The 210,669-nt window shown below is 37.4% G+C and overlaps 34 protein-coding genes, 1 long non-coding RNA gene, 1 other non-coding gene and 5 pseudogenes across 46 annotated transcripts; 10 read left to right on the top strand and 31 right to left on the bottom strand.

Moving 5' to 3' along the window:
- The first annotated feature begins 3,366 nt into the window (after nucleotides 1-3,366).
- LOC114726471 (E3 ubiquitin-protein ligase listerin) lies at nucleotides 3,367-16,997 on the top strand. Its single transcript, XM_028913075.1, has 16 exons — nucleotides 3,367-3,553; nucleotides 3,672-3,786; nucleotides 3,925-3,987; nucleotides 4,980-5,057; nucleotides 5,162-5,253; nucleotides 5,842-5,944; nucleotides 6,904-7,056; nucleotides 7,676-8,328; nucleotides 8,478-8,952; nucleotides 9,634-10,163; nucleotides 10,770-11,460; nucleotides 12,038-12,719; nucleotides 12,968-14,004; nucleotides 14,217-14,675; nucleotides 15,826-16,056; nucleotides 16,326-16,997. The coding sequence occupies exons 1-16, from the start codon at nucleotides 3,498-3,500 to the stop codon at nucleotides 16,551-16,553; spliced, it is 5,646 nt and encodes a 1,881-aa protein (XP_028768908.1). The 5' UTR covers nucleotides 3,367-3,497; the 3' UTR covers nucleotides 16,554-16,997.
- Nucleotides 16,998-17,562: 565 nt separating this feature from the next.
- Nucleotides 17,563-21,775, bottom strand: LOC114726461 (28S ribosomal protein S29, mitochondrial). Its single transcript, XM_028913059.1, has 7 exons — nucleotides 21,356-21,775; nucleotides 21,066-21,232; nucleotides 19,794-20,005; nucleotides 18,999-19,253; nucleotides 18,802-18,888; nucleotides 18,387-18,559; nucleotides 17,563-17,930 (listed from the first exon to the last, which is right to left on the bottom strand). The coding sequence occupies exons 1-7, from the start codon at nucleotides 21,712-21,714 to the stop codon at nucleotides 17,819-17,821; spliced, it is 1,365 nt and encodes a 454-aa protein (XP_028768892.1). The 5' UTR covers nucleotides 21,715-21,775; the 3' UTR covers nucleotides 17,563-17,818.
- Nucleotides 21,776-22,529: 754 nt separating this feature from the next.
- On the bottom strand, nucleotides 22,530-23,416 carry LOC114726514 (wound-induced protein 1-like). Its single transcript, XM_028913123.1, has one exon. It carries the CDS (start codon nucleotides 23,239-23,241, stop codon nucleotides 22,702-22,704), a length of 540 nt encoding a protein of 179 aa, XP_028768956.1. The 5' UTR covers nucleotides 23,242-23,416; the 3' UTR covers nucleotides 22,530-22,701.
- A 1,599-nt stretch (nucleotides 23,417-25,015) lies between these two features.
- LOC114726508 (short-chain dehydrogenase reductase 2a-like) lies at nucleotides 25,016-26,651 on the bottom strand. Its single transcript, XM_028913116.1, has 2 exons — nucleotides 26,574-26,651; nucleotides 25,016-25,934 (listed from the first exon to the last, which is right to left on the bottom strand). Exons 1-2 carry the CDS (start codon nucleotides 26,600-26,602, stop codon nucleotides 25,112-25,114), a joined length of 852 nt encoding a protein of 283 aa, XP_028768949.1. The 5' UTR covers nucleotides 26,603-26,651; the 3' UTR covers nucleotides 25,016-25,111.
- Nucleotides 26,652-28,544: 1,893 nt separating this feature from the next.
- On the bottom strand, nucleotides 28,545-33,391 carry LOC114726512 (short-chain dehydrogenase reductase 2a). 2 transcript variants are annotated; one of them, XM_028913121.1, is made up of 3 exons: nucleotides 33,381-33,391; nucleotides 29,778-29,864; nucleotides 28,545-29,481 (listed from the first exon to the last, which is right to left on the bottom strand). In XM_028913121.1, exons 2-3 carry the CDS (start codon nucleotides 29,843-29,845, stop codon nucleotides 28,659-28,661), a joined length of 891 nt encoding a protein of 296 aa, XP_028768954.1. In that variant the 5' UTR covers nucleotides 29,846-29,864; nucleotides 33,381-33,391; the 3' UTR covers nucleotides 28,545-28,658. The 2 variants fall into 2 exon arrangements, with proteins under 2 accessions (XP_028768954.1, XP_028768952.1); XM_028913119.1 differs by lacking the exon at nucleotides 33,381-33,391 and having other exon boundaries at nucleotides 29,778-29,918.
- Nucleotides 31,569-34,462, top strand: LOC114726513 (U2 small nuclear ribonucleoprotein B'' 2). The gene is made up of 5 exons (XM_028913122.1): nucleotides 31,569-31,715; nucleotides 32,636-32,808; nucleotides 33,150-33,243; nucleotides 33,587-33,669; nucleotides 33,873-34,462. Exons 1-5 carry the CDS (start codon nucleotides 31,643-31,645, stop codon nucleotides 34,146-34,148), a joined length of 699 nt encoding a protein of 232 aa, XP_028768955.1. The 5' UTR covers nucleotides 31,569-31,642; the 3' UTR covers nucleotides 34,149-34,462.
- Nucleotides 34,463-35,456: 994 nt separating this feature from the next.
- Nucleotides 35,457-40,588, top strand: LOC114726507 (F-box/LRR-repeat protein 3). Of its 2 annotated transcripts, XM_028913115.1 has the most exons (9): nucleotides 35,459-36,249; nucleotides 36,517-36,768; nucleotides 37,382-37,507; nucleotides 37,618-37,722; nucleotides 37,818-38,208; nucleotides 38,289-38,418; nucleotides 38,561-38,855; nucleotides 39,226-39,485; nucleotides 39,579-40,588. In XM_028913115.1, exons 1-9 carry the CDS (start codon nucleotides 36,133-36,135, stop codon nucleotides 39,598-39,600), a joined length of 1,698 nt encoding a protein of 565 aa, XP_028768948.1. In that variant the 5' UTR covers nucleotides 35,459-36,132; the 3' UTR covers nucleotides 39,601-40,588. The 2 variants fall into 2 exon arrangements, with proteins under 2 accessions (XP_028768947.1, XP_028768948.1); XM_028913114.1 differs by having other exon boundaries at nucleotides 35,457-36,768.
- A 6,247-nt stretch (nucleotides 40,589-46,835) lies between these two features.
- LOC114726501 (WRKY transcription factor WRKY24) lies at nucleotides 46,836-49,944 on the top strand. The gene is made up of 5 exons (XM_028913105.1): nucleotides 46,836-47,268; nucleotides 47,649-47,837; nucleotides 47,918-48,531; nucleotides 48,640-48,801; nucleotides 49,122-49,944. The coding sequence occupies exons 1-5, from the start codon at nucleotides 46,939-46,941 to the stop codon at nucleotides 49,612-49,614; spliced, it is 1,788 nt and encodes a 595-aa protein (XP_028768938.1). The 5' UTR covers nucleotides 46,836-46,938; the 3' UTR covers nucleotides 49,615-49,944.
- A 2,842-nt stretch (nucleotides 49,945-52,786) lies between these two features.
- LOC114726487 (cation/H(+) antiporter 15-like) lies at nucleotides 52,787-56,735 on the top strand. The gene is made up of 3 exons (XM_028913093.1): nucleotides 52,787-53,074; nucleotides 53,736-54,740; nucleotides 54,836-56,735. The coding sequence occupies exons 1-3, from the start codon at nucleotides 52,787-52,789 to the stop codon at nucleotides 56,012-56,014; spliced, it is 2,472 nt and encodes an 823-aa protein (XP_028768926.1). The 3' UTR covers nucleotides 56,015-56,735.
- Nucleotides 56,736-60,554: 3,819 nt separating this feature from the next.
- On the bottom strand, nucleotides 60,555-61,316 carry LOC114726511 (uncharacterized). Its single transcript, XM_028913118.1, has one exon. The coding sequence runs from the start codon at nucleotides 61,231-61,233 to the stop codon at nucleotides 60,763-60,765; it is 471 nt and encodes a 156-aa protein (XP_028768951.1). The 5' UTR covers nucleotides 61,234-61,316; the 3' UTR covers nucleotides 60,555-60,762.
- An 11,169-nt stretch (nucleotides 61,317-72,485) lies between these two features.
- On the top strand, nucleotides 72,486-73,932 carry LOC114726510 (GDSL esterase/lipase At2g30310-like). The gene is made up of 3 exons (XM_028913117.1): nucleotides 72,486-73,114; nucleotides 73,228-73,489; nucleotides 73,579-73,932. Exons 1-3 carry the CDS (start codon nucleotides 72,506-72,508, stop codon nucleotides 73,794-73,796), a joined length of 1,089 nt encoding a protein of 362 aa, XP_028768950.1. The 5' UTR covers nucleotides 72,486-72,505; the 3' UTR covers nucleotides 73,797-73,932.
- A 3,436-nt stretch (nucleotides 73,933-77,368) lies between these two features.
- On the bottom strand, nucleotides 77,369-79,629 carry LOC114726505 (exocyst complex component EXO70B1). Its single transcript, XM_028913111.1, has one exon. The coding sequence runs from the start codon at nucleotides 79,443-79,445 to the stop codon at nucleotides 77,532-77,534; it is 1,914 nt and encodes a 637-aa protein (XP_028768944.1). The 5' UTR covers nucleotides 79,446-79,629; the 3' UTR covers nucleotides 77,369-77,531.
- A 2,049-nt stretch (nucleotides 79,630-81,678) lies between these two features.
- On the top strand, nucleotides 81,679-82,599 carry LOC114726488 (PRA1 family protein B2-like). The gene has a single exon (XM_028913095.1). The coding sequence runs from the start codon at nucleotides 81,976-81,978 to the stop codon at nucleotides 82,597-82,599; it is 624 nt and encodes a 207-aa protein (XP_028768928.1). The 5' UTR covers nucleotides 81,679-81,975.
- Nucleotides 82,600-85,938: 3,339 nt separating this feature from the next.
- Nucleotides 85,939-91,210, bottom strand: LOC114726481 (sorting nexin 2B). The gene is made up of 5 exons (XM_028913089.1): nucleotides 89,806-91,210; nucleotides 89,428-89,637; nucleotides 88,897-89,157; nucleotides 86,870-86,956; nucleotides 85,939-86,391 (listed from the first exon to the last, which is right to left on the bottom strand). Exons 1-5 carry the CDS (start codon nucleotides 90,853-90,855, stop codon nucleotides 86,308-86,310), a joined length of 1,692 nt encoding a protein of 563 aa, XP_028768922.1. The 5' UTR covers nucleotides 90,856-91,210; the 3' UTR covers nucleotides 85,939-86,307.
- Nucleotides 91,211-92,881: 1,671 nt separating this feature from the next.
- On the bottom strand, nucleotides 92,882-95,566 carry LOC114726489 (cation/H(+) antiporter 24-like). Its single transcript, XM_028913096.1, has 3 exons — nucleotides 95,243-95,566; nucleotides 94,136-95,143; nucleotides 92,882-94,024 (listed from the first exon to the last, which is right to left on the bottom strand). Exons 1-3 carry the CDS (start codon nucleotides 95,564-95,566, stop codon nucleotides 92,882-92,884), a joined length of 2,475 nt encoding a protein of 824 aa, XP_028768929.1.
- Nucleotides 95,567-96,779: 1,213 nt separating this feature from the next.
- On the bottom strand, nucleotides 96,780-99,672 carry LOC114726482 (uncharacterized). The gene is made up of 3 exons (XR_003738511.1): nucleotides 99,424-99,672; nucleotides 98,966-99,315; nucleotides 96,780-98,807 (listed from the first exon to the last, which is right to left on the bottom strand). It is a non-coding gene; the product is annotated as an uncharacterized LOC114726482 (long non-coding RNA).
- A 14,458-nt stretch (nucleotides 99,673-114,130) lies between these two features.
- Nucleotides 114,131-126,352, top strand: LOC114726479 (uncharacterized). 3 transcript variants are annotated; one of them, XM_028913086.1, is made up of 5 exons: nucleotides 114,131-114,141; nucleotides 115,852-115,862; nucleotides 125,108-125,190; nucleotides 125,284-125,731; nucleotides 126,197-126,352. In XM_028913086.1, exons 3-5 carry the CDS (start codon nucleotides 125,151-125,153, stop codon nucleotides 126,267-126,269), a joined length of 561 nt encoding a protein of 186 aa, XP_028768919.1. In that variant the 5' UTR covers nucleotides 114,131-114,141; nucleotides 115,852-115,862; nucleotides 125,108-125,150; the 3' UTR covers nucleotides 126,270-126,352. The 3 variants fall into 3 exon arrangements, with proteins under 3 accessions (XP_028768919.1, XP_028768918.1, XP_028768920.1); XM_028913085.1 differs by lacking the exons at nucleotides 114,131-114,141; nucleotides 115,852-115,862 and having other exon boundaries at nucleotides 125,044-125,190; XM_028913087.1 differs by lacking the exons at nucleotides 114,131-114,141; nucleotides 115,852-115,862; nucleotides 126,197-126,352 and adding an exon at nucleotides 126,024-126,190 and having other exon boundaries at nucleotides 125,045-125,190.
- LOC114726477 (mitoferrin-like) lies at nucleotides 119,372-121,739 on the top strand. Its single transcript, XM_028913082.1, has 2 exons — nucleotides 119,372-120,370; nucleotides 121,463-121,739. Exons 1-2 carry the CDS (start codon nucleotides 119,597-119,599, stop codon nucleotides 121,664-121,666), a joined length of 978 nt encoding a protein of 325 aa, XP_028768915.1. The 5' UTR covers nucleotides 119,372-119,596; the 3' UTR covers nucleotides 121,667-121,739.
- On the bottom strand, nucleotides 121,949-124,785 carry LOC114726478 (probable protein phosphatase 2C 26). 4 transcript variants are annotated; one of them, XM_028913083.1, is made up of 11 exons: nucleotides 124,582-124,784; nucleotides 124,450-124,501; nucleotides 124,219-124,298; nucleotides 123,853-123,934; nucleotides 123,612-123,682; nucleotides 123,428-123,507; nucleotides 123,184-123,281; nucleotides 122,956-123,079; nucleotides 122,794-122,876; nucleotides 122,406-122,454; nucleotides 121,949-122,282 (listed from the first exon to the last, which is right to left on the bottom strand). In XM_028913083.1, the coding sequence occupies exons 1-11, from the start codon at nucleotides 124,731-124,733 to the stop codon at nucleotides 122,230-122,232; spliced, it is 924 nt and encodes a 307-aa protein (XP_028768916.1). In that variant the 5' UTR covers nucleotides 124,734-124,784; the 3' UTR covers nucleotides 121,949-122,229. The 4 variants fall into 4 exon arrangements, 2 of the variants coding, with proteins under 2 accessions (XP_028768916.1, XP_028768917.1); XM_028913084.1 differs by lacking the exon at nucleotides 122,406-122,454 and having other exon boundaries at nucleotides 124,582-124,785; XR_003738510.1 differs by lacking the exon at nucleotides 122,406-122,454 and having other exon boundaries at nucleotides 122,268-122,282; nucleotides 122,794-122,871; nucleotides 124,582-124,785.
- On the top strand, nucleotides 124,880-124,950 carry TRNAG-GCC (transfer RNA glycine (anticodon GCC)). Its single transcript has one exon. It is a non-coding gene; the product is annotated as a tRNA-Gly (tRNA).
- A 47-nt stretch (nucleotides 126,353-126,399) lies between the features above and the next one.
- Nucleotides 126,400-129,946, bottom strand: LOC114726480 (malonyl CoA-acyl carrier protein transacylase-like). Its single transcript, XM_028913088.1, has 10 exons — nucleotides 129,519-129,946; nucleotides 128,838-128,923; nucleotides 128,694-128,760; nucleotides 128,218-128,360; nucleotides 127,771-127,819; nucleotides 127,536-127,673; nucleotides 127,355-127,435; nucleotides 127,099-127,275; nucleotides 126,931-127,017; nucleotides 126,400-126,809 (listed from the first exon to the last, which is right to left on the bottom strand). The coding sequence occupies exons 1-10, from the start codon at nucleotides 129,825-129,827 to the stop codon at nucleotides 126,747-126,749; spliced, it is 1,200 nt and encodes a 399-aa protein (XP_028768921.1). The 5' UTR covers nucleotides 129,828-129,946; the 3' UTR covers nucleotides 126,400-126,746.
- A 1,808-nt stretch (nucleotides 129,947-131,754) lies between these two features.
- LOC114726475 (shewanella-like protein phosphatase 1) lies at nucleotides 131,755-137,934 on the bottom strand. Of its 3 annotated transcripts, XM_028913079.1 has the most exons (10): nucleotides 136,648-136,894; nucleotides 135,674-135,774; nucleotides 135,308-135,421; nucleotides 134,963-135,175; nucleotides 134,206-134,341; nucleotides 133,857-134,032; nucleotides 133,438-133,526; nucleotides 133,200-133,269; nucleotides 132,491-132,598; nucleotides 131,755-132,389 (listed from the first exon to the last, which is right to left on the bottom strand). In XM_028913079.1, exons 1-9 carry the CDS (start codon nucleotides 136,844-136,846, stop codon nucleotides 132,512-132,514), a joined length of 1,185 nt encoding a protein of 394 aa, XP_028768912.1. In that variant the 5' UTR covers nucleotides 136,847-136,894; the 3' UTR covers nucleotides 131,755-132,389; nucleotides 132,491-132,511. The 3 variants fall into 3 exon arrangements, with proteins under 3 accessions (XP_028768912.1, XP_028768914.1, XP_028768911.1); XM_028913081.1 differs by lacking the exon at nucleotides 136,648-136,894 and adding an exon at nucleotides 137,856-137,934 and having other exon boundaries at nucleotides 131,755-132,598; XM_028913078.1 differs by having other exon boundaries at nucleotides 131,755-132,598.
- On the bottom strand, nucleotides 137,612-140,255 carry LOC114726472 (UDP-glycosyltransferase 87A1-like). Its single transcript, XM_028913076.1, has 2 exons — nucleotides 139,568-140,255; nucleotides 137,612-138,815 (listed from the first exon to the last, which is right to left on the bottom strand). The coding sequence occupies exons 1-2, from the start codon at nucleotides 140,049-140,051 to the stop codon at nucleotides 137,914-137,916; spliced, it is 1,386 nt and encodes a 461-aa protein (XP_028768909.1). The 5' UTR covers nucleotides 140,052-140,255; the 3' UTR covers nucleotides 137,612-137,913.
- Nucleotides 140,256-142,068: 1,813 nt separating this feature from the next.
- Nucleotides 142,069-143,693, bottom strand: LOC114726473 (UDP-glycosyltransferase 87A1-like; annotated as a pseudogene).
- Nucleotides 143,694-144,948: 1,255 nt separating this feature from the next.
- LOC114726474 (UDP-glycosyltransferase 87A1-like) lies at nucleotides 144,949-146,705 on the bottom strand. Its single transcript, XM_028913077.1, has 2 exons — nucleotides 146,073-146,705; nucleotides 144,949-145,883 (listed from the first exon to the last, which is right to left on the bottom strand). Exons 1-2 carry the CDS (start codon nucleotides 146,563-146,565, stop codon nucleotides 145,021-145,023), a joined length of 1,356 nt encoding a protein of 451 aa, XP_028768910.1. The 5' UTR covers nucleotides 146,566-146,705; the 3' UTR covers nucleotides 144,949-145,020.
- Nucleotides 146,706-155,965: 9,260 nt separating this feature from the next.
- Nucleotides 155,966-157,439, bottom strand: LOC114726452 (UDP-glycosyltransferase 87A1). The gene is made up of 2 exons (XM_028913048.1): nucleotides 156,943-157,439; nucleotides 155,966-156,841 (listed from the first exon to the last, which is right to left on the bottom strand). Exons 1-2 carry the CDS (start codon nucleotides 157,433-157,435, stop codon nucleotides 155,973-155,975), a joined length of 1,362 nt encoding a protein of 453 aa, XP_028768881.1. The 5' UTR covers nucleotides 157,436-157,439; the 3' UTR covers nucleotides 155,966-155,972.
- A 2,650-nt stretch (nucleotides 157,440-160,089) lies between these two features.
- LOC114726490 (UDP-glycosyltransferase 87A1-like) lies at nucleotides 160,090-161,780 on the bottom strand (annotated as a pseudogene).
- A 1,911-nt stretch (nucleotides 161,781-163,691) lies between these two features.
- LOC114726491 (UDP-glycosyltransferase 87A2-like) lies at nucleotides 163,692-165,395 on the bottom strand. The gene is made up of 3 exons (XM_028913097.1): nucleotides 164,816-165,395; nucleotides 164,108-164,465; nucleotides 163,692-163,977 (listed from the first exon to the last, which is right to left on the bottom strand). Exons 1-3 carry the CDS (start codon nucleotides 165,393-165,395, stop codon nucleotides 163,692-163,694), a joined length of 1,224 nt encoding a protein of 407 aa, XP_028768930.1.
- A 2,310-nt stretch (nucleotides 165,396-167,705) lies between these two features.
- On the bottom strand, nucleotides 167,706-169,373 carry LOC114726492 (UDP-glycosyltransferase 87A1-like). The gene is made up of 2 exons (XM_028913098.1): nucleotides 168,758-169,373; nucleotides 167,706-168,565 (listed from the first exon to the last, which is right to left on the bottom strand). The coding sequence occupies exons 1-2, from the start codon at nucleotides 169,251-169,253 to the stop codon at nucleotides 167,706-167,708; spliced, it is 1,356 nt and encodes a 451-aa protein (XP_028768931.1). The 5' UTR covers nucleotides 169,254-169,373.
- Nucleotides 169,374-170,856: 1,483 nt separating this feature from the next.
- On the bottom strand, nucleotides 170,857-172,796 carry LOC114726467 (UDP-glycosyltransferase 87A1-like). Its single transcript, XM_028913070.1, has 2 exons — nucleotides 172,196-172,796; nucleotides 170,857-172,029 (listed from the first exon to the last, which is right to left on the bottom strand). The coding sequence occupies exons 1-2, from the start codon at nucleotides 172,689-172,691 to the stop codon at nucleotides 171,116-171,118; spliced, it is 1,410 nt and encodes a 469-aa protein (XP_028768903.1). The 5' UTR covers nucleotides 172,692-172,796; the 3' UTR covers nucleotides 170,857-171,115.
- A 496-nt stretch (nucleotides 172,797-173,292) lies between these two features.
- Nucleotides 173,293-174,292, bottom strand: LOC114726494 (UDP-glycosyltransferase 87A1-like). Its single transcript, XM_028913099.1, has one exon. It carries the CDS (start codon nucleotides 174,290-174,292, stop codon nucleotides 173,471-173,473), a length of 822 nt encoding a protein of 273 aa, XP_028768932.1. The 3' UTR covers nucleotides 173,293-173,470.
- A 1,480-nt stretch (nucleotides 174,293-175,772) lies between these two features.
- Nucleotides 175,773-176,279, bottom strand: LOC114726495 (UDP-glycosyltransferase 87A1-like). The gene has a single exon (XM_028913100.1). It carries the CDS (start codon nucleotides 176,277-176,279, stop codon nucleotides 175,773-175,775), a length of 507 nt encoding a protein of 168 aa, XP_028768933.1.
- Nucleotides 176,280-176,367: 88 nt separating this feature from the next.
- LOC114726496 (UDP-glycosyltransferase 87A1-like) lies at nucleotides 176,368-177,339 on the bottom strand. Its single transcript, XM_028913101.1, has 2 exons — nucleotides 176,812-177,339; nucleotides 176,368-176,630 (listed from the first exon to the last, which is right to left on the bottom strand). Exons 1-2 carry the CDS (start codon nucleotides 177,308-177,310, stop codon nucleotides 176,368-176,370), a joined length of 762 nt encoding a protein of 253 aa, XP_028768934.1. The 5' UTR covers nucleotides 177,311-177,339.
- Nucleotides 177,340-179,788: 2,449 nt separating this feature from the next.
- Nucleotides 179,789-180,624, bottom strand: LOC114726497 (UDP-glycosyltransferase 87A1-like; annotated as a pseudogene).
- Nucleotides 180,625-182,114: 1,490 nt separating this feature from the next.
- LOC114726498 (UDP-glycosyltransferase 87A1-like) lies at nucleotides 182,115-183,785 on the bottom strand. The gene is made up of 2 exons (XM_028913103.1): nucleotides 183,296-183,785; nucleotides 182,115-183,129 (listed from the first exon to the last, which is right to left on the bottom strand). Exons 1-2 carry the CDS (start codon nucleotides 183,783-183,785, stop codon nucleotides 182,216-182,218), a joined length of 1,404 nt encoding a protein of 467 aa, XP_028768936.1. The 3' UTR covers nucleotides 182,115-182,215.
- Nucleotides 183,786-184,209: 424 nt separating this feature from the next.
- On the bottom strand, nucleotides 184,210-186,168 carry LOC114726468 (UDP-glycosyltransferase 87A1-like). 2 transcript variants are annotated; one of them, XM_028913072.1, is made up of 3 exons: nucleotides 185,603-186,168; nucleotides 184,719-185,216; nucleotides 184,507-184,626 (listed from the first exon to the last, which is right to left on the bottom strand). In XM_028913072.1, the coding sequence occupies exons 1-3, from the start codon at nucleotides 186,099-186,101 to the stop codon at nucleotides 184,598-184,600; spliced, it is 1,026 nt and encodes a 341-aa protein (XP_028768905.1). In that variant the 5' UTR covers nucleotides 186,102-186,168; the 3' UTR covers nucleotides 184,507-184,597. The 2 variants fall into 2 exon arrangements, with proteins under 2 accessions (XP_028768904.1, XP_028768905.1); XM_028913071.1 differs by having other exon boundaries at nucleotides 184,210-185,216.
- A 3,270-nt stretch (nucleotides 186,169-189,438) lies between these two features.
- Nucleotides 189,439-193,355, bottom strand: LOC114726499 (cyclin-T1-3-like; annotated as a pseudogene).
- Nucleotides 193,356-195,188: 1,833 nt separating this feature from the next.
- Nucleotides 195,189-196,773, bottom strand: LOC114726500 (UDP-glycosyltransferase 87A1-like). The gene is made up of 2 exons (XM_028913104.1): nucleotides 196,182-196,773; nucleotides 195,189-196,105 (listed from the first exon to the last, which is right to left on the bottom strand). Exons 1-2 carry the CDS (start codon nucleotides 196,660-196,662, stop codon nucleotides 195,189-195,191), a joined length of 1,398 nt encoding a protein of 465 aa, XP_028768937.1. The 5' UTR covers nucleotides 196,663-196,773.
- Nucleotides 196,774-197,059: 286 nt separating this feature from the next.
- LOC114726469 (cinnamoyl-CoA reductase 1) lies at nucleotides 197,060-199,499 on the bottom strand. The gene is made up of 5 exons (XM_028913073.1): nucleotides 199,296-199,499; nucleotides 198,901-199,073; nucleotides 198,590-198,775; nucleotides 197,697-197,859; nucleotides 197,060-197,600 (listed from the first exon to the last, which is right to left on the bottom strand). The coding sequence occupies exons 1-5, from the start codon at nucleotides 199,402-199,404 to the stop codon at nucleotides 197,272-197,274; spliced, it is 960 nt and encodes a 319-aa protein (XP_028768906.1). The 5' UTR covers nucleotides 199,405-199,499; the 3' UTR covers nucleotides 197,060-197,271.
- Nucleotides 199,500-203,180: 3,681 nt separating this feature from the next.
- LOC114726455 (protein CHLOROPLAST IMPORT APPARATUS 2-like) lies at nucleotides 203,181-204,229 on the bottom strand. The gene is made up of 3 exons (XM_028913049.1): nucleotides 203,665-204,229; nucleotides 203,378-203,527; nucleotides 203,181-203,280 (listed from the first exon to the last, which is right to left on the bottom strand). Exons 1-3 carry the CDS (start codon nucleotides 204,166-204,168, stop codon nucleotides 203,257-203,259), a joined length of 678 nt encoding a protein of 225 aa, XP_028768882.1. The 5' UTR covers nucleotides 204,169-204,229; the 3' UTR covers nucleotides 203,181-203,256.
- A 468-nt stretch (nucleotides 204,230-204,697) lies between these two features.
- On the bottom strand, nucleotides 204,698-207,131 carry LOC114726453 (uncharacterized; annotated as a pseudogene).
- Nucleotides 207,132-210,669: the final 3,538 nt, after the last annotated feature.

Raw genomic sequence — 210,669 nt, forward strand, 5'->3', positions numbered from 1 at the left:
GTTTAATTCTAACCTGGCCTAAAACATGTTAAAAAGTTTGTATTTTTAAAAAATTTAAATATACATAAATTAATTCAAAATTACAGTAACTCAATTCAAAATATCTAAAATACAAACATAAAATATAATCTAATCTAATCCATCAACAAATTACGGCAATAATCAATGTTTTGAGCACTTTAGCAAATATATTTCGTTTATGTTTCAAATAAAAAGACCTAAAAATTAAAATATTTTCATTCATACAGGGTTCAACCTAAAACTAGACAAATGGCTGAATATTTTGATTATGCCTACATGTTTTGGCTTAGTTTATGCGTTGTTTTGGGTTTTTTTGGCTAGGTTAGTTTATGCGAATTACGTGAACGGATATACATGCGCGCGCGCGTGTAGTGTTCCAAAATTTCCAAATCTTGTAATTTATATATTGGGTCCGTTTAGATCAGTGATTGGAAAAGTAACTTATGAATAAGTAAAATTGGATAAAAACTAAATTGAATAAGTTGAATTGTGTTTGGATTGAAGTTCAGAAAAGTTAATTTATAAAAGTAAGATTGGTAAAAAATTGTTTGGATTATAATTAAATAAAAGTAAGTTTGGTTGTAAAATGACCAAAATAGATATGAGTTTTAATAAATAATAAAACATGATAAAAAAATAAATTTGTATAATATAATGAATTTAAATTAATTTAATATAAAGAAGTGAAATTTAATGGGTGATTTAAAAGTTGAAATTTAAAAAAAAAATATTTTAAAAACAAAGCTCCTTGGACGGCAAAGTAATGAGCTTTTATGTTAATTTGAGAGGGGTCATGGGTGATGAAAGCTTGGTTAAAAAAAAAAAAAAACGTAGTGAATAGGGATAGGGGATAATGGTAGAAGTGGGAGAACAATAAAGGAGAAAAAAGACCCTCTCACAGCAACGCAGTCGTGGGAGAGCTGAGGTGAAAAAAAAAAAAACAAAGTGAGAGAATATGGCCCTTGACACATCACGGCGGTTAAAAGCCATAATAAGCTCTTTAATAAGCTACAAAATTCAGCTTGAGCCATAAAGTACGTTTGTCAGCTTAAATTTCATAAGCTCCTCTTTTTTTTTTAAACCCAAACAAATACCATGATTTTTTCAATCGGGCTTACAATACAAATAAACTACTTTTAAGGCTCCAAAAGCCCTGCCAACTTGCTATTTTATATTTGTACATGCATACACAGATACGCAAAATATTACCCTTCAAGGAGACATTAATCTTTTATCATCTCAGAGGCATAAGAAAGCATAAAGACGATGTGAAAATTACTTTGTATGGTCACCAAGAAAAAGTTGACAGTGGGGGCTTGAACATGCACTCCCTCAATATTTCTATGAAAGCATTTAAAGCTGATTAAGATTAAAATCAAAACAGAACATTAGCCTCACCGTTCCCTTTTTTTTAAAACCTTCTTGGTCCGGTTAAAAATCCCATACAGCATAAAGAATGACGAGAACAGATGTAAATTTCATTTTGATCTTATCATCTTTGTATCAATAAAGTAATATTGCAAAAAACAAATATAATAGCTCCAGTCCGCCTAACAAGTTTAATAGGCTTATTAAAGAGCTAGACTTGACTTATTAAGAGAAACAGATATTTGAAAAAAAAAAAAAAACCTGAGCCTCCTCCTAATTTTAAATAAGCCAGACCAAATTAGGCCAAATGCAGACTAGGTTGTGGGTCTCTAACAGTCTAATAAGCTGCCTGACATATTTCTACCCCTACTCCTATGTAAGAGAAAGTGTAAGGTGCCATATGAGTTAGAATTAGAAGCTCTTGGTCTCCTCCAGTCCTAAATATAAGAGTAATATATGGAGTGTGACTGTGTGAGTAGAGGTTGATTCCAATCATTCTGTATATAAAAAATAGTAATATAAATCCAAAAAATAATATAAAATACGCATCTAAAGCAAACTACGTTGTTATTGTACCACTTCCGGTTCTTAATATAAGACTTTATTTAACTTTTATTTTGATCATAAATATAAGATCCTAATCCACTTTGTCTTTCATATTTATGCATTTTTCCAAGATAGTCCTCCTAACAATGGTAGTTATAACCAATACATTTAATTAGCAAGGATATTTTAGGAAATGTACATATTTATTACAAATGACTAATTTAACTTCTTTCTTTAATCTCCTCAAATTAGTCAACTAACTTTTATAATTAGGATCGGAGGTAGTATTAAACTAGGATGTGCTTCCCCCCATGATGCGTGGGAAGCTTATAATTCTTGAGTTATTTTGTTTTCATTTTCCTTTCATATTCATAATTTTTTATTCTTAAAATTAACATCAGGCTTGAGCTTATGATCTCATTCCAAGTATGATGATGGCGTTACTGTTGGGCTGGGGCTAACTAACGTGGACAAATAATTTCATATTCAGGGAGTGTTTGGATGGAAATCAAACTATAGTTTCAGAAGTGATTTCACGGTCTATGAGGTAAATATGTGAAGGAGTTTATCTCGATTTATGGAAAAATGCTTCTGAGAAGCACTTTTCAGAATATCCAAACACCCCCTCAACTTGTATCAGTTTTTGGGAACCCGTGAATTCTTGGTACAACAATTGTTTTTTGGATTAAAGTGCGCACGAGCTATTTTTCCAAGTGTTTTCAGTGTAAAGTAATTTTTGATATATTCAGTATCCCAAACTAATTAAAATAGTATGTCTATATATCAGGTTAACAGAAAAGTTAAGTTTGACTGTTACTTTGTTGACTCAATTAAAAGTTGACCAAAAAATCTTATATAACAGGCATGCAGGCGTCTGATGTTGTATTTTTTGATACAATAGAAAACGCTTAATACAATATTACTTCGATTCAGTTTGGTCAGACATGATTGAAACGGATGTAACTTCATATTACGTTAGTTATCTTATTTAGTTTGGTAAATAATGTAAAAAAAAAAAGAAATAAAAAACAACAAAAGGAATTAATACAGCCAAGATTAAATATTCTTCCGATCTTAAATATAAGACCTTTATAAGATCTTTATACAAGACCTTTATACTAGTATATATAAAGGTCTTATATTTAGGACCGGAAGAGTATAATTTTAGTTAGAAAGATATAATAATAAAAAATTCAATCTAAATTTTGTTGCAGAGAAAAATATTATTTCTATTTTAAATTTATAAATTCTATATTTTCAGGTGGCAAAAAAATTCTCTATTTTCCAAATAAATCTAACAAATCATCTATTACGTCTGAATGACCATCGTACCCCTCTCTTCATGATGTGGCAGCGCGTCATTGGTAAGCAGTTCTTCATGACCTGGCATTAACTCATACCAGATTACGAGATCGCCGTGGCTGCGACGAGCAGCGGCAGCCCGTTTACCGCCTCACGGCATAATATTAGAGACTATCCAGCCATCACTGGTCGGCAAATCCTCTTTTGACGAAGCCTCCCTTGGTGTTTAGTGTTAGGTGCTTTTTGTCACAAGTAGCATAATGGGGAGGCCGAAAGGTGAAGGAGGTAGAAGCAAGGCGCGACCTTCAAGCAGCAGGTGAATTGTTTTGCTAATTTTTACGAAGTTTTGTTTTTGGAGCTTCTACAGCATCTCTCATCAGCTTCTCTTTCAATATTTCTTTTTTAATTGTTCTTGGTTGCTTTTCTTCCTGCAGTCTTGCGGCGTCGCTTTTGCCGTCGGGTTCCGGTGCCACTATGGGATTCGGTGGGTATGTCGGTAGTTCGCGGCTCGATTCTTCTATCTCAAGCGATGACTCAGTGCCAGTTGCCGTATGTCCTCTCTCATCCTATGGCTTCTTCGGAATCTTTGAGCTTGAGCGTCTTGAATTGAGCTACTACGTGATTGTAATTATTTTGGGATCATAGATGTAATAATATAGTGTCGTATTTTCATTCTGGGGTGCGCAGGACGTAGATAGTGAAATGGCGGTGCACTTGAAGAGACTAGCCAGGAAGGACCCCACCACGAAGGTATATGCATGGCTTTCACTAATATTTGTCAGGGAAGAAAATTCTCTACGCTTAATGCGGCATTTTGGGTACTTATTTGGTGCTCGATGTCAGCATGTATTAGTTAGCTTATTCTAGGCTTCTAGCCAGCTCTGGTCTGTATACTTAGGTAACTACACTATACCAGTTCTATTAGTAGGCCAATTGAACTGTGCAATTACCTTCGTTATTGGAAATCATGCGTGTGACGGAATTTGTTATACTCCTCCTATAAGTCCTATTTAACTAATTTGATTAGAGTAAAGAAATTAGGTAAGTTACTTAATTATAAGAAATATGACATGTTTTTTCTAAAACACCATAATCATCTTCCTTAATATCCATTCTCCCTCTTCTAGTTAATTATGGTTGAAAGAGTATTCATAGGAGTAATTTAAGAAAAATTGATAAATATGATAAATATGTCTTATATTTAGAACTAAAATTAACTTAATAATTAGGTTCTATATTAAGGACTGGAGGAGTAGTTTGTGACATCCAGTCATAATCTGTTTTCTCAGCGGAAGTGATTCTTAGTTAAGGTAGGGTGTCCAACTCTGTGGGAAAGTTAAGAACGTGTCATAATCTAAAAGAAATGGAAACCAAATTTCTCAAATGTTCCATTTGCTTAAGAGCCAGTCCAACTCATCTTAGCAAAGCACCTTTTGAATCGTTAGACTCTTTTCCAACCAAATACTCCAAATCACAACAATTTGTAATGTTATGGATTAAGGTTTTCTTACTTTTTCTTGCTTGTTTTTATTTTTAATCTTTTGTGGTTTTTGAAGGCGATGCCTTATCCTTATTTGTCTTTATCATTCATTCTTTGCCGAGTGAGAAGTTCTTCATTTTCATTTCTAATCCAAGAAAGAAAGAAAGCTAAGTAGTATCTGTACAATTTTCCTTGCAAGGTTTCTTAATATTTACTCTCATCTCATCGGTTTTTATTTTCTGATTGTTTTTTGACTTAACAGCTTAAAGCATTGACATCATTATCGGAGCTGCTCAAACAAAAGTCCGCAAAGGACATTGTCCCAATTGTTCCCCAGTGGGTATGATTAAGCTAAAGTCTGATGCCTCCATGCCTTACTGTTGGTTTCCTTGAGCTTGGACAGTCAGTTTGATCAACTTGACTGTTTGGCTGTTTCTTATTTAGGCATTTGAATATAAGAGGTTGTTGCTGGACTACAGCAGGGAGGTTCGACGAGCCACTCATGAAGCCATGACCAACATTGTTACTCTTATTGGGTTTCAACTTCACTGATCAACTTATGCATGTTTTATGCCTTTTTTAATGCATGACTTAAGTTAATTCAACAAATAAGACACTGTTTAGGAAAAAATTTTCTGTAATTGTTTGTCAAATTTAAAACCGTAAGCAGAAGTTTTGCAGATAGACCCTGCCTTAGCAACTTAGCCACAAGCCTTATCATATAATATATTCAAATAATAATTTTTTAAACTTTTGAGAAAACTTTTATGTGTCTGATTCAACATACAAGTTGCTCTCTTCAAATCGATGAGAGCCTGAAACAGAGAGCATTGTTTTGTAAAGTGGTGCTGACTTTTCATGCTACAGTAACCATTAAAAGGAGTTGCTTAATGGCTGTAATCTTCAATTTGACATGTCTCTTGCCAAACGAGTCCGCTCTGATCTGCCTGCCAACTTCTCTGGCGTGTAATATTTAATTGATTTGTTATTTGCATATCTTAAGAACCTTTAGGAGTAAACTTAAGTCACATAGAAAGAACATTTAAAAGTTCTGTACTACTCCCCCCCCCCCCCAATGCTTATAACCCTGTATGCATATTTATGGTTGATTCAACCCCTTTCAGGAGAGACTTAGCTCTGCATCTGAAGACCTTAATAGGACCTTGGTGGTTTTCTCAATTTGATTCTGTTCCTGAAGTTTCTCAGGCTGCAAAAAGGTCTTTTCAGGTTTGGTTTCTGTATGTTTTGATCTAACAATTGTTTCCAATTGTCAATTTTTGCCTTTGGAATTGAGGTGTGACCTTTACAAAAGTGCATGCGCGGAAGAGAGAGAGAGAGAGAGAGAGAGTTTCTATGGATCCTCACGCAAAGGTTTTTGTGGAGGGTCTGTTGAAAAAACGGCTGTTGTGAGCGTTTACTGTAATATCATGTGTAAGAAATCACAGGTTGCCATCATTTTAATGATTTTCAGCATCCTTTTCATGTTTATGTAAACTAGTTCCTTTTACGATAAAAGTGAGAACCATAAAGGAGAATCTTCACCATAATTTATACCTAGATAATTTACTCATCTTAGGCTAGGTAATAGTTTGCTAGTTCTTCACGAGTATTGTACTGGTGTGGTTGAATGAAACTTCTGGCTGTGGGGATGTTTGCATAACCTGAAGATAGTTAGGGATAGGATGATTGAAAACTGATTCAAGTGAAGAAGGTAAATTCATCACTAATGAAGATATAGCTAATCATTTGGAGGAAAGGTTAATTCTTGCGACCAAAGGGATGTTTGGCAGGAGCTGGGAAATCAGAGTGAACTCCATTGATTGTAATGCCAATAACGTTGCAGATCTTATTGCTAAGGATGCTCTGTGGGCTTTCAAGCTCTATACTCGTCTAATGCGGCCATGTCTCGTGGGACAGAGGATGATATTGGCTAAGCTTGGGTGTCTGCTTTTGGCAGAGCCTGTTTCTTCCTGTTTTGTTTTTCTTTTTCCATGTGTTACCAGAATGAAAAAAAAAATGAAAAATGAAATTTTGGTGAGTGATAAACCCTAAACCTTAAACCCTAGACTAGCTAGGTATATTCTCTGATAGAAGCTTCTATGGTTGCACTTGCATAACTTTTTATGCCTTACATGTGCTCTTTATGACTTATGTTTTAACCCCCATTGTTGATTTGCAATTAACAGGCAGCCTTTCCAGCACAGGAAAAGAGATTAGATGCTTTGGTTCTATGTACAAAAGAGATCTTGATGTATCTGGACGAAAATTTAAAGCTCACACCTCAAAATTTGTCTGACAAAGCTGCAGCATTGGATGAATTAGAAGAGATGTACCAGCAGGTATACTGTGATGAAATGATTTCATGCCACTGATGTGATTTTTGTTTGACTGTGGGTAAAATATCTTATACAACACAATTGACAATACAACAAAATTCGCTCTAACTACTAACTATCTGAATTTTATAACAGACTTCAGCTAACTCTATTCACACTAAGTATTAACGGCACATATTACCTTACATTTAAGAATCACCTTCAATGTATTTGTGTGCCAAAATTTTTGTTTTTCATTTCTCCTTATAAGTTGACTAATGAATATATTCCCCATGGTAAATGAAGTCATAAAGATGGATGGAAGCCCTCTTTTGGATAATCCATGTAGGTAAGCATTGTCAGTATTTCCATGAAAGAATTTCATAATGATGGTAGACTCCTTCAGTTGGGTAACAGATTATCCTGATGCCCACGGAAGGAATAAACTGTCACTAGAACAAGGAACAAATATTTGCTTTGAATTCTCTCAGCCTAAGCTGAAATTCTTATTGTCGCATTAATTACTCACAAGACAGTCTAAATTTGTACTTTTTCCATGAGGCCTTATACATTTATTTTCGCCAATCATATGGGAATTTAGTATATGGACGGCTATAAGAGTTTCTCCCTTTTGTTCTTGTAGGTGATCTCATCATCATTGTTAGCATTGGCTGCACTTTTTGATGTTTTAATTTCTCTACAGCAAGAACGATCTGGTCTTCAGAACATATCTGCTGAACCTAAACATGCTTCAAAGGCAAGGGAAGCTGCAGTTTCTTTTGCTGAAAAGTTGTTAACAGATCAGAAATATTTTTTGGATTTTTTAAAGTCCACTAGCCCTGCTATCCGGTCAGCTACTTATAGTGTATTGAAGAGCATAATAAGGAATATGCCCCAGGCTTGTAGTAACGGGAATCTGAAAACTCTTGCTGGTGCAATTCTTGGTGCTTTCAATGAGAAGGAACCAATTTGTCATCCTTCAATGTGGGATGCTATATTACTTTTCTCTAAAAGACTCCCAGATGGCTGGACTTGCTTGAACATTCAGAAAAATGTACTTAATCCTTTTTGGCATTTTCTACGGAATGGATGCTTTGGTTCTCAGCAGATCTCGTATCCAGCTTTGGTTTTATTCTTACACTCTATGCCTCTTAAATCCATAGGAGGGGACAAATTTTTTTTTGATTTTTTCAAGAACCTTTGGGCAGGAAGGGGAACTTCCCAGTCTGCAGATAGACTTGCATTTTTCCAGGCGTTCAAAGAGTGTTTTGTCTGGTCATTGAAAAATGTTTCAAGGTACACATTCTTTTTACTAAATGTGGTTGTCTTTACTTGCCAAATTAAATAACTCAAGGATTGTCTCTATCTCCTTCTCCTGAACAGATAATATTAATAGAACCTCTGTCCTTTCTGTAACCCAACTAATTAGTTTCCGTTTGTGTCAGATATTGTGATGGAGCAGATTCTATGAGCCAGTTCCGAGTCACTCTTGTCGAGAATGTCCTAATGAGGCTTTTATGGCAGGATTTTTTTATATCTTCTGATTCAAGAGGTCATGAGAGAGTTTCAGGAAAAGTGGGAGATTCAACAGAGAGCAATATTCGTCTTAACAAGAAAACAGTTAATATGCAGACTGCAAAGTGTCCTATGCCTTATTTACAAGAGTTGGGGAAATGCATTATTGAAGTTCTCGTAGAAATTCATGCATTGGATCACAATCTTTTATCCCCAGTTATTGTGGAATTTGAGGAGAATTGCATCAAAATACTTCAGGAAGAAGCTAATAAAGAGCGCACTGAAGTACTCATTTTATTCATGTCATTGCTGGAGCAACATGCAGTGCTGAAAGGTGAAACGTGGCCATTGGTCTCTCTTGTGGGACCAATGTTGTCAAAGTCCTTCTCATTCATACAAGCTTCAGTAAGTTATTACTTTGCATGTAATGGGGTTTGTTATTTTGTCTCCTCTTGTTTTCAGTTTACTAATGATGTATGAATGGTTTGAATATTTGTAGTAAGGTCTTCTGAACAGCAAAGATTGCAAATAGTGCTTCATACCTATTTAAGCTTGATTTTGTTTTTAAATCATTTCAGTAAGGTCTTCTGAACTGCAAAGATTTTTTAAATTTGGACTTAAGGTGGTAGACACCGAGATGAAATCTTAATAATGTGGGAGTTACGAAAGAACCAGTATTGTGCTCCTATCCATCTTGGCCTTGAGAAACCAATATGTAGAATGTGAAGTCATATTTTGACTGATCAATGTTTTCATTTTCTTTTCTTTTCTTTTTTTCGCATCTGTGGAAAGAAATACCAATAAGGACCCCACACAATGAGAAAGAGTAGATAATAGGTAGTCAAATCTTGGGCCCAGAATTTGATGATAAAATGTTCAAGAAATAAAGGTAAAGGAGTTTTGTGGTTAAAAAGTTGAAGATTTTCATCAGATTATGCTTGACATATATATATTTATCTAATATGTAAAGTGCATAGTCTTTTGATATTGTTGAATCTATAAATTATAAATCTGGACTTCGTCTACTTCCAAAGAAACAGCATTATCTTTTTAATATTTCCTGACCTGATGTATTCTTCATAACAGGACTCGCCAGATGCTGTGAGACTTCTATCTGTTGCTATTTCAATATTTGGACCACAGAAGATGGTGCAAGAAATTTTCATTCGAAACAGAGAGCATTCTTTAAGTCAGCTTCTCCATGATGGTGACAAAAAACTAGATGCTGGGGACTTTATGGAAATCTTCAAGGAAATTTTTGTTCCTTGGTGTCTGCAGGGAAATAATTGCTCAACCGATGCTCGTCTTGATTTGTTGTTGACATTACTGGATGATGAGTATTTCTCAGAACAGTGGTCTTTTATTGTCAATTACGCAACTAGCCAAAATTATTCTGGATGCTCACCAGCATTGCTAGATGTTGACTGTGCAGCAATATTGGCTATGCTTCTGGAAAAAGCAAGAGTTGAGATTACTAAGAGGAAGGAAACAGAAGATTCCGGTGATAGACGAGGCACAAATACTGATCTTTGCCATCATGAGCGTCTGGAATCAGCTGCTATTGCTGTTTCTCATTCCCTTCCTCCTTTTAACAACGCTCACGTGCAGTTCGTGTGGTATGTCAATTTAAATTTATCGAAGACATAATGCAGTAAAAATCTTGCATTAAGTACATACTTTGCAGCCATTAAAGGAATGAATACTGTGATTGGTACTTTTTTCTTCCCAAATACCAAGTTTCTTCCGTAGAATGAGGAGGGATTATGTCTGGAACTGATAAAAGGCCTTGTGTCTGACTAGGATCTTATAAGATAGGCACTGTGTAGTTGGCGGATTAAAGAGAGGAATGACGTCTGGGGAGCATTGAGTTGATTGAGTTTTTGGTTGGGTTGCCTCTTGGTTGAGGCAGAAGAAAGGATCTGGGTAATCAGATTGCACTAAATCTATTCCCCGGTGGTAATTTTGAGTGACTGTAGCCTTTAGGTCTATAATCTGTTTTCTTTCAGTCACTATCTGAACTCCTTTGCTTTTTATTCAACATCTGTCAACTGAATGTGATTCATCTGAAAGATGGGAAGTGTAATACACATTTTTAACGGGTAAAGGAAAGTACTTAACCAATTTTTTGGCTTGCATCTACTTAATACTGTTTTGAACCTTGTTCGAGAGAAGCATTATGATGTAAATGGACATAAATGTAATCCTATTTGTTTTACCTGCAGCTCTCTTCTTGGTTGCTCAACAGATGGAAGTTCTGCTTATTTTGTGTCCAGAAATGCATTGAAACTCATCTATGAAGAAATTTTCAGAAAGTTACTTAGGTTTATCCAGGGTTCTTCTTTCTCTTGGGTTCAGCATGTAGCTTCTGTGTTAAGCAGCGATGCAAAGATCAGGACAGAGTTTGACAGTTCTGCCAACATCTTTGAGATAGCTCAGTTTGCTCTTGAGGTACTTGATGGCAGCTTCCTTTGCTTGAGGACACTTGACAGTGAAAGTGACTTAGTATCAGGAATTTTATCCATGATTTTTGTCATTGAGTGGGAGTGTAATTTAGGTAAAGCTCTGGATGATTCTCTTGATGGTGAAACAAGGAGAAGAATCAATGATAGGTTTGCATTTGGTAAATCTGTGCATGCTCTCCGTCACAGAATAAATGGTCAATTTTTGAAAAATATTTCCTTAGATATTCGTAAGAGATTGGAGACTACCTTAATTCAGTCAGTAAGATCTGCAATATTCATTGAGGACAAACTTATAAATGATAAAATTTCATCATTAAGCTGCACATGGGTGCTTGAAGTTCTTGAGTGTCTTGGCACGGATGGAAATGAGGAACATAATCTGCTGTATCAGCTGCTGAGCAGGGGTGAAACATGGCCTGTGTTCATTGTTCCAAATTTCGTCTTGACGAAGGTATTGAATTTGAATGTTTCCACTAAAACAGAAGTGACATTTTTTCCACATGCTTCTGTTTACTAGATAAAATAGAATGGTTTGATGGTATGGGTTATTGCTCTTTTTTTTGGTATGCGTTACTGTTAGGGATTTTGTATTGAAACAGTTATGCTTTTCTAATCACTAGTTTGTACGGAAACCTAAGCTATGCTGTTCATCATCACATTTTTTCTTGTCATTGATTGATCAATTAATTAGTGCAGCATTGCTATGAGTTAACTTTGAACAGTAGTCTTCAGTTTCTCTAATTATTGAATTCCAAACCTTGTTCCAATAGTGAAAAACACTATTTTGGTACCTAGTGATTTTTCCTGCTTTGTTCCAGTTCTTATTTTATTCTCAGAAATATGTAGTTATGACTTATCCAGGTCATAGATGTTGTATGCCAAGAAGAAAAAAAATTATGCCCAGGTTTATATGCAAATATTACATTGTTTCAGTGTGTCATAGCAGTTAAAGCTGTGTAATGTACCAACGTGAATGAAAAATTGGGACAAATTATTAGTTATTCATCACGAACATATACCAAATGCAGGTTTCAGGACACCAAAGGTTTGTTGCCTTAATTGACAAGTTAATCACAGAAATTGGGATTGATAGGGTTTTTGCTGCAAGCGCAATGTCTAATCCAATCGCAATTGAAAGAAGTCAAGAGGTTACGTCTTGTGCTTGGCTAGTGGCTGAAATTATGTGCACATGGAGATGGCCAGGAAGCAGTGCTATGTCTTCTTTCTTACCTTCATTCAGTGCATTTGCCAAGAGAATTGATTCTTCTCAGGAGAGTCTGTTAGATGAGATATTAAGCATCTTGCTTGATGGCGCTCTTATTTATGTTGGCAATGGCACTGAGAGTTCCATCAGTATGTGGCCAGTTCCGAATGAAGAAGTTGAAGGTATTGAGGAACCATTTTTAAGAGCCCTTTTTTCCTTTCTGTCCATTTTGTTCAAAGAGAACATATGGGGCACTGGGAAGGCTATGAATCTTCTTGAACTACTTTTGAATAAGCTTTATATTGGCGAAGAAGTGAACACAAATTGTCTTAAGATTCTTCCGTTGATCATAAGAATACTATTAGAACCATTGTGTGGGCGTGTGGAGCCCGGTACAGAAGCGCATTACTTCTCTTTGGAAGAAAATTTTCTTCAGGATACTACAAAAGATTGGCTTGAGAGGGCTCTAAGGCTCCCACCTTTAGTCACATGGCAGGCTGGACAAGGTAAATTCCTACTTCTTCAGATCATGTGTTCTTCATCAGATAGGCCGGACCAGAACTATTGGAGGGAAGCATGAACCAACTTGCATATTTTTTATCTATGTGTATGAATCCACATGTACTGGACACTAGTTTGCTTACATGCATTTTGATTATGTTGATCTGTAATAGCGCTAATAGTTTTGTCCATTGGGTGTAAACTTCTTCCCATAAAGATATGGTGCTAACGAAGCTGTTTCTGACTCCTGTAGGTATGGAAGATTGGCTTCAGCTAATTATTGCCTGTTATCCTTTCAGTGCAAGAGAAGGTCTGCAAGCATTAAAACCAGGAAGAAGCATTGGCTCTAATGAAAGGAAGCTTTTATATGAATTATTCCAGAAGCAGAGGCATGTTGCTGGTGGATCAGCAATTATCAATCAGCTTCCACTGGTGCAGATGTTGCTATCAAAACTAATGCTTGTTTCAGTAGGTTATTGCTGGAAAGAATTTAGTTATGAAGATTGGGACTTTCTGTTGTCTAACCTGAGATCTTGGATTCAATCAGTTGCTGTTATGATGGAGGATATAGCTGAAAATGTAAATGATGCTCTTGTTGATAGTGCATCTGGCAAGTTAGATGTATTGAATGATAAATTTGAGCAAATTGTTCTGATTTCAGACCCAGTACCCATCAAAATTGCTGAAAATGCTCTTTTATCATTTTTGCTTTACTGTCAGTATTTTAAACTTAAACAAGATGAAGACAAAGATAACCTTGATACATTGAAATTTGAAAATTTGGATTCTGTCATGGATCGAGTTTCAGAGGGTATTCTTCGTATTTTATTTTGTACTGGCATTTCTGAGTCTATTGCAAATGCATGTTGCAAAGAAGCTGCTTTACTTGTAGCATCATCTCGGGTTGAATATAAGTTTTTCTGGGAATTGGTAGCTTGTGGCGTTGTCAATTCCTCATCACAGGCTAGAGATAGAGCAGTGAAATCAGTCGAATTTTGGGGACTAAGCAAAGGATCGGTCAGCTCTTTGTATTCTGTGCTTTTCTCTTCCAAACCAATTCCCTTGTTGCAGTTTGCTGCTTATTTTATTCTCTCAACTGAGCCAGTTTTAAGCATGGCTATTGTTGAAGATAATGCTTCTAACTCAGACGCCAATGCTTCTAGCAACCAGGACGCCAGACATCTTGATATTTCTTTGGAAGAAAGAGTCCGTTTGAAAGAAGAAATATCTTGCATGATTCAAAGGGAAGCTTATGAAGTTTTTGAAACTGACCTACTTGTACCACAAAGAGTAAGGATACTTTATATGGCATCAATGTTTTCCTCATGTATTTGTGTTCAAGAAACTCTCTAAATCTTCAATGTCTATTTACTTCTTATTTCTACTTGGTTTGATAGTGTGTTTTGGCAGTATCTTTATATGGAAATCTACTAATATTCCAACAAAACCCCCCCCCCCCCAAAAAAAAAAATCCCAAAACTCCCTTCCAAAAAAAATTGCAGGTGAACCTCTTCCTCGCTTGGTCTTTGTTTATATCACATATATCAGGATTGCCTTCATCATCATCTCTAAGGGAGCGGCTGGTCCAATACGTACAAGATTATGCTACCCCCATCGTACTGGATTGCCTTTTTCAGCATATTCCTCTAGAACTCTTCATGGTACAAAGTCTGAAGCAGAAAGATGCAGAGCTCCCTGCTGGCCTGTCAGAGGCTGCAAGTTCTGCAAACCGTGCAATCAGAACTGGCTCATTGTTGTTTTTCGTGGAATCTCTTTGGCCAATTGAATCAGTGAAACTTTCTTCACTTGCTGGAGCAATATATGGCTTGATGCTTTGTGTTCTTCCTGCTTATATCCGCAGCTGGTTCAGTGATTTGCGTGATCGTAACACATCAAATGTCGTTGAATCCTTCACAAGAACTTACTGCAGCCCGCCTCTCATTGCAATTGAATTGTCCCAGGTATGGAGAAGTTTGTTGGCCAAAAAAGTGAGTGAGTGTATGCGTGCATGTGTGAAGATTGCCTATCTTTAAGACTCCATGGAGGAATCTTTTATGAGTTTGGAAAACTTTTAACCTGAAAATTTTTATTTATTCATGTGATAATATAAGTTAGTCCCTAACTTTGATTTCATGCGACTCAGCCATTGTAGTTTGTTAAGTTAAGAAATCACAGGGACCTAAGTTGTATTGACTATATATATATATATATATATATATAAAGACGGAGTTATTCTGAGTCGAGAAACTCTGAGGACTCAATTGTTTCAAGTTAAGTAACTATGGGGATTGAGTTGTTCTGAGTCAAAGTTTAGGAACTAAATAATTGAGGAAAAGTTCAGGTTTTTATCTTTAATCATAGACTAAATGGCTTAACCCCAACCAATATTTGTCGAATGAAAAGGAGATTCGGGGGAAAGAGGAGAAGAAATTTATGAAAGTTTTGTAATGGAATGGTCTGATCACCTCGTCCATACCCAAGTTATGCCTTATGTACAAACTTATAGGTCAAATACGGATAGTTCTGCATTGCGCTTGTTGGAAACTCAATTTCACACTGAGAGATGAATTGCATTGTGATGTAGGGAAGTAAGTAATGAAATAGTTGAATACGACCATGATCTTCAGTAGCCGTAAGAGAAGACCTATCATAGTGGGTTTTCATGGCTTTGATAGACTATTTTATCACCATTTTTTTGGTGATTCCTTTGTCATGAGTTGTTGAACCTCTGTCAAGCCAAGAAGGGCTCGGTAGAACTATCCACAACATATGTATGATCCTTTGGACCTTTATAAAGTTTTGCGACTTTAACAGTATTTTGACCAATAAATCTGAGAATGCCATATTGTAATGCCGTGATGGCATGGAGGAGCTGGACCTGGATTGTTAAGGAGGAGATGGATTTAACAGTAGGAATTTAAATGCCTAGCAATTCGTAATTTCCTATTGATGCGTTGTTTCATAGAATGTCTGCTTCATTTCATGCTGGAACAGTTGCTAAGAATAAAGTAGACCTAGTTATGGTGTAGGTGGATCTGTATTAACTGGTCAGCATACATTTATCTATACATGGACGATATAAATTATAGTATATCCATCTTTGCAATGCAGATTAAGAAAGCAAAATTTGGTGATGAGAATTTCTCGGTTAGTGTAAGCAAATCAGCAAATGAGGTTGTTGCTACCTACACTAAGGATGAAACAGGAATGGATCTAGTCATCCGGCTTCCTGCATCTTACCCACTTAAGCCTGTAGATGTTGATTGCACAAGGAGCCTAGGGATCAGTGAGGTCAAGCAAAGGAAATGGTTGATGTCAATGATGCTATTTGTTCGAAATCAGGTAATTTACATTGAATTTTGGTCCAGTTATGTGTATATGCGTGCACATGCGTATGCGAACATGTTGTTGTAGGCTTCCGGCGTCCATATGGGAAAATTCGGAGATTTTAATTGCAAATGGCTATTCTCTTGGTAGAAAATCATGCTTGTAGTAAATGACTACTTCTGTTCAATTGATGTTGTGCTTTATCCATTTTTTGTTGAGTATTTTGGTTATTGTTGCAAGAGGTTTGCAGTAAAGTTAATGAATGCGTTTTTCCGAATGTTCAGAATGGAGCCTTAGCAGAGGCTATAGGAATTTGGAAGCGCAATTTCGATAAAGAATTTGAAGGTGTTGAGGAGTGCCCCATCTGTTACAGTGTCATTCACACTACGAATCACTCCCTTCCACGACTTGCCTGCAAGACTTGCAAGCATAAATTTCATTCTGCCTGCCTTTACAAATGGTTTTCAACTTCTCATAAATCATCTTGTCCCCTGTGTCAGTCTCCGTTCTAAGGTTGTTACGCCAAAATTTATGAATTTAGCCAATAATGCTTGTATTGTGTGCCTCTCTCTGGGGGAGGGGTGAATCTTGAAACCAGCTGCCTTGGCAACGGAAAATGCTTCGCAGAAGCCTGAGGATTTCCAGCTTCATACGCAAGCTCCACGTTAAAAGCCAGGGACGCTTACGCTTGAAGTTCTTGCGGGAGCTGGCCGGAAGTTTTGACTTTTGAGCGATGATTTGGCATGTGATTATAACAGTTGTGTATTTTTCAAATACTCCGCATTTTATTGAGAAGGCCTAGTTCTGAGTTCTGACCCTAGGAAGTTGACCGTACAAGATTTGATGTTGTACATTAGAGAATCTTGGCCGTTGATGGGCAATTTTGTAACTTTAGCGTCAATCATTATATAATTTGTAGTTATAATTTTTATAGACGGCCGATGACTTACAAATAATGATTGGATTTGGTGGGCATGTCTGGTTTTGGGGCACACCTTGTCTGTTAGTATTAATTTTTTGAAATATTTAACTAATTAGCAATAAGATCGTGCAAGCTAAAATCTAGGAAACAACCATATAAATTACAAGTCAACTGTCTGCAATACACTCGCGTGATCATTTTAATTAGTTTCTAAGATGCAATGTCTTGCAAGTTACAGGTAGCAAGAGAGTGTCTTGCGAGTTACAAAAAAACATCCTGAATTATTGTTCTGTTGACGATTTTGCATTCAATATTTGAAGGCTAGTGCCCTGCTGCAATTGAAGAAACATTACTGACATCCGGACATTCCACACATCTGAAGTTTTTTTCATGTCCAAATACGCCAGTCGTCTCCTTGCATAATTAGTGCAAACAAATAATTTTTCCAGCACACTTCCTTGAATGACCATGGTCATTGTGCCAATGCACTAGCAACTTTTTAACTCCCAAGTCATTCCACTTTCACCTCACTAAATAGCACAAAATGAATCGTACCCATAATTCAAGGGGATTCCGGACCCCACAAATGAAACTATCAATAGGTAAACGGAAATTCATTGAAATTATTACTAGCTCAAATAAAATTGTGAATTAATTAATTTACATAACAGTACATTGCTTATGCAACCTGCTTCTCGCTGAAAAAATTGAGTGGATAACGCAATAAGCCAGTTCTCTAATTGGAAAACATCAAGGTGTAAACTCCGTCGAAAAGGCGTTTGTTTCTTCCAGTGTGCTGTTACTTTTTTTTTTTTTGGTTTTTTGGGGGGGGGGGGGGGATTCTTCTGTTGTCATTCACCGCATGAAAGGAGCCAGCCCCCTTATCTCAGATCCATTTCCATTGGACAGGAAATACATCTTTTTCCAATTTTCCTCGGAGAATGCTTCACGACGTATTAATCTTTGCCTGTCAGAAATGAAAAGGCAACACATTAAGAATACCGCTGAAACACGACTATCAAACTATAATAGTTGGTTGCAGTCAATTGTTAAGTTATTTCCGCAGAGATAAAATCTGTTACTGAAAACAAGCCATGTAGGCAGGCTATTATTGCCCTAACAATAGCCAACAGATGATTCAACAAATTCAGCAATAGCAGATTCATGTTGAACAAAAAAAAAAAAGTGACTTGAATTAAGTAAATAATGGTTTAGTGACAAGTTATATTTAGCTAGAGGACAACACGAAAGACAGATCCACAAGGACATTCAGCCACTCAACATGCAGGAAAAAGCATTCGATTTTGGTGGGTCTATATTGATGATTGGATGTAATAGACTGGATATGGAAAACGCCCAATCATAGCAAGATACTTTCAGAATAAGAAAACTAAAATTGAATTAGGGATATTTGTGAACAAACCTCAAATAATAATGGCAAACGGTCTCCGCTTCATTTAAACTGTAACGAGGAAACATAACACGAGCATCTGCTGGAACATCTGGCAAATCTTTACGAAGCTTACCTACTGCTGTTGAATGAGAAAAAGCTCCTACCATCATATCATTATGCATCATTGACCTAAAAGCCTTCACCTGCAACAGTGATGCGGAAGCATCTAATCTTTTGCCCAAAAGCCGAACTGCTGGCCCAAGTAATAGCAAGAAAGACACTAAAACATAGTAACACTAGGCTCTTTATGTTATCCCAGTACAACGGATGACCAACATTCCCAAGGAAGCGATTTACAACAATTTATTTTCATAAGGAAAATATATATTTAATAAAAGAAATTGCCAAGTATTACTAACATTATTCTACATTAAAATGTACCCACCATTGTAAGCTCTCTGGCATGTATTGGACGACAAGAATGAAGTGATACCGGCTCCTCATACGCACTGAATGTAAACCAGTTATTATACTGAAGAAAGGTGTCCACAGCAATAAGTAAGATGATCAAAATATTGCAGAAACAAATTTTGAAGAACTAAGCACCACTTTAACATCAGTTAAGTGGAATCTCTGTCTTACTTGATCAATTGCAATAAGTACAGGCATATCTTTGACAAGTGATAGCTCTTTCCTCAACCGAACCACCACTCCAACAGCAGCATGTGTTTGCTCAATTCCAGTCTTTACCAGCTCGTACAAATTTGTACCCTCAGGAATTGCCAGGGAATCCACATCTTTTAACCATCCAACACCAGCACCCTCACCCAGTGGGATTGGATCAAAGATTTGGCATGGTAGCTGCTTCAAGTGGGATTCATTGTACTTCATAAAATCCTGAGAAGAAATGGCCCATCAGATCCAAAATAACGTTCAAATGACTGCATTCATTAACTAGATGATATCAGATTTAATCATAATGGCCACAATATGCATGCAGTACTATCAACATCCAAAGAAAGAAGGGGGGAAATCCCCTTGGGATTGAAAACTATGGCCCATCAATTCATCTTATTTCTACTTGAAATGATATCGTGGATGAATCTCTTCTGGCTTGAATAGTCATAGCTAATATATTTTACTATCAGTTTAATAGCTCTAGTTCAATCTCAATGATCTTCAGGTCAAACCAAGTAAAAAAAATCTCAATACGCTGAATCCATAAGGCAATACATTTTGCTGTATTTGAGTAATACCATAAAAAGAGTAATCTTTAGATAATGAGTATTGAGTTTACTGTTTAGTAAGACCTTTCATCGTCCACCTAGTCATACAGGCAATAAAATAAGTGCCTTTCAAACTGTTATGTTGGGTGATTCTCACTCATAACAAACACATACAAGCAAAGTAAAATGGAAATGAAATTATAATTCTTGCCTTAAGAACATGTTCGGCCTGGACAGGTGTGTCCCAGAGACCAGTTCCTGGATGCTTATAAAAAAACCCTCCGTGAGTCCATTCCTGACCTCTGGGAACATAAAATACAAGCCAACCTTCTTCTCGAGCCCACTGAACAAGCATGGCAAGTGCAATGCTCTTGCCACAGCTAAGAGGACCATCTAAGACGATTTGCTTTCTAACCTTGGGGCCTGAAAAACTTAAATAGACATAACATTGGCTGTGAAATACGTATAGACCCAGAGGTCTACAAAGAAGAAAGTTGTAATGACTTTTAAGAATGTAAAAATAAAAGAAAGCGTAGCGCACCCCTACAGCAAAAACAGTATTAAAAAAGTAACAGTAAAATTAAGGAAGAGAGAACGAGGAAAATAATAATAAACCAAGGTGTTGGGACCTCCTGAAGAATTATTCATAGATAAAGGGGTCAAATCTGGTTTACAAAGATACCTTGAGTGTTTTTCCCCCCTCCTGGTATGGCATCTTATCTTTGCAGCTTCAGAATCATTTTTTATTAATTTTATTATTACCTAGAGTCGTTGTTTTAGGGTTTTAGTAGGTCTTTTACTAGGAGTAAGGCTACTTAAAGAGATTGCATTCGTTATTTAGGAAGGTATGAGTACAATTTTTCTTTTGGCAAGGTTATGTGTTGCTTTATGTTCTTAAAAGAATACTTTTGGTTGCAAGAGTTTGATCAACTCCTTGTGGTGCCTGTTATAGCTAAAGATCTAAGAACAAATTCTCCTGGGATCTTAGCTAATCAATTTTTCCTGTGTTTTCAAGTTAGGAGCTCTAATTAGCCACACCTATACTTGAACATATAATTATAGAGATGATAGATCATGAATCACCTTAGTGTTGTTGCGGTAATAAGTATCTTACAATAGCATGACAGGCCAAGGCTATAAGCTCGTCCATTAGATTGTGATAATACATACCCCGTAGAACAGGTAATCTAGCGGTTTATGTTAGCAAGTCATAAAAACAAATTTTAACTCGTCAAGAAATACCAGTAAAATTTTCAGGCTCAGAAGAAAGAAAGACTGATCCAACCAAAAAGTAAGCGGGAATTTCTTTCACGAGACAATTAATCAGAGAAGCAGTAAAGGGAAAACATTATGATTAAAGTTGCTAAATTGGTTATCTAATCGCCTACAGTTCAGAGGTTGAAATTATAACTGGATCCATGGAACACTCGACGCCCTTATCAAAAAGATACTCAGAAAAATTAAACGTAAAGACCAGACACACCTTTGCCGTTCGAGGGCCACATCGGCGGATCAACCACGCGCCTAAAATTATCACGAAGATCCAAAAAGCTCTGCCGAACAAGCAAAGCAGTTCGCATAGACTCCTCGAACTCTTTGACCATACCCGAAGGCAATCCCTCCGGCAACACTGCATCCAAACCCTGTCGTCTAAATCACAGCATCCCGCAAACGCAAATTCAAATGAGACAACATTTAACAATGGATACAAATACAAGCTATAGGAACGAATCGCACACAGGAAATAAACGAAGAGGGTGCCAGAGAGTGTACGTGAACTTGAAGTAGCTGCAAGTGTCTTCACGACTGAGCTGTGAGAGTGAAGGGCTAGCGGTGAAGAGAGGACGACCATTGGGACCCACGTCGAGAGAAGGTTTGTTCTCATCGGCTTTAAGGAGACGTTGACGTTCCTGCACATCAGTCACGGCGTCGCCGCTATCGGTGGCCCGGGAAGTGGTGGCGATATGGGGAGGTTTATTTGCATCGAGTTTGAACTTACCCTGCGGGGACTTGACGAGGGTAGAGTAGGGGCTCTCAGACGAAGAACTCAGGGCAGGTATTGCAACGTTCTTGAGCTCCCGCGAACGGGTTCTGGAGCTCGTGGCTGCCGCTCTCAGAGCAGACCGCAACATTTTTCTCCTCTGAATTCACGGAGAAAGAGAGCCGAGGTTTTGGGTTTTGGAATTGAAACTATGGAGGGCAGGAAATCTGGAAATGGCGTAGGGGTATTGTCGTACTTTAAGGTCTTGTCCAATTGTTGGGCTTGGCTTTTCATTTAGGCTTATGGTTGGATTAGATATGGGCTTTTAGGCATGTTGTGAGCGTCAACTTAGACTAAAGGCCCGTAACCAAATGATCGTAAGATTATAAGTACTTTTTAAAAGTATTTTCGCCCAAATCGAAATAATTTCCATCATATATTTATTTTACATACTATAAAAATATTTTTAAAATTATGATTTTGTTTTTATCCAAATATTTTTATACGTTGGAAAAGTTTGTTTTGGAGCAGTCGTTCACTTAACCATGGCTAGTGATCCAAAATTCAAAATCTCTTTATATAACCCAGTACCTATAATCTGTGAGGAGTCATATAAAGTCATTAACAATAAGATTGCTGTTTAGACTCCGTGCAACTAATTTCGTATTATTCCAATAATATTTTCTTCTGCACATGCCATTGGATTTATTAATTTTAATTTCATGTATTTTAATAGAATTTAAGTGATAACGAAAGAATATATAATTCTCAAAAACAATAATCACGTATACATTTTGTATGATCCTTGTGAACCAAACATTTCCATGCATGGCTGATTCTCTAATATTACTTTCACTTTTTAATTGCTGCTTCTTATTTTGTTGTGCTCTACTTATGATTTATCGGGGCCGAAGATGCCTGGGGTCATGATTTGGGCTACAAATTAGAATACACAGTGCACACACATATCACAGATCGATCTTATATATAACAAGCATGGTGAAATACAGAGACACATGGTATCGCAGATACAAGAGATAGCTATTATAGTAATTGCTTCCTGTATTACATCCCAATCACAGGACCTAGCCACTAAACGACCATATATATATATATATATATATGGTTGGATCAGAATTCAGACAACGAGCACGAGATCGGGTAAGGACCCGTTAAGGCGAGCCCGAGGCATGCTTTGCCAAAGGCGGGCCTCTTTTCCATTCTCTGAGACGCGAAGCACAACAGTAAGCAGCGTGTTGAAGTACTCCCGAAACTGAGTTATAATCCCCTGCTTGAGTCCCCACACGTGCACCCAGTACGCCCCCGCCGCCTCTTCCCATCCTTCCACGATCACGCGCTCCCCCACGGTCCTGATTCTCCTGGGCCTGAATTTGAACGCCGACTGCATTGACTCCCCGGTCAACATCTTCATCATGTAATGGAAGTTGGGAAGGCCATGATACCACCACTCCAAGTTGGGTGCTACCAGCTTCGTGACCTTCTCTCTGTCCCCGTGACGCAATGCTTTATACAGCATCTTCACTGCCTTTCTGTTCTTGTTTTCCACCTCCACCGCCACAGTCGGCCCACCGGAGTTCTCCGGCGAGATCTCGTCGCAGGTCATGTACCCTGTAAGGCCCAATGAGCTAGAGTAGTGAAGAGAGACTGAATTGTACATGCATGTTGGAGAGTTTGGTCTCTTTATATAATGAGCGCAATGAAATCCTCCCCCACCCCAAAAGAACGGTGGTTCTAGCAATATTTAATATAATATTATCATAGTGTGGCTGGTTATTAAAAGAAAATAGTCAGAGAAATATACTAGAGGCTAAGCAAGCATGATTCTAGACTCAAATAAAGACAAAAACCTTGCATTATGAGACCAGAATCTTCTGGTCTGGTATAATATAATAATGGAGCTATATGCCGTATGTGGTATGTTTGTTTATGTTCATGGATCCGAAAGAGCTGTATAGCTGCGTGTGCTGCTGATTTGCGGGATTATAATACATTGAGAAAATGAAAGTAACCAACAGAGGTTTACAAGTGTCGAGTGATTTAGTGAATTAATTATAAAATGCACAAGGCCACGTTGATTACAATAATAAATATTTGAGGGATGTATTATACATACAACTTTCTCTTTTCGATTAGCTGAAGGTGTTTTGCTACTGTCAGATCAATTGAATTTTTGGAAATGGTTCCCTTTTGAAAGCAACACTAGTGCGATCGATATTTTGTATGAATTCGTGTTTTAAAAAAATGTGCTGTAATTAATCCTTTCAAGGTCACCAACTCGGTTGATGTCTCTGTAAAGCCACAGTACATCAGTACCCACAAGTTTTAAAACTTTTTTCCTGGACAGCCAGGAAAAAAATATGGGGATGGGATATTTGTGGCGATCCCTCGAGTTTATCTTAATTTTAATTTTGGCCTCTTAATTTTTAAATTATAAATTTTACTTTCTCAAAATTTTTTCTATCTAAAACATTGGTATCTATAATTTAATAAATATTTGAATTATTTTGCCATTGGAGAGAACCAAAACATATTATTGAAAATTTGAGAAATCAAAATAAAAATGAAATTAAAATTTAAAGGATGAAAAATGATATTAAATCAATATTTATGTGTTGATATTTTGTTTGGGGCGATCGGGGGCATCGTAAGGCATATAGAAATATAAGCTCAAATAATGGCAATCGTGAAAGCAACTATTCAGGGTTGTCCCATATAAAAATATCACGTACATGGACGGCTCTTCGCAGAGTTGCATGGTTCGGGTGCATAATTAAGGCAGTGGCGCTGGAAATGAAAATGAAACTTCAAAAACCAAGTGAAGGTAATATATGACATGTATATATAACTAGTTTAAGTATCTGCATAATATATGTGGTCAGAAGGCCATTGATGATGAGGATGCGAGGAGGAGCCGTGATCGAGTTTGTATTAAACGCTCTCCGCACTTAATTATTATAAGCTTTAAACTTAGAATAGGGTATTGTTAATTTTATAAGTTTTAATTTGGGTTTGTCTTAACATTTGATAAATTTTTTTTAATATTCTCATTAATTATTGTTTAATTATATTTTCTCACACATTCTCTTTTATACTTTTTGTCATTTATTATAAAGATATATTTAAAAACAAAATATATATATAACTAGTTATTTGAAACTTATAATAAAAGACTGGAGGGAGTAATTAGCTAACATCATACATTGCTCTCATGTGTGGTTTTTTTTTTTTTTTACACATAACTTTATCTTTTTGTTTGTTGAAATTTGAAAGTAATCTTATTCAAACTACTTGTACATTAAATATAGACAGCTTCCCAACACACGCATTGATAAACCAGATGCATTGATTAATTTTGATGAAACGCATATAGAACGCAGGACGTCGTGCGACTAAGACACCTATGCGTACAGAGGCGCATCAACTCGGGTATGGATTGTCATGTCACTAATAATTGATACTTAATAATTGTTTATAAACCCAGTGACGTGCTTTCAGCTGAACCATTAATGATACTGCAATCCGCAGACTCAATTAAAGTCCCACGCGTTCTTAGAAGCGGTATAGCCACCATCCACCACAAGATTATGACCACTCACATATCTAGACTCGTCGCTGGCTAAATACAGAGCAGCGTCTGCGATGTCAATAGCTTTCAGCGTAGGACCCTTGAGATTAGCCATATCTCTCACAGCCTCCTCCATTTTCTCAGCCTCTTCTTTACTGATGGGAGCACCCTTTGACTCTGCATCATATTCTTCCCTCCATCCATTAATGAGCAATGAAGTGGCCACCCCAAAAGGAGATATACAGTTCACTCTTATCCCGTATTTTCCCAACTCAAAAGACGCGTTCTTAGTTAGCCCGACAATGGCGTGCTTCGACGCCGTGTAAGCGTGCGGTCCCATACCACCCATGACTCCGGCCACGCTCGATGTCGAGATTATGCAGCCACGCCGTGCCGGGACCATCACTCTCGCCGCGTGCTTCATCCCCAGTGCGGTTCCTTTAACGTTGACGCTCATTGTGCGGTCGAATTCTTCTGGGTTAAACTCCATGATGCTCATCCCGTCTCTTGACTGGCTTCCCAGAACTCCGGCGTTGTTGAACATTATGTCGAGGCGTCCGAAGGTGGAGACGGCGGTGTCGACCAGCCTTCTGACGTCTTCCTCTTGTCGGACGTCGCAGTGCACGTATGTGGCGGAAGGGGATAAAGAGGCGGCCAGTGCTGTGCCGTGTGCGTCCTCGATGTCGGCGATGACCACCTTGGCACCGTGTTTGACGAAGAGTCTCACCGTCGCTTCGCCGATCCCTCTGGCTCCACCTGTTATGATTGCAACCTGTCCCTCCAGCCTGTATAACAAAATCCCACATATCTATAAGACAATAAACGTTCGTTTTTTATAAAGAGAATAAAAAAACATTAGAAGGCTTTAACTTGAGAGGTCATACAAAAAGAGGCAAGATACTAGTAGCGTCTGGCTCCTTACGACCTTACTCATATGATTCGCATACATGATTCATGTATGTAGCTTGTGAGAACTACGTAGCACGGACATTAATCTCTCTCTGAACATATTACGCACTTACAGAAATATTAATATATACTACCGGTCTTTAATATAAGTAGTTGACTAATTTAAGTAGATTAAGAAAACTAGTTAAGTTAGTTATTTGTAATAAATAAGTATTATTTTTTCTAAAATATCCTTATTAATCAAGTGTATTGGCTAGAACTACTATTATTATAAGATTACATTGGAAAAAATATATAAATGTGAGAGATAAAGTAAATTATGATCTTATATTTAGGATCAAAATAAAAGTCAAACAAACTCTTATATTAAGAACAGGAGGTAGTAAATATATATGGTCTTACGTAGATATATAACCAATCAATTCTCATGGTAATTCCTGTTGTGACATTGAGGACATAATGAAGAACGGGTGGCCTTGTGGCGTTATAGAAAGATGAAATAGAGAAAGGCTAACCTTTTTGGTACGAGGGAGCCACTATCCATTTCTGATGAGCAGTTTTTGACGAGGCTTTTGCCTGATATGGTTGAAGCAGCCGAGTACACCTTGAGATGAGAGCAGATATATATAATTAATTTAGCTAGGAATGTTGTGTGTACGAAGAAGGCACGAGAGCTTGATGTATATATAGTTCAGCCAGAGTTCAAAATATATATATATATGTATATATATCCGTCATTCAAAAGTTAACGCGATTGATTGGAGCAGATATTTCGGTGGAATAAGATCCTCTCTACCCTTCTCCTCCTCTACCCTTCCTCTGCCCTCATCCCCTTGACCCCTTCCATGACGTGACCAACAAGCCCTCATTAGTTCACCGCCTCTCCACAATGAGGACGGAAACATGTTTAAAGAAGCCATCAGTAATAAAGGGCTTCATCAGATTTTGATCCCTCCCTCAATAAGCCGACACCTGCTTGAGTACTGTATTATTGTTATTATTGTCTAGGGTTAAATTGGGTTAGGATGGCTTTAGTTACCCCCAAAAAAAAACTGCGAGATCTTAAGATAAAAATATGATCATTGAAAAGTATTACAATAAGTTAATTAATAAGACATAAATGATTGTATTAGATATTTTACCTTTCCTTTACCAGCTGTAGATGTATGATGCACATCTATGGTGCAAGCATAACCCACTAAAGATCTGAAAGATATGTGTCAGAAACACACACAGAGGACTTATTTGAATTTATGATCAATAAACATGTTCACGTGGACAAAACTCTTCCCACATACTTACATTGTATTTTATAAGTCATGATTAAAAAACTGCTTATAAACTACTTCTAAGCCATTCTAAACAAGCCCATAATCTTTCACCCATGTGGAATCTTTAATTTCCTTTCTCGAATTGGTCTCCTTATGTCACTTTCTCTGGTTAGCTTTCAGGATCAAAAATTCTGTGATCAATCATTTGGATGTTGTTCTCTCCCCTCGATACCTGTAGCATATTTAGTTAAAAGGGAATCTTGATTCCTCAAATATTACATATCTAGTGATATTGATGGTTTCAGTTTGAATCTTATATAGCAGGTAGCCCTTTTGATTGCTCGGATATCCCATAAAGTCACGTTCAGATCTGCTTTGGAATTTATCCTGGTGTTGTAAGGTGGTGGCAAAAGCACTCAAGCACCCAAAGACCTTCAAAAGAGATAATTCTGATTGATAGCCATGTATTATTTCATGAGTTTTATGATTCAAAATAGCAGAGTGAGTTCTATTAATCAAAGATGTAGCAGTTAATAGCTTCGCCCCAGAATTTCAATGGCACATTTGACTGAAGGAGCAAGTTCCTAGCAACTTTTAAAAGGTGTTTGTGCTTTCATTCTATCACCTCATTTTGTTGTGGTGAAGAAGGGCACAAAGTCTCATGTATAATCCCCTTGCGGGTTAAATGAGCTTTCAATTCAGTATTAATAAATTTTAAGCCATTATCAATTTTTATTCTTTTTATAACAGGAAAAACCGAGTGCTAATATAACCAGAAAATTCTCTAAATGATGAACTGTTTCACTTTCATTATTTACTAATTAACATTTACTATTTTCAATGTAATAAGTAGTTAATTTCTCCTCATTTGAAACTCCTAAATTATTTTCTCTGTTTCCTTTGACAGTACCTTTATGATGTATTCTGTTTTTTGTTTTTGATGTGATTTGGCCTTTTTATTTAAAAAAATTGAATAATTCGACTTTTTCTTAAATATGTGCCAAAAATAATAAGGTTCATCATTAGTTAATTAAAGCAAATACATATATAAATTTAATTTCCTCACTTGCGTAAAAATCTATATTGTATAATTTGAAGATAACATATTAATTTGTTTTGTATGTAGTATGGCTTCTCTGCAAATCAACATCCAAAAAAATGCATATTAAACTAGACTAAAAAAAAATCTATATGTAAAAGATAAACTCTTGTATATATCGTCATGTAATTATTAATAATCATTAATTGCTAATTATAATCATTGCTTATAAATCCAGCGACATACTTTCAACGGAACCATCAATGATAGTGCCGTCCGCGCGGACTCAATTACAGTCCCACGGCGTTCTTAGAAGCGGTGAAACCACCGTCCACCACAAGATTATGACCACTCACATATCTGGACTCGTCGCTGGCTAAATAAAGGGCAGCGTCAGCGATGTGAATAGCTTTCAGCGTGGGACCCTTGAGATTAGCCATATCTCTCACAATCTCCTCCATTTTCTCAACCTCTTCTTCATTGATGGCCACACCCTTTGACTCTTCTGCATCATCTTCTTCCCTCCATCCATTAATGAGCAATGAAGTGGCCACCCCAAAAGGAGATATACAGTTCACTCTTATCCCATATCTTCCCAACTCGCAAGAAGCGTTCTTAGTTAGCCCAACAATGGCGTGCTTCGACGCCGTGTAAGCGTGCGGTCCCATACCACCCATGACTCCGGCCACGCTCGACGTCGAGATTATGCAGCCACGCCGGGCCGGGACCATCACTCTCGCCGCGTGCTTCATCCCCAGTGCGGCTCCTTTAACGTTGACGCTCATTACGCGGTCGAATTCTTCTGGGTTAAACCCCATGATGCTCTTCCTGTTTCTTGACTGGCTTCCCAGAGCTCCGGCGTTGTTGAACATTATATCGAGGCGTCCGAAGGTGGAGACGGCGATGTCGACCAGCCTTCTGACGTCTTCCTCTTGTCCGACGTCGCAGTGCACGTATGTGGCGGAAGGGGATAAAGAGGCGGCCAGTGAGGTGCCGAGTGCGTCCTCGATGTCGGCGATGACCACCTTGGCACCGTGTTTGACAAAGAGTCTCACCGTCGCTTCTCCGATCCCTCTGGCTCCCCCCGTTATGATTGCAACTTGTCCCTCCAGCCTGTATAACAAAAATCCCATATATCTGTAAAACGATTGGCGTTCGTTTTTCACAAGGGGGGGGGGGAACATTAAAAAGCTTTGGCTTGAGGTCGTGTAGCTTGTGAGAACTACGTAGTTATTAGCATGGACACTAATCTCTCTCCGACATATCACAGACACAGAAATATATGGTCGTACGTAGATAGAATTATAAGCAACCAATTCTCATGATAATTCCTGTGGTGACATTGAGGATACTTAATGATAAACGGGTGGCCTTGTGGCTTTCGTAAGATGAAATAGAGAAAGTCTAACCTTTTTGGCATGAGGGAGCAAGTATCCATTTCTGAAGAGCAGTTTTTGATGAGATTTTTGCCTGACATTATTGGAGCAGCCTGCTAGCTAGCACATTTTGGGATGAGAGCAGATATAATTAATCAGCACTGAGTGGTGTATATACGAAGAAGGCACGAGAGCTTGTATATATATAGTTCGGCTATAGAGTTCAAAATGTGTACTCACGCGCGGACATATGCGGCTCTCATATGTAACCACCGAAAAAAGATAATTAAAAACGTGATTAGTCGGAGCGGACATATTTCCGTCCTCCCATTGTGCGGCGGGCGCTGAATTAATGAGGGCCTTGGTGGCCAAATCATCACCACTATTCATACGGAGTGCTAATCTATTCTTCGTCAAGACCTAATTATTGAGTTAATTTTTATTCTAAATATAAGACTTATTTCTCATGTTTATTAATTTTCTCTCAATTACCTATATAGATATTTCCTCAACCATACTCAAGTAGAAAAGGGAGAGGTGTATTAAAAAAGATGATTATGGTGTTTTAGAAAAAACATATCACATTTCTTATAATTAACTAATTAATTTACCTAACTTTCTTAATCTAATCAAATTAGTTAAATGGATCTTATATTAAGGACCGGAGGAATAATTCATGCATCGGAGGTAACCATGTCAGTAATTTAAAAAAAAGCCATCAGCAATTAATAAAGGGCTTCATCAGATTTTACTTGTTATTATTTTTTAGGATTAAATTGGGTTAGGATGGCTTTAGTTACCAAAAAAGAATCACTACGAGATCCTAACAAAAAAAATAATTTTGAAAAGTCTTATACTAAATTAATAGCATACAATAACAAATTTCAGTATAATAAATATAATAATATGCTTGCGCTGTTATGGAGATTTTTTTAATATATTCCTTCATTGACATATTACAATTAATTTTTTTTAAAAAAGGATAGCTACATGCTTCCCGTGCTGTCTTTTAAACTAAGTAGCAATTTTTGAACTGTTAAATCATTTTGATATTTCGATATTTTTCGTTTGAGTTTGACTGTATCATTAGGTTATCCCTTTCCGGTTGAGAAAATCTTTCCATGCAATCTCATAAATGTGAAACGATCGGATTCTGAAACATCTGTTTTTTGTCTTCTTGTTTTTTTTCCCCCCTGCCGAATGGAATGAAACTGGAAACAAAACGGCAAAGGCAAATTAAACGTGGTCCTGATTAATAATAACGTGAACAATATTACACACGATTTTGTTATTCTCGTGCCAAAGAGAATATTAAATGCTGTGCATTTTGAAGCCAGTACTCAGCATGCAAGAACACCAAGCAAACAAATGAAACTCTTTCAATGGCACACGTATCTTTACTGTGCTTTGATTCTTTCCACTCCTTTTGTTAAACAGAAACCTCTCAAAATTACTATTTTGATTTGATGCCAACATTAAAAAATAATACTACTACTATATGCACAGGTAATAAAAAATTTATATGCTTATTTATTAGCATTAATACAATTTTTAGTTTTTTTAAATTTGTTCTCATTTTGATTTTGATATCTTAATTTTTATTTTATTTAAAACACTAGTCCTTATAATTTAATAAAAAATTAAACTATTTTACTTTCTGAGAGATCAAATTTGTGATTTGAAAACGGGGGTTAAAAATCATATCAGTCCTATTCAAAAGCATCGTGACAAGAGGCTCATCGATGACAAGGTTAGGCCGAAACTTGAAGCCCAAAAAGTTTTGGGCGTAAAATTCTAGGGCTCTATTCGATCCATAATTGAACACCGGCGTCCGTGCCCTCTTCGCTGAACCGAGCTTTCTTCCTCGTCCTCACTTCCTCCTTCGAACCGCAGAAACCATGCTTTCAGGGGACATACCTCCTAATCAGACTATATACGTTAAGAATCTCAATGAGAAGATCAAGAAAGAAGGTTAGCTTCCTTGCTCTTGTTACTAGTAGAAAAATTAGCTGTTTTGATTTCTGTTGATTCTGATGTTGTGAATTGTCGCGACCCAAGTTTTGCTTGGTGGGTCTCCGTTGATGATTGTGTTTCTTTCCTTTCCTTTTTTTTTTTTCAAATTCTTTTAAAGTGAGAATTGAGGTCCTAAACAAACCACCTGAAACTACTTACTGGGTTGTTCTAACTGGACTGAGTCATAAGTTCTGGCATTTGAATTCATGTTATCCTTGCATCCGGCATGACACTACAATGAAATTACTGGTGAAGCCCGAATTAGCTAACGTGTTTTAAAAATTTACCGGCTCGTGGCCAATGGCCAAGTGTATGAGGTTTTATTTTGCCCTTTGGATAGTTGACAGCTCTTGTTAAATTTGGTTGGTTATGGATGATCCTTGGGTTCCATGGTTTAAAAGCTGATCCTGGTATTGAAAAGGGGATTTAGTTTTTCCCCATCAAGAATACATCAAAATGATTAATAGGCTCATTCCAAGTCGAAAAATAAGGATCAGCAGGCTTATCTCAGCTTGATAGCACTGACTGGTGATTGAAGCACGAACTTATCAGTGGATAACATTTCTATCTTATGGTGCTATCTTTCAGCTTGTAGTCTGGGAAAACATAAAATGGGCTGCGCGCATCTCAAAAGAACAATCTAAAAGCATGCAATTCATGACACCATGAACGGAATCTCATAAGTTGTGTGCCGAAACCAAGATATAATTGCCCAAACCTTGCCTGATAAATGCCAATGGTCTTGTGTTTGAGATACTGTCAATATCTAGGATGCTCTTTGTTTTCGTTGATAACTTTTTCATGTTAATGTTCATATTTTACTGTTGAACCTATGATGGATTTTAGTAATAAATTTTGTTTTGTTATGGATATGGCAGAGTTAAAGAGATCATTGTATTGCTTATTCTCACAGTATGGAAGGATTTTGGATGTTGTTGCTTTGAAAACGCCCAAGCTTCGAGGACAAGCATGGGTTTGTTTCAGTGAAGTAACAGCTGCCAGTAATGCAGTGCGACAAATGCAGAACTTCCCATTTTATGACAAACCAATGGTAATCAATTTCTGTCTCATGGGTAGTTCCTTAGCATTTGCATTCGTCAATTCTATGAATCTTTAGGCTCTTTATGAGTTTTTAAATTTTCTTAATTTATTCTAATTCTGAGGTCAGGTTATCTTGCTCTATCATACCAAGTATTTGTCTATTGTGTGTCATGTTTAAGCAAAAAATGCAATCCTGTGAAAACTATTCCTGGTTTATCTGGTTTTTGGGTCTAAACATCTGCCAGGCCTTATGTTCTTTTTTCAATAAATTTGCTTGTTATTATGAGTTCTTTATTTTTTTTCTGCCCGTAATATTTAAGCGTAGTATTTGTTGTGGCTAATTTCATGCAGCGAATTCAATATGCGAAAACAAAGTCAGATTGTATTGCTAAAGAGGAGGGAAGTTATGTTCCGAGGGAAAAGAAGAAGAAACAAGAGGAAAAAGGTGAGCAGTGGCAATATTTGATTTCTTTTGGATCAATAATTTCCTTGTTTTTTGATTGCATAGGTATAGTGTGCTTCATATTGTCAGGCATCTTTAATCATTTATCACTAAAAAGTGGCAAGCCATCTTACACAAACGGATCGTAGAATTTATGCATCACGAGCATCACAAACTGAACTGGAATTAATACTCTGTCCATGCTTTTTGAGAATGAACTTTTTTTTACAGTTGTGTTTTGCATAATTGAGAAGTTTGATAACCTGCCTTCTACTATGTATTATTTTCTACAAAAAACTCAAGATTAATTAATTGTTATTTGAATAACATATTATTCGATGTTCAGCTGAAAGAAAGCGTCGTGCTGAAGAAGTTCAGCAATCTTCTGGGCCTAACGGTACACATGGTGCAAGCAATGGTGGCCCAACGGTATGTTTCTTGCCATATACTAACCAATAGTACTTCCCCTCCTCCCGCTGGTCCCCGTCCCCTCTTTTAATATAAACTATTTATTACTATTGTTGATTTGGTGAATCCCCCTTATTCATCGGACAAAATTTGGGTCTTTGGAGCAATCAGGCATGATTGGAATATAACTTGTGAGCTAAAATGTGTCTACATATTATCCGCAGGCTGCTTTCCGCCAAGGGCCAGGTGCTCAAGAAGCAGCTCCTCCGAACAATATTTTGTTCATAGAGAATTTGCCTCATGAGACCACCAGCAGGATGCTTGAAATGCTCTTCCAACAATACCCTGGTTTTAAAGAGGTGCGTCTGATTGAGGCAAAGCCAGGTATTGCTTTTGTAGACTTTGAAGATGAGGTACAGTCCTCCATGGCCATGCAGGCTCTTCAAGGCTTCAAAATCACTCCTCAGAATCCCATGGTCATAAATTTTGCTAAAAAGTAGATGATTTTTCAGCGGCTATTTGTATTTCTCCATCCCTGTGTGGAAAGGAGCACTTTCAAGTACTTTTGGATACTCTGTACTGAATATAGATCATTAAGAAAATAGCTACAGAAGCTGTAAGTTACGGGAATGTAAGAGAACTGCAGTTGGTGGAATGTGTAATTTGAGAATTCGACAAAACGAGCAGGAAGATTGAGAATTTAGATGGTGATGGTGTAATGTTTGTGCTCGTACGTGTACTCAATTTTTTGTTTAAACAATTTCATGTTTGCTTTATAGGTGAGGTTTCAACAGTTGAATGTTTGAAACCCCAATTTCCAGGGTTTTCCCAAAAGCTTTGTTCCCCCGTACGATTCTTCTTGAGTTACATCCCAAGATGCTTTCAGCGGGAGGATAGAAGAGACTGAACGCTCAAATATACCATCAGATCACTTTGAAATTCGCATGATAACAAGTGATCGTAAGGAAATTAATCGATAAGAGAGTTGAAGCTTTTTATAGAATTATATTAAAAATTTCATGTTTGCTTTATAGGTGAGGTTTCAACAGTTGAATGTTTGAAACCCCAATTTCCAGGGTTTTCCCAAAAAGCTTTGTTCCCCCGTACGATTCTTCTTGAGTTACATCCCAAGATGCTTTCAGCGGGAGGATAGAAGAGACTGAACGCTCAAATATACCATCAGATCACTTTGAAATTCGCATGATAACAAGTGATCGTAAGGAAATTAATCGATAAGAGAGTTGAAGCTTTTTATAGAATTATATTAAAAAGATTGGTGCGCACTCCTAAAATTAGATCAGGCGTATTGTGATTGGATGGCATGATAAACCATTAATATCAATATCAATGTAAAATATATTAAAACAGTATTTACGAGTTGAGAGTGGTGAGGCCCTCTTTTCTTTTTTTTTTTTTTCTGGTAATAATGTATGATGCAAAGGAGGCTTGCCCAGTTAGGCTGATGTTACATAAAGCCTCAGGGAACAAGGCATATAAGCTGAGTGGTGGGTGACAGTCGGACAATGGGCAGGTAGGATAAGCAATCTTTTTCTCCTATAGTTGGTACCCTGAATATCATTATCCATTTGGAATTTGAATTTTATCTACTCAGAAAGCAGTGATGTTGTCAAGAGTCAGGTTCCTTGGATTCCATCTGTACGTAGATCCACACTTTAAAGGAGATCCAATAGTGAAAAGACTTAGCTAGAGCTCAAATTTTCCGTACCAGATGAGGAGATGAAGGAGCATGTTATTCAGGACTTACCAATCCTTACAGATTGCATTTATTCTTTTCAATCTGAAATATAAGTTCCATCCATGATCCATGTGCTCCTTTCGCCAATGCCAGTAACCAAATGTGCCTTCCAGCCTTTTCTTTTGCCAAACAGCTGAAGTTTATAAAAGAGAAGTAATAAAGACCGTACAAATATAATGCAAAATTGTTGCGTTTGGGAGAGGAATGTTTTGATTGGACAGGTTGTGGAATTTCAGATGCTGAAAAAGAAAGAGTGGGAGAGGATCTCGGAAGCGTAATTCGGCCGAACACTTTCATGCCCACCGCCTTCAGTCTGGTTGTCGTGTAGTGTGTGAATGGAAACTCACTTCCATGCTCATGACAAAAGAGCGCATTATGTGTTCCGCCTCTGGCCACCCAATGTGCCGCTGAATATATACTCGCCTTCCTCTTTTCCTCACCCACAGTGCTCATTTCAATCTTCACACATGGCAGAGAAAGTGCTTAGACCATGGTGAGACTTGAGAGTGTGGAGTGTCAGTGAGAGGATCATGATTCCATGCATGCTGGAGAGTGACGCACAATGCCCTCTTCGTCTCATTTTATTGAAGTCTTAACCCGAAGCAGAGAAAGTACTCTGCTTTCTGTTGCTGGTTAACTGAGATTTTTCAGTATGCCGCTCTTTCATTTCTTCATACTGAATTCTCTTTAACGCTTCTCTTCACTCTCTAGAGCTGAGCAATAAGAACATGGAGCCGCCACGCAGAACTACCACTAATTTCTTCAATCTTCTCACAGAGGAGATCATTTCGATTATCCTCGACCATCTCCATGACGACCCACTGGCCAGAAAGTCGTTTTCTCAGGTCTGCAAATCCTTCTACTCCATCGAGTCCGGCCACCGGAAGTTCCTCAAACCACGTCTTTTAGAGTTTCTTCCGAATGCCTTCCGCCGTTACCCGTCCATATCACAAGTTGATTTCTCTCTCTGTCCCCGCGTGGAAGACGACACGCTGAGCTCAATCTCGCTCGCTTGGAATTCTTCCTTGCAATTAATTAATCTTTCTGGGTCCAAATTTTTCACCCAGAAGGGTTTGTCAAATTTGGCTACAAATTGCTCGTGCTTGTTGCAGATTAATTTGTCGAATCAGACGGACCTCACGGACTCATCTCTCGAGGCAATCGGGGAGGCCAAGAATTTGGAGAAGTTGTGGTTGACGAGGTGTAAATCAATAACGGACATGGGAATTGGTTGTCTGGCAGTTAATTGCAGAAAACTGAAGTCCATTTGGTTAAGGGGGTGTCTGGGCGTCACCGATCATGGGGTGGCTTTAATTGCTGTAAAATGTAAGGAGATTCGTAGTTTGGATATCTCTTACTTGCCGGTATTCATCTTTTACTCTGCTTCTCTCTTAAGCCTTCTTGTAGTAGCAAGTGTACTGACAATATACTGGCTTTCACAATTGAATGCACAAACGGGACTTCACTTGAATGTTAGCTTGACCTAGTAGTTTCCAAATCAGCGTATTTTCAGTGTTTGGTGGGATGCAATAAATTTTCGTTATGACCCTAGTAAGTAACTATTAATATGAACTCACATGTCAGGTTTAGGGAGTATATATAGACCTCAGTGCAAAATTGATCAAATCGGTTGCTATAATCTGGTATTCTGCATCCGTGACTAGCCAAAAAGTGCTTGATGTGCTTACTCAGCTGTAACCTTAGTTATTGTAATAGTATAATATCTTGTTGACAAGCACTTGTTCTATAGGTTGCAGTGCTGTAGAATCAAACATCAATATTTGTCAATAGTCAGCGACTAGTCTAGTGGTGAAAGGTTTTAAATTATACTTGCTTTCTGGATGAAACAAGTAACTCGTGCATTTAACCAAGTTGCTTATAAGGAAGCTTGCATGTGTGCGGTTTTTCCTTGCTTTTGTTTCTAAGAAATATATAAATTTTCCAACTTTGTCGACATTCATTTGACCGATGCTGCAGATCACAGAAAAATGTCTTTCTCCTATCTTCGAACTTGAATATCTTGAGGATTTAGTTCTGGAGCATTGCCTTCGCCTTGATGATGATGGCCTTGTATCCCTTAAACAAAGCTGCCAGTCACTGAAGGTACGTTTTTAATTGCCATCAAAGTTAGGCAAAGTTCCTTAAGCGTATGCTATTAAGCATGCCAAAAAAGTCAAACAAAGTCCTCTAATTTTTCTCTTTTTTACTCACAGGTGCTTAACTTGTCAAACTGTCCGAACATCAGTCATATTGGCTTATCGGCTCTAACAAAGTGTGCTCAAAACTTGGAAAAGATTATCCTATCATACGGCCTCTCTGTGAGCAGCTTGGTCCAGTGATCATACCTTTAGTAGTTAATTTAACGTACGACCCCTTATGCCACATTTAATGAACTAAATCTTTCTTTTTTCAGTTCACTACCGATCTTGCAAAATGTCTCAATGATTCTCCTAAGCTGCAATCTGTTAACTTAGATGGTAGTCTGGTTAGATGTTCTGGGATAATGGCTATTGGTTATTGGCATTCCTCACTCAGAGAACTGAGCTTAAGCAAGTGCAGATTAGTGACAGATGAGTGCCTCTCTTTTACTGTGCAAACACACAGAGACCTAAGGAAGCTGGACATAACATGTTGTCGCAACATAACTGATGCATCAATGGACCACATAACAAGTTCATGCCCGATGCTTACTTCCCTTAAATTGGAGTCTTGTACCCTTGTCTCTAGGGATGCCTTTTTATTGATTGGAAGGTGTCAGTTTCTGAAGGAAATTGATGTAACAGATACTGACATTGACGATGAAGGTTTCGTTTTGAACCTTAAATTATGTAAATATATATGTATATTCATTCAGTAAATGATTTGTTATGCTTGATTTGTGTAGGACTTCAGTCAATTACAAGATGTTCCAAACTATCTTTTCTAAGATTAGGCATATGTTTGAATGTGACTGATAAAGGACTTGGCTATATCGGAAGCCGCTGCTCAAAGCTCACTGCACTTGATCTATACAGGTTTCTTGGTGCTCAACTTTGGAGGACATATTATCCCTTTTGAGATGTTGATCAGGGGTGTCTTCCCGCATTTTTGTTTGACCTCATTAAGAAAACTTCTACAACAACCCAACGATTTGATTTAGTTTTGTTTACTTCGCAGGTGCTCAGAAGTAACTGATTTGGGCATTTCTTCAATTGCTGATGGTTGTCCTTCACTTGAGGTGATTAACATTGCTTATAACCCTAACGTGACTGATAATTCATTATTATCTTTGTCAAAGTGCTGGAAGCTTAGAATACTGGAAATTCGAGGATGCCCTTGCATCTCATCCAGGGGACTCTCAGCCATTGCTGTTAGATGTAGGCAACTGACTTTCCTGGACATCAAAAGGTGCAATAATGTTGATGATGAAGGGATGATTCAACTTGCTCAACACTCCCAAAACCTTAATCAGGTAAGTTCCTTCTTCCTTAGTTGTGTTGTCTAAATTATCAAGATCACATCAACTCGTTTAAATTGTATATTTAAGGCTTGTGAATAGTTTTATTATAATTTCCAAACAATCTCCCTTTCATGAAAGCTTATTGGGTTTCAAATGCGGACAAAACGATGGTCTGCTTGCTTCATTAAATTTTGAAACGGCCGAGGGTGAGTACCAGATTTTGAGTTCTTAGCCACTTGATCATAGAGGCTCTAGTAGAGCACTTGAACTCATGAGTTTAAACACTTAAAGCGAATATCTATCAATTGTTTTATTTTGTTATTTTTACCAAGACAACTATATTCAGAATTAACTAGCATCTATTAATTTCCTTGTATTGCAGATTAAGTTATCATATTGCTCAGTGACTGATACGGGGCTCTTAGCTCTCGCTAGCATGAGCTGCTTAAATCACATATCTATTTATCACTTGCACAAGTTAACTTCGAATGGCCTGGCAGCTTTCCTTATGACAAGTCAAAGCCTAATTAAAGTGAAGCTCAACCCATCCTTTAAGTCATTACTACCTGAACAAATTCAAGAATACATGGAAGTTCGTGGCTGTGTACTTGTTTGGAGAGATAGAGAATCTCAAGCTTCCAGGTAAAACTCACATTCATGTTCACATGAAAAATTCTCTGGGTTTGATATAACATTCCATTTATCACTCAAGCTCGCTTATACTGGATTCTACAGGCGTATTAACAGGTGGGAATAAAATCCGAAAGGATGGAGCTTGATGCCGACGGGAGTTTTGAAGCTCCGTGCGGTTAATATGGCATCCTACCACTGAGCGACTGGCAGGAAATAGTCAGCTACGATGGTTTTGTGGTTAAATAGCGTAGTGTTGGCAGTTGGCTACTCGCGTGATCTAAGAGTTGTGCTGACTCATGAATCCACATGGATTTGCCTATTAGCTAGGGTTTCCTGGGAATAATTGATTCCATCATATTCAAGTTGTGATTTTGTTGTTTGTATTTTACTCACGTAATTGATGAACGACACAACAGAATGAGCTTACATGAGGGGGAGGGGGGGGGTTCACTATTTTCAGCCTTGTGGGGGAGCTCTGAAACCAGAGTTGCTATCCTTTCTAGGCTGCTTGCCTGTGCTGAGCCAGAAGTTGGGCCCAATTCGCCATGACAACAGGTATTGAGGTTTAAGGTTATGATTGTGAGATGGGGCAAAGCAAAGCGTAACATGAGCTCCGTCAAACGTTTCCCATACTGCTGCGCAAGACTGGTCAACACGAACATGATAATAGGCCTCACCTGCAATTTTTGACTTTGACTGCTTCAAGAGAATCGTCTCTGGAGAAAGTCAAAGCCTCTCTCCCTTCACTCTCGTCAATAAACTAATGATGAGTGCTGGTGAACCTGCTTTCTTGCGTCAGTCAAGGCCCAACCGATGCAAATCTATAGTGTGCGAGCATCTCGCTCGCAGCTCATGTCCATTGGGCACCTTAAGTAACGAATTAATGTGAATTTTATAACCCTCAACCTGATATTGTAATTCGCAGTCTTTTCTTTGTTAGTGGCCAAGACCACTGGTACTTTCCACACAAGTTCGGGATATTGGCAGCTGAGGGGAGCCGATTTAAATGCTACTCGTCTGGTCTTAAATATAAAATCCTTATACTAGTATGTATAAAAGTCTTATATTTAGGAGCAGAAGAGTAATTAAAAACCTTGTTTCATTGTGTTGTATGCTGATTATGTGTTCTGTTTCTTATTACAATATTGATGCGAGGAGTGACATGGGAGCTGAGCACAATCTTTTAGTTTTTTTTTTATTTTGAAAATATTGTCAAATGATGTTCGAATTAGCTAACAACTCGTTGAGACATTCATGTATTGATGTCGAAACGAGGATTCAGTAGGAGGATCTCAAGAATTTAGAGTAATTATAACTTAAATTAAATACTAACTTTGATCTTAAATATAAGAGTTAGTTAGGGGATTTTATTTAATTCTAGATATAAAACCTCAATTTAATTTACCTCGCAAATATATAATATTTTCTTTAAAATATCTTTATTGATTGATAATTTCAATATGCATGATTATATAGGGGATGATTCAGAAAAAACCTCAATACATATTTGTTACAAATAAGTATTTTAACTAGTTTTTTTAATATTTTAAATTAATTATTTAATTCCAGGTAGTATGAACTTTACGGTGCAACAGAAAAATCAATACATATTTGTTACAAATAAGTATTTTTAACTATTTTTTAATTTGTAAATTAATTATTTAACTCCATTCCGGTAGTATGAACTTTACGGTGCATGGCTTATTTCTGCAATCGAGCCGAGCGGATGAAATAGTTGAATGAGCTGAAGGAAGCCAAATTCCATGAAAATAGATTAACGAAATCCGTAACCAAAAAGGAAAAAGAAAAGAATGAAGTGCTTTGTGTGAACGTGTTCCATAATTCTTCGAGAAATGAGAACAGTGACGATTGACCGATTCTACGGCCAACAACTTCATGGCGGTCAAAAGGACCCATAGCCATCCCAATCCCAAATGACAAAAACTACAGACTACCAGCAGAGAAGGTCAACTAATTATATCGGATCCCATTAAAAGACACTGAGTGATCTCTCATCCTTTCCTGCTTTTTTTTTCGTTGCTCTGTACTCTTTCCATTCCTTATTATAAGAAACATTTGATACTTATGGTATGTTTCTATATATAAGAGACACTTAAAAAGTTGTCTCTACTTTTTTGTGTTAATTTCCTATTTTACCCATATTTATTGTCTCCAACTCACACTCTCTCTCCTTATTAATGAGGGCATTTTTGAAAAAAAAATTGTACTTGTTACACATTGATTATTCTTAACTAATTTTAACTGTTTTTTTATCAACGTAATTCAGTTATTCGTCTCTTATAATAAGGAATGGAGGGAGTAATAACTTCAATCCTTAATATATGAATTCATTTAAATATTTTGATCCTAATTATAACACATCAAGTCACTTTGTCTCTCATATTTCACTTTGTCTCTCATATTTATATCAAAGCAATCGTTATAGTAATAGTAGTTACGTTCTAATCAATACACTTGATTACGAAGAATCTTTTTAAATAAAAATAACGCTTATTTATCACAAATAACAAACTTATTTATTTTTTGAATCAACTCAAATTAGTTAACCTAACCAGTTCTTATATTAAAAACCGAAGATGATATCTAATTGTACTAACGTGTCAGATTCGTCCAAACTCAATATATTAATATAATTCTCTTTGTGCCATTTATTTCGACTGAAAAAATTTAAATTCCCAGTGTCATTTGATACGGACCAGGTTCATTCTACTCGATTTTGTAAATACTAGCATCATGTCGATTCAATTTTTCAAACTTTATGTGTGCACGCGCACTCGCATGTGTTAGTTTTGATTCAACTACGGTCCTCTCAATTCGTCTTAATTCCTTTGTCAATAATCCTTGCCAAGTTCATGAACTTAATTTGTCCAAAGGTGCAAGCCTGATTAACCATTATTTGTGTTTTCCTCTGCTTTTTGCGTTTTACACTAAGAGTTTAGATTAACTATAATCATGAACCGCGTCTTCGAAAAACAATAAAATAAATATACAAAATGTATTTATGTGATGTCATTTATTTTTTATTTTTCAAGGTATATCATCATCAGCTTAGAGCCTTAGACCATGTGTATTGGATAAAAACCAGGTAATGAGCATATGAATAATATAATAATTTATTTTTGGCAAATCTTATCGTCTATTATAGATTTATACTTTTTATTGAGGTGTGATAATTAAGGCTAGAAGACTTATTATTATTACATCAGCTGATCAGCCAAATAAAGAAAAAAGGAGGGAAGCATAATCTAAGCTTCAAGAAGATTGATCTCTTTTCTTGTGGCAAAAAGGTAAACACCTTTTGGCTTGGGGACAAGAAACCAATAGCACCTGAAGCATATTTAATTGATTGATTGATTAGGAATACAGATTTATCTAGATTATTAAGAAAGTATTAACTAATAAGAAGTTTTTATTTGTTGGAAGTAGCCGTGATGTGATAATGTCATTTAACCTCCAGATCATATTTTCTTCTATCTTTATTTTTTAAAAGTTACTTAATTTACTTAGGTAAATTTAAAAAATTCAAATAGATTACTTAATTATCATAAATGCGAGATGATCCCCTAAAATAATTTTATATAATATTAAATTATGTATTAATTCATAATTTAAAAAATAATTATTAAACAAATGAACAAATGAATTAGAATATCATGTTTATGGCTAAATTACGCGACAATAAATTTTATGGGGAAACTAAAGGTAGTAAATATGTAATGTATGTATTTTTTTCTCTCGAAATAAGCTTTATTAATGAAAAGAAAAGGTAAAATATATAATAAATAAATCAAAAAGAAAAAATATATATAAATATGAAATTAAAAAAATTAATTAGGCGAGTAAGCACAACATTAGGAGAGGGAGCAAGTTAATTAGGCGAGAGTCAAAAGCAGGCGGGTTTATTTATTAATTTATTTTATAGAAAATAAAATAATGTGAATCTGTGGGTCTGCGTACAGTAGGCTGCGTTAAAAAACATTATCTCTCAAATTCTCAACAGATGAGAACTCTCAAAAGTAGACACATGTGTGAATCCATGGTTTCTAGATGTTTTGTAATAAAGTACCTAGCTGGCTTAAATGCGACAACTTGGGCTTTTGTCCACAAATATTTACAAAATTGTGACAGCAATTTAATCAAAATCCTAGCTCACTTGATAATTTTAATAAAAAAATAAAAGAAGAATAAGACAAAATCATTCCGTGAGCATGAAATTAAAATGAAGAGATTTTCTTTATGGGCAACCCGGCTTACTTTGTATTTAAGCATCGCGAATTAGCAAGTAACGCACTTGTTAAAATTTATGTGGAAGTATTGTCTGCGATATTTCTCACGAGTTATAATAATACTCATAGTTTAAAAAAAATTAAGGAATTAAAAAAACTGACAGTTTTTTTTTTTTGTCTCTTTTAGTTGGGAAGTAGATGGGAATAATATCAAGCATCCTTGGATTTTGCCATGTGGTCAGGGAAAAAAAAAGGTTTTTGGCAAAAAAACAAAAGACGACGGAAAAGAAGGGGGTTTAAGAATAAAAACAGAGTCGGCGGGGCGCAACATGCAAATCGTCATGATTTGTAATTTCGTATAAGATGTGGGTTTTTATTATAATTTTGGCGCAAAACAAAGTTGTCGTACGTGCCGGGTATAATTTGTGATTTTTGCTTCCGTAGGATGTACGTTTGCGGTGACGAAAAACCATCCCTTTTTTTTTTTTGAGTTTTTTTTTCCCTTTGGATAAAGATGTGTTTCGGGAGACGGGAAGTGGGTTGCTTCCGGAATTAATTTACTCATTCACGACTGCTTTCTTTGTTTTTTTTTTATTAACAAAAAAAAAAAAGAATGCAGAAGAATCACAAAAAGGCATCCGGGGAAAAGTGAATTAATGTAGGGCACACGAGAAGGCCGGGCACGCGGAATGGCGTGGGTGTGGATTAGAGAGAGGCCGCTTGGAATAATGGGGAAAACCATTGCGAGGTGTATTTAAATTGTTCATAGGTTATTTTTTTTATTATGGATTATTATTATTATTATTTGTAAATATATGTTATTTCCGACAAAACATAAAACTACATGAGGGAGGGAAACGTACTATTGCATTATTTAAAGCTGAACAAAGTTATGAAAAATGTTCCGTGATGCATGAAAATAAAGAAAATTTAGGAACTTCTGAAATATCAATCCTTTCTGATTGCAACATGTTAAAGAGTGAAACGGCCACTAAATATTAAGAGCCGAGCCGAAGAGAGAGAGCTTGCAAATTGCAATAGTGGACACCACAAATTATTGGTTGTATGCTCTGTTTCAATTAGAAGTCTGAGAAGTGAAAGTCAGAATGGATCCAAAAGAAATGAAGGGCCTAAGTTTCTGGCTGTGTGCTGTCGAATAAGATTGAAGATTTGGCCGAATAGCAACATGTAAGAACAAGCTTGATGGGGGTTATTTCTAGTTTGAAAAAAAAAAAAAAGCTAATTCCTCGTAACTTAATGAATTAGGGCTCGTTTGGTTCAACCCTATTACAGACATGCAATGGTAATCACAATTGCATTACCATGAGTAGGTTGTTTGGTTGCTCTTTTGTCAGGTAATAGAGTTTACAATGACAATGATGATTATCAAAAATTTAGTAATGCTTATTCATACCTCACCCCTTATGAATGAGTATTACCATCCATGATAATATTTTAAATATCTTTTTTACCCTTAATATCTAAAATGAAAAGATACAAAATAGTTCAAATCAAATCCTTCCCTCCTCTTTCCTTCCGCTTCTTCATCTCTGCCTCCACCCTCCCTCCTTCCCTACCATGCTGGCGTCCACATCGACATCACGCCCCTCCTCCTCTCCCAAGTTCGAAGCCATGAAGGTACCCCTTGCTAGCGTCACTCATGTTCATCGTCGCTCTACTCCTCTTCCGATGTTAGCAGAGCTACCGTTTCTGATGTCGGCCTCTTTGAAAATACAAGTGTCGGCCTCTTCAGATTCAAGTACCACCAAAAACTCACGACCACATCTCCATCTCCTACTTCCATGGTCGCACCTATTGTCAACAAGTTTTACGTTTTTGTTTCAGATTCGAGTTTTGGATCTGATTTGTATGTTATGGGGTGCTACATTTGAACGTTGATTGTTAAAAAGAAAAGGGAGATTATGTATGAACCTTGCTTCTACCATGGGTGAAAATCGAAGGAAAGGGGAAGAGGAAGAAATAAATTGTACAGGGACATGTTGGTCATTACATTCTATTTTTAATATGATTAAATATAAAAATTAAATTTTCTGCAACATTCTTAGATATCAAACCAAACAGATTCATGGTAACGAGTATTACATGTCATTACATGGCAATCCATTGCATTACAGTCGTACGGAGGTATGCAATTGATCCAAACGAGCTCTTAATGTTCCAATCGAACACCTGATAAGATATATGTCTATATTTAGTTCCATACAATACGGTAGAAATATATTTATACATAAAAAAAAAACGTAAAGGTGAGGCTTCTTGCTTGTTGAAACTTGAATGCAAGTGAGACGTGGGGCACGTTATGTGTCCTAATCCAAACTCCAATATGAACATTGTGAGATAGCATCGAAGTTTCCGTGGTCCTTAACACGTCATACTATGATAAGGCCTCCATGTTGCCGTCTCCATTTATAAGCAATACTCGCAGATCTTTTCTTGGAAAAAAAGGCCCAAAAAAAAATCAATATATTATCTTACTTTTCCCACATATCTCTCTTATCTAAACTCCTGTTTGTTTCTCTTCCTATCTCCCCCCACAATTCCTGCCTAGAAAACAATGCAATCGGCCGAAAGATCATCCCTCTTTCCACAGCATGGAATCTTATGGGCCACCCTTTTCTTGCCCAGTGACATCATTTTTCTTCCTATCTTTCCTCCCATATATTATAATATGAATACAACTAATTTTTACAGGATAAACAACCAGAGCCCTCTGGGGCTGCAGACAACATCTTAAACTGCTCCGAACAACTGTGGAAACTGTCCTGCACACTGTGGCTTCCAACAGCAGAACCAACATGAAACACGACATCTTCATCTCGCCAGCAGAGGCTACAGTTTCACGATTAAGGAAGCAAGACATGACCGTAACAAGAAACGAAAAGATTTTGATTTTATTATTCATCCCGGTCTTTGTTGTTCTCAGCCAGCCACCACCATCCAGTCAAACCCACGAGCTTTGACTGGCTTTATCATAATACCAAGATTGTCCACCGTGGCATGTTTTCCCCGGTCAAACCATCCCCACCCCTCCGCTTCCTTCCCAGAAAGTGCCTCCTTCCCAATAGAAATCAAAGCCTTGCGCCATACGTGACCATCTTCCTCACCCTTTCCTCCTCTTCATATTAAACCTCCCTTTCTTTTTCTGTCTGAAACTTTTCCTCCTTAACCTCCCTGCTTCACCCTCCCTCTATCTTATGGCATCTTCTTCGGGAAGCCTCGACACTTCTGCTAACTCCCGCCCCACCTTCACTTTCTCTACGCATCCATTCATGAATACTTCTTTCTCTGAACTTCTCGCTTCTCCCGCCGCCGATAACCCTGCCTACGCCGTTGATAAACCTCGTGGATTGTCGGATCGTATCGCAGAGAGAACTGGGTCGGGTGTGCCTAAGTTCAAGTCGACCCCACCACCCTCGCTTCCTCTCTCTCCTCCTGCCATTTCTCCTTCTTCTTACTTCGCCATCCCTGCTGGGTTGAGCCCAGCGGAGCTTCTCGACTCGCCTGTTCTCCTTAACGCTTCTAACGTAAGTTTTACGCTCTTTCTTCGCTGCTGTTGACTGCTTTGTTTCTCAGAATATTAGCCCTGTTGAGAAATGAAACAGATATATCGGATGGTTTCCGGCGAGACTCGGTTGACTTTATAATTTCATTTCTTACATTTATTGGAATGAGTTCCCATGATTATATATTAGATTTTGAAAGAAGTGGCTTTATCAAAACGTGGAAATCTAATTGTGTTAGTCTCTGTTCTAGAATTTTCTGTTTTTTTGTGATTTAGCAGCTTCTGTTATTCTAGTTCGCCTTATGGATTGTTTTGTGATTTTTCTTTTTCTTGTAATTTAGCTAGATGGTTGAATTGACGCTGTGTGTTTCTTTTTTTCGTTTTTTTTTTTTTGGAATTCAGGTTTTGCCATCTCCGACAACTGGAGCATTCTCTGCTCAGGCCTTCAATTGGAAGAGCAGTTCTGGGCAAAACCAGCAAAATATCAAAGAAGAAGACAAGAACTTCTCAAGTTTCTCGTTTCAACCCCAACCCAGACCTCCTCTTCCATCCACCACAACGTTTCAAACTCCAGCCGCCTCTAATCAAGCTGTATGTGATTTATTTCGATGCAGATGCTCATCTATGTTCTACTTTCTGTAATCCTTGTTCTCATAACCTTTCATCTACAGCATCAGGCATGGAGTTTTCAAGAAGTCACGAAGCAAGATAACTTCTCTTCAGGAAAGAATATGGTGAAAGCTGAGAACGCTTCTACACAGAGCTATTCCACTGAGATGCTTATTAGTAATGTCCCAGCAAACCATAATGGTGGGTTTCAATCGGATCATAGCAATTACCATCCACAACCTCAGACCTTAAGCAGAAGATCAGATGATGGGTACAATTGGAGAAAATATGGGCAGAAGCAAGTGAAAGGAAGTGAGAATCCTAGAAGCTACTACAAATGCACATACCCCAATTGCCCCACGAAGAAGAAGGTTGAGAGGTCTCAGGACGGGCAAATCACTGAGATAGTTTACAAGGGAACACATAACCACCCCAAGCCTCAGGCAACTAGGAGAAACCCATCAAATGCATCTCTCGCAATTCCTGCTTCGAATTCTGTGACAGCTGAAATCCCAGATCAGTCATTTGCCAGCCACGGTAATGGACAAATGGATTCAGCTGCAACACCAGAGAACTCATCCATATCAATGGGGGATGATGATTTTGAGCAGTCTTCCCAGAGGACTAGATCAGGAGGAGATGAGTTTGATGAAGACGAATCTGATGCCAAAAGATGGTAAGTTTTAATCATGTAAATAATTACATGATAACCTGCCTTGCCAGATTAAATTATTTGTGAGATAATTCACTCATTAAGAGATTAACTTTTTCGTTAATTTTCCAGGAAAATGGAAGGTGAGAATGAGGGTATATCGGCAGCTGGAAGCAGAACAGTTAGAGAACCCAGAGTTGTAGTCCAGACAACCAGTGACATAGATATTCTAGATGATGGATACAGATGGAGAAAATACGGGCAAAAAGTAGTGAAGGGAAATCCAAATCCAAGGTAAATTAAAAAGCTTCACTTTGGTATTCCTCAAATAATATAAAAAAACCAAAGAAATCTAACTTTTTGAAACTTGTCCAACTTTAAGTTCGATCAAAAACAGTAGGTTGATGAGCTCATCCATCATAGTCCGTCACCCATGTAAATGCCTCATAATGTAGTACACAGTCTTGAGCTACATGATAGCCAGTGGGCACCGGGTCCCATATTTGAATGTACCTTTTTAGTTTTTATCATTCACTTGTCTTGGCTGACAAGCTCTGTTTACCACACGTGCGCAAAATCCTGTCTGATCTTTGAGTCTAATTGGTGAATTACAGGAGTTACTACAAATGCACACACCCAGGATGTCCAGTGAGGAAGCACGTAGAGAGAGCCTCACACGACCTAAGGGCAGTGATCACAACCTACGAGGGAAAGCATAACCATGATGTCCCTGCGGCCAGAGGGAGTGGCGGCCATTCTGCGAGCAGGCCTCTCTTAAACAACTCCACAAACACTAACAGCGCAATGACGACAGCCATAAGGCCCTCGGCCATCACACACAACACTAACAATTCATTGAACAACTCTATTCAGAATTATAGGGTAGCAGCATCAGCACCAGAGAGTCAATCATCGTCACTCGGCCTAGGGATGCTTCAGGGTCCAGGAAGCTTCGGGTTTGGGTTCGGGAATCCAATGGGGTCTTTCATGAATCACAACAACAACAACAACAACAATCAGCAGCAACCACAATCTGAGAACGGGTTTTCTTCCAGGGCCAAGGAGGAGCCCAGGGATGACATGTTTTTTGAATCTCTGCTGTGCTGATGAAGAAAGTGGCTTTGCTTTCTTTTTTGAATGGCCAGCACAGCGGTGGAAGGTTCTGTTAGGTTTGATATGACCAAAGGGGGAAAAAAAAGGAAGACGTGGTTGATTCCATTGATTTCATTATTTCATTTAGGTTTGTTTCATTTGTTGTATATTTTCCACAGGATCTACATATACTATACTGGCTGTATATTTCAATAATTGTATGTTTGCGCACACAGTGTTTGTACAATTTTTGATTGTTTTGAGGCGCCAGGGGCCTCAGTGTAATCTTTGTTGGTGTCTGCTTTCTTGTTGTTGCTCAACAGGAAGAAAGAATGGGAAATTTTGTCAAGAAAATCAATCACTGTGTTGTGGGAACAACTTGGTGGCCAATAAGTTCAAAAAAGAAAAGGGGAAGACGATTAAAGGGGTCCGTGTAGGAACACGTGTTGAAGGGGAGGGGGAAGGGGGCTGGCTGAGTCAAAGATGGAGAGCTGAGAGAGGGGGGGGAGAGAGAGAGAGGGGGGTCAACTTTGGGGGTGGGGATTAAAAAAGGGGAAGAAAACAAAAGGAGGTTGGGAGGGGGGAGAGAGGCGGGGACAAGGACAGGGGACTACTAGTAGGCAGTAGCAATGCAAATGCCTAATAAAAGACCCACTTGGAGAGGGGATGGGGAAGGGAAGAGGGCAGATACGAAGAATGGGAAAACGTGTGGGTGGGGGAGGGCGGTTTGTCCGTACGAGTCGGATTAAGACATGTCGTGTTTCGCACGCTGCTTCCTCCCCGTCCCTCACGCCCCCCCCCTAATTCTCTTCTTCCTAGCTCCTATTTGTTGCTACTATTACTCTATTAGCAGTGCCCGGAATTGGGGTTCGGTTCTAAATATTTCAAAGTGAGATTATTTTTAAAAAAGAAAATATTAAATCTAGTGATGCATGGCTCGGCGCCGGCTAAAATATGGTTCCATTCTAATTTATATTTAATTGAGAACACCCATCTGCTCCCCCAGCTGTCTCCGAGTTTCATACGTGTTTGTAACAAGTGTGGTCTGTACGCCAACTGGCCGCCTCTAAAATCTTCATTCCTCCATTCTTCGTCCTCGCGTGAGTGTTCCCAACAACAGGAATATTATATACTACCTCCCGTATATTTAATTTTTATTTTGATCTAAATATAAGACCTAAATCCACTTTGTCTTTCATATTTATTTAATTTTTTTTCAAGATAACCTTCTAATAATTATAGTTCTAGTCAATATACTTGATTAGCAAGGATATTTTAGGAAAAACAACACCTATTTAGGACAAATAACTAATTCAACTTACTTTCTTAATCTCCTCAAATTAGTCAACTGGCTCTTATAATTAGGACCGGAGGTAGTACATTAATAGGCCAACTCTCCTTTCAACGTTGGTTTCCCTTAATTTTTTTTTTTCTTGTACATAAATATCTCTTCACAAGGCCCCCCTCTCATATTTACATTTGAATTTACATTTACAAGCTATTGATTATTATTACTACTAAAGAATAAAATCTAACCTTATATACTATATGAGTTGTCGACATTTGTTTTTTTCATTTTAGGGTAATGCATAGTGGCCCATTTAATTGCAAGACACAATTGAATTGGGTTAGGCAGCACTCAACAACTCACTGATTCGTTGGATTTGAATATTGACGCTTATTAACGATGAGAGGCGACCTCTAAATCCAAATACCAATGTCAAAACAAGAAAAAAAAATCTCATGAAGATGATCTTCGACTTGGGCCATTTCAGCCTGGATCTTGGCAATTTATCTCAGCCCTTTAATGACTAGGTGTGGCCCATCTGTAACCAATAATTTGATGTCCAAATCAGAACGGGCTTTAAGAAGCACCATAAATCATAATGGCACCTTCGTTATTCTATTCTACTTTCATAATGTATCAAAATTGGCGCCTTTCGACCCAGAAATTCTCAACCGTTTCCGCGACCCACTGCCGCGACGGTAATCAGCCGCGCCGCCACTAGTACAAATCTCCCGCGCCGTGTGATGTGTTGATTTTCCTATTTTATCCTTAAGACTTTGCTTACCATTTCCCCTGTCCCGCTTCCGAAGCAGTCATACCTCTCTTTCTTCTGACATTGCAAGCGAACGATTCAATGATAAAACACAGCTTCTTGAGGTACATTCTTGTCCGTTCGCATTCTTTTGGCGTTCTCGTGTCTCTCGCACGGTTCTCTCACATAATCACTGTGAAAAGGCGGATCCTACGACTCCGACGACTTTTGCTTCTTCCCGCGGAATCTCAATTTCCCCCGTCTGAAAGTACGCGTCCACTCCTCCTCTGGCGAAGGCGGCAAATTGTCTGATTAAAAATGGCGCAGAACCGTTGAAAACTGCACCACCATATTCTACGAATTGATCGCTGAGGAGTATCTCCTACCCAGTTCCGGAGCTATCTGCATCAACACTCCTACCGGCGAGGATATCTTGGCTCTGAAAGAAGCCGGTATCGTTGATTCCTTCGGAATCTTCAAGAAACAGTCGCCTCCTTTTTCGTCGGGGACACCTACGCTTTCGTGTTTCCTGGCAGCTGTGGCCTGCAGTAGTCAACTCGGGCGGCAGAAGCATCAATGGGGCACAAAACCTGCTTATGGCTGAATTTCGAGTGGAACAACCTACTTCCGTTTTCGTTGATACTTTTCATCCAAGAAGTTAATATGATAAAATGCTATTATGTGTTTGTGGCACACCATGTAAACTTGGTTATCAAATGTTACTCCACGAATTGAATAGCGCCTATTTTGCCGGCAAAAAGAAAGCACCTATTTTTTATGATAAATTATTACCAGGATTTTTTCCCTTCAAAGAAATGATTTGCTATATTGACGTAGTAAGATATGATCCTTGAAAATTGAAATCCTTGCAGCTTCTGGGCGTTGAACATTTGACATTGGTTCCATTCTTTATCCAACACCCCCCCCCCCAAAAAAAAGATCTTTTTAGTTTAGAATGACCAAATATAGATATCCATTGTTTTAGCACTTGCCTTATTTTCATTTTCATGTAATCATATCGTAAAAGGAGCCATTACTTGTTGCTCTGTTTCTCTCTCCCTCTCATCCATCCGTGATTTCTGTATTCTCTCCCAAATGGGTTCTCTAACGTTTCCTCTAATCCTCTGCTTCTCGCTCTTCTCATCCCAATGCTTCTTAATGAGTCTCACGCGATTCCTCCCTCTTTGGGAGGACGAGAAAGGTTTGTTCAGAATGCAATTCAAGCGGCAACGCAGGCCCACATCAAGTTTCAAGATTCTTTCATTTGTCATGCCTTCAATCTTCTCAACTCCAAGGGTTTCTTTTTGGGAGATGACCCACTCAACTTTTCTGTTCCTCTCATTTTGCTCCAGCTTTCACTCATGTCCATCTTCACTGGTTTCTTTCTCTTTCTCCTCAAGCCCTTGGGTCAACCCTATATTATTTCTCAAATTCTTGTAAGCTCTCAGCCTGCTTATTATTAATTTCCGTTTTGATGTTAAAATCACAATTAGAATTAATTATTGGTCCTCCATGGGCTGTAACGTCCGGTAATCAGAACCCCATTATAGTTAATCAAGCTGGGTCCTATATTTTGACTTTCAAGATTCATTACAGATTGTATGATCACGTAATCTATCTGTTGACAAATTCTGTACAATATTCTCAGAAAGAGAAACCAGTATAATCAAGGTAGGGAGCTGCAAAAACTGTTCAATTAGAACGAATCGCCTTTTGCTTTTGTAAATACTAAATAGAGACGATGAGGAGAATATTTAGAAACCACAGTCGTTTTAGCCAAGTAATTTTATAAGAGCTGTTACAAATGTTCTGGTAGCCACAATGGTAGGTCCTATCAAGATCCTAACTTGTTCTTTTAGTTGCTTAAACACTGGCCAATGGGTTAACGCACTTTTAGTTGTTAACAAGGTTATACATTATAAGACTAGCAGCCACCGAACTCTTCTATTTTGCCCAGTCTCGTTCTGTTATCTGATAAGTTATTTTGAGTTTGAAACATGAAACCCTACTAGTTGTAATTCACACAATCACTTTTTATGCGTTAAAGTTGATGCCAGTGATTTGTGTCTAATTTCTTCAGTGATCTCTGTTCACTAGGGCGGTTTGACTTTAGGACCTTCAATTCTTGGGCGCAACTCGGAATTTGCCAAGAGAGTTTTCCCACCCAAAGGAAAATGCGTGCTTGATACCTTTGCTTTTTTCGGCTTAATGATATTCGTCTTCCTAGTTGGCATAAAGATAGATCCTACCATCATTTCTAGATCAGGTAAAAGGACCTTGGCCATGGGAGTTTTGGGTTTCATTGTTCCGTACACCTTAGCCCAAACGGTTGCCTTTATCGTCAGTCAATTTTTTCCATTGGATCAAGATATTGCTGAGGCGCTTCCTATTGTGGTGGTAATTGCATCTATGACAGCGTTTCCAGTGATAACTTGTTTTCTTGCTGAACTCCATATTCTTAATTCAGAGATTGGGCGCTTGGCCTCTTCTTCTTCACTCGTTTGTGATGTTTTCCACTGGTCATTCATGGCAATTCAGTTTTCCTCAAGATTAGCCCACACACAGTCAATAGGAGTATGTTTTGAAATTTTCTTGGCAACCGCTCTTCTTATTTCTTTCATCATGTTTGTTGTGCGTCCAGCAGCATTATGGGCAATTCGACACACCCCAGAGGGAGAACCTGTTAAGGAAATCTATATTTTTGGGGTCCTCTTGACATTTTTGATCAGTGGATTCATGGGCCAACTGCTTGGCATCCATGCATATCTTGTGTCTTTCGTGCTAGGGTTGGCTATACCAGATGGGCCTCCGTTAGGAGCTGCACTGGTAGACAAGATTGACTGCTTTGTTTCTGCAGTGTTCCAGCCTATTATTTTTATCGTATGTGGATTAAGAACAGATGTTTTTGCCATAAAGGAGCTGAGGAATGTGGGTGCAGTTCATTTAATAATTTTTGTTGCCTTCTGTGGGAAGATTGTAGCAGTACTATTGCCTCTCCTTTTGTGTAGGATGCCTTTCCGAGATGCTCTTTCTCTTGGTTTTGTTATGAACTGCAAAGGCATTGTTGAACTGGCCTTGTTGATTGACTGGAAATTAGAAAATGTAAGCCATTTTTTTAATTCATTCATTACATAAAACTTAGTAGAGTTTATTTATTATATGCTAAATATAACAGGAGTGCTTCTTTGCATTTGCAGACCATGAGTGAGGAATTTTATGCAATTATGATCATTTCTGTCATGCTCGTAACTGGGATTGTATCGCCTGTTGTCAAGATCCTTTATGATCCATCAAGGAGGTTTCTTGCTTATAAAAGAAGGACAATTTTGCATCATAGCAACAATGAACCTCTGCGAATTCTTGCATGCATTCACAAACCAGATAATGTCTTGGCAATTCTGAACCTTCTTGCTGCTTCCAATCCCAACATAAAAAGCCCAATTGATTTAGTTGTGCTCCACCTTGTTAAGCTTGCAGGCCGTGCGTCCTCTCTACTTGTTGCGCATGTGCCACGGGAAAATACTTCTCGACATTATCCAACTGAGTCTGAGAAAATTTTCGACTCATTTGTGAAATTTGAGCATGAGCATGGAGGCCTGGTTACTCTGTGCTGCTATAAAGGCATCTCCCCATACGAAACAATGCACAATGATGTGTGCTACATGGCACTTGAAAAGAGAGTAACCTTTATAGTCATATCATTTCAGAAGAAGTGGATACATGGAAGGAAACCTGTGGCATCATTTCCCTTCAAGCACTTGACTAGGAATGTTCTAGAGAAAGCTCCTTGCTCAGTTGGGGTCCTTGTGGATCGTGGCAATCAACGAAGCTTTCGGGGTGATCATTGTGCCAGGGAACCAACATATCAAGTATCAGTGTTCTTCTTTGGAGGAGCAGATGACCGTGAAGCCCTTGCCTTGGCAAGGCGCATGTTGGAACAACCCAATGTGCATATAACACTAGTTCATTTTTCTTCTCCTTCAACAGAGATTGTTGCCGGTACAGAAAGGAGCAAAATGCTTGATACCCAGATCTTGAGTGACTTTAGGCTCAGCGCCTTTCGGAACGAAAGAGTTTCTTATAAGGAAGCCCAAATAATGGATGGGAGGGATGTGCTTTCAACTGTTGAAGACATAGACACTGTTTATGACCTTGTTATGGTTGGAAGAAGGCATGGGGACTCAAATCTGATGTCTGAACTTAAGAATTGGAAGGATGGAGAATTGGGAACTGTGGGAGAGATTCTTGCCTCCTTAGACATTGGAGCTAAAACTGCAGTTCTTGTAGTGCAACAGCAAACCAGATTCTGGGGACTACGTGACCCTGAGGAATCAACACAGCTCAGGAGAGAAAGAATAGAAACTTACGGCGTTTGATCACAATTAATTTTTTTTTTTTTGCCCCCCCCCCAACCCTTTTGCATCTAAGTTCATTCTGAATACTAAGTAGAGAAGTGATAGCATTTCAATCATTACTAGTTCCGAGCTGCGGGTGGGTGGAAGGAATCTTATTGAATCACTGTAAAGCCATCTGCCTTGAAATAGGGAGGCCCCGTTGATGGAGGATATCTTTACTACGGAAAAGATTAAGGCAGTTTTTTTTTTTAGGTTGAAATTTTACTGGGAGGTTCTCCAATAGAAAACATAACACATGCAAGACTTTCTTTGGAAAAATCGATTATAGAGTGAAATGCTAAGCAGTAAAAAGAAATCCAACTTGATAATCTGATATACTGGTGGCTATTTTTAAATTAATGGGACACGTTTTTTCGTGTACTGCTAATGCACAACATTTGAAGTAATGAGACACACAATTAATAACTAGAATGGCGTGGAAAGATACATTTGTGAAAGAAATAGGAAACTAAAGGCAGATATTGCTGCTTGATGCGATCAAATTTGAGGAACAGAGGGTTTGTGAGCCGGGGGACATTGCATCTTAATTAATCAGCGAAGCGTACCATTGCAGAGAAAAAGCAAAAAGCAAGCAGCATGCAACTAAGGAAGACAAAAATACGAAGGGTGGGAAGAAGAATGTCGGGAATAGGATTTGAGTGTTGGTAAAGTGAAGAAAAGGAAGGAAGCATAATGCAGAGCTATGGATTTTGTAATAGGAAACTGAAGACATAAATCTGAGCTTTTCAAGTGGGAGATATTGCATATGCCACCCGCTAAGTAAACCAGGTGGAAACAGTTGCAGCCATGAAAAACGAGGATGCTTCATTATAAATTATAACTTCCGAAGTCGGCTTCAATCACCCCACCCTGGTTTCATATACTGATATTATATATAACCGCACAACTAGAAGCACTCATCGTGGTACGGATAGGACCTGGGATGGCGGTCTGCATGTTCCTTAATTTCTTGTTCTTTCTGGAGCCTGTTTCCCAGTGCCGGCCTACGTATGCCCAATACAAATTTACAAGAAAATATTCACTCTTCTGCTTTATAAGGTACTACTTCCGGTTCTAATTATAAGACTTTATTTATAGATTACAAACGAGGTCTTATAATTAGGATTCGAGGTAGTAAATTTTTTTTTTGTTTTTTAACAATTTTTTTTTTTATCTTTGGTAATCAAATAACATACAGTATAACATTAAAACAACTGTAGTTAGACCGTGCATCTTGATTTGTGAATGATCTTGAAGAAAAAAATTAATAAATCCGTGATTCCGTGCAATTAAACTCAGATTTGGACTTTGATGAGCCTATGTACTTTAATATTTAAGAATCTTTGTTAAAGTAGTATCTTACAAAAGTAAGATGCGCATAGGTTATTATTTATATATGTTAAGTACAGCTGTATGTGTAGTTTCACTTTGACTTTCATTTCATGTCACTTGAAATAAATTAAAGGAGTGCTTAGAGAATTCGTTTTGGGTTGTAGAATATGCTCTCCGGGTATCGGTTATTATTATTATTATTTTAGCAAGTAATCAATTTAAAGTTACATGTGGTTCGTACGGATAGGCAGAGAATTGTTCTAGCTAGGTGTGTGATGTATGTTTTGTGCTTGGTCTTGTCATAATTATGAGCCTAGCTTGATTCCCAAAACAGATAAGAAGCACTTGAAGTAGAAGGGAATAGCACTTTGATGTCTTATATATGTTTCATATCACTTAAAAGATGTAGTCACCTGCTAATATTCGATTATTGATAAAGGAAGAGAATTAATGGAGGTGACAGGGGAAAAAGAGATAAAATTAAATAAATATAATGTGACATTACTCATAAAAAAGATGAAGGGGATTACTAATTAGGAGATAGATATTGATGGATTGAGACGTTGCCCTAAAAAGAAAGGTGCTCTTCCTCTTGTGGATTCCCTTATGGATGGTGGATTATTATTTTGCCACCATGCACCAACTTATTATTAGGTTCTTCCTCATCATGTGACTTTGGATCTATGCACTTTCATTCTCCATTTCCAATCAATCTTCTCACCACTACTTCCAAATCTTCAGGTGTAAGCTGCAAAATATTATTCTTTAATTTCCCCCTGAACTTTCAATTTTGTTTTTTTTTCCCCTCCCAAAATGCTTTATCGTGTGAAATGATGCAAACAGTACAATGGCATAGCCAAAAAAATTGTGATCAAAATTGAGATAGTGAGTGAGTAAATTATTGAAAAATAAATATCATGAAAATGCCTCTTTTCCCGAGCAACAAATACCTTTGAATAATTTTTAGTCTTAGTTATGTTTTTATAAAATTATAAAATTTAATTCACATTAATAAATCAAAATGCATTATTATTTTATAATGATCAAATACGTATAATAATTAATATTTATGTACTAAATAAATAGTATGTAAAGAATTGAAGATGATATAAAATGTAAAAATAGAAGCAAGTGACAATATTTATAAATTATGAAAAGTGAGTGTGACCTTAAATATGGTGGAATACAACATGCATCTACCTGACTAAATACATATAATTCTAGTATATACCAGTATATGTAATTAAAAGGATGTTTAGATAAAAATAAAATTATAATTTTAAAAAACAGAAAAGTTTTTTTAAAAACACTTCTTGAATAATCCAAACATCCCCTAAAGCGATTAAAGGCCTACACAATTACTGACTACTTGTAAATAGGGACAATGAATGGAGGAAATTAAGCTTTAAGAGAAGGGTTGATGAGAATTATATGTGGATGGTGAAAAAAGAGTAGCTATGAAATAATGGAATGGGAAGCAAGGAGGGAGGAGAAAGAGGGGAAATGTTTGGTTAAGGCGATGCAGGAATGAATTAGTGGCGTAAACTCAGCGTCTTGATCTCCTTTCTCCTAACCACCACTTCCCTTTTCCCTCTCCTCTCCTCTCCTCTCCTCGGGATCTCATCTCCCTACAATTCCCTCCTTTTCATTCATTAATTAATTCACCTCTTCCCTCTTTTCTTCTTCTTTTTAAAACAAAACATATCAACCCCGACTTTAATCTCGATCTTAATTACCTCACAAACTATCTCATTATTACATTATATTCACATTTCACCACTTTAGCTCTCAGCAGGGGCAGTCAACTGTTAATATAATAACAGTGCATGAGTGAGTTTGGGGTTAATTACAGAGAAAGCAATATGTATGGGGGGCGGGGGAATAGAGATCAAGAGGGAATCCCACGTGAAGCAGCAGTATTTATATTACTTAACGCACGATGTGCCAGCTTGTTCTCATTTGTTTTTATCCCCTCTCCTTATTCCTCATCAACGCCTTCCATTTTCGTTTACTTAACCTTACCTATTTCTTATCTTTAACCTTGTTCAATCACTTCTGCATATAGTAAACTTCATCGCATGCACACACACACACACACACTCTCTCTCTCTCTCTCTCTATATATATATATCCCCTTCTTCCCATGAATCTGTACTGTCTTATGGAGATCCAAACTATCTCCTTCCACTCCTATAAGCTAGCGCCATGTTAATTAATTTAAATTTAGATGTGCATGCAAAAACAACTTCCATGATGAAGAGCTTCCATCAATATGAAATTTCTTTAATTAATTGGTTATAGTGGCCATCTAGTTGTACCAATGACCCATGGCCTTTGAATTGACCCAAAAATGTAAAGATTATATTTAATTAACACACAAGGCCGGGGCGTGAAGTGCGCAAAGCCTAGGCTCGTAATCATTAACATTAATTAACACATAATCCGTTTTAATATTGTTGCTGTTACCACAATTCCCTCCCTTTGTTGCCTCAACGTTTACTATTATTATAATTTCTCATGCCCGATCAGTCTTATATTTTTGACTTCTTGATATGCGCAATAATCGTTTATCTTTTGATTTAGATATTTTGTTCCTAATCTTAATTATCACCAAAACGCTAACTAGCTAACAGTTTATCAACACAATAGCAGCAAATAGTAATTCATGACAAGTTAAGCCATTCTATATTAGTAATTGATAACCAGATTTCTCGGGAAGACATGTGTCCAGCAAGCATGTTCCATCTGGTTAGATTAGCTCATGGAACTTAATTAAGCCCCGCTTCATCATTGAAGTTATGGATCTGGCATTCAAACTCTCATCATTTGTCCCGCCGTTAAACAATGGATCAATAACGCCTAAACAATTTAGGGTGAACAAATACTAGCTATAATCAATAACGCCTAAACAATTTAGGGTGAACAAATACTAGCTATACTCATTTCAAGTCATATTTGATTCATTAAATTAAATTAAAAGTTTTCACTTAGGCAAGTTTCGTTATAAGTTTTCATTATGGGTTTCAAATAACAACAAAGGGAAGATATTTGCAAGAAATCTGTGATTCAAAGGGCACAAACTTGAATATCCGTCAGGCCGGTGGTTTTTTTTCCCATAGAAGTGAAAAGATTAAAGCTTGATCAAATCGAATAAGCAGCCAAAAACAAAGAAGGAAATCAAAAGACAATATTGACAAGGTAAATTTTTGTTTATCCACAAAACCAAAAACCCACGTACATTTGTTTTCAAAAGGGACACCAAAAAGGGCAAAAAAGAGAGTACATCATTCTTCGCTCTCCTCCAATAATTGAAACCATTTTTGGTTCCCCAAGAAAGCCAGATTCCGTCACCGGCAAACTCAAACACCGACCACCCCCCCCCCCAAACAAAAAAAGGACTAGTCCTCAGAGATACTCTCTAAACGAGGCTTCCATATTCCCGCGTGGCCGCTTCGGCGATCCCTGCGGGAAGATTTCTTCTCGGAGGAGGCAATATCCGCAGAGAGTACTGCGAGATGTTTATCACATTGAGAAGACAAAACAGTATGGCTACTCTTCTTCTTGCTGCTGATCTTGTTCTTCTTGGAGGAAGTAGTCTTCTTATTGTCGGGGACGGAGGAGGATGGGATCAAGAAGTAGATGCTGCCTCGCTTGAGCTCGGTATCCGGCGAGAGGACGAGAATCCGGCGAACGACTCCCTGGGAAGTGGGTTTGGTTAGAACGTGATTGGGATTGGCTTTGAGGACCTCATCGGCGGTGATGGGACCGGCGAGTTCTTCAACGAAGCCGTTGAGATGGACTATTCGGATCAAGTCAAGAGCACCGCAGGGAAGAACGCAAGCCAAACAGCACCTTAAGCTGTTCCCCATTTGACTGTAATAATAATGGTTTTGTGGAGAAAGAGAAGAGAGAAAGAAAGAAGGATATGATATCTGAGGTTGTGTGAATATTTGAACAGGACCAAGTTTGAAGGGTGAGGCTTGTATATATAGCAACGATCCTGCTCATAACTTTAACAATGATGGTCGTAATTATTATTATTATTATTATTCATCTGAATTGACGAAACTGCCCTCCCTGACATTATGACATTGAGTGCTTTTCAATTCATATGGACATGGCATTTTGGATTTTTATAATTCTCATTCTTCTTTTGTTTATCTCCTTTTCCCCCTTCTTGGTCTACTCTTTCTTCCTTTTTTTTTTTTTGGGGCCTGGCCCTAGTCTTTTCTCAAATATATACGATTAAAGAATCTGGCAGAATGAATTTATATAATTTTTTTCATAAAAAGAAGATTTTTATGTAGTTTTTAACAAAAGGAAGAATTTTATTAGATTTCTATGTAGTTAGTTTTACACTTTTCTTTGATTTTGCTTTCATAAGGTAGAAATTTGAGTCGATCAGATGAAAAATTTTATTTAAATTTAATTTATATGACTTTGGATGAAGTAATAATCGGGGACTCACTCAAATTAAAGGTGGTGGAGCAGGTTGCTTGAATCTGTCATATTCACCTGACCGAAGCCAAGCCGTGGTCTCTTCTTCTTAAAAATTAATTGGTTATATTTGTATAGAAATATCTAAATAATTAATAATGCTATACAATGAATATAGGATAAACTTACGCATTTAGAATAATTACATCTTACATTTGGGAGAGGAATTGTGTGTGATTTATATATTATTTTATTTATTATTTAATTTTATATTACCTTTAAGCCGTTATATTAGATACATTCAGTATTATATATATATATATATATATATATATATATATAGGGGATTTCTTTTTAGGCCTCGATATAAATAAAAGGGATTTAATTTAGGTCGACTATATTTACACGTAAGAGATCTAAGCAGAGTTTGTGTTAACGATTTTTTGACGACTTCTGACTATAGAGCATATAATTTGTGCATTATCTTTGTTTTTTAATATAATATCCAGTGGACTAATTTGACAAAAAAATAAAAAAGTTACTATAAATTACTTTAGACTATTTATATTTATTATTTTTTAAATTAATTTGTTTTACTTATAAATTGATATATAATCTAATTATTCACATAAATATTTTGAAGAAATAATGTATTATATGCTATAATTAAATAATTTAATAACTTTCTTAATCCTCTAAATTAGTCCATAGTACATAATTAAAATTACTACTTTGATCCTTATTAAAAAAAAAACTCTCTCTGGTTTAAAATATAAGCTAATTTTATATATTTATGTTTATTAATAAATTAGTTAAAATCAGTTTAAAACAATAAATATGTAATGTATGTTTTTTTCAAATACGTCCTTATTAATGAAAAGAATAAATAAAAGATATAATAATGAATCAAAGAAGAAAGAGAACATATGGGGTAAAATTGAAAAAAAAAACTCATTAAATACTTAGACAAAAATAAATGTTATCTTATAAAAAAACCAAACCCATTCAATAAAAAATTAACTTATATTTTAAATCGGAGGGGTACTGTTTTGATTTAAAAAAGGAAATAATCAAATCACAAATTCCAATGAACTGAGAACTTGGTTGATTATTAATTAAGATCAACAAGATCCACAAGTTGCCATTGAAAGAAAATGTTGGGGTCTGAGCAAGAGGCACGTTCATATGATAGAACGGACAAAGAGGGAAAAGGGAAAAAAGCAATAAGAGGGATTAAATTAAAAGCCTTTCCTAATTAATCTTATGCACCGCAATAAATAAAGACAAACTACTCTGAAAATACGCGTCTAAATGTGTCGTGAAGTAGCAGGATACAATTTACTGCATATAAAATGCTTCATAGTAATGGAGTGATAATTATTAATTAATATGCAAGATAAATACTGTAAAATACGAGTAATAAAAAAGGAATCAATATATATATATATATATATTAGTATAATGGTTTCCTGAACAGATGAGTCACGATGAGTATTGGCAACCTGGTTCTACCGTTTTATATGTTACTAGTCAACAGAATTTCACTCTCAAGCCCATCCTAATTTCCGTGTTTCAATTACCTGCTACTACTTGGTTATTAACACGCACGCACGCACGCACGCACGCACTTATCTTACGGTGTAAAATAAACGATAGCTATATATTAAATAATTAAAAGCTTGATACCTATAGTTTCCAATCAGATGAAACAGCTGGAATAAGTTCCAATATTTTTATTTTGAATTTGTGAAATTAAGATCGGGAGAAAAATGCAAAAAAATCCCACTGAAAATTTTATCGGTGAGAATTATCTAATTCAAAATACTCGTATTGTATAAAATTTGTAAAACACTAATTTTTCTGTATATATAACATTATCGTGTCATTTTTACTAATAGAATTTTCAACCAGAGATTTTTCTCAATTTTTTTATTAGAAGAAAATGGGGAAAAAGTTCCCAATTGAAAATTTTTTATTTGAAGATATCAGTATAAAAATAAACTTCTACTTTTCACAATTATTACTATATTTAAAAGTTTCCCTTCGCAGTATTCTCTATTACTTGTTATCTTAAGAGTTTACAATTTAAATAATTTTAAATGTAATTCTTTTAATCATAATTCTTTCATATGTATGATATATACACATAATTTTATTTGAATAAGGTTAATTAATATCCGCTGCATTAATAATATAAATTAAATTTAACATAAGCTACAACATGAATGAAACGTTCACAAATTTAAAATATAATTTTCTCTTAAATTAGTGATTTATTCTGAAGGTGTTTGGTGGAAAAGATGTCTCATTGGACCAGTCTGGCTGGTGACTCAACGTAATTATTGATACTAGCCATTATCATGTTCATCGTTGCACGTAGCCCTGAAATATTTTGTCGAAAATGAGAACAATTTTTTTAAGATAAATGTGGACCTGTACATTTAGGCTAATATAGAGTTTCTTATAATTGAAGTAAATGGGGGCTACAATGATGTGATATGCCATTTTTGCGACGAAATTAATCAGATTATGTGATGGAAAATATTATTGATCATAGTGTTTTACGTTTTTCTTTGGATCAGAATACGCGTTACGTTTCTGCGAAAACAAAGCATTTCTGACATGTCAACCATCCCATTGTTGGTCTCAATTAAGTTCATTCATTCGACTGGAAAAAAAAAATTAATATTACTAAGTTTTCCATGATTGTCCTTTTTTGTACTGAAAATTAAATTAATTTATTAATTGAACTCGTAGCTGGCTATTTCAATCATGGATATAAAAGAGGTAATACATGCATGATTGTCTACAGTGAGGTTATTCTGTCAGGGTTGCTTTATACTTTCTTCATAAAATGAGTCTTATATTTATAATCAGAGGGGTATATAAATATATATTATGAGTACAAGTATTTTGTGTTATAAATTTTTTTAATATAAGTATATATAAATATCCTCTCATTGAAAATAATACTACTCGAAACACTGTTGGGTATTATATGGGCACCTCTTCCACATGAAATTTAGACTTTTTGCCACGTTTTCATTTCTATTATTAGATCCAACCCTGTTGATACTTTGTGATATAACTTGTAGAATACTACCCCTGATCCTTATTATAAGACCTCATTTGACTTTTTGTTTAGTCATAATTATAAGACCCCAATCCATTTTGTCTCTTATATTTATACATTTTTTTCCAAAATAATCCTTCTAATAATGATAGTTCTAGCCAATACACTTAATTAGCAAGGATATTTTAGGAATGACAACACTTATTTATTACAAATAACTAACTTAACTTACTTTTTTAATCTTCTCAAATAAGTCAACTGGGTCTTATAATTAGGACCGGAAGTAGTATATAATATTTCTGCCTAATTATTTGATATGGTAGGCGTGATATTTCGAGTTCTTCTCTATTAATTGCTCGATTTGCGGTATAATTAATTGTTCAACATTTTTAGCTGTTTATTTAGTGCTAGGAGTTGCGTACGTACCCCTTATCTTCTTTGCAATCAGAAAATCACAAGACAAATCTACCCGCGTACCTCTACGCTCTCCAAACACATCACGTTCATCAAAATAATATCAATAACAGAACAATAGTACTTTAATTATCATTCTATCATGTATCCATATTATATAATGATAGAACATTAATGCTTATAATTAAATCTGTTTATGCACATATATTTTTTTCAAAGAATTGAGGAAAATAAAAAATCCTAACAATTGAAAAATTGCGTATAGAAACTCATTTACAAAAACTGTTACATTTACTTATCAATTATTATCAAAATCAATAGTAATATTGTAAGGGGTCTCTATTTGCAATTTTTCTATTTTTAATAAGCTTTTTTGCGTGGGGGAGCTAGTAATCTATAAATACTGTAGATGCACAAAATATTTACACACATATCATCCAATCAAATTTGAGAAAATACTAATTTCTTATATTTTAAGATCAGTGAAATATGATATACAATAAGTAATAGTATCTCAATTACATCAGAGTACATAAACTAGCTCTCTCTGAACAAAAATCATTTTTTCTAATGATGCCTAAATTATACATATAATTATATGTATATCGTTATTGAGTCGAAGGCATTAAACACTATTTTTTATCCTAATTATAAGACCTCGTTTAAACGACGTCTTGTAACTAGGACCGGAGGTAGTATATTAAAGTGATATATAAATTAATTGACCAGTATTTAAGGAATTATATATATATAGCATATGTATGTTTTATTTTCCCCTTAGGAGGCTTTGTCAGATAGTGAATTAGGGTATAAGTGAAACTAAGAGGGGGAAGCTTCGCAGCACTGAGGTTTCCGGCGCCGACCATGGCATCAAAAACCTTAATCAACGTCTGTGTTGTTAACGATGGTGGTGGTTAAGGGGACGCACGAGGCTAAGTCGTCCCATTTACAAGATTCCCAATATTATATATATAATGCCCTTTGATTTAATTAATTAAACACTAAAGAGAAGGGTTTTGATGAGGTCTATATACTATTAATCCCATTATTGAACAACGTGACCTTACTCTGTCTTTACACTAAAGCCAAGGTGTAAACCCCTTTTTAATTATTCCTTTCTTCATTTGTATTTTAATCCTCCTCAACTAGTACATCATTATCGCTCCGTAACTGTATCAATCATGGTTAATCATCATCATCATCATCTCTCTCTAATACAACACTGCTACATTTTGATAATTTGAATTAAACTCTCCACTTGGCTTATTTCTCTATCAGTCAAATTCACCCAACAAGGTTTTTCATATCATATTCGTACGTACATCAGTAAGATTCTCTAAATTAGTGCATTTTATACTGATTAATTAATGTAACTGATCTTGTTGCATTATATATAATATTGACCCTATTTAGTATGGAATTAGAAATTACTTAAAACATGTTTAACACAAACCGAAACAAAAATCCTATCATTTACAAATTACTTATAAACTATTCTAAACCAGCCGATAATTAACTTAATAATATTCACATGGATGTCCACCTAAAATCCGTAGGTTGTTTGATACACACGTCAATCAAGTGCATGTTCTTTTACTGACGGAGTTATGGATCCCTAGAAACCAGCATCTCAAGGAACAGGAAGAGAGAACAATAATATACTCCGATATATATATATAGTAACATTTGGCATTCATACGTATGTATAGCTGGCAATGTTGGCTAAAGCGTGAATGGCACTTGTATGTGGGTGTGTGCATATATATATATATATATATATATATATTGCCAAATGGCAGTAAAAGCCAAATCCAATCGCACATTCGCACTAGCTTTACCTGTTAATTTAACGAGGTTCAATGTATATAAAGAGTGACAAAATACCAAAGTTGACGCGTGTGACCTTAAAAGACAAGACATGGAAGGCCATGAGCACAGATTTGATTTAAAATACAGTTGTTACTTTTGCTGACCATTCCTACGAGAACGTGGGGTAACTGCTATTTTTTTTGAGAAAAACTTATTACGTATGTACCAAACTTAGGAGATGTACTGATCAGAGTACTGTTATTAGTAAATTCGATTTCATTATTATTAGATTTGAGAATCAGAACTAGCTAGGGCTGATATTACAGTGGACATAAACTAAGAAAACGACAATTTCTTAGCTCGCAAGCATGTTTCAATTCCCATCTCCCAAAAGATCTCGCATCTGTTCTTTTGTGATAAATTCATTGTATCAAGTAATTTTACATATTTTTGCTAACATTTGCAAACCCTGATCTGCATGATCCGTTTAGGAACTTACATCAGAAAGTAGTTAATAAGTTACTTTTCGATCGATTATTCTTTCATTATTTTGGAGATGATTTTGACTCAATTATTTTAATTGTTAAACATCAAAGAATGATTTCGTTATAATTTTTTTTTGGGAAAAAACGAAAGCTCTTTGTTGCATCTTTGCCAGTGAAAGTAGTAGCACTGATATAATTATTATGTGCCATATTAAAGAAATACGTGATAATGACATGTAACAATATGTTGATTGGGTATCAATTTTCAGTATTTTTTTTATATTTTTATTTTAAACTAGTCAATATGTATATTAACATCTCACTTTCACTTTTCTTACCATGGCCATAAGCACATGATAACTTGAGCCTATCTCATTTTAAAGGGATGATTTATTGGGTTCAAACTAATTAATATCAAAACAATAATTTTGTTTGAGTGGCAATCTCTATTTTTTAATATGCATCAAAGAATTTACAAAATATCATACATGATTCCTTAGCTAATTTAAAGTGAAGACCCGTCAATGATCGAACTCTTCTAGCTTTGAAGATCAATAACATTACGTATTTCCATTTTTTAAATTTGTTGTGGTCTTTTTTTTAAAAGTACAATAGGAAGCATCATTATTTTCACCGCACAACGATTATTGACCACATTATTTTTGTGTAGAACATTCGTCTTAATGACCGATTGAACTAAACGTTAAATACATGGAAAAATATATGAAGTACATTTATAAAAAAAAAAAGGTAAACCTTTTAAAAAGAACTAAGACATGTGAAAAACTAGGAGCTAAAAAAGATAGCGCCATAATTAATATTGATGACCTGAGACATATAAAGCATTTTCATCCACAACTTTTTGGTTAGATTGTTTTGTAAAGATCAATTAATAATTGACAAGTGTGTAAATATATTCATATATATATATATATATATATTTATATATATACACACATAGGAAGGAGGAAGCAGAAGTTACATGGCTGATATAAACAAGCACATCAAATTAAAGTGGGAAGGGACCCAGAAATGCAATTGGTGAAATGAGGATCACTAGGCAAGAAGAACAAGCAAGGCATGATTTCCGGCACCATCCAAATCATGAAATAGTTGGCCAGATTATTAGGGCATCACCTTATGGCTATTTTTTCTCAGGGACCCACGCTTGTGTTCCTGAATCTATGGTTTTTTGTTTTGATTTTCTTATCTGATATCATCCTAAAGGGCAAATAATGTGTATATAACTAGTTAGATTTTGTAGATTCAACTTCTAGTGTGTGGTATACGGAACCTGCCTTTTCTTCCATCAACCTGATGTGTTTCTCTATATTTATCTATCCTCAATATCCAAACATAGTTGGCTCAAGACGAGCTTGATCATCGTTGCATGTATTGAAATCTTGAAATTGACCTTTGATAGTTTTGTTTCTGATCCATTGTATGAGTATCCATCAACGTAAGGGCTAGATGGGAATTAGCTTATAAATTTTACGTATCCATTATTACAGCAACCAGATCAGTATATATCTGAATCAAACGGTGTGTATATATGTATGATTCCAAGATTTCAAAATAAAAAATAGATTCAAGCTAGGAAAGCCAATACATGCACACGTTTAAGTGTTTAGATACATGGACTAATGCGAAAACTACATATGCATTAATGACGGAAAAGAAAAAAGGCCAAGGCCTCAATAACAGGCGAGGCTGGAAAGCAATAGAGTACTAATTGCATTTTAAATGTTGTACTATACCTAAAACCTAAAACAAATCCTAATTAACAATGAAGAAATGAAAGGCACATAGAATCATATTTGGAGTGGATATCAGACAGAGATCCTACGTGTATAATAGTTAGATTAATTAAAAAGATTGTTCGGCGCATTTCTGAAAGCACAAAGTTAAGCATATATACAATGTGAATGCATATATCTTCAGCTTTTTGCCACATTGTTAATTAATTTGATGAGTGGGAGTATATCAGTAGCAGGTCAGATTGTACTTCCTTCTCTTTCTGATTATTATATACCAGATGGATGTTTAAAGACATTGAATGGCATCTTGAAGTCGTTTTGAAAAGTGGTATTACAGGAAACACAGGAAAAAAACTGACATAAAAACCAGCCATGCTCTAACCAAGACCTGCAAATTTATGATAAGTCCTTATGCAGGTCGGATATCTTGGGCATATATAACTTCATCAAATTTACGAAATCTTACTAATTACTTCAGAGTTGAAGTCCAATTTTGCTCTCATAACTTAAGCGTAGTGGGTGCCCAAAAGTTAAGGATAGTGCCTTTACGGTCAACTTTCAAAATACTAGACATTTAGTAATAGGATAATATTACACCCTTCTGAATATTTAAGAGGCCACACAGCACCACTCTTAATTTTAGAGTCTGTTTGGCTCAATGAGAGGAAAGGGAGAAGAGGGATTTTAATAAAGGAAAGGAGAGTGGAAGAATTTTAATGTTACTCTGTTTGGATTTATAAAAAGGGAGGGGAGGAAAGGAGTTTTAATATTATCTTGTTTGGTTCGTGAGGGGAGGGGAGGAAAAAATATTTTAACATGAATAATTTTGCCCTTATTTTATTTAAAATTATTTTTTCAAATTTTATAAAATTTAATAAAATAGAATTGTAAATAATATTTATATATTGAGCAATACTTATACCAAAATTCTAATATACTCTAGAGCATGAAGTATTATTGGAAAGAAAGCTGGAGTAATATTCAGGCACAACTTGTACTATATCAAATCCTTCTCCCTCTCTTTCTTTTCCTTCAAATCCCTCGTAACAAACACACCCTTAGGGTGCCAAGCACACTTTAAAAAAAATTCCAGAAGCAAAATTGACTTTAACCCATTTACTTTATTATCTGTACATTCCAGAATTGTAATCTAACGCAACCAAATATCTTGCCACTAAATGGCTCCTTTACAACTGGACTTTCAATAGCCTAAAACATTTATCATATTGGACCAGCAATCAATGATGTTTTTAATGGGTTTGTTAAGTAGGCCTGCAACTTTTGGAGCTGCAACCAGAACTGAATATGACAGTCTTGTAAGGGCCCTCAAAGTACTCCATAGGCGTAAGGACAGAGACCCCATCTTATTAATGACGAGCCCAACTAGGCAAGGAGAGGATCTTTTCTTATCTCTATCTTGCTTCCAAAGGCCTGTTTGGTTTGAGAGGAGGGAGGGGTAGGGGAGGTTTCATCCTCACCTTATTTGGTTTGATTAAAAAGGAAGGAAGGAGAGGATATTTAATGATCCCTTGTTTGGTTCAAGGAGGGGAGGGGAGGGATAGTAATAATCAATTTACCATTTGACCCTTACATATTAGTTTATGTTTTTTATTGATATATTATATAAATTAATTTACATCTTAATTTAAATCATATAATTTAATAAAAATTCAGTCTTATCATGTTAATATGTGTATTAAAAAATTGGTACAGTAATTTTTTATTCTGATTAATATAATAATATATTTAAAATAATCAAATTAACAAATTTTATATGCTCTAAGAAAAATGAAATTTTATTCTCTTTAGGCTATTTTTTTTCCAGCTTTAAAATATATTTAATAAATAATATATTTATAAAAAACAATTAATTTTATAATATTATAATTTTTATTTAAATAATTTTTTTATTTTTAAATAATTTTTATAATATATTTTTAATTATAATAATGTATATATTTTTTATTTTTTTACTTAGGATAATATATTTTTTATTTGAAATAAATATTATAATAATATGTTTTATGGGTAGAAGTGGAATATTAAAAAAACTATAAGGACATAATAGTCCAAAAATTTGGCTCCCCTCCAAAAACCCCCAATTTGGAGGGGAGCCAAAATGGGGGGAGGGAGAGCAGGGGAGAGGACATTTTAGCTTCCTTCCCTTTCAAAATTTTTAACCAAATGAGGGGAGGGGCTCATTTTCCCTCCCTTCCCCTCCAACCAAACACACCCTAAGACGACAAGTCAATTCCATTAATGCATTTTTAGGCTTTATTTTTGGTAATGCATTTTGCGATTTTTTGACTTGCAGATTGCTCTTTTTCTTGTTCATTGATCAAGTACACGACAAAGCAATGTTATTCACTGCTGAATGCGTACTCAAATTTAACAAAGGTTTACAGTAGGTTTGCTAAAACTTTAACACCAGATATTTCAAAATTATTCATTATTCCTCCTGTCCTAAATGTAAAATTTATTTTGTAGTATAAATTACACTATAAAATGAATCTTATATTTAGAACTGGAGTATTATATATTAAGATTCACATTGAATTGATGGGTAAAGTAAGAACTTGAACATTAATCAACAGAGTTATCCATTGCATTTCCCGCACCTGTCCAGCATTTACTCACTTGTTTTTTTTTTCAAGGGGATAAATATTCTGCAGTCTGCACAAAGCACACACTCTGTAATTAATGTCTTTTTTGTTTTTTTTGGTAAGTTAATAATGCTTGTCTTTCAAGGTTAAATTGGTTTGTTAATTGATAATATTGTCTTTAACTAACTTGGCAAAATTCTTATTATATCTATCCTCTGATATTGAAATCTTGATAGGTGAAGTGCAACAGAATAATCCTAGTTATTTATATTAGAAAAATGATGCTAGGTAATGCTAAGAGAAATTCGCTAGAGATTGTGCTGAAGCAAAAGCACGATCATGACCAGTTCCACAAACTTCCATCATGTCGTTCTCATTACCTAAAATGGTTGGCTTAGCCTCTATCTCACGTTTGGTCCCTTGAAAATGGTTCTCTTGCAATTCAAAAAATCTGTCTCAAAGAAAGGAGCTTTTTGCTTGATAATATTATTTTTTGGCTTGATATTAATTATTGCACCAAAGAGAAACAAACCCTCGCTTACGGGCCGAGAGAAGACTCTGCAATGGCATCCCCCACGACCCACTTCATTCTGGTGCACATATTCACCATTCTTGTTGCTACAAGCCATGCCTGGAAACCCAAGTTCTCATCCATTCTAGTGTTTGGAGATTCAACAGTCGACCCGGGCAACAACAACTTCATTGAGACATTGTTTAAGGGAAATCATTTCCCTTATGGCAGAGATTTCCCTGGTCACGTTCCCACTGGTAGATTTTCCAATGGAAAATTGGTCACAGACTTCATTGCCTCTCTTCTAGACATCAAAGACACCGTCCCTCCTTATCTAGACCCGAATCTATCAGATCATGAACTTCTAACTGGGGTTAGCTTTGCCTCTGGCGGATCAGGACTTGATGACTTGACTACGGTTGCTTCTGGAGTGATCCCCGTTTCCAAGCAAATTGAGCACTTCAGAGAATATGTGGAAAAAATTAAGTGCATTGTGGGGAAAGAAGAAGCTCAGAAGATACTTGGACGCGCTCTGGTTATCATCAGTGCGGGAACTAATGACTTCAGTTTCAATTTTTATGATATTCCCACCAGAAAATACGAGTTTGACATAGATGGATACCAAGATTTTCTGCAGAATAGGCTGCAAATCTTTATAAAGGTAAGGGCTTTATAAAATCTTTAAGCATTGCCTAGTTCTTTTAACAGGTCACAGAAGAACAAGTTAGGACACTTTAAACTGAATCTAACAGATCTTCTTGTGTAAAATTGCAGGAACTATATGACCTTGGATGCAGGAAGATAGCTGTAGCTGGGCTTCCTCCAATCGGTTGCATACCACTTCAGATAACAGCAAAGTTTAAGAATCCGAAGGATAGAAAATGCATAGAGCAAGAGAACTTAGACTCGGAACTCTACAACAAAAAACTGGAAAGACTATTGCTTCATGTGCAAGCCACGCTTCCAGGGTGCAGAGTTGTTTACACAGACATCTACAACCCCTTGGCCAACCTCGTAAATCAACCTGAAAAATTCGGTGAGATATATCATAATTTCACGTGCTTAAACCTCATCTATCCAATAAATTTGTGAACTGATGGGTCTCACGGGCATTTGATCAAACAGGTTTTGAAGTAACGAAGAGAGGGTGTTGCGGGAGTGGCATTGTTGAAGCAGGGCCATTGTGCAACGAACTGACACCGACGTGTGAGGAGTCTTCAAAGTTCGTATTCTGGGATAGTGTACATCCAACTGAAGCAGCGTACAAGTATATTGCAAAGTACATGGAAGCAGAAGTGCTGCCCAAGTTTGTGAATAGCAATAGCAGCGAAATATATTTGTAAATCATGTCCTGAGGTAGGACCAGTCACATGCACAAGCTTCAGTTGTTCAGCTGCGCAATTCTTCTGTTGGCATCTGATCATTATGCAGATTGTTTAATTAATTAATAGAGATCAATAAAGTATCATTCTGTCGTTACTTTTGCGTGTTTTGCATGAAACTTCCTGTGGATTTGGACGCTTTGTTATCTTCTGATATAGTCTTAGTGGGGTCTGAGAACCCCCTTTAGTTTTATGTTCTTCGTTTCTTTGGGTTTAGATCTCTTTGTTAAACAACAACCGAATGAAACTTTCCCCATGATGAAAGACTTTTTTTTCTTTTTTGCTTTCGCACTTGGTGTCTTGGGACAGGTCATCTTTAAAGCACATCAACGGCCCAACTAATTTTGATTGAGGCATGACAAGAAACCATTAAGGTTGACGTGCCTGATTCCTAAGATGTTACATTCCCACATCTTGAACACGAGACTCATGGTTAAACTAGAACAGTTCCAACCAACTGATCTAATCGTCGGGGTTCATGTTGAAAGAGTTTTTTGTCCTTTTTCTATCTTTCTTTCTCCTCATCCCATTCCTATTATTGGATTAAAAAATAAACGGTTAAAATTCTATATTTTATAAAACCATTATTTTTTTCTATCTTCAAGTAGTTTGTAGTTGTGAACTATGTCCAAATTAAGTTTTTTATAGATTGAATTTATTTATTTTTTGTGTAAAGGAAAAAAAATCCAAAAGACGCATAGGGATACAACACCAAACGACTAAGCAGTAATACGCGGACAAAAACATTTAACATATTAAGAACACATTTGCAAGTTGTCGTCGGCATGCCTTACCCGTAAATCCATTTCTATGTTCAAGAATTGGGAATCCCATTGGCAAGTTAGTTCATTTTTACTGCCTGTCAATCAAAATATGCGAAAATCTCACGTCAATGCAAGCCTAATTCTTTTTTTGGCCCCTTAAAAACTAAGATTTCAAACTTCCAAATGATATATGAAATTAATTGGAAATTGAAGCGTTTGATCTCGGACACTGAAGATTTCTTCAAAGAATTCTGGGGGAAATGTACTGAACAGAGACAAGCAAGGTGTTGCGTGATGCAGAAGTGAGTTATGGAGTTACACAATCCATCTGCGGGTGACTGATTCCACGCCATAATTTATGCTCAGCGATTTCTCTCACATAAACGCGTGGTTCGGTAATGATAAGTAGCTGGTGTGCGTAAAACCAAAGAAATGCTCTGGTTGGAAGGTTCTCCGATGGAAAACCAGGTTGGAAGACTTGTCCTTGCGTCAGGCCCATCTCATCTCTATGTCCAAACAGCCAGAGATTACTTTAGCTAGGACTTGTAAGAGTAATGCAGGAGAGGAAGAAGCTGAGACAACACTGGAAAATGCTCTGGTTTTAATCAGTGCGGGGCCTAATAATTTAACTGCCAGCTTCTATATAATCTTGATCGAACACTAGTAGCTACCATGATTTTGTAGTCATTACGCTTCAAACCATTATCCAGGTACCTATAAGATTAACTCAAAACCTTTATATATCAGTCTATCAAACGATGGATTGCGAGAATCTTTCAACTGTCATCTCTCTCACGTCCGAGTTATCACTGGGTTTGCGTAGAATAGGAAGTTTGTAAAGAAATAAAACTCAGACTCCAAATCATCCAATCGAAAGCTCGCAATGCTATTGTCTCAAAGACAACAAGTTCTCCTTGCAAGGAAGCACTCTGGTTAATGCAGGGTTCAGTTTCTGTGATGAACATCTTAAGCTCATTAAATTTGAACTCTCTATATCTCATTTATATAGTTTGAATTTGATTCTTTTTTATTTTTATTTGTTCAAAATAATTATTTTAAAATGTATAGAATCTAAAATAAAAATAATCTCGTAATTATCTTCTTCTTTTTTTAATTTTTTTAAAAATAATTATTAAAGATTTTAAATCTGAACAATTCAAATCAGATATAGACGGTTCAAATTTAATAAGTTTAGAGTGCTCATCAAAATGATGAGTATTGAAACTGATTCTAATTACTGCACACACACGTACATATGACCCATTAATGCACAGGATCAATCACCCTAATAAATGCAGTACAAATTTATGCCTTCATCTGCAAGTTGAATAATACGCCATGATTAGTAGAAAATTATTTTAAAAAAAAATATACCATCCATAAATCATAAATTGTATGACATGATTGAGATCATAAATCTGTATCTATAGTTATTATATGATTATTTTGTGGAGCTGCACTGTTATTGATAAAAAACCTATTCTTCTGTCAACTGTATCAAAAGGATTAGTTTGTACGGCTACATGACCTTTCGTGCTATGACCAAGTAACTCAATCTCTGCAGGTATTATGGTTTATGGGGATGCAAATTCACAAGTGCCAATGATGCCTGTTTCACCGGCAAATCACACTTTCACCGTTCCAAACCATGCAGCTATTGCCTGCATTTTATATATTTGTCGTGTAGAGATTGGTCATACGCTTCCCGGCGAAGAAAGATGAGATTTGAGAACCATGATTATGATATATATTGCAATTAAGATATTTTTTAAAGGGAAACAACATTTTATTTTTGTCCACAGAAAATTACAGGAAACTTCAGTAAAAACATAATTTATACATCACAAAGATGGAGTCTGTAATTGCCAAGTTTGCTCATAGCATAATTCACGCCCTGCTATTGACCTTCTTGACCCTTCATCTAGCTAACGCATTTGCCTTTATATACGTGTACGCACACATATATATCTTTCGATAATTTTACAACTTTTCGAGTTAACATCTGATATCTGATTACCTGAATTGGAATTTGAATTAGTGTCAATTGTTTGCAAATGAGTCGATTTATTTATTTTTTCGTTTTTGTTCTTCTATCTTGGTGCAGCAAGATTGATTCAATGATCGCTGTCATTCAATACTGCGTCGGCCGTATTCAGATTTCAGAGGAGGCAACTTCAGAGAATCTTCTTTTCGTCTTTAGTTGGCAGCACAAGTATAAATATATACATGTGTGTGTGTGTGTTACAGAAAAGCGGGTAGAATGGAACGCAGGGCCACTGGAGCAGGGCGCAGTGTTAGGTGTCTTTCCTTTTAATAAAGCACTATATTCTTTTTTGGTTTTTTTGGTGAAAAATAAAGCACTATATTCTGCATGAACGAACGTCTTGAGCTACTCAATTTGACTAGCTTTGTCTCCTTTTCTACTAACTTACAAAAGCAAAGATGAGAAACCAAATCTCGTTTGCCGCCATTCAAAATCGAGTTTTAGAGAGCTCGTTTTAACTCAAATAGCGGCGAATGTCCCTCCCTAAACAATTTCTGAGATTTCCAATATTGCTTCATCAAGCTTCTTTCGCTGTTTTAAGCATACATTTGAAAGAGAACGCCAATTTGCAACCTAACTTTACAGCAAATTTTTTAAGTTCTCATAGCCCAGATGGTTTCAGCCTTAACTTTTCAGGCCAACATCGGCATTCGTTATAACATACGAATAGTTCCGCGATTTTGGCCAAAGGATTGTTGAATCTTTGCCTTGGAATAAATAGTATAAAATGATGGAAGAAAGGAAAAAATGAAGCTCAGCAGAAAAGATGCTGGTGTACAGATAACAGGTACACAATCCTTAAAGACTAGAATCTGATGAAATCAAAACTCTAAGCATTCTAACTTACACTACCAAATACATACACACAACAAACAGTAACTTTAGGTTTCACCTTCTCCCCATTGATCCACTGCTTCCCTGAAACAAATGGTTGAGTTTTGCTTCAATGTCCTCCACTGCATACTTAATATACTTATCAGCTTGCTTCCCTACTTCTGGAAGGCTCTGAAACCTTGAAATGAAGTTTACATATGCCGGCACCAATACTTTTGCCAGGGAAATTCTAATCTCTTCCCTTAGTTGCCCATCGAACGCAAACCACGTAGATTGAACCCTACATATTTCCTCAAACTGCGCGTTGAACAATTTGAGCTTCTCTTTCATAGTCTTCGAAGCAGCATTAGGTCCCCCCAGTGAACCATTATCTACCTTCAACAAGCTCAGAACCTTATTCCACGAGCTTCTCTGATAGTTCACATGGTATTGTCGGACTTTTGCAGTGTGCTTACGGATCCAATCATCGCCCAATAGGGTTCCCAGTTCACTATCTTTTGCCTTCTGAACAATGTACCTTCCGTTGTTCATCATGAAAACAGAACATAATGGAGAGTCCTTGTAAATTTTGCATTTCGCTTCGAGATTGCTCTCTAGCAGTTCCATAATCCAAGCCATTTGCACAGATAGTGAAGACGAAGAATCGTCAAGCTTGGGGTAATCCTTCAGTGGAAGCCCACTGTCTTCGAATACTTGCTCCAGTGTCTGCCTGGACCGGCAAGCGGCGCGCAGGTAATTCATCACATAGCGGGTAATCGGATGAAGCCCGCCACCAGGAACGCCCGATTTTGCCGGGTCGCGACGAATTAAATTCTCCAGTTCCATAAAAATGCCTCTGATTGCTTCACCTAGCCTCTTCCAGATTGTGAGTGCCTCGTTTCTGAGAGATAAACAGTACTGATCGGAGAATAACGATTCAAATTCTGGAATTAGATCCCTCAACGTCTCGAAAACGTCTAAAATTCTGAACAATCTCTCTGGAGATCGGCTCCCAATCGCCACCGCATCAGCGAAATTCAGAAGTTGAATAGTCGATCCTCGGCAGACCTCCATGAAAGAGTGATCGGAAGCTGCGGAGAAACCCAAAAAGACGCGATCACAGAGTCGCCGTTCGCTGGGGAATAGTATCCTGAGAGCCACATTGGAAGCTTTGATCCACCTTTCAATCTCGTCTTCGAGGTCCTGCCACTGCATCTTGTGAACGTCTTCAATGCTGAGCTTCTGCAACCCCAACCTCGAAAAGCTCTCCTCCAAGAATTCTCGGCGGCAGCTGCTATAGACGTGCGAGCACTCCTTCCCAAACCCAGCAACTACCATGCGCTTTGCGATTTCGTGAAGATCGTTGATCGTAGCCGATGGCAGCGCATCGATGACAATGTCGAAATCGGCCACAGGTTGCGCCACCGGAATTTGGTCATCCTCACCGTTCCCTATGACGCCTTCAACTTCATGGTCTTCGTCCTCCTCCGAGTCAAACGACAGGTTGCCAGCCGACTCGCCATTCCCATATGCTCGAGTCAGGTCAAACGACTCGCCACCAAGTTCCATCAGAGTCCTGAACTCGTCCTCAGCGCGAAACATGGCCTGCTGGAGTATATCCTCGGCGCGTACCAGGCACGCGCTAACGGTCTTATCCGCGGCCACCGGGCTCCACTCGGCCAAGGTAGCGATTAGCTCATCAATGGCGTCGAGGAAGGCAGCGGAGTCAGCAGAATCAGCCCAGATCGGGTGGTCCGAAGACACGTACTGGGAGATCCGACGGTCAAGAGACTTGAGGGAGTGATCAAGTGCGGCGCAGCCCCTGGGATCATCATGGGCAACTTTGTCGGAAAGCTTCTCTCTGGAAAACCTTCCGTCGAAGGTAGAGAAGATTTGGAGAATATCATCTGCCATGTTGTTATTATGACCAAGGGTCTTGGCTATGTGACGCGCAACGGCCAATAACTTCTCCTCGCCGTTCTCAGCCATTATGCAGAAGAGGGGAAGCTTATTGACCGCCGGTCAAATAGCTCATGACAGAGCACATGGAAGGAGAAGAGGAATCCAGAAGGAGGAGGGTTGTGTGATGAAGATGAAAGAGAAGAGATAATGGAAAACAAACTCAGGAAAAACGCGGTTTCTGTTGAGAAAATTTAAGGGGCGGGAGTAAAGTCAGAGTCAGGGATAGAGATAGATAGACAGCGAGGATCAGAGATAGCCGACCAGGATGAAGAAAGAAAATAAAATTAAAATAAAACAAAAGGAGAGGGGTGGGGACAAAAGCGAAGAAAGGAACTTACAGTCAACAGGGCCATTGAAAATGCTCATAACAAGAATTGCGTTAAAAATATAATATTGGGTTCATATTGGGATACTAAAGGGAAAAAATATCGCACTTGCTAGGCACAGCTTACTAAAATAATTTTACAAATAAGACAAAAAAAAAGTCTAGAAATAATTGGTTCAAGAGACATTTTGATTTATAAGGGACCTAAACGAAATTTTAGCCACTCTAAGTAGTTTAAAAACTGAAAGTATAGGGTATACTATAAGGGAATAAGGGTGGGTAAAAATTAGAATGGAAAAAAGATTTATAGGTTTCGTCCCAAATAGAATCTGACCTTTTTGGGAAATATGGCTTTTTTTTTTAAACCGAATTTGGGAAATATGGATTGGATAATGGATATGTTACGGTGAATGAATTATGGAGATGGGCACAAGAGTGGATGTCTGGATGATCCTAAAATATATTTGAAGAGGCCCGGGTCCAGTAGACTTCTGTGAAAAAGCAGAAAGTGTGATGAAGCAGGCGATGAAACTGGGAGGAATTTTTTTGAAAAAAATGTTTGAGTAATCCCAAAATATTTTTGAAAAGTATTTTTTTTATGAATATATTTATTTTGTATATTATAAAAATATTTTTAAAATTATGATCATCAATTGGGAAGATTGAAAATCTAAGAACAAGTTCATAGATCAGAGAGCTGCAAATTCATCTTTTTCTTTTCAGTTGTGCTGTATAGCACAGCACCTGCTCCTAAATCTTTTTACTCTCCAATCTCTCTTCGTTTGTCTTTGTCTTGTCCCCTTGCAGTCAAGCTGCTCCAATCTTTTCCACGGTGACTGTAGGGGTCTCCTCTTGGTGCTGGGGCAGGGAAGCAATTCTCTTTTTCTCTTTTTGTTTTTGAATGAGTTTAAAAATACACAACTCACAAGTCATTAAATTAAAAACATAGTTTACCTTGGACTTGATGGAGTCCGTGAAAAAAAAGAAAGAAAACATGCATATTTGTTCTTCAAAAATGACAATTTAGTTCAGCCAAAAATGAGGTTTAAATTTACTTTGATGACCTTGAGAAGCAAAACAGGCAACGGGGAAAAAAGGAATTCTGATTAGAGAAGCATTCAGGTTCCTCAAAAAATATCTGAGAAGTATTGAAATTTAGATTAAAATGGAAAGATTTATTCTGCTTAGTCAATCTTATTTAAACTCAAGTCATAATGATATTATGCGTTGAGCCGATGAGATATCCAGATAGATTAGGCTTCAGGGCCAACTCTCTGATGAAGCTTCCATTTTCAGATAAATCGGGACGCTGGGCATAGTGATAAGTACATTTCAAAAGGTGATTTGTTTAATTAACACGAAAAGTGGATTCATTATCTGCCTAAATTATCGGCAGAGCCAACCTGGCTTTGTACGGTCAAGCCCCGCAAATGCTGCCATCAATTACAGGACACTGAAGCTTGACATTCTGAGCAAGGTATGAAAAGAAGCAGGCATCGTCGGCGGTAGAGTTGACTGGTCCTGCAGATTTATTACGGTTCAAATGAATCTGGTATTTAAATTTCATATTTTACGAAACATAGTATGAGTATTAAAATAAACAAATTAATTTAATTCAAGTATCCAAAATTTGATCTATTTTAAAACCTTAATTTAAAAGAATGAAGGAAAGGGCGATGCGAAGATATTGGTCCTGCATCGATGTTTGTTGGCGGGTGTGCTTAAATTTTTATTAAGACGAGCCTATATTAACTGACTTGTAAGCAAGGAAAATGAGATTAGACTTCTATGGATCATTATGCCCAATTACCCATCAATAAACAAAATCAGAAATAATCATTTTTTTTCAGTGTGTGCGCGCATAAATTATATCAGAAGCCAAAATAATCAATTTTATAACCGACTGTTAGTTCCGTACCCAATTTCGCGCGCTTTTTCAATCATTTTCCAATCACTTCCAGATCGAGAAATCGAACACTCCCAAGCCAGATCTGGATCTCTATATGCTGTGAATGAATCCTCATGTCACCTTCCCCCCCGGCACGTTTTTTTGAGATTTAATATGCAGATGTCGTTAAATCTAAGGAAATCACACTAAATTTCAATCACCCAATCTTGCTTCCATGTTACCTCAAGGCTTACGGAATTTGATAAAAGGCAAACCAGATCAAAGCGAACAAATCTTGAACTTCACTATATCACAGTATCTCTTCATCTCTGCCGCCGCCACCAATGGCCTCTTCTCGCATCTCCTCCTCCGACAAGCTCACCATGAGCATTGCGATCGCCACTCTGGAAACCTTTCTCACCAACCTCTCCCGCCACGTCCACCGCGCGTGGGCCTGTCGCCGCCCCTGGACCGAACTCACCGATCGGACCGGCATAACCAAGCCCGAATCGCTCGCCGAAGCCGCCTCCAGAATCCGGAAGAACTTGTACTACTTCCGCATCAACTACCTTCTCATTCTGGCTCTCGTATTCGCCGTTTCCCTCCTCTCTCATCCCCTGTCCCTTCTGCTCCTGATCGCCGTGATCGGAGCCTGGCTATTCCTCTACATTCTCCGGCCCCCAGATCAGCAGCTCGTGATCTTCGGCCGGAGGTTCACAGATTGCGAGGCCCTGATTGGACTGAGTCTGGTCACCGTCGTCGTGATTCTGGGGACCAGCGTGGTGTCGCTGCTCCTCTCGGCTTTCGCATTGGGGATGGCGCTAGTGTGCGTTCATGGGGCATTTCGCTCCCCCGAGGATCTGTTTCTCGACGAACAGGACACGTGGCCTACTGGACTTTTTCCCTTTGTTCGTAACAACGGGCCTACATCTTCTCTGGGTATCCCCGTGGGACCCCCTGCAGTTTGATTCAATCATTTTCAAGTTTTTTCCTTTTTATATTTTATTTTTAAATACACATACATTCACATATTTTTCTTGAATATTGGGGGTTAGTTGAAAGGCTTTATGGGCCTCCTAGGAGTAGTCCAAAGTTTGCATAGTGGTACATCTGAGAAGCAGGACCTTTTATAACTACGTAGTTATTATATTATATCAGAACTATATGGATTATTATTCTTCAATTAGGGCAAATTACATTTTTGAGGTGAAGCACTTGGTCTGTCTTTCATCTCTGCCTGCCTGCTAACAAATCAGCTCTGGGAAACGCTTTTATGTAACTTAGACGGTTACTTAACATAATTAGTACAGAAATTCTCCACGTAGAAGATTGATGGCCATATTAAAATGTTCATCGTAGAAGCAAAGAGAATTTGTCAAAAGCACAATCATGTTCAACAATACAATAACTAGAGTTGCCATCTGAATTCCATTGAAATTATGCAACTTTAGAATCCCAAAAAATAAAAAATAGTGAAATACTATAATCTACTGCTCGGATTTCGCCTTGCATTAATCGGTCAATTCAGTACTAGATAATCTCCTATCTCCAGTTTCCTGTCCATTTGCACCGTTTCTTATCCTTATTAATACAATCTGACCTCTCGGTTTTCAATGAATGATTTCGTTAGAGGAAGTTTTCCCCTATTTCGAATCATAGAAAAGGCATCATGTCAAGAAAAACCCAATAAACAATAGAAAATGGCTAGCCTCTTTCCGAGAAATATACTCCAACTTACAAAGTCTGAAACAAGGCCACAAAAAAAATGGCACCGTCTCTCCTAGATTTCACCCCGCAATCATAAGCAAAATTGCTTAAAGCCAAATTTACCGTCCTCTATGACGATATCACTCATGCATGTCCTTGCTCGTCTTCCTTCATATCACTCAACCCTCTAATATAACCTCAGTTCCAAAAACGCTCAAGTAGCAAGACACCAGTTCCAAAAACGCTCAAGTTCAGCAAGACAACGATGGTTTCAACCTCAATTCAAAATTTTCTAATGTAGCCTAAGCTGTGGAGGTTTGAAGGTTTTGCGGTGAGCCTTATTGGGCCGCTCTGTTTTGCTCTGAGTTCGCCGTTCGAACTCTTGCTCGGACAGTGAAATTTTCGCAAGGTGTTTCTCTATGTTGCAATAAGTGCCATTATCTCGGGCTTCATGCTGGGGCCACACAAGTGGCAACTTCCGAGGATTCTCTTGCCCAAAATCCATGCAGGTTTCTTAGTTCTAATGCTTTCCTCTTTGTTCTCCTTTTTCTCTGATGGAAAACTAGATTCAGACCCTGTGAGCTTGATTTCCTGTGTTCCCTTTGCTGTAGCGGCTCTGAGTTTGTCTATGCAGATTGTCCTTGGCTTTGACAACTGATTTGTTCAACTTTATTCTGGGCTTAGTCATATATTTACTTATGATGAAAAGCCTGTGGCTTGCTTTTATTGGAACGCCAATATGTTAGTATCAATGATCATGCGGCCCTTGGACCCGATGCAGCGAACGACGCTGAAGCTGAGGCAGGAGCTGATGATAACAGTGAGAATGGCTATTATGCTATTGAAAAGAGAGTTCAATTTCCCACCAACATCGAAGATAAACTGAAGAACAAAGTGATTTTTGGGTTTGCGAATGAGTGTTGTCATGTCTTGATCGGTTATTGAACGACAAGCTCTCGAGAATTCGGACACAGAAGCTGAACCTCAACGAGATTGACAAGATGCCTGAGCTTCCTCGAGCACAAGATCCAACGTTGGAATAAGATTTCCTACAACGTTCTAAGGACACTACTCCCGGACGAACGGAATCTGCTCAAGTGTTTATTCTCTAATTCCTTGTGAGGTTCTTTTCCAATGAATTACCACCTCCCAACTAATATGTAAATATTAAAAAAATTAGTTAAGTTAATTATCTTAAGTAAATATGTTTTGATTTTTTAAAACTATCATATTTAATCATATGTATTAAAACTGTTCTAGATTAGGAGCCTCCTCATATACGTAATCAATAGAAATATTTTAGACAAAAAATTATACATTTAAAAGACAGAATAGATTGTCTTATATTTAGGACTGAAATAAATTCTGTCTATCTCTTATATCTGAGACCAGGAGTAGTATGTGAAGAACCCATGACTCAATTACTCTGACTATATTTTCAGAGTAGTTGGCATGTTTGAGATTCTGAGCCAATGATTAACAGACTTGGATTTTTTTATTTTCCATGTAGTGTGAATCTCACCAACCAGATTTAGGTTTAGTCCTTCACAGTATGATGAATTAAGATTCAAATTTTATTGGAAGTGATACCTATATTTAATAGTCAACAATATCTTAAACAAAAGATACCTATATTTAACACACACAAAAGTGCAGTGTGGCTCTCAAAGGTAGGGCCGCAAAAATCGGGAGAAGTTTCCAGAAAGGAATCAAAGGCGTTTTCGTGGACCTGCTGCTAAAAACGGTGAAGGTGCTCTTATGACGCAGGAAAATATTACAGCTGCAGTCAACAAGCTGTTCAAAGGGGGAAAAAGAGCTCAAACACTTCAGGTACATTGCGGCGAAGGAGCTTTTTTCAAGGATCTACTTCCATCAGTTGGATCAAGAATCATAATTTTCTAGGTCGTGAATATATGTCATCTAAGAACCATAAAGATACTAACTACTTAATGGATCACTGCGTCTGCTGCATCATGCCCCTCTATTATACATCATTCTTAGGTATCAAAAAAAGCAATAAATTAATTTTTTTTTTTCATATTTTCTCCTATTATTAAAGAAAGGGTATTAAAAGGAATAAGACGCAAATTTTCATCTACTTTCTTTATTGTATTCAATAGAAGCAAAATTGAAAAAATATTATTAATTACATGATTTAACAAATTTTCTCTTGTAGCCTACACATAGAAACAGAAGCAGAGTGCCATAAAAACATATAATCTGAAAATTTGTTGCAGGAATATTCGACCAGCGTGGACCACAGTGAAGGCCGGGAAGGACGATTCTTATGAGCCGACAGAGCGTGGCCAGGAGACAGATCTGAATTCATATGCCCCCCTAAACAATATTAGTACATCCTATAGCAATTTTAATTTCCCATAAGGATATTTGAGGAAAAAAAGACTCATTAATTGCAGTAAGAACTCTGAAATGAACTCTTGGTCCCCCCCCCCTTTAAGCCTCTGAAATGAAACCTACATACCCCCCCCCCTTTTTTTTTTTTTGGGGGGGGGGGGACATGAAATTCGAGATAAGATCGGATGACGTACAAGAAATTTGCTAGAGCGGAAGAGCCCAAGAACGTTACAATTCAGATCCTCTCTCAAAATTCAACTTCAGTCATCCATTAATCCTTGATCAATGAAAAGGAATCATGGCAAGGGTAGGGGGTGTGACGTTGAAAAAATAGATCCCTCTACAAACTCAAGCAAATTAGGCCTGGCCACAACATCATGTACGAGTTTTAGGCTAGGTGGAGTCGAACGCGTCCAATTTACAGCATCAAGTAAACAAAAAAAAAAGTACTACGAGATGCAAGTTGAATAAACACAAGCCCAGAAGCCTAAATATGTGCTTCCTTTAGTTTATTGTCATGATTGTGAACCTATTTTGTGACGGTGCACATGAATATGGGGGGAAAAGAAAAGAAAAGATAGAAAAGCAGAGATTAGAATTCACAGCCACTTTGATCAAGTGCTATCATCATTCACATATCTACTGGTATCCTCGGCCACTTTCGTCCAGACATCTGCAATTTTCTCAGCATATCCAACCTGATCCACAAAGAAGCATACTTAAGATGGGGAGAATACAGCAATGAAGGTTGCGAGAGGTGATCTAAGAAACAGCAAGTGCGCAATGACAAGACTTGTTCCCAACATTGAGTAGAATACTTGGTTCTTCCATCGTCCTCCATATTACACAAAATAACAAATTGGGAAATAGTCCAAGTCTGCAATGCTCCACCCCCACCCCGGAAAAAAAAAAGCCTCTAAATGATTGTGGAGACTGCTAAAGAAAGTGTAAATGTTATTAAGGTGTTATCTTAACCCCGGAGCCCAAGAAAATGTTATTAAGGTGTAAATTGCTGGATCATCTTATAGTTTACACTCCAGCTGATACTCTAAATGATTGTGGAGACTACTAAAGAAAGTTTTACATTCTAATTTCTCTTTTTAAAGAGAGGCTTAGGTTCCTGCGCAACTCTGATAATGAAATATGACAGAGAATAATCACTAGGCATGCTCATACCTGATTAACTACGAACCCTTTCAACATGTTTAAAAAGTCAGCTTGCCTCTCTCTGTCAAGTCTTTCAAGCTCCGTCCTATTATTTTCCTGCATTAACATCGTCATCAAGCATTCTGTATCAATGATTAAGTAATATACATAAACAAGTATATACGCGCACCCATGAATTTTTTTGGTAAAGAACAAAGGAACAGAGATCTGAGGATGCATAGAGACGACAACCAAATCAATATATACCAGCTACGAAGTAACACTTATTTCTCTTTATAAAACTATCTTCTTTCATCTCAAAAAACTAGAGAAACAGTTAGATGACGCACTTGATAATTAAATTAAGCCGTCAGAATATGAATTTGAGGTATAGAAAAAATAACAGGAAAATCAAATGGAGCTCATAACCAAATAACAAAGCTCAGACAACTATTTCCACAGACAGAACGGATTTAATGACTCAACCATAACAAAGAAAGTCTAAATCATAGACACGAGTGCAAAGTAACTTAATTAAAGGTAAAAGGGGACCTCTGACAATCGTCGTTACCTATTCTATAGTTTAGTATATGAGCAATCCATCAATATATTGAATCAATTTTTTTATGCAAAGTAAAAATCAACTATACTGCCAAAAAGAGCTCGAATGCAACAGCCAAGACTGCCAAGTAAACTTCATCTTCTATGATATGGTACTAAAATAGTCGAAAGTCAATCACCGATATCCATCTGCTCATTCGACCTAGCAAGAGCTCAACCATACTGCTAGCAAATAATTAACGAGACGTTAATCTAGGTTACAGAAGACAGTAACACGGGCATCAAATGCTGGGTTTCTACTTACTTCCATGACGAAACCCCTGGGCACAAAGTAAACCGGCTTAATTAAATTATCAATCTATGAAACAAAGACATATATTCTATATTTCCAGAAATAAATCGAGTTTCAAGGACTAAAAATAAAGGAAATGAAACAGAAGAAAATAAAAGAGGAGTACTATAGGGGATAGCAGAACGGATCAGAATTTGAAGACAAAACCGAGACTGAAATTCAATTAATATCTGATTATTTCTTCCATGCAATATACATATTGAAGCATAAAAAATAACCCTTTATAAAGATAAGAAGCAAAGCACAAGAGATGTTCAAACTTGGTAACAGAAAAATTATGAAAAAAAGTTCATGCATCAAATGAATTCCAGCAGATTAGGATTTATATTAAATGAGAAGTTCATAATATTTCACACAAGTTGCTCCCAAATGAATCATCATTTAAGAATGAAAACCACGGCAAGCAGTTCAGTAGAGACATTTTTGACAAAATGCAGTTAAAAAATGCTTTCTTGAAAACAGATTGGTGTGGGCTGGGGGGAAGCTAAGGCCTTAAAAGGAGACAGCAATTTAACAACAATGAAGAAGGCCAACCCTACAATGTTTTATCATGTAACAGTGTGTTAACTTTAAACAAAGACCCTATAATTCAAATTAAGATACTAAAAGAGGAAATTACTGTAGCCTCCATCATGGAAAAGACTATAGAAATGAGCATGCAAAGCAAGCTTATGAACAGTACATTAAATCCCACCTAACTTGGCGTTTACAAAGTTTAACTAGCCAGACACTGGTTCTGATTCCTGATAACAGGGGTAACCCTGTTATTTTTTATTTTTTAGCCTAAATACCTGGGACTGAATTCTCTACAAACCAACATAAAGTTCATCTATGCTTCAAATTGTTTCCATTGCGGGTGGATATGCAAAGAAATAATTTTACAGATTTACAAGCTAAGACGGTTAAAATTAACCAAATTGAAGCATGCCATTGTCAAGTTACTTGTACAAGAGCCAAGAAATTGCACAAGACACAAATGTGATTGACTGCAAAACAAAGAAAATATGATTAAGGGAGTTCTTTGAACTTGAAGCAGCGGACTCTTACACAACGAAACTTGATACCCATTTTGGATTACATAACCAATGTTCATATTCTACTTAGATAATGAAACCAATAACGTTATAAAACATTTAAAACCTGCCTTGATCCGCTCATATTCTCTAGTTGCAACATGTTGGGCATCCTCAGTGATTCTTATGGTTTCTTTTAGCTCCTCTAACTTGCTAATTCTTGATTTATCACCTCCAAAAATTTTTGATGACGCTGCTTCAAGTTTTTCAGCCCTTGACTGCAATGAAGATAGCTCTGATATAAGAGTCTGCACAGTCAATAGTGCACTTGAGCGATCTGAGAATGCACCGTGGACAGCCAGCATTAACCCGAGATATTCATGAAGTGTGTCCTGCCAGGCATAGATTAGAAAATCATCATCATATCGAGTGGGCTATCCTGAGATAAAGATATCGTTCTGGAATGAAAAAAATGCCAATCAATGTTGCCATCAAATATCATATACAATTTGAAAGCTGTTACAAGATCGTGCAATTATTTTGTTGGTCACTGACTTTTTATGGCATATTAAGAGAAATTCACCAAGTTAAGTGGATGCAAACATACAACTTAACGGCAAATGTGGAGTTTGAAACTTGTATAAAAATATTTTGCGTTTTACCAAATGCTTCACAGTTTGAGCATTCAATTCTCGATGAAATCTGCTAGCCTTGACAGCACCCGTTGCCAAACTTTTCATGTCAGTAGCTCTTACTCTCTGACTGTTCAAGACAGCCTCTTCATTCTCAAATTTTGTCAATTTAATGAATGCCAGTCCTAATTCTCCCATTGTTTCGCCCATATCTTGCTGAGATTTGACAAGTGATTCTGCCTGCGACAAATTTGATGCACAGACAAAAAATGACAACAAAAAGAATAATCATGCACTGGTATAAGAATGCAAGAAATAAGTTATTAGCAAACTGGCAGGCAGGGAAAAATAAGCATAACTCCTTAAACATTGGTGAGCTGTTACCACAACTCCTCCACAAAAGAATACCTGTCGAGATGCATTGGCGATTTGCAGCTCGAGCTCTTGGAGCTTTTCCTTCTTTTCCAAGAATTCCTTGTCCTCCTCCGCTACCGGTGGCTTAGAACTTCCCCAATCATTCACCATGGACTGTTTGAACTCCTTCAACAACCTCATGAAATCTCTTCCCCCTTTCGCTGGCTGCACAACCTCATTAGGTGCAATTACACTATCACCCAACAACTGTTTCGGAAGCTTCGCCGCCCCGTCAAGCACCCTTGACGTTACATCCGTTGTCGTGGGTAGCGGAAGCTTTCCCTGAACCTGCAAGAACGCCTTGAACTCGTCGCTTTTCATTATCACCGGGTGTGCAGCCAATCTGCGCAAGTACTTCTCCAATGCCACCCTCCTTTGCTCCACAAATTCTTGTTTTTGCATCACCTGGCTCTCCACTATACTCTTGTCGGGCCTTGGTGGTATAAAAAACCCTCTATATGACTCCGCCAACCGATCAGATAGCGTCACTATATCTCTAAACCTTCTCCTCACACTAAATTCTGATGCACCGAAGTCTGGAATGTTCGTTCTCGTCGTAATCAAGTAGGTGACATAAGTATTGCTGCCCGGCACAAACGAATTCGAGGTTTCTTGCTCCTTAACCGGGTTGGACACGGTGATTTTCAAATATTCTGAGCCGGAAGACGATCTGGAGAAACTCGGCGAACTGCCCGAACTTTGGCTGGGACTATCAACGACGTTGACATCATTACCGTTATTCTCATTGAAAGGGCTAAAAATCGCATCACCATACGAAGGCGGGTCAATGTAAGAATTATCAGGGGCACTAGGGTTCCCAAATTCGCCATAATGTGGCGGGGCTAGCAGAGGATCGGAGTCTGCTGGGGTCACCGCGATCGACGGCGAGAGTGGGTGCTGGTTGTCGGAGAGTGTTGACACGGCACTACGGTAATTCGAGTACGATTTGCTGCTTAAAGGATCATCCAGGACAAGATTTTCCATTTCTTCCTTGGAAGCATAGAGATGAGCTTCCTCAACGCCCTGGTCCTCAGAGTCCATCATTTTTCTTCGTTAACAATGCAAAAGATAAAAATTCGAACTCTGAATGCCAAATCGAAACTGCAGTAACTTCAATTAATAAATTTGTTCGCCAGGTGTGGAGCTCCAACTGAATGATCCCTTGCTTGACATTAGGGTTTCAGAAGGAGTACCACTGAATCACAGCTGCCAGCGACGGGGGGCTAAGGTGCGAAGGGAGGGACAGGTTTGGCATATGAGGCCGAAGAAGACGAGCACACGACGGGGACCGGACAAGCACGTGGCATCGAAGGCAAATCTGTGAGAACAATGAAGCCAGTTGGAATGGCTGAAGCTATGGATTGAGCTGAGACTGTGCGTCACGAATCACTGATCCGCTGCATGTGAGCAAATCTCTTTATCCTGTGACTTCCTCATTGAGCGTTGATCTTCTGTGAAAAATTCGTTTGGGAATTGATCGTACGGTCCACGTTGCACCTCTCTGAGATTTCTGGATTAGACTTGTAAGTGGGTTGTTCGTCCGGGGGAAAGGCATGTGATTAAGTTTGTAAATTTAATAATATTCGCCATCAATCAATTCTTATCTTTATATATACATGTATAATTAGACTGATTTTGTTTTTTTTGGGAATATAAAAGAGGGCAAAGCCGTAATCAATCGGTCATTATAAAGAAGAGGATAAAGATCCCAAAAGATCTTGCCTTTTTTTTTTTTTTTTTAACCAGCATCCCAAAAGAATGTTGCACTGGAGTCCTCTGTGACAGACTGATGCATTTGTGGACATTGGAGCTAAAAGTCTGGTCCCTCGCTTCAAAAACATAAAAACTTGTTAGAGATTTTAGGCTTGGACTCAAAAACTTGGTAAAATTAATTGGGCCTGTATCCAGTGAATTTGTGCATCCGAATTAACGAGGACATGCTTCACGTTGGCCTCATCAAAGCATCTCGCGTTCTTTGCTAATGATAAACGCTACATCCGAACCTAAATATAAGAATAAATTAACTAGTTTAAGTATATTAAAAAAATAAGTTAAGTTAGTTATTTGTTATATACATATGTTATATTTGCTAAAATATCCTTGTTAATCAAGTATATTAGTTAGAACTACCATTATTAAAAGGACTGCCTTGAGAAAAAATAAATAAATATGAAAGACAAAGTGAATTAGATTATTATATTTAGAATCAAAATAAAATTCAAACGAAGTCTTCTATTAACAACGGGAGGTAGTAATAAATATTGAAATTGCTAATATTAATATGAAATATAAAAGCTTTTGTGATTCAACGATTCTGGGTCATAAATAGGGCACTTCTTTTTTGAATTCCGCGTGATGCATCTTACTTACACTCGATAAAGATTAAATTAAAATTTCCATCATTTGTTTTTTATTTTTACCATGTATTTAAATACTTCAGAAGTATCCACAAAGGAACACTCAACACTTGAAAGTTTTTTTTACTTTCATGTGTCATGAAAGTTTATTTTCATAGCAAAAATACCTGTATGATTATTAGTAGGAAAATTGAATTTGGTTGTGATTGATTTATAAAATTGATTTATAGGATTGGTTTTTAGCATAACTGAAAACATGCAAGACCATGATTTCTGAGAAATTTATCCAAACAATATCATACATACTAAAATTAATTATTAATGGTAAGCTTAAAACTGTGATCAAAATACGAGTGTTGAACTGGGGGCTTGGTTTGATTAAAATATGATTATGTGAATACATTTCTTTTATAAAAAAATTACGGTCAAAATTGATCTGGAAGGTATCAAGCAGGCACTCCATGCCTCAATTTGTACACTAGAGAATTTAAAACAATCAGAGCCGAGAGGCCCCTGTCGCGTTATTGCAACTTCATCAGTTCATCTCATCCCTGAGTCAGCAGAATTCTCAAAGAAACAAAGAAAGAGTCTGGGAACGTGACTCGTATTAATCTTGAATGCTTGTACGTAATATATACAACCCTAAAAACTACCCAAGTCGCTGATTTTTCTTAACAATACTGAACAATGTTCTTCAAATTAAACAAACCCATTTACCCTCTAAGGATCTGCTGCTGTATAACTAAAACAGAAGCAGAACTACTAAAATCTACAGACGCAATATAGTCTCCTACCACTCCTAAATCTTCGTTCTCACTCCAATTAGATAACCCACTCAGAATCACAGGGTTCATCCCCTGTCTTCTCCCCACGATCCACAGATCATAACTTCCATCGTTCATCATCTGAATTGCTCCCACCGTCTGCTCGCCATCCTCAACCACCACCTCCCTGTATTCCACCCTGTCGTTTCGTTCATTCTTCACCCAGAACCAGGTCATCATTCCGTCGTCCAGCTTCTTCTCCGTCTCAGTCTCCCCTTCGTGGTTAAACGCCAGAAACCTCACCACCGTCAGACTCAACTCTTCGTTGCTCGCCACCATTCGATCCGCATACACTAGAGCCTCTCTACAATCCGCCCCTCCCAGAAACAACACGGCAAGTTTGTGTCCTGAACGACTAAACGAACCATGGACACTGTTATGTCCTCTGACGCGGCTCCCGAGATTCCCGCTCTTGTCCACAAGAATCCCGACGGAGCAAGGAGCTTGTGTTAAAACACTGGATATTATGGTCCTTGATCCGCCCCCTGGCACTATTGCTCCTTCGAGGTTGTGAGTGACAGCTTCATGATGAAGGGATAACACGATCAGAGTGGCTTTGTTCTCCAAGGCTAGCTCACATATATCTTGGTACATGGTTTGTTTGCTTGTGATGGCAGTGAAGAAACGAAGCTTAACAGAGTCGAAGCCCTTCACGCTTTGAAACTGCGTGAGGGCGTTGATGGTTTGGATGCATTTGTATCTGGGAGGAACTTGTTGTCTGTCGTGGTCGAAGAAGACAGGGCTGGTTCGACCTAAGAGCTCGATGAGGTTGAGGGCGAAGATGGACATGGGATTGCTTGAGGTGGGAGCAGAAAGTTCGAGGAGGTTGAGGATGCCACTTATGCTTTCTCTGTCGAGGATGGAGAGGACGATGACGAGGTCTGCGTCCGGAGGGGTATGTTGGATGGTTCTCCTTTTGTTCACCATGTATGGCTTTGATGGATCGTACAGGATCATGATCATAGGACTGAAGATAGCTGTCACTGCTATTGTCATCAGCACTAATATCGTGTATCCTGGTGGATTAATCATCTGCGTATATGTAACACATGATTAATTAATTAAAACCTGTACAAAAAGGGAAAACACTACTTTAAATGTTTCAGGAATATAGACCAAGAATTGTCTGGCAGATGAGCTCACCCTTTTGTCCAGCCAATGCATGAACATTATAAGTTCAATCTGGCCTCTTAAGCTCAAGACGAGACTGAGGGGTAATCCATCTCTGAAAGGCATTCGCCAATAGATGGTAGTAAACCAGGTGGAAAAAAACTTGGTCAAATACGCAGTTGAAGTCATGCAGAACAATGGATACGCATAGGACCAACCAGCTGCAACCATGGCATAAACATCGGTGTTATATCCGATCAAAAGGAACGAGAATGGCATGAAAAACTCTGTCATAAGTGTCTCAGTCTTCTCCAAGATCATAGTCCCCAGAGGAGGACCGGCTGGAATCGCCAACCCTAGCCATAACGCCCCGGCTCCGATCGATAAGCCCACAAAATCAGTCAGAAACGAGGCCACAAAAATCCCCAACAGAATTAAAGTCACATAAGTCGATTTCACTGCCTGCCCTTCTGGGGTAGTATCACTAATCCACACCATCGCTCTTCTAATGAATACAAAAAAAATAACCACATAGACTGCTAGGGAGATCATATACCACAAAGCATGCATAGCTCCTGTTTCTCCTTGTTTTCCAGCCTCGAACGCCACTGCGAGAGTTATACCGACAAGGTCACCGATTAGACCAGTGGATATAGCTGATCGACCCACTTCGGAGCTTAGCAGGTTGTTCTCTTTGAGGAAGATGAATAGCAATGGACATGACGAGAGTCCCAAGTACATAGCAATGCCCCCCAGTGAAGTTATCTTGGCGAGCTCTTTGTCCATGTTCTTTCTCATGGTCAATGCCACAGAAAAAGCTGATATTGAGGGAACAAATATACTCATCAAAGCTATGGAAATATGCTTTTTCCCTGACTTTTTGATGAGGCTGGTGTCCATCTTCACGCCATACACGAAAAGAAAGAACATGAAGCCCATTATGCCAATATTGTTGACCACAAACTCGGCATTTCCGGTGACTATATTCTTTGCAAACCATGTTTTGTGCCTCAGAACTGAGGGTCCCATCAAGATTCCAGCCTTAAAAATATAAAAAGCATTGAATCAAATTATGGAGGATACACCAGAGATACATACAATTGTATGCAAAGTGATAATCAGGATAAGAAGCTTACGTACGATAATCTCGGAGATGATCTTAGGTTGTTTGAGAGGCCTGAGGATGAAACGAATGATGCGTGTGAGGAGGATGACGACAAAGAACTCGAAGAGGAGGAAAGGGAAAGTGTAGGCCAAGGGGTTTTCCCCAAAGAAGATGCCATTAGTTCGAGCGTCGTGGGCACGACGACAAATGATGGGCAGCACGACGGTTTCATTAATTTGGCTGTGCGAGGTGACGGATAAATGATGTTGAGAAGGTGGAGGTGGATGAAGGTTCCACCGCCATTCGTCGAGTGCTTCCGGCGGCGGCGGCTGCAAACGGGGCGGGTAAAACCTAGCCATGCACGGGGGTTAGAGAGAGAGAGGATGCTGTGAAGGAATGCGGTTTAACGTCAAAGTGGGACATGGTGGGAGGTGAAATGGGTCTCTGTCAATAGTCCTGTGGTTCACCATTTTTCTTTTGTTGTGAGGTAAGCATTTCACTGAGCATTTCTAATTTTGTTTACACAACTCGCTTCACCCATTGTTTGTATCTATTTGGTGTTAGTTCGGAAACGGACGGCAGATGAGAGTTAAAGCTGAGCAACAAAAATTTACAGCCATAACGCAATAAACAAAGGTGTGGATGTAGTTACAGATTCTAGAAAATCCCAAGTGCTTAAAAATAATTATAAAATGATAAAAGTAAAGCACGAGAAGAAAGTATAACTAATCTCTACCTCATTTATTATTTGGACCACCTTCTGGTTTAATTTGTTTGTTCTACTACGTGCACGTCGATTTAATTCGTTCATTTCAATTCACATCTATCTGGTTTATCTCTTCTCTGTCCCTTTCAAAGCATTGATTTTTAACAAATCTTACGTCTGAGTTTCCCAGATATTTTTTTTGGGGGGGGGGGGGACAAAAATCATGCCTCTAAAGGGCAACTAAGTTGTGTTGGGACCGAATGAATATAACAGTAGAAACAATTGTTGGTGGGGATGGGGCTGCGATGATGGGTAACAATAAGAGCCCACAAAGATTCCATGAAAATTGTAGGGCCTAGTAATTGAAGCAGAAGAACCCACAGAGAGATTTTGAGGATCAACGGAAGTAGGGACGAGAAAGGTGGGCCCAGAGAGGAATGAATAGAAATCTGGGGCAATGATCAGAAAGATACAGAGGAATTCAATATAGTGCAGCTGAACTTTAGCCGCCAAGTGTCAGGGGCTACAGAATTAACACCACAGTCCCACCACCACCTGCTCCTCCCTAGCCGTCTCTTTTATTCTTCATTATTATTTTATCAAAACCCCGTGATTCATATTCCTCACCAATACTCATATATCTTCCCAAATATCATAACCATATTTAGCTTCTTTGAAATACAGTCAACTTTTAAGAGGGGCAATTCCGGATCCAAAATGGGAAATGTTTCCGGTGTGTACTCCAGTGTAAGGCTAGAAGTAATGTGATTGCAAAGTCATTTTCTTGGCTCATCATGTTTACTGGCCAACTTAGAAAATACTTGCCCTAGATTCAACAGTGAGAGGCACCATGGCTCTTAACCATATTTAGAATTCAAACTTTACCTTTCCTCAAGACAGTTATTGACTAATGAAAAGAAGTTTACATTCTAATGAGCTGCTATATCTGTTTCTCAATCTCAGTAATAAATAAATGGCTATCAGTTGTGTAAGAATGATTTATTTCGCACATCATGCTTTGTCCGCTTGAAGACACTCTTCCCCACCACAACATACATACACGAACACGAACACGAACGAGCACACTCATTACTTTAAGAATGATTTCCAATGGTCTTGTTCTTGCTGACACAACGACACTTCTACCATAATCATGTATGATTGGTTCGACTCAAACCACCACCTCATCAAACTCCGCCTGAAATATCACTTGCATCGATTATGGACAATGGGAAAGAGTATGTTACACTAAAACTACTACATTTCAAAAGCTTGACCCAGCTGAACCACGGGTATGGATTAAGGAATTAAGAACTTCATTTTTCTTTTCTTTTGGTTAATTGGTCTCCAAAGCTTGAGCCAGTTGATGATAGGAATCATTTTAATTCACACCAGTATAATCATTTTGGTCTGCCACTCTCACTGCTGCAGCATTGCCCTAATTAATTCCTGCTCCGGCCAGCTCTCTCTGTATATTATATGTGTTTGTGTGCAAGAGAATATAAATGTACGCTACATTTAACAGCTAGCTTATTTATGTCTGAAATTGATACTCCCAAAACAAAAAGCGATTGTATGTATATTTTATGTTTGTTCACCACAGTACTAAAGCAACCTTGAGTTCATCGTGAAGTACTATATTCTGATGAACAATTCAAACTCATCTTTAAAGGCAAACATAATACTGTGCGAAGAGGTGGTGAATCCTGTTCAGCCACAGCACCTACAAGTCCTTTTTAGTTTTTAAGAGATGAAAATCTGTACAAATATGTTGCTTTATTCAACTAAAGATGTGCAATAAATAATTAACAGGAGAAGCTTGGACATCTAATACAGTACAGTTGGCTGCTTTGTCCCCGTACATCAAGGCACATCCTGTGCCCTAAAGTTGATTCAAACTTGTAAATCTTTAAAACAAGTCCATTCAGATATTATATTACATCCCAATTTCTCATAATGGCCAACCATATGATTCCCATTGCATCTTTAACAGGAAATGGATAAGTAACACGGAAGAGGAAAGGAAGCAAAAGAACAGGGGGAAAAAGGGCGGTTGAATTTGAGGTCAAGCTCAGCATCATCATCTGCAAGACTGAGAAAATCTCTAATTTATTTGGCCCATTTGATATATATTTAATTACTTGCTGCATGGGGTCATGAATTAAAAAAATGCGACAAAAGAAAACTTGTGATGGTGTGTGAGTACGTGGGTGGAGGGGACAGAGAGGGTAATTAATTAAATGTAGTTCTCTTACATAAACATTGCTTTTAATGGGAATTTAATGATGAAGATTATGAAGGGAAGTAAATAATGGAAGGAGACGAAAGGGACGAGACATGTGAGCGGAACCCAGTTGGAAACGAGTCAACATCCACAGTAACTAACGCACCATTATGACTGACGAAAAGGCCTGCAAATGTTGCAGTCAAATAAAATAGAGAAACCCTAGCCCATCGGGTACAGTTCTTAACTCGAAATAGCTTCCCTGTCGCTGCAAGGAAACACTAGGGTTTTGCTTTTCAGATCGAGCTCAGAAAGGAAAAAGGGGGTTGCGTAGGGTCCTGTTTGGATCAGACTCGCCATTAAAAAGCGAACCAACTCATCAATACGGTTCTCAGAAAACATGATGAAAATACAAACAATATACTTTTAGACCTTCTGTCAGTGACTAGGGAAAAAAGAAGCTCGTATCTTTTTGTACATGTCAGCCAGCCAACTGGTCAAAGCATCAGACATTCACAAGCTTCGAAAATCAAAACATGCTTTGCGAAGTTAGGAGAAGGTCTCCGTCCTTCTATTGGATAAGAAGGCATTTCGAGCTCCCTCTAGAATCCTCAAAAGTGAATCCCGTGACCTGAGAGAAATCCCCCTAGGGCAACCGATTAAAAAGCCTCTGAAATTCAAGAACACACGTTACGGAGAACCGAGTCTGAGACCAATTTCATAGCTAAAAAGACCAACTTTTGTACTAAGTACAACTGTGAATAAAATAATTTTCCCTACATGACACTAAATATCGAGCAATGAAACAAAAGGGGAAAAAAAAAGCACCTCTTTTTACACAGAACGTGAGGTCGAGAGAATGAACTAATCATGAGGCAAAATTTTTTTCTGTGGGATTAAAACCAGGTCAGCCTGTATCTATCATAAGGGACTACACACGAGCGTTAAAATTCCTCCCCACCTCTTTTCTCGGCCTCTTGAACCAGAGAAGAGAAGAGGTAGTCGCTAAAAACACCCGTTTAACAGGCTCCACAGGTACAAGACTGAAAGAACAAAGATAACAAAGTGACTGGAAAGCGTTCACCTTAGTTTGTTTACCACATAAACCACACCACGCAAAATACCAAGAACAAAACAAATCCACTTCAGTAGCATTTTTGTAACGTTAGATTTGAATCCTGATAAATCATCAGTAAGTAAACAAGAAGTTAATCCAGAAACGATCATGTAAATGGAGAAAAAATAATACAGGAAGGATTTTAATCATTCAGAGAGAGATGCCAAACCATGAATCTTTAAACATGGGGTGCGCAGTTCTCAGATATTGAACCTGGTGAGAGTATATACGCAGTAAGAAGAAGCCGTGAAACTCAGGATAGATAGCGCCAAGTACACTGCAGTGATAAGGATCTTCAGTGTCGCGGCGCTATCCCTCCTGAGCTTTACAGATTCTTCCTTACTCTGATCTGCTTCAGAAGATCATAAAGAGGGAGGGGGGGAGAAGAAGGAGGAAAAAAGAAGAACAAGAGAGAAGGAGAAGAAGAGGGACGCTTGGTGAGGAAGAAAAGAGAGCGGGGGAAGAAGGGTATTTATAGGAACAAAGGTACGTGTGGGAGTTGAGGAATTGACTATTGTATTTGAAAATTTCTGCGCCATGAAAGCAGCGAGCAGCTTAATTAGACTGAGGGAAAAAGATACATGAGGTAGCTAGTAGCTAGCTGGTGCCACTGCTTTTTTTTCATTTGAGTGTGCGTGTTCAATGTAGGGTCGGCTTTTTGTTTTGTGTTGGATTTCACTTTTAATTATTATATAATATATAATTAAGTCCCAATATTTTAATCCATTAGTATGTTTTCTTAAATTGTACGCTGCCGACTACGATTTTCTTCCCGAAACATGGAATACGGTGACCCGGATTAGGGAAGTGTGAGTATTGAACAAAAACAAACCTTAATTTTCTCGGCCGTGGTAACTTTGCCGGGAGGTTACCTTAAATTACTCTGATTTCTCAGGGTTCAATTTTAGAACTTCGCCTTTAAAATTTCAAAACTACTACTATTAGGGAACCGTTGGTAGAATTTTAATGATTGAGGAAAGTTATTGTTATACAGGGTCAATTTTAAAAATAAAAAAAAAGGTTGATAATAAAAATGAAATAAAATATGGAGGGACATGGCACTAACTTTTAACCAAAGGTCCGAACAATATCTATACTTTTTAAGCTAAGTTGGGGCTGCCTTACACGGAAAGGTGCTTTAGGACGAGACAATATTTGAGGATCTCGAATACCTGCACTGTTTCTACACGTGATTTATTTTCGCCGTTTATTTAAATTTGATTTCAAGTACAAAAATTCATTATTATATTGTTCGTAATGCAATAATCAGTCCATTGGGAAGCTTCAGCAATAAGACATTCACTCGGGTGAAAAAAAAAAGAAAAAAGAAGAAAGGAATAAGACATTCACATGCTTGTCACTATACCCGAGCATGCTCTAATTTCTGAGGAGGCTTAATTTAAATGGCCGTCGTTTTTGTTTAGATAATTTGTTTAATTGTTTAATTAGAGCGGTTGATCTAGGGACCATCATATCGCATCATGGTGATTTGTGAGTTTTAAGTATTCAAATTGTCAAATTATTTCTAATTTTGAATTTGTTTTGATGTTGTAGGGACGGCAATTCCCAAACAACATCAACAAATCACCAAATGGCGATCTAATAATAACATCGAGGGACACGTTATCACGTTGTACGTTGCAATAATCAAAGAGGTGACATAGCAATTAGCGCCTTCCTTTCACTAAAACAACACCTGATAATTAATCGACCAATTAACCGTACATGCTATGTTTAATTAGTAGCTGTAATAGTCGTGTCTAGTTATGTCAATTTTTTTCTTGATAATATGCGGCAACCATTACCCCCTGAGAGAGAACATTGAAAATAAAAATTTAATTTAAATATTCACAAATTGGATAATTTTTTTTTATTTATGAATAGTATCTCTATTTATAATATTGATATTAATTACATTGACTAGACCTGGAACTCCATTCTATATGATACTCTCCCATACTTAACATGGGATTGATTGTTAAGTTAATTTTAATCATAAATATAAAACCTATTTATTATATTTATCACTTTTTTTTAAGTTATCTCTATTGATATTCTCTTAACTATAACTAAGTAAGAGAAAAAAATGATATTAAGAAAAATGATTATGATATTATAGAAAAAATATATTTTATTTCTTATAATTAACTAATTTACTTAATTTTTTTGGAAAGAGTATTTTGCAGACATATTTGTTACGTCATTCATAGTTTTTTAAGTAATGCTGCTTGCCATCTGAATTTACTATTTGATATTGGTTGATTGGTCTGCATAAAGCGATGATTGGAAAGCTCGTTTACAACTTCTAAACATCAAGAGTTAACTATTAATTAGTGCGTTTAAGGCACTTGATTGACTGCGGACAACATATACATTTGATTTATAAATTGACATGCCAACAAAAATTTGACAACAAATTGTGGTCTACGTCGCCGACGGCCGGCTATTTTTAAGAACTGATCGAAATATTCACACAAGAAAATTTATATTATCTTAAAACATTAATTAAATCGGTTATTTATTATAAAATGCGGGTTGGATCTATTAGAGAACCCTGTTTTAATAATTTATATTTAAAACTACCTCATTGATTGATGAAAGATTTCCCCAATTAGCGTATGTAATCAATAGGATTTTTTTTAATTATAAATTTAGGCGAAAGCAAGGATTATTAAGGTTTTATATTTACATATAATAAACTCCTATATTAAGTATAAGAGATGGTATAAAAAAGTATGCTTTATATGCCTGCCGTGTAAACACCGTAATTAACAATACATATTCATAATTAACATAAAGTTTAGAAGAGGGGATTATATTACTACCTCCGGTCTTAATTATAAGAGCCAGTTGATTAATTTGAGGAGATTAAGGAAGTAAATTGAGTTAGTTATTTGTCCTAAATAGGTGTTGTCTTTCCTAAAATATCATTGCTAATCAAGTGTATTGACTAGAACTATCATTGTTATGGGGGCTAATTTGGAAAAAAATGTATAAATATGAGAGACAAAATGGATTGGAGTCTTATATTTATGATCAAAATAAAAGTCAAATAAGGTATTGTATTAAGGACCGGAGGTAGTAATTAAAATTAGGGGATGGAGAGGGGGCAACAGTAACAGGTTCAAAGGCAATCATCATGAGGTAATTATCTGAAATTAACAGTCGGCAGCATCATTTGTGTCTTAATTTTCCTGTTTTTTTTTTTTGGGGGGTTGCCTTTGGCCAGCCAGTCATCACTAGCATTATGATAATCCCCATTACGAATGTGTCTTTTTTACTTATTTCCATTAGATTCTGCTCTCAAATCACACCACAACCCCCCTTAGTGCTCTACTGCTCTCATACAAGTGCGGTACAATGTCCATATGGCCCTTTCCTTCCCAATCTTCGTCCCTCATTCTCGCCCATTTTCAAACGCAGCTTCATATTAATATTATGGAGGTAGTTGCCTTGTCACTAGTACAATCTCATTCAAATCTGTTTCCCATTTTTTCTTCCTTCTTACCTCTTCATTTCTCCCTCTCCCATCATTATGCTTTAAATCTCCCCACCCCCAACAACACAGCCCAGTCATATTCCTTCTTTCTTCTCACTGTACGTGTCTCCCTCTTTCCAAAAATTCACTTCCCCACTTTTCCTCCTCCCTGCATGATCAAACCATCCATTGATGATGGCCAGTATTTTCTTCCCCAACACACATTGTCGCTGCATTAAGCATTATTTTATCCCGTTAATTCAATCCCCCCCCCCAAAAAAATGCTTTCCGCTTATTAATTGCCACTGTAAGGTTACTAGACATTAATTTAATTTATCATGATCTGACGTCTATTATTCTCGAATATTACATATGCGCTATAGTCTCTGTTTGGACGGTTGTTAACCAGTGATCGTGCTTCGCAAATAAACTAATAACAGTGTTTATTATAGTAAACCCAGCAGCTTAGAAGTCTCCCGAAATGCCATATGTTTAGTTTTAAATATATACTGGTATTTCGCCTTTTCAAGATTAGTAAGCTAACGCAGACTAATTTTATCGTTGATTTTTGAATACAATAGTTTCCTTCTAACTTTCTAAGCTATGGGACGTCTTTGGCAAGGTAGTCAACCATAGTTTTCCGCTCTTTTGGTATAGTTCAAAACAACGTGTCAACCTCTACAAAATAAATCCCCAGTTTCATCTATAAGGTATCTAAAAGGGTGTGTTGAGATGTAGTCTCTATTCAACAAGTTAATAAGGGGAAATTGCAATAAAATTTCAAGAAAGTAACATAATTACTATGAAATCATAATAACATCTGAGCAATTTGCAATGATAAGATCCAACATAAGAATTGATAAACTTTCACTTGTTATTAAAACTTTTTGATAATTATCTTCTTTTTATATGACTCTATTACAATTCTCCCAATTAATGGCCTTAATATAATTTGGAGAGAAAAAAACAAAGACCTCTCTGTAGCATTTGAGCCAGCATAAATATAGATCATGTATTAGCCCAGTCAACTCTCTGGCAGATGGAGCCGCGGAAGAACCTTGCTAATTTACAGCTGCCGGTATCTATATTCTCTACAACTCCTCCGCAACCGCTATCTCAATCCCAGTGTTAATTAGTCAAGGTATTAATGACTAAATATCCGTAAAGTAATGCGCGTGTCTATGTGTGTGTGGTGAGGATTTCTTGCAATTTACTTAGGCAAAATCCCTTTAAAAACAATTGAACAGCCCTAATCATGATTATTAAATCTGTCAAACTCTGAATTATATCACATGACTTAAAGAGTGATTGTAAAACTTTATGAAGTGGTTTTAATATCTTTTTTTGTGATAGTAATGCTCTTCTTATTAGAAATCAAAAGAGGGTTCTAAATTAACATATTTCATTTTACAGTTAATTAAAATATTTTAATTATAAATTAACAACCTCCTGAATCCATAATATAGTTGCAATGAGTCGTGGAATAAAACTTAATCATAATATAACCTTAAAAATTAACATGTTTTATTTCACACAGTTAACACATTTCACTTCTAAATTTACAAATTGTTGTCTTCATAACACACTTGTAATAAGTTTTTGAATAAACCTTGATCATAATACAACCTTGAAAATTAACATGTTCCACTTCACATTTAAATATGTATTAATTTTAAATCATTAACAGCTTTATTTCTTCATAACATACTTGTAATAAGTCTATAAATAAAACTTTATCATAATATAACTTTAAAAATTAGTATGTTTCATTTTGTAGTTAACATATTTTTATTCTAAATTAACAATTTGCTATTACGATGAAACTATTAGTATTAAAGGAGGAGAATTTAATATAATAACTAACTCATCATTACCTGATTGATCGTTTTTTTCACCTTACAATGATAAATACAAAGTTTCTCTTGTTCAGAGCTCTTACACAATACAAGAATGATAGAAATGCTTATCTCTGTGAGTTTTTAATGAAAAGAGCACTAGAATCATTTTATAAAATTTTAAAATTCTCTTTTGGATCATCATGTGACTTGATTAGAATTTTGACAAATCCAATAATCTAAATAAAAATTTGAGTTATTTAAATTCTTTTAAAGAAAATTTCTCACTCACTTTTATTTCTATTTATACTCCCCCTCTCTGATTTTTTTTTTCTCCCATATAAGATCATCTATTTCACGCGCATCTATAATACTCATGATTGGTTTAATTTTATTCTATGGTAGGTGAGATCTTTTTATTCCTTAATCAATGAAATTTTACACAAAAAGAATTGATTGTTTGTAAAAGCTGATTAATTGTTCTACGCTCTTGTTATTCTCAGCCATAAGAATTACTCAGTAAATTTTTATGCACGGATAATCAATAAAAACATGCACTTATAACGATGACAGACGACAAGTGTTTAAAAACATTATATCTTTCAAAATTTCACGTGATAAATAAAAATGGAAGGAGTACATATTTCAAAAATAATTAAAAGGGCCTAATGTCGTTAAAATTTTTCAAATTATCAATTTTTTTAAATAAAAATGTTCATTAATATTATTAAATTTTATTGACAAGAAAAGGTCTATTAAATTATCAAAATCGGATTCGGAAGCAGGCATTGCGAGGATATTCTCTCCAAAAAAATCAACTCAATAATGACAACGTTAATTCTAACACTCTATTACTCCTCCACTCTTAAATATAAGACCCATTTATAATATAAATTACATTACAAAATATATATTATATTTAGTATTTTTGAGTAATATTTAATGTTTTAATTTTATTTAGGGATAATTAATATGCAAGTCCTTATAGTTTTAATTGATTTTTAATCAGGTCCCTATAATTTTTTTTTTTTATCAAGTCCTTATGCTTTCACATGTTTTTATTGGTCTTTATTGTTTTACTTTATTTTTAATCAGGTCCTTGTAGTTTTTATTCTTTATTCTTTAAATAATAATCTTCTAAAAATAATAAATTATTATAAAAATCTTATGTTAATATTCTTTTAAATTTTTAGTTAAACAGATATATTATTTATTTTTCAGTTCTAATTTTTATAACTATAAAATTCCAACTATAATAATAAAATTTTCTAAAATTAAAATATAATTATAAATAATTTATAGTTAAGTATAATTAATTATTCTGATTAATTATTAATTACTAAAGATTATATTAATTATTTTGTCCAATTCTATATTATTAGTTTAAAATGAAATTAATTTTACAGAATAAAGTTAATAAATAATTTTTTAAGAACAACAAAGGACTTAATTAAAAAATAAGTGAAACTATAAGGATCTAATAAAAAGAAAAAATAGAGGGACCTAAGTAAAAACACGTGAAAATAAAAAGAGTAAAAAGACCTGATAAAATTTTTTTTATAAAGACCTAATTAAAAGTCAGATGAAACTATAAGAACCCAGAAATTAATTATCACTTTTATTTATAATGCATTATTCTTTATTATTATTATTTAGTTACATTTCACATCATAATTTTATTCAGAACGATAAAAAATTAATATTAAAACACTTTGTAAATATGGTTAAGGGGGTGTTTGAATAGAATCAAAATCATAATTTTAAAAGTAATTTACGGTATATAAAGTAAATATGTAGAAAAATTTATCCTAATTTATAAAAAATGTTTTTAAAAAACATTTTTTTGGATAACCAAACGCCTCCCTGGGATGGAAACTGGAAAGGTTTTGTCCTTGGAAAAAAGGAGTTTTTACCACAAAAAACAAGAGTTTTTTTTTTTTTTTTGGTTGGGGGTGGAGGGGAGAGAAACTCACTTTTTGGGGTGGGGTGAGTGGGGTCCGGGACGCGGAGGAGGAAGGAAGCGCGAGAAAAGAATAAAGAGCAAAAAGATCCAACCAAAATGGGCAGGACTGGTCCGCCATTGTTCAGCAACATTTCAAACAATTCATCCCCCCCCACCCCCAAAATTTATTTCCTTCTCGCCCTCACGGCTGCAGGCTATGAGCCGATGACCTCATTCTTCGCGCCCATGCTTGGAAGTGTTTGACTAGAAATAAAATAATAATTTAAAAAATAATTTTATAATATACAAAATATATGTGTGAGAGGGATATTATTTTAGCTTGCATAAAAATACTTTTTAAAAATATTTGTTAAGTCATCCAAACACTCCTTTAGATTACTCTAAAAATATTTTTAAGAAGTGTTTTCATACAAGTAGAGATAAAACGCCTCTCACATATTTATTTCATGCATCGTAAAATTATTTTTAAAATTATAGTTTTGTTTTTACCTAAGTATCCTCAAATATAAGTCATTTTTAGTAACAGTTATTACTTATTAACAATTATAATTTTACAAAATTCAAAATAAATGTGTGAAAAAAATTTTGTTTAAACTTACCTAAGATTTTCTTTTAAGTGACTAGATGGGTTAGAAACAACCGTACATATAATTTGTAAGGTATTATATAAGTAGAAAAATTGAAATACTTCCTTGATTATATTTATAAATAACTTTCAACATGTTTTACACATATCAGGAAAAACTTTAAATTTTATTAACTCTCGTTTAAAATTTAGCAACTTTCCAAATTTATCTCTATTTAATACTCCTCCGGTTCTTAATATAGGACCTAATTGTTGAGTTTGTTTTGGTCCTAAATATAAGACCCATTTCTCATATTTATCAATTTTTTCTAAATTACCCCTATTGATACTCCCTCAACCATAATCAAATAGAAGAGGGAGATGGGGTATTAAGAAAGATGATTATATTGTTTTAGAAAAAATGTGTCACTTTTCTTATAATTAACCAATTTACCTAACTTCCTTAATCTAGTCAAATTAGTTAAATGGGTCTTATATTAAGGACCAAAAGAGTATATATTATACTTCATGTAAATAAAATCATCATAATAATAAATAAAATATAAAATTATATATTTATATAAAAAAAATTTCTCGACATCTTATAAATAGGAAAAAAATTTTTTATCTGTTTTATAAATTTTGCTAAAGAAGCATGTAAGTAGGAATTTGTGAAGGGAAAAAAAGAGAGGGCAGAAAGCGGATAGGAGGGTGAGGGAGAATTGAGGCTGATAGCCAGCCACCTGCCTAGGCCTGCGTCACGGAGTCTGCCACCAAAGTACCATCATCCATGGTCACATTGAGTAAAATCTCACTCACGGGTATCTTGCCCAGCACAACCATCCACACAAAAGCATAACAAGGGAGGGAGTGTTTAGAAATTATAGCACGACATTATTGGTCCTCAGGCTGAATTCATGTACAGACGCAAGAAAATATTAATATTGTACTCGTACACTATATGTTGCCACAACTTTATAAAAATATGTTTTACTTACTCAATGTACCGTAACCTGCAATACTTGATTCCATTGTTCGATTGCTCCCATTCAAACCCTTGCGCTCATATTTGAACAAAAACTTTTGGAGACGTGCTGACTCTTTCTACTAATTGGGACCAAAAATAAAAGAGGGGTAGGGCAAGCCGGTGAATGGGATGGGAGGGGGAGGGTGATGGTGCAAGTGCCGAGGCGTCTCTCCCGGTCCGTCAGAGAAGGGAGGCATCCTTGGCCCCACAACCTTCCCTTCTCCTCCCGCCTTTCTACTCTGCTCCCTACCCCTACCCCTGCCCCTGCCCTAAGATGTTTCCCACATTTGTAACATTTAAAAACAAACATGTTTTTTCGTATTAATAAAAGTCATATATTACTCCGTTTTTAATATAAGATCTTATTTGATTTTTATTTTGATTCTAAATATAAGATTCTAATTCATTTTGTCTCTTATATTTATATATTTTTTTCAAGATAACTTTTCAAATACTAGTAGTTCTAGTCAAGACACTTGATTAACAAAATTATTTTAGGAAAAACAACATCTATTTATTACAGATAACTAACTTAACTTATTTTCTTAATCTCCTCAAATTAGTAAACTAGTTTTTAAATTCAAGACCAGAAGTAGTATTATTATAAGAGACTTTTTTTTTTCTTTTAGACACAAGTATCCTGACAATCATGTTTGGTATATTGTTAGGCATTATAAATGTGAACACTTTTTATAACAGGACTTAAACATTGAGCCTTTCTATCTGTACTCATTCCCGATCAGTGATGAATTACTTGGTTTCCGCTGATTCTGCGAAATTGTTGTTGTTGGGCTGTACATAGAGATGGACACCACAAACTTGCCAGCCCAGAATCCGCAGTAGCTCCTGAAGGAACCAGAGTCACGACCATAAAACTGATAGAAACAACCAATAGGGATTGAGTCTACTAAAAGATGTTAGTTCCTCACAACGTGGCAAACTAAAGTTTAAATCTCTATTAGGAGATGTGCCTGCATTTAGTACTCGAAAGTACTTAGAATAAGATTGTCTCTAATAAAAAGATACCTATGCTTTAATATAAAAAAAAACTGATAAAAAACATGCAACTTAAAGATACACGTTAAAAAGAAGGGGGAATTATCAAGAAGTTACAAGAAAAAAACTTAATTACTAAAAAATTTTAATGACAAATAACCAGTCTAAATTTGTTGTCATTTTTATTTTAAAACTTATCATTGTTTACTTTTTACTTGTTAATAAATTTTAGGATAATTAATTTTTTTTTTTTAGAACTGATTGTAATTCTCCCTCAAAAGAAAGTCAAAAGACCAAAACTTGCATCATAGAATATCTCTCTCGCGTCAAGCGCATCTAGGCAACAGACACTATTCTGTCATGAAGAATTATTACACATTAACATAAAAAGGTGCAATACGTACGCTTGTTGAGTTAGAGCCATGACCGGTAAGATTGGTCAGTGTAGTTAACACACGGCATGGGCACAATTTCTTTTCAAATGCCCTTTCGGCCATGTGCGGAAGGGGGCCCGACGCCCAAGCCAATCATTATATTTCTCGCTGTCGACAAGGGAATCCTGTTTGGCTTAAAAACCATTAAGAGACTCCTCATTTGTGGATGCGTGGTACAAAAATAAATTGATAACTCAGATTTATTTTCGTGCGTAAAATGTTATGACGTTCACAAGACGAATGGGCTCATGCACATGTATATGTGATCCCCGATCCTAGTTATAAAACTCCGTTTATAATCTATAAACAAAACCTTCTAATTAAAACTGAAAGTAATATAATTTAGTTAATGCCCAGTGTTGAGCCACATTAGAATCGCTCACAGACCTGATCAGCTTTCAGGTGAAAGTCATTTACAAATCTCACGCCGAGCATTCGCACGCATACATTCAAAATATACTCACTTGGAATTTAGGGTGTGTTTGGATGAAACCAAACCGTGGTTTGAAAAAGTGATTCTGGAGAATAGATTATGGGAAGAATAGATTTTATGAAAAAGTGATTTTGAGAAGTGAGAATATTTTGATAGTTGTTATCAGAAGCACTTTTTATATATACAAATTATTAAAAAAAAGACATAAGTTAATATGATAATTACAGAAAAAATAGATTTTATGATATATTTTAATTTGAAGGAATAAAATTGTTAATAATATATTTTTTATTAACATAATTAATAATGCATAAGATAATATAATTAATAATTAATTAATATGTATATATATTTATAAAATATAAGATTAAATATGTTTATAAAAAAAATAACAAGATACGTATCCTATAAGCTCTCACGCTCTCCCTTTTTTCTCCAAAGCAAAAAATTTTTGCTTTTTCCAAAACCATGGTTTTGGTTTTTGGGTAGGTGTTTGGGTGATTTATTACCCAAACCATGGTTTGGGGTGTCACCCAAATACAGCCTTAGTTCCACGATATTTTCTATTTAAAGAGAGTATGTGTGTGACTTGAGCCAAAGGCTTTTTATATATAAAATCTATGTTGATATTACTAGAATATTATTGCATGCAGTGGAGTTTTGTGGATGCATGGAGGAGGAGAACACGTACTAGGCATAGGGCGAAGTGGAGGAAAGTAACGTTGATTGAGGCGGGAGATACATTGCATAGATACGATATCTGATACAAATGTGCCACTAAGAACAATTACAAAACAAAGCGCTTATTTGGAAGCAGCCAGTATCTCTTTCGAAGATCTTAGCTTGTCACCATCTCCCAAAGTATGGTGCCTATGGGCGAACACTGCCAACAATTGTCCAATTACATGTAGCGTCATACTTATTTATGTTCTTTTCTTTTATTTTGATTTTGTGCATAATAAAGTATACGTGTGTGCTAGATTTTAGAGCGGAGATAATAAAGGAATTACACATGAATTAATAATTGTCATTTTCAGGATTTAAAGTGATAAGAAAGGGGGAGAGAGAGCAGAATCGGTGGAAGGAAGGAATGGTGCGTGGGATTATTTGAATGGTGTCATCTCAGTGAGATCATGGGCGAATATAATAATAATGGATGGATTTAATCATATCCTTCCTTGACCTCCGATGCCACCAAATTTCATTCCCAACCAATGATTCCCTTCCACCGCCATCCTCCAAATCCTTCCATCCTTCCACGTATATGTATATCGTCATTTGGAAATCTTCCTCTCAATCATATGTGCTTCTCTCCCCACACGCATAACACATCACATCAATAAAATCAATATATACACACACATCCACTCCTTAATTTTTTTGAGAAAATATAATACTCTTCTGGTTCTTAATATAAGACCCGTTTAACTAATTTGATTAGATTAAGAAGGTTAGGTAAGTTAGTTAATTATAAGAAAAGTGACACGTTTTTTCTAAAACACTATAATCATCTTTCTTAATACCCCCTCTCCCTTTTCTACTTGATTATGATTGAGAGAGTATCTATAGGGGTAATTTAGAGAAAATTGATAAATATGATAAATGGATTTTATATTTAGGACCAAAATCAATTTAATAATTGAGTCCTATATTAAGGACGGAGAAGTATTTAATACCTCAACTTTCTCTCGATAGTCATTGAGCTAGCTCAATTCTTACAGGTTATTAAGATTTTAGGAAAAAGGCTACAGAAGGATACAAAAGGGGGGGACGGAAGGGGCCACAGCGACAATTGTTGAAGGGAGCATTCCCAATTGTCTGGATATGAGTATTGCATCGTTCGGGAGATCCGGATCAGGTACCCCAACCCCCCCGCTCTCCCACTGCTTCGTTCAATCCTTTGCGCGTTTCTGCAGGGATAGAGATAGGTTAGACTAGGCTAGGTTTTAGGTAAATAAGTTTGGGCTTGTACCTGTATGTAGCCTTTTTTTAGGCCCCAGCCTAAGCCTAAGTTTTCCAAAGATCTCATAAGACCGGAAACCTGTTTAAAGGCTTACTTAAAATATAGACATTTAAATAGTTTTAAAAATTTATGCCTCAAAGTTCATATATAGCTCTTTAATCCTATTTAAAAACCTATGTTATGTCTTAAAAGTTTAGAATACAATCTCACTTGCAATATAAGAGTCTAGTCAAAAAAAAAAAAAGCATAGTGACAATAGTTCTTAGCTCACATAGGAATAAGAAAAACTAATCATCTATTGATTAAATAGACATATTTCTAAAATTAATTAAGCACAACAAGTGGCATGTAAAATTGGATTTTACCTCTTTTAATTTTTTCACATAAATTGTGGCAAACTCTTCCTATTGAGATTATAATATTTCATTTAGATATAACTAAAACAAATTTATAATAATTGTTATGCTTTCACAGATAACAAAAGATTTTACCTCTTTTAATTTTTTCACATAAATTGTGGCAAACTCTTCCTATTGAGATTATAATATTTCATTTAGATATAACTAAAACAAATTTATAATAATTGTTATGCTTTCACAGATAACAAAAATTAGGGGAGAGAAGATAAGTTAACATTACGAGTTTGAGCAATTTAAAATAAGAGAGGTAGAGGGGAATGACAAATAAATGAAAGGGGGTTGAGGATGAAACCAAAATTTCTAATTTTATAAATAATTTATAAAATTGATTGATATTATATAATATATAATAAGGCAAATTTTAAAAAACAATAAATAAGCCATGCCTCTAGGCTGTAGGCTTGTAGGCTAAGCGTTACGAAAATAGTCTGACTTGTTTATCTAAATAGACCTGAAAAGAAGTCTGAATATAATATCAGTTTATTTACTAAATAAGTTAGGTTAGACTTTATGTAAGATAAACCGTAAGTCCCTGATAAGGGTCTAGCTTATTTTCATTCTTATGTTTTTGTTTCTATCATATTCCACATTCCATTGCTTCATTTCTTTCTTGAATTCACTGGCATCATATTATACCGGTTTTTTTTTTCTCTCTCTTTCCATTATATTACTACGACCCACTAGACTAGCCCTAATTTTGTTTAATACTCTTCCGGTTCTAAATGTAATGCTCTTAATCTTATACACACCAGTATAAGGGCATTACATTTAGAACCGGAAGAGTATTAAACAAAATTATATACACACCAGTATAAGGGCATTACATTTAGGATCGGAGGAGTATTGTTATCCATAGCCACAGGTTTCCAAAAGCTTTTCGTATTTTGTATCCGTAATTTCGAACACGTGACTCAATCAAACTGAGAGAAAGCCTATATGAATATCAATATATGTAAAGTGTCTATGAAGCTAGGTTAACGTTTGATTTGTGACCCTGTTGAGCAACACTGCAGTGTTCACTGTTCAATATATATACTCCCTGCGTTTAAAGTTATAAAGCACTTTGACCCAAAAAAAAAAATTATAATGCACGTTTTTCTACCTGCTGGTAATATTTGAAAATACAAGACATGTTGGTGTTTTTTAGGACCTTCAAAAATTAAAATTCCTTGACGAATACTTGGAATTAATGAGATTTCCGTAGTTATTTGTGATTGAGTTATTATTAAATAAGGGCAGACACCGAAAGAGTAGCTAACTTCTAACGATCTTAAGTTTTATTTTTATTTTTATTTTCATTTTTTTAACAGGGGAAGTGAGATAGAAGTGCCTTGTAATTTTAACTCGAATGAAAGGAGTATAATGTAAGACATCTCTTGACGTCTCAACTAAAACCTTCTTCCAGTATCATTCACTCCAAGCCATGTAACTACATTTGACTTCTGAGTTTCATATGTTGTTGCATTTAACCAGATTTTCTTTTATGTTCCTCCGCTGTAAGTCCCAATGTCTTTTTTAATTCCGGCAAATAAATAAGTTCTAATGTCTTCCCATGCAATCATATATGAGGGATCTGAATCGGCATACCTACAATTTTTTTCCGGGCAAATTATCCGACACAATTGAACTTGTGTAGTATCCCATGCTTCTGCGTTTACTTTTAATGAAGGGCCACAGTTATATGATTGGAACGTCGGTCCCGCAGGTCTCATCACGACGGAAACATATATGTTCAATTCACTGAGTTTTTGTTGATACAGAATTGGGAAAAAATGTTTACAACCTTAAATTGGGTCGGTTGTTATAAATTTTATAATGTTTTGAATCAGCGATTCAATATTATGAGCCGAATTGGGTCGATTCAAACTGATCCTAATGAATGCCAGAACAGTGAACCAAAATATGGGTTACAATTGATACATATTAGAGTGGTTCACTGTTCAAACTTCACATTCAAAGGCTCCTATGTTAAGCGGAAACAATCAGGATATGCAATACCGACAACAACAAAACAGTGGCCACCTAGACTAGTGACTATCGTAAGGAACAAGTATTATCCCTGCTCCATACTGTCCTGTCCCGCAACCTAGACCAAATCTAAAGGGGGTCACCCAGTTCTGAGGGTCATGTCGCACAGTGTAAAGCTTTCATCAGTAAACATGATAATTGATACCAAGAAGGAGGAGGAGGAGGAGAGCTAGGCGCCTAGTATATAGACAGGAGCCGTTTATACATATTATTTGGCTTCATTATAATTCCCTGTTTGGGAAACAAAAGCGTTGTGACAACAAAAAGCAAACCCTCTTGATTTGAGAAGGCTCTCCTATTTTTTGTGCCATCACCATATGTTCTGTGGCAGTTTCGAGGGCTGCTCGATCGTTCGTAGCTATGTCCACTTTCCCCTTTGTCTGCACCTGTTTACCTCTTCTTATTTTGTGGTACCTGAAAATCTTCAATAATGCGTACGCGACTCTTTCTTCCTCATCTGCCTGTCGTCTCAAAACTCCATAATAACAACACACGCTTCTTATCTCATCGCCTGGTTAGAGCCATTCAAATCTAAATAAATGAAATGTGTTGTTGAATTAATTAGCATGTGCATCACTAGGTTATTGAAATGATATATATGCAGTACTGCATTATTGGGGACCCTACGGGTAGGTAAGCTGTATAATTGATTTGAGACGGGGGCATGTGTGTGTGTGGTCCCAAACATTTTTACGAGTTACCATGTTTTGCACCATACATATATATAATCAATATCCGTACCTTGCTAATAATGTTCTATAGACCGCTTTAAGTATATACATCTTGGTGAAATCAAACCGAACTTTTCGTCGTCAAAAGTTATCATTATTGAAACCAATTTACTTTCGTACGTTACTATATATGTCACATCAAATAATGTTGCCATTTGAATCCGGTGATGACTTGGTCATACAAATGGCTTACATTCGATCTGACGCAAATATTGTTGATCAGAGATTGAGATGGGTCTGAGGCAAAGGCTGATGAATCAGGACTTGAACCAAATTTATCGAACTCATCAACGTACGGCCTCGGTAACACCGGAATCCTCCGAAAGGCTCTCTCTCGTAGTTCTGACGACTTTCTACAAATGCATGGTCTATGCAGAACTCAACTTTATATCAGGAGGAGGAATTGATCGATACTGGTTTATTGGTCTGTGCACTATTATTAATCTATTTGCTTTGCCTCATGACTTATTTGACGTGATGTTTACATTTATTGTTTTGCTTTGTGAAAGGAAAAAAGAAGCATATCATGCGAACGGTCGGTGAAAAGTGGCAGACTTGTTTGGCAGGAGTGGTTCCAATAAATTTGATGGGATATATCGCAGTTTTGTGCTGGTTGTGTACTCGTTTGTTGACGTGGGAAGACATGTTTTAGGTATTTTCACTTTCTTCATAGTGGAACCTTAATTCGTGCTCTTGTCCCTGTTTCTAAATATCATGTTTTAAAGCATAAATAGTAGTGTACTTTTGTCTCACACACACACAGGATTTTGAATGGTGGAAAAAATTGTGGGGGTTGTGCAAACTCGGTGAAAAGCGTCTCTGTCGGTTAGGTCTGAAGAGGCCTGAAAGTTTCCAGGCAGGGAAATCTGGGTTTTGACGCAGCAACCTTAAAAAAGCCTGATCATTGAAGCCTTTGATCCCATAACATCTTTCAGAAAAAGATTTATGTCAGCTTATCGAAGTAGAGAAAGAATGAGGCTGAGCGATGTTACATGCATTCCCGCTTGAATTTTATGTTTATTTGTAACCCGGTATACTTCTTTTCTAATCCTATTTATAAGTTATTTCCAACATGTTTTGCGGAGATCAAGGGAAACCTCAAACTTCATTAACTCTCATTTAAAATTTAACAACTTTTTAACTTTATCCCTATTTAATATACATTATACCTTATGTAAATAAAGTCAACACACCAATAAATGAAAGGTAAAATAGTATATTGTTATGAGTCCCATATTAGGGAATCTTACAAGTGTTGTGGGGTTTATAAGTTCAAAGGGCTTTCCCTCCTAATAGGCTAGTCTTTTGGGATTGGACTCTCCCTTTAGGCTTATGCTCATCACATTGGTGCTTTCATTGAGAGTTGGCCAACCGGAAAGGGCTACCTGCGGAGGGTTCTGACCGGTAAGAAAACCGAGTGAAGTGCCGTAGAGTGGAGCCGCCGGGGACGTCGGCTCTCGAGATGGGTGCTCTGTTATGAATCCCACATTGGGGAATCTCACAGGTATTGTTGGGGTTTATAAGTTTAAGGGGCTCTCCCTCCTAATAGGCTAGTCTTTTGGATTGGGCTCTCCCCTTGGGCTTATGCTCATCACATTGGTGCTTTCATTGGGAGTTGGCCAACCGGAAAGGGCTACCTGCGGAGGGTTCTGACCGGTAAGAAAACCGAGTGAAGTGCCGTAGAGTGGAGCCGCCGGGGACGTCGGCTCTCGAGAGGGGTGCTTTGTTATGAGTCCCATATTGGGGAATCTCACAGGTGTTGTGGGGTTTATAAGTTCAAGGGACTCTCCCTCCTAATAGGCTAGTCTTTTGGGATTTGGCTCTCCCTTTGGGCTTATGCTCATCACATATATCTATACAAAAAATTTCTCTAAGTACTCTATAAATAAAACAAAAAAATATTTTTTCTCTTTGTCTTGTAAATAGGACCAAATAAGTACTTTGTAATAGTATTGACATGTACAATATAAGAATAGAAAAGAATGGATCATGTAAATCATGAAAGTTCCCTTTTTTTGTGGTTAAAGAAATATAAACCCTGATATATATATATATATATATATATATATTCAACGCCCTCTAAGGGATTTGCCCAGAGCAAAACAGGTTCGGTTTAAAATTGTAAAGAGATCCAAAGTAAATATTACTCTTAGTTCTAATTATAAAATTTCAAAACGAGGTCTTAAAATTGGGCAGCGGAAACATGAGTCGCTGCGTAGTTCAAAACTTGTGAAAAAAGACCCATAAAAGTTTTTTTCTTGGATGTGCAGACCGTTTATAGAAGTTTGGTCCATAGGAAAACCAGACTACGATGTATATGAATTAAAACGGCATATTTCGGATACAGAAAGAATTGTAGTACTTGTGGAGTCATTATAGTTAAACGGTCCGTATTTTACTAGCTCTAATTCTTATTATAAAAGTTAGTTTAATTTTTATTTTGATTTTAAATTAAGACTCTAATTCACTTCATTCTTCATATTTATTCATTTTTTTTAAAGATAGTTTTTGTAATAGTGATAGTTCTAACTAATGTGCTTGATTAACAATGATATTTTTAGAAAAACAACACCTACTTATCATAAATAACTAATTTTCTTAATTTAATCAAATTATTCAACTAGTTCTTATATTAAAACGAGAAGTATTTTTTAAATATCCAGGTAGTTTATTTATACACGAAAGAGGCCCTCGTATTCAGAAATGCCGTCTGAGAGCAAGACCGTTTTTGGGTTCCGGGTGGCCTTCGGCCCACACAAACCTAAAAGAAGAAGGCTGTAAATATTGTGAGGCGCGTCATAATTTACAAGTCCTAATTTCCTTTTTATTTTTTGGGCCGTAGAGTCCGCAATTTGTAGTTTGCTTCTGGACAAGTGCATTATTCCATAATAAATAAATAAAAAACAGTGGCTCTCTGATAGTGATGGGCTCACCACATCCACTTCAATAACTTCCCTCCCCCCCTAACCCAAAAAAAAAGAGTATTTTTTGATATTTATTATTATTCGATAAATTATTGTTGACTTTTCTTCAACCTGCCAATGCCTCGTGGACTATGTGTTTTTGGAAGAAACATAATTTTTATATTATAGTATTGTTGACTTCTTCCGGCAACACGGAAAAGGATAAGCAACAACTCACGTTGAAATGAAAAAACATAATTTTTATTTAGATTATATAAATGAAAAAAACCGTGCTGATAGGAGGCGATTTTTGTTTATCCTGAAAATAATCGTGTTACACTTACTTGTATCAAAAGATCAGTTGAGTGTTAATTTTTATAAGATTAGGATAGGATAGAATATGACGTAACTGGAAGCTTAGTCACACTCACCCGAACTATCGACAAAAGCCGATTGACTTTTACCCCCCGAGAGCAAATTGACAAAACATAAGGGCACCATTAACCTCCCCCCCGGGGGGGGGGGGGGAGTTCTTCTTGGTGTACTACAAAATTTCTAACAGGGAAGGTTTATCCCAATTTTCCCATTTAAGACTAATTTAGTTCTGAAAGTTTTTAATTTTAACATCCCTTGAAAGATAGGAACATGAAATTTAAAACTATTAAATATAGAGAAAATAACCTAAAAAGAAGTTAAAAATTGCAAGCAATTCTGGCACCTAAGAAGTCAAAATTTCATAAGAGGAAGTTCTGTCTGATCTGATATTTTACAAATGTAGTTAAATGACAAAAATATCCTCGTATTAAAAAGTTTATTAATAAGTTGTGAATTGATAATCACAAGTATTAAACAGCAAATGATAAAAAATATATTAACAATAATAAAATATTTATTAATAAGTTGTAAATTGACAATAATAAATGTTGAATAACTCAAATACATTGATAATGACAAGTTTAATAGTTTTTTTTTTAAAAAATTGATATAAAGGCATTTTAATTATTTAATTATATTTACAAAATATTAGATCAGGCACCACCTCCTCTCTTAAAATTTTGACATCTTAGGCATCTAAATTAGAATATTGCAATTTCTATCCTCTTTTTGTGTTATTTTTCCCTTAAATATATACCAAACGGCAAACAATCGCAGTAGAGATCAGGTAAAACCCCAAATTTTTTGGAACCCTAAAGTTGATTTTTTTTTTTTCGGTGCAACGGAAAACGACAAGGTCGTAAAACCAAATCCAAAACCGCATTCAACACCGTCTCCTATTTGGCTTCTGCAGGTTCAATGCTCGAGGAAGGCAAGGAGAGCATCCTTTAATCCGTGTTCGCTGCTCTTCCTATTCTTTGGACTGCGATTAAGCTTCCCTCTTATGCGATAACTGTTTATAGTGCAAGAATCTCGCATTCAAAATCCTCCCAAACCTGCACCTAATCTTTAACATCAAAGATTTACAAGAATTCAGCCTGAAAGGATCAGTTTACCAGTCACGATTTTGGATTTGGGGGCAGAATAGGAGCCCAATTTTTCTCCTTTTCTGCCTACAATCCTAAGCCTATTCATGGCCACGGACGTAACGGCCGAATTCCAAAACCCTGATTTTCGGCCGGTTCCGCAGCCGCCAGATTTCCATCCGGAGCTCGTCGAGTCACCTCACGATGGGCTCCATTTTTGGCAGTTCATGATCGCTGGCTCCATTGCCGGCGTCGTCGAGCACGTGGCAATGTTCCCCGTCGACACCGTGAAGACCCATATGCAAGCTCTTGGGTCATGCCCCATTAAGTCCGTCAGCGTTCGCCAAGCCCTCCAGTCGATTTTGAAGTCTGAGGGTCCATCTGCACTATATCGAGGGATAGGCGCCATGGGTCTTGGTGCTGGACCAGCACACGCCGTGTATTTTTCCTTTTATGAGGTTTGTAAGAAGTATTTTTCTCATGGGGATCCCAAAAACTCCACTGCCCATGCGATTTCTGGTGTTTGTGCTACTGTTGCGAGCGATGCTGTGTTTACACCCATGGATATGGTGAAGCAGAGATTGCAATTGAGTAACAGTGGTTACAAGGGTGTTTGGGATTGTGTGAAGAGGGTTTTGAGCGAGGAGGGATTAGGGGCTTTTTATGCATCTTATAGGACTACAATTGTGATGAACGCCCCATTTACAGCAGTGCATTTTGCAACTTATGAGGCCGCAAAAAGAGGCCTTAAGGAGATTTCGCCTCAGAGTGCTGATGATGAACGTTTCGTTGTTCACGCAACTGCTGGAGCTGCAGCTGGTGCATTGGCTGCCGCTGTTACCACACCGCTTGATGTGGTCAAAACTCAGTTGCAGTGCCAGGTATAAATTTCTCTTAACCCTCATGCTTTATATTTGTTCCTAAAATATTCTGTTTTGCTTGATTGGACTTGTTACTTGCCTTTGTCAACCTAAGTTTGTGTTGGCTTATGCTCAAGATTTGAAAGCTCAATCTAGAATTTGTGCCTAGAGGGGAGAAAAAGAAGAAAATGGAGTATTTTATCAAACTGGAGAATGTTTTTGCAATCAACGCATGGGGGATTCTATGACTTGAGACTCAAACTATGGAACAAATTTCTGAAGTCGGTTCCAGATATTGTAGTCTCCCATGCTCTAAGGAATAACTATTGTAGTCTTGTACTCTTGTACATACATTATAACTTTAGACTCCTTTAATAAGGTTCTACTTCAGATAAAATTTGCTACTAATTGTGTGAGTGAGTGAGAGAGAGTAGGCAAGGTTGTATATAATTCTATCTAACAGGTCATGTTATCTTACATTATAATCAGTGAATATGTGGGTTACCCGGATTGGATTTGAGAAGGGAACATCTTGTTACCTTATATTTTGGTAATGTTGGTTCTACCAACAAAAAGCTTGCTGCCGTATCATAGTTTCTTTATGATTCTATTCAACACACCTAGGTTATAGCATGCCCTCTTTGCAGTTGTAAGAAGTGCTAATGAACAAGAAACTGAAAATCAAGCTGACGAACCAATTCTTTAGTTGAAGGGGAAATGATGCTGATTGCTGAATCGAAATGAAGCTGATGATGTTATCTCTTTTCTATGGAAATTCCTGCAAATACAGGGGCTGATAAGAGCTCTAAGCTATTTTCGTGTCATCTGCCCTCTTCCTTGAGGGGGATTCGAATGTTTATTAGGGGCCATACAGAAAAGGGTTCAGAATGAGATTGGGTTTATACAATTATGTCATGATTCCTCAACTAATTCTTTCATGAATTTGATCGTGCTGCAACTTTTTTGTTATAAATATTTGGTACTCCGGTTATAAAGATCGTAGTAAATGAAACTAGATTAAAGAGGCCGTTGTCTTACCTATTTTTCCAAGTCCTTGTCCTTTTTACTCTTGGTGGGCGTATGTTGACCTAAACTCGGCCATCAATGATGCAGGGTGTTTGCGGCTGTGATAGATTCAAGAGTGGTTCAATCGGGGATGTTATTAAAACTATAGTGAAAAAGGATGGGTACAGGGGGCTCATGCGAGGATGGATTCCTAGGATGCTATTCCATGCTCCTGCCGCTGCAATCTGCTGGTCCACATATGAAGCTGGAAAGGGCTTTTTCCAAGAGTTCAATCAAAGACAAGTGAAGTGATACTGTCAACTAAATAAAGCAGCTGAAGTAGATTTTTCATTGTTCAGCAACTGCCTTTGAGAGGAATATCTTGTAATATTTGTCATTTGTTTGCTTGTGCGGCAAGCATCAGATTTTTGAGGATAGATTCTATTCTATTTAACTTTACACGATCTATAAATTTTTGTAATATCATCATATAATTTTTATTGCTTTTTGTCACTTTTCATGTCTAGGTTTTTGTCACTTCATAATACGTGTACAATGCATGGGGAATAACTCATTGTTGCCAAAGTGTGAGCATGTCCTTAAATAAATTCTTATTATTCAGAGCTCCAAGAAATTCAAGTGTTCATGCGCAAGGTCTCAACAATTCAGGTCTTCCAAGGTCTCTTCTACTTTAGACTTAACCAAAAAAGAAAAAGAAAAAGGAAAAATCTGTGCTCCCGTGAGAGCAGCTCCTCCGCGTCCTCCTGGAGGACATCTAAAACCGTTGTAGGAGGAACGATCCATGTCATTCTCGTGCTTGCCTGATCCACACTGAGCTGTGCAGTGAAATGATCCTCGGGGGAGAACAGAAAATCTCATGAACTCACAACCTGCCCAACAATCACAGTGATATCATCTAGCTTTCCGCCTGTTGCAGTAAAATGATGCGGTCAGCTCAATGTAGGGAAAACTTTTTCTGCTTGCACTGTTCTTTTGGGGGGGGGGGTTGTCTGCTTGCACTAGTAATATTATTATAGCTATTATACCATACCTATAAGCTTCATTCCAAGAATCTTCTTCCAAAAGGGAACTTCAATTCCCTGCCAAGTGGTTATTATTAGCAAGACAAGAAAACAGTTCGTCAAAGAAAATTTTATGGCTGGTCCATACGTTTAAGAATACACAGCACATGGGAAAACGTATTCTGCATTTTTTGGTGGTAAGTGCTTCTCTTTCAAGAATGAGAAAGTCGCCTTCCACAACATAGAAAGGTTACCACAGAATTATCATTTTCGATGTTCCTTTCAATTGAAAATCTCCTCCAGGACAATATCAATATCCTTTATCGAACAAATTTTTTGAAGGCCCCTTTCCTATGATCAAGTTGTTTTCGTATGGCACATATGGAGCCCAAAATAAACATGAAGTTCTTTTCTTACCCTGGATCTGGCCTCTATTGAATAGGGAGAATCAAAATTCGAATCCTTCGCATGATTGCTTGCCAAGTTAGCTAATGCCTTTGCTAGCAACAAAATCAGTTTTTAGTCAGCAAAAGTCCAAGTGGTCAAGATGTCTATCTAATCAACGAGGGAAGACACTACCAGCTTCAGAAACATCAGTGTAACTAGCAATAATTGAGACCATTTCATGGTCAAAAACATTATCAAAAAGCCCATCGGATCCCATGATAATTGTATCCCTTTCCATCAGCTCTACCTTGCTCACCTGATGCATCAGTGTAGTAAACAATAAATAAAACCAAATTGTCTCTGCCGTGAAAAAAAAAAAAAAACATTTTCATTGACATTTGAGAGTGGCAATGTCTCTACCACTGCATCAAGGTATGTCTGGCCAGCCTTTTGAGAGCTCAATTGAAATGGACAGTCAAAGTAATGTTCTTGAGGAGAGGTGGCAAAGACTACGTCACCTGGGACAAGCACATTAAAAATGTTATCAACATCAAAGAGCGGAGGAGGATAAGGGGAAAGGGAAGATAAAGCAGTGCAAATTGCAGAAGACAATGAAGATATCAGGATTAGCAAATGGCAAATATAGCTTAGCTCTGGATCTTACCACAGCGAATAACTCTTAATCCACAATCGCCGACATTGGCAATCTTCAGAGTCCCATTCTTCTCCAGCATAGCAACAATGCTTCTCAGAGAACACATAGATGAGGTATATGGTGAGATCATTGAAAATGCGAGTTCATTTTAAAATTTTAAACTGCCACTTTTACCAAAGGAGGAAAAGCTTACACAGTAGCTGATCCTATAAAGGAAGTTGCAGCATGTGCTTTTCTTATGAGATTCTGAGGATCATAGTTCACCTGATGGTTCCATCAATAAGTGACATATTTTTAATTAATTGCACTACATGCATAAGATTTACCTTACTAAGATATAACAATTAATTTTCTCTCCTTTTTGAATGCACAAGTTTACTAGGAAAGCAATATAATAACTATGATGATCAATTTATGCATCCGGGTTATACAACCTCCTCATCCCCCACAAAACTGGAAGCATTAGCCAGCAATTCACGGGGGAATAGTGAAGGATCCACGTCCTCTTCAGCCCAACTGTAAACATAATAGGAAAGTACTATTATTTTCTGACTGAACCAAAAGGATTAACTGACATTACCATAAAGAAAATAAATTCCAATGCATTACAAGCAAATGAAATAGATATCAATCCATATTAAGATAATTCAGCAATTCGATGTAAGATATAATTTCTCCCGAATGCAACCGATATCTTTCCCGGTTTTATCAAAGTTTGAGACACTATTTCGGCTTTCCTAAGTTTAACGATGAATGATTTCAATTGAATAGAAGAAACTTGGAATATTCAAGTATCATACCCAGAGACGCCATCAGCAACAGCAATTACTCCCCCCTCATAGCTGCTTACAAGGAAAGCATCTTCCCCGCCTCTGTCAACCTTAAAAGTTAGAAAGACGATGGCTTGAGCAGATGGCATAAGTTCCAGAAATCAGAATAGATAAATTTAGGCGCTTAAGGACATCCAGTACAGGCACGAGACCAACATTAATCAGAATTATGGAGGAAAGAGGCATGCTAGTATTCACTACCTTCTTTGGATGCGGAATGAGGTATGTCCCAACAGAAAATGACACCTCTGACCTATAATTTCAGGAATAGGAATCAATTCTCTAGTAAAATCATACTCCTGGGGGACAACCTAAAAACGGATTCTCATTTACCGAGTTGGACGGAATTGGGAGGGAGAACAAGAAAGGACCATCTTCCTCTTCTTGTTAGTTTCATCTACGCGTGAACGGGTAGCAGAAAAGTAATGAATGGATGGTTGAATCTGAGACTGAGAAATTGAGGCCCTGAATATGGGAATTGCCATTTTCCCGCTTCACACCTTGCTCACCATCACCCCCCAGCTGTCTAGCTTAGCTTGAAAATCAACGTCTATCGATTTTTGTGGCGGAGATGAAAGTCTCACGGAAGGATATGAGCATATAAATATTTGTTGCCTCACCTCGTCAACAAGCACCAGTGGTCTAGTGGTAGAATAGTACCCTGCCACGGTACAGACCCGGGTTCGATTCCCGGCTGGTGCAGTTGTTTTTTTGGTTTCAATGTCATACTAGTATTGTCATAAAAAGTTTTTCATTATTTTTAATTGTCGAAAATTGCAGAACTTATCGTAGATCCTTCTTCGGTCAAAAAAAAATCCAAGATCCTTCGATTATGATCTGGCGTGAATTTACTGTTTAGAATTTTTCCCTGTCCGAAGTTTGCATCCGTTCGCTCAACAACAATGAATGCTAGCTCCATTTCTTCGACCGATTTTAACCAAAGTACGATTTCCTTATCCTCGTTTTCGCTTTCTTGTAATCGGAGCTCTCTGGATCTTCGATTGTTTGTGTATTTAGTCAGATTTTTTCATTTAGGCGACGCTAGTGACAGCGATGCGGACGCAAGTCGCGATGAAGTGCCGGAATACTACCAGCCGATCTCCAACGTCGGCGAAGACGAAGGTAGGGGCGGCAGTGACGTCAACTCGGACGAAGAACACAGCTATCATTTCCACCAGCTTCCGAACGGCTACTGCTCGTATGGAACGGAGAATGGGATGTCATCTCTGGTTCTAAACGACGACGTGGGCGTGGAGCAAATGAACGGCGAGGATGAGGAAGAGGAAAGGATGAGAGAGGCGTCGGAGCGGGCGATTCGGATGGCATTCAGAGAGGATGAAAACCGAAGGAATGCGCCGTTGTCGGTGGAGAACGCCACAAGAGTGAGGGAGGCGATGCGTGGTGTCTCGTTTGGTGGAATCGTTCCTGATTGGGCTGCTCATGTTCCCGAGGATCGCTGGATTGATCAGCTTCGCAGATTGAGGCAATTCCCTAACCCCGCTACAGAACTGAACAACTGATTATGGTTAATCATAAAATTCTCCATTGATTTCTGCTCTGAATTTTCATTTGTTTGTACGAATTCACTGGTTTGTTCGGAAGAATCTGCACTATTTAGATTTCTTTCTTTTCTTATCTCGTTTTAAATTTGCCTTTGATTGCATGTAGAGTTGAAAAAGTTGCAAATGGTTCATATCTCCTTGATATTTTGCTTTGGTCAAATTAAAGCTGAATAAGTAGCATATTTTGGTTTGCACACGGTTCTTTGAATTTAGGGAAATATATGAGAAATCGAGATGAAGATTGAAGCATGCAGCATGCTTTCTTTTGCTTGCAAGTTGTAACAAGAGAAGTCCTTCACTTGGTCCTTCAACATGACGTGTGATCATTAGACGCAGATCTTCTTGTTGGGGAAAATGCATTACGAGATTGTGATTCGTCATTACAGGAGAGGTTATCTTCTACAGATTGCATGCCTGGGACATTCGCCATACGATCACAACGGCAGAGGAAGGAGTTAAAGCTTAACAATTATACATAATGTATGGTATCTGTGATAATGTCCTATAGTTGTGCGTTTGTTTCAGTTCACAAAAGGGAAGGAAGGGGGGGGGGGGGAGTTAAGTGATAGGAATCGCAAAGCTCGGCGAATTTCAAACACATGACTCGTCAGTACATTCCTTGAAATATTTTAACAGAAGGTATTAGGGGTATTATAAGATGATATAAGCTAGAATTATTCCCGCCACAAGTGCAATAACTTATGTTTGGAACAAAGAGAGAAGCATGTTGCTGCCAATCCGAGAATGAAATTTTGGTTACAAAATTGACGTCTAACTGACAAGTTATAACTAATCTTTGGTCTCTGCCCTCGAGGAAACTTTCTCCCATGTTTACTGGATTTAGCACAAGCTGATGATCCCGTGAAAAAAATTAATTCACGTTTAACCATGTGTCCTTGCAAGCCACTGAAAGAGAAGCAAGACCTCACTGTCTTCTCAAGCGCCAATATTTTCAATGTCAGCACCTTTATCCAGTCTCTTGATAATCCCAGCAATAACCTACAAGTTAGCAGGAAAAATGAAGCCGTGAATAATACGAGATTCGGACAGAGAATGCTAAATCCAGGTGCTCAGCCTGCGATACATTATCATGCTAGTACTTGCTACCAAAGTTTCTTACCTTTCCCGGTCCCAATTCATAACTTTTCTTCAGCCCCTTGGTTAGAAGAGTCTTCACTGTTGTTTCCCACTGAACAGGGGAAGTAACCTGCGAAATGAATTCAGGGTGCACTTATTTCCATTTTCCAGTTCACGACCGACAGGCACAGGATATTGATAGAAGTGTTACCTGGCGTGCCAATATCTTCTTTATCGTGTCAGGATCCGCATGTGGCTGTGCATCAACATTGGAGATGACTGGAATTCTTGGGGTTCTAATCTCTGTAGCTGCCAATGCTGCTTCCAATCTTGACACAGCTGGTTCCATGAAACCAGTGTGAAAAGCACCAGCAACAGCAAGACGCACCTGCCAAAGTAAGGAAGTGGTGTTACTTCCGAGAGAGTAATTAGCGCAAGACAAGGCAGATAAGGGACAAAATTCATACTGTCATTCGAGCTTTGAAAGACTTTGCCTTTGCCTCCACTGTTTCTATTCCTTTTATGCCACCAGAGACAGCATAGTTTCCCTACCAGCATAGAAAATCAGTCAATATATGTTAGGTACTCATCATAAATCTTAACACCATAAATAATTAAATTAAGGAGGAGGATACGTATTAAACTTACAGTGCATAGGTAGTTTGCAATTTGAACCCTCTCAGCTTCAGGAACTTCCTGATTAGCTGCATCACACAATTGCTGAACCTTCTCCGAATCCAGTCCTACCACACTAACCATGGCCCCTTTAGCAGCATCAGCAGCTTCCTGTATGAAGGGAAAATATTAAGCACGGAAACAATGAATTACACACAAATTCATGCGAGTCAGATAATGTCTTAAACAAGAGGCAGAGGCTGCTCACCTGCATGGCTTCACCCCTCAATTTGACCAGCTTGAGCCCATCTTCAAAGCTTACAAATGAAACACAACATTGGAGTCAACAGCGCGTTAAAGAAATGCTGACCATCTCAAAAGATTTCAAACATAATCAGTTAAAAGACATATCAATCACACAATGCATATCAGTAAATCACACAGATAAGGACCAGAACGTAATTCTTCATCCTTCTTCAACAATATTGACGTTCAGAAGTATCTCATAGTTGGGATAACATACTCATGCATCTACCGAGTTTTTTCAAATAACAAAACTCTGAAAATCAAAATAAATAGGACCATCAATTTCATCACACAAGTGGCGTTGCCGAAAAGAAGGGCTTACAGAGGTCATACTTGTTTCTTTCATATCGTACAGCTTTTATGATGGATGAGATTGTATTAAGGAAAGTACTTAATTTGGAAACCTCACCTAAAGGCTCCACCAAATGCCAGAGCAGTATATTCTCCAAGGCTTAAACCACATGCAACATCAACTGAGTCAATAATCTGCTGGCCTCCATCACGTGTACGTAGTAGCTCCACTGCAGCTAGACTTGTGACATAAATAGCCGGCTGAGAAAGTAGAAAATCAGATGGTAAATGTTTAGTTATTGAAATTTGAAACAATCATTATAACCAACCATCACGGCATTCAGAACAAGTTGGCGTATTCATATTAACATAATGATAGACAAGCATCAGTAGTTTCGATTAACGTTTAGATCACTTCCATCCCCCAATCCCTTCTCAAAGCAAACAATAGAAGACTCTGAAATGTCCCATTTTGAATTACCATCACATAAGCTACTTTTAATTGGGTGGAACAATGAAACTTCTAAAAGCACAGCACATATGGCCTAGAGACATACATGATAAAATCCTTCTTAAAAAGCAGAGGCAGAATACCTGGCTGATAACTGTAGAATCTAACTTTTCTTTTGGTCCATTGATACAGATATCGAGAAGATCAAACCTGAATTCAAAAGATATGTTATTGTACTTACAATAGAGACCAAAACATCAACTTGACAAACTTTTGTGTATAACTACCCTAATATGTCATTTGCTTTCTTGTACAGTGATGCAGCAACAGGCACATTTTGAGCTTCTTTTCCCATTCCAACTGCTTGTGCACCCTGCATGGACATCAAAAGTAGATTTCCTTTAATTAGTATAACTGTGCAAATAGCATAAGGCAGTATTTAGCCTTCAGTCAATAGTACTTCTTACATTTCACATACAGAACAATTTTAATAGATGTCAATGAATCAAATACGCTGTCATCTCTGTTACACATGTTATTCATTTGAATATTTTAAAAAAAAATGATTGCGATTGCTAGGTGGGGCGATTCGCTAACCTGAATTACCCCATAGAATTCTAATGATATGCCCAGTAATGGATGAACTTCTCGTCATAACATAAAACACTACCTCTTAGTTTCAGCTGTGTCCAAAACCGAGCTCCAAATTCATTTAAACCGGCTACTGAAAAGTATATGGCTACATACTGATTTAGCCGTTTTTTTTAACTTCCTTGGTTGGTAGACCTTTCGAATGCGAATTTCGCCCAGATATAGACAGACAAAGCAAGAACATAGAAGTGCAGATTTCCCAGAATAAACACACAAGTTCACAACTTTTCTCTTCCAAAAGTAAAATCCCAACATTTTCAACAATGACATTCCTCAATTTTGATAAATCCAGCGACCAAGAGTTGTGTGAACTGTACCTGGCCAGGGAACAGAAAAGCGGTACTAGGCTTGTAGTCAGAGAACAAAGCATCGTCGACAGTCGCCTGAGATCCGACCGATACGCTCATGAAAACCCTAGATCGATCCGAGTGTTTAAGACTAAAACTTGAAACCCCATTTCGGAAGGAGAGGGAATTGGCGGGGAGTGAAGGTTGGGAGCGAGTGGGAGGGGAGTGGAGCTTCTTGAGGGAAATTGAGGGAAGAGTGAGGGAAGAAGTCATGGTGGAGAGTGATGGAGGGTGAGAAGGGTATCGAAGAATAAGGGAATGGGGAAGCAGAGTGTGCATTAGACCATTAGATGTCTGGGTGGGAGTTATATAGAGAGAATAGGAGTGAGGTTGAAGAAGGGGTTCTAGCCGAGGCGGAGCTTACAAAGGTAGTCGTTAGAGATGTCCACGAAACCGAAGAAACCGGCCAACTACCATCGGGCTTGATAAATCAATGATCCTGATTATTGTCACTATATATATACTTATCAGATGTGCATCAATCCTCCTTATTCGCAACTCATAATCCTAAGTAAGTGGAAAGTTAGATTTCGGGAGTGTTTGGGAAACCCAAAACCATGGTTTCAGAAGCACTTTTCCGCAAAACGAGATAATCTCCTCCACATATTTACTTCGTAATCCGTAAAAGCACTTCTGAAACCATGGTTTGGTTTCTATCCAAACACCCCCGAAGGCATGGAAACAACAAGCATCTTGGTGAATTATAGGAATTTCGTGTGTTTATGATTGTACAACTAATTACAGGTTTTTAATTTTCTTTAACAAGGATGTTCATCATATGTGATTTTTCTAAGAAAATTTAATCACGCGACATTGCGTTCTAAAAACCATTTTTTTATTATAATTTTACTGGAAGTGCATTTTTAAAATTTATTCATGTAACTGTGATGGCTTTTTTTCTCGTGAGAATGACGTTATGAATTGATAATACGACGGATAAGAATACAAAAAACTTTGTCGAGGATTTAAGCAAGCTCTACGATAATTGATCAAACTGAATTACGAGAATACAATTTTAGGTTGGAATGTAAGATTCAATAGTCACTTTTGACTACATGTCAAGAAACGCCAACATCATTAAAAAAAAGAAAGAAAAAGAAAAGCTAACTAATATGCGTATTCACTGGCTCACAGCAGTTATCTCCTAAATATTGAAGTTGTTTGCAGGGACATTCCATCCATGACACGTAGATCTTTTTTTTTTCCTTAAATTGAAAAAAACGTGTAGATCCTTTCCATTGCTTCTAACTATCTAATTTTGCACCTTTTCGAGGCCTTTTATTTTAAAAAAAATGATACAACCTTTTATTCTCAATATAAAAATTAGTTAGAAGATTTAATTTATTGTTAAATATAATATTTTAATCTATTTTGTCTCCTAAATTTATAATTTTTTCTTCACAAAATATCCTTATTTTTTTTATAGCAAAAAGTTTAAATGAGTTGGACTCACCAGGGCCAAGGCGGGTTTTCATTCAGTGCTCATCATAATGATGAGCATCATATGCTTATCACTATAATACAATCCAAACTATTCAAAATCTAATATGGATGATTTAGATTTAAAATTTTTAATATATAATCTTTCAATGATAAATTTATTTTTTTTAAGGATATGTTAGTTATGATATTATTTTTTTTAAAATCTGTATCTATAAAAATAAAATGTTGATTAAAATATATAAAAAAATTTAAATTCAATATAAACCATCTAAATCGATTTTGATGGTTCAAATTGCGATGAGACCATGCTCTAAATCGATTTTGATGGTTCAAATTGCGATGAGACCATGCATGGAATGTGCTCCCGGACCAAGACATACTTCTAGTCTTAGATAACACGTACAGAAATACTTACAAACAGCTCATTAACAAGATTCTTATATTGACAATGAGATTCAAACTTAAAACCTTATAAGTTATAAGCTGATTTTTTACCAACTGCACAGATTCTTGTTTGTCCACAATATCTCTCTATTGTAAAGATTCCCATCAAGAGTCAACTGTCCAATGCACATGATGAAAGTAAATAGTTTAAACACATATTTATTACAAATAACCAATTTCATTAATTTTTTTATTCACTCTAAATTACTTATCTAACTTTTATATCAAGTGTCGGAGTTGGTATTACTCGTATTTCTCATGTGTTTATGCGTGCGCATAATGCAGATCAACCGTAATTACGATCTTGATAGGCCATAACAGAATAAGCACTTTGAGATCGCATAACTAATTTTTCAGTTCATCGTGGTGCATTAGAAGAGATTACAGTTATCATGAGCTCACTTATGGCCAGTAATTTTAGCATACAAATGCTAAAATTCAACCAGAAAACTAGGGGAAAAAATATATACGAGTACAGATCAATGGTTTGAACCCTTTTTGGTATTAAAAAGATTGGAAACACCAGAGAACGATACATACAAAAACCCATTGAATTGCCAAAATTGGTGCGCTGTGCCAGTCATCACGAGTTCCAGAGAAGCAACGAATGACTGTGACTTGGCAAATCAACGGATGGTAAATTTGACATTATTGGATTGGACCTAGCTGGAGGCCTTTCCTTCCTGCAGATGCACAGTTAAGAAATAAGGAATCATGGTTGCAGCAATATTGTGTGGATGAGCAAGATATCACCACCACCATCATCATGACCATTACTGTTATTGGCAAGTTGAAATGCATCTGCATTAGAACGCTCCAGCAAGTTGCATGTACATATGTATTATTAGCATTAGTGTGTGACCAGTACATGCTCGGACAAGTTCCACTTTGAGAATGCTAAAGACTGCCAGACAAACGGCTTAGGAGCAACATGAGGACTGGGATTACGTTGTCCTTAAGGTAGAAGAAGATATTGTAGCAGCGTTACTTCTCATATTCCCAATTGATACTACGACAGAACAAACAATAGGCAAACCGGTTGAAATTCAATCTACCTGGTCGATAATTATTTGTCTCTAAATATATTCAACAACCTGAAGTTCGCTGTATGTGTCCCTTTTGCTCCTAATAACTCTTGCTTCATTGCCTCTAATTTCCAGAACCTGGGAAAAACAAATTCGTGCATGAATCCCATGAACCATTATACTAACTCAACAGAGAACTGAGAGAAATAGGCACAAAAAGATATCACTATGGCTCGAAAGCATGTGACATGATTAATCAGATTTAGATAGTACACATGCATTAAAGGAAATCACTTCCCATAAAGGATTCAATGCTTGCCTTGCATGAAATGTGCATGGTTGCATTTATCAAATATTACCCCCGGTCCTTAATATAAAACCTTATCTGACTTTTATTTTGGTCTTAAATATAAGACTCCAATCCACTTTGTCTCTTATATTTATCTATTTGTTTTTTCTAAGATAGTCCTTTTAATAATAATAGTGTTAACTAATAAATTTGATTGGAAAGGATATTTTAAGAAAGACAATATTTATTTATTACAAATAACTAACTTAACTTATTTCTTTAATCTACTCAAATTAGTCAACTAACTCTTATATTTAGGACTAAAGGTAATATAATATTAAATAAATAACAATACGGTGCTTAGCATCATTTTGTCACCCAGGTGAATACTTTAAGAGGCTCATAACGAAGAAACATCGTTCTATTTACTGGCCCATGGCTTATTTATACCTCTGGTCTCGAATTAAGAACTCCGCCGGACATTCCAACATCCACACGCCATATGCTACAATTGTATTTACTGCAGAAAGAAAAGACTTGAGTTCAGGGCATCAAAATATTCTGAAGCGCAATACTTAGACAGCCATCTAGTTACATATCAAGTTTGATACCAAATTATAACTCAACCCAAGATCTCCATTACTTGAGGCTATCTTGAACAAGGTCAAGAGTTATATTATTTCCTTACCAATTTACACCCATGGGTTGAGGAGTATGCCCAACAACCATGGCCCTAGCATCAACTGCTTGTAGTGTCTCTTCAAGAATGGAATATACCTGAAAATCATAATGTTCAGTGTCAAATTCCGAAGTCTTTGGAACCCTACGAATTTCATGAAGCCTCTGTGGCCCCTTACAAGCATGCATTGGAGGAGACAATGGATAATGGATCCATCATGTGCACATGTAACTCAAACAAATAAATATGAGAAACTTTCACTGCAAAATGAAGACAAAAGCAGTGGAGAAAGAATAAGCATCCTCGCACTGATCATAAAACTAGAGTTTGATGGGAAAAATAATGTGTTTCTACTTTCTACTAATCCCACTACTTAGGAGATTATATTTATTTGCTGCAAATTAAAACTAGCACATCAGAGTACTTGCCTGCTTCGTCTTATAGTCCACCAAGTCCATTGTATCTCTTGAATACAAACGATTCCAAACAACGCTGTCGTAGCCTCTAGTGGCTATGAAAGGGACTTTGGGATCACCATCGTTCTCACTCAGACCTCTCATCCAGTCGGACACTTCTTTATTCATGTTCTCCACTCCATAGTCAACTACAGACAAGTGAGGGGAGAAGAAAATTACAAAGACAAATTATCAAGTATTTCAAATTCAAAGGAGAGAGGTTTTGTTTACTTGAAACAGTGCTAGAAACCATGACAAAACAGTTGATAGCATAGACTTAGGACCAGGATAAGTCAAATTCGAACGTTAGAAGAATTTTTACCGTGGTGAGGAAGAAGGCCACCATGACAGAAGACCCAGTCATTGACCTTGAGTACAACAGGATGCCTTGCTAACTCGCACGCTAATGAGCCACCAGGCCTAAAAAGGATTGATCTGGCAATGATTCCTTTCTGCCTCTGTCCTAATTGTTTGAAAACTTTATCAGAAATCGACAACAAAATATCACATTTGAAGAAAATATAGTAGTGCTCCTATTCCAAATAGTAACTATTATGTGTCACTTTAAGAAGTAACAAATGATGTCTAAATGGTGCTAAGCGTATTTCTCAGAGTTCACTAACTTTTCTCTCCATTGCCCCTTACTCAGGAGTATATTTTCACGTGAAAATTACTCATAGTCCCAGGTAAGAAAATTAAATACAGAGAGGTCCCAAGAAATTCAATCTTTTTTGTTTTTACAAGTCTGACTTGTAAACATGAATTGTTAAATTTGACTAGTAAGTGTGCAAGTTTGACTTGTAAATATGAATTTTTTGGACTTCCCTGTATTTAATTTTTTTCCCCTAAGACCTATGGGTAATTTTCCCTATTTGCAATGAGTTAAAATTAGATTAGTCCATTGAAGAAAGTTACGATGATCTGGTTTAGTACAGGATATCTGTATGAAAAACGAATTCATCAAATGAAATAGATAATGTGAAATTCAAGTTCTCGTTCTTCAGTGGGCATGGTGTGAGGCTAGGTCCTCCCCATTTGCATGTCTCAATAACTGAAAAACAAAATAGAACACTATATACCTTCACTAGATTCCAGGGACCCCAAGAGTTCCTTGACATCCTCTGATCTACTTTCCAACTTTCAGAGACATCTACCCAACCAGCAAAGGTCTCTTCCCAGTCATTGTCTGAATCAGTCATGTATTCCAGAAAATCACTGCACTCATCAAATCCCCCAGATTCAACATATCTGAAATCCCCTTCCACATTCATAGTCTCATGGTTGCCATTAACCTAAATGAAGAAGATTAATCAATGGAAAATCGCATAAACAAAGATATATAACAGAAAAGAAAAATAATCCAAATTCTTTTAATCCATAAACACCCGGTATGCATTTTTCAATGAATCTGAAACACAACAAACCTGAAAGACAGCTCCACCTTTTGCTTTTGCTTGTTTGTCCAATGATCGTAGCAAAGACAAGATGGCAATTTCATCCTCACCTCGGTCTAGCACATCTCCAAGTTGAACCAACACCTAGTGAAGTGAAAAGAGAAATTGCCGTCTGTTAAACTCAAGTACAGTGCTAATCAGTTGATAGTTTTTCCTCAAGCATACAGAATCGAGGACAATGATGTTCCTTGCTGCCATGTGTACATGGTTCACAGCACAATTAAATTGATTTGGCCTTTAGGGGCCAAAAAAACACTTGGCCTTGTTTCAACAGTATCGTTGTTTATTCTAACCAAAACTTCGACATGTGCATTTTGAAAAACAAAGGAAGCATACAGTTTCTCCACCAGTCCACAAGTCTTGGCCGTCAGAGCTCAATACACCAGCCATCTCAAGTGCAGTTCTAGTTTGCCCGAGATCTCCATGTAGATCTCCAACTATCAAGGAAAACAAACCTCGATAAGACATATCAAACACAAATGAAATGTGACCAAGATCAAAAGTAGGTCAGATTATCAGAAAAGGACACGCTTGAAGACCATCATCATAGCAATGAACTAAATATATTCAAGAAAGTTCTCCATCACATGGAGCTGGAAAACCTAATTAAAATTTCAAAATCTAAGGCAATGAAATATCAAACAAATAAATAGTTACACATTTTGGGTACAAAAATCAGCTCAAACATCTAAGGCTACAGAGCGATGTGCTTGAAACTACAATAAGAAGATAGGAAACAAAGAAGTCGAAGCTAAGACAGACATTCACTTTTAAGACGCCAAGGAAACATCAGTAAATCAAACTCTACTTTGATCATAGTTATTTTTCAGGTGAGTTTACCAACATACTAATAAAGTATAATGCCATTGGGCCATATTCCATCACGGGGAAGAATGTGCCAAAATTGGAATATGCAAATTAATATTACTTGAAGCATAATAAGATCTCTGACACTGACTATGATAAGCGAAAATAGAAAGGGATAATACTCATATAAGGCTTTTCCAAAGTAACATAAGTACCGGATTTACACAATGCACGCCACAGCTGAACAATCAGGGAGATATTGACCCCATACTAAACAAAAGACAGATTCATACTGATATGCATATTTTTTATCAGACTCAGCTGGAACGGGAATCAAGACAACAAAGGATGACCAGGACCCACTTGGAAGACCGCGAGGCAAGACATGATTCAACGAAGAAACCAAACGAAACGAGTAAACGAACATGACTCGAGCATTGCCAAGCATATTGCTTATTGATCACGAAAGCAAAATAGTAGAAACAAGAAAAGTGAGAACAAACCGGCCACAATTCGGCGACCAGGAGCAGATACAAAAGTCGGGGGATTCCCTCTGACAACTATGGGTTTCAAGGCCCCTGCTGGGGTATAATTCTGGCCATCAAGAAGTAAAGAAGACGAGGAGGAGGAAGAAGTTTCAGTGAGTTTGCGAGGGTGAGAAGGTGGGGGAAGTGGTACGGAGTTTAGACAGAAGGAAGCCATGGGAGAGGCTTGGTTCCATTATTTCGAAGGCATAGAGAAAAAGGAGCGACCTTTTAGATGGCGAACAAAGTCCGTAAAATCGAAACTACTCCTCAGCCGAGCATTTGGGATCTTTTGTGTGCATATTACCCCATCCACGCTCGAATTATAGTTTTACACCCATACGCATATTTGATGCTTAAAAATTAAAATACGTATTTTTAAGAAAATCAAATATGCCATCCAAATATCGTCAACTTTGAACAAATATAAAACTAAAAAAAATTTAGCGGTTCAGCGATTGTGCCTGAAGTGGATGCAAAATTCTTACCATCTTATGAAAATACTACTTACTTTTTTCCAAGTCATAAACTTTGATGGGGTTGGGAACTGTGAAAACTGAAGGACTAGTCCAGGCTGGCGGGTTGTGCCGGGTATGGTCCAAAGAGACGACGGTGATTGGTTATTAGTGGGTAAGTCACTCTATGAAGATGGATATTAGATATGATTGTGATTTGGTGAGATTCCTGCATCCTGCTAGTGTCTCCAAGCCTTTCCCCATCTCTTCACCCCAAAAGTTAAATAAAAATTAACTAATTTAGTGATTAAAATATTTTTTAAAAATTTATTTGCAAATATTTAAATTATTAACTGTAAAACATTTCATAAAAAATAAACATATTACGGCATACCTACGGGTTCATAAATATAATCTGTGCATACATATAAAATGTTATATTTATTTGACTGCAAAATTTTATCAACCTGATTTAAACAAAATTGAAATCGCAGGCGAACACAATCTATCGCTTTTATATGGCTGTAAATTAAATTGGTACACATTAAAAGGAGGCATAAAATAAACTATAAAAAGAAGGCATAAAATAAACTTTAAGCAGTACAAAAGCTTATTCAGCGCATGTGAAGCGGAACACAATTAATTCCCCACTCCTCAAGTTAAGGACGTGAGCTTGGAAGATCAGAGCTTCAAAACTGGCCATGGGATCACTAACTGATTGATAGTACAAACCTTCGAACCATTTCACCAAATTATCCAAAGGAATTACCATTGTTATTCGGGTTCGCCTTCATGGCTTACCACTTCGCAACAAATCCCTTAGAAACATATTGATATTAGTTTCAGAGGAGCCACCATCTGCAATTGCAAGCTGACATATCTGCTGAATCTGTTTGGCTCTTTTCCTCAATTCTCTTCCTTCTTCACTGCCTAAATCCATGACCTTCTTCAAAAGCTCTGCAACTTCGTCTCTAGTCACCAAGACGTCTTCTTTAACCCCCTTCTTCACTTTCCATCCAATCTTCCAGTCCTCCACAATCAGCTTACTGTTCAGAGGCTGATCCATAATCAAAGGGAAAGCAAGAAAAGGAACACCGACGAAGGCACCTTCTCTTGTAGAATTCCACCCACAATGACTCCAGAACCCTCCTATCGCAGGATGCGACAGTACTCTCAATTGGTCGCACCATGGCAATACCAAACCCAGATCCCCACAAGTCTCATTCAACTTCAAACTCTCTTCTCGCGCTATCCACAGGAATCGAACCCCACTAGCTCGCAAACCAGCAACGATTTCTTCAAGCTGAGCCGTTGAGGCAGAGAGAAAGCTGCCCTGAGAGATGTACAGGACAGAACCAGAGGGTTGGCTGTCCAGCCACTTGATGTAGCTGTGGTCACTATCATGGTTGGCGATGCTTGAAGAGGGATTGTGTTTAAGAGGGAGATAAGGTATAACGGGGCCAATGGTGTAAATTGGGATCGAAGAAACTGCTTTTAGGGCATGGATGACCTGAGATTCAAGCTCGAGAATAGAAGGGAACAGCAGATACTGAGCTTTGAGCGCCCATTGAGCGACTTTATGAACCCAGTGCAACATTTTCCGGCTTTGCCAACTGCCATCATTGAGTGGAAAATCCGCCAAACGTGTTGAGGAAAGCCCTGGAATGTAATCCACACGTTCATCGCCATTTTCTGTTTAGAGCAGGCAAATAGTTAATTAATATTCTCCAAATGTGGACGTGGTCTCAAGGAAAGGGTGGCCTTTGGCGCTTTACAAAAGATAATATGAAACGAAATAATGTCGTAGTTCTGCCAGTTGCTGTGTCTAGCTCTGTTCCAGTCACTTAGCTTGCCAATTCGAATCAAAATACAATCTCGGTCTTTAATATGAGATTTTATTTAATTTTTATTTTAGTATTAAATATAAGACCTTAATCTACTTTGTTTCTTATATTTATATTTTTTTTTTAAAATAGCCTTTTTAGTTCTAGTCAATACACTTGATTAGTAAAGATATTTTAAGAAAAACAACACCTATTTAAAACAAATAACTAACTCAACTTACTTTTTTAATTTCCTCAAAGTAGTTAACTAGTTCTTATAATTAGGACCGAAAGTAATAATTTATCTAACTATCAGTATCGACTTACTCTTACACTGGCCATCATTTTCCAAATTCCATGTAACGTACGGGTCTGGTTTACTAAAATACTTGGAATGTGAGAACTCCAAGGGAGTCAAACCAATGTAAAATTTTAAGTAGGTCGACAATGTAATAAAAAGGCAGTGATACTCAGCAAGAATATAAGGGAAGAACAGATGAAGTGATTTTTTTAAAAAAAAAAATTAACACAAAGGAGGAAAATACATATTTAACCCTGAAAAACAGTTTGAATTTCACGTAGATGAGGTTTATGCGAGATCACGTAGAATAGGATTCTTACCCGACAAATTGACAGGGTAGTGTCCGTTTTGCTCGAAAAGACGATAATGGCAGATGACGGAGAAGAACGACGCCGACATGGGGAAAAAAGACGCTACTGGAATATTCCTGCGGATGCCGACGCCGACCACCCAGAACAAGTAGCTGTCGTGTACGATGCACGTCGGCGGTGGGTGGAGCCGATCCAGTAGGTGTTCAAACGGAGCCTCCATCTTGGTCATGACAGCGTCAAGGAAGGCGACCATGTCGTTTCCACGACCGCGCTCGGAGGGGATGACATTGGGTATGGTCCTGAGCCGGATGTTGCGGGGCATCGGGTCGGATCCAATGAAGCCGTGCCATTCTTCGGTGACGACGAAGGTGAAGAGGATGTGGCTGTTCTTGGACAAGAGGATGTTGCAGAGATGCATCAAGGGGTTGATGTGGCCTCGGCCTGGGTAGGGCATGACCACCACGTGGCCTTCCATGGGTGACGGAGGATCCATTGGAAGATCCGGATGAATAAAGCTGAAAGTGGAGTAGCAGCAGCGGGCGCCGTGAAAGAATCAAAGAAAGCAAAGCCAGGAAGGCTAAAAGCCCAGAAGAACCATCCCAAGAAAAATCCGAGGAGTGAAAAAGTAACACGGACTTTCGAGATGTTGAAAGATCGTTGGCGCAAAAGATTTCATTCTTTAGCCTTTGGCCGAGGACTCCCACGACTATAAAATTCATCGCTGAAAGTTACTGTGTACGCCCTTGTCACCGCAATTTTGATATACTCCTCCTGTCCTTAATATAAGACCCATTTAACTAATTTGATTAGATTAGGGAAGTTAGGTAAGTTAGTTAATTATAAGAAAAGTGACACATTTTTCCTAAAACACCATAATCATCTTTCTTATATCCCTCTCCCTCTCATTTGTTATGGTTAGATTATCCATATAATTTTAGAGAAAATTGATAAATATGAGAAATGAGTCTTATATTTAGAACCAAAACCACTCAAGAATTGAATCCTATATTAAGGACCGAGGAGTATATTACTACCTCTGCTGTATTTAACTTTTATTTTGATACTAAAAAGAGTGTTTGAGTAATCCATAATCATTTTTTAGAAAATTTTTTTATAAAACGAGATAAATTTCTTCACATATTTATTTCGTATACCGTAAAAGCACTTCTAAACCATGATTTTGTTTTTATCCAAACACCCCTTAAATATAAAACTCTAATCCACTTTGTCTCTCATATTTATGTATTTTTTCCTAAAGTACTCTTTTAACAATGATAATTCTAGTAAATACACTTGATTAGCAGAAATATTTTAGGAAAGATAATACTTATTTATTATAAATAACTAACTTAACTTTTTTTCTTAATCTCCTCAAATTAGTCAATTAACTTTTATAATTAAAATCAGAAGTAGTATATAATAGTAGTAAAAATTAATGTGTGAAGTGTGAACCATTCGAGTGGTGTCTTCCTGAAAGCATTGAAAATTAAAGATAGAAAGTAGGATTAGGATTAGGATTAAAAAAATTTAATAAAAGAGTACTCCCCCGATCCTTAATATAAGACCTAATTATTAAGTTAGTTTTGGTTCTAAATATAAGATCTATTTCTCATATTTATCAATTTTCTCTAAATTACTTATGGATACTCCCTCAACCATAATCAAGTAGAAGAGGGAGAGGGGTATTAAGAAAGATGATTATATGTTTTAGAAAAAATGTGTCACATTTCTTATAATTAACTAACTTACCTAACTTTCTTAATCTAATCAAATTATTTAAATGGGCCTTATATTAAGGACTGGAAAAAATTTAGTATAAGAGATTACTTATTACCTAAGATTAAACCTATGTACTTTTCCAGTTTTTAATATAAGACCCATTTAACTAATTTAATTAGATTAAGGAAGTTAGGTAAGTTAGTTAATTATAAGAAAAGTGACACATTTTTCCTAAAACACCATAATCATCTTTCTTAATATCTCATCTCTTTCTTCTACTTAATTATGATTGAGAGAATATCTATAGGAGTAATTTAGAAAAAAATTAAAATATAAAAATAAAAATCTTATATCTAGGATTAAAACTAACTCAAAAATTAAGTTTTATATCAAGAACCAGAAAGAGTTTATGAAATTAGAGAATACTAGAGAAGTGGTATTTAAATTTATTACTTGGGACAATGGTAAAGCTCTAATGGAAGTTGCGGTCCCGCTGGGCGCTTGAAAGGCACGTAAACCGACCTAAAAAGTAAAAACCCAATCAAGGACGCATTCCTTCTCATCTTTCAATCTCATGCGTGCTCAAATCAAATCCGTCATTCTCATCATCATCAATGTTTCCTCACCATCGTGGGTGGCAAGATGATGAGGCCCAACTAGAATTATTGCCTGCCGTTCAATGTGACCATATTCCATCAACGGCGTGCCGTTGGGAAATCCCAATAAACTTTTTTTGAGTTGGACAATTCCAGATTCAATGTCATGAACCACTGATTAATACCGTACATGGCATTTCTTGTGTTTGACTTTTAATGCAAGAATTTTAAATCAATACGTAGAATTTCCCAGCATATACCAAACACAAAGCCCTGTTCATCAGGACCCATCCCCACCGAAATAAGTTAAAATTATCTCGAAATATTCATAATCTCCCTAACAAAGGCATTGAAATCATTTTGAGCAGAGCCACCGTCTGCAATCGCACGGTGAAACATGCGCTGAAGCTCTTTGGCTCTTTTCCTCACGTCTCTTCCTTCCTCACTTTCCGCATTCATAAGCCTTTTCAGAAGCCCCGCAACTTCATCTTTTTTCACCACACTGTCTACTTTGACGTCGTCCTTCACCCTCCGCCCCACCTTCCACCACTCTACTATCATTGCACTGTCCAAGCCCTGGTCCATTATGATTGGCAACGTCAGAAACGGAACGCCCGCAAAAATCCCTTCTTTTGTCGAATTCCACCCACAGTGCGTCCAAAAGCCTCCTATTGCCGGATGAGTCAACACTTTCAACTGGTCACACCATTCCACAACCAACCCCTTGTCCCCACAAATCTCCTTCAACTTAGAAGCCTCTCTTCTTGCTACCCAGAGAAATCGCGCTCCACTTTCACGCAAACCAGAAGCAATCTCGTCAATTTGAGCCTTTGAAACGGAGAAGTGGCTCCCTTGTGAGATGTATAGAACAGAGTTGTTGGGTTGGTTGTCCAGCCACTGTAAGTAGCCATGGCTTGCGGTGGTGGTGTTGCTGTTGACGTTCAAATTGGTTTTATCTCCAGTACTGAAACAAGGTATGGCAGGGCCGATGGTGTAAATGGGCAAAGATAACTCTGATTTAAGGGCGTCAATGGCTTGAGGCTCAAGTTCATATATTGAAGCAAACGAGATATTGTGCTTTCGGGGTCCATAAAACACCTTTCCTTGTAAGATCCACAAGTCGCTGGGTGCGCGAGCTTTCGTCCTTGAGAGGAAAATCTGCCAAACGAGTAGGTGGAATTCCAGGAATATAATCCACTCGTTTGTCACCGTTTTCTGTTCCAAATTAGTTAAAGACAAATAGATGAATACGTGAAATTTAGTTTCCTATTGAAAGAAATAGGAAGAATTTGATATCTTGTCCTCACCCGACAAATGTAGTGGGTAATGAGAATTTTGCTCCAGGAGGTGGTGATGGTGAAGCACTGAGAAAACCGACGCTGACATGGTCCAAAACGACGCCAGAGTGATATTTCTTCTATTTCCGACGCCAACTACCCAGAACAAGAGAGTATCGTGCACGATGATCGTAGGCAGCGGCTCAAGCCGATCTAGAAGCTGCTCAAATGGGGCTTCCATGCTGGTCATAATAGCTTCCATGAAGCCGATTTGGTCGGCTCCGCGAACCAGCTCCGACGGAATCACATTTGGTATCGTGGCGAAGCGTATATTAGCAGGCGCAGCATTATCGGAGCGAATGAAACCAAGCCATTCCTCGGTGAGGACAAAGGTGACGAGGATACGAGTGTTGTTGGCGATCAGCAATTTGCAGAAGTTGAGCAAAGGGTTTATGTGGCCCCGAGCCGGATAGGGCATGGCAAGCACATGACAGGCGGCTTCCATTGAGGTTTGCTGCTCACTGGATCTAGTGTTCAGCTGCTGATGAAGAGAAGAGGGCGTGGAGGAGAAGGAAGGCGGATTCTTCAGAGTCTTTGAAATGAGAAATGACTGGATCCTATAAGAATAGTAATATGGCCAAGCACTATTGTGAGGTGGGGACGTAAGTTCCCCGTATTGCCAGTTTCCAAGCTCCAATTCGACCACGACGTGGATCGTTATTCCCCTTTAGGTCCTAAAGGGTCACTTTGCTCCTTGAAAATTGACGCTGGGCCTCGTTTGGGGGTGATTTTTAGTGCTGTTTTGATTAGGGCTACCCCAATTTAATCCACATGATTCTTAAAATCATATGAAAACCTTTTCAAGAAAACTCTTTTTGTGATTTTAAAATATTGTGGCCTTTTGTTTTTGAACATAATTTTTATAAAAATACCTGTAAGATGTAAAATTATTATTTGTGTTAAGGTAAATATATTCTTTTGAATGAAACTTTATATATATAAACGTACAATAACCAAGACCCGCAAGTTTAGAGACTACCCTTGCACTTCTCATCAGGGAGGTTGCAAGAACATTTCCAAAGGAGATGGGTTTTTTTTTTTTTTTGCTTTTTTGTTTTCTTTCTTGCAGTAAAGTTAGCGCGTGTGAGAGTGGTTAAAAGAAAAAGAAAAAAAGGAATATAGTAGATTATGCACTTCTCGTTTGACTGAGAAAACTACGTGGTGAAAAATAGACGGAAGGTTTAGATAAACGAGAGGAGACAACAATCTGGCGCAAACTCATAGTTAATCTTCTCTTATATTGTTCATTTTTTTGGTTAAAGGATCAACGAAATTTCTACGGTGTATTTATTTATTTTGTATTCTTAATTACCACGATTTTCAACTACATTAAGATTATGTAACGATGAATTCTGAATCCCGGTCAACAAAAAAAAAAAACAAAATTCTGAATCGATGAGTTAGAACAATATAACATATTAGCTCTTGTACGGCTTTTTACTGAACCTTCACTCATTTACGGATAACACACTTTTAATGTACTTTTTAGGCTATAATATTTCATTGATATTTGTATTCTTTGTTTATGGATAGAGTACATATGGATTAATAATAATGAGGAACATTTCCCCCAACTTTCTTATAATAAACCTAACTGCTTGGCGGCTCTTATTAATAATACTAAATTTATATGAATAGTAGCTAAAAACGCGATTGCATAAGAACGTCAATAAACAGGAGTTAAAAATGCAAATCTACATCCCAAATAAGTGATTATTTTTTCATACTAGACGAATGCATGAAGTCGTGGGGTACACAGTGGCAACCACATATAGCCAGGTCTCCTACTTCCACAGATCTACCTGGGCACTTAAAACATGTCTTCCACAAAAGCATCCATGTTCATGTCAGACGAACCAGCTTTGGCAATTGCTCTGCGAAACATCGCCTTCAGTTCTTTCGCCTTTTCTCTGATTTTCGTCCCTTCCTCATTCTCAACATCCATCACCACCTGAACTACTTTCAATATTTCTTCCTTCGTCACAAAGTCCTCTGATTTCTTACCACCCACCTTCCATCCATTCTTCCACACCTGTGCAATATGCCTGCAAGTCGAGAATTGATCCAGAAACAGAGGAAATCCCAGGATCGGCACGCCTGCAAAGCAAGCTTCCATCGTTGAATTCCATCCACAATGGCTCCAAAATCCCGCAATACTACTGTGGCACAACACCTTCAATTGGTCGCACCATGGAACCACCAGACCCTTATCCCCACATTTCTCTTTCAGCCACTCTGCGTCTGAACGACCCACCCACAGAAAACGAATCCCACTGGCTTTTAAAGCTGAAGCAAGTTCTTCCATCTGGGGCCGAGACATTGAAAGGAAACTACCCATAGAAATGTACAACACTGAAAAATTTGGCTGACAATCTAGCCACTTTAATATATGGTCAACGTTATTGGTGGAAGAATCATTTGGTGGTTCGAGTTCCATAAAAGGAATGGCAGGGCCTACGGGATAGACACGAAAGGGGACTATAGCTTTTAGGTAATTTATTTGTTCGGCCTCTAGCTCTTGGATCGTATTGAGGAGGAGACAATCAGTTTTGGCTAATCCTGAAATGCAATCCAGGGACATCTTCAAAAACCTGAAATCGCTTTCGTGGAGTAGCTTTCGTAGATCAGTGAGCTGTGAGGAAGGGATCCGCTGAATGTGCTCAGCTTGCTCATCTGTATCGATAACACGTCATGGATGAAGTCAATATGTAGCCAAAAATTCCTGAGCTACTGCTTAGCTAACAATTAAACGTCGTAGAATGCAGGGATTGGTGATGACAATAACGTTTCTTTTTTTCAAAATACTATAACTTATTAAGTTTAATGAAGCAAAGTGTCATGTAGCCATGCAGGATACATTACCCAAAAGATGAACCGATAAACAACGGTCAGGACCAGGGGCCAAGATATCGAGCTGACGGTACGATTCGAAGCACGACGCTGACATCGTCCATAACAGAGCCACCGGAATGTTCCTAAGGTTCGCCACAGCGGCTGGCCAGACCAAATTAGCATCACCGACGATAGCAGTAACCGGCGACTCAAGTTTATCTAGAAGCTGCTCGAATGCAGGTCTCATCTTCGTCGCAATGGCTTCAATGAAACCAGGAACGTCGTGGACCGTTTGGCCGTCCGAAGGAATGAGGTCGGGGATGGTGGCGACGCGAATAGTGTGGGGCTTGGGGTAAGCTTCGATGTAGCCGAGCCACTCTTCAGTGACAACGAAGGTGATAAAAACCTCATTGGGTCTTCTTGAAGCGAGAAATTTGCAGAGGTTCATCATGGGGTTGATTAGGCTTCTCGTGGGGAATGGCAGGGCCACCACATGCCCCTTCACGCATGGTGGAACTTCCATGGACGTATTCACAAAAGATACTGAAGCTTGGGTTTACTTAAATTTGCTGAAATTCCAGATCTAAGGCGAGATGAATACGGGCAAGAGAAGGCAGGGGTTGACCAGGAATATGGCGGTGCTGTTTCTGGGCTTGGCGTCAAGAAGAAACTTAGCTGTGTGTTTTTTTTTTTTTGTTCTAATCGAAGCTCCAGATATGGCCACGTCACCCCACGCTCGCCGTAAGAACAAGAGTTGAAAAATGAAGAGGCATAGGCGCGACTCCAAGTTAATGGTCCGCTCCTTTATTTTTCACTAATTTTTAGGCCAGGTATTCTTCATTATCAATTTGCATTCATTTACTTCAAAGATAGAGTCCATAAATCAATAAGCCTCCGTTTGAGAATTTCTTTGCGCTCTCTCTCCTGTGACTACTGGCTAGGTTTATACCAACATCAACATTAATAATGCCAACTTATTCCTGTCCATCATTTAGAACAAGTTACTTTCATCATCTTTCATCTTAACTAATAAAATTTTTTAAAAAAGATTAACTCCGTCTAAAAATTTAAAAATTTCCTACCTTATTCGTATTAAGTACATCTTCAAAAAAGAAATTAGTGTTTATCACTTTAATAAACACATTAAACTCATTATATCTGAAATGTCTATATCTCATTTGGAATAGTTCGGATTTAATTTTTTTATTTTTTATTAAAAATAATTATTTTAACGTGTATAGAATATAAAATAGAGATAATTTCTTGACTATCATTTTTTTAAAAAATAATTTTTCTATTTAAAAATAATTAATTAAATATTTTAAATTTGAATGATTTAAATCAAATATAAATGATCCAAATCTAATGAGTTTATAATGCTCGTAATCTGAAATTGGTTTCTAACGAAAGTGTTATACTCTCTGTGGTTTAAAATATAATCTAAATTTTGTTGGAGGGGCTTGATTTTTTTATAAGATAATATTCACTTTTGTTTAAATATTTAATGAGTTTTTCTTTTAATCTTACCTCTATAGATTCTTTCTTCTCTTTAATTTATTTATTACATTTCTTACTTATTTTTTTATTAATAATATGGGTGAACAAGCAACCCACAACCCGCAACCCTACCATCCTGCCCGCAACCCACAAGGATTGAGCCCATTTGAGCTTGTCCAAAAAATGAAATAAAAGGATAGGCTTAAATGAGCAAGGTTCAATATTAAATAGATGGGCTATGGACATAGATATGGGCTGCCTGTATCCTCCCATTTAGCATTTATTATTTAAAAAGAAGAAGAAGAAGAAGGGAGACATAGGGTAAAAAATGCCGTCATAGAGTATTGACTTTGATTAGTGAATGTTATCCTATTTTATGGTTTATTTTTTGAAATCTGAACTTTGAACTTTTAATTTTAAGAATCTAAGACCTTGGCTTGAAGTTTGATTGGTTAATGGTTATGATATTATTATTATATTATGTTATGATTGATGGTTTAATTAGTTATTTATTTACAGCTTGCTTGAGTTATTTCTTGTCTTTAAGCTGAAAATGTTTAGTAAGAATAAGAATATGAGATAATATTTTAATGTATTCAAATTTAAACAGGTTTTAAAATTCTTTTTCTTAAACGGATTCTCCAAAACTAGCAAAAACCCGCTCGTTTAAACCAGTCTATTTAACAACGGGTTTAAACAAGACAGCTGCGGGCATGGATTAACCTGTACCCATATAATCTTAAAACCAGCTGGCTACGAGTTAAGGGTCAGGCAACTTAACCCGTCGTTACTCTCTTTTAATTAATAAGTGCATATTTAAAAAAATATATAAATCTTACATATTTATTATTTTAAATTGATATTAACTAATTTTTTAATAAACGTAAATAGATAGAATTTATCTTATATTTTAAAGTGACTACTTTCTTGTGACAATCTTCTTTTAGCCAAACTGTCGATGTTGAATAGGGGATGAAATAAAAACAAATAAATGTGGCGTCTTATAAAAAGGCCAATAAAAGCTTGACCCAAACTAATGCATCCTGAGTTTCACAAGGAATATTTTTTAATATAATTTTTTTCAAATTCATTAAAATTCTTAATACCCATTATGGTAGAATATTCACATGACATTTTCTAAAAACAACAATAAAATCTCTCCTCTAAATGTTTTACATAAATAGGACCGGAAGTGGCACATGAATACTTACAAAAAGTGCAATTTCAAGAGAACTTAGACGATCAAGAGAAAAAGTATAAACCTCTATCCCAACCATGTATCTTGCCAGTGATTACTTTTTGCATACATGACATATCTATATATATATATATATAGATATGTATGAAGTCGTGGGCTAGCGGTGGTCGCATATATCTACGTCTCCTAATTTAATGTAAATTTGAACATCTTCTCCGTCTTACATTTTGTAATTTAAACCTGTCCTCATTCTTTTCCCCCGGTCCAATAAAAACTGAACCTGTCATCTAGACGACAAGATGTCAGGTTGACGCCAATTTGTAATTTGTAGAGTAATTAGTATGGCGTTTCCGCGATGTCGCTGTAGATCCGGATTCGAATTCGAGTTCCATGCATGGAGATCCACCCGCACGGTGTACTAGGCGTTAAAAATATCTTAGCTGTGTTTTCGATCGACGGTCCACATATGTACACGTCACCCCGTACAAACCGACCTGCTCTTTTTTTTTTTTAAACGAGAAACTGTACACTAAAAATAAAAAAACAAAACAACTGCGACCAAATTACCTAACACACCGTCAAACCCAACTGCTCTTCTGCATAGAAGTGCAGTTGGACCGAATAAAGCATCTGGTTTCGTTCTGTGTGTCTTTTCTGTGTTTTCCATACAAATTTGTTAGGTGAAAATAAAAAAAGAGACTATTTTATTTATTAAGGATTTTCACTAGGAGCTTATAAATACTGCTTACGTTCTGTAATATTTCTATTAATTATAAAAGTTTTTACTAAAGATAGTTTCAACGTGAATAATTAAATAAGATAATTTAGAGGTCGAACACATTAATTACAGATAATCAATTTAGCTAATTTTTTTTATCTCTTCAAATTATTAACTTGATTCTTAATAGAGAACCTAATTAATTAATTTGAAAAAATTAAAAAAATTAGTTAAATTAATTATTTGAAGTAAATATATATATTTTCTTAATATACCCTTACTAATCATATGTATTAATTAAAACTACCACTCAATAAAACATTTAATATGTGCAATTATAATAAGAATTATTTTGAAAAATAAATGAATATTAGAGACAAAATAAATTGAAATCTTATATTTAGGATCAAACTAGTTTTTATATTAATCATTAATCATAGTAGACACCATTAAGGATAAAGGATAAGAGGCAAGAGGTAGCATAATACAATTGTACCAACAAAAGGGTTAATCCTAGAGAAAATTAGACTTCTCACAATAGCTTTTTTTTTTACCAAGGGAACTTCTCACAATAGCTTGCTCTCCACTATTAATACTATTAATATTAGAATTAGCAGTACGAGTCCAAGAGAGAGGCGAAAATGCTCTCAACTGAGGGCGGCGAAAGAGGCGATCGGGGGGAGCTCACAACGGAGGAAGTGGATGCGCTCGATCGGAGCAAACGAAAGGTTCGAAGGGGGGATGGAACTTTTACTGGAGAGGTTTCGTTAAAGCCAAGAATGGAGAAGTGGATGGAGGATTTGGGGGAAAGTGGAGGCTCAGGTGTGAAGTCTTACCGTGATTCACTAATGAATCATGGGACGAATGGGTCGCAGTGGTGTTTGGATGAGCTCTCTGCAGTGGATACAGGATTTGAGTCTATGGAGGATACTGGGGGTGGATATCTTGTGGATCGTTCAGATCCTTTGTGCCCTAATATCATTTTGGAGAAACAGGAGAGAGAGCGACTGGCTCAGCCGTTTCAAGCGACACTAATCGTGAAGCTGCTTGGTAAATCGGTTAGTCTCCGAAGCTTGGGGCCAAGGATTGTGCAAATGTGGGGCAAGGCAGGGAAGGTGGATGTAGTCGACATTGATATGGACTATTTTTTGGTTGAGTTCCAGAGCAAGGAAGACTACGAGCTGGCATTAACTGGTGGTCCGTGGATCGTGATGGACTCATACCTAGTGGTCATGCGATGGAAACCTGCTTTTAATCCGCTGTCTGAAGTGATCGACAAGGTTGCAGTATGGGTAAGATTGCCAGTTATTTCTATAGACCTATATGATAAGAAAATTCTTTATGCTATTGGTAGCGAGATTGGGAGAGTTATAAAGGTTGATGGACCGACGGCAAGGAGGAAGAGAGGCCGCTTTGCGCGTGTCTGTGTTGAGGTGGATTTAAAGAAACCGCTTCTGCCTCATTATGCTATTGATGGGAGGTGCTATCCAATTGAGTACGAAAGCATGAACCTACTGTGCTTAGCGTGTGGAACGTATGGGCATGTGAGGGAGGACTGCAAGAAGGAGGTGGAACAGGGGCAGGAAAAGGAGACAAGCAGTGAAGTAGGAGGGGATACTATGATGAGAAATGGGAACAATGTGGCTAAGGAGTCAGAGGATAATAACGGAGGGGGACTTTGGAGAGTGGTACAGAGGAATAGGCGAGGTAGGAGGCCTAGGAGTATGACAGACACGGTTGGCGCTCCATCACGTTTTGAAATTCTACGACAAAACGGGGTGGAGGTAGAACAGAGGGAGAGGGAGATGCAGAATGTGAGGGGTGGAAGTAATACAGGTACTGGAGGCATGGAGGAAGGTAGAAGGACTGAAAAAAGAACGATAGGGAAGAAGGCTTTGAAGGATATTACTAGCGAGCGCATGGTGAGGGCTGAAGCAAGTTCTTACGGGAAGAGCAAAACAGAGTTTAGGAAGGTAAACAAAATGCAAGATAGGAGCGAAGGAGGGGATTTCTTTGCGGCTCAGAGAAGAGTAGGTGAGGAGATGAGACTTCAGAAAGATTGCATGGAGACTGACGAAGTGGTGGAGGTACATAAAGAATGGGGAGTGGAAGAGGAGAACGCAGGGGGTCAGATTGTGCTTTCTAGAGGGCGCAATGGGTGTGAGGGACTGATGAATCAATTTGACCCTGATGGGGATGGAGAGCAGAGGAGGAACTGGAGGGATATAGTAGAAAATGAGATGCAATCAGTAAATGACATGGGAGTACGACTGGATGGCCAGGGAGGCATAGTGGGGAAGGACCTGGCTGCTAGTTATTAATGTCCTTACTGATGTGGAATTGTAGAGGCGCTGCAAGCAAGCAGTTTGCCTTAGCTTGTAAAAATATGTTAAGGATGAGGAAGCCGAGTATTACTATTCTGCTTGAACCCAGAATAAGTGGGGGGAGGGCAGATAAGGTAATAAAGGAACTTGGGTTTAAGTATTCAGTTAAGGTGGAAGCAAGAGGATTTGCAGGAGGCATTTGGGTGTGCTGGAAAGATGAGAAGTGGTCAGTGCGTGTCATTGAAAAAACTGACCAATTTATTCATGCGAGATTCAATGATGGGAATGGGGCCTGGACATGCACAGCTGTATATGCCAACCCTCAGGGGAGTAACCGGGATGCGTTGTGGGGGAGGCTGGTACGATTTTCAAGAGAAGTCAGGGAGCCTTGGCTGCTGTGCGGAGATTTTAATGAGATAGCTTCCCCGCTGGAGCAAAAAGGTGGTGCAGAGGCTAATATGACAAGATGCAATACCTTTAGGAACTGGATACAAGATTGTGGGTTGATTGACATTGAAACTGAGGGGCCCCTTTATACATGGAGGGGTCCTAAGTGGCAAGGAAGAGATAGAGTTTTTAAGAGGCTTGACAGGGGATTGTGTAATATAGCGTGGCAGGAGCGGTTTCCGAGTATGGCAGCAAGAGTTCTAGCTCGAGTGCACTCTGATCATCACCCGATCCTGTTTGAACTGAATGTGTCGTCTAATCTCCCCTATAGAAGGCCATTCAGATTTGAGGCAATGTGGCTAACCCATCATGGATTCAAGGAATTTTTGAGGGAGGAATGGAGGGAGGAGACAGAAGTGCAGGAAAATTTGGAGACCATTAAGAAGCCTCTGCAGTGGTGGAATAGGGAGGTCTTTGGGCACATTGCTTGGAGGATAAAAACTCTGACAGCAAGAATAGAGGGGATACAACGAAAGTTGAATGGAGGTAAGAACAAGTTCCTGGAAAGTTTGGAATGTGATCTTGCTAGTGAGCTACTGGAGGTTTTGAGGCAGGAGGAGCTCCATTGGTACCAAAAGTCGCGAGGTGAATGGTTAAAGAATGGTGATCGTAATACGAGGTATTACCATTTAAAAACCATGAACAGAAGGCGTAGGGGCAAGGTTCATATGCTTAAGAATGAGGAGGGGTTATGGATTGAAGAGGAAGGTGAGCTAGTTAAGATTGGTAGGGACTTCTATACTTCACTGTTTACGGAGGAGGATAAAAGGAGAATATGGCACAGAACCGATCACATATGGGCTGAACTAGGCAGTGAGGAGGTAAGAAGATTGGGCAGCGAGATAACAGGGGATGAAGTGACGCAAGCGATGTTTGGCATTGGGGCGTTCAAGGCGCCTGGTGAGGATGGATTCCCAGCGGTCTTCTTCCATAAAAACTGGGACATTGTGGGGGAAGATGTAGTTAAACTAGTTAAAAAGCTCTGGCAGGAACCGAGAAGAATTGGAGAGGTGAACAACACATTGATTGTGCTGATCCCCAAGAGTGACAGAGTAGAAACAGTGGCAAACCTTCGTCCCATTTCCTTATGCAACGTGGTCTATAAAGTACTCTCAAAGGTGTTGGTGAACCGGTTGAAGCCTTATTTGTCAAGATTCATTTCTCCATTCCAAACAAGTTTTGTGCCAGGGAGATGTATTCAGGAAAGCATTGTGGTAGCTAGGGAAGTTTCACATTTTATGGGAAGATTGAGTGGTGGTAAGAAGTATATGGCGATAAAGATTGACCTTGAAAAAGCATATGATAGGATGAGCTGGGGCTTTTTGAGAAAAGTATTGGAAGAAATGGGGTTGCCAAGTAAATTTGTGGAAGTGGCGGCTGGCTGTTTCGAATCGGCAACTATGAAAATCTTATGGAATGGGGTTGCTTCTGAGGCGTTGGTGCCTTCTAGAGGGGTGAGGCAGGGGGATCCCCTTTCACCGTATTTGTTTGTATTAGGAATGGAGAAATTAACTCATCTAATTCTGGATGAGGTGCAGAAAGGCAGGTGGAAACCTCTGAGGATGGGGAGGAATGGGGTACCGATCTCACACCTTCTATTTGCTGATGACCTTCTACTGCTATGTGAAGCCTCTGAACAGCAGCTTGGGGTGGTTATGAAGTGTCTGGAGGAATTCGGAAGAATGTCAGGGCAGAAGATAAATGCTCAAAAACAATGATCATGTTCTCTAAAAATGTGAAGGAAGATGAGCGAAAGAAGCTTGGGGAGCAATGTGGGTTTCAAGAGATGGAGGAGCTGGGAAGATACTTGGGATCCCATATTCACCAGGGGCGTAGGACAAGAAGCAAATTTCAGTTCCTTATAGATAAAGTGCAAAAGAAGTTAAGTGGATGGAAAGCAAATAGCTTGTCATTTGCAGGAAGACTTACCTTAGTGCAATCGGTCACCCAACAAATTCCAGTTTTCAGCATGCTTCATGAGGAAATCCCGGTTGGGGTATGTAAGGAGTTGGAGAAGATTCAGAGGCAGTTTGTGTGGGGAGATATGGGAGAAAAGAGGAAGATGCATACGGTGAATTGGGGAACCTTTTGTCGGCCGAAGAATGAAGGAGGGTTTGGGTTGAAAGATTTACGAAAGATGAATGAAGCGTTACTTTGTAAGACTGGGTGGGACCTTATAGCTAATCCTGAGAAATTAAATGCCAAGGTTTTGTATAGTAGGTATGGCAGAAATGCGAATCTAACTGTGGAATGCATTGTCAAGAGTACAGATTCTGCTTTGTGGAAGAAGTTGGGGTGCTCTGGCCTGAGATAATTAAAAATGTAGGGTGGGAGGTGTGTGATGGAAGGAAAACTCGTTTTTGGGTTGACAAGTGGGTGGATAAAGAGGCTCCTTTGTCTGATCGGTGTACCAGTAGACCACCACAAGAAGATCTGGAGATGTGTGTAATGACTTTGTGATGAATGGTAACTGGAATAAAGAACTATTTGAGAGGCTCCTACCTACAGATGTGGTGAGCAGAATTCTAGCTATATTACCCCCATGTGCGGAGGATGGAGGGGACAAGGTAGTATGGATGGGAGGGAAAGGAAAGCAGTTCAGTGTAGCAGAAATGTATAAGCAGTTATGTGGACATGAGAAGGGTACTGAGGATGTTGCATGGCGGTTGATTTGGAGTTGGGAGGGACCGAGAAGAATCCAAATTTTTATATGGATGGCTACATTGGACGGTTTGGTAACATCTGAGAGGAGAAACAAAGCTGGGATTGGATCTGCTCTGTGCTGCAGGTGTGGAAGGGAAAGAGAGACAGTTTTGCATGCTTTAAGGGATTGTGAGATCTCTAAAGCTATTTGGAAGCAATTGAAAGTAGGTAACTTTGTCGATGACTTCTTTATTTTACAGCATAAAGACTGGTTTGTAAATAACCTAAAGATCAAAAGACATGTGAATAACTTGGGGGAATGGTGTCTCGTTTTTGGAATCACCTGCTGGTTTCTTTGGAATTGGAGAAATCAGGCCCTTTTCTCTGAAGAGTTTGATGATAGGAATATCAGTATTAATACTATACGGAGGTATGTGCAGCAAGTGGAGGATAGTCGCAACGAATTCATGGATGGGAATAGGAAAGTATGGAGAATGTATGGGTGGAAGCCACCCGAAAATGGGTGGGTGAAGCTTAATATAGATGGTGCTGCAAAGGGACAGACTGGGGGAGCTGGTTGCGGTGGCCTGATTAGGAATGGGAATGGTGACTGGCTTGGAGGCTTTGTGAATAACATAGGAATCTGTCCTGCGATGAGAGCAGAGTTTTGGGGTGTGTGGTCTGGATTTAAGCTACTGAAGGAGAGTGGGTATAGAAGAGTAATTGTTGAATCAGACTCTCGCACTGTGGTAGCAGTACTGAATGAATTTCTTGTACAGAAAAGGACTGATGACAGATTTATGATACAGATTAGTAGGTTGATATCTGATAATTGGGAAGTTAAGGTTGTGCATACGTATAGGGAGGGGAATTTTTGCGCAGATTGGTTAGCCAACTGGAGTCTGTCAAAGAATCCTGGTCTGCAGCTGTTACGTGAGCCACCAACTGGTTTACTTGACTTGCTGTATAGAGATGCTATGGGTGATTGCCATCCAAGATTAGTTACTGATAGTGTTTGATTTTTGGGCGGTTGCCCCATTGTACACCAAAAAAAAAAAAAAATACTATTAATATTAATTAATATAATATAATATATAATTTTCCTAAATCACGTCTTTGACGAAAACGTCCATGTTGATGTCGGACGAACCTCCCTTGGCAATTGCTCTGCGAAACAGCGCCTTCACTTCTCTTGCTTTCTCCCTAATCTTCTTCCCTTCCTCATTCTCAACGTCCATCAACATCTTGAGCACTTTCAGTATTTCTTCTTTCGTCACAAAGTCCTCTGATCTCTCACCACCCACCTTCCATCCATTCTTCCACACTTCCGCAATATGCCTGCAATTCGAGAACTGATCCAGAAACATAGGAAATCCCAGGATTGGCACACCTGCGAAGCATGCTTCCAGAGTTGAATTCCATCCACAATGGCTCCAGAATCCGGCAATGGAAGCATGGCACAACACCTTCAATTGGTCACACCATGACACCACCACACCCTTATCCCCACATTTCTCTTGCAGCCATTTTGCGTCTGAACGACCCGCCCACAGAAAACGAATCCCGCTGGTTTTCAGAGCTGAAGCAACTTCTTCCATCTGGGGCTGAGACATTGAAATGAAACTACCCATAGAGATGTACAGTACTGACAAACTTGGCTGACAATCTAGCCACTTTAATATATGGTCAACGTTATTGGTCGTCGTCGATGAAGTATTTGGTGGTTGAAGTTCCATAAAAGGTATGGCAGGGCCTATGGGATAGACAGGAAAGGGGAATATAGCTTTTAGATGATTTATTTGTTCCGCTTCTAATTCTTGGATCGTATTGAGAAGGAGACAATCAGTTTTCGCTAATCCGGGAATGCAATCCAGCGACATCTCCAAAAACCTGAGATCGCTTTCGCCGAGTAGCTTCCGTAGATCAGTGAGCTGCGACGAAGAGATGCGCTGAACATGCTCACGTTGCTCATCTGCATCACAGGCTCGTTATATGAAGTCGAAAGCAAAAGAAGTCCTGAACTACGTACTGTTTAGGTAAACAATGAAACTAGGGTGGTATAGGATACATTACCCAAAAGATCAACCGACAAACGCCTGTCAGGGCCAGTAGCCAAGATATCCAGCTGACGGAACATTTCAAAGAACGACGCCGGCATAGTCCATAACAGAGCCACCGGAATATTCCTAGAGTTTGCTACAGCAGCTGGCCACGGCAATTCAGCATCAGAGACGATAGCAGTAACAGGCGGCTCGAGTTGATCGAGAAGCTGCTCGAATGCAGTTCTCATCTTGGTCGCGACAGCTTCGGTGAATCCAGGAACATCGTCGAGCATCTGGCCGTCCAAAGGGATGACGTTGGGGATGGTGGCGTAGCGGATGGTGTGCGGCTTGGAGTAAGATTGGATGAAGCCGAGCCACTCTTGGGTGACGACGAAGGTGATGAGAACCTCATTGTTTCTTCTTGAAGCTATAAATTTGCAGAGGTTCATCATGGGGTTGACTTGCCCTCTGGTCGGGAAAGGCAGAGCCACCACATGCCCCTTCACACGCGGCGGACCTTCCATGGACATACTCCCAGCAACTAATGAAGCTGTGGTTTACTCAATTTGTTGAGATCTAGAACGAATATAATACAGAAAATAGCGGAGAAAGAAAACAGAGGTTTGCCCACGGATTTGGCTTTTCCACCGTATCAAAGGCGATTGGAGATATGTGAACCACATTTCGGGATCAAATAAATCTGATCGGTCTATTTCTTTCGACATCAGCCATCCGTTCCGGCTCATTGTAACGCTAGCTCAGTAACTAATTCTTTTCGCCACATGTTTTCAATGAGCCTTTTAATAGTGGCATTGGAAAAAAAAACTAATTTAACTAATTTTTTTAATTTATTCAAATCAATCAATTAGTTTTTATATTAAGCACCGGGATAATATTTAATATAAATCTTTTACAAGATTAGTAAATTATTTATTAGTTTTTTCAAATATGTCATTCGTGACTATATCTTTTTTAATAAGAATTTTTAAGTAATTTTAACTATATATTTTTACGTTTATGTGATTCTATTAGACAAGATCTTGCCATAACAGCGAATGAAATGCTTTGTAATGATTGATTTGATTTATATTTGTTCAATTTTTTGTTTATTCAATTTATTATCATTTTTTCCTTTGGACCAAGAAAAATTGAACCTGCCATCTTACAATATAACATCAGGATATCAAAACTCATTACAAAATGACGGATTAAATTGGGCTTAAACTTTAACCTCAACTCACACGAAAGCTTTTTTAAAAAATAAAATTTTCTGACAAAAATAATGTGAAATAATGTTTTGTCTCTGACAAAAATAAACTCCTCAAGATATATATCTTTATAAATGCATCAGCCCAGTGAAATTCAAGTAATTAATCTTTTTCCTTTTTAATTCTATCTTGATTTGACTTGAATAGAAGACTAGGGCCAGAGTCTCCGGGCGTAGCGTGCGTTGTCTTTCCCTTTTTTTTTCTTTCTTTTTTTTAAAAACCAGGGTGTGTGAGTGGTAACGATAGAAAAACATTTACTTCAAATTTTTTATATCTCAACTTTTTTAATCATACGATCATGTATTTTTTTTCATATAAATTTATAGTTAAATATTAATATTTTAAAAATAAAACACATAGTTATGTTTGATTAAAAAAATTTGATATAATAAATATAAAAAAATTGATGTAAACATTATCCGTTAAAATAAAGGTGAACATTAGATCAAAGAGAGACAATAATGCTGAGCAAACTCGTGGTTGGTCTATATCATATCGTTCATTTGTTTCCTTAAAGGTTCAAAAAATATTTTATTATGTATTTATTTATTTCCTAGGCTTACCACCATTTTTGACGATGTAATAGTAGATTATTGTACAATTTATGTGAGTCTAGGATATAATAGTCCCCCGTATCTATAATATAAGATATTTTTAACTGATTTATGTGTCAATAAAAATAATTAAAAATATTAAATTTATCATTAGACTTAAGTAATTCCCAATAATACCCTTATTATTAACCATACTAAATTCCAATTTTTTCCCCAAATTTCTGCTTTCTCTCACTATCCTTATCACGTCTTATGCTGCTTCTCATTGAAACCCCCCCAATACAAGGATAACAAGTTTTTATGCACTTTTTTGGTTATAATTATAATAATAATAATAATTATTATTATTATTATTTTGTGTGCGTACTGTGCGTTATCTTTCCCATTAACAAAAAAAAAAAGGAAAAGTGGAAAACATTTACTTCAAATTTTTTACATCTCAACTTTTTTAATCATATGATCATGTATTTTTTTCATATAAATTTATAGTTAAATATTAATATTTTAAAAATAAAACATATAGTTATGTTTGATTAAGAAAATTTGATATAGTGAATATAAAAAAAATTGATGTAAATATTATCCGTAAAAATAAAGGTGAACATTTAGATCAAAGAGAGACAATAATGCTGAGCAAACTCGTAGGCAGTTTATATTATATCGTTCATTTGTTTCCTTGGAGGTTCAAAAAATATTTTATTATGTATTTATTTATTTTCTAGTCTTACCGCCATTTTTGACTATGCAATAATATAATACTGTACAATTTATGTGAGTCTAGGATATAATAGTCCCTCATATCTATAATATAAGATATTTTTAACTGATTTATATGTGTCAAAAAAATAATTAAAAATATTAAATTTATCATAAAACTTAACTAATTCCCAATAATACCCTTATTATTAACCATAATAAATTCCATTTTTTTTTCCAAAGTTCTACTTTCTCTCACTATCCTTATTACGCCTTATGCTGCTTCTCATTGAATCCCCACTCATACAAGGATAACAAATTTTTATGCACTTTTTAGGTTATAATTTTTCTTTTTATGTCATTATTATTTTGTGTTCTACTATCGATGGAGTTCGTAAATTAATAAACCTCCGCGGGAATATTTCTCTGCGCTGTTTTTACGCGGCTAATCAGCATTAATATTGCCAATTTATATGAATACTCACTAAAAGCACACTCGCGTAAGAACTTGTTTTAACAAGAGATCAAAATACAAATCTACATCCCAGTCGTGTGTGCGTGTGTTTTACTGGGGCAAATGCATGAACCTGTGGGATATATGTAGTGGCAGTGGCAACTATCCAGGCCTTATTCCTCAGATCTCCTTCAAGTATTGGACACCTAAAACATGTCTCTCACAAAGGCATCCATGTTCATGTCAGACGAACCTGCTTTGGCAATCGCTCCGCGAAATAACACCTTTAGTTCTTTTGCTTTCTCTCTGATCTTCTTCCATTCCTCGTTCTCAACATCCACCACCATCTTAACCTCTTTCAGTATTTCTTCTTTCCTTACCAAATCCTCTGATCTCTCGCCACCCGCCTTCCTCCCATTCTTCCACACTTTTGCAATATGCCTGCAGTTCGAAAACTGATCCAGAAACACAGGAAATCCTAGTATTGGCACACCGGCAAAGCATGCTTCCAGAGTTGAATTCCACCCGCAATGGCTCCAGAATCCGGCAATGGCAGCATGGCACAACACCCTTAACTGGTCACACCATGGCACCACCAGACCATTATCCCCGCATTTCTCTTTCAGCCACCCTGCATCTGAACGACCCGCCCACAGAAAACGAATCTCACTGGTTTTCAGAGCCGAAGCAAGCTCTTCCATCTGCGGACGAGACATGGAAAACGAACTACCCATAGAAATGTACAACACCGACAAATTTGGCTGGGAATCTAGCCACTTTAATATATGGTCAACGGTAATGGTCGATGAATCGAGTTCCATAAAAGGTATGGCAGGGCCTATGGGATAGACGCCAAAGGGGAGTATAGCTTTTAGATAATTTATTTGTTCGGCCTCTAGCTCTTGGATCGTATTCAGGAGGAGATAATCAGTTTTGGCTAATCTGGGGATGCAATTCAGGGCAATCTTCAAAAACCTGAGATCGCTTTCACGAAGCAGCTTTTGCAGATCGGTGAGCTGTGACGAACAGAGCTGCGCAATGCGCTCAGCTTGCTCATCTGTATCATTATCAAAAAGTCAATAGATTTTAGCCAGAAATTCCTAAACAACTTTTCAGGTGAAAAACATAAAGCTTTTTCTTTTTTGAAAAAGATATAATAAGTTAACGAAACAAGTGAGGTGAAGGACACATTACCCAAAAGATGAACCGACAAAAGCCGGTCAGGGGCGGGGGTCAAGATATCCAGCTGACGGAAAGTTTCGAAGAACGACGCCGACATTGTCCATAACAGGGCCACCGGAATATTCCTAAGGTTCGCCACGGCGGCTGGCCACGCCAACTCAGCATCAGAGACGATAGCAGTAACCGGCGGCTGAAGCTGATCGAGAAGCTGCTCGAACGCAGGTCTCATCTCGGTGGCAACGGCTCCGGTGAAAGAAGCATTATCGTCAAGGATGTGGGCATCCAAGGGGATGACGTTGGGAATGGTGGCGAAACGAATGGTGCGTGGCTTGGGTTAAGATTGGATGAAGCCGAGCCACTCTTGGGTGACGACGAAGGTGATGAGAACGTCAGTGGGTCGTCTTGAAGAGAGAAATTTGCAGAGGTGGATCAAGGGGTTGACGTGGCCTCGGGTGGGGAAAGGCAGGGCCACCACATGGCCCTTGAAAGAGGGTGGAAGCTCCATGGACATATAGTCAGACTCACAGCAGCTTGGTAATATGTTGAAATGGCAGGATGTGGATGTAGATCTGAGATGAGCGTGAGACAATACATACAGGTGATGGGGAAGCAGACGTTGACCGAGGCGATATGGCATGGGGATTGGAGGGATCAGGACAGCATCGTTCTCCGATAAAATAAGCTGATAAATCCAATTAAGCTGTCCACTCACCATTGACCTTAAAAAAACATCTAATTAATTCCCCAACATGGAAATGGTACATATGGTCCAGCCGCGTTAACATTCGAGTTTGTGATGCGGCTCAATTTGGATAATACTACCTCCACTATAAGATCTTATTTAATTTTTATTTTGATGATAAATATAAGACTCTAATCCATTTTATTTTTAATATTTATGCATCTTTTTTTCAAGACAGTCCTTCTAACAATAGTAGTTCTAGCTAATACACTTGATTAGCAAGGATATTTTAGGAAAGACAACACTTATTTATAACAAATAACTAATTTAACTTCTTTCCTTAATCTCTTTAAATTAGTCAACTAGCTCTTCTAATTAGGACCGGAGGTAGGAGGTAATAACTAATGACCCTGAAACCCCAAGAGTGGAAGGCAGCAATGGGGTTCAGAAGTCTGGGATGGAATGGATATTTGTCATTAGGGTTTTCGTGTTTAAATTAAATTCACATTGTCAAGAGTACATGGTAGATCATGGGAGCAATAACTATTTAATAACACGAATAGAATTATTATTGTTGTTAATGATGAGCTTGCATTTTTTTTTTAATGAAATAGTCCATTGTATTTTATTAAAACAGAGAAGCATACTATAGACAAAGAGTTGATAGCACCGCACACTACGAGTCAATTCATAAAAAAGTTCACGAGATGTAACAAAGCAAACCCAGGCACAACTACTACAATCATCTAAACAACAACTGAATTTAAGGCTCAGATTTTTTTTTTAATATATAAAGGTCTCAGATAATTTTAGTAATAATAGGATACAATAGACAATAGTCAGCTTTCAGTAGCAATCATGATTACATAAAATGACTTTTTTCAACACCTTAAAGCATTTTTTTTTTGTGTGCAAATAACTGTGCCATCATTAGCCTCTTTTTTCCCTTGCGAATTCACCCAGTGTTTTATTCCTAAATTCATTTGACTACTCGAGAAGAATATGGCTGTTTTGATATATGTTGATTTTACAACAATTTGAACCGAAAAAAGACGTACAAGTGATAGTAATAATAAAATAATTTAAAAAACATGCTTTCGTATTGGTAAAGAATGGGAGCTTGTTTTGGAATGGTGATTCAAGTCATTAAAAATAATTTTCTTAACCACAATTTACAATGTAAAAAATAAGTATGTGAAATTTTTTTTATTTATTTCTGTAAATATGCTCATGGTAAGCATGTATAGCAGATATGCAGAAATACTATTTTCAGTTCTAATTATAAGAGCTAATTGACTAATTTGAGGAGATTAAGAAAATAGATTGAGTTAGTTATTTCTAATAAATAGTTATTATCTTTCGTAAAATATCCTTGTTAATAAAATATATTGGCTAGAACTACCATTGTGAGAAAGACTATTTGGAAAAAAATAAATAAATATAAGAGACAAAATGGATTAAGGTCTTATATTTAGGATCAAAATAAAAATCAAATAAGATCTTATATTAAGAACCGTAGGTAGTATAAATTTTTTAAAAAAAAAACACAAACATTGATGTATGAAGTAATATTATAAGAACAAAGTCTAAAGCAAATGCAAATTTAATCCCAATTGTTCATTTGTTCTGTTAAAAGCTTAAAAGGTTTTCTACGATATATTAATATATATTATAGTTTACCAGCAATTTTTGACTATATACAGGTAAAATTAAATAACGATCAAATTCTAGATTTACAAGTTTCATAGATGCTTAAAATTAAAGTTCAAATGGATTGAGTGTTACTGCTTCACGCTAAATTGACATCCATATACGGATGCCAAGCTTTTTAATGCGCTTTTTAGGTAATAATTTTTCATCATTGATTTGCATTCGTTTATAGATAAAAGCTAACAAGTCCCGGATGAGACTTTCTCGTAGCGCTTTCCCGTTGCAATTTTTATATCAAGACTGGTTGACATGAACGTCAAAATACACATCTTTATCCCTCGACGATGTCTCCACAAAGGCATTCATATTCATGTCAGACGAACACGAACCTCCTCTGGCAATCGCTCCGCGAAATAACGCCTTCAGATCTTTTGCTCTCTCTTTAATCTTCTTCCATTCCTCGTTCTCCACATCCGCCACCATCTTAGCCACTTCCAATATTTCTTCTTCAGTTACCAAATCCTCTGATCTATCACCACCCACCTTCCTCCCATTCTTCCACACTTCTGCAGTTCGAGAACTGATCCAAAAACACAGGGAATCCCAGTATTGGCACACCTGCGAAGCATGCTTCCAGAATGGAATTCCACCCACAATGGCTCCAAAATCCGGCAATGGAAGCATGGCACAACACCTTTAACTGGTCACACCATGGCACCACCAGACCATTATCTCCACATTTCTCTTTCAGCCACTCTGCATCTGAACGACCCACCCACAGAAAACGAATCTCACAGGTTTTCAGAGCTGCAGCAAGCTCTTCCATCTGGGGACGAGACATGGAAAACGAACTACCCTTAGAAATGTACAGTACTGACAAATTTGGCTGACAATCTAGCCATGTTGTTATATGGTCAACGTTACTGGCGGATGAATCGAGCTCCATAAAAGGTATGGCAGGGCCTATGGGATAGACACGAAAGGGGAGTATAGCTTTTAGATAATTTATTCGTTCGGCCTCTAGCTCTTGGATGGTATTGAGGAGGAGACAATCAGTTTTGCCCAATCCTGGCGTGAAATTCAGGGCAATCTTCAAAAAATGGAGATCGCTTTCACGAAGTAGCTTTTGCAGATCAGTGAGCTGTGAGGGAGAAGTACCTTAATGTGCTGAGCTCGCTCATCTGAACCAATAACTCGTTATCGATGAAGTCAAGAGCCTCAATATTCCTAAACTACTGTTCAGCTGAAAAATTAAACGTCACAGGATATAATAATTGATGGCAACAATAACGGTTTTTGCGTTAAAAAATACTGTAACTTCTAATAAAACTAGCAAGGTGTAGGCAGGGTAGGATACATTGCCCAAAAGATGAACCGACAAAAGATGGTCAGGTGCGGGGCCAAGATATCCAACTGACGGAAAGTTTCAAAGAACGACGCCGACATGGTCCACAACAGAGCCACCGGAACATTCCTAAGGTTTGTGGCCAGCTGAGCATCAGAGACGATCGCAGTAACCGGCGGATGAAGCTGATCGAGAAGCTGCTCGAGCGCAGGTCTCATCTTGGTGGCGACGGCTTCGGTGAAAGAAGGAACATCGTCGAGGATTTGGGCGTCCAAGGGGATGACGTTGGGGATGGTGGCGAAGCGGATAGTGTGGGGCTTAGGATAGGATTGGATGAAGCCGAGCCACTCTTGGGTGACGACAAGGGTAATGATAACATCGCAGGGCCGTCTCGAAGCGAGAAATTTGCAGAGATGGATTAAGGGATTGACGTGCCCTCTGGTGGGGAAAGGCAGGGCCACCACATGCCCCTTGAAGGACGGTGGAAGCTCCATGGACATGGCCACAGGCTCACGGCAACCAGGGAAGCTTGGGGGTTTCTCTGTTGAAATTCTAGATCTCAGGTGAGGGAAAGCAGACGTTGACCAAGGATATGGCTTTTCTACAACGCCGTTGAAGATTGGCCGTCGTAATGAAGGGACCAAGAGCAGCATTCCTGGATCAAAGAAATCCAAATTCCAAGCTGTCTTTTCTCCGTTTTGCCCCAAATCATCGAATTTTAAAATTTTAAATTAATATTAGTTACTATACTGGTTAAAAAAAAATCATATTAGAAAGACAAATAACAACATATTTTTTAGTAATTTTTTATTCAGAAATTTAAAATTTAACAGTTATTTTTTTTTGATATTTTTCTTAAATATTTAACAGTATAAATGGACATTATTGTTGTTGTCAATAAGTTTCCATAATGATTCTCTTATTTCAACACTCGCAAGCATTCCTCTTTATATAAATAACTCTACATGTTCATTCAACGAACTCAAAAATCCATTCCCCTCCCCCTTTTGTGAATTTACCCGATGCTTTATTCCCTGCATTCATTTGCACGCTAGAGAAGAGTGTGGTTGTTTTTTATATTATGTTGATTTTCTTTCAATGTTATATATATATATATATATATATATGTGTATATATTATTAGAACTAACAATACCACTACAAATAATAGAGGGTCTTACTACTCAGGGGAAAGAATAAGAATATGCAAAAGGAAGAGACATTAAAATGATAGTAATAATACAAGCGTGCATATACGTATTAGTGGAGAATGAGTTTGCCTGTCTTAATCAAAACAACAGATGAAATAAAAATATGTGATATATGTACAGTAGACATGCAAAAATATAAAATGATGAAAACAAAATAAACGAAGTATGAAGTGATATATAATACTAAATATTAAGACAGTCAATATACATCGTACACATATACATATATAGATGAGATAGATATATATTCCTCTTGTTCTAAATATAAGACCTATTTTACAGTGCAAATTACACTACAAAATGAATCTTATATTTAAGATCAGAAGAGTATAACATTAAAGAAATGGTGGGGACAATTAACCCTTCCACGCTTCATGGTCAGCAGCTAGGTTTGTAAGGTGGGAGTTATATTACACGTGTCTTTATATAACTGAGAGATTATAGAAGCTATGAAAGATAAATACATACTTGCACCTCACTCCGCTTTTATCATAGACTATTTGAGCATACAAGTTTTCTCCTTAATTATTACTCCCTCCGTTCTTTATTATAAGAGACGAATAACCGAATTACGTTGATAAAAAAAACAGTTAAAATTAGTTAAAAACAATTAATATGTAAAAAGTATAACTTTTTTTCCAAAAATATCCTCATTAATAAGGAGAGAGAGCATGAGAGAGAACAATGGTAAATTATTAAAAGAAAGAGAAGTGGGAATGAGCCAAGGAAAAAAAACCGGACCGTACTGGCCGGTTCAACCGGAAAACCGGTGAACCGGTCTGCAGTCCGGTCTGGTTTAATTGGTAAACCGGTAATCAATCGAACCAGTGAAAAACCGGTTCAACCGGTGGTAACCGGTATAGAACCGGGTTATCCCCGGTTGGCTGGGTTACCGGTTCTTCTTTGTTTTTTTTTTTTTTGCTTCCACTATTCCCATGTCGAGCATCGTCGACCAGCTTCATCAAGTAATCTGACAATAGAAGAAATGACACGTCCACCCACAAGAAGTAGCACTCATATCTCAACTCTGATGAGATCAAATTCGATGACGACGACCCATCGAATACATTTATCTGGGGGTCGAATCGGTCCGCAAGCAGAGCGTGAACGAGTTCGACCCACCAACGACGATGGGAATCTCCCTCCTGGAAGTAATGTCGGAGATGACAGAGCCAAGGCGCAAGCAAAAATCTAAAGGCATGAACTCTCCGTTTTGTGGGTCGACATCGCCGAGGAGATGATGAGGGACGCCTTTGCGCTTGTCAAAGGGGATCTTGCAAATCAATACGACAAAGATGCTAAGCTATTAAATGGGACCCACAAGTCTCATGTTCATTCAGCCCGTGAGGTAATTTTGTGGCTTCTTATTTTTTTTAGTAATTATTATTTACGAATTTTGTTTTATTTTAATATTGTGAATTAAATTATATTATTTTAATATGACCGGTCCGACCCCGGTCTGACCTCGGTCCGACCAGTAACCCTTAACCCACTATCTCGACCGGTTTAATTCCCAGTCCGGTTTTTTGTTCCTTGCCGAATGAGAGAGAGTGTTAGTTGGAGACAATAAATATGGGTAAAATAGGAAATTAACACAAACAAGTAGAGACAACTTTTAAGTGTCTCTTATATATAGGAACATGCCATAAGCATCAAATGTCTCTTATAATAAGAAACGGAAAGAGTATTATTATTTGACCTGGATATCCTTATTATTAATATCTACAAATACATGTTTTCTTTCTCTGTTATCTTAAACACCCAGAATGTCTTGCACAAAAGCATGGAGGTTCAAGTGGAGGGAAGAGGAACCAATTTCGAACAACGCCTTCAGTTGTTTTGCCCTGTCTCTTATTTTCTTCCCTTCTTTGTTCCCATGGTCCATCACCTTCTTAACCACATTCAATATTTCTTCTTTCGTCACAAAGTCCTCTGATCTTTCACCACCCACCATCCATCCATTCTTCCACTCTTCTGCAATAAGCCTGCAGTTCGAGAATTGATCCAGAAATATAGGAAATCCCAGTATTGGGACACCAGCAAAGCAAGCTTCCAGAATTGAATTCCATCCACAATGGCTCCAAAATCCGGCAATCGAATCATGGCACAAAACTTTTAACTGGTCACACCATGCCACCACCAGACCCCTGTCCCCGCATTTCTCTTTCAGCCACTCTGAATCTGAACGACAAGCCCACAGGAAACGAATCCCACTGGTTTTCAAAGCAGAAGCAAGTTCTTCCATTTGGGGACGAGACATCGAGAGGAAACTGCCCACAGAAATGTAAATCACTGACAAATTTGGCTGTGAATCTAACCACTTCGTTATGTGGTCAAAGTTGGTCGTTGATGAATCTTTGGGTGGTTCAAGTTCCAGAAACGGTATGGCAGGGCCCATAGGATAGACATGAAAGCGGAATTTAGCTTTTAGATGATTTATATGCTCAGCTTCTAGCTCTTGAACCGTGTTGAGAAGGAGATAATCCGTTTTGGCTATTTCTGGGATGCAATCCAAGCCAATATTCAAAACTTTGGGATCCAGTTCTCGAAGCAGCTTTCGAATATCAGTGAGTTGTGAGGAAGTGATTCCCAGAACGTGCTCGGCTTCCTCATCTGTATCACCGACTCGTAATCAATCAACTTAAAAAGCTTAGACTCCTACTGTTTTGTTAAACATCACAAATCACAAAAATATTAGTATATCATAGTTCATGACGACACAACGCATTTCTACAGAATACTAAAATAGTAAATATGTAAATAACTCTTAAAATAATGAAACAAGTGTCGTGTGGGATACGTTACCCAGAAGATCAGCCGCCGAACTCCGGCCAGGGGCCAAGACATCCAGCTGGAGATACGTGCCGAAGAATGACGCTGACATCGTCCACAACAGAGCCACCGGTATGTTCCTCCGTTTTGCCACGGCGGTTGGCCACACCAACTCAACATCAGCAACGATAGCAGTAACCGGCAGGTCAAGCTGATCGAGTAGCTGCTCGAACGCATCTCTCATCTTTGTCACGATGGCTTTGGAGAAGCGAAATATATCGTCGAGTATCTGGTTCTCCAAAGGGATGACGTTGGGGATGGTGGCGTAGCGAATGTTATGTGGCTTGGTGTACGATTCGATGTAGCCATGCCACTCTTCAGTGACGACGAAGGTGATGATGACATTGGCGGCTCTTGAAGCCAGAAATTTGCAGAGGTTCATCATGGGGTTGACGTGGCCTCTGGTCGGGAAAGGCACGGCCACCACATGCCCCTTCAAGCGCGGCGGAGCTTCCATGGATATATCCATAGCAACTAGCGAAGCTCGGGTTTACTCAATTTATTGACATCCTGAATGACAATGAAACAGTGTATATATAAGAAAAGCTGAGGTTGGTTTTCCACGAAGTCATCGGACAGCATGATTATATTGCCGTCCTTAATCAATCTTCTTAATATAATTGTCGCTGACCATCGCTAATGTTTTTATACTGATGGGCAAACTTGAATGATCTTTTAATGTTAGAAATACAATGCATTAGTTACGTCATTAGCTGGTTATTTATCCTTTTGTCACAAAGATGGATCTCAAATAGATATGGATAATATAATGATCCGAACAGAAACTGTAAAAGAAAAGGGAAGAGAATCAATTCAGATCTCCAAGAACATTATTTATATATGTTTATATTGACTTTGTTTCCATTGAAGATATTGATTTCCAATTGTGACACATAAAAGATTACAGTCAATTTTTGTTATTGGGTAAGAAGCATCTTTTTAAAGTTTCAATAACCAGCTGACCACCATTCATTTTAAAAGTATCTGATTTTTTAAGGATATTGTACCCCCAATAAATCTCATTTCATGAAGTGAAGTGGAATGTCGTAATCTCAAAGTATTATTGTAGCTTATCAATAACGCAACTAAAATTTTCCATATAAGTTATTAGCTAAGAAATCTTGCTTAATAACTTTATTAAATTTATATAAATATTAAACATAATTAAACAAAAATTTATAACTTTATTATCTAACTTGTCCAATTTTTTCACCACAAAAATTACAACTGAAAAAAAAAACTTTGATGTACCCATTTTTTCAAACATGACTTAAATGCATACATAAAATAGTCTGGCGCGTCATGACCACATCAAGTCTTGACTTCGAATATTGATCAAACATATATATTTTTTTAAAGAAAATATATGCTTAACGGAGCCGATAATATTGAGTTGATAACTAATGTGGCTAAAATTGCAATTTAAATAATATTACCTCATGTCCTTAATTTAAGAGCTAATTTGATTTTTAATTTGGTTCTAAATATAAGATCCTAATTCACTTTTTTTTTATATTTATTTTTTAAAAAAGTAGTTCATATAGTAATTGTATATGTTAAAGATTCTATCAAATCGTAATTTTAATTAATGCATATTATTAGTAAAAATATTTTAAAAAATACATATTAATTATAAATAACTAATTTAACTAATTTTTAAAAATAGTTAACTAAATTTTTTATTAAGTATTATATTTTTTTCTTTCTTGCCATTGCCTTGATATTATGACTGGACTAATCCCAATCTTTCGCGGAGCCAAATAGATTGGACGACCCCTTTGATTTGACCGAGAGGTACAAGCGGCGAACATTCCATTGTACTCCTCGTCTCAGGTTATAATTTTTCAGTCTCATCAATAATAATTTCGCATTCATTTATTTATAAACAAAGTTCACCATATAAATTTCCCTCTAAATTAATACTCGTATAAGCTATCGCGCACGAGAATTTCCAGGTCATTTTTCGGTGCTTACTGCTTCGTTTTCTTCCAATAGTGAGATCACTGAACCATATGAACAGTAAGTAGTAAATGTGAGCTGGTTGTGTCACTTTTAGTTAGCTAACATTACGATAATCCGTTAAAGTGGTGAAGCCTCTATATACTTCACAATACTCAGCCTCTCACTAAAAATGCAGTTGCAGACACAGCGTATGTATATGTTTTGGGCCAAATGCATGTATAAGATATTGGATTACAAAGAGACAGCAATAATACAAATCTTCATGCCATTTGCCAGACATATCCATATCGTACGTTTTTCTCATTGATTTTCCCATTTCGCAACATTTATTAAATGATTAGACGAGAAGACGCTAAGCGTAAGAATTAATTAAGAAGTGGGCCAGTGGTTAGCACGAACGGAGGCAGGGGAGCCCCCCACAATGTCTTCCACAAAAGCATACAGGTTCTTCTCAAGGGAACCACCTTTGGCAGTGGATCGCCCACAAAGGATCTTAACTTGTCTTGCCTTGTCTCTTATTTCCTTCCCCTCTTCACTTTCCACGTCCATCATCATCTTAATCAATTCCAGTATCTTTTCTTTCCTCAAATATTCCTCTGATATCTCATCACTCACCTTCCACCCATTCTTCCATCCTTCCACGATTTGCCTGCAATTCGAGAACTGATCCAGAAAAAATGGAAATCCCAGAATTGGCACACCAGCAAAGCAAGCTTCCACAGTTGAATTCCATCCACCATGGCTCCAAAAGGCCGCTATAGAACTGTGCCACAACACCTTCAACTGGTCACACCATGGCACCACCAAACCCTTATCCCCACATTTCTCTTTCAGCCACTCTGCATCTGAACGACACGCCCACAGAAAACGGACGCCACTGGTTTTTAAAGCGGAAGCAAGTTCTTCCGCCTGGGGGCGAGACATTGAAAACAGACTACCCATAGAGATGTACAATACTGACATATTTGGCTGAGAATCTAACCACTTTAAAATATGGTCAAGCTCGGTCGCTGTCGCCGATGAATCACTCGGTGATCCGAGTTCTGTAAAGGGTATGGCAGGGCCAATAGGATAGACACGAAAGTTGAATTTAGCTTTGAGATAATTTATCTGTTCAGCTTCCAGCTCTTGGATCGTATTGATGAGGAGATAATCTGTTTTGGCTGCCGCTGGCATGCAATCCAAGGCCCTCTTAAAAAGTTCCAGATCCCTTTCGTGAACGAGCTTTCGAAGATGAATGGGTTGTGAGGAAGCGGTTCCCTGAATATAATCAGCTTGCTCATCTGCATCACTAACTCGTTATCGATCAAATCAAAAGCTTCAAGTCCCGAGCTATTGCTTAACTAAATATCACAGACCCAAAATATAATAGTAATAATGATAATAATTCTCGATGACAATAACATGCTTATTTTTAATGAAACAAGTGCCGTGTAGAATATACATTACCCAAAAGATCAACGGTCAGACGCCGGTCAGGGGCGGGGGCCAAGATATCCAGCTGACGGTACGTGCAGAAGAACGATGCCGACATAGTCCATAACAAAGCCACCGGAATATCCCTCTGGCTTGCCACGGCGGTCGGCCACTTCAATTCAACATCAGAGAGGAGGACAGTCGGCGGCGGCTCAAGTCGATCGAGTAGCTGCTCAAATGCGGCCCTCATCCCTGTCATGATTGATCGAGAGAAGAGAAGCATATCGTCGAGTATCTTGCTCTCCGAAGGGACAACGTTGGGGATGGTGGCGAAGCGAATAGTGTGTGGCTTGGGGTAAGATTCGATGCCGCGGAGCCACTCTTCAGTGACGACGAAGGTTATGAAAACATCGGCGGTTCTTGAAGCGAGAAATTTGCAGAGATTCATCATGGGGTTGACGTGGCCTGTGGTGGGGAAAGGCAGGGCCACCACATGCCCCTTGAAGCACGGCGGAGCTTCCATGGACATATCCACAAGAACTAGTTCAGTTCGGGGACGGCGATGAACCAATAAATACAAAAGGCAGAGGTTGACCAAGAACACGGTGTTTCCACGAAATCATTGAGCCGGGACGGACCCAGGTTCACATGGAGCACCATCAATAGCGTCCTTTGCTTTATTTTGTTTTCTTTTTTGGTTTCTTTCATTCTGTTTTTCTATAACATTGATACCTATCATTCATAAAAAACTAAGACATTTTGTTTCTTAAAGAATTATGTGTAGAGAATAACAATTGTATTAACTCTTTTTTTTTTTATAGAAAATTGTCGTTGACCACCGTTTTTTTAATGCAGGTGTGCAGAATTAAATATACAATATAGCGCCCTTTGCTTTATTTTGTTTTTTTGTTTTTGTCTTTCGTCCTGTTTTTCTAAAACATTGATACCTATCATTCATCAAAAACCTAAAACATTTTGTTTCTTAAAGAATTATGTGTAGGGAATAAAAATTGTATTAACTTATTTTTTTAAGAAAATTGTCGTTGACCATCGTTTTTTTTTTATGCAGGTGTGCAAAATTACATATACAGTATTAGAAAATTAATGCGTTTGTTACATTGTTAGGTAATAATTAACTCATTGGTCAAAAGAGATCGATCTGGAATACATATGGATGATATCATGATACCATCTCAAAATGAAAAATAAAAAGAAAAATCCCAAAACATGATTTATTTCAAGCCCTAAAATAGCCAAGATTAATTGGTGCTACGTCTCTTAAGAAATGGTCACTGCTTGGTCAAAGGATCACTTAGCAATATCTTGTAAAAATGCATCGAGGTTCCCATCAGATGACCCGCCTTCTGAAATGGCCTGGACACAGAGACTCCTTGGCTCTCTTGCTCGGTCCCTGATTCGCTTCCTTTCTCCACCCTCAAGATCCATAAACCTCCTCAACAGCTCTGATATTTCTTCTTTTTTCACAATTACTTCGCCAATCTCTGACTCTGATCTCTCTATTTTCCACCCATTCTTCCACTCATTCACTATTTGACTTCCGTTCGGAACCTGATCCAGAAACACAGGAAATGTCAGAAGCGGCACGCCAGCAAACAGGGCTTCAAGAATGGAGTTCCATCCACAGTGGCTCCAAAACCCACCTATGGAAGAATGAGACAACACTTTCAATTGGTCACACCAAGGAACCACCACGCCCTTATCACCACATTTCTCCTGTAACCTTGAAGCTACTCCACGAGCCACCCGGAAGAATGGAACGCCACTTGTGTTCAGTGCTGAAACAATTTCGTCCATTTGCGGGCTAGAAACAGAGAGGAAACTACCCAGAGAAATGTATAGTACCGCTTCAGGTGGCTGAGAATCCAGCCATTTTAGATGCTCAAGGTTGTCATTAGGACCAGATTTAAGTTCCAAGTATGGTATAGTGGGGCCAACAGGGCAGACTGGGAAGGAAAATGTAGCCTTCAGATAATCAATTGTTTCAGGTTCTAGCTCTTGTAGTGTGGTGAGCAGAAGATAACTTGCTTTGGGAACTCTTGATACACAGGCCAATGCAAGCTGAAGAACTCTTTTGTCGTTTTCATGAAGTACTGTTCGTAGATCTGCCATAAGAGCTGAGGAAAGTCCAGGCACGTGCTCTGCTTCATAACAACGCCAAAGCGTGTCATGTATGCACTAGTGAGTAATTTGACTAGACTACGAAGAATTTATGTATTAATTAAACTGTACAGAACAATGTGTATGAGAAGTTCTCAACATCCTTGTTAAGAGCTGATAAGACAGGTTGAAGAAGTAGTTAGGAGACTAATAAGCATTGGAAAGTCGTGGGATGGAATGGGTATTTATCATTAAGGTTTTCGTGTTTAAGTTAAATTCACATTGTCAAGAGCACATGGCAGATGTTGGGAGCAATAAATATCTAATAACATGAATAGAATTGTTATTGTTGTTAATGATGTGTTTGCATATTTTTAAAAAAATGAAATAGTGGATTATATTTCATTAAAACGGAGAAGCATACCATAGACAAATAGTTGATAGCAGCGCAGACTACGAGTCCATTCATAAAAAAGTTCACGAGATGTTACAAACATCTAAACAACAACTGAATCTAAGTACAACTGAATTTAAGTCTCAGATATTTTTTTAAAAAATAAAAGTCTCAGATAATTTTAGTAATAATAGAAATGACTTTTTTCAACACTTCAAAGCATTTTTTTTTTTATAAATAACTGCACGTTCATTAACCTCCTCTTTTCCTTGCGAATTCACCCAATGTTTTTTATATTATAGGACAACTACAAATAATAGAAGATTTTACGACTCAAGGGAAAGAATAAGAATAGGAACAAAAAAAAAAGACATACAACTGATAGTAATAATAAAGGAATTTAAGAAACTTGCTTATGTATTGGTAAAGACTGGGAATCTTGTTTGGAATGGTCATTCAAGACTTTAAAAATAATTTTTTTAATCATAATTTACAGCTACAGAATAAATATGGGAGATAAATCTTGTCCTAATTTACACAAATGTAATTATGATAAGCATGTGCAGCAACTATGCAGAAATATAAAATTAAAAAAACACAAACGTTGACGTAAGAAGTAATGTTATAAGATCAATATCTAACGCAAATGCATATTTAATCTCAATTGTTCATTTGTTCTGTTAAAAGTTTAAAAGCTTTTCTACAATATATTGGGATATATAAAATAGTTTACCAGCAAATTTTGCCTGTATATGTAGAATTAAACAACGATCAAATTCTAGATTTACAAGTTTCATAGATGACTAAAATCAAATTTCAAATGGATTTTTTTTGGGCCTGAACTTCAAATGGATTGATATCCACGTACAGATACCAAGCTTTTTAATGCCCTTTTTAGGTAACCATTTTTCATCATTGATTTGCATTCGTTTATAGATAAAAGCTCTAATAAACTAAGTCCCCGATGAGACTTTCTCGCAGCTGCTTTCCGGTAGCAATTTTTATATCAAGACTAATATTCCTAGTTGACATGAACATCAACCAAAAATGCAATTTTATACAAGAAACAAGATAATTAAGACACCAAAATACACATCTTTATCCCTCGACGCCTAGTATGTCTTCTACAAAGGCGTTCACATTCATGTCAGACGAACCTCCTTTGGCAATCGCTCCGCGGAAAAACGCCTTCAGCTCTTTTGCTTTCTCTCTAATCTTCTTCCATTCCTCGTTCTCCACATCCCCCACCATCTTAACCACTTTCAATATTTCTTCTTCAGTTACCAAATCCTCTGATCTATCACCACCAACCTTCCTCCCATTCTTCCACACTTCTGCAATATGCCTGCAGTTCGAGAACTGATCCAAAAACACAGGGAATCCCAGTATTGGCACACCTGCGAAGCATGCTTCCAGAATGGAATTCCACCCACAATGGCTCCAAAATCCCGCAATGGAAGCATGGCACAACACCTTTAACTGGTCACACCATGGCACCACCAGACCATTATCTCCACATTTCTCTTTCAGCCACCCTGCATCTGAACGACCCACCCACAGAAAACGAATCTCACTGGTTTTCAGAGCTGAAGCAAGCCCTTCCATCTGCGGACGAGACATGGAAAAGGAACTACCCATAGAAATGTACAACACCGACAAATTTGGCTGGGAATCTAGCCACTTAGAAACATGGTCAACGGTATTGGTCGATGAATCGAGTTCCATAAAAGGTATGGCAGGGCCTATGGGATAGACACGAAAGGGGAGTATAGCTTTTAGATAATTTATTTGTTCGGCCTCTAGCTCTTGGATTGAGGAGGAGACAATCAGTTTTGCCCAATCCTGGTATGCAATTCAGGGCAAGCTTCAAAAAATGGAGATCGCTTTCACGAAGTAGCTTTTGCAGATCAGTGAGCTGTGAGGGAGAGAGTGCCTTAATGTGCTGAGCTCGCTCATCTGTACCAATAACTCGTTATTGATGAAGTCAAGAGCCTCAATATTCCTAAACTACTGTTCAGGTGAAAAATCGAACGTCACAGGATATAACAATTGATGGCGACAATAACGATTTGTGTTAAAAACAATACTGTAACTTCTAATAAAACTAGCAAGGTGTAGGCAGGGTAGGATACATTACCCAAAAGATGAACCGACAAAAGACGGTCAGGTGTGGGGGCGAAGATATCCAGCAGACGGAAAGTTTCGAAGAACGACGCCGACATGGTCCACAACAGAGCAACCGGAAGATTCCTAAGGTTTGCCACGGCGGCTGGCCATGCCAACTCAGCATCAGAGACAATAGCAGTAACCGGCGGCTGAAGCTGATCGAGAAGCTGCTCGAACGCAGGTCTCAGCTTGGTGGCGACGGCTTCGGTGAAAGAAGGAACATCGTCGAGGATTTGGGCGTCCAAGGGGATGACGTTGGGGATGGTGGCGAAGCGGATAGTGTGGGGCTTAGGGCAGGATTGGATGAAGCCAAGCCACTCCTGGGTGACGACGAAGGTGATAATAGCATCACAGGGCCGTCTTGAAGCGAGAAATTTGCAGAGGTTGATCAAGGGGTTGACGTGGCCCCTGGTGGGGAAAGGCAGGGCCACCACATGCCCCTTCAAGGACAGTGGAAGCTCCATGGACATGGTCAAAGGCTCACGGCAACTAGGAAAGGGTGGGGGTTTATCTGTTGAAATTCTAGATCTCAGGTGAGTGAATGCAGCCGTTGACCAAGGATATGGCTTTTCTACAACGCCGTCGAAGGTTGTCCCGTCTTTTTTTTTTTTTTTTTTTTAACAAAAAGTAACAGAAAGCAATTTCACATTCTTGCCTTGTTTAATTGTTGAAGTTTTTAGATAGAAATCAAATTATAATTTTAAAAATATTTTTACTGTTTATAAAATAAATATATAAAAAAGTTTATTTTGTTTTATGAAAAAATATTTTTAAAAAATACTTTTGGTCATAGCCAAACACTCCCTGGGCGTCAGTATCTCTGATAGCGAGATTCATGTTGTGAAAGTATAATCCCTCCGGGTAAGATTGGCCCGTCTTAATGAAGGGACCAAGAGCAGCATTCCTGGATTAAAAAGGTCCAAATTCCAAGCTGTCTTTGCTCCGTTTTGGTCGAACTCATCGAATTTCCCGAAATGAAAATGTCCATAGAAGAAATATGGACCTGTGAAGATTCAGTGACGCAGGCGGCCCAATACATGGAATTGAGGATTAAAAGATGTGAAATAAAGGGGCAACACGCGCCTCTTCATCTTGGCCCTATTTAGAGCACTGTTGAGGGCGAAGACGAGAGGAACGAGCAGAGATCGAAGAGCAAGGAGTGTGGCGAGCTTTGTGCGTGATTCTTGGCGGCTGAGAGTGATCAATAGTGACGATTTTGATCCCTTGTGACAGCAGTAAGGACCTGAAGCAGTTTTCTGTGGGTTGCTTTCTTCTCTAATGGAACCGCAACCTGTCCTTTTTTTTTGAGAGATGAGAAATTGGTTTTAACAAAAGCAGTTTTCCATGTGTGGCTAGTTTTTTTTTTTTTTTTTTTTAAAACATAGAGGAGCTATGAAGTTACTTATGGATTAGATCCTGTTTTCATTTAATTAATTATACTTAATATTGATTTTGGTTACTTAATTTTATTTTGACTTATCTATTTAATGTTTGGTCATCATTAAATATGAGTTTCAGCATTGAGATTAGTTTTGACGAAAGAAATTTTAATTAGGTTCTAGGATTCAGTAATATCAAATTAGATTTTTATCCAATTTATGAGTATGATAGAACTATACATAGGAGCCTCATATAATTGATAAAGAGTAAATATGATTTAATTATCTTCTTAAGTATTTGAGTTAGATATAACCTTATTAACTTAAAAGAGGGTTATAAGTAGATCGAAAGACATTTGTAGTTATAAATACTCCAGATTAATTAAATTAATATTGAGAATATTTAGTTAAATAAAAGCAAAAGTCTATAAAATTAGTAAAAGATTAGTGACTACAGGTTGCTTTTAATATCGAATTTTTCTATTTTTACTTTTAATTCTCTATAGCCAATCAATCATAATTCAACTTGCTTAATTTAATTGAAAATAGGAATTTTAGTGCCTAAAAATTATTTTGTCAAATTCTTCGTGAAAATAATATTCTATATTTATTCTTTATTACTCGATCGGCACTTACATTATTCACAATTCGTGTGCATCATATGTATATATTATTAGAACTAACAATACAACTACCAATAATAGAGGATCCTACTACTCGAGGGAAAGAATAAGAATATGAAAAAAGAAGAGACGTTAAATCATACTCTTCCGATCTTTAATATAAGACCCATTTAATTAATTTGATTAGATTAAGAAAGTTAAGTAAGTTAGTTAATGATAAGAAAAGTGACACATTTTTCCTAAACACTATAATTGTCTTTCTTAATACTCTCTCTTTCTTCTTCTACTTGATTATGGTTGACAGTATCCATAAGGATAATTTAAAAAAAATTGATAAATATAAAAAATGAGTTTTATATTTAGAATCAAAACTAATTTAAGAATTTGATTCTATATGAAGGGCATGAGAGCAGCAATAATGCCAGCGTGCACGTATGTGTGAGCAGAGAATGAGCTTGCCTGTCCAGAGCAGATTCATAATCTAACATTAAAGAAATGGTGGGGACAGTAACCCTTCCACGATGCACGGTCAGAAACCAGGCCTGTAAGGTGGGAGTTATATTACACGTGTCTTTATATAATTGGACGGTTATAAAGGATATAAAAGATAAATACATACTTACACCTCCTTGCACTTTTATCCTTATTAGTATCTCCCGTCTTAATTATAAGAATCAGTTGACTAATTTGAAGAGATTAAAGAAGTAAGTTGAATTAGTTATTTATTCTAAATAAGTGTTGTCTTTTCTAAAATATCCTTACTAATCAAGTATATTAACTAGAACTATAATTATTAGAAGGATTATCTTGGAAGAAATTGAGTAAATATGAGAGATAAAGTGGATTGGGATCTTATATTTAGGATCAAAATAAAAATCAAACACGCTCTTATATTAAAAGCGAGGTAGTATTAATATCTACAAATACATGTTTCATTCTCTGTTCCCTTAAACACCCAGAATGTCTTGGACAAAAGCATGGAGGTTCAAGTGGAGGGAAGAGGAACCACCTTCAGCAATCGCTTCGCGAAACAACGCCTTAAGTTGTTTTGCCTTGTCTCTTTTTTTCTTCCCTTCTTTGTCACCAAGGTCCATCACCATCTTAACTACCTTCAATATTTCTTCTTTCGTCACAAAGTCCTCTGACTTCTCACCGCTCACCGTCCATCCATTCTTCCACTCTTCTGCAATAAGCCTGCAGTTCGAGAATTGATCCAGAAATACAGGAAATCCCAGTATTGGGACACCAGCAAAGCAAGCTTCCAGAATTGAATTCCATCCACAATGGCTCCAAAATTCAGCTATCGAATCATGGCACAACACTTTTAACTGGTCACACCATGCCACCACCAGACCCTTCTCCCCACATTTCTCTTTCAGCCACTCTGAATCTGAACGACAAGCCCACAGGAAACGAATCCCACTGGTTTTCAAAGCCGAAGCAAGTTCTTCCATCTGGGGAACGAGACATTGAGAGGAAAGTGCCCACAGAAATGTAAATTACTGACAAATTTGGCTGTGAATCTAACCACTTCGTTATGTGGTCAAAGTTGGTCGTTGAAGAATCTTTGGGCGGTTCAAGTTCCAGAAACGGTATGGCAGGGCCTATAGGATAGACACGAAAGCGGAATTTAACTTTTAGATGATTTATCTGCTCAGCTTCTAGCTCTTGAACCGTGTTGAGGAGGAGATAATCCGTTTTGGCTATTTCTGGGATGCAATCCAAGCCAATATTCAAAACTTTGGGATCCAGTTCTTGAAGCAGCTTTCGAATACCAGTGAGTTATGAGGAAGTGATTCCCAGAATGTGCTCGGCTTCCTTATCTGTATCACCGACTCGTGATCAATCAACTTAAAAAGCTTAAACTCCTACTGTTTTGTTAAACATCACAAATCACAAAAATATTAGTATATCATAGTTCATGACGACACAACGCATTTCTACAGAGTATTAAATAGTAAATATGTAAATAACTCTTAAAATAATGAAACAACTGTCGTGTGGGAGACGCTACCCAGAAGATCAGCCGCCGAACTCCGGCCAGGGACCAAGACATCCAGCTGGAGATACGTGCAGAAGAATGACGCTGACATCGTCCACAACAGAGCCACCGGTATGTTCCTCCGTTTTGCCACGGCGGTTGGCCACACCAACTCAACATCAGCAACGATAGCAGTAACCGGCATCTCAAGCTGATCAAGTAGCTGCTCGAACGCATCTCTCATCTTCGTCACGATGGCTTCGGAGAAGCGAAATATATCGTCGAGTATCTGGTTCTCCAGAGGGATGACGTTGGGTTTACTCAATTTATTGACATCCCGAACGACGATGAAACAGTGTATACATAAGGAAAGCTGAGGTTGGTTTTCCACGAAGTCATCGGACAGCATGATTATATTGCCGTCCTTAATCAATCTTCTTAATATAATCGTCGCTGACCATCGCTGATGTTGATGGGCAAACTTGAATGATCTTTTAATGTTAGAAATGCAATGCATTAGTTACATCATTAGCTGGTTATTTATCCTTTTGTCACAAACATGGATCTCAAATAGATATGGATAATATAATGATGCGAACAGAAAACGTAAAAGGAAAGGGAAGAGAATCAATTCAGATCTCCAAGAACATTATTTATATATGTTTTTATTGACTTTGTTTCCCATTGAAGATATTGATTTCCAATCGTGATACATAAAAGATTACAGTCAATTTTTGTTATTGGGTAAGAAGCATCTTTTTTAAAATTCAATAACCGGCTAACCACCATTCATTTTAAAAGTATCTAATTTTTTAAGGACATTGTACCCCCAATAAGTCTCATTTCGTTAAGTGAAGCGGAATGTCGTAATCTCACAGTATTATTGTAGCTTATCAATCACGTAACTAAATTTTTCCATATAAATTATTAGCTAAATATAATAAGTACAAGTGGCGAACATTCCAATGTACTCCTCGCCTCAGGTTATAATTTTTCTGTCTCGTCAATAATAATTTCGCATTCATTTATTTATGAACAAAGTTCACCATATAAATTTCCCTATAAATTAAGAAGCTATCGCGCATTCGAATTTCGGTGTTTTCTTCCAATATTGAGATCACTGAACCATATGAATAGTAAGTAGTAAATGTGAGCTAGTTGTGTTACTTTTTGTCAGTTAACATTACAATAATCCGTTAAAAGTGGTGAAGGCAGTTGCATACATAGGATTTGTATATTTTTTCGGCCGAATGCATATATAAGATATTGGATTACGAAGAGACAGCAATAGTACAAATCTTCATGCCATTTGCCAGACATACCCATATCGTACGTTTTTCTCGTTGATTTCCTCACTTCCCAACATTTATTAAATGATTAGACAAGAATTAACTAAGAAGTGGGCCAGTGGTTATCACGAACGGAATCAGGGGAGCCCCCTCCAATGTCTTCCACAAAAGCATCCAGGCTCCTCTCAAGGGAACCACCTTTGGCAATGGATCGCCCAAACAAGATCTTAAATTGTCTTGCCTTGTTTCTTATTTCCTTCCCCTCTTCACTTTCTACGTCCATCATCATCTTAATCAATTCCAGTATCTTTTCTTTCCTCAAATATTCCTCTGATCTCTCATCACTCGCCTTCCACCCATTCTTCCATCCTTCCGCTATTTGCCTGCAATTCGAGAACTGATCCAGAAAAAATGGAAATCCCAGAATTGGCACACCAGCAAAGCAAGCTTCCACAGTTGAATTCCATCCACCATGGCTCCAAAACGCCGCTATAGAACCGTGCCACAAAACCTTCAACTGGTCACACCATGGCACAACCAAACCCTTATCCCCACATTTCTCTTTCAGCCACTCTGCATCTGAACGACACGCCCACAGAAAACGAATGCCACTGGTTTTTAAAGCTGAAGCAAGTTCTTCCATCTCGGGGCGAGACATTGAAAACAGACTACCCATAGAGATGTACAATACTGACATATTTGGCTGAGAATCTAACCACTTCAAAATATGGTCAAGGTCGGTCGCTGTCGCCGATGAATCACTCGGTGATCCAAGTTCTGTAAAGGGTATGGCAGGGCCAATAGGATAGACACGAAAGTTGAATTTAGCTTTTAGATAATTTATCTGTTCAGCTTCTAGCTCCTGGATCGTATTGATGAGGAGATAATCTGTTTTGGCTGCCGCTGGTATGCAATCCAAGGCCCTCTTAAAAAATCCCAGATCCCTTTCGTGAACGAGCTTCCGAAGATGAATGGGTTGTGAGGAAGCGGTTCTCTGAATATACTCAGCTTGCTCATCTGCATCACTAACTCGTTATCGATCAAGTCAAAAGCTTAAAGTCCTAAGCTATTGCTTAACTAAATATCACAGACCCAAAATATAATAGTAATAATGATAATAATTCTCGATGACAATAACATGCTTATTTTTAATGAAACAAGTGCCGTGTAGAATATACATTACCCAAAAGATCAACGGTCAGACGCCGGTCAGGGGCGGGGGCCAAGATATCCAGCTGACGGTACGTGCAGAAGAACGATGCCGACATAGTCCATAACAAAGCCACCGGAATATCCCTCTGGCTTGCCACGGCGGTCGGCCACTTCAATTCAACATCAGAGAGGAGGACAGTCGGCGGCGGCTCAAGTCGATCGAGTAGCTGCTCAAATGCGGCTCTCATCCCTGTCATGATTGATCGAGAGAAGAGAAGCATATCCTCGAGTATTTTGTTCTCCGAAGGGACAACGTTGGGGATGGTGGCGAAGCGAATAGTATGTGGCTTGGGGTAAGATTCGATGCAGCGGAGCCACTCTTCAGTGACGACGAAGGTTATGAAAATATCGGCGGTTCTTGAAGCGAGAAATTTGCAGAGGTTCATCATGGGGTTGACGTGGCCTGTGGTGGGGAAAGGCAGGGCCACCACATGCCCCTTGAAGCACGGCGGGGCTTCCATGGAAACATCTACAAGAACTAGTTCAGTTCGGGGACGGCGATGAACCAATAAATACAAAAGGCGGAGGTTAACCAAGAACACTGCGTTTCCACGAAATCATTGAGCCGGGACGGACCCGGGTTCACATGGAGCACCATCTATAGCGCCCTTTGCTTTATTTTGTTTGTTTTTTTTTTTTTGGTTTTTGTCTTTCATCCTATTTTTCTAAAACATTGATACCTATCATTCATCAAAAACCTAAAACATTTTGTTTCTTAAAGAATTATGTGTAGGGAATAAAAATTGTATTAACTTATTTTTTTGAAAAAAATTGTCGTTGACCATCGTTTTTTTTTATGCAGGTGTGCAAAATTAAATATACAGTATTAGAAAATTAATGCGTTTGTTACATTGTTAGGTAATAATTAACTCATTGGTCAAAAGAGATCGATCTGGAATACATATGGATGATATCATGATACCATCTCAAACTGAAAAATAAAAAGAAAAATCCCAAAACATCATTTATTTCAAGCCCTAAAATAGCCAAGATTAATTGGTGCTACGTCTCTTAAGAAATGGTCACTGCTTGGTCAAAGGATCACTTAGCAATATCTTGTAGAAATGCATCGAGGTTCCCATCAGATGACCCGCCTTCCGAAATGGCCTGGACACACAGACCCTTTAGCTCTCTTGCTCTGTCTCTGATTCGCTTCCTTTCTCTACTTTCACGATCCATAAACCTCCTCACCAGCTCTGATATTTCTTCTTTTTTCACAATTACTTTACCAACCTCTGACTCTGATCTCTCTATTTTCCACCCATTCTTCCACTCATTCACTATTTGACTTCCGTTCGGAACCTGATCCAGAAACAGAGGAAATGTCAGAAGCGGCACGCCAGCAAACAGAGCTTCGAGAATGGAGTTCCATCCACAGTGGCTCCAAAACCCACCTATGGAAGAATGAGACAACACTTTCAATTGGTCACACCAAGGAACCACCATGCCCTTATCACCACACTTCTCCTGTAACCTTGAAGCTTCTCCACGGGCCACCCAGAAGAATGGGACGCCACTTGTGTTCAGTGCTGAAACAATTTCGTCCATTTGGGAGTTAGAAACAGAGAGGAAACTACCCAGAGAAATGTATAGTACCGATTCAGGTGGCTGAGAATCCAGCCATTTTAGATGCTGAAGGTTGTCATTAGGACCAGATTTAAGTTCGAAGTATGGTATAGTGGGGCCAACAGGGCAGACAGGGAAGGAAAATGTAGCCTTCAGATAATCAATTGTTTCAGGTTCTAGCTCTTGTACTGTGGTGAGCAGAAGATAATTTGCTTTGGGAACTCTTGATATACAGTCCAATGCAAGCTGAAGAACTCTTTTGTCGTTTTCATGAAGTACTGTTCGTAGATCTGCCATATGAGCTGAGGAAAGTCCAGGCACATGCTCTGCTTCATAACAACGCCAAAGAGTGTCACGCATGCACTACTGAGTGATTTGACTAGACTATGAAGAATTTATGTATTAATTAAACTGTACAGAACAATGCGTATGAGAACTTCTCAACATCCTTGTTAAGAGCTGATAAGACAGGTTGAAGAAGCAGTAAGGAGACTAATAAGCATTGGAAAGTCGTGCTCTCCATGGAATTAAACTACAGAATAACCTCTCGTGACAAGTATTTATTATGTTGCTCATTGGTTTGAAGCATTTCACTTGATTTGGAATCATTTATTTATTTAATATATAAAACCAGATATAACTTATCAAACAATCTGTTTTCCGAAAGGTGATTTAAGCACGGAGAGAGAGAGAGAGCGTTCCGTTTATTTACCCAGAGGATCAGCTGACAAAGGTCGGTCATGTGCGAAAATCTGCAGGCGATGCAACATAGTGTAAAACGACGCCGACATCGTCCATACGACTGCCACTGGAACGTTCCTCCGGTTACCTACCGCCGTTGGCCACCTTAGCTCAACGTCGCCTATAATGGCCGTCACTGGTGGTTCAAGCTGGTCGAGAAGCTGCTCAAACGGGTCTTCCATCTTCGTCATCACGGCCTCGTAAAATCTCGGAAAGTCGGCCGCTTTCTCCCGCTCCGGCGGGATCACGTCAGGGATTGAGCTGAAGCGGATGTTATCCGGCTTCGGATCGGAGCCGATGTACCCAAGCCACTCTTGGGTGACGACAAAAGTGATGACGATCTCGTCGGGTCTTCTGGATGCTAGTATTTTGCACAAGTTCATCATGGGGTTGATGTGCCCTCGGCCAGGAAACGGCATCGCCACCACATGGCATGAGCTCGTTGGTTTCTTGCCGCCGGAGCTGTGCATAGTGACCGGTGAGTCAGAGGAATGAGTATGGTTTCTTGATTGATGATCCACTGCTTCAGAAAGGCGCATAGATGAAAGCAATTTCTTAAAATAATCTGTCACTTAGTCCACAACGACGGCTTTGTGCGTCTAATTCTGATTAAAATAACACTATAATCAGAATTGAATGAGAGTAGAGGGTGTTTGGTAAGCTTTAAAACTATTTTTTAAAAATATTTTTTTTAAAATGAGACAAATTTTTTTATATATTTCCTTCGTGAACCGTAAAAACACTTCTAGAAACATAGTTTGATTTTGATGCAAATACCTCCTAAAGCGATGTTCTTTTCTGTCTTTATTAATTTGGCTAAGCATTAAGTTTACCATCTGCTTCATTGAAGTTGAATAGGTTAGGAGTTTTCAGATTCTGACGTGGCCACTGAACACGAGTGAATCTCTTCAAAAAAAAGAAAGATAAAGTTGTGAAGGATTAGCAAAATATCTGTTGGACCTTCCTTGGCTGATTTCTACACTGATTGGTAAAATTTGTGATTTTTTTTTCAATTGAATTGTAAGCCTTTTATAGTTTCATTTAAACCTAGTTTTAAAAGCAATTCTGAAAGAACATCGAAATCAAGAACACACTCAAAATGACCTAATTATTCTAACGCATGGGTCGTAGGGATAAGATGTGAATCATCCTGCGGTAAGCCTGTGTACTCTTGATCCAAAAAAGAAAAGGAAAATGATCGAAAAATATTTTTTTAAAATTTAAAAAGATAAATGGGTCATGAATAAATAAAAAGATCAGAGATAAGAATTTGGGATTTGTAAAGTTTGGCAAAAAAACTAAATTGCCACTAAAGTAAAATGAAAAGTGTCAACAGCTTTTGCAAAGTAATTGATAACCTTCATATTGAATTTGACCATTTTCATAATGCGTTTTGTAACCTGTTATTAGCCATTTACAGATTAGGTAAAACTTAAGAGATTGAGTTAAACAAAATTATTAAACATGTAACGTGATTGGGCATTTGCGAAATGAAAGTAACCATTTTTATAATATATTTTGCAACCTATTATTAGTCATTTTCAAACAATTTTATTAAACATTCAGCATGATTGACAACTTGCGAAATGAATTTGACAATTTTCATAACTCATTTTGTAACCTGTTATTAGTCATTTTCAGAAAACTTTACTAAGCATGTAACGTGGTTGATAACTTGCTAAATAAATTTGACTGCTTCCATAACACACTTTGCAATTAGTTATTAGCAATTTCTAGATAATTTTACTAAATATGTAATATGATTGACAATTTGTCAAATGAAATTGACTATCTCCATAACACATTCTACAACTTATTATTAGCCATTTTCAAAACATTTTACTAAAATATGTACCGTGATTGACAAGTTGCCAAATGTATTTAACCATTTTATAACACGTTTTGTAGTATGTTATTAGTCATTTTTAGACTCGTGCAATTTGGGGGGTGTTGAGTTAAACAAATTGACTATACATATAATTTAATTGACAATTTGAAAAATACATTTGACTATCTTCATACTACTAACTCAATTTATCTTCACCATGTATAACTTATTGGGGGAATTGAACAAAGCGTAAATGTTTTGGGAAATTAGTAAATGGTAGGCAAACACACCTGAATGAAGTCCTGAAGTACATCATAGTAAATAGGGAGAATTACAATGAGGTCCCAAGTAATTAAAAAACAAGTCCCAGAGATTGTCATTCTCACTGTAGGACTTGTTATTACAGGCTGCTCAGGTTGTTACTTGGGACTTTGTAGTGATTATTTCTCTTATGTGGGACTTGAATGTAATTCTCCCTAGTAAATATGTTAACAATAACTTTTATGATTTATTCCACTTATAACGGAACTGATCACTAAAGTAAGAGTATTTATCAAAAACCAACAATTTTATGACAGTAATTATATTTTATATATTCAAATGATAAGTTAATATTAAAATTCAACTAATACCTAATATTTTTTGTCATTAAAGTCATAAAACATATTCCATTCATTATACATCATCTACGGAAGGAATAATTTGTTTACCAACTTTTTACTGACAAACCCATCATCACCTTATGATTTTAGATGATGTCAGTCATAAGTAGCAAGGAAACAATGAGAACCACTTCTTCGATATGCATATCATTGAAAATAGAAGATTTTGATATAAAAAAATTGATTGAAAAAAAAGACTTTGATGGAAAAGATGCACTTGTCTATACAATTCCGATAGAAAAATCATTTCAAACTGTCCAAAGACTTTGCAAGCAGCAGGTCTTAAAAATAAAATGCTTGTAACAATAACTACTTTGCTCCTACCATGGCTAAAAGAGAAGAAGGTTTAGTCATGTCCTCCATCCCTCTCTTAAAAAAAAAAAAACCCGCAGTTACTAGTTTAGTTCCCATAGCTTTTTTCAAGTAAATAAAAAATAGAAGTAACAAAATTGAGCTCTCTCTAATTTAACTCGAGAAAAAAATGTATAATAACCGCCCCTCAAAGAAAAAGAGAATTTGAAAGGTGAAAAAAAAGCTCTCTTTTTTATTCTGCAACATGAAAAGAGGGAAGAGAGAGAGAGAGAGAAGGCAAGCACAGAGATAATTTGTCAAAATTTATAAATTCTAGTTTAATACCTATAGATTTATTTTGTTGTTTATGAAATTAGAATTACTAGTTTAAAATTTTTGAATTCAAATAATATTTATGTGGGATTTTTTCAAAAACAAAAAGAACAAAACTTGTTAATTGCGAAATCTGGCAATCAAGTGTACAATTTCTAAGGAAGATTTATTTACAGTAATCAATCAAAACTTGGAACGCAGTTAATCTTGCTAGCTTTATCCATCGATGCCTGCTCCCGGGCTACCTTGAGGGGAACGCACAAGGTCAAAGGCAAAGATGGAGTAAATCCAGCAGGCAACCGTAGTTCCTCTGTTCAGGGCTTCAGGCAACTTCAAAATAATTCTTTATTAGCAGAATTACGGAGACTATCATTTCCCAGAAATAATCAGCAAAAACAATATAAAAAAAATCCTTTATCTTCAAGCCGCGTATACCTCACTGTCAGTCAAAATTTCTTATCCACCAATAGGATGAGGAATAGGAAAATCAATCGAACAATGGGCATCCGAGGTCCAAGCAACCAAGTCGAAGGAGTTTCCTTCCCCAGGAGACCTCGGTACGACCATGATTGATGCGCACTCAACAACAGTAAATGGAGCGTCAAACATGATTTTCCTGCAAATGCCTTTTATTTTCCCTCTAAATTACCAACCCAGCTGAACTTGCTTCGATCTTCTGCATGGTCAAAGCGATTATTGGGTTGACGAGGTTTCTCCTCCAGTACCCTTATCAGGGGAGGTACTTGCTTTTCTCTTGCGGTTGCCTGACTTGGGTGACTGGATTCCAGGGCCAATGTCATCAAGTGCTGATACCTCTCCTTCAAAAGTACTCTGATCAGGTTCAGATGATGACAGACTCTTTATCCTGTGATGATGCTCATCCGCATGATCCTGATGCCTTCCATACAGAACATCCCCATTATCTGATCTATCTGAAGGCTTAGACCAGTTTTGCCTCCAAACCTGCATGTTCTTTTCACTCTGAGCAGCCAGCTCGATTCCATCCTCCAGTTCCCTCTCAATGAGGTCGTCATCATCCATAACTTCTGTTTTCTTAGTTATATGGCCAGATGCTTTCCTTCGTTTCTCTAGAGCAGCCTTTACCTTGCCCCCGTCAATTGTTTTAATTACTTCCTGAGGCGGTCGAGCAAACGTACTGTCTCTATGATCTGGATTTCTGTTAGCGTGTTTAACATTCTCAGCGGCCTCCTTCTTTTCATTTCTCTCAATATTGCTTTCTTGCTCTTCACCATGACCTGATCGAGATCTCAACATTTCTTGAGCTTCTTGCAAGTCTTCCTTGTGCGGCAAGATTTTTCCCTCAAGATGATTATTACCCTTGGCTTCATCTTCTACCGTGTGTTTTATTCCTATGCCTCCATAATCACTGCTTCTGCCATGGTTCGATGCAAGGTGTTCACAAGGATTAGCAGATGACTCCAATCCTGTCTTAGAAGCTCCAGGCTTTGAAGTCTCAAGTCTTGAGCTCATAACTCCACTATAAGAAGTGGTTGCATTTTCACCATTACTGGCAGGAACCTTTGCGGCTGTCCGACTAGCAGCCTTACTTCCTGTAGTTCCTTCAACGTCACTTGGAGGTGGCACTCGGTTTTGTTCATATAGCTCCAGCATTTGATTGCTAACTTCTGCAAAAAGAACATCAATAGAATTGGACCTTTCACAATACCAAAAAGCATAAATGACAAAATAAAAATAAAATCGACCATTAAATTGACTGCATCAGCTCAAACTGCGCTTTCTACAGGTGTATTAGTCCGAGAACAAGATTCTCATTTAACTAAACACTAAAATTCTTGAATACAACCATGATCAAAAGATGGCAAGCAACAAAAGATAAGAGACCAAGGAAAGATGGTAGTACTACTGTTTTTCATTTCTTTATCCCCCTAATGCTTTAAAAAAGGCACCAACCCTCCAATTGCCGAGGGGTAACATCAAATTCTTGCCACCACTCCTTTCCCCATGTGATGGGAGCTTCACCTTGAGGAACTTGGCAGCAAGGAAAATAGCTCCTGCTGCAGTATGATGGGGCTGGAATTGCAGGCAAAGGGACGTCCGAAGCCTGCGTACCACATCCTAATTTCAGGAAAGGAAAATGAAAAGTCATTGAACAAGACAGATGGGGTCATTAACATACCCATCGTTCACAAAATTTCATGCAACTTGAGCAAGGGCATTTTGAGCAACTTTGAATTTCTTGATCTCCTCAACAAGGGGCTTATAGGGATGGTGCAGATTAAAATCAAAACCAAGAGTTTGAAGAACAATCCTCTCTCCCACTAAGATTAGTTCTTTCTGCTTTTCATACACCTCCTGCACCACAATGGGGAAGTAATTTACTTGAATAATTTTAAAATGGGCAATTCAATAATGAAAGAAGAGATTGCCTGATGTGAAAGCACAAGGAAAACTTAAGGGACTTCAAGATAATACCTTCTGCTTGATTCTTTGAGCTGCTACAGGGTCCTTCTTATTTATAATTTCACATGAAACAAGAATTACATATTTCAAAGGGCGAGGAGTTTCTTCAACCTTCCCAGCAAGGAACAGGCACGCTGCTGCCATGACCTGTAGGCCAACTTGTCAATTACCATCATTATTGCAATAAATATTCTATCCCATGTATTCACCTAAAATAAGAAGCAAAAAACATCAAATGCATGAAAAACAAGATTTTGTGACTAAGGACGTGGACATATACAGGACAAGCAACGATATGACCAAAGAACTCACACAGGCGCTGGGTGAAGCCAAAAAAGAAGGATAGGGGCAGAGAGCAGGATTTAAAGAGAACAAGGTGATCTTTGATGCAGAATTTTTACCTAGAACTTCAATTGCAGACAGTAAGAACCGGACAATACATTGTTTTAAACTCATTATAGTAATCGTAAAATTAATAATATTTTTCGTGGTAAGCAAATTAATAATCTAAATAACCCATCCAGAGGTCAAACAAGTGGCAAAGTAATGCCCAAAGCATGAAAAACCAGAACTTCACAAAAGACCATTCGTGTCGTGAGCAATTTTAATACAAATTACAGTCAACCCATTCATATCCTACTCCATTAAATCACATCTGAGTAACGTGCTCCTAAGGTGCAATATCTACCAGTAGATGCAAATAATTAGTTTCGCGTTCCGACGTAGTCCTAGCACATCAAATAGCTAGAAATACTAATAAAGCATGAATAGAAATATGTTTACAAATTACAAATTATAAGCACCAGGTTGTGGAAAGATTTTTTTCCACATGGTATAGCTATGATAGGAACACCAAAATTAATCCAACAAGCACAAAACTCTAAGCACAAGCATACCACAATTCAAAGAGCAACCATGTCACTTCACTTGCCATCTACCCAACACAATTAAAATACTTTCCCTCACATCTTCCTTTTTACCAAGTCCATTTTCAATGTAATAAATGCCGCCTCAAGTCTAAACCGAATCTAATACCCTAGTCTTTAATCCATGAATGCAGAAATATATCTAGTTACATTAACAAAAGATATTTTTATTAAAGTTCACACTGACATAACAGTAACAACATGCAAGTTATTTTATCAAAATAGAGACTCACCCTCCTATCCTTCCTTCCAAGGGAATGACGAAGGAAGAATCGATGGCAAAAAATTATTGCTGTAGCAATGGTTACCTGAGGTCTGCATCATAAAATCAGGGTCAAGTAAAGGGATCAATATCAAGATGAATTTTGTTACAGATCTTCATTACTACTAATTTATTTTTTCACATGATCAGTGATAAACAGGACATAATTCAGCTAATTTATTGACAGCATAAACACATCCTGAATTGCAGATAATTTTAAAACCTAAGTTCTCCCCTCCTCTTGTACAGACAAAAACACTGCTGAGATAGCCCTACCTTCTGCATAATTTAAGCTTCCATTGGACTTTTGGTCACTTTAGACAGCTCATAAAACAGTCAAATCCCTCTAAATTCACAAACAATGGCTTGCCTCTACTCTACTATTCAGTGCACTGGACGCATTAACTTCAAGCAAAACAGAGTGTTGCCAAACTCTTTCTAATTATTAGATTAGAAAGTAAATGCAGTAATTATAAGGGAGAACAGCTAAATTCTTTTAAGCAAGAAAAACATGGTTTGAAATGCCATTTAATAATTCCCAGTCTTGCGCAGTTGCAAAATTTTCTCCTCAATTCTCAGCAATAAAATCTTTTCATATCAATACCAAAAAAAAAAAAAGGTTTGATCAATCATTTATGACCTAAGGGAGAAAAGAAAGAAACTTAGGTATTGTAAATCATAACCTGATTAAACAAGTGCCCAATGCACCTGTGATAGGCAGAACACTATTGTTTGAAAATACAGAAAACTCACACTTTAAGTCTCATGCCTAAATCTTGTAGAAATGTGCAGTATGATTTGCGCAAGTAGGTCTCTTTCTTCCAATCTATGCCATCTCGTTTGGATGGTGAATTTTCTTCAATCTCCTTCCTAGTAAAATACCAACTAGGTCCGTCCTCTGACATCTCAGGGTGTCTCTGAACACCACGTGTTCCATTTTGAGAGACATCACCAGGCAAAAACCCAACCATAACTTCACAGATGACTAAATTTAGTTCAAAATTTTGTAAATGTAATTAGTTCCACAAATGTGATGAATGAAAATTCAGTTGTTCCCTGTCCATTGATTACAATGGTGAGAAAAAAACTTGTCGTGTGCAGCACAAAAACAAAATATCCTAAAGGATGTCAGTTAAACAAAAATCTAGCATACTATGCGTCATAATTCTTTATCTCCTTTTATAAGCGGGCAGTTTTTGATATAAAACTATAGCCGACTAACTTAAAGAATTTTCTCACCATCAAGAGTTCAACGTAATTTGAAAAATGCCAAGTTCACATATGGTCAGTTCTTGGTCGGCCAGTTTTGGTATTGGAGATTGGCAGTCAACCTGCTTAAATAACCATCCGGATATGATCTACTAAAGCCATTATTATTAGTTCCCGACTTCCCGTTAGATGTCCACATCAAAACACTCTCAAGTCTCAACATTAGGAAGTTGTGCAAACACCATCTAATAAAAAGTCCTTTACAAAAGACAAGTTCCCCTTTGAAACAGAATGCCAGTGTTTAAAATTACAACTCCCTCACACCAAGTCCCCCATCGTTCCCATAAAGAACGAGCTCGTGCGCGCCACCAGATAAAAGAAACAATCAAATTGTACCACCAAATCTCTAAGGATTCATTTTCACCCCCAAAAAAAAAAAAAACCCTCCAAGGATTCATAGTAATAATTTCAAGAGGAATGTCCAGTTCATGGGCACCACAAAATAGTAAAATATAACCGGCAATCAAAACCCCAATTTCCCTTCCATTTTTCCATCGAAATATAACTCAGATGCAAAAGCAAATGCACGTGCAATGATAATAATACAAATCTAGAAACATTACCTTACATAGTCCAACAAGAATTTGATTAGAGCGATACGACTTCCAATAGCAAGCACTGGTCCAAAATCTAAGATCAAGAAGGTCCCTTTGCCAGAGAGAGGGGGAGGAATTACTCTGACGAAGCAGAAAATCGAAAAGAGAATCATTATATGCATTGTTAAATTAGGGTTTATAGAAGCGTGGCCAAGGGAAATCAAGTAGATAGAGGATTTTTAATTTTTAAACTATGCGGTTTGCATTCTTTCCGTTTTTCTGGTGCAACGGGGACATAATAATAAAATGGAAAAGTCGTTACTTTAAATATTTTTTCCGGGACAGAAGAGGATATAACTGCTACTATTCATCCCATTACAACGACATTCTCCGATCCACATCAGTAGTCTCAGATAACATACAATCACTTTCCATTCCCAATAGATCATTGATGATTATTCAAAAAATTATTAAACCAGAAAAAAAGAAAATAACTTGATACCACAATCAGTTGTTCTCTGCTTCAAGAACGATTATCATAACAACCAGAGAGTTTAAATGAGCAAATATACTAACGGTAAAATGACGAAGGCTTTTGGTTCCCAACACTAACATGCAGAATTTTACACATGAATGGTTCAAAACTCAAAAGAAAGCTTTTAACCGGGCTGTCCCTTGATCCATCCTCCTCGCCATCGCCCTACCAGCTGTGTCTACCAGGCGCCTTCAACGACGCGAGCGTTTGTTGATCGATGGAGTGAGAACAAGGCCTTAAAAACGAGCACCAATCGGTCATAATATGTGCCAAATGAGGATAGAATTGTATAATTCTTTTCTTCCACGGAACATTATCCGCTTCCACCGGGCCTGGGGAGGAATCTTTTTCAGGGATTTTCCTAATGGCTTCTAAGAATCCTAATTCAAGATCAAGAGTATCAAACATGCTTATACCATGAATGCATTTATCACAGAATCTCATTACATGTTCTGTTTGCTTCCATTGACTCGTCAACAGAGAGAGTTCTTTGAATTGACTAGTCTCTGCAATAAATCTTTGCTGTGTAAAACATCCTTAATAAATGCGTTGAGATCATTTACGGATGTTCCCCCTTCTGCAAATGCTCTTCTACAAACCTCTTGAACTTGTTTTGCTTTTCTCCTCAGCTCATCACATTCCGTACTTTCAGAATTCATAAATCTCCCTATAAGCACTGATATTTCCTCTCTCGTCACAACATTATCAACTCCTGTGCGTTCTCTTCCCCGCCATCCAACTTTCCAATCCTCTACAATTTGCTTACTGTTTGGAGTCTGATCAAAGAATATCGGGAAAGTAAGAATAGGAACACCAGCGAAAGTCGCCTCTAAAACTGAGTTCCAGCCACAATGGGACAAAAATCCCCCCACAGAAGGATGGCACAGAACCTTCAATTGTTCGCACCAAGACACAACAAGCCCTCTTGCTCCAAAATCTTGCTTCCAGTTGTCTCCGCGAGCCACCCACAAGAATCTCACACCACTTTCACGTACACCAGCGACGAGTTCATCCACCTGCTGTCTTGAAACAGAGAGAAAACTCCCTAAAGATATGTACAGAACAGAGCCTCTTGGTTGAGAATTGAGCCATTCTATGTAGTTGGGGTTCTGGCCATCTGTGTCATGGTTGTTATTCATGTCAAAGAATGGGATTGCAGGGCCGATGGAGTAGACCGGCAAAGAATATATGCTTTTAAGAATATCTATGGCTTGGGGTTCGAGGCAGTAGATGGAATTGATAAGGAGATACTGCGCTTGCTTGACTCTTGATATGCATTGCAAGGCAAGCTGCAATACTTTGTTGTCATTTCCGTGGAAAATAGTGGGTAAATCTGATATTCTTGTTGAAGAAACTCCAGGGATATTCTCCACGCGTTCTTCTCCATGCTCTGTGAGCGTCAGTCAAACGATGGCGAATCAATTTGCTGTTGTTAGTATCAAAGTTCTTTAAGTTATGGAGCCTACCTGAAAAATTAATTCCCAGATGCTCATTTTGGCGAAGGAGATGAAAGTGGAGGAACATGGAAAACACCGATGCGGAATTGGTCCATAGAGTAGCCACCGGAATATTCCATCGATTCGCAAGAGGAACAGCCCACTGGAGCTCGGCATCAGCTATAATAATTGTCACGTGCGTCTGAAGATCTTGAAGCAGAACTTCGAAGGGAGCTTCCATTTTTGTCATCACAGCCTCATAAAACCCAGGGAAGTCGGACCCACGGACTAGCTCTGACGGGAGTACGTTGGGAATTGTAGAGATCGTTATGCTGTTGAGCCTAGTTTGATCGGAGCCGATTAAGCCTTGCCACTCTTCTGTGACAACAAAGGTTATAAGAATCTCTTGCTCATTAGGTGCCCTTAGAGAAGCTAGAATTTTGCAGAGATTCATCATCGGATTGACATGTCCTCTTCCTGGATATGGCACCGCCAGCACGTGGCACGCCATAGCTGAATCCTCTTCCCCAGACCCCTAACCTTGATGTTGAGTTTCTTATGGCTTCTAAGTCTGAGGCTGAGTTTGCTTTGTTTAATGGACATTATGTTCTTCATAAATCTCACATCTTTTGAGGAAAATGGATACCAGGTGATAAGATAGTATACTTGGCCAATTTTTTAACTTTTCTTATTGTTCTCTCTCTCTCTTGAGTATTTTGTCAGACGAGTGTATATTTTTAAATAAGAACATGACCAGCTTATGATTTTTTTGTTGGTTTTTTTAATAACAACAATCATTTGCGTAAATGGTCGACTTTCTTTATATCGTTATCAGATCCGTGATAGATTCATGAGGGCCTAGTGCCTTCGCAGTAAAACTTATTGCAGGATGACGCATTTTTTGCCAATTCACTGAAGAAAAAAGAACAAGATAAGAATTATTCAATATTAACTGCAAGAGTTTATACATAAAACTCTTGTCATGAAAATACAGAACCAGTGACTGAAACTGCAAGCTCATCACGTTTATTCGACCCAACCACGCCATCACTAAATCCCTGTAAACTCCATCACCCCCAGTGAAAGTCCCTCAAATTAAAAAAGGATCAAAGATTTAGACTTAGAGAAAGCCCTTGCTCTTCAAACTTTCAACAGCATCAGTGATGATTTGCTCAATGGGGGTGAACTGCATCCCCAGATTGATCAACTTCTTAGAAGCATCCTTGGCTCGGAGAAGACCAGGCTGAGTATCCTTGGGCACTTTAGCGACATTATAGTCAGGGTACAATTCAGCCACCTTTTCCACAAAATCACCGTAGTGACGAATGGCTTCCACGCACAAGTGCCTTCCAGAAGCCTCTTTATTCTCGAAGGCCAAGATGTGAGCCATGGCGACATCCTTAAAGTGCGCCATTCCCATGAAGAAGTCCTCGTATGTCTCAGTGTCCCCTGCATATATCCATCAACAGAGATCGATTGCATTATTACAATTATGATGCGAAAGCGAGTGTGGGAAAGCAGGGAAAGCTAATTAAGGATGAAAACCTTCGAGAACGCCGAGAAGGACAGCCATGCTTGAATTGAGTCTGGGCGGAATGAGAGGGCCTAAGGCGGTGCCCGGATTTATCATAACGACGTCGTACCCTGTCTCCCTCGCAAAATCCCACCCTGCTTTCTCCGCCAGCGTTTTCGCTATCGGATACCATAGCTGCATGCATTTCCCAAGTCAAACAAATCCATGTCTGGACTATTACGTGCGAGTATGACAAACATATCTTTATTTTTCAAAATAATATTTTATTTTTGGAATAATACTTTGTGGAGATGGACGATATTTTCACCCTTTTTGGGGAAAAAAAGGTAACAATTTTTTAAAACAAGGTGAAATTTTTAGAATAAATATAATTTTTTTCCTTTTAAGTACTGTTTTTCACAGAGAAAACTTAAATACAGCCTTTTCATAATTTCAGGATTTTAATAACAAAGTACAAGACATACGATTTAATTTACAATTTTTATGGCCAAAAAATTGAATTTATTTTTTTGGCCATATATTCCTTATGTTTTATGTTCAGTTTTTTTTTGGGACCTTATGTTTCATGTTCAGTTTAACAAAAGCAAATATGAAGAAAATACTGTTCTTTTTTTTTTTGTTTATAATAGGGTATAAATTTTGAATATCTACTCAAATCTCACCTCAAACTTAAAAATTTCATTATATTTTAGCCTACAATTTTTGAAAACAATAATGAAAAACTTAACAACAAAAATATGTTAGCAAAATTATCTTTAAACGTGCGGGTAGCAAATAACTAAGAAAAACCAAGTTTATGTATTATCAACAAAAGAACAGTGAGTTGGGAGAAAAGTCCGAGTGAGAATTAAGAATATAAAACGCTGAAGAAAAAGAGGAAAAAAGAACAAAGAAGAGAGCTCACCCCCTTGCTTCTGCAGTAGTCAAGGTCACACCAACAGTCCTCGTTTTTGATCTTGTCGGAGGGCCAGTCGGGACTCGGAATAATCGCCGATATCGACGACGTCGCCACCACTCTCTCCACCCCTGCTTCTCTCGCCGCCTTCAGCACGCTCACCGTCCCTTTTGTCGCCGGCTCCACTATTTGCTTCTGCACACCCCGAGAAAAAAAATGAACGAGAAAAAAATTGCCACGTCACCAAATATCCCAATAATAAGAACAATCAAAACGAGTATGGAGTCTATATGTAGAGTTAGTATTATTATATCTTGTACCTCTGGATCATGAACCTGACCGATGACGTTAGGACACGCCAGATGGAAGACGCCGGCGCAGCCCTTCACGGCGGCTTTGATGGAGTCTGTGTCCAGAAGATCCATCTCGAACAAACGCAGCCTACTCTTCGCTCCTTCCATCGCCTCCAAATGCTTCGTCTCATTGTCATCCTCTGTGTTCTTACATTATCAATTACTTATACTTCTATTTGTTATCTATGCAGTTCTAATATATGAACCATAACCGAAATTATACTTCAGGGTCATCACTTTCTACGTCTTTCTTATGTATGGATGCGTTTTCAATGGTACGTACGAGTGTGTGAGAGGGATCGCGGGTGGAAAATAAAGAAATGAAGTTTATATATGAAGTGCATAAAATAAAAGAGCGTAACTGAGATTTTGAACGGTGGCGTGGACGGTGTAGCCACGGTCGAGGAGGAGGCGGACGAGCCACGATCCGATGGCGCCGCTGGCTCCGGTGACACAGACAACCTTGGACATGGCGAGAAATGGAAATAACGTACGATAACAACAGTGGAGGAAAGTGGGGGAGCGTAGTGTTTGGTTAATTAATTGATGATGAAGGCTATAGTCGGAAAGGGGTGGGGTATATAAAGGAGGAAAGGGAACCGAGCTGGTCGTGGGGACTGGGACTGATAATTCAACTCAGCCGCAGGGTTACGAAGGCCACATGGTGATGCCTGATAATCACTGTTGGGCCACAGGGGTGGAGGTTGCTTTCGTGATTGCAACACGTATGATGCGCTTTTTTCCTTTTCTTATAACCTTTCTTTTTTGGGTTTTGTACCCAGGAATAGCACCCCATGGCCCATTGTATTTATATTAATTTAAATTGATTAAATTTTTTTATTAAGTTAGTTATTTATAATGAATAAATAATTCTGAAATATTTTTACTAATTATATATATTACGTAAAACCATTATTTGATAAATTTTTTAATACATATAATTATTATAAAATTATTTTAATAAATAAATATAAAAAATAAAATAAATTAAAATTTTATACAAATTAAAAGTTCATCCATGCATTTGTTTTTTTTCCTTATTAATATAAGAAATTGGCGCTATGTGCTCGTGCACTTGTGTCAAGATATACGTGTTTGCATCACAGAAGTTTGGATCCTGCTAAACTCTGACTGTGAAAGCAGAGCCATGTGCGCGTGTGACAGGGCACTATGAGTTGATGATTTTGATGGTGATCACTATTTTCTTGCCGATTTTTTTTTTGACCAGATTTTCTTGCCAATTTGCTCCAGGGTTTTATTAAAAAAGTAATTACTCTTTTGATCTTTAATATAGAATATAATTATTAAATTAATATTAATTTTAAATATAATGTGTTTTTTATTTTTATAAATTTTTAAAAATTATTTCTACAAATATTTTTTAACTATAATTAAATAAGTAAAGAATGAATGATATTGAAAAAAATGATCATGGTGTTTTTTTAAAAATATGTCATATATCTTATGGTTAACTAATTTATTTAACTTCTTTAATTTAATTAAAATAATTAAATAATTTTTATATTAGCTAAAAATTATTAAAAAATCATGCTAGTAATAAGAAATGAATACTTGTTTGTTTATATTAAAATTTGTTATCGAGTAACACTTTTTATAATTATAATTTTATATTAATTTTTTTATTTTTTAGAATTAATATAATATTTAGTTCTCAAAATTTTATTTCATTCTCTAAAATATTTTTTGTTCTTAAAATTTTTTCCTTCTATAAATACTAATTCTTGTCTTTGTAAGTTAAATACACTTTCAAATTTTAAATTTCAAGAAACAAAACTAAATGAAATTAAATTTTAACCAAATATTATGTTAACACTTTTTCTAGCCCAAAAAAAAAACATATCAAGACTCAGAATTACTTCAAAATTCTACCAAAAATTGTTTTTAAATTCAAAAATACATAAAGGTAATAAATTAGGAGCAAATACTACTCCTCTTAAAACCTGCTTGCGGTTGTGAAAATAATGGAAAGTTGAGATCCACGCAATTATGTATTTTTATTTTTTTGTAATAGATTATTTAACTAATTATTTAAAGACAAAAAAAAAAAAAGAGTAAACTGGCGGAGGTGTAATTAAAGGAGCTGCATGTTCCCGAAATGTAATTTGAGGGTTGATAATGACGGGGGAAGGAAGCCTGACGAGAGAAGACTGAAGAGAAAAATATCAGGGAGGGGCGAACGCAGGCCTCATACCAAGGAGAGCCAATGGGAGAGCGACTCGTATTGCCGGGTCCCTCACTGCGGGCGCCAAACCCTGAGATATTCATTCCGACACGTCCCACAATTTCTGAATCCAGTGCGAATCATTCACGAGCGATACTGACAAATACTGTGAAACAGAGGGCCCACCTGGCGTCACGTCTTCCTCCACCTGCCCCTCTCCCTAGCTGCCACGTCGCGCCTTCTTTTGATTTATCTCACGTGTTGGTCCCACACTCCTTTTTCTTGTCCCCCCCTTTCCGTGGGAGAAAGTGGAATCAGTAGAGTTTGAAATAGATTTTGGCTGTCCGTATGTATTGTTACCTACTGTTCTAAAAGTCAGTTGATTAATTTAAAGAGATTAAAAAAATAAATTGAATTAATTATTTATCTTAAATATGTATTATTTTTTTTAAAATATCCTTACTAATCGAGTGTATTGATTAGAATTATCATTGTTAGAAGGGTTATTTTGAAAAAAATATATAAATATGAGAAACAAAATATTGAGGTCTTATATTTAAAACCAAAATAAAATTCAACACCAACATCTGAATCCGTATTTCTTCATTGGTGGTATTTGGTTCAATCGAATCAACAAAATATTGTCTACTACTACATATTTTAACTTTCTTTGTTATCATGGCACATCATCCATCCTTTTTTTGGTTTTGATAACACCATCCGTCCTTTCGAAATGTCAAAACGCCGGCCAGATGGAGAGAAGACGGACAGAGAGGGCATGTGTTGCAATTTGCAAGGAACCAACTTATTTCAGTTTTTCAAAATAAAAAAAAAATCACTCACCTAGAAAAACACTCTGATCAAGTTTAGAAAATATATATATATTTGGGTCCGATAAAAAATTCAAGCGTGGTAAATGAAAGAAAATCACAAATTTGCGCGCTTATATGTGTTGGACTTTGGCGGAGGTGGCCAGTGGGACAAAGATAGAGGGACGGGGTACTGTCCGTCGTCCTTCATGGACCAGTGAAAAAGTGACACCCCACCAAACAACGAACCTATCTCCCCACTGTTGCGGCGTCACTTAAATCAGCGACCTAATGTTAATGAGTTAAAAAATTTGGTTAAATTAATTATTTATAAAATATGTATTAATTTTATAAAAATATTTTTACTAATTATATATATTAATTATAACTGTACAACAATTATTATAAGGATAATTTTGAAAATAAATAAATAAATATGAAAATAAAATGGATTGAAGTATTATATTTGAGATCAAATTAAATATAAATCAGGTCTTATATTAGTAAATACTTATTTATCTATATTTTTAACTTTATTTCTTATATCGATTGAAAAGCTGGCGCATAGCACACTTTTTTTCTTCGTATAGCAAGACAACTTTTTTTAATCTCCAAATTTTATTATATGCGATTAATTAGTTGCAGATGACTCAATACTTGTTGGTTCTGAGAACGAGGTCTCCAAAATATCTTCTGTATTTGCACTCCTAAATGGTTTGCTGAAATTTTTTAATCATGTCAGTGATTGACTGATTGGGCAGCGTTATCCAAATGAAACCATACATATTTTATGGGACCAAGTGTTTTTATTAAGATTTTGTCAAGCATATGATTCTTTTTTTACAACGTAAGTCAGTTCTTATCAGAGATAATCTTATTTAAAACACTAATTTTCATAAAATTGTGAATTTGAATATTCCATGGAAGGCGTGTGACTTATTGGGTTAAAAAATCATTTTGGATCACATGAGGGATCGTATATGGATCTGCCCCTCTCTAAGTGAACATTAAGGATCCATTTGAATGTTACGCTTTTGGGCCCAAAATATCAATCCATTACTACGCAGCAAAGGATGAACCATGTTTTCCCAATATTCACAAACACAGTCCATTTCACCCTCAGGACACAAGATTCCACGATTTAATGTATAAAATATCACGAGTTACAGATCGATACAATGAATCGGATAGCTCCAATTTATAAACATTTAAAAAATGGGAATTGGCTGCTGCAACCTGCAAGGGATAATACAAGTACAAGGAATCTGAGAGATATTTTTGAGAGATATTTTGGTCTCCCCTCCTCCTCCCACCCCTTACGTTCTCCATCTTTTAAAGTCTCTTCACAAAGCGACCCTACATCCTTCAAAATATCAACAACACTGTTTTCGTTCCCCCCCCCCCCCCCAAAAAAAAGTAAAAGAAATAAGATAAGCAAGAAAATAAAACTGACCTTGATTCTGGGTCTTTTATCAGCATTTAGTTTTCGGACTTGGTATCTTATCTTCTTGGAGAACAGTCTGCTCTGACGCTTCTCTTTGTACCTTCTAACACTCGCATTCCTTCTGCTTCTATCTTCCTGCACCGTTGGAACTTCTCCCATCTAATTTACACATTCATTATTCTCCCTCATGTCAAATATATAAATATAAAGATAAACACACACACATATATACTGGAAGATCTGATATATCATAAATTCACGGATGAACATGTATGGAGGAATTCAAGAGAATTGACATAGCAGAAGCCATTGTTAACGTTGGAAGGCATTGAAAGAGAACAATCGTCGGCCCAGAGAGGGCCACGGTCAGACCATGCATCCAAAACCTCTTGATAGTTCAAGCTCAATTTCAAAGACGTCATCTTCTCATCGTCTTCCTCCCAGAGGCCTCCGTTTTCTCTCTTTATAATCTTGTCGTCTTCCACAAGGCATTTGCTTCTCATCCGCTTCTCCTCTTCCTCCTCATCTTCTTCTTCTCCTTCGTCATCGTCTGCTACTTCTGGTTCCTCTGCATCGACAGCTGAGAAACCCTCCAATTCCATGAAGTCCCAATTAAGCTGGCTACCATAAAGACTATTCTGTAGTTTTCTGTGGTCCTGTTCAGAGCATAAAACGCCGTCGCCCAGTTCATCCAAAACATTGAAATCATGGTTGGAGAAATCCGGTGATACGGGGAAGACATATTCGGGTACTTGTCTCTCCTCTTTCTTTGGGCTTCGTAGCAGTGAATTGTATTCCATCTTAGCTTGGTTGAGCTATCTCCGTCTATCTTTTTGTCTTCCTGTCTGGTTCTGTTCAGTGTCCTTTCACAGTAACGCACACTGTTACTCTTATTATTAGTATTACTCCCTGCGCATGTGGACTGTTTTTTTTCAGCAGTTTGTAGTTTATCCTCTTTGCTTTTGAATGGCAAGGAATGCATTTAAGAGTCAGGGACCTTTTGGTTTCTTTCCATAATTTATGTGTTATATTTTTTCTTAACTTGTGATACTGATTATGAAATAAAATAGGACTTCAAATATTATTGTCTTGAACATTTTTGAATGGTCAATTGAATTTTTTTTTCTGAATTAATTACGGTTATAAATTGAAAACCTATTGCTCCTTAAGGATTTCCCACTTATGATGATGTCGAAGAAGAAACAATTGAGATTCTAGGCAAATGCCTTCGTACTAATAATTATAATCAGAGATGGGAGTGGAATGGAAGTGAAGTTTTTGTTTCACAACTAAGGGGAAAAAATTCCCAATTGTTGTCAGTCCTGACATTATCACTATTCTTTTAAATCGGTCAAATATCAGGCAACGTAAAGAGTTTACTCTCACAGCAAGAGCATGTATGAAATCTGATCAAGTGTCAAAACTCGAACCAAAAGGAAGGATGCAATTTGATTAGCTCAAATATGACTAATCAGTGCATTTGGCTGATGTCCAGTTCATTCATCATTGATCTGCAGAAGGCTTCGTTGTTCCTGTAACTTCCGCATATTCTGTCTCTTAATTCCATTTCTAAAGGACGTGCTTGCTGGACATTGTTTTTCTTCGGAGATTGAATTCAACTTTCCCTGTTCAGATGATTTCCTTGTTAGGTACTCCGCTGCTTGCGCCTGAACTGAGATTCATGAAACAATTTGCAATGAACACTCATAAAAGCACAGATTACGTAACAGGACAGTTTCAAGATAAACCTTTCAAATGAGATATTGACGAGCTTAATTCATGATATAAACACACAGAGAGAACAAGATAAAGAAAGAGAAGCTCCCTCATCTTTTAATTATCAACAGCGGTTTGCAGACGGATATACAAAATTCGAGTAACAAATAACGAAAAGGTCAAGGAACCTTGCCAAGAAAAAGATGGAAAGCATTTAGCCTGTTTCTAGATCATAACAATTATCTTTTTGTCAAGACACAGTAAGCACTTAAGCTTCCTAATATTTGAGAGATGTGCAGGACGTGTAGTGGAATTTCAGCAAAGGCATGGATCATTTATCAGATTAAAAATTCCATTTCCAGCTGTTTAGATGCATCTCTTGTTCTCATTTCTTCTGAATCTAAGACACAACTGCCCAAACCCCCCAATCGATTGATTGTAAGTTTTTCCCCCTTTAACTAAGCACATGTCTACATTAGTCTGCTATGTTTGATGCAATTAAAGATGACCAAAGTAAGGTCTTTTTTTCCTTTTTAAGCACAAATTAAAATTACTTTATAAGCATAATTAGTCTTAAGCAAAATGTGCTTTCTTCAAGGCACAAAGGAAGTATTTCACAACTCAGGGTGTAGCAGTTTAAATTAATTGTGCGGTGAAATTTACATTAGCCGATGCATATTCATACAGTACAAGAATGCGTAGCATTCGTGCCAAATGGACAATCATCTCAAGACTGAGTTATTGATGCCAGCAAAGGTCCTACTCAAAGCAACCACATTATCTCCTGCAAACGTAAACCAGTCCTAGTTGTCCTCTGTAATAAGAGCACTGCAGCAACAATGCTTTCATCGACGAGCGAGGATGCTCTACAATGCAGTGCAAGCAACAATGTAGTGCTAGTATATCCCAAAATGAGTCACACTGACGCCACTGCTCCCGAAAGATTCACTTGTGTCAAAGAATAAAAACAAGGATCTTCACAAGAAATCGTTACATAAATTTAGGAGATACCAGAGCTCGAAGCGACAGATTTCATTGCACGGTTCCTCAGCCTCGTAATCGTCCTAATTGCTTCAGCATTTTCAGAAAATCCTTCTATCCCAGGCTCCAGCATATCGTTCTTCCCAATGCACAATAATGCATGTTGACATGCCTAATTCTCAAACAGGAAAGTAGTTGCTGATGGGGAAGCACGCAAAAAAGACTAACTCGGGTTTAAAACCGAGAGACAGAATCAAAACTATTTCCTGTTTTTTAACATCCTATATAGAAGTTACTATAAAGATGAATGAAACTGCAAATGTACAACTGTAGTACGATTCTGAATGCAGGCAGGTGAGTTTGCGAATATAAACTACCCACATAACACCTACATACCTTCTCTGCAATGGAATGGAAACCGTTATGCAGCGCGTCTTCCACAAAATTTAACCATTCCACAGGCGAGACATCTAGCCATTGACAACTGGCAGACTTGAGTGTTCTCATGAGCAGAGCCTCGTATCTCAAAGCTAAGCAACTCTAAGGCGTAGGGAAACACAATGTTGCTAATTAGTTACATAAGAGCACTTGCTTTTAATACTATATCAGAAGCGATAACTGCATCTAAAGGTATACCTAGAAACAGAAAAAGTCTGCAGGCGGCAGTACAAGTCAAGTTCATTTATGATAGCAGAAGAACAAAATAATAGAAGCACCTCTACATCGCCGACGATAGCGAAAGCTCGAACGAAAAAATCGAGTATAAAAAAGCTTCTCCTGGACAGATTTTGAGGCAATTGAGCGAATAACGGAGAGGAATTGCGATCTGAGGAATGCTGTGAAGCTACATCGAACTTGCATCGACGATTCCACATCTTTGGAGACCAGAAGAGACTGAAGAATTCGCAGCGTGGCATCATCGAAGCTGAGAGAGAATTTTTCTTAGAGCTGGTTAGCGATCAAACAGAAAGAGGAGAAAATATAAGAGAAAGGGAAGGAGGACCTTCCGGCACCGATTAAGGAGCGAAGGAGCGAGTGTTGCTCTTGTTCTTGTGCCATTTTTAGCGGGAGAGATTGGTGGTTAAAGCTGCGAGGTGCAAGGAAAGCTGCAGATACTGGAGAGGAAAATAAACGAGGAAAATAAATCGATGCTGAGAGTAGTACTCTCCTGTACAACTCAATTGTTAAGTTAATTTTATTCTAATATAAAACTCATTTATCATATTTATTAATTTTTTTAAATTATCTCTATAGATACTTCCTTAATCATAATCAAATAAAAAAAGATAGGGTATTAAAAAAGATGATTATAGTATTTTAGGAAAACATGTTACATTTCTATAATTAACTTACTTAACTTCCTTAATCCAATCAAATTAGTTAAATGGGTCTTATATTAGGATTGAAAGAATACTAAGTTAAAGTACCAACAGATAATTTAGTGCCAAATATAAAATTTTAATCTATTTTATTTATTTATTTATTAAGAAAATTTTATAATAATTATGCACGTTAAAAGTTTAATCAAATGATCATTTTAGTTAACACATAATTATACTATTTAAAAAAAAACCTATTTATTATAAATAATTTAATTTAATTATTTTTTTAATTACTTGAATTAATCAATTACCATTAGGATAAGATGTAGTACTCCTCCGGTCCTTAATATAAGACCCGTTTAACTAATTTGGTTATTAAGGAAATTAGGTAAGTAGTATAATTATAAGAAAAGTGACGCATTTTTTCCAAAATACCATAATCATCTTTCTTAATACCCCCTCCTCTCCCTCTTCTACTTGATTATGGTTGAGAGAGTATCTATAAGGGTAATTTAGAGAAAATTGATAACATAAAAAATGGGTCTATATTTAAGCCAAAACTAACTCAAAAATTGAGTCCTATATAAGGACCATGGGTATATATATGTATGTGTGTTTTTTGATACAATTATTTTATACCTCTGTCAAATTTGGTTGGATGCACAACTTATTTAATACAATTTGAACATTCAACTTTTTTTTTAAAAAAAATAATTCCTTTCTCCTAACCCGACCATTACCATTATTAGTGTTATACATACAATATATATAATATATATATAGTTAACAACACACAAATGAAAGCTTCTTTTTTTTTGTTGTCTGCATAAGATTAGTTTTTCATACTGACATTTATAATTCATACAAACAAAACGTGTGGAGTGAATTTATCCCCGTCCTTTTTTTTTTTCATTTGCCAGATATCTAGTCGACATTAGGAATATACAAAATAATAAAATTTAAATTTAATTTCTTCTTTTTGAATTTACATTAGAAACAGCTGAAAAGATTATTATTAAGAACTGCGCGCAATTGCTCGGTTGCTAACATGGGCAATATGCCTTAAGGATCACTTTTTCTGATTTTTTTTTTTTTCCATTTGGGACTATTTTTCTACTAAACAAGAATCCATGGAAGCAATAAATTGAACAGAAGTCCCATTTGACATGAAACATTAAGAACGAGAGATAAGAATTAAAAGTAGAATTGCAAAGGTCCACTAGAAAAATATTTTGGAATAGTATGGACCAGGAACGAGTAGCATTAGCGAATTCAATAGGAGTTACCGAGCTTTCATTTAACAGTCTCTGAAGGCACCAACAAAACCCGGCACAGTTGGTAATGACTGGGTCCCTTAAACATGATGTCCTGAGTTCGAACCAAGCCGTGTGCATGGAAAAGGCTTTGTTGGGAGAGGCAAAACCCACTTTAGTGATCTCTACACCTCGGAAGGACTAGTCTCTGGCTATTAGCTAGAGGATACCACCTAGTTATACCAAAAAGAAAAAAAAGTCTCTGGAGGCACTTCCGGGTATTTGTTTTCCGTTCATCGTTGCATACAGATTTGAACTGCAGAACGTCGAATATCATCACTGCCTTAGAATGCACAAGAAGGTGGTATCTTTGAGTACCAATAACGTTTGAACTCTCACAGATCTTGGACTTCGCCACGCCCAGCTCTCCTTATCTGTAGTTAATCCTTCAATCATTTGAGTCGTATAACGAAGATGGACACACACTCGTACAATTTTCCCCATTCCTTCCCTTCTTTACAATTCCATATTTGCTTATCGAAGAGCACTCGACATTAAAAGGTACCAAGTTATACAAAAGTTTAGCTGCAACGCAGAAATATTTTGAAAGGAAAAACCGGCTATTATATCTGCACAAATCAACCATTTCGACACGATCCTGCAAAAACCAATCACAGCCAAGGCTCCCAATTCAAAATGCAAGTGGATTTGAAATCAGACAGAACGTCAATCAATGATAATACGACTATAATACATGGAATTCCAGCTTCCCCTCATTGCCCAGCATCCAGATCATCGATAGAAGTCTTTGATAGATGGCTAAAAATACCTAAACAGAACTCATTTGCCAACAAATTGCTTGAGACACGTCATTATAAAGTTCAAGGTATAAGAAAACGTTATACAGAAGTTTACAACCGCACAATCCCTTTATCACTGAGCACACTAGGGTACACTTAATCCATCCGCACGATGCCCAGGGTAATATAGATCGTTCCTTACATTTTGTAATGCATTAGCTTGAATGAATCCTCAATAACGACCGAAGGGTCTAACGGAAATTTTAAAAGAACAATCAAACCGCAACCAACTCGAGCAAGATAAAATAGTCAGATCACCGGCTGGTGGTTTACATCATGCGCATAGGCAAACATCATGCGCGTTTTTAACCTTCCATAAAAGTCGTCACTAGATGCAAGGATCTAAATTCATTTCAATTTAAATACTAATGTACGGAGCACACTTTGAAAGTTAATTTCTTGTATCTTCTCTCGGAGATTCTTTAATTAGAATATCAGTATACATTTTTTTAATAAATCATGATACTAATGATTTAACCATACCTTTACACACTGATTGAATAACTCAGTAAGGAAATGACATATACACTGGCATTTTTTTCAATTGTATAGAATCATACAATTTTTATTTTTTGAAGTGCACATATATCACGATCAGAATCCCTGAAACCGAACAATCTCCGCATCCAGACTAGAGAAGACATTTTTCCCTCCAAACCTTGATATTTTGCCCACCTCTTTTAACGGTAAACAAAAGAATGTGGAAGTACGATCTCCCAGAATTCCTGATGTGCAGTATAATGAACGTGGAATGCAGGCAAACGAAAAATAGCAAACACCAAAACCAAATTTTTTTAAAACAAAGAACTTTCAATGATATAAATTGCGGTTTCGCAAATGACATCTGTGGCAAGCTGCATGAAACACATACATTTGACGTACCATTTTTTACATGTTCCAGCCACCAGAAATGGCCACCATACAAAATGCAGGACTTAAGATTCAAAATGTTCGAACAACAAATGAAGGCGAATTTGACATGATGCAATGCAAACGAAGTTATAAAACACCCCCCCCAAAAGAAAAAAAAAAAACGAAGTGCAGTTTCCACCGATTATCCAATCTTATTAAAGACATGGAATTGGTGCAATCGTTTCAGCTGCCTAATAATGAATTGTCAGTCAATCTATTTAGTCATAACGTATCCCAACAAACGACGCAATTTCTAT

The sequence above is a fragment of the Neltuma alba genome, unplaced genomic scaffold (genome assembly GCF_004799145.2).
Source record: "Neltuma alba isolate B1F8T4 unplaced genomic scaffold, ASM479914v2 tig00012379_pilon, whole genome shotgun sequence".
Classification (NCBI taxonomy): Eukaryota; Viridiplantae; Streptophyta; class Magnoliopsida; order Fabales; family Fabaceae; genus Neltuma; species Neltuma alba.

Excerpts from the sequence above, each read along its gene's own strand:
- LOC114726471 (XM_028913075.1), top strand. The coding sequence starts at position 3,498 with ATGGGGAGGCCGAAAGGTGAAGGAGGTAGAAGCAAGGCGCGACCTTCA. Across the intron at positions 3,988-4,979 it reads GGAAGGACCCCACCACGAAG|CTTAAAGCATTGACATCATT; the intron begins GTATATGCATGG and ends TTGACTTAACAG. Across the intron at positions 14,676-15,825 it reads TTGCAATTGAATTGTCCCAG|ATTAAGAAAGCAAAATTTGG; the intron begins GTATGGAGAAGT and ends TTTGCAATGCAG.
- LOC114726461 (XM_028913059.1), bottom strand. The coding sequence starts at position 21,714 with ATGTTGCGGTCTGCTCTGAGAGCGGCAGCCACGAGCTCCAGAACCCGT. Across the intron at positions 18,560-18,801 it reads ATGCCAGAGAGCTTACAATG|GTGAAGGCTTTTAGGTCAAT; the intron begins GTGGGTACATTT and ends TCACTGTTGCAG. Across the intron at positions 17,931-18,386 it reads GTTTGCCATTATTATTTGAG|GCAAAGATTAATACGTCGTG; the intron begins GTTTGTTCACAA and ends CATTTCTGACAG.
- LOC114726514 (XM_028913123.1), bottom strand. The coding sequence starts at position 23,241 with ATGTACAATTCAGTCTCTCTTCACTACTCTAGCTCATTGGGCCTTACA.
- LOC114726508 (XM_028913116.1), bottom strand. The coding sequence starts at position 26,602 with ATGGATAGTGGCTCCCTCGTACCAAAAAG. Across the intron at positions 25,935-26,573 it reads GGCTCCCTCGTACCAAAAAG|GCTGGAGGGACAGGTTGCAA; the intron begins GTTAGCCTTTCT and ends TTTGTTATACAG.
- LOC114726512 (XM_028913121.1), bottom strand. The coding sequence starts at position 29,845 with ATGTCAGGCAAAAATCTCATCAAAAACTGCTCTTCAGAAATGGATACT. Across the intron at positions 29,482-29,777 it reads TGCTCCCTCATGCCAAAAAG|GCTGGAGGGACAAGTTGCAA; the intron begins GTTAGACTTTCT and ends TTTGTTATACAG.
- LOC114726513 (XM_028913122.1), top strand. The coding sequence starts at position 31,643 with ATGCTTTCAGGGGACATACCTCCTAATCAGACTATATACGTTAAGAAT. Across the intron at positions 32,809-33,149 it reads CATTTTATGACAAACCAATG|CGAATTCAATATGCGAAAAC; the intron begins GTAATCAATTTC and ends AATTTCATGCAG. Across the intron at positions 33,670-33,872 it reads CAAGCAATGGTGGCCCAACG|GCTGCTTTCCGCCAAGGGCC; the intron begins GTATGTTTCTTG and ends TATTATCCGCAG.
- LOC114726507 (XM_028913114.1), top strand. The coding sequence starts at position 36,133 with ATGGAGCCGCCACGCAGAACTACCACTAATTTCTTCAATCTTCTCACA. Across the intron at positions 37,508-37,617 it reads AAAGCTGCCAGTCACTGAAG|GTGCTTAACTTGTCAAACTG; the intron begins GTACGTTTTTAA and ends TTTTACTCACAG. Across the intron at positions 38,209-38,288 it reads TACTGACATTGACGATGAAG|GACTTCAGTCAATTACAAGA; the intron begins GTTTCGTTTTGA and ends TGATTTGTGTAG.
- LOC114726501 (XM_028913105.1), top strand. The coding sequence starts at position 46,939 with ATGGCATCTTCTTCGGGAAGCCTCGACACTTCTGCTAACTCCCGCCCC. Across the intron at positions 47,269-47,648 it reads TTCTCCTTAACGCTTCTAAC|GTTTTGCCATCTCCGACAAC; the intron begins GTAAGTTTTACG and ends TTTGGAATTCAG. Across the intron at positions 48,532-48,639 it reads GAATCTGATGCCAAAAGATG|GAAAATGGAAGGTGAGAATG; the intron begins GTAAGTTTTAAT and ends TTAATTTTCCAG.
- LOC114726487 (XM_028913093.1), top strand. The coding sequence starts at position 52,787 with ATGCTTCTTAATGAGTCTCACGCGATTCCTCCCTCTTTGGGAGGACGA. Across the intron at positions 53,075-53,735 it reads ATATTATTTCTCAAATTCTT|GGCGGTTTGACTTTAGGACC; the intron begins GTAAGCTCTCAG and ends TCTGTTCACTAG. Across the intron at positions 54,741-54,835 it reads TTGACTGGAAATTAGAAAAT|ACCATGAGTGAGGAATTTTA; the intron begins GTAAGCCATTTT and ends TTGCATTTGCAG.
- LOC114726511 (XM_028913118.1), bottom strand. The coding sequence starts at position 61,233 with ATGGGGAACAGCTTAAGGTGCTGTTTGGCTTGCGTTCTTCCCTGCGGT.
- LOC114726510 (XM_028913117.1), top strand. The coding sequence starts at position 72,506 with ATGGCATCCCCCACGACCCACTTCATTCTGGTGCACATATTCACCATT. Across the intron at positions 73,115-73,227 it reads GGCTGCAAATCTTTATAAAG|GAACTATATGACCTTGGATG; the intron begins GTAAGGGCTTTA and ends GTAAAATTGCAG. Across the intron at positions 73,490-73,578 it reads AAATCAACCTGAAAAATTCG|GTTTTGAAGTAACGAAGAGA; the intron begins GTGAGATATATC and ends TTGATCAAACAG.
- LOC114726505 (XM_028913111.1), bottom strand. The coding sequence starts at position 79,445 with ATGGCTGAGAACGGCGAGGAGAAGTTATTGGCCGTTGCGCGTCACATA.
- LOC114726488 (XM_028913095.1), top strand. The coding sequence starts at position 81,976 with ATGGCCTCTTCTCGCATCTCCTCCTCCGACAAGCTCACCATGAGCATT.
- LOC114726481 (XM_028913089.1), bottom strand. The coding sequence starts at position 90,855 with ATGATGGACTCTGAGGACCAGGGCGTTGAGGAAGCTCATCTCTATGCT. Across the intron at positions 89,158-89,427 it reads CTCAAACTGTGAAGCATTTG|GACACACTTCATGAATATCT; the intron begins GTAAAACGCAAA and ends TATGCCTGGCAG. Across the intron at positions 86,957-88,896 it reads GAGAATATGAGCGGATCAAG|GAAAATAATAGGACGGAGCT; the intron begins GCAGGTTTTAAA and ends ATGTTAATGCAG.
- LOC114726489 (XM_028913096.1), bottom strand. The coding sequence starts at position 95,566 with ATGGCTAGGTTTTACCCGCCCCGTTTGCAGCCGCCGCCGCCGGAAGCA. Across the intron at positions 95,144-95,242 it reads AGATCATCTCCGAGATTATC|GCTGGAATCTTGATGGGACC; the intron begins GTACGTAAGCTT and ends TATATTTTTAAG. Across the intron at positions 94,025-94,135 it reads TGCATTGGCTGGACAAAAGG|ATGATTAATCCACCAGGATA; the intron begins GTGAGCTCATCT and ends ACATATACGCAG.
- LOC114726477 (XM_028913082.1), top strand. The coding sequence starts at position 119,597 with ATGGCCACGGACGTAACGGCCGAATTCCAAAACCCTGATTTTCGGCCG. Across the intron at positions 120,371-121,462 it reads AAACTCAGTTGCAGTGCCAG|GGTGTTTGCGGCTGTGATAG; the intron begins GTATAAATTTCT and ends TCAATGATGCAG.
- LOC114726478 (XM_028913083.1), bottom strand. The coding sequence starts at position 124,733 with ATGGCAATTCCCATATTCAGGGCCTCAATTTCTCAGTCTCAGATTCAA. Across the intron at positions 124,299-124,449 it reads TCATTCCGCATCCAAAGAAG|GTTGACAGAGGCGGGGAAGA; the intron begins GTAGTGAATACT and ends CTAACTTTTAAG. Across the intron at positions 123,080-123,183 it reads AGACATACCTTGATGCAGTG|GTGAGCAAGGTAGAGCTGAT; the intron begins GTAGAGACATTG and ends CTGATGCATCAG.
- LOC114726479 (XM_028913086.1), top strand. The coding sequence starts at position 125,151 with ATGAATGCTAGCTCCATTTCTTCGACCGATTTTAACCAAA. Across the intron at positions 125,191-125,283 it reads TTCGACCGATTTTAACCAAA|GCGACGCTAGTGACAGCGAT; the intron begins GTACGATTTCCT and ends TTTTTCATTTAG. Across the intron at positions 125,732-126,196 it reads GATCAGCTTCGCAGATTGAG|GAGAGGTTATCTTCTACAGA; the intron begins GCAATTCCCTAA and ends TCGTCATTACAG.
- LOC114726480 (XM_028913088.1), bottom strand. The coding sequence starts at position 129,827 with ATGCACACTCTGCTTCCCCATTCCCTTATTCTTCGATACCCTTCTCAC. Across the intron at positions 127,276-127,354 it reads CTTTCAAAGCTCGAATGACA|GTGCGTCTTGCTGTTGCTGG; the intron begins GTATGAATTTTG and ends TTACTTTGGCAG. Across the intron at positions 127,018-127,098 it reads AGAAGATATTGGCACGCCAG|GTTACTTCCCCTGTTCAGTG; the intron begins GTAACACTTCTA and ends TTCATTTCGCAG.
- LOC114726475 (XM_028913079.1), bottom strand. The coding sequence starts at position 136,846 with ATGGCTTCCTTCTGTCTAAACTCCGTACCACTTCCCCCACCTTCTCAC. Across the intron at positions 135,176-135,307 it reads AAGGTGGAGCTGTCTTTCAG|GTTAATGGCAACCATGAGAC; the intron begins GTTTGTTGTGTT and ends TTCTTCATTTAG. Across the intron at positions 133,527-133,856 it reads TGGACTATAAGACGAAGCAG|GTATATTCCATTCTTGAAGA; the intron begins GCAAGTACTCTG and ends TATGATTTTCAG.
- LOC114726472 (XM_028913076.1), bottom strand. The coding sequence starts at position 140,051 with ATGGATCCTCCGTCACCCATGGAAGGCCACGTGGTGGTCATGCCCTAC. Across the intron at positions 138,816-139,567 it reads CTACCCTGTCAATTTGTCGG|AAAATGGCGATGAACGTGTG; the intron begins GTAAGAATCCTA and ends TGCTCTAAACAG.
- LOC114726474 (XM_028913077.1), bottom strand. The coding sequence starts at position 146,565 with ATGGAAGTTCCACCATGCGTGAAGGGGCATGTGGTGGCCCTGCCATTC. Across the intron at positions 145,884-146,072 it reads TTTATCGGTTCATCTTTTGG|ATGAGCAAGCTGAGCACATT; the intron begins GTAATGTATCCT and ends TTATCGATACAG.
- LOC114726452 (XM_028913048.1), bottom strand. The coding sequence starts at position 157,435 with ATGGAAGGTCCGCCGCGTGTGAAGGGGCATGTGGTGGCTCTGCCTTTC. Across the intron at positions 156,842-156,942 it reads TTTGTCGGTTGATCTTTTGG|ATGAGCAACGTGAGCATGTT; the intron begins GTAATGTATCCT and ends CCTGTGATGCAG.
- LOC114726491 (XM_028913097.1), bottom strand. The coding sequence starts at position 165,395 with ATGCTGCTCTTGGTCCCTTCATTACGACGGCCAATCTTCAACGGCGTT. Across the intron at positions 164,466-164,815 it reads GTCGTTCTTTGAAACTTTCC|GATTGGGCAAAACTGATTGT; the intron begins GTCAGTTGGATA and ends ATTTCACGCCAG. Across the intron at positions 163,978-164,107 it reads AATGGTCTGGTGGTGCCATG|TTCTCGAACTGCAGAAGTGT; the intron begins GTGTGACCAGTT and ends TTTTTGGATCAG.
- LOC114726492 (XM_028913098.1), bottom strand. The coding sequence starts at position 169,253 with ATGGATATATCCATGGAAGCTCCGCCGCGCTTGAAGGGGCATGTGGTG. Across the intron at positions 168,566-168,757 it reads TTCGGCGGCTGATCTTCTGG|ATGAGGAAGCCGAGCACGTT; the intron begins GTAACGTATCCC and ends TCGGTGATACAG.
- LOC114726467 (XM_028913070.1), bottom strand. The coding sequence starts at position 172,691 with ATGTCCATGGAAGCTCCGCCGTGCTTCAAGGGGCATGTGGTGGCCCTG. Across the intron at positions 172,030-172,195 it reads TCTGACCGTTGATCTTTTGG|ATGAGCAAGCTGATTATATT; the intron begins GTAATGTATATT and ends TTAGTGATGCAG.
- LOC114726494 (XM_028913099.1), bottom strand. The coding sequence starts at position 174,292 with ATGGCAGATCTACGAACAGTACTTCATGAAAACGACAAAAGAGTTCTT.
- LOC114726495 (XM_028913100.1), bottom strand. The coding sequence starts at position 176,279 with ATGGAAGGGCTTGCTTCAGCTCTGAAAACCAGTGAGATTCGTTTTCTG.
- LOC114726496 (XM_028913101.1), bottom strand. The coding sequence starts at position 177,310 with ATGTCCATGGAGCTTCCACTGTCCTTGAAGGGGCATGTGGTGGCCCTG. Across the intron at positions 176,631-176,811 it reads TTTGTCGGTTCATCTTTTGG|ATGAGCGAGCTCAGCACATT; the intron begins GTAATGTATCCT and ends TTATTGGTACAG.
- LOC114726498 (XM_028913103.1), bottom strand. The coding sequence starts at position 183,785 with ATGGAAGCCCCGCCGTGCTTCAAGGGGCATGTGGTGGCCCTGCCTTTC. Across the intron at positions 183,130-183,295 it reads TCTGACCGTTGATCTTTTGG|ATGAGCAAGCTGAGTATATT; the intron begins GTAATGTATATT and ends TTAGTGATGCAG.
- LOC114726468 (XM_028913071.1), bottom strand. The coding sequence starts at position 186,101 with ATGCACAGCTCCGGCGGCAAGAAACCAACGAGCTCATGCCATGTGGTG. Across the intron at positions 185,217-185,602 it reads TTTGTCAGCTGATCCTCTGG|AGCATGTGCCTGGACTTTCC; the intron begins GTAAATAAACGG and ends GTTATGAAGCAG.
- LOC114726500 (XM_028913104.1), bottom strand. The coding sequence starts at position 196,662 with ATGGCGTGCCACGTGCTGGCGGTGCCATATCCAGGAAGAGGACATGTC. Across the intron at positions 196,106-196,181 it reads TCTGGGAATTAATTTTTCAG|AGCATGGAGAAGAACGCGTG; the intron begins GTAGGCTCCATA and ends TGACGCTCACAG.
- LOC114726469 (XM_028913073.1), bottom strand. The coding sequence starts at position 199,404 with ATGTCCAAGGTTGTCTGTGTCACCGGAGCCAGCGGCGCCATCGGATCG. Across the intron at positions 197,860-198,589 it reads ACTACTGCAGAAGCAAGGGG|CTATGGTATCCGATAGCGAA; the intron begins GTGAGCTCTCTT and ends AAATGCATGCAG. Across the intron at positions 197,601-197,696 it reads CCTTCTCGGCGTTCTCGAAG|GGGACACTGAGACATACGAG; the intron begins GTTTTCATCCTT and ends GGATATATGCAG.
- LOC114726455 (XM_028913049.1), bottom strand. The coding sequence starts at position 204,168 with ATGGAATACAATTCACTGCTACGAAGCCCAAAGAAAGAGGAGAGACAA. Across the intron at positions 203,528-203,664 it reads TTAACAATGGCTTCTGCTAT|ATGGGAGAAGTTCCAACGGT; the intron begins GTCAATTCTCTT and ends TGTGTAAATTAG. Across the intron at positions 203,281-203,377 it reads ATAAAAGACCCAGAATCAAG|GGTCGCTTTGTGAAGAGACT; the intron begins GTCAGTTTTATT and ends TGAAGGATGTAG.